At 38.9% G+C, this 244,759-nt stretch overlaps 4 protein-coding genes, 1 long non-coding RNA gene, 1 other non-coding gene and 2 pseudogenes across 6 annotated transcripts; 3 read left to right on the top strand and 5 right to left on the bottom strand.

The window, feature by feature from the left end:
* The first annotated feature begins 912 nt into the window (after positions 1-912).
* Positions 913-132,772, top strand: MAP3K13 (mitogen-activated protein kinase kinase kinase 13). The gene is made up of 14 exons (XM_090275069.1): positions 913-971; positions 88,070-88,629; positions 96,050-96,233; positions 100,546-100,737; positions 103,866-104,024; positions 105,673-105,831; positions 106,374-106,482; positions 117,930-118,039; positions 118,804-118,920; positions 119,612-119,749; positions 123,220-123,988; positions 127,597-127,667; positions 129,982-130,279; positions 131,125-132,772. The coding sequence occupies exons 2-14, from the start codon at positions 88,155-88,157 to the stop codon at positions 131,224-131,226; spliced, it is 2,883 nt and encodes a 960-aa protein (XP_090131195.1). The 5' UTR covers positions 913-971; positions 88,070-88,154; the 3' UTR covers positions 131,227-132,772.
* On the bottom strand, positions 51,792-51,973 carry LOC150021014 (translation machinery-associated protein 7 pseudogene; annotated as a pseudogene).
* LOC150021015 (U6 spliceosomal RNA) lies at positions 120,262-120,365 on the bottom strand. Its single transcript, XR_016513495.1, has one exon. It is a non-coding gene; the product is annotated as a U6 spliceosomal RNA (small nuclear RNA).
* Positions 129,194-132,772, bottom strand: LOC150021016 (uncharacterized). Its single transcript, XR_016510616.1, has 3 exons — positions 131,787-132,772; positions 129,904-130,864; positions 129,194-129,679 (listed from the first exon to the last, which is right to left on the bottom strand). It is a non-coding gene; the product is annotated as an uncharacterized LOC150021016 (long non-coding RNA).
* Positions 132,773-136,886: 4,114 nt separating this feature from the next.
* TMEM41A (transmembrane protein 41A) lies at positions 136,887-146,823 on the bottom strand. The gene is made up of 5 exons (XM_090275080.1): positions 146,596-146,823; positions 144,858-145,011; positions 141,356-141,517; positions 140,828-140,966; positions 136,887-138,674 (listed from the first exon to the last, which is right to left on the bottom strand). The coding sequence occupies exons 1-5, from the start codon at positions 146,712-146,714 to the stop codon at positions 138,454-138,456; spliced, it is 795 nt and encodes a 264-aa protein (XP_090131206.1). The 5' UTR covers positions 146,715-146,823; the 3' UTR covers positions 136,887-138,453.
* A 5,685-nt stretch (positions 146,824-152,508) lies between these two features.
* On the bottom strand, positions 152,509-190,460 carry LIPH (lipase H). Its single transcript, XM_090275090.1, has 10 exons — positions 190,308-190,460; positions 172,824-173,191; positions 171,499-171,607; positions 166,445-166,546; positions 163,294-163,383; positions 160,708-160,875; positions 159,299-159,391; positions 157,428-157,539; positions 154,501-154,674; positions 152,509-153,336 (listed from the first exon to the last, which is right to left on the bottom strand). Exons 1-10 carry the CDS (start codon positions 190,354-190,356, stop codon positions 153,249-153,251), a joined length of 1,353 nt encoding a protein of 450 aa, XP_090131216.1. The 5' UTR covers positions 190,357-190,460; the 3' UTR covers positions 152,509-153,248.
* LOC150021019 (protein arginine N-methyltransferase 1 pseudogene) lies at positions 178,165-183,568 on the top strand (annotated as a pseudogene).
* Positions 190,461-204,562: 14,102 nt separating the features above from the next.
* SENP2 (SUMO specific peptidase 2) lies at positions 204,563-236,063 on the top strand. The gene is made up of 17 exons (XM_090275097.1): positions 204,563-204,888; positions 207,681-207,736; positions 212,272-212,405; positions 212,819-212,885; positions 214,632-214,722; positions 218,086-218,254; positions 219,931-220,034; positions 221,421-221,515; positions 222,059-222,110; positions 222,762-222,825; positions 225,155-225,331; positions 227,126-227,257; positions 228,351-228,554; positions 229,103-229,182; positions 231,678-231,762; positions 233,571-233,666; positions 235,054-236,063. The coding sequence occupies exons 1-17, from the start codon at positions 204,563-204,565 to the stop codon at positions 235,114-235,116; spliced, it is 1,995 nt and encodes a 664-aa protein (XP_090131223.1). The 3' UTR covers positions 235,117-236,063.
* The last annotated feature ends 8,696 nt before the right edge of the window (positions 236,064-244,759 follow it).

The raw sequence follows: 244,759 nt of genomic DNA on the forward strand, positions 1-244,759 counted from the left end.
GGCATATGTATCTTTGGAAGGGAAGGACCATTACTCTGCCTACTCAGTGCTTATTACAGAGAATCACCAGGAATAGTGAAGGAGCTAAGTTGGATACAGAGAGTCAGACAAAGAAGAATTGAAGATGATCCTAAAATTTCATGCCTAGGACAGAATGAGATAATGCTTATAAAATGATTAGTGCTGTAAGTACATAATAAATGGTTTTTGCTTTGAAGGCTAATGCTACAAATTACAGATATATAGTAGCTCAGAAGGGAAAGAAGCTTAGGGATGTGAAAGGGGATGAAACAGCATAACATTTTGTCTGGCAAAGAACAGAATTTGGTATCCGCGTTCTCACTTTACATTGGATCAGCAGGGGCTTCAATGTCAGAAAGCACTAAATTTAATAAGAACTCTGTATTATTTTCCTAACTAGGGAGAGTTAGGGATAATGGGGGTGATGGGAAACTGCAGTATAAAAGCAACATTCTGGCCTTTTTTTTTTTTTTTTTTTTTTTTTTTTTGCCATGATTGCACAATGTACAGATTCTGAGGAGTTGGGAAAACGTTTATCAAAGGAAAAAAGCAAGATTTTTGAAACTCAAAGGGCTATCGGTGTTTTGTTTTGTTTTATTTTTTCCAGGAACATATAAGAATGAAATCCCTTCTGAAACCAGAGCCTGGCCATTAGAGATTATTGAGATTTTTTCCAGGCTTTCCCAATAATCTTCCTTACATTAGTCTCTTTAGACACATTGAAATGGACCTTTAAGACGTTGCTGATAAGTGGTTATCAAGCAGGAGTTAAATTAACAAACCCTCCCACCTCCCACACGGGGAGGTAGCTCCCAAGGCCACAGTAAATGTGTATTCTGTGTGAACCTGATCCAGAAACAGCCAGTGAGGGAACAAAGTTTAGTCTGTGAAGAAATAGGTGGCTTGCTGGTAGTTTCATGCTGTCTGTTCAGACTTCAGCTTGTTGTGGTGTAAGTAGTTTTGATTTTAAAAATTTATGATGTTTGAATATAAAAAGAATTGTAGGAATAATTTCCATCTTAGATTAAATTAAAGCCCTGCTTGGCCCTATATCTTGTGTACTAGACATACTTAAAAGAAAGTTTCAGCATTTCACAAGTAGTTTATGTTAAACAATGAAAAGGAAAAAGCTGTGATGTTTTTTGAGCAAGTGTTATTCTAAAACAGGTCCTGTGTGCATAAAATACTTTTTATTATCTTGTCGCTGTTTGAGTGAAGTTGTTTACAGTCAGAAAGTAAAAGTGAGTTAATATATGTCTGGCACCCAGAGGTTGATTATTTCTTAGTCCTTAGATCTCTCCCTGATGTTCTTTCCAGTTGCTTTTCCTTTAGTTTAGGTTCATGTTACACGTTTATGTTAACAAATATTTAGTAGTCTCTCAGGTAATTAAACTGAAGTTGCTGTTCAAATGAGAATAAAGTAGAACTTTAATGCTATGTAATTAAGATGTTGGGATCCTAAATTTAAGAGCAGCAGAATATATTACCAAAGAGGAGAGATTTTGTGAAATGGTTGAGAATGGCAAGCAACCTTAGAAATTTCAGGCAACTTTGGAGGAATCTGTTTTCAAGATTTTGACATATGTACTAATTTTTTAGTACTAGAGCATATAAATAAATTTCATATATGAAATTAGAATTGCTTTATTTCAACTGTTGTTTTCAATGTTGAGATTAGGATTCTAGAAACTACACCTTGTTACACAAGCACTGACTATTGAGTGCAGCTTTGAGAATGTTAAGGTTACATTTGGTGTTGAGAGGTTGATATTTTCTATTTCCCTTTTGCCACAATGTATTAAAAAAAAATCCTGGTATTCCACAATTTTATGACTTTGAATATAGAAACAAAGTTTGATGTTATTAATATAGAAAAATTATAAAGGTTGTCTGTTGGCCAGTAGCCTTTTAAACCAACTCAGGAAGTTCTGAAGAGAGAAATTGTTTATGCAGAAATACATTGGATTTCCCCTTTCCTCTGTCTTCAGCTCAGACCTCAGGGACATTAAGTCTACTCCTCTCGCCTGCCTCTTATTCCTGCTGGACTGAGCAGGAGCCCAGACGATGGCATTGGGCCCGAACTGACCCCTGATGAAATAGATGCTCAAGACACACTGTTGTAAGCAGGCTCTAGGAATGTTTTTTTTTTTTTTTTTTTAATTTATTGATTTTAGAGAGAAAGAGACAAACATTTTGTTGTTCCACTTATTTATGCATTTATTCATTGATTCTTATATTTGTCCAGATCAGGGCTTGAGCCCACAACCTTGGCATATGGAGATAACACTCTAACCAACTAAGTTACCCAGCCAGGGCAACAAGGGCTATAACGGTGTGAAACCTTTACTCATCCTTTAGATTGATGAATTTCAATGATTTTAGGTTCCTGAGCTGATTAACTTTCCCAACTCAATAGTCTCTGCTGGGCTAGGTTACTTATTTAGTTGTTGGTTCATGGGGCAAATGTTGGGGACTGGGGGTGCCTGCGAAAGGAGCCGGCATGGTAGGTGAGATTGCTACCATGGAAGCAGCTATTTCCTAACCAGATTTGGCATATTTCAGTGTTTTAACAACCTGGAAAGTCATACAGATATGTACTGGCTGAATCTTAACGAAGACCCTTCCAGATTCTTTTTTTTTTTTTTTTTAATTTTCTATAGCTGCCTCTGACATCCAAATTCTTGCCCATACCCTTCTGACCATTTTCTTAACATCATTGCCTAGCTTTATTCTCCACACTCAGTTTGCTCTAGGTACATAGGTGTTTTTGTTGTTTCTGGAAGACATTAGGCTTATTCCTGGCTCAAGTCTTCGTCTGCCTGGAAAGCTCTTCCCCTACATTGTATTTCTTTTTTCCTTTCATTCAGATCACTACTCAAATGCCTCTTCCTTGGAGACACCACTTCCCCACATTGACTATATTTCTCCTTTTCATTTACCTTGGTATACTTTTTTTTTAAATAGCTACCTGATATTATTTAATTTATTTTACTCAATATGCCTTGCATACAATCTTTCCCACTAGAACATAATTTCTATGAGGGTAAGAATTTTTTAAATAAAAAATAAAAAATATAATGTATGCACCATGATTATGGATTGTTAAACTCAAAATTATTAAGATGCCAGTTCTCCCTAAATTTATACATCCAATGCAATCCCTATCAAAATTCCAACAGGCACTTTTGAAGAAACTGTCAAATGATTCTAGAATTTATCTGGAAATGCAACTGATACAGAATAGCTAAAAGAATCTTGAAAAGGAACAGGTGATTTTAAGACTAGACTGTAAACTACGATAATCAAGTATTGCCCTAAATATAGACAGATATGTCAATGGAACAGAATGGTGCACCCAGAAATAGCCCCGCACATATAAGGTTAATTGATTTTTGATCAAAGTTCTCAATCAATTTAATGGGAAAAAAAGTCTTTTTAAACATGTTGCTGGGGGAAAAAAGGATTTTCTTATGAAAAAAAGAAAAAGAAACTTCACATCTTTTCACTTCATACAGAAAATTTAAATAGAAAGGGGTTGTAGATCTAAACATAAAACTCAGAACCAGAAAGATGGAAAAAGAAAAAGAAAATATCTTTGTAATCTTGAGGTATATAAAGATTTCTTGAGCAGGACACTAAAGCACTAACCATAGAAGTAAATTAAATTAAATTAAATGAGCTATGTACTTACTGCAAGACTTCTTGTGACTTTTAATATGTTAATATTTTTAGTAAGAGGGTCATGCAACATTTCCCAGAGTGCTTGGTTCTTGAGTCCTATTTTCATGTAGAGCATTCAACTAAATGCAGGAGTGAGTATAGCATACTTGGAGAAGTGTTGCTTTGGTTTTCTCCTCAAAACATACTATTTTTGAGAGCTGTAATAAGATAATGACTAGTTTCTCCCTCTTAGTGTGAATTAATATTATTGCATCCATTTCAACAACCAGAGTAAAGAAAACTAGCCCTTCTTCCAAGGGAATTGTGATCACTCCCCACTCCAAATTGACTGGTCAGCCAGCCAACTCTTGCAGTTATTTCTACTGGTAGGATCCTAGGCCAGTGTCACATTAGACTGGAATTCACCATAGTAAGAGGAATAAAGAGTGATTAAAGATGCAAAGCATTTTGCATTTTCTCTGCTGCTGGTTCCAAATATTTGTTAGGCCTGCTCTGCCCTGCTCTCTCCCTGCCTGTCAAACTCTAAGTTGTTAACCCTTTGCTTCTCTCAGATTGTTTATCTCTTATAGTTCTCCCAGTTCCTAATTGCTCGAAGACCTCTTTTATTTTTATATCCTCACCCCAGGACATGCTTAACTTTAGAGAGAGGGGGAGGGAAGGAGAGAGAGAGGAAGACATGAGAAATATCAATCAGCTGCCTCTTGCACACGCCCCAGATATGTGCTCCAACCAGGAATCAAACCTGTAACCTTTAGGTTTACGGGATGACATTCCAACCAGTTGAGCCACACCTGCCATGGCTCGAAGGCCTCTTTTCTGTGGCATTCCTAGTCTCTGACTCATAGTTCATTGTCCAAATCAGGTTACTCTACCTGCTGTTTGCTGCCCATGAACTGATTTTTTATGGAATATGAGTCGTCACATGAGAAATAGTAGAAAAAACAGAAAAAGTGGAAGGGAGCCCAAGCCAATCTTCACCTAAGCCAGGATTTGGCCTGCAGCTTTTCCTGTTCAGGGAAAGAAATGTCAGGAAGAAGTCAAAATGGTATACAATGCCAGTAGAAACATATGAAGAAAGCTTAAGGAAGTGTCCCTATATTATTTCTGGATGGTATTTTAAAAATTGAACTACTGTAATAAGTATTAGTTGGTCATGAATGTGAAAAGCTAATAACCAGATATAGAGCTTACTAGAAAGACTGTACATGGCTAGATGTTATAAGAAGCTCTCATTTTAGATCTTCCACTAATTTGCTTGGTAATAGTAAGTAAATATATTCTTTTAAAGAGAAAAAGTTATTGTCCTCCCCTCTTTGCAAAGAAAAATTATGTGTGTGTGTCTATGTATCTATGTACACACATGTACATGCATACCAGGTTTTGTCCCAGACACTTTCCCATGTACTGTCTCATAAAATCACCTCTGTCCGTGTCTCATCTTCCTCATCTGGAAAATGAGATAACGTCTCATTCTGCCTTCCTCACAGGACAACAAATATAATCATAACCAGATAATAAAATAAATTACTTTCAATATTACTCTAGAATTTAAGGACTAAATCATGAATGCCATGTTGAGAAATGGATACCAGTGTTTCTATAACAAAATGGTGTGATGGATCCTGGTAAAATTTATTTCAAAATAAATTTTGAATACAAATTTAGCAGAAACAATTTACACAGTATGTTCCACAGACATCAAAGGCAATTATGGAACACCTGGGAAGTACAGAACAACCTTTTTCTACTTCTCAATAAATGTAACAAAGTAAACACACAGTTTACCGTACTTTATGACACACCTCACCAAAGAAAAATAGGCAAGAGAGATAGTTAGTCAAATAAGTAGGGGCAGAATAACAACAGGGATGAAAAATAAAGAGAATTTTACATTAGAACTTGAAAACCAGTTTTTAGCCTATATTAATATAGGATGGATAAACAGAAGGATGAGAAGCACCACAGAAGGCACAGAAGGCACAGAAGGGGTTGTGAAGGTCAAATGGATTGATACTTGTATAACTCTATAGCTTATTAACCTGGATCTGGGAGCTGAAAGACACTTGATCTCTTTTCAAGCAGCCCAATCCTTTATTACAATCAGAATGGAAGGTTTAATGCCACCTCTAGATTGTCTTTCCATTGTTCTTATAGCTTTCAGAATTTCATAAGATCATGGGAGTGAGGGACACCGGCTACCAAGTGTCTAGGAAACTACAAGCTTTTCTCACTAAAGTTCCCTGAAATAACTCAGGGATTGTAAATTAGCAAAGCAACTCATCAAAGAAAGCCCATAAAAATTTACTAACTGGAAAAGACTGCCTATGTAATCTACTACCTAGAAAATGATTAGATAATAAAGTCCATAGGAACAGAAATGAAAAGGTAGCTTCTAAGTCTGCTTTGAGAAACTTTAAAGAAAATAATTTTGCCAGAACTTTTTCCAGTTGAAAGGTTTCATAGTAAAGTGTTCAAATAATACGCTTAAGAAATTATACATGATATGCATTAGAAGCAATAAATAGCAAACTGGTAATCACCAACTTATAGGTGGACATTAATAGTACAGGTTCACTGACTAAAGAAAAAGAAGAGAAAACATGAAAACCTTACAACCCAGTACAGAAGTTACCTTCGCTCAATAACATGACCCTTATGCCTATCAAATGAATTCTTCAACTTTGATATATATATATATGCCCTGGCTGGTTTAGCTCAGTGGATTGAGCGTCGGCCTGCGAGCTAAGTGTCGCTGGTTCGATCTTCCAGTCAGGGTACATCAGAGAAGGAAAACTCTGACTCCAAAAAACCTCCGCTGCCTTGCGGCATACCTCTTCAGGGGAAAGGCTAAGGGAGTAAACCCCGACAGAAAATCCGGAGCCGGAGTCCCTAAGGCGGTTTGACATTGTAGTCAACACCGGCAACTCCTGCGGGGCACCTGAACCCAAGCTGTATCGACTCCGTCTTTCCCTTGGATCCTTCAGCTGCGAAGAGAGGGGGGGTCTGCTGCATGGGCAACAGCAGACCCTCCATATCACCCTGCCCAGGCTCTGTAGCTTCAGCGTCATCACAAGATGTCGATTCAGCACGGGAGGAGACAGATACCATGTCACTCCCGAGTCAGACTGCACAGCTATTCTCGGCGGTGCAGATAGACTCTTAAGAAGCTACACCATCGTCTCTCGAGACGGACGGCTGCCGACGACGATATATATATATATAATTTCTAGCATTTTCTTTTGATTCTTCTTTTATCCTTTCCATCTCTGTGGTCAAATTCCTCATTTGGTCAAGTGCCTCTTTTCTCCTAGATTTAACAGAGGGGGGTCTTTGTGGTGGCAGTTACAAGAATCCATACAGTTGAATTGTCTAAAGCAAAAATAATGACAATGCACAAGAGAGTTAAGAGCATATAAATAAGTAAAATATATAACAAGAGCAAGAAAAGGCGGGAATAAAGTTGTATAATATACTGAGGTAGACTCTAATAAGTTAAAGTAATATAATGTAATCTCTAAAATAGCAGTCCTCAAATTGTGATCTGACCAGCTGCAGTAGCAACACCTGGGATCTTGCTAAAGATGAGATTCCTCAGCTCCACTGCAGACCTGCCTGAATGAGAAACACTGGGAGAATGGCACAGCAATCTCTGTGGTTCTGATGCATGCTGAAATTTAAGAACCAGCACTTTAAAGCAAGGGTTGGACAACTCTTTCTGTAAAAGTCTCTGTGGACCATGTGGTCTCTGTGGCAATTACTTTACCATTGTAGCCTGAAAGTAGTCATAGACAATAAATGGAACACAGTGGGACTGTGTTCTAATAAAGTGTTATTTATAAAACAAGCAACAATCTGGATTTAGACCATGTGCTGTAGTTTGCTGACTTCTGCTTTAGAGCAACCATTAATACACACATGCAAATGCACACATACATATACACAGATACAGCTAAAATGCCAAATGGAAATATAATGAAATATTAAAAATATAGACAGTCCTCACTTTGCAGAGTAATGTAGGATCATAAAAAAAGATTATGAAAGTAGAAATCATCTGGAACCTTTTTAATATCAAGGGGAAAAATTATGATTTTCCATGACCTTTAAAATATTTCTGTCAACACTTTTTGGAGCAAGGAAAGGTATTTTATTGACTGGTATGGGACATCAGGAAACTTTCTAGAGTTCTAGAAATGTTCTAGATCTGATTTTGGGTGGTGACTGCATGGATTTATAGAGTTGTTGATTCGTTAAACTAAATACTTGAGACCCATGCATTTTATGTATGTAAATTATATGTCAGTCAAAGATTTTTTTAAAGTACAAAATAATGGTCTGGAATAAAAACTGCTATTCACATTAGGTGATGTCCTTATTGCATATAAAATAAGGTATAATAAGTTGTGGGGAATAAATATAAATTCTTCAGGAAAAGAGGTGAGAAAGAAGGTCTAGGCAGCGGAAACATCTGTAACGCTTGGGAGGAGGTATGGAAGTGGATGAAGTTTGGGACACTGCTCTATGTGATGGGAAACTATCAAAAGATTTTTATCAGGGGAGTGAAAAGTCAGACTGTATTTTAGAAAGGTCACTGCTATGTGAACAGAAGGAGAAAGAGGCTTGAAATAGGGAGATATGTTTAGAAGCTTTTGTTACTGTACAGATGAAAGTTGAAAAGAACTTAAGGCAAAGACTGGGGATCAAGAGTACAGAGTAAACTGGAATGACATTTAGTTGGCATCAATTGGATTTGATGACTGGATTTATTAAAATATTAGCAAACATTTGTGAGCCAGGCACTATGCTTTGGGCTACCATGCTTTATTTCATTCAACCTTAACAGTAACCATATGTGTAGTTATTACTTGATCATCTCCATTCTATAGATAATGCTGGGTCACTTACCCAAGGTTTTACAGTTTGAAAGTGGCAGAGCCATGGTTTATAATGTACAATTTCTCAGTAATAAATTGCAGGCATTTTAAGATAATTTATGTCCAAAATTGCTAGCATAATGAGAAGAAAACAATAATGGAAGACTAATTTCATGACCAAATGGAGAAGAGTCAAGCAAATTGTAAAATTGAAAGAAATATTTGACTTAAATCTAATCCTTGAAACACAATCTATGTTATATTTTCAAAGAAACAATTAGAATTTCACAAAAGTATTATTTATTTCTCTTAATTTTCCTCAAAAATATTTAGCAGCAAATATTGTTAGTATACATATTCTAATATTGTTAAAATTAATCAACATTTTTCCACATAAAATATTAAAATACTTGTCATAAATGATATGATGTTTAGGAATATTATAAACCAGAGATTAAATTTAAAACCGTATGAAAAGACTCCTTAGCATCACTAAAAAAATCTATACACATTAAGTTCCTCAAAAAGAAAATCTGTATCAATGACACTGACACATTTTAATATTTTAACAATAGAATTCAAAAATATTACTCCCCCAAATTATTACCTAATAAAATTTTCAAATTATTCTTAACAGCAGTCCTTAAATTAGATTTTTTAAAAATGTTATCAAGTAAATTATCATTCAGTATCTCTAATGAATAGAAAACTAGAGTTATACCTAACAGTAGAAGGTGGTTCAATATCAGTTAAAAGTAAGGCTGGTGCAATCATTATGGAAAACAGTATGAAGATCCTCAAAATATTGAAAGTGAAGTACAGCACAATCCAGCAATCCCACTACTGGCTATATATCCAATAAAATGAAATCAGGATCTGAAGAGATGTTTACTCTCCCATGTGCATTGCAGCATTGTGCACAATAGCCAAGATATGGAAACAGCCTATAAGTCCATTAGTGGATGAATGAATTGAAAAATGTGGTGTATATACATAACGGAATATTATTCAACCATAAAAAGAAAATCCTACCAATTCTGACAACATAGATGAACCTGAAAGATATTATGTTAAGTAAAATAAATACAAGAAAGACAAATACTGTATTATCTTACTTAAATGTGGAATCTAAAAATACTGAACTCATAGAAATAGAGAACAGTGGTTACCAGGGAATGGGAAGTGGGGAAAATGGAAGATGCAGTTTAAAGGGTACAAATTGCCCTGGTCAGGTGGCTCAGTAGTTGATTGGATCCTCCTGTACACCAAAAGGTTGCGGGTTTGACCCTCAATCCGGGCACATACCTAGGTTGTGATTGGATCCCAGTAGGGGCACATACGGGAGGTGACCAGTTGCTGTGTCTCTTTCATATCAATGTTTCTCTCTCTCTCTCTCCCTAAAAAATCAATAGAAATATATATCCTTGGGTGAGGATTAAATAACAATAACAATAATAATAATGGATTCAAACTTTCAATCACAAGATGAATAAATTCTGTAGACATAATATACAGTGTGAGGACTATAGTTATACTTTATACTTGAAATTTTTAAAGAGAGTACATCTTAAATGTTCTCATCATACCCACAAAAATTGTAACTATGTGAGGGTATGGAAGTGTTAATTAACTTGATTATGGTACTCATCTCACAATGTATATTTATATCAAACCATCACATTGTATATATTAAATATATGTGATTTTATTTGTCAGTTATACCTCAACAGAGCTGGGGAAATATTTTAAAAAGAAAAGTAAGGATATTAATTTTATAATAAGATGATTTATTTAAAATTGTAAATGATGTTTAAGAACATTTGGCAGACTACAGAATATATTTTCAGATTTTGGAAATGAGAACAAAGTAAGTTTCTCAATTTATTAAAATCACACATACATATATCTTTACATTACATTTCTTGAACCATGGGAAATGCTTATGTTTTAATGTTAAGTTTTAAAAGCAAGATATAAAACTACATAAAAACTATGATCCTAAATAATTAATAAACATGCAATAAAAAGACTGAAGCCCTGGCTGGTGTGGCTCAATGGATTGAGTACTGGCCTGCAAACCAAAGGGTCACTTGGTTTGATTCCCAGTCAGGGCGTATGCCTGGGTTGTGGGCCAGGTCCCCAGCTGAGGGTCTGCAAAAGGCAACCACAAATTGATGTTTCTCTCCCTCTCTTTCTCCCTCCCTTATCCTCTCTCTAAAAATAAATAAATAAAATCTTATTTAAAAAAAGACTGAAAGATAATGTGCAAAGACATTAACAATGGTTATAGAGGGAAACTTTAATATTTTCTTTAGTCTTTGAAAACAGAAAAAAAAAATCATTTTAAAAAAAGTGTCAGCACCAACCTCTTTGGAAACTGGTGATAGCTATCAAAGCTGACCCAGAAGCTAATAAAATTTACTGAACATTTCCTGTGTCAGGCCTTATCCTTAACATGTTATATATATGTGTATGCTGAATTGAAGTGGTGAGAGTAGACATCCATGCCTTGTTCCCAGTCTTGAGGAAAAAGAATTTCATGTTTCATCTTAAGTATGATTTTTTTTTGTAGGTACAGTTTATCAATTTAAGGAGGTTCTCTTATATTCCTAGTTTTATAAGTATTTTTATCATGAAGGGGTGCTAAGTTTTATCAAATGCTTTTGCTGTATCTATTGAGATGACCATAAGTTTTTTCTCTTTTAGTCTCTTTACATATTACATTGTTTGACTTTTCTAACATTAAACCAACTTTACATTCTTGGGATAAATGCCACTTTGGTTGTGCTGTGCTATGTGTTTAAAAACTCACTGGTTTCAATTTACCAGTGCTGGTTGAAACGTTTTTGCATCTATGTGGGATGCAGTGAGGAATATCAGTATCTATGAGAAATATTGACCTGTAACATTCTTTTTTTATAATGTCTTTGTCATGTTTTGGTACCAGAGTTATGCTGACATTCTAGAATAAATTAAAAATTATTTCTTCCTCCTCTGTTTTCTGAGTTTGTGTAGAATTGGTATTATTTAATAGTTATAGTAGGTGATGGTGGGGGTAATAAATATTTGCTCTTACCCCTGGTGAAGCCATGTAAGCCTAGAGTTTTCTTTCTACCTTTTTTAATTGAAGTATAACTGATATATAACATAACCTTACTTCCGAGTATACAACATAATGATTTGATATTTGTATATATTTGCAAAATGGTCACCACAATAAGTCTAGTTAATGTCTGTCACCATACACTGCTACAAAAATTTTTTTCTTGTGATGAGGACTTTTAAGACCTACTTTTAGTAACTTTCAAATATGCAATACAGTATTATTAACTATGATCATCATATTGTACATTACATCCTCATGACTTAATTATTTTATAACTGATAGTTTGTACCTTTTGACTACATTCACTCATTTCTCCCACCCCACCCCCCAACATCTGGCTATCACCAATCTGTTCTCTATATCCATGAGCCTGGTTTTCTGTTGCTGTTTGTTTGTTTTTTTTTCTCTCTCTCTTTAATTCTACATATAAATGAGACCATTCAGTATTTGTCTTTTTCTGTCTAACTTATCTCACTTAGCATAATACTCTCAAGGTCCATCCATGTTGTCACAAATGGCAAGATTTAATTTTTTTTATGGCTGAATAGTATTCTGCTGTGTGTGTGTGTGTTGCATCTTTATCTATTCATCCATAGTTGCCCACTTTAGGTTGTTTCTATATCTTGGCTGTTGAAAATAATGTTGCAATGAACATGGAGGTACACAAATCTTTTTGAGCTAGTGTTTTAGTTCTCTTTAGATAAATACCTGAAAGTGGAATTGCTGGAACATATAATTGTTCAATTTTTAATTTTTTGAGGAAACTTCATATTATTTTTCATAGTGGCTGCACCAATTTACATTCCTACCAACAGTACACAAGGGTTCTCTTTTCCCCACATCTTCTCCAAATTTGTTATTTCTTGTCTTTTTAATAATAGTAATTCTAACAGGTGTAAAGTGATAGTTTATTGTGGTTTTGGTTTGTATTTCCCTGGTGATTAATGATATTGAGCATCTTTTCATGTACCTGTTGGTCTTTTGTATGTCTTTGGAAAAATGTCTATTCTGATCATCTGTTTATTTTTTAATCAGATTTTTATGTTTTGGGTTTGTTTTTTTTTTTGCTATTGAGTTGTATGAGTTCTTTATGTATTTTGGATATTGACCCCTTTCATATACATGATTTGCAAATATTTTCTCTCATTCAGTAGGTTGCCATTTCATTTAGTTGATGATTTCCTTTGCTGTATCTAGAGTTTTCTGAGAGATTTTTATTATGAATTTGATTCATTATGAATTCTTTAATAGACACAGGGACTTTTTTTTAACAAATTTACTTTATTTTATTTTTTTTTTATTTTATCTGTTTTTAGAGAGAGGGGAAAGGAGAAAGAGAGGAAGAGAAACATCAATGTGCAGTTGCCTCTCACGCACCCTCAACTGGGGACCTGGCGTGCAACCTAGTCATGTGCCCTGACTGAGAATCGAGCCAGCGACATTTGGTTTGCAGGCCGATGCTCAATCCACTGAGCCACAGCAGCCAGGTAGACACAGGGACTTTTTAATTCAATTTAAGTCATTTGTATTTTTCAAGATCTTTCCATTTTATCTAAATTGTTGCACATATTAGCATAACATTCATAATATCTATATTATTCTTAGTGTTTTCAGTATTTGATGTGGTATCTCCTCTTTCATTCCTAATATTGGCAATATTTAATTTTTGTCCTTTAAAATAACAGACCTTATTAATTTTAAGCAGTTTTAGGTTTATACAAAAATGAGCAGAAAATATGAAGAGTTCCCAAATTCCTGTTCACTGTAACCCAGTTTTCCCCATTTTAATATCATGCAGTAGTGTGGTACATTTCTCAAAATTGATGAGCCAATACTGATAACATTATTGTTAACTCAAGTTCGCAGCTTACATTAGAGTTCATTCTCTATGTTATAGATTCTGTGGGTTTTAAAAATGTATAATGACATGTGTTCACCATTACAGTATCATACAGAATATATTCACTGCCATAAAAGTCCCCTATTCTTCACATCTTCATCCTTCCCTTCCTCCCCTGAGCCCCTGACAACCACTGGTCTTTTTACTGTCTCCATAGTTTTGCCTTTTCCAAAATGTCATATAGTTAGAATCACATGTATGTAAACCTTTCAGATTGGCTTTTCACTTAAAAAAATTGATTTTCCTCTCTTTCAAACCCCCCTGATCAGTCTTGCTAAGGTATTAACAATTTTATTAATATTTTTAAATTATCTGTAGGTTTTACTTTTTTCTATATTGATTTTTATTTCATTGGTTTCTGTTCTTTATTATTTCCTCTTCTTTTTGGGGATTAGATTGTTCTACTTTTTCTACTTCTTATTTTGGGTTTAGTGTGCTCTACTTTTTCTAGCTTTTTTTGGTGGAAACAAGATCATTGCTAAAATATACATTTAAAGCTATAAAATTTCATCTAAACACTGTTTTAGTTCTGTCTTGCAATTTTGTTATGTTGTTTTTAAAAATTTTATTTAGCTGGAAATATCTTCTAATTTCCCTTGTGATTTGTTATTTCACCAATAGGTTATTAGATGTGTTTTTTAGTACCTAAATATTACAGGAATTTTTAAAAACCTACTTACATATTTTAAACTGCATATCTGATTGATATCTAATTTAATATGTGATCAATGAACATCCTAAGATTTAAGTCTTTTGAAACTTATTGAGACTCATTTTAAGGTTTAGAATAAAGTCTATATTAGTGAGCTTTACACTTATTCTGCAAGAATTCTTATTTTGCATGTATTCTGCAGTTAAGTGCAGTGTTCTATGAGTGTTAATTGGGTCAGGATGGTTGATAGTATTGTTTAAGTCGATCTGCTTACTGACTTCTTTTTGTGTGTGTGTAGTTCTACCTACTAGTACGAAAGAAGTTTTAAAATCTCTGATTGTGAACTTACCTGTTTCTTTCTTTAGTTCTGTCAGTTCTGTACTTTGAAGCTCTGTTGTTGAATACATCCACTTTAGACTGTTATGTCTTCTTGATGAAGTGGCCATTTTATTGCTCTTAAATCTCCCTCTTTATCTCTGCTAATACTCTTTGTCTTGAAGTTTACTTTGTCTGATAATACAGTCACAAAAGCTTTCTTATGCTTAGTATTTGCAAGATATATCATTCCTTGTCCCTGCCCCTTTTTTTCTTTTAAATTATGTGTTTTTATACCTGAGGTACATTTCTTATAAATACATAGAGTTGAGTTTTGCTTTTTATTCAGTCTCACAGTGTCTACCTTTTAGTCCATCTACATTTAATGTATTTATTGATATGGTTGCACTTAGTTGTATGTTTTTTTATTTTTTTCTCTTCATCCCATATAGGTTTTATTTCCCACATCCTCACTTTGATTGATTGTTGAATGGATTTTAGTTTATCAAATATATTGTAGTACCCCATTATAATTTCTCTAATGACTATTTAGCTATACCTTTATTCTATATTTTAATACTTGCTCTAGAGAGTTCAATATGTATCCTTAAATTTTCACTTTCTACTTATTAGCATGTAAAATGTAAAAACTTGATATAAACAATATGATAATAAGAATACAAAAAAAGGATGTAATAGAATTATATTGTGTTAGGGTAACATGAGGGATACTTCCAATATTAAAATTCTTCAGTATCTTGACTGTGGTGATGGATAAATGAACCTGCACAGATGAAAAAATGTACAGAATGTAATACACACACAAATGAGTACAAATAAAACTGAGGGAACGTGAATAGGACCAGTGGATCATACTAATGTCACTATCCTGATTGTGATGTTATAGGTTTACAAAATGTTAACCATCGGGGAAAATGGGACAAAGTTTACAATCTATATTTCTAGTATTTCTTGTAACTGTATGTGAATCTATAATTATCTCAACAGAAATTTCAACTTAAAAATATGTTCTTGCAATAAGGTAACCAAACTTGATTGCTTAAAGTAAGGGGTCTTTCAAGTATCAAGATTTCTACCTTTATTCATATATCATAAAAATAGACTATTCAACACTGCATTACAGTTCCTAATAGTGTGTTCTGGTGGGTGTTCTCCAAAAAATTCATATTCACCTGGAACCTTAGAAGGTAACCTTATTTGGAAATAGGGTCTTTGTAGATGTAATTATTTAAGTTAATATTAGGTCATGCTGGTGTCCTTATAAGAAGAGGAGAGGAGACACAGAGATAGAGAATAAGGCCATGTAAAGAAGGAGGTAGAGACTGGAGTGAAGCAGCTATAAGCCAAGAAACACCAGGGATTGCCAGGAAACACTGGAAATTAGGAAGAGGCAAAGAAGTGCTCTTCCCTAGAGCCTTCAGAGGGAAAATGCCCCTATTGGTACCTTGATTTTGGAGTTTTAGTCTCAAGAACTGTGAGGAAATAAATTTCTGTTGCTTTAAACCACCCAGTTTATATAATTTGTTACAGTAGCCCTAGGAAACTAATGCAATATTTAAACCACATTCTGCTTTCTATGTGTTAAGCCCATTGTAGTGGTTTTAAGATATGACTACAAATTCTTCTATTCTTCACCTCAAGAGGTAGAGACTGATACCTCTCCCCTTGAGTGTAGGCTGGACGTAATGACTTACTTCTTAGGAACAGAATATAGGGAAAATTAGGGTGTGCAACTTTGGAGACCAGACAGGGGTTGGCAAACTATAGTCTGTGGGCTAACTGCCTATTTTTATAAATAAAGCTGTATTGGAACATACCGTGCTCATTTGTTTATACAGTACATTGTATGCGGCTGTTTTTGTACTAAAACAACTAAGGTGAGTGGCATGCAAGACTTTATTGACATGCAAAGCCAATATTTGCTGTCTAGCCCTTTAAGTAAGTTTGCCAGTCCCTGAACTAGGTCGTAAAAGGCACTGCGGCTTTTTGCTTGCTGTTAACTTGCTCTGAGGAAACCCAGCTGCCTTGTCATGAGGATACTCAGATGGTCCTGATGAAAGGCCCGCATGTCAGGGAACTGTGGCCTCCTGCAAACAGCTACGTAAGTGAACACTCTTAGCAGTGTTTCCTCAAGCCCCAGTTAAGCTTTCAGATGACTGCATCCCTGGTCAACAGCTTGACCACAACTTCATGAGACACCTGAGTCCGCAGGCGGCTCTGTGTGTCTTATTTATGCCACAAGCTTTTACTATTTTAGAAACATACTGGGAAATGAGACCTTTATATTCAATATAATGAAACTCCTAGATGACAGACAAAACTAGTTTTAATAATTTTTCTTACTAACATAGCACTATGTATAATCATTGCCACTGATTTTGACTATCACCAACAAAATAATTAGGTTTATAAACCATGCTTATTTGGGTCATCAGGCAGAATGTTTGTTCTATTATGCTACTATTATTTATATAAAAAAGAGTATTAAAGTATGTCATTATAATCTTACTTGGTGTGCCTCAAGGGTTTTAGTTGTTTTTTTTTATAAAAAATAAACCAAATTGTCTCTAGTTGTGATGGTGTTAAGTTCTGTGGTTATTCTATTGCTGCATAACAACAGTATCACAAACTTAGTGGCTTAAAACAACACACATTTATTACTTCAATTTCTGAGGGTCAGGGATCTGAACATGGCCTAGCTGGGCCCTCTATTTAGGGTCTTACAAGTTATCCATCAAGGTACTGGCCAGGACTCGATTCTTATCTGGGAGCTCCATTGGGGAACTCATATGGGGGTTGACAGCATTTAGTTCCTTGTGGTTGTAGGACTGAGAGCATCCTTTTGTTTGTTTGTTTGTTTCTGTCTTGGTTCTTATTGCCTACTGGCCAGAGGCTGCCCTCAGCTCACAGAGGCCACCCAAACTTCCTTGCCTTGTGTGATTCCTCAACATGGCCACTTGATCCCTCAGAGCTAGCAAGGGAGAGACTCCAGCAAGACAGGCTCTTAGGGATTTTATAGCATCATCACATAATTATGTGCATGTGATCACTTTCATCCCAGCCCCTTTATTGTATTCTGTTGTTTAGAAGGAAGCCTCACTCACACTCAAGGGGCGGATCACACAAGGTGTGCACATTAGGCGGTGGCTCACGGGAGCCACCTTAAGCATACATTTCCACAGGGTACTTGGAGATCATGCAAATCCTCTGTGCAAGGAAGAATTAATGCTTTACCAAAGACTTATGTACCTAAAAAGGGAGAGTAATGTGCTATTCTGGGGTTTGTTTGTTTTTTCTCCTCTATGTCACAAATGGACAACAACCAGAAGGGTGTTGACTATAAGGTAAAGGAGTGGAAATGGGATAATAAAGAGGAGGGAAGGTAAACGATATACCTAATCCTCAAACCTGCCTTCAGGCTGGAAAATACTGTAGTTGTAAACAGTTGGTATGCAAATAGCTAGACTGACCCTAAGCAAAGGCTTCCTGCATATGAGAAACCTAAGACGCTCTTGCCAGCAGCATAAAGGGAGCCCATTTCTACAAGGTTACAGATATAGCATAAAAAGTTCTGTCATTTTTTCCTTTTCAATCATCCTGTGTAGATTGTATTCAGGTTTTAGTAAGACCTTAGAACAAGAAGGGCAACAGTAGATGTGATAAATCCCAGATCTACCTTGATATGTGACATGCATGCATTCATTCATTTAGTAAATTGCTATTGAATGCTTACCATATACAAGGCTGTTTGCTAGACATTGTTAAATTTTATACATATGTTTACGGTGTGTGTCAATGGGAAAGAGTGCCAGTAAATACTGGCTATACCTGCCATGGGTGTGGCATTTTGTGCCAGCCCTGGTGTATAATAGTGTTCTTTCAAGTACTTTATTGGTAATGAACAGGAAGCTGAGTAGATAAGTCAAAGGGAAATTTTGAAAAGGAGAGACATAGACATGCTTACAGGCAATGGAAAGCCCAGCCAATAAGAAAAGACTGAAGATGAGATACTTATCTGTGCCAAATACATCTGTTATATAGTAGGTGCTCAGTTATATTAGTTTTCTTACCCCTGTCCTTACACAGTCTCTCCTCACTTTTTCTCCCTTAAAAATATATTACACTGCCCTGGCTGGTATGGCTCAGTGGCTTGAACGCCAGCTTGCAAATAGAAAGGTTGCTGGTTCGATTCCTAGTCAGGGCAGATGCCTGGGTTGCAGGCCAGGTTCCCAGTTGGCAACCAAAAGATGTATCTCTCGCATGTTTCTCTCTTTTTCTCACTCCATTCCCCTCTCTCTAAAAGTAAATAAATAAAATATTTAAAAAATAAAAATAAATTACACTGCTCTACTGTGTGTCGTGCATGGCAATAAATGCCATAGTAACCAAACTGAATATATCCCTGACCCCTTTCCTTATGTCCCATCCAGTTTGGAGATCCAGTTAGCCCTTTCAACAGTCACTTTCTCCAACTCTTACTTTCTCCAAGTCTTGCTTTCTCCACCCCTGGACAACTTTGGGCCCTTCTCCTTTGACTGAGTCTAACCCACAGTACCTCCCTCATCATGTTTTCTGCCACCCTATTGATTGTTTTTTCTCCTCATTTGAGTCCTCACTGCTGATTGGCAGACTTTAATTCATACTATTTGCATTTTCCACAGTGGCTATCCAAACCTGTTCTGTTCCTTATGATCCCAGCTCTGTTGTCTTTTCACCAGTTGACTGTGCCTCCTGTAATCAGGTTTCTCAGCTTCCTTTCTACTCATCTCAAAATCTTTTATTGCCATTCTCACTTTTATATTTTCTTGCAAAACAAAATAAGTAAACACACACACACGTGCGCGTGTGCACACACACACACACACACACACACATACACACACACCACCTACCTTCTGGTCAAAACTTTTAGTCCTAAACTCTCCCACCTACCCCCTCAAAGCTTATCCCACTCATGACCATCACTCACTTCAGTGAAAAGACACTTATCTACTACAGCATAGTGTATTATAGAGTAATCTCCAGGCCACCTGTGCCTTGAAATTTGACGTATCCCTTAAAATTAGAAGGAGAAAAACTACAGGTTTTTTAAGTTAAAATAGTTTAAGCTAAAATAGTGAGTATTTATTAAATAAATTAGCAACTTTTAAAACTTCAATTTTTCCAAAAATACTATATTTACACTTCATAAATAATTAGAAATTTAGATGAAAATTAAAGAGAAGAAAATAAAATTATCACTATCCCTATATCCAGAGTTAATACTACATATATCTTTCTAGTTATATATATGTGTGTATGTTAGATCATACTGGCTGGTTTGGCTCAGTGGATTGAGCGTCGGCCTGCGAGCTAAGTGTCGCTGGTTCGATCTTCCAGTCAGGGCACATCAGAGAAGGAAAACTCTGACTCCAAAAAACCTCCGCTGCCTTGCGGCATACCTCTTCAGGGGAAAGGCTAAGGGAGTAAACCCCGACAGAAAATCCGGAGCCGGAGTCCCTAAGGCGGTTTGACGTTGTAGTCAACACCGGCAACTCCTGCGGCGCACCTGAAGCCAAGCTGTATTGACTCCGTCTTTCCCTTGGATCCTTCAGCTGCGAAGAGAGGGGGGGTCTGCTGCATGGGCAACAGCAGACCCTCCATATCACCCTGCCCAGGCTCTGTAGCTTCATGCAAGATGTCGATTCAACACGGGAGGAGACAGATAGCGTGTCACTCCCAAGTCGGACTGCACAGCCATTCTCGGCGGTGCAGATAGACTCTTAAGAAGCTACACCATCGTCTCTCGAGACGGACGACTGCCGATGACGATGATGATGTTAGATCATGTTACCTAGTATTGTATTACTTGCCTTTTTTCACATTTTGTCATGAATATTTTTACCTGTTCTTATATATTTTAATATATAATTTATAAAAGTTTTAAATAATCTATTGTATAGTTTTATCATAATTTATTTAACAAATACTCCCTTCAGGAGTATTAATATGTCCCATTTAGTTTTGCTTTAAATAATTATGTGATGAGATCTTTATAGTAGATCCTTTTTTGCAAATTTCTAATTATTTGTTTAGAATAAGTTCCTTGAAGTTGAATTTTGGATCAGACAATATTTATATTTTAAGACTAAATGTACTTCAAAAAACTTGTAATCATTATGGAACCATCAGCAGTATACAGGAGTATCTGTTTTCCCAAGCCCTTTCCAAGGCAGCATATTATTATGTAGAAAAGCAATCTTAGTCACTTTAGCAAGTAGAAACTGGTATCTCATTGTGTTTTTATTTGCATTTCTTTGATACAGAAGTTGCACATTTTTCTTATTGGTCATTACATTTTGTGTATGTGTGTGAATTTCTTGTTCACAAAACTTTTCTTCCTTCCCCACCCATTATTTGTATGTTTACCTCCCTTGATTGTTTTTAAACTCATAGTTGTTCAAATTAGTAAAGGTTTATTTTGCACTTCATTCTTCTGGTAGCTCTGAATTGGGTTTTTCTCTACACAAAAGATGGACTGATTTTTGCACATGAGATAGACTAGAGAAAAAAATGATATAGTGTATGATATATGATATAAATGATATGGTATGATATATAAAATGATTGATGATATTTAATGATAAGTATGTCAAACTATAGCTTGACAAAGCCATTTAGTACTGTTCTGTGTAGCTTATTTACTCTCTTTATGGAACATTGCCTTATTGATCATCATTGAGTGTTCTGGCATAATTGGTAGCTTAATTAAAAGTAAAAATAATGATATTGATCTGTCTACTTCTCTGACTTAAATTATTCTTGAGTAATAGTATTATATTACACTTTCTCTTTTATGTTTTTTGAGCATATTTTTCAAGTTTTCAGTAGGTGGCAGCAGCAGAAAGCATTTTTTCATGTGGTTCAGATATCAGCATTTACAGGGGCTAGCATAAAGCAACTTGCCCTGAATGTGAAGAGCTTTGTGATGGAGGCTACTCCAGAAATGTAAATTCAGCATGAAATCTCTGAGCATTTTATAGCCCAGCTAAGAAGTAAGCTCCAACAAATACTTCTCTTGGGAAAATGCATTTTATTTTTCAAATGCTGCAGTGTTCACTAATTATGGTATGTCTTAGTATTTTTCTGGAATTTTACTCTCTCCCCCCCTTACCTCATTTTATATTTATAGTGAAAGCTACTTCAGGACACCAGCCTCTTATCCAGAGGACTGGCCTTTTGAATGATGACCATTTAATACAGAGCCTTTAGTAATTTAACAGACTAAAACTACAGTAAGAAAATGTGGTCTTTTGAGACCCCAGTTTCCATTTTGGGTGGTTTTCAATGGGGCTTCATTTCCTAATTTTGAAATTCAAGACAATACATATCTCAAGTGTGTTTGTAAAAATTGTCTTCAGATTATAATATTCCCCCTAATGTCAGATAAGCATTGTCTGTAGTCCATTCACAACAGGGGTAAGCAACACCACCTCAGGGGATCTGGGAGCATGCCTGCTTTTGTTTTCAAACTCAAAGACCTGGTGAATGGTATGTACCATAGGCCTGGAGGAGATTATAAGGAAGGCCTAGGAGTTATGGGTTTTCAGGGGAAAGAGGAACACTTGCTCCTTGGGCCAGTTGAAAGCTAATGAAGATTTGGGTGGCAGAAAAACCAGATTGGTCTGAACTAAGAGCAACCAGAAGCTGTAGGAAAAACATGAAACTGTAAACTCTGGCTTTCTTGTCCACCATTTCTTGGGATTACCTCAGAACGAAAAAGAACATATTAGGTTACAGGAACAAAGTGCAGGTGGTCTAGAGTGGTTTTTCCTACTCCAAAAATCAAAGAGTTTGTTGGGGGTGCTAAAGCATTCTTTCACCCTTAATTCCACCCCAGCTCAAAGTCTGTATGTGAACACATATTAAGAAAGGAGCCCTGGCTGCTGTGGCTCAGTGGATTGAGCGTCGACCTGTGAGCCAAGTGTCGCTGGGTCAATTCCCAGTCAGGGCACATGACTAGGTTGCACGTCAGGTTCCCAGTTGGGGGCATAAGTGAGAGGCAACCACACAGTGATGTTTCTCTCCCTCTCTTTCTCCTTTCCCCTCTCTCTAAAAATAAACAAACAAACAAACAAACAAATAAATTTTAAAAAATTTAAAAAAAGAAATATATATACTTTAGTGGCATAAAATTTAAAACAAATATGAAAAAAAAAAAAAAAAAAAAAACGAAAGAGGAAAGTTTCCAGTTCTAGACTGTATGGTTCTTCAGGACAGGGACTATGTATTTGTCACCAGATCTCAGCTCAACTCCAGCACACACTGAGTGCCCAGCAAGTTTTTATGGATGAATAAATGGAGTTAACTACCTCATAGTGACCCTCACCTCTCATTCTTTCCTTTCATATCTTCCTAAAGCTACCCTTTCTTCATCTACTCTATAGCAGGCTATGTGCTTACAGCAAGGTATGCATTAACTCCTCCTCTCCACAAGAGTAGAGCTTAGAAGTTTCTGCTAGAGAATGGCTGTTGTGGACTAGCCAATGTGGAAAAGATATTTAGGTTGAAGGCTTTTGGGGTGGTTTTTAAAAGAATAAAGCATTAAAAGTTTCCAGGCTAAAGAAAAAGAAAGAATTTGATGAGAATTGAAAATATATTCCCAGGCCCTGGTAGGTTGAATTAGTTTTCAACAGAGCGCTTAAAAATTGATTCAAGTATTTTTGAATCGTATTTTCTGCATTTCCAAAGCACTTGTTATCAGGAAGTGATCTGCTTTGATAGTACTTTTATGGCCATTTCCACTTAAAGGTTATTAGATCTTTAATTGCTTGGGTCTGTTCTTGTTTGGTTGTCCTCAGTTTAATAGTACCAGATAGTTGTGCTAGTATTTTCTCTTCTGTTAGATTGCAGATACCTTTGAGACTAAATATGTGCTTGTAAAATTCTTGTTGGCTTTAATTTAGAACTGAGGACAGTATTCTGTGCCCCAGGAGTACTGAGTGAATCTTGACTGTGTCAGGAAAAGAAAGAGGCAGTGTTTGTGGTCACTGTTATTATACCGATACACAGGATGATATAATACAAAAACACTCAGGAGACCTGGGATCCATTCCTGGCTCTCCTACAAATTCCAACACTATGGACAAATCTCCAACCCTCAGTTTCTCCATATGTAATAAAAGGAGACAGTAAATTTGAATTTTAAGGTTTCTCCCAGGTCCTTGATTTTCTGAGTCAGTGTTTCTTCTCAGGATGTATGGAACAATATTGCTTATTTATCTCACTTAGAAAACAATCATATACCACCTACTAACAGAATGTAGTAGTTGGGACACAGACTAAGCAGCAGTAACAAAGAGTCTCAAAAAATTTGGCGGCTCAAAAAAGGGAAGAATGTTATTACAGCCTTCATAGACAAGCCTAAAGTAGGCAGGGATTCCAGGACAGATAGATAACTCTGATTTTCTAAAACAGTCAAAGCCCAGGGCCACTTGTTTTATTTCTCTGCCATTGCTTGGGGTATGGCCATCACCTGCATGTTAGAAGCTGACTCAGCATGGGAAGGAACAGTTCAGGACAAGCAGCTTCATTTCCAAGGAGACCTGGGAGTTTCTGACATCACTCTCGTTCAAATCCCATTGTCTACAACTTAACCACGTGTCACACCCACAGCCAGGAGAACAGAAAAATCTTTAGCAGTCTGGCATGTACCCAACTAAAATTTTAAGACTGGTTGTGGGAATAATGATTCTATAATGAAATGAAAAGAGAGGAGATTGGATACTGGGGGATAGTCTTCACCACTGTGCCTTCCATTATGATTTTAAGACACTGTAACAATTTTTATTTCTACTATTTATTGTATTTCTCTTATCTAATGAAATGGGCTGATATCAGGGTCTATAATTTATGTTTACATATATACCCTACAGCACATGTCAAGGTATCTTGAACATAGATGTCATTCAATAGCACATGTATGTTTAATTTATTGCCTTGATTTTTCAGGGCATCTAAGTAAGTAGTATATCCAGCACATACCCCTCATGCCCTGCTCTATCTACTATTGCTTGTTCAGTGAATGTTACATGTGAAACTTTTATTCTCAACCCAGTTGAAGGGGCTAGATCAGAACCTATGAAGTAGTAAAATTTAAAAATATGTATTATAAATCAGTTGACTGGGGGTTGCTACTAATAGCAACTACTAGCCTTTACTACTACTAGTAAAGGTAGTACCAGCCTATTTTTGGGTAGCATTATTGCATGTAATGGGAAACCAAGTGTTTTCCAGTGTGGCATCATCATTTGGTTTTAAGTATACTCCCTGAACATATAATTAATTATATTGATAAGTGAGCTTTGAAACAGATCTTTTCCCAAGACATTTTTGATTTCTGTCTCTCTGTTTCCTTTTTGGTGTTAATAATAAAGAACCAATGCAGTGCTGAGTGTGAATTTATATAGTTGTCGGCAGCCATCCGTCTCGAGAGACGATGGTGTAGCTTCTTAAGAGTCTATCTGCACCGCCAAGAATGGCTGTGCAGTCCGACTCGGGAGTGACACGGTATCTGTCTCCTCCCGTGTTGAATCGACATCTTGCGATGACGCTGGAGTGTCCTCTCCAGTGAACCTGAAGCTACAGAGCCTGGGCAGGGTGATATGGAGGGTCTGCTGTTGCCCATGCAGCAGACCCCCCCTCTCTTCACAGCTGAAGGATCCAAGGGAAAGACGGAGTCAATACAGCTTGGCTTCAGGTGCGCCGCAGGAGTTGCCGGTGTTGACTACAACGTCAAACCGCCTTAGGGACTCCGGCTCCGGATTTTCTGTCGGGGTTTACTCCCTTAGCCTTTCCCCTGAAGAGGTATGCCGCAAGGCAGCGGAGGTTTTTTGGAGTCAGAGTTTTCCTTCTCTGATGTACCCTGACTGGAAGATCGAACCAGAGACACTTAGCTCGCAGGCCGACGCTCAATCCACTGAGCCAAACCAGCCAGTGGAAATTTATATAGTGTGACCCTATTTATGAATAGTCATATGGCTCATTTTAAAAACAGGCCACAGTTTACTGACTCCATTTTAACATCTTATCTATTCTGGATTCCAGTTCTTTATCTTCTGGACATGTACACTGTAATCCTAAACTGGAATGAAAAGTTTTATGTGCCTTACCAGGTTTTCATTTGATATAGACAACTTGGAAAGAATTGTCCTTGCTCTCTCATATCCAGTCCCCTTCAGGATCCAGTTCCAGTTTACCTCCTTTTATAACTATATGACTTTAACAACTTAGCCCCAAATGACCATTCTATCAGAAAAATAAAACTTAATTCAAGCCCTGGAAAGAACCGAAGCATAACAATAGTGTGTGTTTGTATAAGGATAGGCCTTTATTCCCTTTACAAACATGACAACTTGCCAAAGACAAGCAAACGGCCACTGCTGGCCGTTTATAGTCTGAACCAGGAAGAGTGGCTTCCAGTCTTTATTCAGCCCTACGCCACATTCCCGGAGCCCTTCTTAGCCTCAGTGCCAGGCATCTTTGTTCTTGGTACATTTTTCCCGAAGGAACTAGTATTTTTTTCCCTAAGGAACAAGACACGTTTTTGTTTTGTTTTGTTTTTGTTAAAGGTTTGATCTTTTCTTTATTTATCAACAGAGGGCAGTAGAGAGCACCACCCTATAGCCTAACCTGTAGGTCTCAAACTGGGGCAGTCCCCATCCCTGAGTTCCTAGAAAGACAAATGCCTGGGAAAAATAATTTTTTTTAACCTATTACAAAGACAGGGGCTATTACAGGGATGCAGAGTGGTAAACCTTTTGCATTATGTAGATTGTCCTGTGCAAGGAAGAATATCCTTACCCCCAGACGTCACTTAACTTCCTTTTACTATTGCTCTCCAACCTCAAGCAAAACATTCCTGCCTACCTCACTAATTTAGCATTTTCACCATTTTGTGTAGTTCTTCACCTCACCAATACTACTTGATACCAAGAACTGGCATTTTCACTTTTGCATTGTTACTTTTTAAATTAACTTTTAATGTATAGTCATTGGATGATTATAGGCAGGTCTTTAACTAGGGGAGGGTCATGGGTAATGAAAAGAATTTAAAAGTTCAGTAGTCCCCCTTTATTCATAGTTTCGCTTTCTGTGGTTTTAGTTACCCGCAGTTAACTGTGGTCTGAAAACAGTAAATGGAAAATTCTAGAAATAAACAACTTGTAAATTTTAAGTTGTGCACCATTCTGAGTGGTGTGATGAGATTTCTTGCCATCCAGCTCTCTGTCCTGCCCTGGGCATGAGTCATCCCTTTCTCCAGCATCTCCACCGTGTATGCCACCTGCTCATTAGTCACTTAGTAGCTGTCTAGGTTATCAGATTGGCTGTCACGGCATTGCAGTGCTTGTGTTCAAGTGACCCTTATTTTACTTGATCATGGCCCCAACGTGCCAGCAATTCAGAAATGCCAAAGAGAAATCATAAAGTGCTTCCTTTTAGTGAAAAGGGGTGTGTGTGTAGGAAAAAGCCTGGTAAACATAGGGGTCCATACTATCTGTGGTTTCAGACATCCACTGGGCATCTAGAACATATGCCCTGTGCCTAAGAGGGGACTGCTGTATAGTCCGTAGATTACGGAGTTTACATAGAGGTAGATTAGATGCACCAATCTTCCTGAGTTTTAATTTCTCACATATAAAATGGACCTAACACCTGCCCTATCTTAAACTACTTTGCAAGTTGTAAAGTGAAGTACAAGATTATTTAGAAAGTATGTCTAAGACCAGATTTTTCCCTATTATTTCTGGAATTTAGATATCTGAAACTCCAAAGGAGCACAACTGTATAAAGAAGAGATTTTAACACAAAAGGCATGGTTTATAACATGAGACATAAAAACAAGAAAAAAAACATATGTTAAATGTATATATTACAGAATTTTAAAACTTGTGTACCACAATCTACAGTAAGAAACACAGCTTTCATAGTGTCCCATTACCTACACACATATAGCAAGTTTCCTGAAAGAATATACTTAACCTCACCACATGGGATATACTATTTTCTGTTCTGTTTTCTTTTATCTCATTTATTAAATGATGGTCATGACCCACTAAATCAATTTCATGGTCCACTAATGGGTAACAACAGCAGTTTGAAAAATACTTCCTTAGAAACTGTTTTATGCCTTTAGAGTCTATTAAAGACTGTATTTTCTATCATCCTTTGGAATCTATCAAATTTTTTGTTCACCATAATATGGAAAAAGTATATTACACAAAGGGATGGAAACACATTTGTTTCACTTATTAGTTCTCACACTGAAAATTATTATTTGTAATGTTTACATTTTACACCTTAAAATACCAACAAGCATCGTGCAATAATTTTAAAGTACATAAAATTTTTTACTGTGTCTGTGTGTTCTTTAAACAATTTTAAACAGCTTTATTGAGGTGAAATTTACATACAATGAGTTGCACATATTTCAAGTGTAGAATTCAATATGTTTTGATATAAATATACACCCATAAACTCATCACCAAAATCGAGATAATGAACATATGCAACACCCCAAAAGCTTCTTTTGGTCCCTTTGTTTTCCCTCTCTGTCACTACCTCCTCTACTTGGCAACCGTTGCATGTTTTCTGGCCCAGTGCATTAGTTTTTATTTCCTAGTATTGTCTGTATATGGAATCATAGAGTATACACTCTTTTATCTGGCTTTTTTCACTCAACATAATTACTTTGGAGTCATCAATGTCGCAGCATGTATGAATACTACATTCTTTTTTCTTGCTGAGGAGTATATCCATTATGTATGAATACTACATTCTTTTTTCTTGCTGAGGAGTATATCCATTGTGTGGATTTACCACTGTTTACTCACTCACTTGTTGATAGACTGTGTTTCTCATTTTGGGGCTACTGCAAATCAAGCTGCTGTGAACATTTGTGTACAGGTCTTCATTTGACTGTATGCTTTCACTCCCTCTGGGTGAATTATCTTAGAGTGAAATGACTGTATCATGTGATAGGTGTATGTTTAACATTTTAAGAAACACTGGCTATGCTGGGCAGCTTCTGTTGAAGGAGAAGCTAGGACAACAGGTCTTTTGAAAAGACTCGCCAAGGTAGTCGTCCTCCTAGTGCCATACTTCTAGTTCAGCTTGCTCCTTCAGATGGTGCATCTGCAGTACCTCCTGCTTAGGAGACAGTGACCTTTGTTCTGTAAATTTATGAAGTTATTATGTATTAAAACCTAAGACTAAATTAAGATATTTATGGCCCCAAACACTGAAAAAAAAATCTCTTGCCTAAATATGAAGTCAAAATCATTAAAACAATGCTGGTTATATAATATGTATAATGAGGTTTGTTAAATTCTTATTTTCCCCCCAATAACAACTTCGATTCTTTAAAACAAATACATCAAATCTTTGATTTTATAAAATATTCTTTTATAAAAATTAAAATATTTTATAAAATAAAATATTCTTTTTTCCTGGAGCTCTAAGCACATGCTTCGTCTCCCTAGGTTGTCCTGAACAATTCAATTTATAAAATAGATTCTAACATATTTCTTTTTTCATTTGACTATGACTGTCCTTACTGCTATAGATCACACTGCCAGGCCTGTGGATCATACCTTTAATATGGCCTTCTTTAATAATTACTGTAGCATCACTTTTTAAACAATAATTATACACATATCTCTGAAAACATATCCAATTGTTTTACTACTTCTTGTGTAAGATTCCCGGTCAAATTATCTTTTTTCTTAAAGAATAGCAAGGTAAATGCATAGGTTCTAGAGACTGCTGCCTTTTTTTAAACTGGTTTTATAACTTCTAATTATTTAGCCTTTTTGTGTCTCACATTCCTCATCTTAAAATGGGAATTAAAACACCTACCTCAAATCATTGTGTGCATTAAGTGTAATATGTATATAGGGCATTGACATATAGTACAAATAGGTAAAAGTCACTGGCTAAAATATCAAAGCTAGAGCTTGCTATTGAAAGTTATTGGGTCTTAAGAATGTCAAATATTTGAGGATGACAAAGACAATAATGACATACAAACACTATCTGAGAATTAGAAAACATAATTTGAAATTAATCTACCAACATATTGAAATTGTTAGCGTCAGAAAATGAACTCTCATAGCATAAGCAATGTTATCATAATTGGGGTGCCTTGAGTATGACAGAGGAAAATCAGTTAATGACATTGAGTTAACAGGACTCTTAGCTGAAAAGTAATGACTCTATACCAAACTGGTTTAAGTCCCCCAAAAAGAGAGCTAGAGGGAAGCAATTGATTGGCTTATGTAGTTGGGAGCTCCAGCAGAGTCACTAGCTTCAGACATTACTGAAATTAGGTGCTCAGTTACGATTGTCAGGAATCTGTCTTCTTTCCTTTATCTCTCAGGTCTGCCTTCCTCTATCCTATGTATGGACAAAGTTGACAGCTCTCTGCTTACATTATGCAGGGTACCCTGATTAGACAAATGTTCTCCTTCCACCTCCAACAGTTGTAGCAAACATCCTGGGGATGACTTGGATAATTCTCATTGGCTGGCTTGGGTCATGTGTCTATCATGTCACTAATCATGTGACCAAGCAGGTGAGCTGTCCAGCCTTGTGCCACATGGTCAATCCTGGAGCCCCTAGCTTCAGGTGGGATTGGCACCATCCGAACCACTTGGACTGAAAGTCGGGAAGAGACAACTTTCCAAATGGGAAAAATGTGGGAGCAGACTGAAAAAAAAAGGCAGATGTTCACTATTCCCATGTTTTGATCTAACAATTACATTGCCTGCACTATTAGGCAAAAGTGGAAATGTCAAGTTGTATCTAGTTAAAGAAGGAGAAAATTAAAACAGTATTAGAAGAATAGAAATTAGATGGCTAAGTTTTTTTTTACATGACCTCGCAAAAAGTAGTACAAATTTTATGTGAATGAATAAAACAATGTATCAAGTTTTCTTTTATTCTTTCAATATGTAAAGTGCCGTTATACACTCAAGATATTATTTTTAGTCTCCCAAAGGTTTGGCTTACAGTGCCTTGTCAGAATTGTATATTATGGAGTGGTGTATGTCAGGAATGTTAAATATTTTATTAACTGAAAAATCCATTTGCTTTTCATTTGTTTTAGTGCATTTTCATCATCAATCAGAGAATAAGTCTTACATCCCTCATTTTTATAAAGTCATCCTTTTGACAGGGATAATACATTAAAACTTCATTAAGCTTAACATTAAGATTTATTCTAAATAGCATAAAAATCTCTAAGCAATTGCTTTTCCCCAGCTGATTGTATGTTTTATTACCCTTTGAATACTTCAAATCCACTTAACTCATGATATTCTTCAAAATTTGCTATAATTGTACATACCTTTAGGGTTTTATTTTATCATGAAGTATGATTATAGAATTTACTAACATTAAGACTTGCATCTTCTTAAAAGTTAATAGATATGTATTTAGTATAGATTTTTATTTATAGTCCATCTTTTCAAAAGGGGTTTGAAGTACTTATCATGAAGTATATATACAATAAAGTTAACAAAAAGGAAATCAAACCCAAAATAAAGATAAAACAGCAAATATTTTAAATACACCACAAAATCTAAAACAGGTATATACAGATATAAGGAGATAGATTGACTTGAGCGTAAAGTTGGCTCTGAGCTTCCCAGAAGCAGGGAACAAAAAAATGGAAATTCAGTGGACTACACTATTGTCATCTAAAAAGTGGATGCCTAATAAGTCTTCAAGAACAAAAATCTCTTCTCTGGTAGTAAGTTCTAAAATAAATTCTTCCTGTGAATTTCTTACATGTGAGACATGCAGGATAATGGACAACACAGAAGCAGTATGACTACTCCCTATAATAATACTTGATAAAAGCAAACCATAACATTAAAACATAATTTAATGATACTGATTCTGCTAAGCAGTACTAGGCTAATAATACATAGGTAGCACGTAGCTTTCTGATGAACTCTCTTTCTTGATACAAGTATAGATTTTTAAATTATATTTATAAGAATGTTTTTCCTTAGATGTTTCTGAAAAATCCCTTTCTCAGGCATTTAATGGGAGCTGGACAGCAACAACAAGAGCAGAAAATTGAAGTAATAGTATGCTGAAGTCTTTGAATATTGAAATTTGAATGTGGAATATTGAAATCATTGACTAAGGATCCTTATGCCTTGAAAACAGGGAAAGTTAGGGTTAACATTCTGATATGGAAATGGAAAATTCTGACCAAATTTCCTATGTTGTAAATAGATTGCTTTCTATATTAGTTCATATTATTGTATACGAACTACATCTTTACGTAGAAAATTTTAGCTTTCTTTTAGTTAGTTCGTTCGTTCGTTCATTCGTTTTTATAAAGGGAGAGTTTGGTCAAGTAGTTTAACTTCCTGAAGGTTTCCCCAGTCTTCTTCAGAACTTCATAGAGTATTCCCCAACTTCCTAAAGAAAATGATTTGGATAAGCTTTTTCTGGAAGAATGTGTCTCTAATACATATTTTTAAAAATTTCATACAAGGATCTGTTCAAGCTTTATTAGAAGCAAAATAAAGATGTCGTATTCTTCTCTGTGATTTTTATCCTTGAATCTATACAGTTGAAACTTTTCTTGTTGAGAGAGTAGAAGGGTGCATGGTTTTTTAATAATAGCAACAGAACAAAAAACTGCTACCGGTATCTTTTATTGAGTATCCTCTATATGCGGGTATTATGCTAGGCTCTTTACATGTGTTGCTTTATTTACCTTTCACAGATAGGCAGAGCCTATTATTATTCACATTTTAATACTGAGAAAATGAAACTCAGGTTTCCCTGAACTTACATAACTTACTAAGAAGTGGTAGCATCAGTGTTTGAACCCAAATCTTTACTGGCTTTTAACTACTACACAGTATTGACTGTGAAGAAATCTGAATCTACATGCACTGACATTTGAGGTCATTATATTATTTCTTTATCCTGATATTTATTTTTTTAAAAACTGACACAGGGTCATAATACTTTGGACTTCTCTTAGATTCTGGCTTAAATAAGTTATTTTTCTTAAAAAAATTTTTTTCTAAAAATAAAAACCCAACCTAGAATAACTCATATTTTTATAGCAGAATAATTATACTTCAACTTTTTAAAATTATATTCTATTGATTATGTTGTTCCCTTTTTTCCCCCCACCACCCAGCACCCCACACTCCCTCAGGCAGTCCCCACACCGTTGTTCATGTCCATGGGTCATGCATATAAGTTCTTTGGCTACTTCATCTCCTACACTGTACTTAACATCTCCGTGGCTATTCTGTAACTACCTAATTGTACTTCTTAGTCTCTTCACCTCTTCACCCATTCTCCATACCACCCAACAAATTGACAACGATTAAAATTCTCTCTGTATCCATGATTCTGTCTCTGTTTTTCTTGTTTGTTTACTTTGTTTTTTAGATTCAATTGTTGATAGGTATGTATTTATTGTCATTTTATTGTTCATAGTTTTTATCTTCTTTTTTTCAATCAAGTCCCTTTAACATTTCATATAATAATGTTTGGTGATAATGAATTCCTTTAGCTTTTTCTTCTCCTGGAAGCTCTTTAGTTGCCCTGCAATTCTAAATGATATGTTTGCTGGGTAGATCAATCTTGGCTGTAGCTCCCTGCTTTCATGACTTTGAATATTTCTTGGCAATCGCTTGTAGATGGAAAGTTTATTTTGAGAAATCAACTGACAGACTTATGGAAACTCCCCTACAGGTAACTAACTGCTTCCCCCTTGCTGCTTTTAAGATTCTCTGTTTATCTTTAACCTTTGACATTTTAATTATGAGGTGTCTTGGAGTGGGCCTCCTTTCATCCATCTTGTGTGGGACTCTCTATGCTTCCTGAACTCTTTTCTTTGCCAAATTAGGGAAATTTTTTTTCAAGTAGATTTCCAAATTCTTGCTTTTTCTCCTCCTTCTGGCACCCCTATGATGCAAATGCTGGACCTCTTGAAGTTGTCTCAGACTGCATATGCTGTCCTCATTTTTTTTGGATTCTTTTTTTCTAGTTGTTATTCTGATTGCTTGTATTTTGCTTCTTTATGCTCCAGATCATTGATTTGATTCTCATCTTCATTCACTCCACTGTTTTTTTCCCTGTAAACTATTCTTTATTTCAGTTAGTGTATCCTTTATTTCTGACTGGGTCTTTTTTATGCTTTTGAGGTCCTAAGTTCCTTAAGCATCCTGACAACCAGTGTTTTGAACTCTGCATCTGATAGATTGCTTATCTTCCTTTTGTTATGTTCTTTTTGGGGAGTTTTGATCTGTTCTTTCATTTAGGCCATGTTTCTTTTTCTCCTCATTTTGGCAGCCTCCTTGTGTTTGTTTCTGTGTATTGGGTAGAGCTGCTATGACTCCATGTCTTGGTAGCATGGCCTAATGTTGTAGGTGTCCTGTAGAGTCCAGTGGCACAGCCTCCCCTATCACCCAAGCTGAGTACTCAAGGTGTGCCCTTTGTCAGGCTGAGTACATCCTCCTCTTATAGTTGAGCTTTTGTTGCTGTTGGAGATCAATGGAAGGGACTTACCCTGGCCAGTCAGGACTGGCTATAACCACTTACCCCAACCTCTACCCTCTGTGGAGGATCAACTTGTGCAGGGGCAAGGTGGTGGTGTTCTGATGTGGTCTGTAGCTCCACTGGGTGCGCTGACCCTGGGGTTTCCCAGGTGGTGCAGGCCAAGGTCAGCCCCCATCTGTTTTTTGTGCAGGGCCACCCTGCCTAAGCTATAAAGCAATCTGAGGTGACTGCTACTTTGTTCTGGGCTTGGAGATTCTCAAGTAAAGCCAAGCCGTGAATCAAGGCTGGCTGCTGCTAGTGCTAATGCTAGGCATAGAGGTCACTGAGGACAGCTGTTGCTTGTTTGAGAGGATTTATGAAGTTCTGAAGCATGAACCAATATCAGCCATTCATATGGAAAAGTCTCTGTTGACTGCTTGTGTGGGACCCTGTAAGTTGGGTGGGACAGAGTCTCAGGGGATCTCCAGAGCAGGGCAAACAGTGTTAGTTAGCCAGTTTGATGGAGTCTCAGATATAGCACCTGCCTTCCAGCTTTGTGGATCTGTGGGGGAAGGGCTCAGAAAAGTGACAATGGCCTCTGCCTGCCTTTCTGTATGAGAGGAAGCTGTTCCCCAGCTCCCACCACGATGCCAGATACTTCATTCCCTCCCTATATGTCACTGATACCTTTCAAGCTGCTACCCTGATGCTGGAGCTCAAAGGGAGTAAGTCTGAGTAAGTCTGTGTGTGGGTTCTTTAAGAGGAACTGTTTGGGACTCCAGAAGTTTCTTCTACCAACTCAGTCCTACTGGTTTTTGCAGCCAAAAATAATGGGGACTTATCTTCCTGTCACTGGAACCCGGGCCTGGGGGGTCTTGTGTGGGGCTGGGACTCCTCACTCCCAAAATATCCCTCCTGAATTTAATCCACCACACATGGATGTGTGACCAGCTCGTTCTGTGTATCTACCCCTTCTACAGTCTGAATGGATGTGGTTTCTCTAATTCCTTAATTATCAGACTTCCATTTAACTTGATTTCTGACAGTTCTGAGTGATGGTTGTTTTATAATTTAGTTGTAATTTTGATGTGGTTGTACAAGAAGATAAGCCATGTTAACCTATACCACCATCTTGACCAGAAGGCCCCTCACTTCTATTCTTAGGATGTTTTTCTTTTTCTAATAATGAGTTTTTCTTTAAGATTTTATTTATTTATTTTTAGAGAAGGGAGAAAGAGAGGGAAAGAAACATTAATGTGAGAGAGAAACAACAATGGTTTGCCTCTAGTCACTGGGACCGAACCTGCAATCCAGGCTTGTGCCACCAACCAGGAATCTAACTGGCAAGCCCTTGCTTTGCTTCACACCAGTCAGGGCTCTAATAATGAGTTTTGAAAATCTTCTTGGGAATGAGACCACAGTCATCTTCCCATCATTATCAAAAGTTACAGTTTTGTTTGGTTCTTAAAAAAGCTTACTCACCTTGATAGTGACTTTGTAGTATTTCACCTTTAGCCTGCCCACATGCTGAAATAAAAAATTACTTGTGGTGATGAGACTTGGTTTAATATCTCTCGAGTTACTATGTCCCATACGGTAGTCACCAGCCACATGTAACTATTTATTTTTTAATTTAAGTTAATTGAAAGTGAATAAAATTTAAAATTCAGTTCCTAGACATATTTCAAATGCTAAGTAGCCACATGTGGCTACTCTACTAGTGGAAATAATAGCGCATTTCCATCATTGCAGGAAGTTTTCCAGCAGTGCTGCTCTGGAATGTACATTTCATGGCCCCCTCTCCCTGCCTTCCTCTGTCCCTAAAACAGCAATGGCTTCCTCCAAAAATGACCTCTACAGCTTTTGCAATTTGAGAGACAACTTATCTTCCCAATGATATTTGACATGTGGAAAGTTTTGTTGGCCCAGTTAATATTTCTGCAGTACATGGAAGCATGCTAATCCAGACAGTTCTGCTTACTAAAATGGCAAGTCCATAGAACCAACTAGATTTTATTTGCCAGATTACATATTCAGTCAATATTAGGTGGCAGTTATTTGAAGCATTTGTAGACTGTTTTGTTGAATTGCTTCAGAGACTACCCTGATCCCTGGTGGATTGTTGTTCCTAATGATGTTGCTGTCAAACCTTACAGCAATCTTTAATAGATGGGCCATATTATTGATGCATTCCACAAAGAGGTTGCTGCTTTCTATGAGTTAGTCTGTATTATTTTGGAAGAAAAAAATGTTTTTGTAAATCTGATTTTTTTTAGCATATCCTGGTTGCTTTTGTTTGCTGTTAAAAGAAACAGATGTATTTTTTTTTTCATTGTCTTTTCATTTGTGGGTTCTGAAATAATCTTGAGACATGGATATATTGATACAGGCCACTATGGTACACTCAGGTCTATGAAGAATATACCAGTACTACATTGGTCTTGAGTACTCCCATCTTACATGGGTAAATTTCTTTGGTCTATTTTTTTTCCATTGTAATATTTCACAATAAGGTTCTTTAGAAATTTGCTGAGTTTGTCATTTGCCAATGATATTCTATTGCTTTAGTATATAGAACAGCACACAACATCTTTGCTGTGTGTGCAATAATCCTGGAAAGTTTTCTTTTTCCAAGTGAGCTAAGCAGTGTGCAATACTTACTAGTGCAGAGTTTAAACTCACCATAAGAAGAGGCAAGTGCTTTTCTTCTCTCAGCTGTGCAAATAATCTGACTGAGAAAAGAGATCACTGTTCAGAATGTTCCTGGTCACTGAACACGTCATACCTGAGGCCTTATATTAACCACTACTGTCCCACTGTCAAGGACTTAAGGCCATTTCCCATGTTCAAAAATATTGTGATCAGTATTAGTAAAGCATTTTTAATTGTGAAGCAAAGTGATAGGACACATGAGCAGTAAATTATATTACTCTCCACTTTTGTGTAACTTTGAACTTTTTTAAATAATAAGGAAATGTCCTGAGTTATTTGCATTTGTGCTATTGAGTTGTATGAGTTCCTTATATATTTTGGAAATTAACCCCTTAGCAGATACATGGTTTGCAAATATCTCTTCCCTTTTTAGTGCCTTTTTCATTCTGTTGATTGTTTTCTTTGCTGTGCGGAAGCTTTTTACTTTGATGTAGCCCACCTTGTGTATTTTTGTTTTTGTTGCCTGTGCTTTTGGTGTTTTATACAAGAAACCATTGCCAAGACCAATGTGAAAGATGGGCAAAGAACTTGAATGGACATTTCTCCAAAGAAAACATACAAATGCCCAATATATAATATGAAAAGATGCCCAACATCACTAATTATCAAAAAATACAAATCAGCCCTGACAGGTGTGGCTTATCCCACAAAGTGAAATGTCACCAATTTGATTCTCAGTCAGGGCACATGCCTGGGTTGTGGGTTCAGTCCCCAGTTAGGAGACATACAAGAAGCAAAAATCAATGTTTCTCTCTCACATCAATGTTTCTCTCCCCCTCTTTCTCCATCCCTTCCCCTCTCTCTAAAAATAAATAAATAAATAAGTAAAATCTTTTTAAAAATGCAAATCAAAACTACAATGAGATATCACCTCATACTTTTTAGGTTAACTGTTATTAAAAAATAAAAGATAAGTGTTGGCAAGGTTGTGGAGAAACAGGAACCCTTTTACACCCTTGTTGGCAAGGTTGTTGGGAATGTAAATGGTGTAGCAGCTATGGAAAACAGTATGGAGGTTCCTCATAAAATTAAAAATAGAGTGCCATGTGATCCAACTATCTTACTTCTGGGTATATATTCAAAATTATTGAATTCAGGATCTTACAGAGATATCTGTACTCCCATGTTTATTAGAGCATTATTCACAATAACTAAGACATGAAAATAACCCAAGTGTCAATGACAGATGAATGGATAAAGAAAATGTGGGATGTACATACAAAGCATTATTACTCACCCTTAAAAAAAAAAGGAAATGCTGCTATTTGTGACAACATGGGTGAACCTGGAAGACATTATGTTAAGTGAAATAAGCCAGTCACAAAAAGACAAATACTGCATGATTCTACTTATATAAGAAGTCATATAGCCAAACTCATAGAAACAGAGAATACAATAGTGGTTGCCAGGGCCCAGGCGACAAGGAAATGGGGAGTTGCTATTCAATGGGTATAAAGTTTCAGTTGTGCTAGATGAGTAAGTACTAAAGATATGCTGTAAACATAGTGCCTATAGTTAACAATACAATATTGCACTGTGTACAGTACTTCAACATTTGCTAAGATTGTAGATCTCATGTTAAGTGTTATTTCCACAAAAACCAAAACCAACAAAAACCCACAAAGGAACACAAGGAAACTCTTGGGGATGTTGGATATGTCTACTACCTTGACTATGGTGATAGTATCACAGATGTTTGCATATCTCCATACTAATCAAATTGTACACATTAAATACGTACAGTTATTGGTATATCAGTTATACTTTAATAAAGCTGTTAAAGTTTATTTTAATTTTTAAAAATGTCTTGAGCTCTCTGAGTGAATTAAATACAGTTGTTTTTGCTGTTAATAATAGGCATCTTATTAAAGTCAAAATTTGCACTTAGATTCACTAAGAGCTTTTTGGGAGCTGTGTCTTAGTTCAGCGTCCGAAGTTTAATAAACAAATGAGGAAATGTCCTATCTTATTTAAAGGTAGCAATAAATTACTCTTCCACACCCACTTTTGATGCATCACAAGGTCAGTAAGATGATATTGTTCTACAAAACAATTAAATTTATGTAATATTGTCTGTTATATTTTTATTTCCTTAGTCACTAGGTTATCTCCCTATTGTTTTGTTTTGACAAGTCTTGGTGTGCAGGGCAAATGTGTCCCTGGGTCATCAGTTTTGGAAACTATTTTCTTGACTTCAATTTTTATAAAATCACCTCAGATCAAGCACATTGCTGAACAGCAAGAAAAGCATTCAAGAAAATAGCTAAAACATTTTGGTAGCATTGATTCCACTGAAATTCTATTTTAATCCCCTCATTCAATAGCAATAATAATGTTTTAGTGACTATCACAGCTTGAAACACACACACACTATGACAGCTACACACACACACACACACACACACACACACACACACACACACACACACACACACACACCCCCTCCCTCTCTCCCTCCCTCCCTCCCTCAGGCTGCCAGCCCCGCTGTCTTGAGGCTGTGGTAGACACCTGATTGGCGGGCTCTGTTTATTCTGTGACCAGATTCCTTCTAAAAGGAGGCAGGCTATGCCTGCCTGAAGCCTATTGGCCAACACTGCTCTGGACCCGCCCCTTCTTTTTCAAGGCACACACCACAGCGAAGTCTCTGCGGAATCCTAAACCAGCCCAATTTACATCCATTCATGAATCTGTGACGTCAGCAAGCCTTTGGGCTCCTTTGCGGTGGGCTGTTGGATTGTGTGGGTGGAATCTCCCTCCCCCTTATTTTTCTAATTCTGCATGGCTTTAAATTAACCTTTCATCTTTTTAAAGCAAGAAAATGGAACGGCATGTGTAGGAATTCTTCATTGTTGTGAGTATCGCACTCTATTTTCGTTTCCTCAGCATATATTTCACAAGGACAGATGGAGAATGTATTTGTGATTTGCGGTGATTGGAAAGCTGGTATTATTGAGGGAGACAAGGTGAGAGAGACAGACAGACAGAGAGAAATCTGAAACCCCGTTACAGCTAGGAGCCCCTGGAACTGACAGCTGGTTTTCCTTTGCTTGTCTGCCTGCTAGACGTGGACATTTTTCTTTTACGGTTCTGCACGTTACCTCTGGATGCTGGCTTGGCTTTCCTTAAAGGGAGATTCATTTCTCTGAGAGATGGTGTGGATTGTATTGGAGGAAAAGCCCGGGACTGATACCAGAAAGGCGCTGGGGAAAGCCCAGCCAACTAGAAGGAGCAGGATCTATCCTGCTAAGCACTTGTCTTCCTTCCTGCTGTCCTTTCTGTTGTTTCTCACCCTTCACCTTGCTTTTGTTTCATAGTTGTGTGACAACCAATATCCTGGGATTGCAATTTGGGTAGATGAATACTTGTCCAACCATTGTTCCCCACAAGCTTTTATTCTGGGAGCTGTAGTGGTGCAGTTATATATAGTTGCAGCTCTTTATGTCACTCTGTACATTTTACTTATGTTTTCAAAAACCTAAAAGCCTAAACCAGAGGCAAAAGGGGAATTTTAATATCCCTTCATGAAAACTAAGACATGGATTCTTAATATATTCCATAATTATGTAGAAAAGCACACATCTGTTTTTCTAAGATAATGAATAGTTTATCCCATGGTGTTTGGGAAACATGGAAAAGTTCTGACATGTTCAATGTATTGAGTTGCTTTAATAGTTTGCTTGGAGTTTTAACAAAAAGTTAGTGTTTGTGATTAAATTTTTTTTCCAAGGCTCTGGTTTGTTTTGGTGAAAATTGTGATAGTAAAGAAGCGAGATGTGACATTGTGACGTGTTTTGCCTCTGGGCAGCTCCTCAACTCAAATAGTCTAATAGCATTTTCCGACTGCCTCACTTTGAGCAATTTGTATTCTAGTAAGTAGCATATATCTGGTTGTCCTTTCTAGTGAGGGGGGAAGCAAAATGTCTTATTTCTCATCATCTAGCCTTGTCTTGTTTACCTTGGATAATCAATATTTAGTTGTGAGAATTTCATATTTCTAGTCTTTTCTCATGAAACAAGGCTTCTAAATTATGGCTCTACTGATGCCTTTTGAATTTCCTTATTAATTAATTTTCCAACTGTAAACTCATTTCATTTCAAAATTACCTGATGATTTAGAATTCTCTCTTGTTTCTCATCTGGGCATTGCCCTCATTCATTTTGTTTTTTCTGAGTACATTTAAACTCACTCGTGTTGTAGAAGGGAAAACTTCTGCCTGATTCTGAACCAGATCTTTGTCCTATTTTAGACAGCCATCGCTTCATGTTTTGCTATTTTTTATGCACTGAATTGAACAAATGACATAGTCCCTTATATTTGTAAACATTTAGACTTATTTAAAAACAATTTTCGTGTGTACCTTTAGACTTTGTTGAAAGTAGCAATTTCAAAGTTATTTTAAATTATTGAAATCTACTGGATCACTGTTGATCAGACCCTGTTTTTTATGTACATTTTGCCAAGAAAGAGCTTATTTCCATACAAGAAATAAAGTCTGCACTATGAATTTAGTAAAGTAAAACTATCCCTTTGAGACTGAGAGAGGCTATAGAATCTCTTTCTCTCTCCACTCCTAATGACTGTATTCTAGATTATATTTATTTTCATGTATAGTGTACTTGTAGGGAAAAAACAATAACTCTTAATTGTTTAATATCAAACAATAAAATCCTGTGTATCAGTGACTGTCAATAGATGGCTTTCTGTTTAAAAATTGAAGCTGCTCCAGAAGTAGGAATTAATTTATTTAGTAAACAAAATCAGTCAAACCAGAGCCATGTCCTGGGGAACTGTCAAAAGAATGGTTCCTAAGGGCCGGAGGCCACATCCATTGGTATATGACAAAACAACCATACTTTGTGTGGCAGAACCGGTCAGTTTGGTTTGCACTGTCTACCTACCCACTCTTAATGTGCTACAGCTGAATTAATTACTCAGAGAGTTCAAATGAATTGAGATAGACAAGATGATCAATTCTGCCAGGTAGCAGCCTGACTCTTGAAGTTTTAATTAAAATAAACAATGTTCCCCCATGAACACTTTTTCACTTAAAAAAAAAAATAATCGAGATAACACATTTCTGCTCTGTGTTGGGCATTATTCCTTAAGGATATGGGGGAGAGAAAGATTTAGAAGATGTAATCTTTACCACTAAGAACTCTAGAAGGTAACTTACCACACAAGATACAGTGTTGTGGTTCAGAAGCTGGTCTCCGTGATAGACTTTAAGATTAGAATTACCTGGGGCACAGCTGCTCGTACTCTCTCCCTCACGCTTTCTCTCTCTATTCCTCCCTCCCTCTCTCTCTTTACCTCCCTCCCCCCCTTTCTCCTCTTCAGTGATTTTTAGTATGTTCATAAAATTGTTCAACCCTCACTACTATCAATCCTAAAACATTTTCATCATTGCAGAAGGAAACCCCATACACATTAGCAGTCATTCCTCATTTCCCCTCGGCACCGCAGCCCTAGGCAACCAGTAATCTGCTTTCTCTATACATAGATTTGTCTATTCTGATCATTTCATATCAATGAAATCAAGCAAGATACAGTTTTTTTGTGACTAGCTTTCTTCACTTAGTGTGAAGTTTTCAAAGTTCATCCATATTGTGGAATATATCAGTGCTTCATTCCTCTCTATTACTGAATCATATTCCATCGTACAAATATCGTACATTTATTTATCCACTCAATTGATGGACATTTGAATTGTTTTCACTTTTTGACCATTATGAATAATGCTGCTATGTAAATTTGTGAACAAGTTTTTGTGTGAAGATATGTTTTTATTTCTCTTGTTTATATACCTATAAGTGGAATTGCTGGGTCATATGATAACTTTATGTTTAACATATTCAGAAAATGCAAACTGTTTTTCAAAAATCAACTGTACTGTTTTACACTCCCACCAGCAATGAGGGTTTCCATTTCTCCACATCCTCATCAGCACATTATTATTGTTTTGATTAGAGCCATCTTAGTGAGTTTGAAGTGGTAACTCCTGTGGTTTTGGTTTACATTTCCCTAATGGCTAATGATATTGAGCATCTTTTCATGTGTTTATTGGCCATCTGTATTTCTGCTTTGGAGAAATGTCTATTCACAGCTTTTGCCCATGTAAAAAAATGTTATTTATCTTTTTATTATTAAGTGTACTTTATATATTCTGGTTACAAGTTCTTTACCAAATACATGGCATACAAATATTTTATTTTAGTCTGTGGATTGTTTTTTCACTTTCTTAATATTGTTTGCAGCACAAAAGTTTTAATTGTGATAAAATTTAATTTATTTTTTTCTTTTGTTACTTGTGTTTTGGTGTCATATTTAAGAAGGCTTTGCTTAAGCCAAGGTTATAAAGATTTACTACTGGTTTTTTTCCTATGAGTTTTATAGTTTTACCTCTTAAATTTAAGACTATGATCCATTCGTTTTTGTTTATGGGTTCAATTTCATTGAAGGAATATATCCATCCCATTCTAGCAATATTTGTTGAAAAGACTATCCCCCCGCCACCCCCATCAATTGAATTGTCATGTCATCCTACCAGGGAGCTTAAAAAAATACTGATGATGTGTTCCCACCTCCAGAGATTCATATTTAATTGGTCTCTGATAGGCCCAGACATCTGCATATTTTAAAGCTCCCCAAATGATTCTAATGTGCAGCCAGGGTTGAAAACTATTGGCATGGACAAAGGGTTAGTGTTAGAAAAGGAGGAAGAAGATGAGTAAAGACATAGAATTCTGATATGGAAAATGAGAGAAAAAGGAAATTAAGATTCACAGCAGAAAGCATGATTTTTCTTGCTAAGTAGGAGTCAGTCATTTTCAAAGAGTGAGGGGTCACTGGAGGTTAGTGAAATATGTTAAATGAAAGGAAGAGGAAGAGCTAACATTTATTAAGCACCTTCTACATACCTATAAACCTGCTAAGAGCTTTCACACACTTTATTTCATTTAAAATATAACCCTCATGAATATGAAGTAGGTACTATTACCCCCATTTCACAGATGGGAAAACAGGTTCATAAAGGGTCTGACTCAGCCAAAGATACCATGTAGTGCACATCGTGCCCAATTTTCAAATTCAACTCTAATTCTTTAATACCAATCTTTTTCTTCTGTTTACCATGGGTTTTGAGCATTGGGTTCTACTAGGAATTGTTACTGGTCCAGTCCAGCATGAATCTTAGATTTTCTCTAGCAATGTGCTGTACTGGACAAAGAGTAAGATAAGTTTGATAGCGGGGGTGATATAGAGATAAATCTTGGTCCAGAAGGTACAGGGGAAGAGAGTGCAAGTAAAAGAAGATTAATATGTGACGCCTAATCATGGATCCAAGTCTGGCTATAGCCTGCCTAGCAGCTGGCAGGAAAAATTCTGAGAATGGAGGGCCAATATAGTATGCGTGCAAGAATGACTGAAGGGAATGGTTTGGAGACCATGATGGAAAAGAGGATATATCAGACAGAACTTGCAGATGTAGAAGTGTTGGCATTTATTTAACCAACAAATATTTATTGAACATTTACTATGTGTTCTAGGTACTGAGTACACAGCAGTAGAAAAAACAGACAAAAACTCTTGCCCTCTCGGGCTTCTTTTATTGGGGAAGACAAACAATGAATAAGTAAATTATGTTTAGACAGTGATAAATGCTTAGGGGAAAAATAAAAGTGGGAGGGGAATAGGGAGTGCTGGGGGTGGGTAAGGTCAAAAATGGAGTCTTTCATTGTACAGTCTTTGTGCGGATACAGATTCCTCGAATAGATTAAGGAACCATCTAAGGAAGGGGCTGGCTGGTTGACCAAGTTAGGCATTTTGGATATACTAAAACTCACAGTTAATATTTAGCGTTAACTTTTTATTTACCACTTTATACACCATGCCTGGCAGAGTGGACACTCATAAACCTTTGTCTTTTATGTGATGTCATTTTTTTGGATTAGTGAGTTTTCCACTGGGCAGAGGCCAGGGCAGGGGTGGCGCTTGGGAGACTTTTTCAAACTCTGCTTGCTGCCCTATTGGGGTAAATTTTTCCAAGTATGTGTGTGAATGGGTGTATGCATGTGGGGGTGTCCTTCACAATGTCACCACTGAGAATCACTGCATAGTGAGTGACAGTTAAATGAGGAGCATTTGTGTAATTCCCAGATGAGTTGGCAGAGAACTACCAGTATAAACAATATAGAAGACACTTAAATTTCTTTTGCTTTTTACACTTTAACTGGAGATTTACATGCACCACCTTTAACAAAGGGTAAATTGTATAATAAAGTTCATTTAATAATGAAGCTCTATTATGCAAACATTTACCTGCCTTTTTTATTTATCTACATGTTGTCTGTTTACCTTCTGTCAGGCATAATGATGCAATGAGAAAAGAATTGGCCTAAGTCTATAAGGGTCTATGTAGGAGTCTCAAGTCACAAGATAATTCTCCCATTTTAACATATAAGATGAAAAAATTGTTTTTACTGATCTCAAATGTCCTTTCTAACTCTAACATGGTAGGATTCTTGAAATCTGGTTATTACCAAGATCAATAGCCAAGTGACAATCTCTAAGACAATTTGGTTAAAATTATCTTTACTCCAATTCTTTCATAGCACCTTTGCAGAAGTTCAACTCCCATGGGATGCTGCTATAGTTGAGGAGGTGGAGAAAGTGTCATAAGTGTCAGGAGATATCTGGGTGAGACATAAAAAGGTTAAATCACTTTCCAATTTGCCCAGGGACCTCCTCCTAAGCAGGAAATAGAGTCTTGATGAGGTCTGACCTTGCCACCTTTAGGCATGCCCGTTATTAATGTAATCTGTCTTGGCCATTGCTCTGTACAGTCAAGGGAGAGCTTTCATTAGATGAGTGATTTGGGAGTCTGGGCTAATGTGTGATATGGCAACAGATAATCTATCTCTTAGCTTCAGTTTGGTTGTGTGTTTTAGCCTTTTCCTTGACCTGACTTTTATTGGTGTTATTAAGAAACAAAATTCATCATATTGGCTCTCTCTGTCCACCTCTCACTACCCCTATCATACTGTAGCTCAGGCTGAAGCATGGTGAAGGTTGAAAGACTGCAGTAAATAAGCAAATGAAGACCCATTAAATCCATAAATGTGTACAACCAGTCTTTGGAAAAATAAGATTTTGTTATTTTGAATGAGAGTTGATAGCTTTTGAAAATTATTCTTTCACAATTCTCCAAATAACAAATTGGTTGATGGGTTGTTGTTTTGAGTTTGCAGATTTTATAAAAGAAAAAATATAAATTAAAAATATTACAAAACAGAAAACTTCTTTTTCATTTTTGTGTCCATCCATCCAGAATTTTCCTTGTATCCTTTTTTTATTTGTATAAATAGGCAAGCAGAGAGGGCTAACGCTAGTCCTAACCTCTACAATAATTTCATATAGTGGTTCCATTTAGTATTAATACTTACATGTATAGCAGTGTGGTAAAAACATCTTGCAAAAAGTAATCATATATTGCAGGGCAATCTTAAGAGAATGTGTAGTGACAGTGCAATTTTAACTTTAAAATTTTTTAAGGAAAAACAATGCAGGACTTCCCACTGACAGATAGAGGAGATTTGGCTGTGGAAGAACAGAAGCTGCATCTGCAGCTTTTCTGGCTTTGAAAATGGAGGAAGGGGGTCATGAACCAAGAAATGTGGGAAGCCTCGAGAAGGTGGAAGAGGCTAGAAAATGAGCTCTCCTCCAGAGTCTCCAGAAGGGAACACAAGAGGCAAACAAGGGGTAAAACTGAGGCAGAATCCAAATCAGAGGCAGTTGTAATAATCCAAGCAAAAGAGGGATGGAGGCACAGTCAGGATGGGGAGAGGCGGGTGGACTGGGTAAACATACAAGGCATAGTGACTGGAACATGGTGATGATACTTCCAGGGTAGGGGAGGGGGAAGTCAAGGCTGACACCCATACTTCTGGCTTAAGCAATGGGGTGGAGGGTGGACCCTCAGAGAAGGAAAACTCTGACTCCAAAAAACCTCCGCTGCCTTGCAGCATACCTCTTCAGGGGAAAGGCTAAGGGAGTAAACCCCGACAGAAAATCCGGAGCCGGAGTCCCTAAGGCGGTTTGACGTTGTAGTCAACACCGGCAACTCCTGCGGCGCACCTGAAGCCAAGCTGTATTGACTCCGTCTTTCCCTTGGATCCTTCAGCTGCGAAGAGAGGGGGGGTCTGCTGCATGGGCAACAGCAGACCCTCCATATCACCCTGCCCAGGCTCTGTAGCTTCAGCTTCACTGGAGAGGACACTCCAGCGTCATCGCAAGATGTCGATTCAACATGGGAGGAGACAGATACCGTGTCACTCCCGAGTTGGACTGCACAGCCATTCTCGGCGGTGCAGATAGACTCTTAAGAAGCTACACCATCGTCTCTCGAGATGGACGGCTGCCGACGACGATTTGTATTGTGAACTCCTGGGCTGGTGGTAATAGCAGAATTGAACAGTACTGGGAGGATATCTTAGTGAAATTCTAGATTCCGAGGGGGAAGAGCTTAGGAAATAGTCCAAGACAAAGCAGTGGACAAAGGTGATGGAGAAAAAGGGAGGCAGAGGCCAGGGAGACTGGCTGAGCTGATGGCTCCTGGGTTCAGGCAGGTGGCAGCCAGGACAGTAGATTCCACCTTCAACCAAAGAAAGTGGATCTGGGTCCCAGACTGAAAAAGACTCATTTAGAGTCCTAAGGAGGGCTGTCACAGTTGCTATTACAAAAGCGAGCTTGATTTGCAAAATAAGCCCACTGAGGCTTCTTATTACCCCCGAGGCACTGTGCCTGCATTTCTAGTAGCTGGCCCGCCTGCTTTTAATGGAACACATTAGGCTATCTGCAGGCGTGGATAATTGAGACTCAAGCCCACCAAAATACAAAGCCATGATTGCTTTTTTCAAGGAAAATAATCTTTGGATGAATGTGAGATTAAGCATTTTACTAATTACTCTCCAATTATTTCCTCTCATACATTAATACAAATGCATATGTACATTAAAAAGAAACAGATTCAGCATACCTTTGGATATTTCTAGTCACTATTCTCTATATCTAAATCATGGACTCATTAAAAACCTTTGCTAAGCATCAGAAACTCCTGGGAAATACCCACCTGATACTGCAGCTGCTAGGGTCAAGAGCCAATTTGAAAAGAAATTGTACCGTTTTGCCAGGTTCTCCCTCCTTTCTTCTCAGCCTCCCTCTCCTATTTCTGGCCATTTTTGAACAGAATTCCTTCCATCTGTTTGTCTAGTCAAAAATAACTGAACATTTGCTTTGTACTGCTTGTGTTAATTATCAAAGCTAGGCCCTAATCTCATCCTTAAATATTCTTAGAGACTTGGAGACCAGAGAAGTTTTTTGTTTTTTGTTTTTCTTTGAGAAAGAAAATCAATCACATAATCCTTTTTGTTTTCTGTAATAATCTTTTCTTTCCAATCAGAGCTTCAGCCTTAATACATTGAAACAGCACTCACTCCCCATTACCTGCTCTCTTTGATCAAAAGGTTATCTGCATTGATAAGGATTTCTTTAACTGAATTTTACACCTTTGATACTGGCTTTTGTTAGCCTCAAACTGCCTTTGCCTGGACTTGTTTTATAAATAGGCTTTCTCTTTTCCCTGCTAAATATTTGAAAAGCCATGGAATAGTTATAAAAACAAACACCAGCTAGCCAACCAGAAAAGCTTTGGACCAAGTCTGGAAAATAAAGAAAAATGACCAAGTGAGCCTCATTATTAATGCAGAGCAAAAGGGCCCCTAAGGTAAGGAAAAGGGGGTCACTACAAAAGAAAATTTTATTATTATGAAAATCGTTTGCCAAGTTCCTGATCCATATGAACCGTAATGTGCTTTACCTGAAATGCATCTGATTTGTACTCAGAGATGTCTTTACCTGGGAAAATAGTATGCATTGGAATTGACTATGTGCTGGACTTGAAGGTTCAGGGTGAGGAAACTTAGTCTCAAGGCTTCCATCTTCTCAGAGAAAGCTCCTCTGGTTTATTTCTGGGTGGTCGCAGACAAAGATTTGTCAAAGACCAGGAAACTAAGCTTTGGGGCCTTGTTTTGAGATCTGTTCTTTCATTGATGTATGTTATCACAGGAAACTGAAAAAGTAAAGAAAATGTTTCTTTGATACTTTATACCAAGCCAATTCTTCAGACTCTTTTATTTTTGTAATTCATAAAACATAACATGCTTCTGAAAAACTGCTCAATAAGAATTTTTTCAGATACCTTAATCATAGATTATTTGATAGAGTGTTCCTAAGTAGCAAAAGATAAAAACATTTTTGTTTCTTAGTTGGCCCACCCATATTGGCCTCTCTCCACTAGCCCTGACCAACTAGGTCCAACAATTCTGGCTAGCTAACCCACCTCCACAAAAACTGGCCCTATTCAGTGAGGATTTCTTCTGACGAGCTATAACTTGATTTTTTTTTTCCTCCCATCTACCAAAAAAAAAAAAAAGAAAAAGCATTAGCAGTTTAAAAACATAAATTCTGCAAGAGATTTACCCATGGACCAGCTTATGCAATTGTTCTCAAAGCGTGATCCCAGGACCAGGGGCCTCAGCCTTGCCTGGAGACTTGTTAAGAAATGCAAATTCTCCAATCCCACCCCAGAAATTCTTGGGGTAGGACCCAGAGATCTATTTTAACAAGCTGTCTAGGTGATACTGATGCATATGAAAGTTTGAGTGTGTTTGATTTATAGCAGTACTTCTCAGACTTCTAATGTGCATAGGAATCACTTGAGGATTTTGTTAAAAAGTAGATTCTGATTCCCTTAAGCTGGGTTAATTTTGTGAGTGTCTAATTCGCTCCCAGGTAGTGCAGATGCTACTGCCTCAGACGACACTTTGCAAGTAGCAAGAATCTGAAGGATTGGCACAAGCCACTCCAAGAACTGCAATAAATAGACTATCAAAATTATAACTATCCCAGCCCTGGCTGGCGTGGCTCAGGAGCGTTGTTCCCTAACTGAAAGGTTGTGGTTTCGATTCCTGATCAGGGCATATACGTGGGTTGCGGATTTGGTCCCTGGTACAAGCATGGATGAAAGGCAATCAATTGATGCTTCTCTCTCACATCAATGTGTTTCTAAAAGCAATGAAAAAAAAATGTCCTTTCTAAAAATAAATTTTAAAAAAATTTAAAAGAAAGAAAAATAATATTCCTGTCCACAAACATTCTCAGTCAACTTGGAGAGATTGGTGCATAATAGAACCGTGGTTCTCAACGTTTTTGGTGTTAGGACCAAAAATGTTATTGTAGACTCGAAGCATTTTTGTTTATATGAGTTATGCCTTCTATATTTACCACAGTTAAAATTAAAACTGAGGAAAAAATTAAATACTATTTTTTTAACAACATGGTCCTTATTTATTAAAGAAAAAAAAAAGGGAATACTGTTCAGTATACTAACTATAAAGAAAATGAGAGAATGACCAAGTACCACAAGGGCTTAACGTACTTTGTTAAATAAATACTTGCATTTGAAGTTAATGCTGTTAAATCTAAATCAAGTAAAAAGCAGTAGGGAGGATTGTTGTTTTCAAAATAATGTTATGGTACTTCTTTTTATAAGCAAATAATCCCTTTGCTGCAAAATAATTATGCCCTAATTTATCTTTCTTTTTAAAAATCTTTACTGTATGTTTTTACATTACCTTTTAGTCCCTTTACACCCCAGTCCCCCCAGTAATCACCACACTGTTATCCACATCCATGAGTCCTTTTTCTTTTTTGTTCAACCTCTCCACCCCCTCACCAGCTGCCATCCGCCCTCCATCTATGAGTCTGTCCCCATTTTCCTTGTTAGTTCAGTTTGTTCATTAGATTCTACATAGAGTGAAATCATATGGTACTTGTCTTTCTCTGACTGGCTTATTTCACTTAGCGTAATGTTCTCCAGGTCCATCCATGCTGTCACAAAGGGTAAAACTTTTCTTTTTTATTACTGATTAGTATTCCATTGTGTAAATGTCGTATAGTTGTTTTATCCACTCACTTACTGATGGACACTCGGGCTACTTCCGTATCTTGGTGATTGTAAATAATGCTGCAGTGAGCATAGGGGTGTTTATGTTCTTTCCAATTAGTGTTTTGGGTTCCTATGGATATATTCCCAGAAGTGGGATCATTGAGTCAAAAGGCAGATCCATTTTTAATTTTTTTAAATTTATTTTTTATTGTTTTTCTATTAGTGTTGTCCCATTTTTCACCCTTTGCTCTCCCCTGCTCCACCCTCACCCCCCCACAATCCATCCCCATTTAGGTTGCCCATGTCCATGGGTCATTCACACTAGTTCCAAATACTATATATTTTTTAATAAAACCATTGCACATTAACATAAAGAACTTTTTAAATGAAAAGTAACAGTAGTTCCCAAACCTCCAAACTTTTTGTGAGGAAACAAGCATTAGAAAAAAATATTTTTGCAAGTTTTTTTAGTGTCTGGCATAATAAATTAGATGATAGCTAGATTCTCATCTCTGCCTCTGCTTTCAATCTATTGTGATATCAAGTGGCATATAGTACCCACTGGGAATTCCATAGTATACTTGTGAGAAAGTGTAAATAAAAAAAGAAAATAATGTCTTTTTATTTAAACCATTTCTTTTTTAAAATCAAAAGAGTTGATTTAATTCCATGATACAGAACTCAGAATAGAACAAAGACAGGATTCTGGGCTGGTTTACTCTGACCCCACAGGCAAGGTTGAAATGGCAGAGTGAGAAGAACTAAAGAGATGAGCCACTGCGTGATTATTATTAATATTTTTACAAAAGTTTATTCTTAAATGTACAACAGGCTTCAAGACAACAGTTCATTCTAGCTAGAGGTGGCAAGAGATGTTATGTCAGGGAATCCAGATGTTAAAACAGGAACGGAATTAAGGATCACCCCTGCCCTAGGCACAAGGAATGGCTCACTTTTTGCCAGATTTCTTAATTCCACTGGGACCAGGGGGTCCTTCCCCGGGTCCTTCGCTTTTAGCTCCTCAGGTTTCTTCTGCTCCTCTTTTTGCTTCTGCTTGAATGCCTCATCTTCCTTGTCCTTCTCCTTGGGCTGCTTCAGGGGCTTCTTCTTGGCACCTTTGTGGCCAGACATGGCACCTCTGTCTCTACTTTATTCAAGAGGATTTTTAAATTAAATTTATTGGGACAGCATTGCTTAATGAGATTATATAGATTTCAAGTGTACATTTCTATGATACATGATCTGCATATTGCACTGTGTGCCCACCATCCAAAGTCAAATCATCTTGTGTCCCCACATATTTGTACCCTCTTAACCCTTTACTTCTCCAACCACCCCCATTCCGCTTGAGAACCACCATACTGTTTTCTCTTCTGGGGTTGCTGAGTCATATGGTACCTTGAATCTTATTTTTCTGAGGAACCTCCATACTCTTTTCCATAGTGGCTGTACCAGCTTACATTCCCACCAGCAGTGCATGAGGGTTCCTTTTTCTCCACAACGTCTTCTTATGAAAATAGTTCTGACCTCACAGTCCCCCTAAGAGATCCTAGAGATCCCCAACAGTGCCCAGAGCACACTATGAGCTCCACTGCATTGGATGTGAGTCTGAAGAAGAAACAAGAATAATAGCTAACATCTATATTGTGCTTACAGATAACGTCTTTTATTGTGCCAGACACTGTCCATAGTGATTTATATACTTAAACCTCACAACAACTCTATGAGGAAGGTGCCATTATTTTCCTTCATTTCCAGATGACACCAAAGCCCAAAGAGTAGGGAAATTCCTCAAAGTGGAGCCAGCACGGAGTCTCACATAGCCTGGCTCTGGCATCCAAACTCTGTTCTGTGCTGCCGCGCTGCTTCCCTACTTGGGAACTGAGGTAGATTTTATAGAGAAGACAACATTTTTCTTAAGGGATATGCAAGAACAGGGGTTCTTTTAGACAATCTTGAGAGAACATTTCATTGTTGCTAAATACAGAGCAGGATTTTATTCTTGGGAAAGGTTATAGCCTTCAGCTTTAACTAACAAGTTTCTTCTAAATCACTTTACACTCAGATTTTTTTTTTTTCCTTTCTCCCAATTGCATTAACAACACTGCCCTATGTACCCCAGTCTGTCCAGGGTTCCAACAGTAGCTGCCAGTGAATGCAGTTTCGAGGCTAATGAACAGGATTTTCCCCCGTTTTTTATTGTGATAAAACATAAATAACATAACATTTACAATTTTAACCATTTTTAAGTGTGTACTCCGGTGGCATTGTGTGCATTTATATTGCTGTGCAATTATCACCAACGTCCATCTCCAGAACTTACTTTTTCCCAAACTGAACTGTTGTACCCATGTAAGAATAAATCCCCACTCCCTATCCCCTCCCCCTAGTCACTGTCAATTAACATTTGACTTTCTGTCTCTGAATTTGACTACTCTAGGAGCCCCATATTAGTGAAATCACTCAATATTTGTCCTTTTGTGACAGGCTTATTTCATTTAGCCTAGTGTCTTCAATGTTCGTCCATGTTTTATTTCAGAATCTCCTTCCTTTTTAAGGCTGAATAATGAAGTCAAGGTTTTGTTTGTTAAGAATAAATCATAGACACATGGCCTAAAGAAATAGTTAATAAAAAGTAAAAAGAATGTAAAGTACTATAGAATTTAAAGAAAGTAACATAAACCTATCATGCACTGCTTCTGTGCCTTATTACAAAGCTATTTTCAACAGTTATCCTAAAAGTCATAATATTCTTTGCGTGGGAAGAATTCAGTAGGAGATAAAAAAGAAAAAGAATGGCTCTGGGCAATGGCTAGAACCCATTGTGTGTACTGTAGCCAGGTCTCATGATTCTGGCCTTCTTTTCCCTTTCTCATGCTTTTTCTGCTCCCATTCCCTTTTCCCCATCCCAGAGAAAGTATAAAGCAGAACCCTCTTTCTAGGAATGGTCATCTTATGGAACTGTTCACGATTTCAAGAGCAGACGAGTTTAATATTTTACTCTGATTCTATAAAATAAAAACCTAAAGAAACTGAAGTACATTCTGTTTGAGCATAACTGTTGCTTTTTTTGTGAGGGAGGAGGTGGGGTAGCTGCTATGGATCATGGTCCTTGAGAGGGTTTGTAGAGGAAAGTTTTCATTATTCTCCTGGGACCATGCAGAGAACTCAGCTTCCAGAATGTTCTTGAATGACGAGCATAGGCTGGATGCTGGAGTATGCCCTGGGTATAGTGGTGAACAACCCAGACCTGTAGAGTAGATACTTGAAGACGGTTGTAATATAGTGATATATGTTCTTAGGGGAGGGCCAGTTACGGTGGGTGAAGGAATACAAGCAGCTAGAGGGGGATGTAAATGCAGCATCTAACGTAGCCGTGAGGGATCCAGGAAGGCTTCCCACAGGAAGTGATAACAGACATGAACCCTAACAAACAAGCAAGAGTTGGGTGGAAAGAGCTGTACAGAGTCTGTGGCACGCAAAGAGGACCACACGTGCTAAATTCCAGAAGTGAGAGAGAGAGAGCAGTGAATCCAGAGAAATGAAAAGCGTCTGATTGGTGAGTTGCAGGGCTGTATCAAACATGAGGCTGGAGAAGCAAGGCATGCCAAGAGGGATGGACTTTATTCTAGGGGCAGATTTTTATAAAGCGGAGCAGTGTGTTCAGAATTACATGTTAGGAAAAGCACTCTGGCTATGGAGAGAATGGGATAGGAAGGAGAGACTACAGACAGGGGAAAAAATAGGGAATTGTTAAAATAATTGAGGCAAAGATGATGACCTGTGCCAGAAAGGATTATTGTGATGGAAAGAAGTGCACAAATTAAAGAGATGTTCAGAATGCTAACGGATACTTTTTAAAGGATAAAATAATAATTCATACACACAAAATGATGTGTCAAAGATTTTATTTAACTCATTAATTAATGAGGGAACCAGTAAAATGTTATAAGAAAAATTCAGAGAACACACATATATGTAGGCAATAGAGAATGCTGAAATGAATGTGCAAAACTGGTCAATATCCAGAAGGCATTAATAATTAATTGCATTTAACCAGATACAATTCATTTGCATTTCTATGGACAAGAATGCATTGCATTACTAGTGTGCTACAATTTTCAGAGTTGTAAATATCTTAAAAACAAGGAAAAGCCTCATATACAGTGGGAATGGGGTGGTAGGCAAGGATATTCAGCGATCTCTCCTGTGTATTTCAGTCTTGGGCAATATTCCCGGACAAGGAAATATCCACAGGATTTTGGTGATTAGTTGGGCATGGTGATGGTGAGCATGGAGGAAAAGAGAGAAAAGTCAACTGTGACCATTCATTCAAGGAGACTGAGGGAACAGTCAGCCAAGATTTTGAAAATGAAACAGAAGGGTACAATGGGAAAGTTTTGGAGGGGACGGGTAATGGGAGATGGGGCCAGGGAAGGGAGGCAGAGAGAAATACAGGCTCGAAACTGTAAACCAGAGATGCTCACATCGTGGGCGGTAACAAAGGAGAACAGGAATGTGATGCAAGGTGGGATTAGTTGGCTACCATATTTGAAGAATTATTCCCAGTAGTCCTCTGATCTATAGTGTCAGCATTAGAACCTTCCATTTATCCTGTCTCCCTCTGTGTACTTGTCCCTGAGTCCTGCTCACTTGGAGTAAAAGCCTAAAGAATCATGTTGATTAAGAATGCAGAAAGTGATTTTGATGTAACTAAACTGATGTAAAGAAAATACGTTCTGATGATGAAGAAGCACATCTTGTGTATCTTTCTATCCCTTGGCTACCTAGCATAACATCCAGTAATTATATTTTATAATGAAAAACTAATATATTGGATTATGGCCTAAAAGAGTTCACAGGCTTACCCTAGATCATGAAGCTGCTTAAGTAAGGATTCTAGGATTCATACACAATTCTTCTGATGTTAAAGCTCATGTCACTAGAATGAGTTGAGTAACATTACAACATCTTGTGGAATTTTCAGCCTAGCAATTATTAGGAAAGATGAAAAAGTACTTTTTTATTTTTTAATATATCATGTTTCCAATAACTAAATATAACTGCAAAATTTAGATATACTTTTCCTAAGGAGAGATAACTTTCTAAAAGGACCTAGTTTGAAATCAGATGGATCTACTAGCCATCTACTAACTGTATAAACGTGGACAAGTTATTAACCTCATTGACCCTCCGCTTGCTCATCTATAAAATGGTGATAATATTGACCTCCATGAAAATATGAAGATTAATTGATATAAAGTATATAAAAGGTATAAGCATAGTCAATGCTTTAACAGATACTGGCATGTTTTTCTTGTAAGGCTTAAAGCTTTTGCATACTTGCTTTATACCAAAATCTGCCTTTATTTGAACATGACTATATTTAGATTTTAGCTCCTCTGCTTTATTCTTGATCAATCTAAATTTAGTTTTTTCATTATAATTTCTGCAGAAGAATCATTATTTCTTGGCATGTTTATCACCTATTTCAGGTAGTTTGCTGTGCTCTCTTTCTTTCCAGTATACTGACTTTACTCTTTCCTTCCAGTATACTAAGCTCTACCATTACATATTTCCAGAATCATATTGTTGGGTTACAGCTCAAACTGGGTTTGGTTTGTTGTAGTTTTTAAAGTCCCATTTATTATTTCTAAATCAGCATCTATTTCTAATTCAGCTTTCAAAATACCATTATAATTTAAGATTGTTGTTGTTGGTTTCCTGAAAGTCCATTTAATATTATATTCCTCTGACATTTCTGGAATATATACAGATATACCAAAATCATAAATGGGTAGATACATCCTGTCAGACGTCTTTTGATAAAAGCATTTAAGGGAATATAAAGTGACACAATAAGAACTTAATCTGTTTCCCATTGTTGAGGAAAGGAAATGTTATTAAATGATGTTAAACCTCAATTTTCCTTGGAGAAGGGTCAATAATTCCTGCTCAGCCAACCTCACATGGCTGTTATGAGAATTGAATGAGATTAAAATATATGGAATTACTTTGGAAACCCAGTATATAAATGTAAGATAACACAACAATTGGTGTTATTTATAATCTTCTTATATGTACCTAAGAACACAGGCCAGTGGAGTACCCACATAGGAAATGTCTGTATGCCCCCAAACAAAGGAGAGCTGCTTGTGATTTCTTCCCTCCTTTTCTCAGTTTTTCTGACTGGCAATCGGAAGGTTTTCTATGATGAAACCCTATATGCTCACTTTGGAGTGACTAAAGGCATTTAGACCTTTTCATTGCTGGGTGTTGTGTTTGCAGAGTTATTTACACCACCTAGCAACCTGGCCCAAGACAAACAGTCCCTATTAGCTACACAGTGACTTGCTATACCTGTCATTGCCCTGTTAATGTAACAGCAAACATTTACTGTATGTAGAAGATGCCCTCCCCATCTTTAACTGTTAAATTAATTTCCTTCTCTACTTGTTTTATGGTCTCCAGAAATCATCTGTTAAAATGAGAGAATCTTACATAGGAGAGGTCATGTGGTTCAATCATCTTTACCACAGCAGGAGTCTTATAATTTATCTGATGGATTGAGCATTTTCAGTAATGGGAGAGCTAATCAGTTTTGAGATATCCTTTTCCATTTTTAGACTGTTCTGATTCCTTATAGTCACAGAATGCTTTTTAATCGTTAAAAAGTACCTTAGAAACCATTAGTTCAATTTCTTCAGTTTGCAGATGAGGAAATTGAGGCCCAGGGAGGTTAGGTGACTTGTCCAAGGCCAAATGACTAATTAATGGCACAGCTGGGACTCCTGACTCCTGGTAGCTTATTTCCAAATCATTAGACTGCAGAATTACTGAAGCCATAACTGTTGAGTGGTATTAAATGCTATTATGCAGTATATAAATGCTTTAGTGTGTAGCATATTTTAGCCTAGCAAATATTTAAGTTGTGTTATAAGCCTATTTCTATCTTGATGGAGAAAATTTAAATCTCTTTTTAAAACTATGTACAATTAGCTCCCTAAAACTTCATGAGAAACACTTGCTTTAAAAAAACATTTTTCCTTTGCTTTGCTTTTTTGGAGAGGAGGAAGCCATCAGTGTGATTCTTATAATATGTCTAAGTCATATGGCAAAAAAGACACAGAAACACATGTTCTGCCTGACATGAGGGTTGTGGAGTGGACTGGAGCCAGAGGCTCTTTAATATTCCTGTCAGGCTTTGGTCCCAGCTTGTCAGTGGCAATGTGGATGAGACAGGGGTAGAGCCTGCCCATATGCCAGCAGGACTTGGAAAGGTCGCCTGGCCTCTGCCTTCCTTCTGGAAGGGCTGCACTTAAAGGGAACTGCAGCCTTTTGTCCTGTGAAGCTAGGGTCACCCCTTGCCGTGTGTGTGTGTGTGTGTGTGTGTGTGTGTGTGTGTGTGTGTTGGGAAGTAGTGAAGAGGAGGACGCAACACTGATTTTCTATGATGGGAGAAGCAGAGAGACTCTGAGGGAGTTTAGGTATGTGGGGGTGGGCACTGGAAATGGTGAGATAGAACTGACAAGCAATGTATCTCTTCTGAGAAATAACCAAAAGCTTTATAAAGAGGACCTGGCAAATGGGCCAGCCTTAATGTCTTTCAGTTTTAGTTAAATATTTATTTCAGTCTTATCAGATGCACCAGCAAGAAAGACATTTTCTCTCTTAACCTTGTAAAAACAGATGACCAGACTCATTTCCCAAAAGCATAAAGCCTCATCAATTGTTACAATCTATTTATAAATCTATGTACCTATATTAGAAGCACGTATCATTGCTTGTCTTCATTTGTGTTTGTAGCTATCTCCCCTGTTAGACTTGTGTTCTAAGGAACAGGAACTTTTTAAAATTATGAAATATGTAAGGCATCCCAAGAGATAAAGAGGATGCCATCTTTTCACCTTTATGTTTCCATTTGGCTTCTAAGAAGCACTGGACAGCACCTAGCAAACAACAGGCACACAGGGAAGTTTGTGAAATTGCAGCACTAACTTCCTTCTTATACTTGTGCATCATCCTTTCTTTCTGTCCCTTGCAGAACATGTGGAATCAGAATCATTTTCTGTGGGAGCCTAGGCTCTCAGGGTCACTGCACATATACTCTGATACTCATGGAAATAGTAGCTGTTCTGAGAGGCCTTTGGAACAGGGGTGCCCACATCAGACAGGTCTTAATTGTTCGTGGTGTTAGAACTCACACGTAGCTAAGTGTTCTATTCAGAAGACTTACATTTTAAATAAAGGGATGAAACAAAATAAAGGTATAAATAGCCTATGGGAATGTGGATGTGTCTTTAAGTGGTAGAATTAGTTTGTTACTTGTGTTTGCCTTTGTATCCTTTAGCCATTACTGATTTTTTGAGGAGGAGCAAAAGTTGGCTCATGGAAGATGGAGTGTTTTAAAGAAAGGAACACTGTTGAGAGGAGGAAAGGGGAGGAGGACGTTCTTCATGTGTGTATGGGTGTGTGGTATGGGAGGGTAAGGAGCTTGGTGGTAGATTCAGGAGGGCTGTGAAAGAGACAAAGATAAATGACAAAAATAATGCTTAAGAAAAGAATAATACTGACCACCAACCTAAGAATAAAGTGAGTCCGTAAAATGCATGAACTCTCCTGATGTGAGTATAATAATTAAGTGGGACTTTTCCTCCATGTTTGTCTCCCCAACCACACGTAGTCCTTTGTCCCAGTTTCAGTTCAACTACTTCCTTATTCCGTCTCACACTGCCTTGCCTGACCGAGTGTACGTGAAACTGGGCGTCGTAACCGGCTCCCTCCTCACGGCAGCTCCCCAGCTGGCGCCTGTTCTGCCTGGATTACTGGTAACATCTAGTCAGCTCCACTGGACAACCCCCCTCACCATCACATCCCGTCAGCCGCTACACCAGATCAATACTGTCTTCTAAATGTCTCTCAGATTCTTTCCATTCTCTCTATAGTAGCTTTTTCCCGTTATCCATCTATCGTCTACCCTTAAACAGAATCGTCTTTCAAATCTCACGTCACTTCCCTTCACCTCTTCATACTTCTCTGCCCCAAGGAGAAAAGGAAGTCCTCTCACCTCCTTTCTGGCCCTATTTTTTACACCTCTTATCACCTCCTAACAGCTCTGAGGACATTTCTCCCTCTTCCCAAATAACCACGTGATTTCTTCTACACCTCTGTGCATTTGTGCAGGGTCTTCCTCTTCCTTATCCCCCTTTCCTGTTCACCCTGGACAGCAATTTCCCCTCCTGTGGACTTCAGAAATGTGGACCCATCTCCCCTAGAGAGCTTCTGATACCACACAGTAGTCATTTATTTGTATGTTTCTCCTCTAATAGATAGTGAGCTCCTCCAGAGCAGGGGTCCACTGTTTGTTTGTTTTCATTTTTGCAGCATCCTCATTGCTTAGTAGAGCCTGCATTCCAGGAGATTAATGAAGCATTTATTGAGTCAGTGAATGAGCTGAATAGAAAATATCTGATAAGGGGCCACCTTCCTCACAGAAATGGGAATTTTTAGTCTTGTGATTTCAGTAGCACATCTGATGACTGCCTTTCTCAGATGGCTGTGGTGAGAACAGATGTGAGAATGTCTATAAAAGTCTTTGAATATCTAAGAAGATGTGTCAGGCCTGAGCTTTAGGTATTTAAGCAGCATACCAAAAAAAGAAAAAGAAAAAAGAAAGAAAGAAAAGAAAAAGAAAGAAAGAACAACCAGTTGTTTTAGCTTTCCTAACTTGTATTCTCTTTCTAAGAATAATCCCTGACACCCATTAAGGCATAATGTAAGACCTCAAAAAGGATCCTAACTAAATTTTCCTTTCAGCTTATAATGTTCTGATTATTTTCATAAACTTGATTTGTTGCACTGTTTTCCTTCTTAGTAGGATCATTCCTGACTTCTATCTTCTTTTAGCCTGATTATGTCATCTTTACAATGATCATATTTGGAGGAAGTAGCCCAAAGCAGCTAAGCTTTCAGTAAGAGACAGAGGAGGGTAAGCAACCAGTGTCTAGGGCTGTGCAGTTTTATGCAAGCACATGTGTGCCAAGTCACACAGCTTCTTGCTAGATTAACGTCCCAGTTTTCATTCTATGGTAAATAATGTCACCTTTTACTTTCCAAAATATTAAAAATAGATGAAGCAGCTCTAAACCTATTGTTTGTTCCTTTTTCTTTTTACCCAGAGCTTCTCAAATCATAAAGTCCCCTCTAGTTGCCAATATTTCAAGTGTGAGAATTTTCCCTAAAGTTTCCTGAATTCGGAGATTGGGAATGGGGCTTTGGATGGGGGTGGGTGCCTGAGAGCTCCTTTTGAAAATCTGACAGCAGAATCCCTTGTCTGAACTTGGAGCTGGCCTGTTCTTCAGTCCCGTCTACAGACGGCTGCACTGATGGATGGATTCTCCTCGGGGAGCTTCATGGATCAGCCCTCCATCCATTACCATGGAGCAGGATTATCATTTACAGCCCAGATGGCGACTAACTACTCCACCACTCCCTATTTACTTTAGTAAAGTGGCAGAGCTATTAACTATTAAATTGCTTCCTTCTTTTTAAAATAATTGATGCTATTTTCCAAGAGTTCTGTTTAAAAATACTTATAAAAACATTTAAAAAATTAAGTTTCATCAGAATGTGGAGAACATTATGCATTATTTTAAAACAAAAAAAACAACCACATGGTCAGGCTGATTTTTCTTGGCCTACCTCTGTGTGGAAATGAGGTTTTAAGGCACAAATTCTGGTCAGATTGCTGGATTTTCATAGGAGAATCTTCACAGGAGTGTGTCAGTGTGCTCTTCTTCTTGGTTGATTGTTCAAGTGTGTGGATCTGCGTCTCACATGAAAACCCACAATATTTGCACGCCAATAGAACTTACAATTCTTGGCTATGGTGAATGGGATAAATAATGCTCAAGGAAGATTTCCTGGCCCTGGCTGGTGTGGCTCAGTGGACTGAGTGTTGGCCTGTGAACCAAATGGTCACTGGTTTGATTCCCGGTCAGGTTACATACCTGGGTTGCTGGCCAGGTCCCCAGGTGGAGGTGTGCAAGAGGCAACTGATCAATGCTTCTCTTGCACATCATTGATGTTTCTCTCTCCCTCTTTCTCCCTCCCTTCCCCTGTCTCTAAAAATAAATAAATAAAATCTTAAAAAAGAGAAAAGAAAAGGAAGGTTTCCTGAAGAAGATGTAGTCCACGCCCTTCTGGATTAAATCAGACTTTCAAAGAGCTATTTTTTTTTTTAACTTAAAATCTCTTTCTATAAGTATTTCTTTTCTGGAATATTTGAAAATCTTACCCTGTACGAAGAGGTACTCTAAACACTCTCCTGGGAAGGATGCTACTGTATTTGCTGGGAGGGTATTGTTGAGGCTATTTTACCATTTTGTACAGTTCAGTGGAAGGCGCGGGCCTCTCAGGCTTAGTATGAGTAAAAAGTGCTTCTCCTGGACAATTGGTATGTTTTTATCTTACTTAAATAATTAATTGTATCTTTTGATCCACACAAAATTCTGGTCCAAATTTGTGGGCCATCTTTAACAGTTTTTAGCATGCAAATTATTTTTGTCCACTGGTTTTTACCTTGGATTTTTCTGTTTTGTTTTGTTTTTGGCATTTTATTCCTATTTTCCCTTTACCCATTTACCTATTGTACTGTGTGCATTTTTTTCAAGAGCCCCAAGTCCTTTTTAGGACAAAGCCTGCATATCTATCTCATCATATGTATTTGTTTAATGAAATTCATTTAAGAAATTGAGCTTATTATAGTCAGTCTCAAATAAAACCATTCTATTACAACTTTTGAATTTTAGTATGTGGCTGTATTTTTGAACTCTTAAGATCTTTAACAGCACCACAACGTGAACCCTGGATAGCATTGATTAGACAGGATATAGAGGCCAGATGACGCCTAGAAGTCTTACTGTGTAATTTAATCGTGGGTGCTGTGTTGTTTGGCTTTGCTGGACACCGAATGTGCATATGTAATTATGTGCGCATGTGTAAAAAGCCCAGCCCTGATAGGAAAGAGAGGGAGGCACATCATTAGCAGAGATTAGATTTGTCTCTCCAGCTGGGCAATGTGCCTCTGAATTCCAAGGGCTTTCCCCAGTGTAAATGATTAGACTGACTCAGCTGCTGTTCAATTCCCCTCTGGCTGAACTGCTTGTGCTAATGCTGTTAAGCTGCGGCTCAAGAGGCAAAGTGTCCTGAGTTTCTAGATATATCTTATTCATGTAAGAAGAAAAACCTTCCTCTTTCTCATATCCACAGGATGGTGGTACACAGTCTTCTCAAATCAAAAATAAAAAAGCAAAATGAGAAAATAAAAACACAGACTATGTGCCAAACCTTAGCTGCACATACGTACGTACTTTGAAAATTGTTAGTAGACTAAATTAATTTCTGTTCGGCTAAGGCAAATAGGAATGATCTAATCCATGGAGTTTAATTCTGATCAGTTGAGAGTATCTGGCTTTAGATCTGTGCTGTTCTGAAATTGGTAAAGTCTAAGCAAGTTAACCCCACTTAGCACTCAGAACCAAATACAGGTTCATGGCCACAAGAAGGTCTTGTCTGAAGTTCTTCAGCAACAACAGTACACTAATATGAAAACATTCACCTTTCTAATATTGCAAGAAGCACAAGGCTTAGGATAATATACTATCAATTGGTTGAGTAGAATTCACAGCTACAGTAAATTATCTATTTCAGTTTTTCCTATCGACAGTTAAGGCTATGTGTGTGTATTTTACTAAAATCCAATTCAAAAAGGCATGGTGTCTTTTTTTTTATGATCTTATTGCCTAAGTTATCCAACTTATTGACATAGATAAGCCAAATGGTCAATTTATGCATTGAAGGTCAGGGAGAATAAATTAAATGCACAGACAATATAGGAACTGTAATTAGGTGATTGTTTTAAATGTTTTTTTTTAAAGTCATTAACAGTTTTTCCTTACCAAGTCTATTAACAAGTAACAAAATTGTCTGACCTAAGTGGGGTTTTCTCCCTCCTTTCTTTGCTTTTCCTTTGGGGAACATGTTCATAGGCTGAGGAATAGGGCTAAAATATGTAGAACAGGAAATCAGATAGCAATGGGGTCATCCCCTGATTAATCTTCACGACTGTAAAAAGCCAGCACAGTACCTAGTCACTCGGACACCATCGATATTAGCAGCAGCTAAAGCTATACTTACACTCTGCATAAATAGCAGCCCAAATAATGCGCCAATTTAAGATTAAATAATGGATGTGGTTGAGGATTTATTACCTTATCCCTTATTCATGAAGACTTTAGGAAGAGAGGCGATTTTAAATTCAAAAGATTAAGGAGAGACACTTCCAGTCAAGATGGAGGCACAGGTAAACACACTTCACCTCCTCACACAACCATAGACAAATTACAACTTGGTCTCAAAACAAATAACACCCAGAACCATGAAAAAGCAAACTGTATGGAAGTCTGAGAGCCAAGGATTTAAAGAAGCCACATTCACCCTGATGAGTAGGAAGGTCAGAGTCACAGAGAAGGGTGGAGAGGCATGAAGATGTGGTGTGGCATGGAGAGCTAGAGGTGACAGCAGAGCAGACAGCTCCACATTCACGTGTGGTGAATAGAACTTGGTAGTGATACCATGGGAGAGAGCGATCCCAGCCCCAGGCCAGACTGCATGGCTCAGTGGTCCAGCACTGGGAAGATAAATCTCCATAACTTCTACATGCAAAAACCAGTGGGGGTTGGGCCAGCTGAAGAAACTACCAGATTTTCAGAAGACTGTTTAAAGGGCCTGCATGGACTTAGAATATACGCAAACACACCCACTCTGTGATTCATCACCAGGGCAACAGCTGGGGTGCCAGTCCTATAGGGTGAGTGCCAGGCAAACCTCCAGAAGCCAGGCAGTGCATTGTCCCTTCTCCAAGCCCTCCCTTCACACAGAGCCACAAAGCGGTGAACTGGGTTGCCCCACCCTGGCAATTACCTAAGGCTCTGCCCCACACAATTTACAGGTGCCTTTTCTACAATAGGCCATGCTACTAAGACAAACAGTCAAAGCAGCTCTACCTAATACACAGAAACAAACATAGGGAGGCTGCCAAATTGAGGAGACAAAGAAAGATGGTCCAAATGAAAGAACAGAACAAAACCTCAGAAAAAGAATTGAACAAAATAGAGATAACCGACCTATCCAATGCAAAGTTCAAAACATTGTGATCAGGATGCTTAAAGAACTCACTGAGTACAGCAACAACATAAAGGAAGAAATGAAGTTTACACTAAGTGAAATAAAGAAAAATCTACAGGGAACCAACAGTGGAGGGGAGGAAGCCAGTATTCAAATCAACAATTTGGGACATAAGGAAGAAATAAGCATTCAACCAGAACAGCAAAAAGAAAAATAATAAAAACAAAAAAACAAGGATAGTATAAGGACCCTCTGGGATCTCTCCAAACATACCAACATCATAGGGATGCCGGAAGGAGAAGAGGAAGAGTAAGAAATTGAAAACTTATGTGAAAAAGTAATGAAAGATAACTTCCATAATTTGGTGAAAGAAATAGACATACAAGTCCAGGAAGCACAGAAAGCCCCAAATAAGCTAGACCCAAAGAGGACCACACCAACACACATCATAATTAAAATGTCAGAGGTTAAAGATAAAGACAGAATCTTAAAAGTAGCAAGAGAAAATCAGAGTTACCTACAAAGGAGTTTCATTAAGACTGTAAGCTGATGTCTGAAAAGAAACTTTGCAGACAAGAAGGGACTGGCAAGAAGTATTCAAAGTGATGAAAAACAAGGACCTACAATCTAGATTACTCTATCCAGCAAAGCTATCATTTATAAAGGAAGGGCAGATAAAGTGCTTCACAGACAAGGTAAAGCTAAAGGAGTTCATAATCACCAAGCCATTAAATGAAATCTTAAAGGGACTTATTTTTTAAAAAGAAGATCGAAACTATGAACATTAAAGGGACAACAAATTCACAGCTATCAACAACTGAATCTTAAAAAACAAACTAAACAAATAATCAGAAGAGTAACAGAAGCACAGAATGGAGATCATTTGGAGGGTTATCAGCTGGGAGGAAGAATGGGGAGAATGGGGGAAAAGGTGCAGGGATTAAGAAGCATAATGGGTAGGTACAAATTAGACAGGGGGATGTTAAGAATAGCATAGGAAATGGAGAAGCCAAAGACCCATGGGCATGAACTAAGGTGGGGGAATGCTGGAGGGAAAGGGTGTAGGTACCAGGCAGAGAGGGGCAAAGGAGAAAAAATTTGGCTCACTGTAATAACATAATCAATAAAATATATTTAAAAACAGATTAAGGAGAGAACCTTAATTTTCAGTGAGCAGAAGAATGGCAGCATAAGAACTTGTGAAAGATGTAGCACTTCTCTAAAAAGGGCTCTCTTCTAGTTACCATTGTGAGTGAAGGCAGAAAGGAAACACACTGGTGGGACTGGGATAAATTCTGGGGGTAAATTGATGGCAAAAATCCACATTTGAATGTGAGAACTGCTTTACACATATCATGCTGTAGAAACTAGGTGGGTTATCATTAAAACTTAGAGTTGGCAACCTAGTCGGGTGTCTCAGTTTGTTGGAGAATCATCCCATAACCAAAAGGTCACAGGTTCGATTCCCAGTCTGGGCACATACTTCGGCTGCTGGTTGATCCCAGTCCAGATGCTGGCACCTACAACCCTGGTCCAGACGTGCATGATCTCCTGTCCAGGCACCAATCCCTGGTCCAGGTGGTACAGGAGGCAACCAACTGATGCTTTTCTCTCATCTATGTTTCTCTCTCTTCCTTCCTCTCTTCATTTTTCTCTCTCTAAAAAGCAATGAAAAAAAAAATGTCCTCAGGTGAGGATAAAAAAGAAAGAGCTGACAACAAAGCCCATTGAGTGAGTGAGTAACCTGTGCTGCTGCACATGATCCTGTGCTTGGTTTAATTCTCTGCTGCCTCTGTCCTGAAATTCTTGATCGTTCTTGACCAAGGGGTCTAGTATTTTTATTTTGTACTAGGCTTGCAAATTGTGTAGCTAGTCCTATTGGCAATATATAAAATTGTCATAAGCCCTTAGACGGTGTTCTCACTGGCAGTGTATCTCAGCACAGTGAGTGTGTCCTGCGGCATGTCCCCTCCTTTCTTTTCACTCCTCACCCGAGGACATGTTTATTAATTTGCTTTTTTTTTTTTTTTTTTTAAGATTTCTACATACTACTTCTGGTTTTAAATATATATATTTTTATATATTTATTGATTTTAGAGAGAGAAGAAGGGACAGGAAGAGAGAGAGAAAAAAAACAAACAAACATCAATTGGTTGCCTCCTATAGCACCCCAACCTGCAACCTAGATATATGCCCTGACTGGGAAATCAAACCCCAAACCTTTTGGTGTATAGGAAAATGCTCCAGCCAACTGAGCCACAGTGACCAGGGCTATTGATTTGATTTTTAGAGAAAGAAGGAGAAGGAAACATCCATCAGTTGCCTTTTATACACGCCTAACAAGGGATCAAACCCACAACCTTTTTTTGGGGGGGGGTGTATGGGATGATACTCCAACTAACTGAACCACCCAACCAGGGTGGCATGCCCCTTTTTGCTCAAAGGCCAGCATGTTTATTCCATCCTGGATACTGTTAGATTTCTAGAGTTGGCTCTAAAGAAATTGTTTGTGCCAACCAATGACTTAAAGGAAACTCTGCCACAATTTTATGTTCCCAAACAACGCTATTTTGCTAATAAGATATATATGCATTATATAATGTAATAGCATGATTTCAGAAACTAATTATTCTGCTCATTCCAATTACTCTGGTCTTGAACAAAAGTTTTCTGATCACTGCATAAGTAATGAGTAATAGTTTTTATGAAGCCAAATTCTTCCGATCAGAAAAAGAGAGCCTTGTTAGCCCAGCATTCAAAATCTTTCCCGATGTGACACCACCCTACACTTACAGCTGTCCTTGTCACGGCTCTCTCTGCACCTTACATCCCAACTATTCCAGACAGCTTGCTGCTTCTGGAGAATGCCCTTTTTTTCTTGCCCTCCATTCTTTTCCTTTGAAATTATTTCTGATAAATATGAGTGCCTTCTTCCAAATACCACCCTTGCCTCCACTGTCATCCACCCTTTCTGCACTGGTGACTTACTAACCCTTCGAGGTCCCACGTTGTTTCTCGAATGCCTCTCCCTCTATGAAGTTTTCCCCTGATATTTTCAGTTATAGTTAGTTACTGCCTCCTCTGCTCTGCCACGGCTCATGCAGCTTGTAAAGGCTTACTTAATTCTGCTTTGCATGGTAGTTACTCTTTACTTGACTGTCTGCTCTATACTCCTTGAGCACAGGACTGTCGTCCACAGCGTCGTTACACAATACCTGGCACATGCTCAGTGCATGTTTACGGAGTGAGTATCTCTGTCCATTCCAGCTGCTATAAACAAATACCACAGACTCAGTAGGTTATAAGCAACAGAAATTTATTGCTCACAGTTCTGGAAGCTAGAAGTCTGAGATCAGGGTGCCAGCATGGTTGGATGAGGTCCTCTTCTGGGTCGTAGGCTTCTCATTGTATTCACACATAGTGGAAGGGCAAGGGATCTCCCCAGAGCTTCTTTTTATAAGAACACTAATCCCATTTATGGGGACTCCATTCTCATAACCTAAGTACCTCTTAAAGGCCCTACCTACTAATACCATCACCTGTGGGGGTTAGGATCTCAACACATGAATTTTGAGGAAACACATTTAGGCCATAGCAGTGAGTGAATTGAAAGGATTCTTCCTGTTATATTGTTTTTTTGAAGAACTTGGTTGTAATGCCCTAAAATGAACAACCAGTTAACTGCAGTTGATCCTGTTAGAAATAGTTTGGACTTTGAGAATTGTTCGTGGGAGAGAGAAATAATAAAAGCAAAGCTGTTACTAAAAGGGAGGCCCCCTAGAATTGTACAACATTTTGATCCTGGGTGAAAGAGTAGTGAAACTCCAGTAATGGAAAAGTTAAAAAAGACTAGAAGACCCTAGTTTAGTCAGGGAAAATTACCTAAAATTGTTTGAGGTCAGAAAAACAGGAAGCCTACGGTACCACTTGACTCTCAATTTACCCATCTCTAGCCAGCAATTTAGTTCTCAACTTTTGGTTTTGTAGCACCTTCCCTTAATTAAATTATAATGCCATATCAAGAAAAGGTTTGAAATAAAACCAGTAACACTGTAGGCCTATTTAGGAGTATGCTAAATACATTTGTTATTCTCCCAGTTTGACTCTGAAACTAAATGCTAACTATTGAGGAATTTTAGTCTTTTCTTTTGATTCTGCCTAAGCTGTGTGAGTAAGGAGACAGCAAAAAAAGAGAATAAACCAGAATCAATCTGAATGTACTGGGGTTAAGAAATAGATTTTTCTTGGAGCTTCTCTGTGACCACAGCCAACCATGCCTTTAATTTTGTCCCATGGGATTAATATACGTAAGCTAAAGGAAAAGTCGTTAATTCCAAAACCTGGATTGTCCAAGATTAATTTCTAAGTCACTAGTACAGTTGGTGGACCATCCTAGTGCTAGTGTCATTTCAGTGAGTATGAGAAGAAGACCATTTAGTAGACTATGTATAAGAACTCTGTGATTCCACATAGGTATTTAATGACTTAGTTTCATATTTTAAATTTTGGTGCTCAAGTCATGTCAGTCTAGTGAGGTTGAATGGATGCCCCATTTCAAAACCCATTCTCACTAGTGAATCTGTTTGTTTTTATGGTGGACAAGTGAAAAAGGGCACTGTGGAAAAATCTGTCAACTAAAAGTTGGAAATTACAGAGTGGGGTGGGATCATCGCAGAAGAGAGGTGGGAAATGTTCCCAAAAATTTGTATCCAGTAAAATAAATATTAAAAATTAATACTGAAAGCATGTCTAGAAAGGAAAAACAATTTTTAAATATAATAGAAACACTAGACAATTTATGAGAAGGATGTTTTAATTTGCCTCAACAAGTGAGGGAAAGGATTCAGGAGCTGATCATGTGTTTGTGAACCCTCGGGATATAAGTTAATGTCTCTTTCCTTAACCATTCTCTGCCAGCAGACCCTGGATCTTGACCTCAACCTTTAACTCAACAACTGGTTCTGGGGTAGGAAACTCTAGAGATAGCTTTTAGATTCTAAGGATATATAACCTTGACTGTGCTCAACTCTTACCTCATTTTATGGATTGGCCAGAAAGTTTGTTTAGTTTTTTTCTGTACAATAGCTCTAGAAGAGCTTAGTTGTCTTTAGCTTCATTTTTTTAAAAAATTGTTAGATGTATTGTGACAGCTGTCACATCAGCATGCATTTTTTTAAAAAGTTATCAAAATTAGTGAATTTTTGTATAGCCATTTTAATATTGAAGATGGAAGAAAATAAGCAGCATTTCGAGCATGTTATGCTTTATTATTTCAAGAAAGATGAAAACACAACTGAAATGCAAAAGAAAGATTTGTACAGTATGTGGAGAAGGTGCTGTGACTGATTGAACGTGTTAAAAGTGGGTTGCAAAGTTTCTTGGTACTGTTGACATTTTGGCCAAATAATTCTTTACTCTGGGGCTGTCTTAGGCACTGGAAGATGTTTAGCAGCACCCCTGGCCTCTACCCACTAGAAGCCAATAGCAGGAAATAGCTGGCACACTCAAAATATCCAAATCAAAAAGTTATTGATGAAAATGAAAAAATGTGTCTTATTTTATGGAAAAAAAAACTAAATGGACTTTTTTGGCCAACACAATATTCTTTAGATTTGTGTTTATTAAGTTTTATTTAGATACACCCAGAGGTATCTCTGACTCAAAAGGTGTTAACGTTCTAAATACAAAGTTAATTCCAAAACATACATAAATGAAAAACTTTAACTATAAAGCAATGGGATTACATTTTAACAAAGTTTGCCTCAACTTACACATCTAAGTGGGCTTTGTCTTTATCAAGAGCATCCTAGTAAAAGTGTCAGGGAAATTATCTGTCTCCTTGGAACACTGTTAGTATTGAAAGAGCCTGTCCTGGCCATTCTACCATTGCTCAGGACAGCTTGGGGACTTTGCCTTCAGAATGCCATTTGCAGATCTCAGTATTGGAGATGGGGGAAGAAAAGCTCAAGTCGGTCCCCTGTCCCTCCACCTTCTCCCTGTTAACTATTGTACTGTTTCCTGTCCTTGTGGTTTTGTCTTTTCTATAAATGGATGTCATATAAATGGAGTCATACAGTATGTAGCCTTTTGTGTGTGGCTCTTTTCTCTTAGCATTGCACTTTCGAGAGTCATTCGTATTGTTGAATGCTATAACCTTTTATTCTCATTTGTCTTGCTTTCATCGTAGTGGAATTTGGTGGGGGATGAGGTGAATCTGAGGTACAATGTTTATGTTCAATCTACCACATTTAACTAGAAATCTTATTTAATAATTTTTAGAAAATAAATCAGGAAATGTGAGTATAGAGTGAAATCTTCCAATTTTGCAGTTGAAATTAAACTTATTTGAGGTACTAGGAAGAGAGAGAAACCATTAGAAGATTTTGGGGTCGTGTTTATAGTAAGCACTCAATAAAATGCCTGTTAGTTTGATTTGAATGTACAACAACCCCAAAGGGAGTGTTATATTATCTCCAGTGTACAAATGAGGTATTTATATAAATTGAAGAGTTCACAGCTGGGAAGTGGCAGAGCTAGGAGTCAACTCAAACAGGTCTTTCTGACTTGAAATCCCAGGTGCTTTCCTATAACAACTCATCATAAGCATAATGTAATCAACATGAGAGAACAAGTATTTATACTATATTGAGCATCATTACAGTCTGGTTCATTACAGTTCTGGGAGGAAATTTGACATAATTGTTGGTTATTCACTGATGGAATTTGTTCAGTGTGCTGTGTATGGCTAACTCACTAATGTGTTGGGCATCAGTAGAAAGGGTTTCCTCTCTTTAATCCACAACCAGGGAGCAGTGACATTCAGAGGAAATTTCTGGTAAAGCTGGAGATGGATCAGCAAGAACAAGGGAGGTGTGTCCTGCTTTAGGAATGCAGGCCAGAACTTTTAGGATGCATTAGTGTTAAAGGAAAAAATTGATATATATATATAAAATCATTGTGTACAAACTCTGGAGTTCTAGACTTTAAGAATATCAGATGAAACTTGAAAGTGTCCTTAAATAAGCCTTTTAAATGTTACTTTTAAATTTTGAAAAGGCATTTTTTTTACCTCAGTTCACAAATTAATAGGACCTCTGTTAATGTCAAGTTTCATACTAGATGTTGGGAAAAAACAGTACTAAGATAGTTCCTACCTTCAACAAGCTTCTCTGATAATGAAATATATGTGTTGTAGAGATCATTTACAATATTAAATGTTAGTGGTCAAATAAAGGCATTAATGTTTAATATAAAAATAATTCAACACAGGAATAAGATTCTTTAATGGATTGTGAAGAGAGGTAAGTGATGTTTATGTTATATCCATTCCTTTTGGAAGTAGAAGTTACGAAAAACAATCACAGCCCCCCCAAAGCTATTGTGAGAGGCAGCATACCACTAAAAGGGCCACTGTCTTTTCATAGGTTCTTCATGTAGAGCTGTCTCTTCTTGTCCTCACTTTCAGGGTGTTGTGACTCTAATTCATGCTATGCTTTTAAGAACAGCTAGACATAATATACATAAACTTGCAAACAGTTATTTAGAACCAGAAAATTAGGGGGGAAAGCATTCTCACACTGCCAGAATAGACGTCATGAAGTCCATGTACCGACCCTCATAGATAGGAAGATTCTTCAAACCTTTGTACAAGACCTTTGAACAAGCTTGATTATCTGGTTTCCAGGTCCAGGACAAATTATAAGAACATATTCATTACTCAAGCCAATTTACTAACAGATATGAGAAGCGATGGCTGATGAGTTGACTAATGGCTTTATACCAGACATTGAGACAAAAGAAAATTTAAATGAACTAAACAAGTATAATAATGAGAAATCATTAGCATTTCAAAAGAATTTTGCAAACAGATTTATCAATGTTACTTCAAATAGTCACTTTTACTGGGAATTTTTTAATGTTAATTTTTTTTTCTTTTTTTCTTTTTATTGTTCTATTACAGTTGTCCCTATTCTCCCCATTGCTCTCTCCTGCCCCATCCATCACCTGCTCCCACAGTCAATTCTCACCCTGTTGTCCATGTCCATGGGCCATTTATACTTGTTCCTTGACTAGACCCTTCCCTTCTTTTCCCTCTAATCCCCCTCCCCCCTCCTCTCTGGTCACTGTCAGTCTGTTCCTTGTTTCCATGCCTCTGATTCTATTTCGCCCCTTTGTTTTGTTCATTAGGTTCCTCTTATAGGTGAGATCATATGGTATCTGTCTTTTGCTACCTGGCTTATTTCACTTGGCATAATTCTGTCTAGTTCCATCCATGCTGTCACCCAAAAGGTAGAAGTTCCTTCTTTCTTTCAGCTGCATAGTATTCCATTGTGTAAATGTACACAGTTTTTTGATCCACTCGTTTACCAATGGGCACTTAGGCCATTTCCAGCACTTAGCTATTGTAAATAACGCTGCTATGAACATATGGGTGCATAGGTTGTTTTGAATTGGTGCTTCAGGATTCTTAAGGTATAATCCCAGCAGTGGAATCAATCGATCAAAAGTTCCATTTTTTAGTTTTTTGAGGAAATTCCATACTGTTTTCTACAGTGGCTGCACTAGTTTGCATTCCCACCAGCAGTGCACTAGGGTTCCCTTCTCTCCGCATCCTCGCCAGCCCTTGTTTGTTGATTTGTTGATGATGGCCATTCTGACTGGTGTAAAGTGGTATGTCACTTTGGTTTTAATTTGCATCTCCCTGATGGCTAATGATGTTGGTCATCCTTTCATATGTCTATGGGCCCTCTGTATGTCCTCCTTGGATAAGTGCCTATTCAAGTCCTTTGCCCATTTTTTAATTGGATTGTCTCTCTTTCTGGTATGTAGTTGTATGAGTTCTTCATATATTTTGGAAATCAGACCCTTGTCTGAGATATCATTGGCAAATATGTTTTCCCATATGGTCAGTTCCCTTTTCATTTTGAAGATGTTTTCTTCAGCTGTGCAAAAACTTTTTAATTTGATGTAGTCCCCTTTGTTTATTCTTTCCTTTATTTTTCTTGCCCTAGAGGATATATCAGTGGAATATTGCTGTGTGGGATGTCTGAAATTTTATCTCCTATGTTTTCCTCTGGGACTTTTATGGTGTCACGGTTTATGTTCAAGTCCTTTATCCATTTTGAGTTTATTCTGGTGTGTGGTGTAAGTTGGTGTTCTAGTTTCATTTTTTTGCATGTACCATTGCAGTTCTCCCAGCACCATTTGTTGAAGAGGCTATTTTTACTCCATTTTATGCTCCTGTCCACTTTGTGAAATATTTTTTTAATATGCTTTATTGATTATGCTGTTACAGTTGTCCCAATTTCTTTTCCCTTTGTTCCCCTCCACCCAGTGACCCCCTCCCTCCAGTTGTCCCCACCACTTAGTCCATGCCCATTGGTTGTGCATTTAGTTCTCAACGTCTTTCTATCTACTCCTCTCCCTCCTACTATGCTTCTTAATTCCTGTATCATCTCCCTCCCTTTCCCTCTTTCCTCCTCCCCACTGACCTCCCCTCATAATGTTCCCCATACCTATAATTCTTTTCACACTCTCGTTGCCTACTTAGTTTGCCTTTGTTTCAATTCCCTAACTTCTGTTGTTGGTTGTTGTGATACAGTTTCCATTTTAATGTTCATACTTTTGATCCTCTTTCCCCTAAACAAGTCCCTTTAACATTTCATATAACAGTGGTTTCGATCTGATGAACTCCTTCAGTTTTACTTTGTCCCTTTGTGAAATATTAATTGACCATAGAGACATTGATTTATTTCCAGGCTCTCTATCCCATTGATCCATGTGCCTTGTTCTTATGCCAGTACCAGACTATCCTAATTATAGGGCTTTGTCATATAGTTTGATATCGGGTATTGTGATCCCTCCTACTTTCTTCTTCTTTCTCAAGATTGCTGAGGCTATTTGGGGTCATTTTGTGTACCATATAAATTTTTGAAATACTTATTCCAAATCTGTGAAATATGTCATTGGTATTGTAATAGTGATTGTGTTGAATCTATAGATTGCTTTGGGTAGTATGGACATTTTAATGATGTTAATTCTTTCAATCCATGAACATGGTATATGTTTCCATTTATTTGTATATTCCTTAATTTCTTTCTTCAGCATTCTGTAGTTTTCTGAGTACAGGTCCTTTACCTCCTTGGTTATGTTTATTCCTAGGTACTTTATTTTTCTTGCTGCTATAGTAAACTGGATTTTCTTCCTAGTTTCTGTTTCTGATATTTCACTTTAGGTGTACAAAATGCATCTAATTTCTGATTATTGACTTTGTATCCCACTATTTTGCTAGATTCACTTATTAGTTTGAGTAGTTTTTTGGTGGAGCCTATGGGGATTTCCATGTACACTATCATGTCATCCTCCTCTCCAATTTAGATGTCTTTTATTTATTTTTTCTGTCTGATTGCTGTGGATAGAACTTTCAATACTATGTTGAATAAAAGTGGTGAAAGCAGAAACTCTTGTCTTATTCCTAATATTAAGCTTTTAGTTTTTGCCCAATTGAGTATGATGTTGGCCATAGATTTCTCGCATATGGCCTTTATTATGTTGAGGTATGCTCCCTCTAGTCCCACTTTGCTGAATGTTTTTATCATAAATGGATGCTATATTTTATCGAATGCTTTTTTCAGCATCTATTGATATGATCATGTGATCTTTGTCTTTCATCTTGTTTATGTGGTGTACTACATTTATTGATTTGTGAACATTATGCCATCCTTGGGATGAATCCCACTTGATCATGGTGTATGATCTTTTTGATGTATTGCAGTTTGCAAATATTTTGTTGAGGACTTTAGCACCTATGTTCATCAGTGATATTAAATGTTAGCTTTTTAAAAAATATTACTTATATGAAACTTTTTGGGAAAACATGTACTGAAAACATGTATGCTTGTAATTAGTTAAAATTACAGTTTCTGAAGGGAAGCAGCTACATATGTCTTTCAATTCCATCCTCTATAATATTATTCTTTTTGTATGGAGGCACTTGTACTGTTTTCTATCACAAATAGTTTGTTATTCTGCATTTATTTTTATTTTTATTAGAACTGTCTTGTACATTTATAATTTTTAACACTTAGAATAAATATTTAATGTTAATTGATGTTCTTCTTGTCATCCTCATCTTGGACAGATAGGACTTATCAAGGATCCTTTAGTAGTCTGAAAATTTTAGCTATATATTGGGAGTAGAAATGGAAACTATACCAATGAATAATTAAATAGTGGGTTTGTATTACTCTTTAGCACAAAGTCAAATTCACATTCCAAAACAGTGACAAGAGACAGATGAAAAATGATTGATATTTTATTTGTCAGTTTCACATTTCTATCTTTGGTAAAACTCAAAAGGTTAATCATACATTTTCTAAAATATCATCTTAATTGAATCATTACCTTAAAAAGTTAAAATTTAGGGCCCTGGCCAGGTAGCTCAGTTGGTTAGGACATTGTCCTGATAGGCCAAGGGTGTGGGTTTGAGCTCCTGTCAGGGCGCATACAAGAAGCAACCAATGAATGCATAAGTAAGAGGAACAACAAACTGATGTCTCTCTTTCTCTCAAATCAATTAAAAATTATTTTTAAGTTAAAACTTAGGACAGCTTCTATGAGCAAAAGCAATGTTAAGGAGAAATATAAAAGTTGAAAGCAACAGGATCTTTCACTAACATGGTTTCAATTACTTCACTATAAAAATTGGACATTGGATCCACAGTCTAGAGTTCCTTGCTCCTCCTGGAGTTTTTGTCCTGGTTATCTGTAATACAGTCTTCTCTGGGAAGTAATAAAGAGCTATTGGTGATTTGGCAGAAACTTCTGGTCCTGTTTCTTCTTTCTTTCATTAGTCTTCCCCTAGTTTTCTGCCTTTTACCAACACTAGTACTGTGATTAGGAGCTCCAAGGAAATGTAATTATGAAAATAGCAATAATCCAATTGCAATTTTTAAATTCTCCATAAACGGCTATTGAAACTACTTAGGTATTTGAAAATCACTCCTTTGGCTCTTTCTGATGGTTTTAGATACCTGGCTATGGCCCCACAGAAAGTCCTTTTTAAAAAATCTCTTCTTTAATTTGGTCCTGACAGACTATCATTAGAATGAGCAGTATTCGAATCATTTCATCTACAGGCATTACTAAAATTTGGTAGCAAACTTGTTATTTTGAAGGAGGTAATGGAGCTCTATGCATTTAGCAAATCCCCATGTACAAAGGAAAGTCAGAGTTTTTATTAATCCTCACAAAAACAAAAATCTGTTAATATGAATAAAGCATGTAGAGCTCTGCTGTCCAATAGAACCTTCTCTAATGATGGAAAGGTTGCATTTTGTCCATATGCTTGCCACTAGCCACACGTAGCTACTGAGCACTTGAGGCAGACTAGTGCAACTGAGAAACTGTATTTTTAATTTTATTTAATTTTAATTAATTTTATGTTACATAGTCACATATGACTGGCAGCATATTGGACACTGCAGGTATAGGGTTTAATGTTAAAACAGAATGAAATAAAACCTAAAGAAAGTGGGCATATTTTAGAATTTTCCACTTATTTTTATTTGTTGCTAGGAATTTTTACCTTCCATCCTAAATATGGAACTGAAGTTCAAGGTAAAATGTGAGTCTAGTCCATACTTTTTTAGACCTTCCTTAATTAAGTGGAAAGCCATTATAAAACTGACAGTACTGTTGTGACTAAGGGTGCTGGCTTGGACTTGTACTCAGGCTTAGGCTCTGGAACTGAAGTGGAACTAGGTTCAGGTCCTGTCTTTACCACTTAGGAGTAGTAGGTCAGTTATTTAAATTCTGTGCTCCAATTTCTTTATCAGTTATCAGGGGTAATAATGGTAACTTTCTCAAATGATTGACATGAAGATTAGAGAAGTTAATATAAGAAAAGTGTTTGGAGCAGTGAGTGGCAATAATCTCAGTAAATGCTAGCTATTGTTACTTATATGTAACTTATCACATTGCTGTGTGTGTGTGCACATGCATGTGAAATTCTCCCATCTAAAAAGTAGATTGCTTCATATTACATCAGGTCCTGTACTAGGTGATGAGGCCAGATAGGAAGGAAAAGAAGAGGGACAAGGTTCAGAAATGAATAATACTTGGATTCTACTCCTAGTGAATTTATGAACTAATGAGGATGAGTTATTTTTCTTGAAAAATAGAAGTCATGAGTCATTCATTGCTCCCTCCAATTCTAACAATCTATGATTCTATCTTTCCTAAACAACACCTGAAAAAACAATGCAAGATGGACAAAGGACCCTTGATACCTACTTAATTGCTAAGTACACATAGGACTTACCCAGGAACAGCCTGTAGGATATGCAGCTTTGCGGGAAATTCCCGATATATCATTGGAAGTCTATTACAGATGCTCTTCAATAGCTCTAATATACTAAGCTGGCAATGAATGACTTGGTTTTAATGTATATACTATAACAAGTGCAGAATAGATTATATTCTACTTCAGTTATATTTTACTGTCCAACTATACAGTCCAAATATTGACAATTAATTTAATAGGAGAGGAGAACTTTTATAATATAATTTTATTCAAAATACTTTTATTCCTGTCTCATTTACTTAGAGTCTTGAACAGTATAGAGCCACCCAATTCTTCTTACGCAGTATACTTGAGAAGTGCATTTACATAGTCACCCCATGGCAGGCATGTATTTTAATAGTAATAGTATCAAAATACTACGTCATAGCTTGAAAAGCACTTTCATATCCATTAGTTCTTTGAATACTCAGATAAATCTCACAAGGAAGCCCATTTTTCAGAACCCATATGCAGTAAGCTGCCTCCACTACAAGTATGTAATCATAATATGGATATCATTTACTTTTCATTGCTGAACTGCTTTTTTGCAATGGATTACATGGTATTGAGACTCATGGATGACCTAAATGTTATAATAAACAGTATTTTAAATGTTCAGAAGGGAAAAATTTTCCCCATATTTCAGCCTAGGTAAAAATAACAGATTGTTCAATAGATACCAAACTGCTAGAGAGCCCGTGACTGACACCAGACTTCAAGTTTTCTCACCAAATCCAAAGATCCAGAAGCCAGAAGTAGACCTCTCAGTAGCCAGGGCTTAGCGCTACAGTTGCATTTCCAGATTTAGCCATTATGTCTCTGCCTTTGGCAACAAGATCTCCACTGTGTATAGTGCTTAGGATCAGATGGACACTCTGTTCTTCTGAAAGCACCCTGTTCTGTGCATCTGGAGGTTGACTTCATGGATTGCATCAATGGACTTTCTTGGCCTCTGGTTTTCTGCTGAGATGAACCAAAGGGAAGCAAGATCTCAGAGAACAAGAAGACAGTGAGGTTAGGGTTCATTATTAATCCTCCTGGCTCCCACCCTATCAGGTCATCACAGTTGGTTGCATCCCTCTGCCAAAGGCCACAGCTCTCATTGGATGACCTTCTTCTATAGTTATGCTCTTCAGGTTCTGTTAACCCATTTTTTCCCTGCCCAGTTAACAGCCTCCCAACTATGACTAACTTTGGAGACTAGCATTCCTGTTGCTTTTCCTGCTTCTGCCTTTGTAAGTAGTCTTTTACTAAACTCTCCTCGTTGACCCCATTCAAGTGTGCCATCTATTTCTTGCCAAGGCCTGGGCTAACAGAGGGTCCTGCAACAGCTTCTGTAATAGTGCCCGTTTCTGCTCTTATATATGCAGAGTTCACATAGACTTCAGAAAATCTTAATTCATACAAATGATTATGCACAGCATAAAAATTTCCTTCAGTTTAATCCCTGGTACATTTACAGTGACAATTAATCTCTAATTGGATTCTGATTCTTTTTTCTTTAGAAACATAGTCTATAAAAGAAGATACACATGACATAATAAAGCATAAGCAATCTTTTCCTATAGATATTCTCTTGAATCAATATAATTATCTACTAATTTAAAACCATGGAAATTTGTTTTTTTTCTCCTAAATATTAAAACCACATAGAGCCTTCATTTTTTTTCAATTTAATTAAAACCTGGAATGTAAAAATAACTAATTAAATTAAAGACAAAAGAAATTAAATATAAAAAGGATGTTGCATGCACTTGGGATTTTTCTCTCCTAGTTTCCATCTTACTTTTGTCCTTTTGACCTGTTACCTGTTTACTTATTTTTTGTGCTTTCATTTATATTTTAAAATGAATGTTACAAGCTCAACATGCCTCAACATGTATATGATGTATCCCCCTTTTCTCATTCTTTTACTTTCCTTAAGAAAACCTTACATGTCTTCCTTTACCCTTCCTTTCATGCCCCTTGATTTCACATATATATATTGAGCACACTGACATATATCTTTTTATTCTAGTTTTCTTTTTTTAAGATTTGACTAGCTAACAAGTTGTAAAGATCCACTGTGTACTAAGTAAATGTGTTATATATGTGTTATCTCAGGTAATTATCGAATCGAGTCTATGAGGTGGATTCTGTTGTTATCAGCAATTATAGATAATGAAATTGAGACTTAGAGAGTAAGATCAAGGTAATGGTTAATATTTGAATCCAGTTCCACCTTCCTCCACTGCTCTCCTCTTAGCACCTTACAATGTTGCTCTCTAGATGATGAAGTGCATAGAAGTTTCTGAATTGATTGGGAAACACTACTGAAGTTTGTCTTATATCCAAAATTTTTTAACATAATTTTAATTTTAAATAATTTCAGTTGTCATTTTAATTGCTCTTCTGAACTATATGTCTTAAGAAGAATTGTAGATTTCCAAAAAAAGACAGGAAAGGCACAAATTAACGGGAAAGGCAGAAATCAACAGGAAAGGAAAAGAAGAAAAGGGGGGCGGTGCGCCCAACTCTGCAGACTCGTGAATAAACGCCTCGCTTTGCTGCTCAAAAAAGAAGAAATAGAAGAAGAAAAGGGACTAGCATTTATTGATATTGAGTGCTTACTGTATACTCGATACTCGTATCAGGGGCCATTTGAAGTTCATAGCTGTATATATTTTATAATCCCCCCTCCCCCTACTTTTTTTTTTTTTTTAGATTAGGGTATGTCTCTATCCCCTCCTTTTCCATGAATAAATGTCTTGCTCATAGCTCCTCAAGGTAATTCTTTACCAAAGGTTGTTTTTTGTGATCCTAAATGCAAGTGTTTTAGTGCCTTAGCATGTAATACATCTGGACTTTAGAACTTGAAAATAATCAAAACACTTGGCTATACCCCTGTCTCTTCATCTGTCTTGAGTTTCAGTTCTCTTAGTCATGATTATTCTATCTTTCCCTGCTTGAATATGATTCTTGCTAGTAGAAAACATAAAAACAAAGTAAGAGTAGTCAACTCTTCGTTCCTCATTATCAGCTGTTTTTTATTTATTTTTCTTTTCATTTTGAATTTATAATTATTTTTAAACATGTTTGCAAACCTCAGTATACATTGACAATTAGGTTTTCTGACAATGTCCTTAACATCTCATATCATTTGTCATATATGCAAATGCAGATAAATTGGCTCATTAGTCTATGTATCTAAAGCAACAAAGATTTGGATTGAAAACTTCTGATTGTACAAGTAATGCATGCAATAATAGAAATTTAGGAAAATAGAGAAAAATTTAAAGAACAAAGGTTATAACCATTTTGACCATTTAAACCAGTTTTTATGTTTTCTTATAATTCTTATATAATTATTTTTATAATTATTAATATTTGTATATTTAAAGGTGATATGTCTATTTTATTTTTTAAGACATTTTAAGTGAATTTATTTAGTTACCAACCTTCTTCATGTGGCAAGTCAGAGATGGGTCAGGAATGTTAATTCTATTCTGGAATATTAACACTAAAAATAATATACAAGGTGTGGGGCAGAAGTAGGTTTACAGCTGTTCATATGGAAAATAATACAATTAATAAATAATAATACACAAATAAATTCTGTGTTTCACATACTTACAACTGTAAACCTACTTTCACCCCACCCTGTATATTATTTATTGTAGATTTATAGAGGGTATAGAAAAATTATTTTCTTGGTCAAGAAATATGGCTAGCCTTTGACTTAAGCTATAGTTGAAACATAACAAGTTTCTATTGCTTGATAAGTCTATAGTTACTACAATTCTTAAAATGAAGCATCTTTACTCTTTTTAAAACCTTCATTTTAAACTTATTTTAACTTTAATCATGATTGTATATATAAGTATTAGCATTCAGAAGGTGATCCATCAACAAGGAGAATTTGCCTTTTTGTAATTTTTATATTTTGCTGGCTCCAGATTACTCTATTATTATTAAACATTCATAATCTTAACCAAAAATATAGGTATATGGTAAACACTGAATCTACATTTTTGAATGCATGATTGTTGAGTGAAATGTTATAAAGAAGATGAGATGAGGTGGGTAAGTGGATTTAGTTAATGTGAGATTATTATTATTATGTATCCTAAAAGATTTTATTTATTTATTTTTAGAGAGAAGGGAAGAGAGAAAGAGAGGGAGAGAAATATCTATGTGCCTCTCACACGCCCCCAACTGGGGACCTGGTCCGCAACACAGGCCTGTGCCCTGACCAGGGATCAAACCAGTGACCTTTCGGTTCCCAGGCTGGTGCTCAATCCACTGAGCCATACCTGCCAGGGAATTATCCTTTCAAATAGAAGTTTTAGTAGATGGTTCATAGTTATGAGAGCAGGTTAAGGGTAAAGGCATGACTGTAGGCCATTCTCTTGATCTGATTTTAAATCATAGCAGTACTTACCATTTTAATTTCATTAAAAAGCTATCTAATTTTTTAAAAATTCAAATCAAGATCTCATGACAGACCTCAATCCTGGAAAGATCATTTTATGTTATTACTATGATCAAGTAACTTAATCCCAGCTTTAAAATAGGAATGATGTCCAAATGGCACAAATCTTTCTTATGCTCTAAATACTACTATAAGAATTTTAGAGAAACGACCAAAAGGTTAGTGTAGCAGGGCTGTGGTTATTTTAAGGCAAGAAAGTCCCATATAAAGAGAAGACAGCTTTCCCTGGTCATATGGCTCATTTGGTTGGAGCATCATTCTGTAGAACTAAAGGTCATGGATTTGATTCCCAGTCAGGGCATATACCCAGGTTGTGTGTTCGATCCTCCACTGGGACATGATGAGAAGGCAACCAATCGATATCTTTCCCTCCTTCTCTCTCTACTCCCCACACCCTTTCTCTCTTTCTAAAAAACCAATTAAAATGTCCTTGGGTGAGGATTAAAAAAAAGAAGAAAAAGACAGCTTAGGAAGCACTCACCATCAATCAAGAAATCTCAGCAATAATGATTACGTTAAAAATTTATTCAATTTTAACCATACTGGAAACTTTATCTATGGGGCAAAAATTTCCAAAATCTCTGATTTACTCATGTTTGCAATATGATCTCTTATAAAATTATTCTCTATTAGCAACATGGGAAATTTGTGTTATATGATAAACACAAGAATTTGAAGACCATATGGCCACATTGCCTCTTCCATCCCTCTTTTTCTCTGTGCCGCTCCATCTTGGCATGAAGCCAAGGTAATTTCCAGAATTTGGCAGTGCCTTGGCAAATGCACAGCTGCTGTTGTCTCCAACTCTTGCCTACTAATTTTGCACAAACCACTTCCTCCTCTTGGTGCTGAGAGACTCACGGGACATGGGGAGTGTCCCTGAAGGGCAGGTAGGAAGGCCACCTTGTGCTCTGGGCAGATTTAGGAGCCGCTGTGAGGGAGGCAGCGGCATCACCTCACCGGCAGCCCAGCCCTTCCCCCTCTGCTATTCCTCATCTTTTTCCGTTTGACTCTCAATGTTTAAAAATCTTGCCTCATTTCCTTTTTGTCCCCTTCTAATAAATACTAGCTTTGACTCCACGTGAATTAAAAGATCCAGTCATTTCCCATGGGGGTACCTGAGCCAAATCTGGGCAGGGAGAGAGGACCAGAGAGGGCAGAGACAGAGGCAGCAGCGGTGGGGCTGCCTGCTTTTCGTCAGCTTCCACCTACCAGCTTCCTCATTGAGCAGTGGCAGTGTGGGTGTGCACACAAACACAGGTAAAATCAAGGTATTTTTTTCCTCCTACATTCTTCTTAAATGTGGCATCAGCTCTGATCATATTTGAACATAGTCATTTCTTTCCTTTTGTTCTTATGCATCTCCATTTCCCTGCCTTTCTTGGTTGAGAGTGGACTTGGTAGTCTTGGTGAGCTGAGGGAAGCCTCTTTGACCACACATCTTTATACACACAATCATCAGGTGTCCCTCGCCTCTGCCCACCTCCAGAGGAGCGCTGAATCTCCAGTGGCTGTGTGGCCTTTCACTGCTCTGTTGACAGGTGCAGGGTTGCCCCAGGTGAGTGCCTGTGCTTCCTTGGGAGGAGCTTTAGTTCTAGAATAACACTGTGAATTACTATTGCTTTTGTCATCAGTGGTCGTGATTGCATAGCTCTTTGTTTCTCTTAACTGAATAAATAATCAGACTAGGAGAAGAGCATAGGGTGAGGAATAAAACTCATCCCAGCTCTGTCGCTAATTAGTTGTTGTTTTGAGCAAGTCAGTAATCTCTCTGAGATTTGCTTCTTGTCTGTAAAACAAGTAGGTTGGATTGTATTCCTTGAAGGTCCTGTTATTCCTTGATCTCTTAAATATAAAATTGAATGTGATGACCATGCTGAAGTTCTCTTCTTTAGACTCATTCCCAGGCCCAATGGGAACAGGTCCATTTCATGTGCACCTTTAAGCTCTTAGAAATGGGAAGATATTACAAAACAAACACGTGTTTTTCTAACTCTTTGTGTATGAGCTCATTCCAATATGATGTCATCAGGGAGAAACTCAGGATAAACATGGACAGAATGGAAATTTACCAAGAATTAATATAAAGTCCTGCAGTTTGATGATCCAAAGAACAAATTGCACAAATAGGTGTTTGGCTGAAATTCACATATACATTTGGGTATTTGCATTATCCTCAAGTCTGATGTGAGCCAAGAGCATAATGGACAGCGTGTGCTGTATAGGGTAACCACGAGTCCCAGTGGCAAAGGCAGACTGGAAGGAACTGCTGAGGCAGTGGCCAGGTCAGATAGTCTGAAGTCAGCAGTCTTCAAAGAGATCAAAGGCAGAGCAAGGTTGGAGAGTCCAAAGGCAAGACACAGCTCAAGGTTGTGGCAGGAGATCAGAAAGAAAGCAAAATGAGGGAATCAGTAACATCAAAACTTCGAGAGGAGCGCTAAAGGAATGAAGTGGGGAGGGTGGGGCCAGGGGGATGGTGGTCCATTCAGCAAACAGGTATTGCTGTAACAAATGAACCCAGGTTTTCTTTTTCTTTCTTCCTTTCTCCTTTTCCCCCAACCTGTTATTCCCAGGCAGTTGCCCAGCCTCTAAATTTCTCCATGCCACAGAATTTAAGTTACCAACCCCTTACATGCCCTGGCTGTTTCTGCCTCTCCACCTCTGCTAATGAATGCCCTTAGTCCTCCCTGAGTTCCTTTCTTCTGTCGGCCTGAAACATATCTTTCTTTCAAAGGTTCATCTCAAGTCCTGCCTCTTTCTTTCAGCCCAAGTTAACTTCTCCTACCCTTGTTATTGTTTCTCTTCTCATAGCTCTATGTAACAGAATATGGCACATTTGTTGGGGGGGGGGGCAGTCAGGAGGTGATTCCCTCAATGTAATTATTAACTCCTTAACTAGTTTGTAAGCTTTGAAAGAAAGGACCTGTGTCTTACAGACAGTGTATGGTACAGGAAAAAGTTTGGGGATAAGGAAAAATAGCCTGACATGCAACCCTGGCTCTGTGACCTTTAGCATATCCCTGCCTGTAGGCCTTTGGTTTAGATCAAGATCAGAGGCAACAGTTTTGTTTTGTTTTTTATTGCTTTTCTATTACAGTTGTCCCGCTTTTTCCCCCCATTGCTCTCCCCCACCCCCCACCCCTGCTCCCACAGTCAGTCCCCACCCTGTTGTTCATGTCCATGGGTCATTTATACTAGTTCCTTGACTAGACCCTTTCCCTTCTTACCCTCCTTCTCCCCTGCCTCCCTCTCCCCTGGTCATTGTCAGTCTGCTCCTTGTTTACATGCCTCTGGTTCTATTTTGCTCATTTGTGTTGTTCATTAGTTTCTTGTATTAGGTGATATCATATAGTATTTGTCTTTCATTGTCTGGCTTATTTTGCTAAACATAATGCTCTTCAGTTCCATCCATGTTGTCACAAATGGCAGGAGTTCTTTCTTTCTGCTGCATAGTATTCCATTGTGTAAATGTACCACAGTTTTTTGATCCACTCATATACAGAGGGACACTTAGGCTGTTTCCAGCACTTGGCTATTGTAAATAATGCTGCTATGAACATAGGGGTCCATAGCTTCTTTTGAATTGGTGTTTCAGGATTCTTTGGGTATAATCCTAGCAATGGAATTGCTGGATCAAAGGGCAGTTTCATTTTTAGCAGCAGTATTTTTTAACCAGTGAGGCACTCTTGGAAAGTAAGGGTTTATCATAAGAGGTGCCATCATGTTGTAAAAAAGACAAGGGAATTTAGGAATCTGAATTTTGAGTTAGATTTTTATTCGCTCCCTACCACTTACTCCATATGTGATTCAGAAAAGTTTCTTACTTCTCTGTAAAATGACAAGGCACTCTTACAAAGAATATTAGTGCTGGAGCTGGCTTATGCACCAATTTATAAGAGACAGTTGTCAAATATTTAGTGCCTTAGCAAACAGGCTGTTTAACTGTTATTAGCTTGAAATCTGCCATGGTGGGAGTATTTATCCGAGGGAAACCACAAACACTACAAAATGGATTGTTGGGACTTTTTTCTGGAGAGCTAGTTTACCAGTACATCTCTGAATTACATAAACAGGGCTCTACAAACTGTGAAGCTCTTTGTCTTCATTATCATTAAAAGTAGTAATGGCAACAAATAATGTTCTGTATCCACAGAATCAAGCCTATTGCATGGCAGAGCTCTTAGCACATATTTAATAAATACATTTTTAATTTAATTTGTGTTCACCCTTGTATTGTTTTGATACTACTTCCCCAGAGCTAAAGGAACACATACCTTTACCTCTCTTCAATCCCCTTTTTACAAGGTGTCTTTTTAAAATCAGATAACAAAAATAAAAGTCTGGTTCAGTGCATGAACACACAATAGGCCTTAAAATCTCTATGTCTATAACTGAGCTCATTACCTTCTTTCCAAATCTGATTTTCTTCTGATATTTTATATCTCAGTTAATGACATTGCCCCTCTATCCACTATCCCAAGTAAGTTATCTGAAAGTTATTGCTCTCCTCTCCCTTTCCCTTACCCACTCCAATGTCTAATTAATCACTAGATCTTACCAATTCTACCTCTTACCTCTCTCCCCTCATCTTCATTGCCTGCTTCCTGGCTCATAGCAGCCGTCTTCTCACTGTGTCCTCACGTGGCAGAAAAAGCAAGGGAACTTTCCGGGGGTCTCTTCTATAAGGGCACTAATTAGCCCCATTCATGAGGACTTTACCCTCATGACCTAATCACCTTCCAAAGGCCCCACTACCAAATATCAACATGGTGGGGCTTGCATTTCAACATATGAATCTGGGGAGACACAAACATGTTAATGCAGAATGCTTGGAATATCTTAAAAAACATGACAATATAATGCCCTGCCCCCTACCCAACTCAATCTAACTACCTAGAATTAGCTGTTGTTAATTCTTGAGATGTATCCTTCTAGTCTTTTTTCTTGTATATGTGTTTGTGTATCCTTTTTAAATAAATTTCAAACATTTATATTGTATATATTGTTCTAACCTGTTTTTATATTAATATGTCATGGACATTTTCTTACATGAGTAAATATGCTTCTACAGCATGATTTTTAATTGCTGCACAGTATTCCACCATGTGGATACACACCACTGTTAAACAAATGCCATTGTGTCAATGTTTTTATTATTATAAACAGAAGTGTAGTAGTGCAATGACTAAGAAAAGGGTGATCTCATGTCCTCCTCCTGTTTCCCCAGGTTTTGGAGCCCTTTCATACATCCGAACCCTGTTCCAATAGTCCTCTGAGTGCCATCTCAGGACCTTGGGCACACTCATGGCACGATGGCCGGCCCTCAGGAGCACCTGAGCTGCTCCTCCTCCCCACACTTACCCTTGAGTGAAAACAAAACCTCCAATGGACTTCAAGATGAGCTCACCCCAATGGGGAGCCACCCTTCACCCAACCTCCTTAAGGACCAGCAGGAAAAGGGGGTGGTATCAGCAGAGCTAACTGAGGGCATGAACAGCCTCATCACTACAACAGTGTTGACAAGTGTAAGTGAGGATTCCAGGGACCAGTTTGAGAACAGTGTTCTTCAGCTAAGGGAACAAGATGAATCAGAAATGGCCATGTCTCAGGGGAACAGCAACACTGCAGATGGAGAGAGTGTGAGTGGAACTGAAGACATCAAGATTCAGTTCAGCAGGTCGGGCAGTGGCAGTGGTGGGTTTCTTGAAGGACTATTTGGATGCTTAAAGCCTGTATGGAATATCATTGGGAAGGCATATTCCACTGACTACAAATTACAGCAGCAAGGTAAGCTATAGTATGAACCTGGAAGATATTTCTTGTGTAAATACATCATCGTCATTAACTGGATAACCTTTCACCTGTGGGTTAATTAAAGAACTAATACCAAATAAATACCCATATCAGTATTTCGTAGACCTTCTGAATGGAATGGATTCACATTTTTTTTGGTTGAAGCCCATCTTTTATGGTTGGCCAGTCAAGTGGTGTCCAAAGTAGAATATAGATAAGACAATCCATGGTGTTATAAGGAAGAAAATGTCACAGCTTCTGTTTCTTTTATACCATTTCAAATTTCTATTTTCATGCATTTTTTAATATAGTTGGTATTTTAATAAAGTTGTATAGATATCTAATTTATAAATAAATCACATAATATTTGCAAATTAAAATCTTTTGAATTGGAAGTTTATATAATCAAAAAGTCTGATGGCAACTGGACTAATCCAAAACCAGACAAGAACCCCGTCTGACTGCCTGATGATTGCAGACCTGCCTTAGGTTGTAGTAATTTTTTTCTTACAGCCAAGGCACAGAAAGGCTCACATTTTGAGAACAGACAAAATATCTAACCATTCTTGAGAGCATTATTATTTTTAGATCCTACTACTTTTTAAAAAGTAAATTTTTAACTCCCATCATTGTGTAACATGTATATTTATGTATTCCAATTCAAGCACTATGATTGTGAAGTAAAGAGAACACATGACACCAGTGTTCTTTATAACTTCACTTGTAGTCTTTAAAAGAAATTTTATTCCTAATAACAAAAGTAATATATGTAGAAAATTTCAGACATACAGGTAAGTTCCTCCAAAAAAAGTTAAAATAATCTGTGATCCCCAGTATCCTGAGAATAACCACCATTAATGTTTTTGGTATATATTGTGTTAGTCTCTTTGTATGTGTATATGTGCCTTTAAAAAAATAGAGTCATACTGTTTTTCACTTTATAGTGTGAATATTTCCTATATCATCAACTATACTTCATCAGCACCATTTTTAATGGCTGTAAAATATTAAATTGTGTGAACATGTTAATATTTATTTAAGGAATCCTATATTGCTTGACAATTTGTTGGCTATTTTTAGTGATTATAAGCCACACTTCAATGAACATCTCTATTAATCTTGGCACATATCTTTGCTTATTCCTTAGGATAAATTTCTAGAAGAGGAATGGTTGGGTTCAAAGCGTTGGTTGTTTTTAAGGCCTTTGATACACATCTTCGTAGCCTTGTGTAAATTATTTGGTTGTTATGAGATCTCTCATTTAAAATTTTTGGAAATGAAAAACATGGATCAGAAATAAGATTCTGTTTTTATTTTAAAACTGAATGTTGGACTCTGTGACCCTCCATTAAAAATATATTCATCTTTTTTCTTCAGGACTGTTCACAGCTTTTACACAACAGCCAGTCGATGTTAGTTACCATTAACTACTTTCTCATGTATTCTCTTTTTCCTATTAGTGAAAGACTTAACCTAAACCAATACTAACTTTTCTATACCCCTTATCCATAAGTATATTGGAATTTACCAGTATATCTGTCGATTCTAGGCATAATTTTAGGATTTGTCAATCACAGTCTCCAGTCCATCTACATGCAGAAATTCTTTGTTAGTACCTGGATTTTGCCTGTCTGTCTGCCTATGTCTCTCTCTTTTTCATACATACTCCCATACTCTGCACAACCCAACTTTTCCCCCAACCTGCATGATCTTAAGGTTTCAAGGAAATTAAAAAATTATTCCTTATCACACAAAGATTGGGGACTCCTATATTAAACGATCTCATTATTTTTTAAATTGGGAATAAAGATAAGCATAAAGAGGAAAATAAAAACGACTTGTCATCCCACAATTCAGAGATAACCGCCCTTTATTTATTATTTTTCAAAAGTTCCCTCTTCTTTGCTTAGACACAAAACCTACAAATATCTGCTTATGTGATAAACTACATTTGGTTTTTCGGATCTTAACTTGTCCAGTCTCATAATTATCTCGGAGGTAATTTGAAGGTCTCAGGATCCAAATGCAACATTGAGGTTCAGACATGTTCTGTATTTGGGAAAGGGAGCCTTGGAATTTTTTTATTGTCCTCTAAACTTGTATTTAATTTGTCTTCCAATTGATTATGTGACTTGCTGAAAGGCTTATTGCAAGAATAAATAAGAAACAGGCTTGGTCAGCGTAAGCTTACAGGTCACAGCAGCTGCCTAATTCTTCAGCAGATGACAAGATGTCCTATTGTGGGCTGGTGTTGCTGTGGGATCTAAAGGAGTTTTGCCAGCCAGAAACTAAGTGTCATTTTTTCCTTGTCAGCACTGGGATCTGGGAGATAATCCTTAATCCAGGATTATACTCAACCAAAGGATAGCACATGTAACAGATGTGTCCCTGCATTTAGGACTTATGAGGAAATTTCACTAGATTTTTAAAAATTTTAATGATGTCTTGATCTCCCATTTAGTTTGTTGGTAGTAAAGTTCAAGTAAGGTAGTACTATGTTTAATTGAAATCTTTTATCTCCAAATAGATCCCAGTCTCAAAGCAAGTATTGTCAAAGACATGTCTGAATAAACAAAGGAGAATTTATGCATTAAAGAGAGTGGGCATCTGGCTTTTTCTCAGTCTTGAGAATCATAGTGGATATTGGAATTAAGATAGTAGTCATAGTGATGAATCAGTGAGAAGATAAAAGCTGGGGAAGAGGACCAGTGGGACAGATGTAAAAGCCACAGAAAGTCTAGAGCTAACCCTGGAGGGAGCACAGCCAGTTTTCATTATTATGAGGTTAATTATCTCATTCATTGATGATCTAGGCCCCCAATTTCTCATATTCTTATTGCTGTTTTTTTCCCCTGCCATTTTTCTGATCCTTGTCTCCTTATTAAATATTAACAGGGACATTAGGACAGGACAAGAAAACTAAATCACATCCATCAGTTTTACTTCTAGTAGTCAGTTCTGGTAATAAGATTGATTCAAAGGTGGTTGCAGTATTACTTTATTTTACACTCTGTGTTTTGAATTACCAATGCTTCCCCTTTGTTTTTCCATGGATAATTAAGACTTGGCTGAATAACATGTATATGAGCAACTGATGGTAGAGGACTATTTTATTCCTTATTAAAGTATCCTCAACCTGTGGTATTTGAGTGCCAGATTTATATTTTAATAATTCATTTATTTCTCATTTTATAAAAATACTTAATAATGGCATTATTTATTTAAAATATAGGAAATTACAATGTAAGCATTATAAAATGATATGAAAAGAAAGGGTTATTTAACAGATTGTTTTGGAATCACTAAATAACAATATGGAGAAAAATAATTTAAATCAGTCCTCATATGATACACCAAAATAAACTCAAGATGGATATAAAGGTTAAATTTTTTAAAAAATCAGGTATAGATCAACTCTTAGCAGATAGAGGAACAAATAGAAGAAATTACAAAGGAGATTTCAGGCAACCAAAAAAATATATCTTTTCAAAAAAATAATAAAATTAAAAGAAAAAGTTTTTTGTAAAAAATATTATCTTCATATTTTCAAATAGAAAGAAAGCTCCTTCAAGTTTAAGAGAACTACAAGACCCTACTAGTAAAATCGACAAAGGATAAATTTGACAATTCATATAAAGCAGATGTGAGTATTAAACAAATGTAAAGAAAATATTCTATATCACTGACAACTAAAATAGTACAAACTTATAAAATATTTTCTACCTAGGTAAATTAGCACCAAAAAAATAATTAGCAATATCCATGGCTGGCAAAGCTGTTGTAAAAGAGACACACATTGCTGCTGTCAGCAAAAACTAGCAAAATCCTTTTGGATAGCAATTTGGAATGTATACCAAGCCAGGAAATTGAACTCTTAAACCCAAGGATTGAGTCTGAGGAAATAATATAAAGAAAGAAAAAGTATTTAAATTTCAAATTTAAATTACCAAACAGAAAGCTGGAAACACTTAAGTACCAAAAAAAGATACATTAAACAACTATTAAAGCTTATAATAAAAACTATATAAATGAATGAGAAATACATAATGCATGAAAAAGAACAATTATACATCACATACAACTTTTCCATAGTTGTAAACATATGAACAAACACTAAAAGAGAAGATAAAACTGAATTTGGGATAGGATATCGGATAAAAGGCGTGTTTTTCTGATATTTTTTAATGTTTCTAGTATTTAACAGTAAATAAAAATTGAGTAGATAGGGAAAAGAGATACCCAAAGATTGTGTAATTTTAGTAGTTATTCTATTAAAAATTGGGGTACCTTGGGCTTTTATAAAGTTATTCAGAGAAATACTACCCAGTTATGCTCTTAAATTTTTATTTTATTTTAGAGAAAGGGGAAGGGAGGGAGAAAGAGAAGGAGAGAAACGTTAATTGGTTGTGTTCTACCTTCTGCAAGTTCCCCAGTCAGGGCATCCCAGGCACGTACCCTGAGCAGGAATCAACCTTTGACCTTTTGGTTTGTGGGGTGATGCCCAACCAACTAAGCCATGCTGGCCAGGGCTACCCAGTTATGTTCTTGGCCCATATTCCTTAATAGTACCTTATTCTGCCCTCCGAGTGGTCAAAATGACACTGCGTTTACTTCTGCACTGGGCCCCTAATTGTAAAACTCTCTTAGAGTGTGCCGTCAATGTCTGCACCCTGTACGCACTGCATGAGTAAGCCCGTGAGTACAAAAGTAAGACTGCTTGAGACACTTACTGCTTGTCAGTCATTAGGAGCCATAAAGATACCAAAAGCAGTCAAGTCTATAACTTACTGCTTCCTCCCAAATCTCACCTGATATTATTTGTTCTTTTGGTGATTTTTCATTTGTGAGTTATTTATATTTTAGAGAGATTTGCTGTGATAGAGCCATATATTCCCTTTCACTAGAGCAGAAACCTTTAATACTGCTGAGTAGGATGAATGCCCATGACGTAAGCAACCCTCACTATAATTTTCTGCTCTACATGGTTATATTTTGAAGGTCATTTTTAACCATTGTGATCAGAAGCCACATTTTATTAAGAGTCTACAGAATTCCTTTTAATCTAGAGAAAATTAGAGAAGAGGGAACTGTAGTTCCCTTGTGGATACTGATGAACTCTTTCTGCTCTTACTTCACATGGTAAATGGTGAGTTGATTTGCTTTCAAAACCAAAATATCTTCAAAGCTACCTTAACACTACCTTGTTCAGTGTTCTGCAAATAGCAGCCTTTTAGTGATCAGTGATCCAACAGAATTTCTCATAACCTTTAACATTGTCATCATATGCTACTCATTCCACGGGGCTTCTAGCTCTTTGATGTTCATTTCTTACCAGTGGAGTGATAATGCACTGGCAAAAAGGGAGACAAGGAGAAGGATCAATGGACTGTATTTTTCTTTTTAAGTTTCACAAGATCAAAGCACATATTGATTGAATTTTTGAAGTGCCTTATGTCAAATAACATGTAATTCATTATAAAAGTAATATACACCTCTTCCGGTCAAGATGGCAGCATAGGCAGACATGGTTCACCTCCTCACAGAACCACATCAAAATTACAACTAAAATATATAACAACCATCACTCAGAACCATCAGAAATCAAGTTGAATGGAAGTCTGACAACTATGGAATTAAAGAAACCACATCCATGCAGACTGGTAGGAGGGGTGGAGACAGAACAGCTGGTCCCACATTCACATGTGGTGGATAAAAATCCTGGAGTGATATCTTGGGAGCAAGGAGTCCCAGCCCCACACCAACACCCCCAGCTCAGGGCCAGGAAGATAAGTTCCCACAACTTCTGGCTGCAAAAACCAGTGGGGATTGAGTCGGTGGAAGAAACTGCTGGAGCCCCAAGCAGTTCGTTTTAAAGAAGCCACACATGGACTTAATCAGACTTACTCCCTCTGAGCTCCAGCACCAGGATAGCAACTTGAAAGGCACCCGTGGTACACAGGGAGAAACTGAAGTGTCTGGCATCAAGGCAAGCAGAGGCCACTGTCCCTTTTCTAAACCCTCCCACCACACATACAGAACCAGCAAACTAGTGCTATATCTGAGACTCTAATTTGGTGAAGGAAATAGACATGCAAGCCCTGGAAGCACAGAGTCCAAAACAAGATGAATGCAAAGAGGCCCACTCTAAGACACATCATAATTAAAATGCTGAAGGTTACAGATAAAGAGAGAATCTTAAAAGCAGCAAGAGAAAATAAGTTAGTTACCTACAGGGGAGCTCCCATAACATTGTCAGATGATTTCTCAAAAGAAACTTTGCAGGCAAGAAGGGATTGGCAAGAAGTATTCAAAGTTGTGAAAAGCAGGGACCTACAGCCAAGATTGCTCTACACAGCAAAGTTATCATTTAGAATGGAAGGGCAGATAAAGTGCTCCCCAGACAAGAAAAAACTAAAGGAATTCATCATCAAACCATTATTATATGAAATATTAATGGGACTTATTTAAGAAAAAAAGATCAAAACTATGGACAATAAAATGGCAAAAAATACAAATTATCAACAATTGAATCTAAAAAGTAATACACACTGATAGTTAAAATTTTTAATACCTATAAGGATAAAGAACAATATAAATATCTAATAATACCACTTTTAGTGCAAAAAAAACAAACAAAACTCTTAAGAAAAAGAGAAACTTGAAAATATTGCATCTATATGAAAAAATATATCACTGTTAGTTAATTCTGAAGAGGCAATGTGGTATAGTAGAGAAAGCACTGTCCCTGGAATCAGCCAGTTCTGGAGTTCTGCCACTTACCATCTATATGACCTTGGGTAACTTACTTAACCACCTTGTGTCTTTGTTTTCTCATCTTTAAATAACCATAATAAGGCCAAACTTGTAGGCTGTTGTAAAGATTAAACACATGAGACATGTAAAGCACTATGCTAGTGTCTGGCAGATAGTAACTACTAAATAAAAAGCAAATACTAATACAGATATTAGGTTCTTAGGAGAATGTCATTAAAAATGCACTCAGCAAAGATTAATTGAGCATCTGACTAGAAATGCAAAGACTCAAACAACACTTATAATGGGTGATGGGTAGGGATAGTGATGTAGAGACAGGTGAATCAACTGAACATGGAAGCTAGAAGCAAGGAGGTGGGCGTGTCGGTACACATTTTGTTTGGAGGAGAATATTTTGGAGATCTCTGATCTGCTTGATTTCATTGGTTAAAAATTGATACCAACTAAGACATGGGAATATCTGACCTATAGTACCAAGACCCATAGAAAGATTCTGTCTTTTGGTGAGTTACAGGTGGGAGCCACAAGGTAGAGGTCATTTTGGATGAGGTAAAGTTGGTACCTTTAGAATGGCCCTGCAGAATGATCCCTAAGCAAATTCCAAGATCTTGTTAAGCTTCTTTCTCACTTGTGTGCCTAGATACTTGGGAAGTGCCATTTGAGGAGATCTCAGAGCTGCAGTGGCTGGGTAGTGGAGCCCAAGGAGCTGTCTTCCTGGGCAAGTTCCGAGCGGAGGAGGTGGCCATCAAGAAAGTGAGAGAACAGAATGAGACGGATATCAAGCATTTGAGGAAGTTGAAGCACCCTAACATCATCGCTTTCAAGTAGGTCAAGGCTTTTTTTTAAAGAAATAGAGAGACTTTCTTTCCCTTAATATATTTATATTTATATATTTATATATATATATAAATATATATATATATAAATTCCTGCTTTGAAGGACATGTTAAGAACATGCTATAAACTAAGCACTGTGCTAGGTGCTTTGGTAGGGTACAAAAAAACTATTAAATTAGAATCATGTCTTTAGGAGTTTATAATCTAGAAGGGTTTTATTTTTTTTTTTTGCCAGAGGATGCCCTGCTTGGAAGGGGTGTAGATGGGACAGAGAGGGAGAAAGTGGATTCCCATCAAGCAGTCAGATCTGCTAAATCAAGCTTATTTATCAATAAGATGACAGAGATCACCTCCAGGTAACCTGAGCATCCTAAAGTTCAATCAAGAAAACTAAGCTAACATCTAAGTGATCAGAGAACAATTAGTACCTGTGTCATAGATATGCTTTTTATTATTTCTATTGGTGTCCTTTCTTAAATATCAACTTGCAATAACAGGTACCTTGAGAGTATTTCTCCCTGCCTCATTGTTTGTTAGATCACTTTCCAAGTAATACCAAACATTCATCTTTTTAAATGTAATCATACAGAATTATTGATGATAGTAACTTATGTGCTATTTTTATTTTACAAAGTAGTTGTTTTCAAGATCTTTATAGTGTAGAGTATTATTTTCATAATATTGGGGGGAATCCCTAGCAAAAAGGGGGAGGCTCAAAGGTCAATTTTAGAAATTACCAAATATGGCAACACTGAGCTCTAAATATGTGTAATCTCTTTTATCTTGAGTTCCCTCTCTTACCAGCCTTCAATTTTGCTCTAGACTTGAACAAATGAATAGTGAGTGGCTTTAGAGGAGGGAAGGTGAAGAACAGGAAAGGTAGTCTTTAGGTGGGATAAAAGCGTAGAAACTAGAACTTCTTTATATATATTACTACCAAGGAGGCTACAGTTAAAAGTGGGATAACTTACAAAGGCCCCTTCTCTAAACTGGAAGGAACTTCCCCCAGTCCCCAAGAGGGATCCTTTCTTGATAAAATTCCCATTATAAAGCTAAACATGTGATGTGATCATTTTTAATTGGAACCACACCCCCAAACTAAGTAATAGAAATCTTAGGTATAGCTTTTATAGAATGAGTTTAAATGAGTATTAAGGATGAGTTTTGATTCCCCAACAAGACCCTTTATGGAAAGGGAAAGGGGCATGAAAAGAAGAGAAGCATTTAACTGTGATGCTAAACAACGTACCTGGATTTATTTCCTTGTGAGAGCAGCATCCATGCAGAGGGCGTGGGGTAGAGCGTCAGCAGCTATAGTGATTCTACCACTGGTTGCTCTAGTTGGACCAAGAGCATGTGAGGCTAAAACAAAATGCTCTAGAGACCAATTCTAATCTTTCCAGAGATGATCATTTCAAAAGACAATAGGAGGATTATTTTTAAGCAGACTTCCAGAAACTCATGTCTTTCTTTCATTTCACTTCCCTGAGATGATCTTCATTCCCTATATGCTACACCATCTGAAATGGAAGGCATGGTCTTCCCTTTAACTTCCCATTTAATTACACTTTGAAGCTTAGGTCACTAGGCTGCCGGGTTTGAGACACAGGACATTGTGCAGATGAGCACGGCTTTTGGCCTCCTGAAATGAAATAGACTGTCTCTCAGGTTAGAGGGCTTTCCAGGTAGAATTGTGTCTTCAGAGGATGGCTATGAGAAGCTTTATTTTTCCTTCCTTTCTTTTGCTTCTTCCTTTTTCTTCACAGTCTTTTCCCTCACTTCACCCTCTGACCCGCCTACCTGCATATGCACTTTTCAGCATTTTAGGCAGATACTGCCTAACTCTCTAGGCTGAAGATGCTTGAGCAGTCGTTACCTCTATATGGAAAACAATAGTGAGACTGTGTCCCTGGCCCGTCACACCACGCTCTTGAGGCATTGTGCAGTGTTATGTTTGCAGCCATCTGTGCCATGTGTTGCTTGGCCAATGAATCATTCAGGACCGTCTGGAAGACATAAAGTCAAGATTAGATTTTAGTACATCTCTCTGGATACTGCTTTCTGTGCCCACAGCCTCTTTTGAAGTAAGAACCATGTACAAAGGGAAAGAGCAAGGAAAGAATACTATGTTCTTTTTTCTTCCAATTTTTTAAGCAATCATTTAAGAAAACTCAACCTGGCTCTTTATAATGGAAGTGAGTGTGAAAGGGAAGAAAAGGTAGCAATTAGAAGTTATTATAGAGCTGTTATTTATAGCTAGCAAGAAGCCTTGTCATAGTACAGGGCTGACGGAATGATTGCTCCTCATTCGTCAGTCCAGAAAGAAGAAAAATGCATAACGAATCACTGTTAGACCCTTTCTGCTTATGTTTGTGTGACAAATTAAGACATGGTAGAACAGGATAGTGAATAGCTTCAAACAAATATTTATTTTGATATTTTAAAGCATGTTACATTATTCCTGCCTTACTCACTATTTCTCTGTGAAAAAAATTAAATTGTCTCCTTGTAGTTACTGTACACTCCTGCTTCCCTGAGCTTTCCTAAAAGTCAAGTAAGAGAAACCTGAAAAAATTTTTTCAGTAAAAATCAAGATGAGAATTCTGGGTAGCTTAGAAAATGATGGAGAGTAATAGAAATAGCTTTGTGGCATTTGACAGGCACATCGAAACAGGAAAAATGAAGACTATTTAATTTCTTTATAACCTGCTATTGTTATAAGACTTGCACATGATCATAAGCCATCATATCCTCTAAATTTCTTCATCACTTATGGCAGCCTAAGAGATGAAGGACGTGAAGTGATAGCTGGCTGAGGACGTTAGCTGGGTATCCTGTAGATAGACTACTCTAGAAAGTTATAAAGGAAGGCATACATACCATTGAGGATGGGACACAGAGAATTGCATATGGTCATTTTTCTTCTCTTTTCTCATCCTCAGAACCAAACTGTGAGTTAGAATTAATATCATTATAAGGTAACAATATTAATGTAGGAATTCCCAATGTGCTTGTCTATACTGATGTTAAAGTAGTAAAAAGAGAGGCAGTGTGTGGTATTGTGTGGAAAGAGCATGGTTTTCAAGTTAAACAGACTGGATTTGAATACCAGCTCTGTCAGTCATTAGTTGTCCAATCTAGAACAAGTCACTACCCCTCTCTGAACATTACCTGTAAAAATTGAAAAGGTAATATATACCTTACAATGGTTTGGAGCAGACTAAATAAAACAATTAAATAAACATGTCAACATTCCTGACAAATAGATGTTCTTTCATGTTACTGCCCCTCCACCTACCCCTGGCCTCTGCACATGTTCGTGGGAAGGCTTTATCAGCAAACGAAAGTTAAGGTGAAGTTAAGAACTATTCATCAGGGACTTGCTGTGAACACTTAGGCCTTGTGGTAGACAGAAAAGAACTTGAAGACTTCTCCCTTCAAGGAACCTATCATCTGTATCGGGAGAGGAAAATGACAGATAAAAAACTAACGGCTGCTTTGTAGCCTTGAAATTTAGAAAAGAGAAAGATATTTTTGGACTGGAATGATCGGGAAAGGAATTGCAAGTAGTTGATGGAAACACAGGCTGCACAGATGTATAACACATTGTGTAATGTTTTTATTCTAAGTAGAAGTGTTTTTTAAAGACTGTATAATATAGAAATTCTTTCTTGATCCTCAGTCCAGTTAGTTGTCTTAAATTTGAGTAATTTAAAAGTCAACAAATAATAGTAAAAATAGTAATATTTTATTTGAATTCTCTCTTTCTGCACACTGTGTATAAAACCCTCTATTTAATTCTCAAAGAAATATATTTATATTATTCTTAACAATCTAAAACAACATAATATCCAGCCCATGTAAAGTCTCAGTGAAGGGCTCTCTTTGTCCCAAAATGGAATGGTCCCACAGAAAAAGCACCAGGCATAGCATACATAGTATATAGATATCCGGAGTGAACAAAACAAACTAAAGTTCTCTATATGTATAATAGAAAAACCTGAAGACTAGAGAGTTTATAACGCTAACTTAAGAATCAGGAGTGAACACACAATATATAGATGATGTATTATAGAATTATACACCTTAAACCTATGTAATTTTATTAGCCAATGTCACCCCAATAAATTCAATTTAAAATTATGTCATAGGAAAGATTATCTATATGTATATTTTAAATAATTTGAATAGAAAATTGGTCTTGATTAAATTTATTAAATATTCCTAAAATATGTATACATGTATGTTTATTTCTATGTGTGTATCGTATTTATATACATGTCTGTGTTTTCTTGAAAGGGGTGTTTGTACTCAGGCCCCATGCTATTGTATCATCATGGAATACTGCGCCCACGGACAACTCTACGAGGTTTTGCGAGCTGGCAGGAAGATCACACCTCGATTGCTAGTAGACTGGTCCACGGGAATTGCAAGTGGAATGAATTATTTGCACCTTCACAAAATCATTCATCGTGATCTCAAATCACCTAAGTGAGTACTGGAGCTGACGTTTCAGCCACTTTGTTTTACTGCTTAGAAATAAGGGATGCCATCAACCACACAGCTGAGGCTCTCGGACGCACTCTCGGTTCCCTTTAACTCAGCACAGGGGGCGGTGCTATTTGTGAGTCTTTTGGGCGATTGTGACCTGCTTACTTACCTATAGGGCAGGCAAGTTCAGGCACCTGACGCTGATTTCCCCATTCTGTTGCTTTTTAATTGTACCATTATGAAACAATTCGTTATCTAAAGTACTCACCTTCTATCGTTTTGAATGATTAATGCCAAACTTCCTCACTTGAAGGCTTGATTTATTGCTTTCCTAGTGTGTTTCCAAAAAATAAAAAAAAAGTATTTTTAAACTGATTTTCAGAAATATGTTTAATACAATTAGGTAAAAGTGAATGAATAAAAAACAGAGGCAAAGAGAAAATAAAAACATTAGAACTAAAGCTTGTTCACAAAATATGTATTATAAGATTCTGTATAGTTGTTAGAGGTTAACTATATATTTGGCTTTGAGTTTCCTAGAATCCAAGCAAAGAAAGAAATAGACTTATAAGAAAAATGCAAACTGATTATTTAAGAGAAGCAAGATGTTTCTAATAATCCCTCTTATCAAAAGGATTCCTTAGCTACTAATAACCACTTTAAGAGGAGTGTTTTTGGGTCTCAAATTGTGCAAGGAAAAGAAAGGAACTGATAAAATGGTATATTTCAATGTAGCTCCTATTTTTAAACATTTTTGTCATTTCTTATCACATTTGGTTTGGAGAAGCAGAAAAGGATTAATCTTTTTGCAGAAATATATTTACATGTGCTTTTATGACTTACAGCATATTTTTACATCCATTATCATATCTGCTTTGATCTTGGAAAAAACTGTGTGGAGTAGATGTGACAAGTATTATTATTCTTATTTTATATAAGAGAAACTAGGACTCAGAACCCAAAGTCATGGAGCTAGGACTTGAACCCAGAACTTTTGGACCAAAGACCACTGTTTCCTACATCATAGTGTGAAGGTGAGGAATTCACAAGGAATCCTGCCCCTTCTCCATGGAAGATACAAATCAGTCCTTGCTTATAAACTTCAAAGGAACTCTTATTTATCACCAGAGTTCTCAACAATGTTTATCACAATTATTAGCTCACTGAACAACTTCCTTCGTGCTTTACTTGCAAATAACTTTATTATATAGTGTTCATTCCATCTGTCTACAGTCTTAACGCCAACCTGTTGCTTTTCTGGTCCATTCCATACACATAAAATACTTGTCAAAGTTCTGCTTGAATGGTCTTTTGAATCACCTTATTATACTTGAGAACTCATATTAGAGGAAGAAGTCAGCAAATTTTAGAATACACAGAAGCCACATGCTACTCTCTTTGATTCCTGTCATTTAAAGATTATAACACGCTGGTCACCCAGTAAGCTTTTCCCTCTGTTGTCAGTATCACCCTGAACCCCAGGCAGCCTTGTTCTCTTTGGGTTCCAAGCTAACTTTGAAAAAACAAGATCAGTCTGACATGTTGTAAAGAGAGTTTTTATTACCTACATTAAATATTTAAGCTGTGTGATCTTTGTCTCAGAGACAATTTCACAATAGTTCCAACATCATACCTTCTCTATTCCCCTCCCATGTCCACTCCCTCTTGTCATGCCAACAAGTTCCATAGTGAGCCGCACAAAAGACGCAGAAGGGGAAGTTTGTAGGCTTTTTTCTCTGGGAGATTATTACCTTTTCTGATTTTCATAGTTTATGATACCATCAATTCTCCAATTATTTCAAATAGCCCATAATATTTTAATCCTTATGCATTTTCACCTAGACTAACACCATTAAATCAAAATTCCTAAATTTTGTGAATTTAAATATCAGGCAGAAAACCAGGGCTTGGATGTGGATAAAGGTGTTCTAAAGCAATTGTAAGCACTGAGCTGTTTGGTAAGCAGAGAGTTATTTGACATTGGCAGGGAGGGAAGTCCCTGGTTCCAATGAGAAGGGATGAGATAGACTGAGAAGTTTCCTATTTTCTCGCCATCTTAATTCTGACATTATTGGAGTATTAAGCCTTCTTATTGTTAAAAATATCTAGATCATTAAGCCTCTGGAACCCTAACTCATTGACATTCTGAAATTCTAAACAGCCTGTTTCAAGTAAAGTCAATCCTGTGTGTGAGGATGTTAGTATGTTGGATTTGACTGGTACCAGGTTTGTTCATCTTCAATGCTAACAAAAGTCGTTTGCTCCAGGTCACATTTCAGATAACTTCCATGAAAATTAAAACATGAGTTGTGTGGCATCTACTTAAGCTTAAATTTATTCCTGCTTTTCCTCACCAACATTAGAGGAACCCCAGGATACTTACTAGCCTTTTAATGTCACAGCTCCCTAGTATCATGACCCCATGCATCACTTCAGTTGGCCATCACTTAAATAGTGTTTTAAACAAAGTGTTTTCCTAGTTGGCTGTCTGAGACTGGCAGGATGGAAACCAGTATTTATTGAGCATGGGTGTTTGGCTTACCTCATTTAATTCAAACAAAAATTCTATGAGGCCATTATTACAGGTCCATATCCCTTATCTAACACTCTTGAAGTCAGATGATTTCAAGAAGGTAACAGTGTGTTACCTTATACACCCCCGGCAAAGACCAGGGCACACCTACAACCAGCTGCATTCATATGTCTGCAGCAAAACCTATGATGGTCACACAAAGTGGATAAATAGGGGAGTTTGCTTTATACATATGAAAAAAATTTATACACTGTTTTCTGAGCCTTTTGCATTTTTGAATTGTGGATAAGATAGTATGAACTGAATTGTCTCCATCTTATGGGTGAGAAAACTGGCTTAGAAGAATTAAGTTGGCAAAACTCACAGAGTGATAGAGGCAGGATAAAACCAGGTATGAAAACCCACTATGCTATGCTGCCTCGCAAGTATGAAGGGTGCTGTTTCTAGTGTATTGCTAATGTCCCATCCTAGTAATACTGGAACTGATAAACTGAATTCTACGAGGTAGGGGGCAGCAAAGTCTTCGGTCGACAACTTGAGTCATGTTTTTTCTTTGATACTAATGATCTGGATGTTCCTTTCTTTCTTTTTAAAGTGTTTTAGTGACTCACACAGATGCAGTAAAAATTTCAGATTTTGGTACCTCTAAGGAACTCAGCGATAAAAGCACCAAGATGTCCTTCGCTGGCACAGTTGCGTGGATGGCGCCAGAGGTGATACGAAATGAACCTGTCTCTGAAAAAGTCGATATATGGTGAGCAGCACCATCTGTGCCAAGTAGAAAGCCTTATCCCACTTCCACCCGGTTAGCAGTTTCCTCCATCAACACTTCTGCTTCCCTCAATATTCTTTAGTGTTACTCACTTCTGGTTGATTGCAGTCTCGTATTAGCTAAGGCACTACCCAGTACAATGATAGTACGGTGAGAACTGAGATAGGAATTGGGGTGACTATCCATTCAGTAAATCATCAGTTTGGGGGACCCTCAGAGAATATGCTGAACTTTCTCGAATATGGAAAGTTCACTTTAAATAACCATGTAGTATAAAAGTCTTCATGAAATGTATTACGTAATTCTCACCTTCTTAAATAAAATACTTTAAACAAAGTTTACCCATTTTAGGTAACACAGACGTGCTTCAGACCTATCTGAGTTGTATAGTATGGTTTGCCCTTTTATTAAACAGCCTCAATGGGCTATGCTTGTTTTGTTGTCATTGGTCTTTTTTAATCTATATCAAATTTTTCTCCAGATATTTGCTTTTAACAGTGTGTTTCCCTGTAGTTTGCTTTTCTTCCATTCTTAAAATTGACTTCTAGTAACCTTAGGCTTAAAACCAAAATAATAGCATATATTAAAATTGCATGTAACATCAAAGTAAATAAGATAAAGAAGAAATGTGGGATCACTTGTAGTCTGGGTAATTATTATGAATGCGCCCTCTTTGGGGATTATGCCAATTTATGTTCCCAACAGAAATATATAAGAACGTTTTCTCAGTCTCACCAACTAAGTTAAACTTTTGGATTTTTGCTGACCATGTAGGTAAAAAAAGATATCTTTGGTGAAATTTAACTTGCATTCCTTTTCTTATAAGTAAGGTTGTGTATTTTTTTCATGTTTACAAACCATTTGTAATTTCATATTTATGAACTATTCTTATTCTTTGCTAAGCTTTCTGATCTTTATTCCTATCAATTTATGAGTATTTTATATATTGAGAAGATTAGCCTTTTGTGTATTTGAATTACAGATACCTTTTACATTCTGTTATTTTGCTTATGGTGGAGATTTTTTCCATGCCAGAATATTTTAAATGTAGTTTAGCCTATTATTCTCTCCTTTTATGGTTTCTGGATTTCATAATTAGAAAAGCCTTCAATACTTAAAGATTTTTTTTTAATTTCAGGATTTTTATGGTTTCATTTTTTATATATGAATCTTTGATTCATTAGGAATTCATCTTTATGTAAGATGATATATAAATTTGATTTTCTCCTCAGCTGTCCCAACAGCATTTATTGAATAATCAATTTTTCCCCACTGGTTTGAGATGTCACTTCTATCATATATATAATTCCTGTATGTACTTGGTTGATTTCTGGGTATTCTGGGTATCTGTTTCATTCCATTAGTAGTCAGGCTGTCTATTCGTGCACTAGAGTTAACTACTGAAATTTTATAAAATATCTTAATACCTGGGAGTGTTGGTTACACCTCATTGACTTTCTTTTTTAGAGTTTTCCTGACTCTTTCTTTCTTTCTTTCTTTTTTTTTTTGGTAGTAGTATTAGAATTTTAAAACTGGGCACAGATTTGATTAAAACTTAATAAATAAAGAACTAAAATACAAATCAGTCTTTCTGAAATGTCTTCTGTACATGCTCCTGGTACTACTGCAGGTCTTTTGGAGTGGTGCTTTGGGAGTTGCTGACAGGAGAGATCCCTTACAAAGATGTAGACTCTTCGGCCATTATTTGGGGTGTTGGAAGCAATAGTCTACACCTTCCAGTTCCTTCCACTTGCCCTGATGGATTCAAAATCCTTATGAAACAGACATGGTAAGAAATATATTTCTGCCAATATTCTCTTTTACCTTCTTCCTCAAAGCCATATTTAAAACTTCTCTAAAACTGCAGTGAAGTCTCTAATGTGTATTGGGAGTGAATCACCTGGCAGTCTAAAGACAAGGAGCCTTGTAATTATTTATAAAGAATTTAGTACATCTCAAAAGAGTAGGCCTTAGTAAATGATAGCTATTATTACTTACCTGTCCTAAGGGTCATTATCAAACAGGTCACTGATCTTAGAGGTTTTCATTTCATCACAGCCATGTGCGGAATCAAAAATGTTTTTCATAAAGTACAGTAAAGCCCTGACTGGGTAGCTCAGTATATCATCCCAATACACCAAGGTTGCGGGTTTGAACCCTGGTCAGGGCACATACAAGAAATCAGCCAATGAATGCATAAGTAAATAGAAAAACAAAGTAATGTTTCTCTTTTTTAAATTGATAAAAAAATAAATAAATAAAGTAGAATAAAATCTTTATCCCCCTGGATATAACTTCTGAAATTCACAAGCTGTCTTTTTTTACTTTTAGGCAAAGTAAACCTCGCAACCGACCTTCTTTTCGGCAGACACTCATGCATTTAGACATCGCTTCTGCAGATGTTCTTGCCACGCCACAAGAAACTTACTTCAAGTCTCAGGTAAGTCTGGAAACTCTCTACCCGGTACTACTGAACAGACAGGGAACTCTCGCTGAGAAAAAGTAATTCTTAGAAGAGGGCTATTCTGATTCTTGTAACAATTATATAACTCCATTCATTGTGAAACAGTAACTATGATACCTCATACATATGACATTTTGGAATTTTTAAGCACATATATTATTATCTAATTTGAAAAGAATGTGTATCAGAATCTGATCTTCATAGTGGGTTCTGGTAAAACTGTTGAAGAGAAAAGAGGAAAAGAAGATGTGAAAATTGTAATGTACATATATTTAAATTATTATTACTGAACTTCATGAAAATATCACCATCTTTGAAGTAGAAAAACTAAAGTACAGAGGAGGAAAGTTAAATACCAGAAAGAGCCCATGATAGAATTAGGCCCAGAGAGAACCTTTTCTCTAACTTTATATGTCACTTAGTAGTACCAGATAAAGGGTTATTTCATATATATCTGTTAACTTTTACTGCATTACAAGCCATTCTAAAACTCATGGCTTAAAAAAGTAAGCTTTTGTTGAGCTCATGATTTTGTGGGTTGGGAATTCAGGCAAGGCGCTTCTTGGGCTGGCTTTGACTAGGTTCATTCACATGTCTGCAGTCAGTCTCCATGTCAGCTGGGGGCTGTCAGGTGCCAGATGGCCTCATTCGCAATGCCAGCAACTGGTTGGCTGTTAGAGTGCCTCAGTTCTCCTTCATATGGCCAGACCAACCCATATGGAGAAACAGACATCACCTCTTGATGGGAGAACCTACCATAGCGCATTGTAAGGGCTTGGCTGCAGAGAAGGAAAGAATTTGTGACCATTAAATAAAAATACTATGATTGTCATAAGGACTGGTGGACCAACCCTGGCTGATGCAGCTCAGTTGGTTGGTGTGTTGTCCCATAAACCAAAGGGGCACCAGTTCAATTCCAGGTCAGGGTACATGCCTACATTGAGGGTTTGATCCCCAGTCAGGGAGCGTGCAGGAGGCAACCAATCCATGTGTCTCTCTCACATCAATCATGGATGTTTCTCTGTCTCTGTCTCTGTCTGTCGGTCTCTCTCTCTCCCCCCATCTCTCAAATAAGAATAAAATAAAAACCTTTTAAAAATTATTTTAAAAAACCATTGGTGGTCCAACCAACATTAATATGGGTAGGGAGTTTTGGGAGATAAGTATACGTACCAAACCCAGGCAATAGCAAAAGGAGTAAAATAGGAGGAGACTGTGACTTTGAAATAAATGGGATGATCCTAAATTATAGCTTTATGCCTGCAGGATTTCACAACAGTATTACCTAATTTCTTATTGTATAGCTTTGTCTCACTCATGTTACTGTGCTTCTAAATGAATTTTTGTAAGATGAATTCCATCTCCACATGATTTTCCCATATCACTTCAAAGATTAATTCTCAGAGAAGACATTTTATTACCAATTGGTGTTTCAGTCTACAGTTACCCTGCATAGTCCCGTATCTGCAATGGGTGAAGAGTTTACCTACCAGGAAAGGCTGTGTTGGGAAGAGTACTGGACCGAGAGGGGCATCATCCTGGGAGTTAAACAATTTCTCCAGTATGCTTTAGCACCTGCCTCAACCCAAGGCTCAGAGTATGTGCTTTGCAGGTATCTGATAAACATAGAGATATTCTGCCCATCAGATGTTGGGTATATCTTAATGAAGTCTCATCAATATGGCAGTTTCTAAGGAATGATATATCAGAAACTGTTACCCTGTTGCCCAAAGTTTCAGCACACTTTCTATGAGCCACAAACTTAGCTCTCCCACAGCCATGTCTTTAAATATTTAGTCAGACTTGCCCCTATAGTTTTTTAGTGTTTCAAGGAATTACTATGTAAGTAAAGTGTATGATCTTAGAGGAAATAAGAGAATGTAGGAGGTTGACTTCATACCATTTCGTATGTTCTTTGATATGCATCCTAATAAACCCTCTTTGAACTATTAAAACTATTGCCTATCTACTCAGATACATGTGGGTGTGGTACTGAAGGAGAAATATGTCATATAACTTCTGTTATAGTCAGAAAAAAAACTTAGGTTATTTTGCAAAAGGAAAGAGAATAATAGGGAGTATTCTCTAGGACATCTTTCAAACTGTAGGGTATGGTTGCAATCACAGCTTTGCTTCCTTTACAATAAAATGTACATAACACAAATTTGAAAGGCAGTTTTTGTGGGCATGCTAAGTCACAGCTATTGAGACAGTGTAACTGTATATACTTGGAAAACTTACATTCTGAGCAGATTTACTTGAATGCTCCCAGAATCACTTCTCAGCCAGCGCAGTCTGTTCTAAGCCCCCACTATATGCAAAGCACTATATAGTGCGACTGAACATCCACAGTCAGTGTCCGCACTTGAACAAGCTCACTTTTGTCAGTACATGCGGGACTAAAACTGAACTCAGTAAAGGTTCTTTTGGAGTAAGAATACGAAAGGGAGAGGAAGGGGAGGGGAAGGGAAGGAAGAAAGAGGAGAAACTTAGTACATTGGAAATCTTTTAATATTCATTAATTCTTCCACATTTTTCTCCCAACATAAAATCTTACCCCTCCTTAAATAGCCCCAAATCTGCTATCCTAGATAGTTCCTAGAATTAGGCCTTGAGTCTAAACTGCTGCCCTACGATCTTGGATAACTCACTAAATTCTCTAAACCTTAGCTTACTCATCTAAACAGTGGAGGTAATCATATCTTCCCTTCCTTGTGGATCAAATGAGACAATAAAAATGCAAGTGTGAATACAATTTCCAGTCAAGATAGAGGCATAGGTAAACACAACTCGCCTCCTTGCACAACCACAGCAAAATTACAGCTAAACTACAGAACAAATATCACTCAGAACTGTCAGAAAATCAAGCTGTGTGGAAGTCCGACAATGAAGGAATTAAAGAAACCACATTCATCCAGACAGGTAGGAGGGACGGAGAGGTGGAGATGCAGAGACATGGAAATGGCTAATCCCAAACCCTCATGTAGTAGATATAAAACAGAAGGATATCTCAGAAGCAAGGGATCCCAGCCCCACACCTGACCACATGGACCAGGATTTCATTGTCAGAAAGATAAGGCCCTATAACTTCTGGCTATAAAAACCAGTAGGGATTGAGTCAGCGGAAGAAATTGCAGGATTCTCAGGCCTCTCCTCTTAAAGGGCCTTGCCCCACACATGGACTTACTCAGACTCACTCTCTCTGGGCTCCAGCACTGGGGCAGCACCTTGAAGGGCACAAGTGGCATACAGGGAGGAACTAAAGTGTCTGGCACTGGGGCAAGAGCTGGGGACAGCTTCCTCCCAGACAGAACTGCAGATACAGTATTCCCTCACTTATTGCGGGTATTATGTTCTAGACCTTCCCCCCACACACACACAAAGTAGAAACCTTACATTTATTCTACACTCGTAAACCTACATAACTTTAACAACATACGTATACAGTACTGCAAAATCCTCCAGTATAGCGAAAAATCCGTGATAAATAATTAAATATAATATTTGAAAAAATCCCACAATACAGTGATGCCATGATAAGTGAACCGCGATATAGAGAAGGACTACTGTAGTGGCCGTTGTACCTTTTCTGAGCCCTCCCTCACACAGAGCCATGGTATGGCAGCACCATATCTGAATCTCCATTTCCCTGGCTCCCATGGTAAGCCCCACCTTAATGATTACCTAAGGCACCGCCCCATCCAACTTATGGGCCCACCCAAGCTGGTAGCAGTGCTTTTCCATATGAAAGGCTGGGCTAGGCATGGTCTTCAGACCTTCCTAAATCCACTCAAACAAGCAACAGCAGAGCCCAGCTACCATACCTCTCAATGAGTGGCCCCAGGCCCAGCCCTAGAAGCAGCCATCTTCAGATTGCTTTATAGCTTACAAGGGGACCCAGACAGAACATAGGTCAGCCTCCACCACCTGGGAAACCTCAGAGCCTGCACACCCAGTGGACAGTTACAGACCATGTTGGAGCAGCATTCCACCACCTCCATAAGCCACGGAGGGAGGTGGTTGCTGGCTAGGAGTCAGCCAGTCCTATGAGCTGTCTGGACTGGGTAAATCTCTCCCATTGACCTGCTGACAGCAATCAAGACTCATGTACAAGAGAGGGAGTACTCAGCCCACGTGAAAGGCGGACCTTGAGTATCCTGCTTGGGTGATAGGGGAAACTGTGCCACTGAACTCTATAGGACACTTACTATATTAGGCCATGCTACCAAGACATGGAGTCAAAGCAGCTCTACCTAATACATAGAAACAAACACAGGGAGGATGTCAAAATGAGGAGACAAAGAAACACGGTCCAAATGAAAGAACAGAACAAAACTCCAGAAAAAGAACTAAACAAAATGGAGATAACCTATCAGATGCAGAGTTCAAAACACTGGTTATAAGGATGCTTAAGGAGCTCAGTGGATACTTCAACAGCATAAAAAAAGACCCAGGCATAAATGAAGGATATACTAATTTGAATAAAGAACAACTTACAGAGAATCAACAGTGTAGTGGATGAAGTCAAGAATCGAATCAGTGATTTGGAACCTAAGGGAGAAAAAGACATACAAACAGTACAGCAAGAAGAGAAAAGAATCCAAAAAATTGAGGATAGAGCATACAGCCTCTGGGACAACTTCAAATGTTCCAACATTCACATAGGGGTGCCAGAAGGAGAATAGAAAGAGCAGCAAATTGAAAATCTATCTGAAAAAATAATAAAATTTCCCTAATTTGGTGAAGGAAATAGACATACAAGTCCAGGAAGCACAGAGAGCCCCAAACAAGAGGACCCACACCAAAACACATCATAATTAAAATGCCAAAAGTTAAAGATAAAGACAAAATCTTAAAAGCAGCAAGAGAAAAACAGATAATTACCTACAAAGGAAGTCCCATAAGACTGTCAGCTGATTTCTCAAAAGAAACCTTGCAGGCTAGAAGAGATTGGCAAGAAGTATTCAAAGTGATGAAAAGCAAGGACCTACAACCTAGATCACTGTATCCAGCAAAGCTATCATTTAGAAACAAAGGGCAGATAAAGTGCTTCCCAGACAAGGTAAAGCTAAAGGAGTTCATCATCACCAAGCCATTATTATATGAAATGTTAAAGGGACTCATTTAAGAAAAAGAAGAAGATCAAAACTATGAACATTAAAATGGCAATAAATACATAACTATCAACAATTGAATCTAAAAAGTGAACTAAGCAAACAAACAAGACAAAAACAGAATCACCGAAATGGAGAACATTGGGATGGTAGCCAGTTGGGAGGGGTCCTGGGGGAAAAGGTGAAAAGGTGAAGGATTGAGAAGTACAAATTGGTAGTTACAGAATAGGCAGAAGGATGTTAAGAGCAAGTACAGGAAATGGAGTTACCAAAGAACTTACATACATGACCCATGGACATGAACAAAGGAAGAGGGAATTGCTGAAGGCAGTAGGGGTTGCTAGGTGGATGGGGGCAAAAGGGGAAAAATTGGGACAACTGTAAAAGCATAGTCTATTGTAAACTGTATAGAACTTCCCACAAAACTACAAAAATTAAGCCTCCTTGGACTGTAACATTCTGGGTGCTTTTTCTGATGAACTCCTGAGATGGATTAAGATGACAGCTAGGGAACTCCTTCTATTCATTGTGTTTTGACTTTATGCCACCCAAGTGGGAAAGAACTAGTTATTTAGCACATATTTTTGCTTTGCTATAGCAGTCTTGTATCTGAGGCCTCGCACCCTCCTGCCTGTGGACAAAATCTTGTCAGCATCAGTTATCAGTGTTTGCTGGCCACCAGCCTTCACCTCCCACCGAAACTGTCAGTCAAGAGGACTGCCCAAGCACAGCCTGAGAGAGAAGCTTCCTTCATCTGTTTCTCATCTACAGCACATGTGTAAAGCTGCAGCATATATAGCACAGATGAACAAAGTAACCAATTTCAGTACAATATTAGATTCTGCCAAAGCTATTGCTTCATTCTTAGACAATAGCCCATTTCTCCAAGTAGGCAATTATTGCTTCTGGTATTCAATTACATTTGATACTAGTCTTTAGAAACCACTTTAGTTCAGTCCCAGATCCCAGCTGCTAGGTGGATCATGTGCCTTTGCACCATTCTAGTTTCCTTTTGAGTGCCACTAAGACATGAAGCTCATTGCAGGGATAGACTGCCACCTCGAGAGCAACCTGGTCATGAGCAAGTAGGCACTTAGGCGGAGACTGGGCACATACCTGGGAGGCAGCAAATAGGACTCTGTGCCCATCAAGAGTCGGGCTTACAACACCTGTCTTTTCTGACTCAGAATCTATGAATTCCTGCTACTTAGCCCCCCAAACTAAGCTTTTTCCTCAAGGGAGGCTGGAGAATATATATATAATATAAAAGATATTATATATATATATATATACTTTTTAAAGTAAATATATATATAATATAATATTTGCCATTTAACCATTTTAAGTGTACAATTCAGTGGCATTAATTACATTCACAATGTTGTGAAACTATCAACACTATTTTCAAAATTCTTCATCACTCCATTAAGCAATAATTTCTTATTCCCTCCTCCCCACAGCCCCTGGTAATCTCCGTTCTACTTTCTGCCTCTACGATTTACCTGTTCTAGATAGTTCATTTACACGGATGCATACTATGTTTGTCCTTTTGCTTCACTTTGTTTTTAAGGTCCATCTATGTTGTAGCATGTGTCAGAACTTCATTCCTTTCTATGACTGAATAATATTCTGTTGAATGGATATACCCACATTTTGTTTATCCATTCTTCTGTTAATTCAACCTCATTTTGACATCTGTACTATGGGAGAAAAAAGAAGCAAGGTTTGGGTGCAAGAGCTTCATTTCTACTGATTGAATAACTGGAAGGCTGGAGAAGACAAAAACATAAATGCTGTGGCCTTTCCCAGGCCTTACCTGGGACATAAAGAGGATCCCATTAATGGTGGTAACCCAAGGTTCACTGGATTTTTCTGTCACCTGTCTACAAAGGACATAAGTACTTTGTGAAGTATCCCCTACTTCCTCTTTCCCCTCTCCACATGCATTTTGTGGGAAATCCCGATAAAGAGTAGGCTCTCAAATAGCCTCAAATTTACATCTGCTCTGCTTTCCACTGACTCTGGCTAGATGTAGCAGTCTCCCGCCAAGCACCTGCTTGGTATTACTTTATTGGATAGCGCTCTTTTCTTCTAAAAGATGGTAGTCCCAGCTGGCATCCACTGGGTGCTGCCTGTCCTAAGGCACTGCAGTTGCCCACTGGGAGCCCTTATTTCCTGCTGAGCCTGAAGCCCTGGACTCACAAGATTCCAAAGCTGCACATTGTTCTGTTGACACAATGAACTCTTCCTTTCCCTGTTGAGTTACACTTCGTTAAAAGTAACAGAGCAGTGCTGCTGATAACAATGTGTTACAGGTACGTTAGGGAAACAATGGAAAGTGCCTCTCTTCTCCTATGATGGTCAAGTTCATGCAGGACTACCCCTTTCTGCATGACTCTTCTCCCAGAGGCTCTTCAGTCTTTGCACATTGGCTTCAGATATGCCCACACATGTCTGAATGGCAGATTAAGCACCAATTGGAACTCCTATTACATAAATATTCTAAGTGTAAGTGTGGAACTCCAGAATTAACATCTACCAGTAAGATGATACCTTTGAGGAGAACATTATTAATCAGTACCTTCTGTTTTCCACACATCCTGTTCCCTCTTCACAGGAGGAAACTACTTTTTGGAAATTCACTTTCTTAATAGGTGTCAATCATCAGAAGGTTCTCTTCAAGTTTCCCAAACCCAAAAGCTAAATATCAGGTTTATTTCCTCCAGAATTTAAAAAAAGAAAAATCTGTGATATCTGATTCCTCACCACAAGAGGGAGGTATTCCTTCTCCTGATTCCTTTAAATATTGCACTGGAATCCACTGACAGTTTTTGTGCAAAAAAAGGACACTTCAAGACACAAATTTGCCCTTCCCCCTTATTCTTTTTTGGTCTCACAACTCTTGATTGTCAATCCTTGACCTCTTAAAGCTCAATACTCTTCCTACTTCATGACTTTGATCTGATGATTGAAAGAACAGCATTACCTGGGGCTCAAAGGCTTAGATACTGTCACAGACTGTTACCAAACAATGGACAGCACATTCCAGATTTTGGCTTTCTGCCAGCGTTGTTTGTCAGGTTTGGTGCCCAAAAGTCAACTGACTGACAGAAATCTTTCTCCAATGGTCAGTCAACTGATAAATACACACACACACACACACACACACACACGCACACATAAATGAATAAGCAGGATAATCAGTTTCTGAATAATTATAATCTCCCCTGCAGAAATAAATGAGAAATGGCCCTGGTTGGTGTGGCTCAGTGGATTGAGTGCCAGCCTGCAAACTGAAAGGTCACCAGTTCAATTCCCGGTTGGGGCACATGCCTGGCTTGCAGGGGCTTGCAGGCCAAATCCCTGGTTGAGGGTGTGCAAGAGGCACATTGATGTTTCCCTCCCTCTCTCTCTAAAAGTAAATAAATAAAACCTTTTAAAAAATAAAATAAATGAGAAGTGGCAAATTTGGGGAGAAACCTTCTGTAATTTCACAATTACGTGTAACTTTTCCCATGATCTAGAGAGATCATTTTTAACAGGAATCTAAAGGTAATATAATAACTCTAGAAGAAGATTATACAATTAGAACCATTTAGTGATGCATCTGCCCTTTGCTGGAAATTATATTAATCTCATTATCTTCCTGGGATGGTAGTGTATACATATTTTTAAGTATATTTTATTGATTATGCTGTTACAATTGTCCCAATTTTTCCCCCTTTGCCTCCCTTTGCCCAGGACCCACTTCCCTCCAGCAATGCCACCCCCCTTAGTTCATGTCCGTAGGTCTTGCATGTAAGTTCTTTGGTTTCACCCTTTCCTATACTATTCTTAACATCCCTTTGTCTACTTTGTACCTACCAATTATGCTTCTTAATCCCTGCACTTTTTCTCCCATACTCCTCCCCCTCCCAGCTGATAACCCTTCAAGTGATCTCTATACCTATGGTTTTGTTCCTGTTCTAGTTGTTTACTTAGTTTGCTTTTTTAGATTCAGTTGTTGATAGTTGTGAATTTCTTGTCATTTTAATGTTCATAGTTTTGATCTTCTTCTTTTCCTTAAGTAGCTCGCTTTAATATTTCATATATTAATGGCTTCTTGATGATGAACCCCTTTAGCTCTACCTTGTCTGGGAAGCACTTTATCTGCCCTTCCATTCTAAATGATAGCTTTGCTACATAGAGTAATCTTGGTTGTAGGTCTTTGCTTTTCAGCACTTCGATACTTCTTGCCAGTCCCTTCTTGCCTGCAGAGTTTCTTTTGAGAAATCAGCTGATAGTTTTATAGGGACTCCTTTATAGGTAACTCTCTTCTTTTCTCTTGCTGTTTTTGAGATATTGTCTTTATCTTTAACCTTTGGCATTTTAATTATGATGTGTCTTGGTGTGGTCCTCTTTGGGTCTAGCTTGTTTGGGACTCTCTGTGCTTCCTGGACTTGGATGTCTATGTCCTCAATCAAATTTGGGGAGTTTTCCTTCATTATTTTTTCACATAAGTTTTCAATTTCTAGCCCTTCCTCTTCTCCTTCTGGCACCCCAGTGATTTGGATGTTTGTACATTTAAAGTTTTCTCAGAGGTTCCTAAGGCTCTCCTCATTTTTTTCAATTCTTGTTTCTTCATTTTGTACTGGTTGACTGTTTATTTCTTCCTTATGTTCCAAATTATTGATTTGAACCCCAACTTCCTTCCCTTCACCGTTGGTTTTGTGTGGGTTTTCCTTCATTTCACTTAGCATAGCCTTCACTTCTTCCCTTAAGCATTTGCCATACTCAAGCATGTCTGTCAAGTCTGTGAGCATCGTTATCACCAGTGTTTTGAACTTTGCATCTGTTAATTTGGCTATCTCCTGATCTGTTAGGTTAGCTATCTCCCCATCACTTAGTTCTCCCACTAGATCCTTGATCTGTTCCCTCTTTTGGGCCATACTTCTCTGTCTCCTCAACTTGAAAGCCTCCTGTGTTTGCCTCTGTGTCTTAGGTAGAGCTGTCACACCTGTCTGGATGAGTATTACTTTTTTATATCTTTATTTGTTGGCCTTCCATGTGGTTCAATTTTCTGGTAGTTCTGGTTGTATTTAGTTTTGAGGTAGTTGTATTTCTTATTGTTGTGGAGGGTGGTGAAGCATATCTACCTATGCCTCTATCTTGGTTGGCATCTATTCATAATTTGAGGAAACATATCCTTTAGCTTTTTTCTAGAAACTACCTATATAGACTACCTTCCAGCAGAGGTTTTCCTGCCCCCTAAAATTTAGATAAAATTCTTCTTGAAATTCTATACCCTGTGGAAAGTCCAATGTCCTAACACTCCTGTGAACTCCTGGAGATTTATAATTTCAGGGCCACCCTGGCTCTGCTTTCTTAAAATTCTTGGCCCCTGTCCCTGCTATATAGTGGTGGTTCCTTTAACTATGTCCTTTTATTGACCCAAACATGAAGTTCAGCACCTTTCCTTGATTTCTAAGAAAGCAAAAATACTCCTCCATAGTCAGAGTGAATGTGAAGAAACTTTACTAAAGCTTTAAAAAATTGGAAGAGTCTTACATTTTGAACAACTTAAATCACATATTAGACATCTTTTTCCACCCCAAGAATTTTGTCAGCCTCCTACATCATTCAGCCATACAATTTTTCTTCCTCTTCCTTCTTCTTCTTCTTCTTCTTCTTCTCCTTCTCCTTCTCCTCCTCCTCCTCCTTCCCCTCCCCCTCCCCCTCCTCCTCCTCCTCCTCCTCCTCCTCCTTCTCCTTCTTCTTCTTCTTTTTTTGTTCATTCCCTCACTGCCAAATCCCTGTATAATTCCCTGTATTTTTATTTTCATCTCCTGCTCTTCATGCCCCTTGGGTCTTCTACTCCAAATATTTTTTCAAGATATCTTCATACACAAAACTTAAGAGGAATGAATGCTGGTGCCAGCTGTAAATATGATCATATGCTCACTGGCACATACTTGTAACATATTGTTATCAGAGCTATTCTTTCTGGCCAGGCATTCTCAGCCACCAACTTGACTCCCAGAGGTGCTAGTTGATGTGCTCACTATGATGTTTCTGGGAGCCTGTACTGCAAGGAAACTGGAAAAGAGGTGGCATCCCATGTTGGACTAAATACCGAAAATGGGGTGGGTGGGGTATGCAGGTACATCCTCATGAGATACTTTGCTATCAACTAATATTCATTGGACACCTATTCTATAAAGTTCTTCAGGAGAAGCATGCAGAAAAAAATTATCTCATACATGATCCTATGTCTGTATCAGAGACTGAGACTCCTAGAATATTAACAAAGTCTAATTTATGCTCACCCAGGCTGAATGGAGAGAAGAAGTGAAGAAACACTTTGAGAAGATCAAAAGTGAAGGAACTTGTATACACCGATTAGATGAAGAACTGATTAGAAGGCGCAGAGAGGAGCTCAGGTCAGCTGATCTCTCCTGCACCTCTTATCCCTCATCCCCAGGTCTTCTGATATTAGCAGGAGCTCTCTTTGTGAATCACCATTTCACATCCCACATACCTTTCACTGTGCTATTTATTGTTATTCTCTTTCAAATTTGCCCTAAAAGTTAGCTGTCTTTTATATCACTGTCTTATCCTCTCCCCACAACTCTGTTATCCTCCTTTATTATACCTCTGCATCAGAGATTCCTGGAGCAATGCTGTTTGTTCATTTGGCCCCTGTTCTAGGTGACATAGATGGCCAGAAATTTATAAGATGTAGTTCCTGGTCTCAAGATGCTTATCATCTCTTAAGGGCTACAAGACATGTTCATAGATAACCACTATATTTAGGTAGGATGTGTGCCATGGGTAAGTATAAACGAGGGATCATGATGTCAGCTCTAACCATGTATTTCCATTAATAATGAGCTCTACTATATTCCTATTAAGATATTGTGAACACTACACAAAGGCTACAAATGATACACAAATTATATTCACATTTTACCTGTGGTACTCCTGACTATTCTCTGTGGCTGGATATGGCCTGTAAGGATAAACCAAATAGAAAGCTTGGATGTTCCATCTCCTACTCCATCTTGGCTGAGCCATTGCATCGGATGAGGGAGTCTTTAATGTAGAGGGCCCTTGGGCAAATGGCTTTTGAGATAAACCATCCTGGTTCTCATTTCACTAGAGCTGATGTTAGTCAATTTTCCTGATCCTGAGTTTTCTTTACTAGGCATGCTTTGGATATTCGTGAACACTATGAGAGAAAACTTGAGCGGGCTAATAATTTATACATGGAACTGAGCGCCATCATGCTGCAGCTGGAAATGCGGGAGAAAGAGCTCATCAAGTATGTAACCAGACCACCATCTGCCCTTATTGATTTAGTCCCTCCATCCACAAAAAGGTACTGCTCTTCCATGGTGCTGCTGCTCAGAACCGGCAGGTGTTTTGTTCATTCACCCAGCATTCCTTCAGGGATGTGCTGTGCACAGGTCCCTGCCCCTGGGGAGGTTTACAGTTGAGGTTAGTTGCCACAGAACTGGTTCTAGGGAAACATACACTTGAAAGATATTTGCAACTTCACCCTGCTGAATGGCTCAGAGAAGGGGTCCTCATTTCACGAAGAGCTTGATGTTGATGAATGGGGGCTTATTGCCCCCTGGGTAAGTGAGGTGGCTTCTGGGAGTGGTTTAAAGTATTCCTGAAAATGGCAAGAAAATCTCAGGGTCCTGACCAACACAGCAGCTACTGAAATAAGTAGGAATCCCGCCACCACGTTGTGTGTGTCATGAGGTGTGTTGGGGAAGAGAAGGTCAGTCTCTGAGTTCATCTGTGAGCTTAAGGGAAAAATGAAGTCAGGTTAGGTCGAATTTCGTATCTTTTTTTCTCCTTTTTAACCTGTATTACAGCCTTGTTAATCAAATAGCCTGTGTCTGGTAAGTGTGGCCAGAAGTTGTGGGTGGAATCAGCCTGTGAAACATTCTGCCTCTCTTTTCGGTCCGCAGTGACTGAGATGGGCTTTTTCTTTCACTCTGCAGGCGTGAGCAAGCAGTGGAAAAGAAGTATCCGGGGACCTACAAACGGCACCCTGTGCGTCCAATAATCCACCCCAATGCCATGGAGAAGCTCATGAAAAGGAAGGGCGTGCCTCACAAACCTGGGACTCAGACCAAACGGTGAGACACTTGTGCTGACCTGATAGTCTGATAAATGGGGGAAATATCCCCCTAAAAATACATAATGAGATGGTGGTGGGTGTGGCCACTCTACCTCATAGTGCGTGCACTTGCCTCTGGATAAAACAGAGTGGAAGGTGAGAGAACGTGTGTCATACGCCCTAGGAATCCACGTTGTACTCTCTGAGGCATAGATATGTATTATCTTAGCATGGAAGAGTGAAAAGAGAAATACACCTGAGGCCAGACAGACGTGGGGTTAAATCCTGACTCTACCAATTATAAGCTGTGTGATTTGGGTCCTGTCACTTGCCCTCTTTCAACCCCACGGGTAAAATGGTATAAGTATAGCACATGAGAGTTCTTTTTTCTTTTTTTAACCCCTAATGCACAGAATTGGGTTAATGATACTTCTGGGTTTATGCAACATTGGGCCATGCATGACCCACTTTTATTTGCTCGTTTAGTTAGTGCCTGTAAATCCACTACCAAAAATGAAAGCAGACAATGGATTTTTTTTTTTCTGCTTCATAAAGTTGCATGTCATCCTTGCACAGGGGCCATGCTGATCTCTGTACTGTTCTAATTTTAGTATATGTGCAGCCGAAGCAAGCACAAAAGCCAGGACTTTGATAATGACCTATATATGTGGTTCCCCTCATTCCACTCTTGCATGGGACTCTTGTGAAGTTTAAATAAGACAATATGTGAAATCACCTAATAAATCACAGGTGCTCAAAAAGTGGGTTTTTTTTAATAGTTTTTTTTTTTTTTAATATTGCCATGTTCCCTAATTATGACACATTTTCCTTATATAGTTGACCTTTAACAACATGGAGATTAGGGGTGCCAACCACCTGCTCAGTGGAAAACCCATATATAACCTAATTAACCCACTACAAACTCAGATTCTCAACCACAGATCTAAAACACTGTATTAGTTAAACCTTAAAATGCTCTTCTAGTCATTACCAATTTCTGCTAGAATCTCATTCCTCTCAAATAATGGAGGGTTGACTCTATCCTAGTTAAACTAATATAAAGGAAAGAAATGTCCCTATCTGAAAAGCCCGGTGACCTCTGAGGAGATCAAAGAGGAGAAACCATCCACCATCCTTTTGGCCTATACCCACTTTGTGTTTGGTTAAGTACTGGAAACAAGAGAGTCAGGGTTCCATTATGGACCCACCAAGCCTGTCACAAGTGAGTACAGCCAACAAAATAGCCTAAATACCTTGTAAGAAGGAGAAGCTTGGATTGGGGAAAGAACTATTCCTTGGTGTCAAAAGACTCAGTGTCATTTTATGAGTTCTGCCCTTCATTTGCTTTGTGGCGGACACAAGAGAGCCAGCCTCTCTGACCCTTCGATGCCTCTCTCTGTAAAATGGATATTGTGTAGGAGGAAACAACTGGTTTATACACAGCAAAGGGCTTCGCCAACTGTGAAGTGCTATGTCAGTGTTATTCTGTGATGTTTGCCCTGCCAGCCTCAGTAAGAGCAGCTTTCACCTGACTCAGGACACTTTCACCTCCGCTTTCTTGCCTCCCATCATAGCCAGCTACTGTGCAAGTAGACGTACCTAACTGCGCCTTGGAGGGCTCTCTTGCTTCAGTGAAAAACCCCAGGGCCTCCTCCATCCAAGTGCCTTCTGCGGCACAAGGTGGTCAGCTGACCATGGAACTGTGAATCTGAGACAGGAAGCTGCTGAGAGCATTATCCTATCAACCTTATCATAAACCAGCAACTCCTAGAATTTCTGTGCTAAGACAAGCCTTTCACTGTACTTCTCCTGAAAGGGAAGAAAAACCCATCTCCTGCTGCCTGATACTAGCTAATTTCCTATAAGCCCTTGCTATTTGAAGTGTAGCCCCTCGCAGTTCAGCATCACCTAAGAGCATGTTAGAAATGCAGACCGCCCTGGCCAGTGTGGCTCAGTTGGTTGAGCATCATCCCACAAAGCAAAAGGTTGCTGGTTTGATTCCCAGTCATAGCACAGGTGTGTGCAAATGGCAAGTGACCCATGTTGCTCTCCTCTTCCTCCCTTCCCCTCTCTCTAAAAATAAATAATATCTTAAATTAAAAATAAATAAGTAAATATAGATTCCTAGACCCCATCCCAGACCTACTCCATCATTTTAATAAACTTCAAAATGATTTGTATGCACCTTCAAGCTGTACTCTGCCTAATAAGCCAGACTAGAAATTGGCAGAGACTTCTGGTCTGGATTCTGTCAGTAACAGGCTATGAGACTGTGAGCCAGTTTGGCTGGGCTCTGGTTTCCTCATCACAGGGTCGGGCCAGGATGGTATCTGTTCCCAGGCAAGGTCTGGGATGCCCTAGGGCCTGCAGAAAGAAGCATCTCGGGGAAGACTGCAGAGGACTACAGGGGAAGAGAGAACAGGAAGGGGGAGCCCTGAAGGGAGGGGCCCCTGCTCCCCCACCCCCTTCAACATTGCACTATCAATTTTATATACTAGACTTCTAATAATTGAGTAAAGGATTCTGTTCTTAAGAAAAAAAATTGGGACCCTCCAGGTCTGAAAGCTCCTGCTGATTTGTATCTGTCTAGTCCCCAAAACAAGGGTAAGGCAATTCTCCGGAGGGGAGGAAGTAGCAGTGCTACCTGGTGTCCTGGAATCTCTTCCCTGAATCACTTCCTCGGCTCAGAAATCACCTATTGTTTGCCTATGTGCCCTGGAGTCAGTGTGCACAGGAGCCGGCTTCCTCCTGCACAGGCTCTGCCTGATGGCCCAGTGGGCATGTGAACACAGGGCTGTGAGAGGACCCCTTCCCTTTAGGAGCACAGTACAACGACAGGGTCACTCCCCCTGAGCCCTTCTCTTGCTGGCTCTGCTCAATACCCTGGGCTCTCTACTATTTTCCTGTCCTCTGTGCCCACCACCATGTCCCCCCTTCCTGAAACAATGAGCCTCTACCTTCACATACAAAGATGAATATGACATAGTCCCAGCCCTCAAGGAGACCATGTCTACCCCAAACTCCCTGAACTTAGCCTCTTGCCTAATTAACCTGAGGTTTCCTTCTCTGGTACCAGAATTCTTTCCTTAGTGATCCCTTATATCCAGATCCATCATCAAATATATTTCTGATCATATGGGCATATTGGCAGCAAGCTGATATCTGATACTATGAGGAAGAAATCAAGAAACCTGTAGGGTAGAGTTAGAATTTAAAAGGGATTCATTACCTTGGCCAGTGAGGCATGGAATAAAATCCAGAATGCATAAAGGGAATCCTCTAGAAGTGGACATCTAGGTTGTTTCTAAATTTCTGCTATTTTAAGCAATACATTAACACAATGTCTTCAGACACACATTTTTGTGGACATCCATTATCTCTATTGGATAAATCCCTGTATGTGACTGCTGATTGAAATGGTGTGTGTACTTTAAGGCTTGGGGTACAGTTCCCAAACTAATATGTTTTTGTATGTTCTGTTCCCCCCAGGCCAGATCTGTTGAGATCTGAAGGTATCCCCAGTATGGAGGTGGCTCCCACTGCATCCCCTCTGTCCGGAAGCCCCAAAACGTCCACCTCAAGCAGCAAGAGCCGGTATCGGAGCAAACCACGCCACCGCCGAGGAAATAGCAGAGGCAGCCACAGTGACTTTGCAGCAATCTTGAAAAGCCAGCCAGCCCAGGAAAACTCACCCCACCCTACTGACATACACCAAGCTCAATCCCAGTACCCTTCCCTGCAGCAGCAATACCAGCAACCTGCTCCTACCACATCTCAGAGCCACCACTCCAGGCTCAATATGCACGGACAAGACATTGCCACCTGTGCCAACAACCTGCGGTATTTTGGCCCAGCGGCAGCCCTGCGGAGCCCACTCAGCAACCACGCTCAAAGACAGATGCCTGGCTCTAGCCCTGACCTCATCTCCACAGCCATGGCAGCAGATTGCTGGAGAAGTTCTGAGCCCAACAAGGGCCAGGCCAGCCACTGGGGCTGCTGTCAGGCTGACCCCTATGACCCCTGCGCACAGTGCAGGCCAGAACAGTGCGGGTCCTCAGACATTCCCTTTGCTGAGCCAGTGGGGAGGAGCCCTGACCTTTTCAAGTCACCAGCACACAATCTCCTCTCAGAAAATGCCCACGGTTCTGAGAAAATAGAAGGAAACAACTTCAATGGCCGTAGGTCTGCCTCATCCCTTGGCATCCCTCATCATGTCACCCCGCCAGTGCTACCTCGTAAAACAAGGCCCCTTCAAAAGGTAGGCGGTAGACAGATGTGTGTGTCACTGCCTTCGTGGGATGTCAGAGCCAATTGTGTTATGTGCATTATAAAACATGCAGAGAAAGTGTACATTTTGGAAAAGGATGAGCTAACAAAAGCTTACACAGAAGCTGCTTTTATTTTAAATTCTTTTCACACTGCTTAACTGATGGACTTACACATTTTGAGAACCAGTGGACTGATTGAAATGTACATAATTTATACATAGATAAATAACCATGTATTAGGAATATGTAATCAAAATAATTTGAAAACTACTACTCTAACCTAGTCCTGAGGGATGTTGCAAGAAGAAAGGATCCCATCACAAAACAGGTTTGGTTAGCACAGGCTGCTCTGTCCCTTCTGGGAGATTCCTTGCGTGCATTAACAAATCCTAGACTTTGAGAAATCATGCAGTAACCTTGTTTAATCCAGCAATTCCCTCACCTGTTTGACCATACTGCCTTTTAAAGATGTCTATCACCACCCCCCACCCCCCAATGGAACTTTCTTCACAATGTATTTTGAAAAACATTGCCTTAATTAATAACCATCATAAGCTAGTGAGTTCTCAGTCACTGAAACCTGTTCCTTGCCTCCTTGTCCACTGGCTGCCTGTGGCCTGTTTGAGGGGGCATGGGGGTAGGGGTAGGGGTGGGGGTGGGGGGCAGTCTACAATAACAGTTACAAGCATGAGCCTGAGAGTCAGACAGACCTGAGTTCAAAGCCAGACTCTTCCACTTAGTACCTTTATGAACGGCGGTGTCCTTGTCTATAAAATGAAGCTAATAATAGTGGACCCTGCCTCATTGGTTGATGTGAAGGTTAAATGAGTTAATACATACAAAGCATCTTGAGCAGGGCCTGGTACATAGCAACCTTCCAAAAAATGTGAGCTCATCTTGTTAATGAGTTAAAAATAAGATTATTTATGAAAAGTATTTAGCACATGGTAGATATCTACTCCATTCTAACTATTGCTTCATACCATCATGATCACCATTATTCAGCAGGAGTTCAGTTCAAGGAATGAAAGCATCTAAAATGTAAATGAGGATGTTTTGGTCAACTAGACATTTAATAGAAAAGAAGTTGAAGCTGAGGACTACTGTCTCCGAACTGTATTTCCTCCACCACATAGAGTGCTACTGCTGACTAAGTATCTCCAGAAACTAAATTGTGTTTCGGGTGGTGCATTGGATCTGGGCTAATCCGGTCTCTGCTCCCCCGACCCCTATGACCAGTAACATGTTTTCACACACCTAACAGTTCTTCCATTAAAGCAGACAACTCAGTTCTTTTTACTGAATCGTATAACCATCAACACAATTTTAAAGTATTTTCTCACCCCAAAAAGAAACCCTGCACCCTTTAGCAAGCACCCATTCCCTGATCCCCTCTAAAGTAACATGTATCTTTGAACCATTAGACCTGTGCTCCCAGAGCAAGTCAAATTCTCTCTGCTGACATACACTCCCACGTGCTCTTCTGGGGTAAAGGGCTCATCTCAGCAGACAGGGTATCCCCATCCCTGTCTTTCCTACTCAGAAAGCATGTCAGAATGCAAAGTGGGTAAGAGTCATGGTATTTTAGAACTCACTGTCAAAGTAAATTATCCTCAACCTTTGCTACAATTGCTTGGGCCCAATTATCCATCTCACAAGGAACTAGTAATCCAGTGCATCATGATGCTGTGGTTAAGGACAGTTGGTCTTTTTTTTTTTTTTTTTTTTTTTTTTTTTGTATATTTTATTATGTTGTTACAAAAGTTCCAATTTTTCCCCCTTTGCTCCCCTCTGCCCAGTAGCCCCTTTCCCCCAGCAATCCCACCCCCCACTTAGTTCATGTCTATGGGTTGTGCATACAAATTCTTTGGCTTCACCCTTTCCTATATTCTTCTTTTTTTTTTAACTAATTAATTTTTTATAACAATTCCCCCTCTCAGACTTAAGACCCTTTATAATCTTATAAAGGACAATGGTTGAAGGTCTCATGCTCCTTTAGCTGCTTCAAGTTGGACATGGTCGTCGTCCTACCTACCCTTGGGTCCAGAAATCCCTAATAAGAGTGGGGGTGTGGAGGGGAGGGTGGTCTTCCCATATGGGGAAGGATCTTGCAGACTCCAAGTCAGTTGGCTGTCCCCAGACCATGGCATTCTTGGTTTAACAGGCTGGCATTCTTGTTGTATTCTGGGGTTAACAGATTTGGCAACAGGGTTAAAGACATCATTGAATCCATAACCACTAGATGACAAAAGGCAGGGATTAACTTTTCAATGTCCCACATTACGGAAAAAAAAGGCTCTTTGGAGGAAGGTGTGCCAGGCACGTCACACCTGTCCAAAACCCTTTTGCCCATTATACTTCATTTGGGCTGAGGGGAATATTTTAGGTTTCCCCCCTCTCAGACCTCTGGGCCCTTTCTGTACAAGCCTTTAGGATAGAAAAGAGAAACCAGTTTTAAAGTGAAACCCACAGACCACCCCATGCTTCACCAACCCAGCCACTTAGTTCAGCCAAACCGTTGAGTCTCAGGAGGCAGTGATGCAGACAGGATTAAGTGAGGCCTATAAATATGGACAATCACTTAGGTAATGAGATCCTAGGCTTATGCCCTATGGAAACAGAACACACATGTTAATTTATGCAACATAACCCATAAACCAGTCTCTAAATCTGCAAGACTCTGTTATTGGAAAGACATCCAGTTGCAAGGCATTTGCCATTCTTCTTGCCTGTAAATTAAGCATCTTTGATGATGTCACAGACCTAGTTTAACTTTCAAATGAAAACAAATTTTAAATGAAAATAAACTTTAAAGACAGCTGCACTACTTTATAGTCTACCACTGAGCATTGTGGTTTTTCTTGAATCACGATTTTTCTCCTTAAGATTACCCTCCAGGACAGTTGGTCTTAATGTAGCTGTTTCTATGCACTTGAAGAAAAATGGAGTCTTCCCTGTGAAGGAAGATCATCTACTCAGACAGGACACTTACCCAGCCTTCCAGATCAACTGTAGACCCCTGACAATCAGGAGGCCTCAAATGTCCCTTATCCTCCCAACATGCCGACTCAATAATGTACTAAACACCCACTTTGTATGCAGCGTTATATTTATGGCGGAGTGAAGGGTACAATACAACAAGATACAGCCTGACTCTCAAATGATGTATGTCTTAGTAATGGAGATGATACAAGCTAATAATATACCAGTGAAAAAGTGGTACATAAAAGTGCTCTGAACAATTGAAATATCACTTCTTGGTGGCGTTTCTATAACAAAGTCTGGTTCGACTAGTGACAATGATCACATGAGACTGCCTCAATATCCAAGACCTCTTCTCCAGCTTTCCCTCCCTATCACTCACCTCCCTGAGGGCAAAGATAGTGTTTATTTCAGTTCTGTATGTCTTCTGGCATCTAGTGCAGGGCCTGTCATCATGGACTTCAGGAAAAGTTGCTGAAAGAATGAGTGAAGATATATGTATTTAAAGATAACTCTCAGCAAGCCTCTACTTAATGCCTTTTGATGATTAAGTCTTTGCAAGGACTGTGAGAGAGAGAGAGAAAGAAATAAACCGTTTTTCTCCTGTTTTCCTTAGAGTGGAGATGAGTCCTCAGAAGAGGAAGAAGGGGAAGTGGATAGTGAAGTTGAATTTCCACGAAGACAGAGGTAAAACCATCAAACACGTGTGATTGCTTTCAGTGTCACTGGGTAACCCCAGAGTTTGCCACACTCACTAGTTGTTCAATAGCATGTCGCTTTCTAACTGCGACCCCGAAAGAAAATATGAACTCACTGTTTATGGTTTCCCATTGCCACGATTTGGCAACTAGCTATGCACAACCAGTCCCAATTTATCACAATTCATTTCATGGGGACTTCAAGATGAGGAGCATAAATACAGATTCAAGGTTACAACTGAGAATACAGTGGGCAGTTTATGAGGGATGGCCATGTGTTTTATGTATAATTTTATTGGTTTCTAGTGTGCCTCCCTGAATTAATTTGCTGCCATAACAAAACATCATAGACTGGGTAGCTTAAACAATGGAACTTAATTTCTCACAGTTCTGGATGCTGAGAAGTCCAAGATCAAGGTTTCCGGTGAGAATTCTCTTTCTGGCTTGCAGACAACAGCCTTCTTAACATATGTCCTCACATGTTTGATGGTGGGAGATGGAGGAAGAGAAAGAGAGAGATATCTCTTTTTATAAAGCCACATCCTATAGGATTAGGGCCCCACCTATATGATCTCAAGCTTAATTACCTCCTAAAGACCCTATCTCCATATTTAGTCACATTGGAGGTTAGGGATTCGACATATGAATTGGGGTGGGGGGGAAACAGTTCAGTCCATAGAACTCTCCATGCCTTGGATTTTATACCTCAAATTAATTATAATTAGATTAAATGAGTTGAGTCCTCATTCAACTAGCCCTAGAAAAAGCTTCCTGCTTAGCCAGCAATAATAATTTTGCTTGTAGGATTAAAGAGCTAATCCTACGTAGGAGTAGGGAAGATAGTTTTCCTCCCAAGAGGCCTTTTCTGCTAATAAGCATTTTGTTCTTTAAGAGTAAAGCTCTAGGAGTCCCTGGAAGGTTTGTGTACCTGCCCAGAAACAGGAAATCCCTGCAAATCAAGAGGCTCCTTTGGTAAATTATATTCTGGGTCCCCACACTGTGCACAAAATTGAAATCTGTTCTCATCTTCTGAGCTCCTCCTGCCATGAAGCTCTTGCTGTCTCACTGTGTCCTTGGACACTCTTTCCTCCTGTGCGTCCAGGTTGAGTCTGAGTAAAATGAACTCATTCTGCTGGTATCACGATGATGTGACTTCCAGCTTTCATCCTATGACGCACGATGAACTCAGCCCACCTACTGGCTTCCTACCTTTCATTTTTGACTATGATGCAAATTATATGTGTGTTTCTACCACATGGTTTTGCTTTTTACATTATAACCTTCTTGTCCCTGTCTCCCTTCTGGATTACCAGCCTTGAGAAGTTGTAGGAGTCTTAACCATCACTTCCCTTTCCCACATTGACTCTTTTCATGTGACCTTGATCCCCCACCACCACCCCCAGCCCACCACCTGGCCTGGTCATCAACCAGGCTCAGATCACATGCCATTAAAATTACTTTGTACTAAGAAATACAGAAAGCTCAGACAATGCCAGAAAGAAATGCAGTCTTCTTTTATTATTTGCTCTGTTTTGTTTTTAAACCAATATAAACTAACAGCATTATTATTTACCAGTCTACTTGTAAGCCATGGGAAAGAGGTGAGGAACTTCTGCAAATTCTCCTCCCCACCCCCAAACTTTGTCTTATCAGACCAAAACCCAGATGTTAACTGGGATGAGCCACTGACTCTCCGAGTAGTGCTCACAGCTGCAGAGTGAATGACCCTTCCAAGCTCATTTCCGTGCGGATGGATTGGCAGGGTACGAAGGCCCTCCTTCCAGGGCTGCCATGCCCAGTGGGCAGTGCAGCTGGGGTGAAGTGAGGTAGAGAAGGACACTGAGTGGAGTGTGAATAGACCCACCCAAGCCACTGCTCTGCCTTTTCTGATGGCATGGCCTTGAAAAAGTCACTTCTCTTCTCTGGCTCTAGTTTTCTGATCTGGGAAATGAGTTAGGCCAGAGAATTTCCAAAGTCTCTTTCCTGTGAGAATCTGTGATTCTGTGAATAAGAAGCATAATTTCAATTTGAACATTTCCATACTATGCATACACAGCATATCAGAAAGACTGACTTTTTTCAAGACCAGTGGTAGCCATCAGCTTTGGCATTTAGACACATAAACATACAAATTTCCCTCTTGGTTGCTTTCAAATTAAATAGTTTCAACCTCCCTGAATTTGAATCTCCCTGAAGGGCAGGAAATAAAGTAGGTGACCTCTCACCAGGGCTAAGACCAACAGGCAAGGTGAGGAAAGCAGTTGTTCTAGAGATTTAGTTCCTCTGGTTCTTTGTGGTTCTAGGCCCCATCGCTGTATCAGAAGCTGCCAGTCGTATTCCACCTTCAGCTCTGAGAATTTCTCCGTGTCTGATGGAGAGGAGGGAAATACCAGTGACCACTCAAACAGTCCTGATGAGTTAGCTGATCAGCTTGGAGACCGCCTGGCAGAGAAGCTAGATGACCTGCTGTCCCAGACACCAGAGATTCCCATTGAGATATCCTCGCACTCAGATGGGCTCTCTGACAAGGAGTGTGCCGTGCGCCGCGTGAAGACACAGATGTCTCTGGGCAAGCTGTGTGTGGAGGAACGTGGCTACGAGGTGAGGGCCTGCCTCTCCTCCCTTCTCCTCTCATCACCGTTCCCTTCCTGGGGCTCTTTTGAGTCACAACATGCCCAAGTCCCCATGTCCTTCACAATGACCATATAGAATATGATACAACAACTGCCCCCTTGAAGTAAGTAAAAGTACATGGATCAACAGAGCTCCCAAATATGGGGGTAGTTCTCCCAAATGAGGCACAAACATTGACTTGTTCAGGAACCCTTCTTTCCAATATTTAACTCAAAACATCACCTCCTCCTGGCTGCATCTGCCACTCAAGTTAAGGGTATGAGCCTCCTTCTTCCATGTCCCCACTATCCCCTGATGACGCTATCATGCTAACACTTTAGCTCATATTCAGTACTGCCCTTTGAGAGGCAGGATAACATTGCGGTTGAAATTGTGTACCCAGGAATCTGACGGCCGTTCCACCTTACTTACTGTATGACGTTGGGTAAACCACTTAACTTTTCTGCAGATCAGTTTTCTCATCTGTAAAATGGGTATGATAATAGCATCTGTCTCGTAGGGTTGTTGTCAGGATTAAATGGATTCATGGATGTAAAGCATTTACAACAATGCCTGTAACAGAGTAAACCCTATATAAGTGGGGCTGTGGTGGTCCCATTATAACTGTCGTCATCGTTGTCACCATCACAATCGTCATCATTTTATCTTTTTTCCATGTAAGCCCCACAAGGACAGGACTTGGTCTCATCTATCTTTCTAGTCCCCTTACCCACCACGCCAGCACAACGCCTGTCATGTGGGAGGTGTTCCATATGTGTTTGCTGAGTGGTTGCAGAAATGAATTAAGGTTTTGTTCTGTCTTGACCTTGCAGAATCCTATGCAGTTTGAAGAACTGGACTGTGACTCTTCAGATGGGGAGTGTTCTGATGCCACAGTGAGGACCAGTAAACACTACAGCTCTGCTACTTGGTAATGAGAGAATACCCATCCCGAAGATGTCATGACAGTACTGGCATTTCAAATCCACCCCACCCCCAGATTCTTCCCACTCTCTCCCTGCTCTTTTTTGGTCTGGGAAGAGAGCTGCCCCATCTTTCTTATCCCTAGAAATGAGCTGCAATAACAGGAACACGAGACTTCGCAAATCTCTGGGAAAAAATATCCAAATGAGATTAAGTCTCATTGAACATTTCAATCAAGAATGGCAGGGATCTATTTTATTGAATATTCTAGCTACTGTAACATTGATATTTATTTTTGTTTAACACTTTGTACTGTAAAGATTGAACTATATATGATATAGAGAGAGACACAATAATTTCTTGCAAAAAAGAGGGAGAAAGGAAGAAAGAAAAGGAAGAAGTGGAATTTAGGAGCAACGTTCTTGGGAATTTGTGGGGCCAAAATGTATTATTGCTACTTGAACAGGGGACCAGTCCTTTTGGCCATAGTGACTGAAGAAGAGCCAGAGCAAGACATGTTGAGCAATTTAGGAAACAAAGAAAAGCAATCCCAGGTCACTTGTGAACAGACCACATTAAGTTCAGCCAGCTTGTCCGATGGGTGATGGACATGACGTAGAAGTTTGATGACCAGACACTTGCACCCAAGGTCTTTGAGGCCACGTGCTTCCTCTAGGAGGAAAAAGAAAACTGTATATGTGAAAACTGGTTTCATTTTGTTAAGCTTTTAAGCAGCATTTGGTTGTGAAACTTACAGATAAGAGTCAACCCTTCCTTGACAAAGATTTACCTTTTAAATGCTGTTGTTGTCTTTACCTTGACAAATGTGTTACCTTGACCAATGTGCCATTTTCTTGTAGCCATTTCCTTTCCACCTGTTGACCACTTCCATGAGGGAAAAGGGGAGGGCTGAGGAGGAGAGAAGGATAAGGGAAAAAGGAAATTGACGACGGTGTTAGAGAAGCGAATGTGAAGTTTGTAAAAGTGCATTGTCAGAATATCTCCGTTCAGCTTCGTGGAGAAGATGGAATCACCCCTCTCTAGAACCAGGTTCCTTGTCTACTAGAGTCATTGATTCAAACAGAAGAACAGACTTTGAAGGCAACTAGGATGTACGTGAATCTCTCCAGTGTCTAATCCCAAACCATCCCCTTGTTTTTATTCATTAACTCATTCTATGCTATAAGCTTTAGTGACTGGCTACCACTATAAGAATAAAGGCAAAATAAGCAACTTGCAAAAGGCACCCCCATGCCCACCACAATAGCATTTTTGTTAAATGTTATTTGTAAAATGTATTTTACTCCCCTTTGGATCAGTGCAGTTTTAAATAATTGGATTTTGAAATTTGTGGAAAGAACTGATGCTGAGCAGCAATTGGGAAGATTTTACCTTGTCCAAGGCATGAGGTCCTTCCTGTCCAGGGTCATAGGCTCTGAAAAGCACCCCAAAGTACTTCATGGTACCTCAGCTTTAAGCTCATTTTTAGGCAGAATTTTACACAAAAACAGATGTTGGCCTAGTTCCTGTCTCTGTCTCCAAGATAGTTCCTGTCTCTGTCAATGTCTCCAGGCTCAAGACCTGAAGGAGAGGGTCACACCCTCTGACACAGCATCCTGCTGAACATTGGGAAGGACTTACACATGTAGGGAGTAAACCATTTCCAGTGCGGATGGAAGCGTTCCCTCCTCTGGGTGTCACTGATTGCATCCGCCAAAAAGGAAAGGCGAGAGGGAATTTAGAGCAGTTCCTGTTGCTTGTTTGACCCCTCCATTTGTTTACAATTTATGTTGAGATATTAATTTAAAATTTAGTGTCTATAATTTATAGCTCTTAGGTAAGATGAAGGAGAAATGTTTAACTTATACAGAGAGCAGTATTGTATGCATTAAATTATTCCATTTTGTATAAATTCTGTAGCTGGACTACATGAAAGATCTTAAGTTATGGCATTATTATCATTGTTATTTTATTTTATAATAATTATTATCATTTTCTGTCGATCAGAAGGTGTGGTTTACAGTGTAGCACAATGATTGTGTTTATCGCTAACCATGAATTATTATTACGAATTTTTATGATTTTTATAAAGGAATGAAAATGGAACTGCCACTTGGGAGCTCTCCAGTATTCATGTTAGGTGCATTCCCTCATTTTCTGTGTACAACAACAATCATCTGAGGATGTGCGTCCTGCCTTGGAGCCCAATTGGTACATTGTGATTTTGACTTATCCTGAAAGCTCCTGTGTGGGCAGATGACTGAGTGGATGGACCAATAGTTCAAAAGCTGTAACCTTTCTCAAGTTTCTTAAGAAATAAAATCATGAGACTACACTAGAAGCCAAGAGAATTATTTAATGTCCTAAGAGGGACAACCTGGAGAATTTCTGCAGGGGCCCGTGGGTTAGATAGTTCCAAGAGTTGGTAGCGTAGTTTGTCATCTCATTCCTGCCAGGTTCCACACACCAACCTGTTTTCTCCTAGTTGGGGGTAGCAGGGAAGCTAAAAAGAAAAAATGTATATATTGCATGACGTAAAATGCCTAGCTGTGATGTCATCCTATAACAAGATCAGAGGCATTTTAGAAAGGCGTAGCCACTTAGAGGCTCATAGGGCTGGAAAAGTACTATGCTGAAGAGCCCTATTTTCAGACCACACTATACTATGAATCCCTCTAGTTCATTACTTCTGGGAAAAGAGAGGCTACAGTTCTGTGTCCTCTTTCCATCCAACAGAACACACTGACACTTCAGCTGGTCCAGTTCTTGCCTACCTGCAGTGGCAAAAGAGGAACATGACGGTCAATGTCTGTCTTATGCCTCTCCATCACTATCTTCCCAGGAAACTCCACCTGACCCCTCATACTTCTGTTAAGTTTTTTTTTTCCTGTCTTGACTACCTGTCATGATAATGCCATATACCTATCTGGATATACTGTTATGAGCGTGTCAGGGTCGTATACAGCATTGAATCTAGTCATTCGCTGTATTGTCAAGAGTTTAATAAAGTTCCACATTAAACATTTTAATTTATTTTTTAGTAGAAGTAACTAGAGGCTTCGGGAAGAACAGTGTCTTTAGGTTAAAAAGAGAAATGCCTTCTCTGTCCCAGCCTTGCCCTTTCCTGCCTGCCTGAGGTTACGACAGTTTTGAATAGGTGTGTTTTTTTGAGACCTCTACAGTCACCTGAAGAGCATTAAATCGGGAGCTTAGGGAATTCAAGAGCTAATTCTTCAGTCCTGACAACTGTGCCACAGTGCTTTAAGGAACGTCACAGCACTGTGATTTTCAGCTTCATTGTTGACTGAAAGTTTAACCCCCAGGGATGAATGTCCACTATTTATTTAGCATGTTTTCAACTGACTGCAAGATATCACGTTTTAATTCGTGTTGCAGATAGGCATTTGTTTCTGATTTCCATCTATTTCTAGATCATGTACTCTGAATAACAATTCCTCTTAAAATTGCTTAGCAGAGAAACAGAAGCCTGCACTCACTTGAAATTATAATAGAGCTTAAAGTTTAGACCTGTTTCCAAGAAGGTGGGGAGCACCTACACAGAAACGTGAAGATGCTAACTCTGTTATAAGATGATCTAGTACGGCCTGCTTGAAGTTCAGCTATTTTAAAACTTTAGTATCAACAAATCCATATCTCAAGAATTAAGGATATTTTTAGTAGAATTCAATAAGTACTGGACATCCATTTCAGAACCTCTTTGTGCTAAATTTCCCTCTTACCCAAAGTAATAGATTTATATGGGTTTTCTGTTGTTGTGTTTTTGCCACTAAGCCAGAAACCAATATGCCACCACATACCACCATCAGCAATCTATACTCTAACACTCAAGACGAACGTTATTTACTGATCACCGTATTCGTTCCTACTGAGCCTGGGCACAGCCTCAGAACCTCTCACAACACAGCACTGGGAGCAACTACTACCACTTGATTAGAACTGGTGTGCTCATATTTAACTGCCGAAAGGTGGTTTGAGATCTGGAGTCAGGCCTAATGGAAAATGACAGAATCGCACCCGTGTTCTCCTTATGGACCCCACCTTCTGGCTCTCAGGGGGCAGCACCACTTGCCTCCACCCACTGCCCTTTTGGACTACAATTCCAACTGAATAAACTCTAATTACTGACAAATTAAATTCTAAAATATGTCTTTTCATTTACATCATTTCATTGTGCTAAATAAGCATGTTGCTCCCTCACCTTCTATGAACAGAAAGTTAATACAGTATGTTAAGTCCCAGTTACTTGCTTCTTCCTTCGACTTTGTGAGACTAATGTACCAAAACAATGTGACATTATTTTTGTAAGACTTTCACTTGTACTGTCAGTATGAATTTGGTGACTTTCCAGGCAGCAAGTTTTCTTCTTTGACGATTTCATAGAATAAATGTCCTAGTATATTCACACCACCAATATTCCCAGCCTCACTCACTAGCACACAAGAATCACACTAGTCTGCTTGTTTGCATGTTACAGCCAATACTGCAGGCACCCAAGCGGAGGCCCCCTGTGGAACCTGGAACACTTCTCAGGGACAGGTGGCAGAAGAGGGGAGCTCTGAGAAAGGGTTACCCCAAAGGAGTTAAGGCTTTGATTAACTCGCATGCCCAGAGCATGATGGCAGGATTTCATAGAGCCAAGCCCCCAAGCAGATGGCAAGGTCACTGTAAGGCAACTTCTGGCAGAATCAGATCTACTGCCGAGAGCCACTTCACAGGACGCAGGGGAAGGCTGGCTGCTGGCTGCTGCCCATGACCAGGCAGACGGGGTCCTCTGATGGTTGTACTCTGGAGGAAACCCCAGTCGGAATGCACAAGCTACTAGGAAGACATCCCTTTTTGACCGTGTCACCTGGGAGCACTTTACCTCCAGTGACCATTTCTCAAGACTCTGGAAGTGGGAAGACACACTTCAATTCTTTATTGCAATAATTTGAATTCCCTATCAATTTGGAGCAAAGAAACTTCACTTTTGTGGTAATGTCTCAAAATAAACTCCCTCCTCTGTCCCCTGAGGTCTCCGCTACTGTTAGTTCCCTGCACTGTGTGGGCTTCTGATGCCGACTCCCTTTGTATCAAACAATTGTACAGCAGTGGGAACAAGAGTGATATCAAAGCAAACAAATGCATGGAATTAAAAAGTGTACTTCACTATTTCTGGTCGTCTTTTCCTAAAGGCGCCGATTGTGTCCTGAGAGCTGTCTTCACCAATTTCAGCGTCTGTATGAACTTTAGGGAAAGCAGACTGTATGTGACTGGGTTTCTTGCAGCCAGGAAAAAACAGGAGATAGGAAAGCTGTTTCTGTGGCTCTTTCATTAGACACATTCACAAAAGGTAGACCATCATTGTTTTATTTTGTTGTAGCCTCTTCCTGATTATTCTGGCATAGCCTAGGGAGGCGTTCTGCTTCTTCCCAACAGCTTCCCTGCTGCCCATCTTATAGCTATTAAGCATTATTAGTGACCCTGCTATAAAGTGAGCATAGAGAGGGGAAAGGTCAAAGTGAAAATCTGGCTTCCAGAAAATAACTGGTAAAACGCCTGGGAGTGGAGAGCTAAACACCATTTTGGACCGTCATATTCTCTCCCAATCCTGGTTCCCGCTGGCAAAGGGAATTGAAAGTTAGCACCGCATACAAACACATACCACACAGAACATTTATATCCATTTATTTGGGAAATTGCTTAGCCTGTAAACTCACAACTGATAAGGCACACTGTTGCAAGATTATGGGGGACGAGGGAGAGAGACCAATCTAAGGGTTCCGATAAAGGGCAAAGTGTGGAAAGCTTCCTTGTTTCTCCCTCCCTTCCCCTACTCCAGGAACCCACAGCCACGGATTTCAAAGTCCAGTTGGCCTCTTCACCCCCACCCTTGTTATCAGGCTTCTTTTAAAGCAACACATCTTTAGAAATGAAGTCGTTGTTTTTCTTTTTCTTTTTTTGGATCATACGAGTCCAAAAAACAATGCTTGGGAATTCATTCTCAAGAATTCATGTACAACATGTGGCCTAGATTAAAGCCTTGGCAAGATTCTTGGTCAAGCTAAATCAAAAACCCAGCAGATCATGCCCAGGGGCGACAGTTCTGGTGAGGACTGAGTTCCTCCTATAACGTACAGGATCCCAGAGCTGGTCAGCTTAGGTGCGAAGGTCCATCTGTCCCGGGAAGTAATAACCCATGTCTGTGCCAATTCAACACTGCTGCTATAGGAAGCAACGACGGCTATGGGGAATTGAAATACAACACAACAAAGTAACCCAAAACCAAGTTTTCCTCTTATAATTAAAAGATAAAATATAATCACTCCTCAGGTTATTCTTGGCAAATGACAAACTGAAAAACTCGGATGGTACACTGGTTAATGTCTGAGCATACTGAATCCATTCTTGCAGCAGGAGGGAGAAGGGATTGCCACACAGAAAGGACAGATTAGAAAATGTACTGATGGTCATTTGGTTCAGGTGAGTCAAGGACTCTGCACTGTCCAGATGTATAGGAATTTCTCCTGAACATATACATAAAATATGGAGTTCGTTCCATTCATATTTAATAGTCTGTTGCAGTCAGCTTAATTGTCAGGACATGCCACCAGAGGAAATGTGACATACAAGGTAACATCAGTGTGTCTGGACGCAAAGAGGATCACAGAAATCACTGTGCATTTGAGCTGTACACTGAAGCTCTCAGCAGTTTGTCAGCTTCTTTCCCCTGGTTTATGGAAGAGGTAGGTCATCAGCAAAAAAATAGAGAAGAAACACTTCTCAGGAGACTAACAAGATGAAGAGGATGTCAGTGACATGGGCTCACATGTCATCATTTAAACCAATAACAAATACCCGAGACTCAGCAGAACACCTGTCACAACAGCCTGTCACGTTGCAGAAGACACACTCTGGACAAGACCCTCCTCTCCTGAGGCAGCTCAGGGCTTGGCAAGAGGCAAGTACAACAGATTGTCCCAAGTCCCTTGTTATTCAATAAAATATAAACTGGGTTTTCTACGAGGCTATCCATTTCACAGTGTCCTACTAAACCAGGGCTGGTTTGAGAACCTGATATAATTCACCTTCTAGAGCACAGTGTCCTTTATGATAAGACACTACACACAGATGAACAGTGTTAGGGTAATTAAAACACAATGAAGGGCTGTAGAGGACCACACCCATTACACATGTAAGCAACATAGTCCAGGGACACAGCAACCAAAATACCCAGATCACATGCCCTTTCTGTTATTTAGATGACTGGTGTTGCTTGATCCATTCAAATGCAGGTCTTTCTGACTAAATTTTTTAATGAGGGTTCCAGGAACTAAAGCCACCAGAGCGATGGCCAACAGCTTAAAGACAGTCTCCCAGGAGAACAGAGCATCCAGAGAGGTAAGGGTTGACAGGATGGAGCCTGTCTGCACACAGATGAAGTTGTAGGGGATCAAACCTGGAAGGAGGAAAGGGAAAGAGCCTGTTACTGGGGGAGGCAGGAAAAGGAAGAACGGTAGCCCTCCAGAAGTGTCACCACAAATTCACGACAGGGACTCCAGGTTTGGCTTTTTTCCCAGCTCCTAACCCCTAAACCTGTTACCTCCTTCCCTCCTTTTCCACTTCTCCCCTCCTTTCTTCACTTCCCATATACACCTGCCTTGTTCAACAGAAGGATTTGAGATGGTTTACAAAAATATATACACTACAGTAAGATTACAACGATTTTAACAGGAAAAAATAAATGAGTGAAGGATAAAATAAAGGAGTACAGTTAGAACACAAATGTATAAGATTCACCCATTTGCTAGAGGTGGGTCTCAAATGAGGATCTAAACACCCAAGAGCCAAGTAAGAAGCACCAGCATTATGAGATTTACAGTACGCTTAACATAAAAACAAACAACTTTCTCCGAGGTACTACTATGTATGTTCTATACTGTTTCTAAGAGGTCACCAAATTCACAGGATCTCAAAAGTCTGAGTGGTGGCTGGTCGGGCTGGTGGCATAACAATCCTCTGTGAGGCTGATAAAAACACCACCTCAGGCTCCACCCCAGAGACGCTGGTTGCCTGAGTCTAGTAGAGCATCAGGAACCTGCTTTTTTTTTTCTTTTTTTAAATTTGTCATTTTTTACTTTCAATTACAGCTGACATACATTATTACATCAATTTCAGGTGTACACACCAATGATTAGACAGTACATAACTTACTAAGCGATCATCCCAATAAGCCTCGCAACCACCTGGCACCATATAAAGTTATTAGAAAACCACTGACCATAGCCCTGCATTGTACTTTACATTCCCATGACTATTCTGTAGCTGCCAATTTGTCCTTCTTAATCCTTTCCCCCTTTTTCATGCATACCCCCAACCCCCTTCCCACCTGGCAACTGTCAAACCATTCTCTGTATCTATGAGTCTGTTTCTGTTCTGCTTGTTTATTTTTTTAGATTCAATTGTTGACAGATATGTACTTATTGCCATTTTATTGTTCATGTTTTTTATTTTTTCTTCTTCTTCTTAAAGAAGACCCCTTAACAGGAACCTGTGTTCTAAAAGCCTCTCCTTTGCCTACTCTTATTGGTTTGGGACCCCCCGATAATCCACCCCTCTTCTACAGATGATGCCTCAAGATCACAGACCACTCAATGTTGCCCAGCTTGTCAGAGAGGAGCCTGGAACTCTGGTGTCCCAAATCTTTCCACGCTTTGCGCCACCTAAGTTATTACCGGCTACTGAGGCACTAAGACACTTTGTGTGAAAGCTGATATGACCAGAATAAACTGGGAGATTTTGCTTTAAGATCTCAATTCCTCTCAAGAATCCCCTATTAATAGCAGCTGCTCAACCACAGATTTATTATGTTTGCCGTAGAAGCCCTGATTATTCTTTCCCTCCATGCCCTAAAGAAGGTTTAAGAGAGGTAATCCTTGCGTTGCGCGTAAAGAGAATGGTTTACTTCCCAAACAAAATAATAGTCACTAACAACAGGATGTTAGCACTACAGCCTGCTCATAAAGGTGGTCCAAGGCCCATACTTTGAGAAACACTGACTGCTCTAGCCCCTCATCTGGCTAAGTGGCCCACTGAGGGTAAGTGGCTTGCTGGAGGTCACACAACTGCCAAAAGGCAAGAGGAACTTCAATGGTACCAGCTGCTTCCTAAGGCAAATCTTACACCAGGCGCCAAAGCCAGATAGGAAGGCTTTTGCTATGTTCCTTTCCTCTGTCTCTGTCGTTTCTTCTGCCCACATACCCTTATTCTAACCCTGCATGTCCTGCTAGTATTTACTGAGCACCTACCATGGGCCAAGTCACGTGCTTTAGATGACTCCTCTAATCCCAATGCCTAGCACAGTGCTTGGCACACAATAGGTACTAAAACAGTGGTAAAATAAAGTTCTGTTTTTTCTGAAAGTATTTTTATAAGGTTTCTTATTGAAGCCCAAGTAGATTTGAAATCAGGATTTTAGCCAATAAGGCTTGAGGATGCTCTTCATGAGCCGCTGCTCTCAGAGGCAGGCATATGGCCGTGTGGCCGCGAACCCAGGGCAGTCCCCCAGCGTGACCACCCTGAAGCTTCAAACTTACTCCATCAGTGTCTTACCGATAAGAACAGAGAAGAAGAACTGCCCAATGGGGATGTTCAGAATCGGGGCCGAGAGGTTCAAGAACCAGTTTGGTGTCATGGGGAAAAGTCTCAAAAACAGTAAGAAAAAAAACAAGCTGTTTCTGTTCTCATCCACCTGTAGCCAAAGAAGACAAGGCCATTAGGAAGCAGAAAGTTTCCAGGTATTGAAAATTGTTGGTGCCAGGCACTGTTCTAGATACTTTACACATTCTGTTCCCAAATCTCCCAACAACCCTCCAGGGTAGAGACTGTTTTCCTCGTTTTTAAAACAGAGATAACCTGAGGCTCAGAGATGTCAGGAACTTGCCTAAAGTCACAGAGCTGGTAATGATGGAGCTGAGATTTGATGCCAGGTCTGTGCCTCTTGGAAACATCAAAGGAACCCCTGGGGCCTCCAGAAGCAGGGTGGAGGAACACTGTGGGAAACCCCTGCCCCTCACCCCCTTCAGGGTCACAAGGTGACTCTGTGGGAGTCCAGCACTCAGAGGTACCCCTTCCCCTTACCTTCCTCTGCAGTGGGGCCACTTTATCAGGAAAGTAGGAGACCACCAGTTGTTTGCCAAACATACTGGAAAGCAGGTAGCAGCATGTGGCACCCACTGATGTCAACACACAGCACAGCAGAAGCCCTAGCCATGGCCCAAACAAAGCACCGGCTAAAACGTTCTGCAAAGAAAACAAACCCCTCAGCCACGAGAACATCTGGCAGCTACCATTCACCTCATCCCAGAAGTCAAGACTCTTATGTTTCCAGGGGGATGAATGGTGATGGAAGGAGACTTGACTTTGGGTGGTAAATATACAAGGTAATATACAGATGACGCACTGTAGAATTGTATAGCTGAAACCTGTATAATTTTATTAACCAATGTCACTCCAATAAATTCAATTTAAAAAAAGTTTCCCTGGCTGGGTTGCTCAGTTGGTTGGAGCATCGTCCCATACACCAAAAGGCTGGGGGTTCAATCCCTGGTCAGGGCACATACCTAGGTTGCCGGTTTGATCCCCGTGTGGGAGGCAGCCAATTGATGTTTCTCTTTCACACTGATGTTTCTCTCTCTTTCTCTCTCTCTCTCTCACTCTCTCCCTCTCTCTCTCTCTCTCTAAAATCAATAAACATATCCTCGGGTGAGGGTTTTTTGTTTTTTGTTTTTTTAAATATAGAGTCATAGGTTCCCTCCACCCTCCTGGCCAAAACCCAACTCCCATTTTAAAGAATGAAAAGTGTTAAAAGAGCTGAGAACTACACCCTGGCTTTGATAACTTCACCTTTAAAACAGGGATGAGGATTAAAACCTCAGAGGGCAGGAGATAATAAAATGAGAAAATAGGGCCTTGGCTGGTGTGGCTCAGTGGATTGAGCGCTGGCCTGTGAACCAAAAGGTCACCTGTTCAATTCCTAGTCAGGGCACATGCCCGGGTTATGGGCCAGATCCCCGACTGGGGGCGTGCAAGAGGCAACCACACATTGATGTTTGTCTCCCTTCCTCCCACCCTTCCCCTCTCTCTAAAAATAAATAACATCTTTAAAAAAAAAATTTTTTTTTTAATGAGAAAATAGGAGTATACAGCACCCAGCCTGCTGCATGGGCTGTGGTACATCTTGCAACCACGGGTGCTCCGAGAAGGCAGAAATGAAACTCACAAGTTATTTTTTATCATTTTAAATGAACACAAACCATGAATTTTCCCTCAGTAAGACCACACAAGCTGGAATTACATCTATGTGGTATGCTAATAATGAGGGTTTCATGTTGACCAGAGATCTGGGTGACATTCAAAAAAGTCTTAGATGAACAAAAATGACAAAGTGAGCCAATACTCCTTAAATGCACAAGCTATATATAAAATGTCTTATTTCTGTCCTGACCAGTGTGGTTCAGTTTGTTAGGCATTTTCCCATAAAGTGAAAGGTCGCTGGTTCGATTCCTTATCAGGGCATATGCCTGGATTGTGGGTTCGGTCCCCAGTTGGAGTACATACGAGAGGCAATCCATCAATGTTTCTCAATACATTGATGTTTCTCTCCCTCTCTTTTTTTCTCCCTTGCCCTCTCTAAAAATAAATAAATAATATCTTTTCTTTTTAAGCGTTTATATATATGTGTGTGTGTGTGTGTGTGTGTGTGTGTATTTTTTTTTTTTTTTTTAGATTTTTTTTTATTTTATTTTAGAGAGAGGGAAAAGAAGGGAGAAAGAGAGGAAGAGAAACATTAACGTGTGGTTGCCTCTCACGCACCCCCAACTGGGGACCTGGCACACAACCCAGGCATGTGCCCTGACTGGGAATCGAACCAGCAACACTTTGGTTTGCAGGCCAGTGCTCAATCCACTGAGCCACACCAGCCAGGGCAATAAATAAAATCTTTAAAAATAAATAAATAAATTGTCTTGTTATTTTGCTTTTTGTTGGAATTACATCTATGTGGTATGCTAATAATGAGGGTTTCATGTTGACCGGAGATCTAGATGACATTCAGAAAAGTCTTAGATTAACAAAACTGACAGAGAGCCAATACTTCCTAAATGCAATTTGGCTGCTTAACATCGTCTTGCCAAATGTGGGATCCTCATTCAATCCTCACCATGACCCTGTGTCATATACTATCCATACCCCCTTCTGCAGGAGAGAGATTAGGTGTTGTGCCCAAGGTCACACTAGGCAGAGACAAGTTCATCTCTACGTGGCAGCTGGCTCTTTGCTCTGAAGAGGGATCAGCTCGAGTGAGAAGGCAGGCACCCAGGAAGTCAGCCCCTGACCTCAAACATTAGGCACCTCCCCTGTCACTCTTGGATGGCCACATTTGCTACTCTTTCAGTTTCCAACAAAGAAACTGCTTAAGCAGATCCAGCCTAAGCCTGCAGTAGAGAAAAGATGCTGGGGCAGGAGAGAGAAGCAGGGTTTCCTGTTCCATCACACAATCACTCAACAAGTGCTTGAGGACCACTGTGACCAGGCACTGTCACCACACCAGCCACTCAACACCCACTGTTTCACTTAATCCTCCTACACAACAACCCTAGAGGGTCACATACAAGTAACAGGGTTGGAGAAGTTAAAAGGCTTCCCCATGGTTACACAGCCGGGATTCAAACCCATCCCAGACCCTAACATACATATACTCATATATTTACATGAACCAGTTTAAAATGCTGCTGAGGGGAAAGCACAGATCATTCTGTATAACCTGAGATGGGAACTGATGAGAGGCATCCAACAAGCAGAGAACAAGCTCAGGTCTGACACTGTGGCTCCAGAGGGGCCACCGGGAAAATCAGAATGACTTGTTCTCTCCCCGCCAGGGAAACTTCTCGATCCTCTACAGCCTAACATTACCATGAACAATTTGCATTTGTTCATCAAATACTTATGAAGGCACCTCACTGTACCAGGTAAAGGAATACAAGGGCTGAGAATAAGAAACAGGCTCTACCCTCAAGGAACTCAGGAACTTATAGACTACTGGAGAAAACACTTTTTTTTTTCAGGGAGGGGGGCTTGATCAGAAGGACTTGGGCCCCCCAAAAATAGATTATTTTTTTCCTGGATGTTCCCTGAATGCTTTTGCTTCTTCATCTAAAACAGTGTCAAAATGCAGACTGTTACAGGAGCTCTGAGTGGGAGTTGACCCAGCTCAGGGTATATGTGTGTGTCTCCCAAGATCAGTGCTCCATCGCACTCAAGCCTTAGAAACAAAAGCAGCATATCTGAAAGGAAAGGCAGACTCTGGAGCTGGGTGGAAGTGGGTTCAGATCCCAGCCTTACTCCCTCCTCACCTTGGGCTCTTGGACAGTCACTCAACCTCTCCCCACATTATAAGACTGTTGGGGCAGATTAAATAAGGTCATGCAGCTAAAACAACTAGGACAATGCCTACCACAAGGGAAGCTGTCAAAAATGGTAGTCCCAGTAGTCTGTCCTCTGGATTGTGTGACTTGCAGTGTAAGGGACCCTCTACAAAGGCAGAAAGTGGCTTCCTGACAGGACAGAAGGACAAGGCACTGACCAGGAAGCTGGAGCCAGGGATGGCAAAGCACTGTTTGTAGAGGTAGGCACTGCAGAAGAGCAGGAACACGTAGGCCTGGTGCTCCTTCCGGTAGTCTCGTAGGACCTCGGAGAGCTCCCGCAACTCAGCCAGGTCAGAGGGGAACCACAGTGACCTGGGGATTTGGAAAAGCAGATGGAAACATGAGTCCAGATCAACCTGGTACCTGTGAAACTCACTTGTGGTGTCGTCTTTCCAAAGTAGGTGTAGAAATGTGCTCATCATCTGCTCTTCTGGAAATATGCACATAATGGGAGCCCCAGATGATGGGTGACCTGCTACAACACAGCAAAGCAGACAGAAGGGCCCTGGTTCGGAAGCAAGAGAACTCGTCTGAATTCTACTACTATCCAGCTGTGTGATATTGCGCTAGTCCCTGGGCCTCAGTTTCCTTATCTGAAAAATGAGGATTGGTGTTGGATAATCACTAAGTTTCCTTTTAGCTCTCAGGTTTTATGATCTATTTTTAAGAACCAAATGGATCAATTTCCAGGCAAGTACAAACGTCCTAAATTGCCTCCCTTTCAAGGAGTCTCCCGCCCCCACAAACGTTAGGCCAAGGACAATTCAAATTTCATCCTTCTCTTGAGTTTCTAGGTAAAATGACTGTTTTAGCAGACAGTAACAAGCAAATTAAAGGTTCTGTGGGAAAGTATATTCGTACTGCACCATAAACATAACCTCTTAATAATATGTCAGGCTTGAAACTAACCCCTTCAAATAGCCTGCTTTTCCACCCTACTGTTTATCTGGTCCTCAATGTACTCTGAATCCTGTACAAGGGTTACAGTGTAAAGGCTACTTTGTCTCAGCTATCTGAACAACCCTTGAATCCATCGATTCTGGGCAAACCCTCCTAGCTCTCATCAAAATGTTTCTCTTAGCATATCTGACATCCACGGCAAAGCCTTCCCAGCTAGAGCAAAAGAATACAGTAACTGAAAATAATTGTCCAAATATTCAAATATCAGTAACATCCTTGCAATGCTGTGCCAGGCATACTCCCATGAACTATACAAATAGCAGAGCACTCAGGACAAACCAGCCTGGTAGGTATTACACCGCCTCTGCCTCACCCAGTACGGTGATGATAAGGGGAAAGGTAGAGACAGTCAGGAAGAGGGGCCGACCCTAAAATTAATTCCTGAATAATTTAAAGTTGTCCATGAAACGTTTCACCTGAAGATCGAATGCCTTTAAGTCCCAAGGGTAGACCTACGTGAAGTGGGGTCACGATGTAGGGAGGCTGAGAGCAGTCGTGAAGATGGGGCTGGAGGTCCAAACAGGGGCGAATAGGAGTTAGGGCTAAGCCTGGTAAAGCTGTGGGAAAGCGAATGGGCTGGTGAAACCACGGCGCGAACAGAGGCGCTCGAACAGCCTCTGCCCGGCGTAAAGCGCCGCGTTTCCGCCCCCAGAAATCAGCACCCAAGGGGAACCTGCCGCGAGCCCAGACGGCACACCAGTGCAGCCAGCAGCACACAGGTCCCGGCCAGGGCCAGCCCCGCTCCGACCCACCCGGCCTGCCCGAGACCATGTAGAAGGCGGCCCGGGTACCTGACCGCTATCGCCTGTCCTAAAACTGAACCCCAAATCTCGGCCCCGTCGCCCTCGATCCGGGAATCCGTATCTCCCATTCCCAGACCCCATCCTCGAAACTGGCTCCTTTCCTCTGACCTGAGCCCTGGTCCCCGCCACGCACCTGCCTTCAGTCTCCTCGGCGGAGCTCCGTGTCGGAACGCGGGGCAGTCGAGTCGACAGCACGTACAACGTGAAGGTGCAGCCAACGAAGACCAAGAGCAGGCAGAGCAGTGAACGCATCTCGGCGCCCGCCCTCCGACCCGCCGGGCCGCTGAGGAGCCTAGAGCCAGAGTCGAGGACCACGCCGAGCGCAGACGGAGCCAGGGGAACGCGTTTGAAGACGGACCGGGGCGGGACCCGCGCCAAACCCCACCCCCATGTCGAGGCCCCGCCCCGGCTCCGACAAACTCCACCCGCCTATGCCTGGGCCAAGATTCCAGGGGCAACCTTTCTTTTGGACACTCTCCTTGCATATCTGTCCTTTCACTTTTTTTTTTTTTTTTTTTTTTTTTTACTTTTATTTCTGTTTCTTTCTCCAGGTATTTGTAGGCTCTCTGCCAGGCGCTGGAAGATCCAGCGGCAAATCACGAGCCCTGCCCACAGTATGCTTGCAGTCTATTGGTCAAGACAGTATTGTTGACGACCAGCTGGCACACCAAGCAAACGCAGCCAGTCTAGAAGCAGGGGCTCCAATAGAGTGCAGTGAGCTGGACATAATGACCACAGGAATTATCAGAATTACCTTTTATTGATGCATAATCTAATGTTCACAACAAGGTTGCTATTTTTGTCTTTAACAGATGAAAACTCTGAATCTTAGAAGGATTGACATTCACCCAAAGAAACGCAGGATTAGAATCCAAGTCAACCTGGGTCCTAAACTACTTGCTCTACACTGAGTGGATGAGGAGGAGGTGGGGCTTGAATTTACCTTAAAAGATGAGCAAGATTTCCACAACAGAGAAAGAAGGGAGAGAAGGAGGTGAAGGCCCAAGTAAGGCACCAAAGTCAAGTCAAGGTTCAGTGAAGACTAAGGTGTATGAAAAATGAGTGAGAAGTTAGGGACAAAATGGAAAGCATTGAAAGGTAGGCAAAGAAATTGGACTTTTTAATACTGTACATGGTGAGACACCAGCAGATGTGGGTAAGCAAGAGAATGTTTTAGTTCCCATTTCAGGATGTTTGCTCTTGCAAATGAATAGAATACATTCTGAGTCTATAGTTGCAACCGTCCTGATGAGAAAGGATGCAGGCCTGAGCCAGTGGGAATGAAGGAAAGAAGATGGACAGACTGGAAGAAATTGAGTTGGTAGGACATATGATTGATTAAATAGAGAAGGGACAGAGAGGATTCCAAAATGTCACTATTCTGAACAGAGAAAGCTTCCTTGTCATATCATCCAGAACACCTCTTGGGCCAAATGAGGAGCACCTGTCAGAATTTGAAATGTACAAATTCCTAGCAATTCCATGTCCAAAAATCTAATCTATAGATATGTCCCTAGATAGACAAAGATGTATGTTCAAAGGTATCCTCTCAGTTTTGCTTCAACATTAAGATTGCGAATGACCTAAATGCCCATCAGTAGGGCACTAGTGAGGTAAATTATGGTTTATTCACAAATGCAACACTAGGTAACCTCCTAAAAAAGAGAGGCAACTCTATATATCCTATACAGTTCAGTTGCCAGATAGATAAGTTGCAGTGTTAGAGTATATATTATGACTCATTTATAAGAAGATTAAAGGATACACTTTATCTTTCAAAATACCAAAGCATTAATGAATGAAACGATTTAGAGTCTGGGATTTGCATAAAAATAATGGGAATGGCCTTTCGGCTAGACCACCATCTTCCAGTAATTTGCCAAAATGACCAACACAGAGGGAAAGATGAGAGGCACCCACTATGCACTATATATTCTCAAGGCCTTTTAGAAAACACTGAGTTACTCCTTTAGCCACACACATGTGAATCTACAAGAAGAGTGATATTGTAGACATCAAGGGAATGGGCACTGTTCCCAAAGGATTGTCCCACAAATGTTCCCTTGGCAAAATTGGACAAGTCTACAGAGTTACCCAGCATGCAGTTGGCATTGTAAACAAACAAGTTAGGGCAAGATCCTTACGGAGAGAATTAATGTACGTATTGAACTTATTAGGCACTCTAACAACCAAGATAGTTTCTTGAAATATGTGAAGAAAAATGATCAGAAAAAGAAGGAAGCCAAACAGAAAAGTAGGTGGGTTCAACTGGAGAGCCAGCCTGCTCCAGCCACAGAAGATAACTTTGTGAGAACCAATGGAAAGGAGCTTGGGCTGCTGGAACCCGTTCCCTATAATTCATAGTATTGTAAGTGTAAAAGACCTCTGTACTGTTAAAAAAATGTTTCTCTTAATTGAGTAGAAGTGTGGTGTCCCATCCCCAAAATAAATTTTTAAAGAAAACTTTGTGGCCTAAAAAAATAATGAGCCCTGGCTGGTGTGGCTCAGTTGGTTGGAGCATCATCCCATAGACCCTGGGGTTTGGGGGTTGATTCCCTAGCAGGGCACATAGCCAGGTTTCAGATTTGATCCCTGGTTGGGGCACGTGCAAGAAGGCAACCCAGCAATGTTTCTCTCTCTCCATCTCTCTCTAAAAGAGATGGGGGGGTGTCCTCAGTTGAGGATTTTTTTTTTTAATGAGATGAGAGTTTAGTGGGTAAGGATATAAACAAACAAGATTGTCCACTGAAATAATTGTTGAAGCTGGATGATGGGCACATGGAGGTGGATTTTATACCATTTTCTCTATGTATGTTTGAAACTTTCCATTTTTAAAAAATGGGGGTAAATGGTCTCAGCCCTCCATTCTCATTTTCCTCCCTTTAAACCCTTCATCCCAGCTGAACATGAACCATGTTAGTTCATGCCTCTGACAAGACTCTTCCTGACATCTGGCAATCTTCTCTGCCTGGAAAATCCCTATTCTCATCAACACCCAAGGCAACTGTCACTTCCACTGAGAAGCTTCCTCCAGCTCCTATAGTCAAAAAAAATTGTTCCTTCTCTATGCTTGGGGCTCCTTCTCTGTGAAGTGTCTCTATTGCTATTATTGCAAATACTATGCTCCCGTGCCATTATCCATCTCCCTAGTAGAAAGTAAATATTTCCACAAATGAAACAATATCTCATAAATCTTTTATCTGTTCTGAACCTTCGCCCTGTGCTTAGCTTAGAATCAATACTTAATAAATATTTGTTAAATTAATAGTTCAGGGCTGGCAAGAAAATGACTAGTTGTTTGGTTTGGTACAAGTTGATTTTGAGAAGTCAAAGGAATATAGGAAGAGAGAAAGTGAATGAGAAACTAGGGTTATTGAGCTTTTGTCAGAAGTGTGCCAGGGCAAGGAACAGAATAGTGAACCAGAAGGCAAGGCTCCTACTCTTAAGGGTTTTACTTTCCTTTGGTTGGGGGAAAGCATGAAGAAAGATATAATTATAGAACATGGTAAGTGCCATGGAGGAAATAAACATGCCAAAGCTTATTCCACTCCAGAGAAGCAAGTATCATTATCCCACTTATGGATGAGTAGATGAGCGGGTGTTCAGATAAAGTCACTTTGCTAGGTCCAGAGCTGGAAGTGTGGAACAGGACTCAGCCCTTGTCTGCCCCTCATGAGCCCATGCATTCTCCTCTACCTTGTACTGCCTCTCAACAAGCAGGTGAAGATTCGGGGATCAGACTGAACATTCGGATTTGGATGTCATCTGTCTCTATAGAGTTGAAATGAGGGGGGGGGGCGAGAAGAAATGGCAGCTTTCATTCATTGGGTACTGAATACACTCAAGACCTCACAGGAAGCATTTTACATGCAAAAGTGTATTTATTCCATATAACACGAAGCAAGGATTCTTAATAGCCCCCCTTTACAGTTCAGGAAATGGAAGCTTAGGAAGAGTTAAGTCAACAGAAGTCCAACACGAGCAAACACAGCATCCAATCTCTTATCCTCCGGTTCCTTTGTGAAAGCGAAGACTGAGATCAGAAGCCAGTTTGGGAAATAGTGGAATCAATGAAAAAGGACCAGGTGGTTCATTCAAGGATGTTGGATGAGGAATGGAGGTGGGCAGGAGAGGTGCCCTGAGAGCCTAATAAAGACTGTTAGAAAAGGGACCAGAGCTCAGTGTCAGAGTCCACGGAAAAATCCAGCAAGGAGACCTGAAGGTTGTGGGATTCAGCCAACACAAGGTGGTAAATAACCTTTGACAGAGCTATTTTGGGAAATACAAAATTCCCTACAGGCTCACTACCCAGGCTTCTGCTTGGCTGCCCCTGACTATCCCCCACCCCCACCACCGACTCCTGTTCTGATTCCTCCTACTCAACTTATTTACTTGGGAAAGAAGTCCTGGAATGTGCTCCCCACTCCCAGTCTACCTCTACTCTGACCCCAGTCTCCCCATTTCTCATGGCCCCCATTCCAACACCTGCAGAGCCAATTCTAACTAGCCAGTGAACTGCCTGCAGGCTGCACCAGCCTCCATCAAGGCCATTCATTCACAGTGCATGCCCAGGCAGCCTGACAAAGGACAACTGGGGGAGGGGAGGCCTTGACTTACAATTGAACATGATTCCATAAGGCTCACAAGATAATGGAGTGTTCATTTAATAAATATGTCCCAAGTGCAGGCACCACACTAGTACACAGCCCCTGCCTTGCAGAATGGTCTAGTGGAGAAAAATAGATAGTAAACAAATAATCACACAAATAGTGTACAAAAACACAACTGCAAAAAGTGCTACTAGGCAGAAGTCCAGTGTGCTGTTTGGAAAACGAGGTCTAAGCAGACTCCCCCTGAAGAAGGGACAACTGAGCTAAGATCCACACTAACTAGAGTTGATAAAGATGGTCAGGAAGAGAGTAGACTGCATCTTGGATTTGGGATTCAGACAGAGACACTAACAAAGAAAAGGGAGGAGAGGCAAGGGTACTAAGAGAGAGAGTCCAAAGTTCCAGGGGCCTTGGGAGAAAGATTCTGAGGAGAGAGTGGTCACACCTGTAACTGCCTTCAGTTCTCCTGATCACTGTTATATGAAACTCTTTGAACTTCATCTCCCCTCCAGTGAACAAACTCCCTTCCTTCCTTTACTCACTTGCCCATTCATTCATCCGTCCAACCAATTCACAGTGAGCAAGGTACCAACCTAGGAGACACCAGGAGAAGCTGCTGGAGACCCACTGGCCCGAGAAGTTTATAAATGATAGAAATGCTATTTCTGACACTTCCTTGCTATTGTTTTGACCCACTGCCTACCGGGCAAGGGAAGGACCATGAAGAAGCAACTCTGCTAATCAAAAAAATGCATAACAAATGAAATAAAATAATCCAGGCCTGTAGCCCTATAGCATATTTATCTCTCCATCCACAATGGCTGAGGAAAAGTGGGAGGGAGGAGGAAGGATGATAAAGTGTCCAAGTGGGCAGGAATGTAGCTGAGACTTACTTTTTTCAGAGTTCAGCCATTCACTGCAGGCATCCCTCAATTAAGAGAAAAACTCTGTTACCTATATAAAAATGTGCCACATGGAAACATATTTACAAAATTCTATAATTTATAGAATAGAGAGTCCATTTCTTTCAAATAAGGGCGGTTCTCACAGAAAGCAGTAGGAGAATTCACTTGGATGAGGAAGTCACCTTCCTACAGTAGCCACAGTAGTGGGACGCGTGGTGCTCACCCCTTTGGCTTGTCCCCGCACTGGGCATCTGGCCCCATGGATGGTCTTCCCTTGATCCTGGACTCTGGTCTTGGTCCTCTGGGTCTCTTGGCTTGGCTGCTGTAGTCATTTCAGATTCATGTATCACACACAGTTCTGGGGAAGCCTAAGAATTCCTCCACCTGGAGATTTCAGTGCTCCAAGAGCAAACCAGTTTATGCTTGGAATTCACATGTTAGCAACACGAGTTATTTAGCATTATTCCAAAGGGTCAATATTAATTACCTCTAACAGGTGGTTATATATAGCATATATTCATTTTGCATCTATGCATTTTCTAAATTTCCTTTAATAATCACAGGTTACATTAGTAATAAGAAAAAATAAACATTTTTCCTACTTTAGAGAAGGTGGGGAGCCACGGAGGTGGCTTTCTTGCCTTCCCAGAGCACACAGCCCAAGAGAGAAGTTGGTATTGATAAGGAATAGCTTCTTTATTACATATTAGATAAGCTATATAAAAATAAATAAAAGCACATTCACATTTATCAAACCACTCATGGATGCAGCACCCATGGGGTTTCAAAGAACCCGTCACAAACTTGCCTCCCAGACCCACACAACAGCCCTGTGAGGTAGGTCAGTCTCCATTCCCTTCTCTGTGTGGGAACCTGGATGAATCTGGCACAGGAAAAGTGGAATCGGGTCCAAAGTGAGGTCTCCTGCCAGTTCTTCCCTTTGAGATACTTGTCCAACTGAACTGCCCGAGTGATAGGCTGCAGAATCACAGGGCAGAACAAACGAGGCCCCAGGATGCAGCCAGACAAGGTGCTGGGCTGCCTGGAGCCTAGCTATTTCTGACTTGCCCTACTTAGAGGCTCCCTTCCCAGGACTGCTCTATAATCCAAAGCTGTCTGATATTTTTCAATGTGATATCCATAGGACACTACTGGAAAAAAACCTGGTTTCTCCATACATTTTGTGCCTTGAGGAAAAGGTAAGATGAAGCTTTTAAAAAGCCTGTCATGGCTTTCTCGATGTTACTGGTGCTCATGCGTCCTGACAACAGTTACATCTGCATCTTTGGGCAAAAAATAGGTTGGAAGACTGTTTCAATGTTTTCGAACAGTACAAGATCATACCGGCACAACTGGGGCCTGTAAAAATAAGATAAAATATTCTTGTCAAGAAAATAATAAAATGACCCTAGTCTAGTAAAATAAATTATATTATATCCTTAGCATATAAAATGATTTAGCAATTACTTCTAATGCTATAAGAAAATACTTATCATAAATAAGCAAAGTAACATCAACAATAAGAAGAAAGCAAGACGTAAATTTTTATTTGACATATAACTTTAACTAGGTTTAAAAACAGTAATAGAAATCAGAATAGAGAGAAATAACCAAAAATATTAACAGTGGTTGCCTCTAAATAATGACATTATGTGCGATGTTTTGTTCCAAAATTTTCAAATGAACATGTATTCCTTTGGTAATCATGGAAAAAGTATTAAAAAGTCCTACAGTTTTAAAATGTAATGACTCTCCTCTTAGAAGAAACTTGTCTTATTAAACGTTTTAGGGTACCCTAAACCTTCAGGAAAAGAAGAATTTGTTAAGTACTAACTGTTCACATCACTTCTGGACTCTATCCATGGATTGGATGCTAGGACTATATGAGGCATTAGTAACAAAACATATATGCCATCACAACCTTTTCTTCTCTCTTTTATCTCTCTCTTTCTACACACAAACACACAAACACACACACACATACACACATTGTTGTTTACTTCTTTAAAATCAGCTGAGAATAGGTTATTTACCACTTAATTCTTTAGTGTGTATTTCCTAAGAACAAGGATATTCTCAGTGCAATTATCAAATTTAACATTGATACAGTACTTTCATACTATATCCATGGAATACAATATTCTCATTTTTCTGTACCATTTTTATACCAGTCCCTGTTCTATCAGTTTGCCAAATTATATAAGATTTTCTTTTTTACAACAAATTATCAGCTTGCAAAGCAATGTGGGTAGAGTGGTTAGGGAGCAATTGTATAACTCTAAACATATAACCACATTATTTATTTAGGTTATTAGGACACCCATCTTTAAGTGTGTACCAGTAAAATTTTCTTGGATTACTGGGCCAATTGTTGTTATCAAGTCTATTCTTGGAAAACCCCTCACTTCCTTCACTGTGGTTGATGAAGTCCAATTACATAGAATTAGACCAAGCAGACTGGACCAGACCAACAGCATCTTTGGAAAACAGGAGCTTGTCAAACCCTGCCTATGTATGGCTCACCTGTCTGGATGGGCGAGTGACCTTAATTTCATTCGGATAATCCTGAGCTTGTACTTCGGGCCTATGAGAGATCCTGTGGAGAACACCAAGGAAATGGCTGCCACTTTCTCCAGGTCTTGATGAAATCTTGCAAGCAGACTCACTTGGTGGTATTTCTGAAATGTTGCAGGTTCACTAGAAGGAAGAGATAACATTTTTTAAAATGGATATAGATTGCTAGTGAAACATTACAGTTTTGAAGCTCACAAATCACAAGTGAGCAGGAAGCCACTTGACTCCATAGCCTGCGATAGCCGACTTTTGTGGGCAAAGTCCACTGGATTCCAAAGGACTGTGTAAGTGAAGCTGCTGTCCCCAGGACTGATGAAATGCTGTGACTTCAGAAAGGTGTGTGCTGCACCCCCAACTCTTGATACAGGTCTCCAATTCCCTGAAAACTTCTGCAAGGTGAGTATTATAATATTTATTTTACAGACAAGGAAACAGATGCTTTTAAAGGATGGATTTAATAGTATGTGAATTATATCTCAATTTTTTTAAGGTTAAAAAAAGAAATACATCTAAAACATGGATATAGGGAAAGTTATCAGGCAGATAATAACCTTGAATGTGACTCCTTTGCACCCATAGTCTGGTAAGACTACATGAATTCAAAGTACATACTACCCTTTCCTTTAACTGTAGTTGTGAAAATAATACTAAAATGTTCAAGTTTACCTTGCAAAAAAAAGTAGCCATTATCTCCCACATAATAGAACATCTCTTTTCTTTTTTCCCCATATATTCTCTGACTGGTTATGACTTTTTCAGAAACATGACTAAAATGAGAATGATTAAACATGACTAAAATAAAGATGTTTAAGGTCTCTATCATAGTCAAGATAAAAACCTCCAAATAAATTTAGGAGTTCATATTTGGGAGAAATTTACTATGTAAAATTAAAACTTTTAAGACATGTAAAGCAAATATACAACCAATTATTGGCATGAATATTCAAATTTTGTTAGGTGAATGCTCCGCATTATATAACTGCATGTGCTCCCTTGCACATGTCATAAACCACCTGAGACTGATTCCTTAAGATGTGCTATATACCCAGCCGGTGCTCTCCCTGGAATGCTGCCCCACTGTGGGTTTGAGGACTTAACACTGTAGTGAGGCCTATGAAACAGACTGATGAAGAACCCTAAAAAAACCTCACTACTCACAAACCTTAAATATGGTGGGATGAAGGGAGAAATACAGCTCAGAAGGAGGAATATAATGTAGTGGATTCAAACTATGGGCTTTAGGGTTGGATAGACCTGCCTCTGATTTCACCTAATTTGCCCTGATCAGCCAGCTGTGTGATACTGGCCAAATCACTTGACCTCTCTGAGCCTCAGTTTCCTCATGTATAAAATAGAGGTGGTAATACTACCTCAGAGGGTTTTAGTGAGAATTTCACTAGCCAATGTGTGTAACATGCTTACTTCAATAAACAAAGGCTATTATGATTATCCAAAGATGCATTTAAAAAGTCCCTCTAAACCACCCACCCACACTTTCTCGATCTGCATAGTGAACCCATAAGGCAATTGCCAGTTTCAGATGACATTCTACTTGGTCCTCTATGGGTGAGGCCAAGAGACAACCCAGGTGCCTAGTAGACAACAGTACCCAGGAAACGTTTCCTGAGTAAATGAATAAAATGAGCCTCAAGTTCCTTTGCTTCAAGTAAAGAGTTTGGGGGTACTTTTTCCTTTTCTCAAATGTATAAGTAATAGATGAAAAATTATTATTTAAGTATTTTAAAATATATATATATAATACATATATACAATATGTACAAAATTGAAAAAGTAAAGAGAAGCTGAGAAAAAGAACTCATATTTCTACTACCCAAGGGGAAATTAATATTATATCATGTTTCTATTTCACTTTTTTTATATTGCTAAGCTAAAACTTTGTATATAATACATTGTTAAGTTTTATACTTAATGTAATTTTATATCCTGAAGTTTTTCACTTTGCATATTATATTATTAGCATTTCATTTAATATGTTTCCTAAATAGCCTGAATGTATGAATAATATTCTATTATATGGCAATATCTAAATTAACCATTTCCTCATTATGGAATTTTTAGGGTGTTTCCAATTTTCTATTGCAAGTTACATTCTTTGAGTTTCACAAACATGCATATATGTGTGTGTGTATTACATATATAGTGCATTATATATACTGTATATAGTGAGCTCATAAAAGAATAGAAACATAGGTATATGGGGGTGGGTGTCTGTGTGGGTAGGATTGTTGGGATGGACCAAGAAGTTGCACTTTTATTTTACATACTCCTTTACTGTTTAAATCTTTTAGAGCAAGCAAAGATGACTTTTGTAATTAAATGTTTAAACCAAGGAAGGAAGGAGATGAGGGAGAAAAGGAAGAAAGGGAAAGAGGGAGGGTGAAAGGAGGAAGGGGGGAGGGGAGGAGGGAGGAAGGCAGGCAGAGGTAGTCCTTGCACCAATACCATTTGTAAAGAGCCTGGGGGATCAAGAGCCACGGGAAGCAATTAAACAGTATGTCCCCTTATAACTATTGTAGAACAGAGAAAAGTACAGACGTAAAAATAAGAAGAGGTATATTTGGCCCTGGATAGGGTGGCTCAGTAGATTGAGCATCAGCCTGTAAACCAAACGACTGCCAGTTTGATTCCCCATTAGAACACATGCCTGGGTTGCAGGCCTGGTCCCTTGTTGCAGTGTGCAAGAGGCAACCAATCAATGTTTCTCTCTCTCTTTTTTCCTCCCTTCCCCCTCTCTAAAAATAAATAAATGAAATCTTTTAAAATTCTTTTTTAAAAAAGAAGAGATATATTTGGGGTTTAATTTCTCCGAGCAAAAATTAAAATAGCAAACTGCCAACTATCCCCACCCAACTTACTGATTGATTTTGGATTCTGTGGTGTTTCCAGCTTTGTCTGTCAATTTGATTGTAATGGACCCTCTTCTTATGTTCTTGTTCCAAGTTATAATATCCACAAAGTAATGATGTACTGCAAAACAAGGGGAAAACATGGTAAGAGAGAGATATTACCAACTGTTCTCCTAAAGGATCAGTTCGTAAAAACCCAACCTCCCTAATAACTGAGTCTCTTTTACAATTCCTTTCTACTTTTTCTGCAAACATCCAGAGCCGAGTTTTCCAACACTCCCTTCTCTTCTCTTTGGTAAAGATGGTTTGAGTGACAGCAGAATTCAGTGCTATCCAGACGCCATGTTTAGGCAGCACCGCTGAATCAGTGTTCCCGCCTTACTGACCGAGGTCTCATGGCCTACTGCTGAGCGTGACTGGTTCACTTCAATCCCTGCCCATTTCAGAATAAATCAACCAGGTGGCCTTGTAGAGACCCTCTGCAGCCGATGAGATCTTCCAGAGCCTAGGCCATGACCACCAGTCTATCCGGCCTCCCTCATCACTTCAGCCATGCCACACCACCTGCACTGCTGAGCTCCCTCTTGCTCCTGGGCCTCCCCCTCACTTGGACACTCTTACTTTGCTGCCTCTGCCAGCTCATCAGTCAGGTTTCAGTGTAATGTCATTTCCTCCAGGAGGCTTTCATTGACCCTCAGACTAAGTCAGGTCTACCTCTTGGAGTTCCTATCATGCTCTGGGATTCTCCTATCATTAGCACACTTTACTGTATTTGTAAAAAGAAAATAATAATAATAATAATAAATGGTAAATGAATGGATACATCTATACAAATATTGCCTGAGTGATTGTCTTATGGGGTTATCAAAGAAAGGTAAAACTAAAATGTACTACAGCAATAACTGGGAAGGATTAAAGGGATGATACTTTATCTTTGTAATTTCAGTAATAACACCTTATAGGCACCCAATAAATTCCTATTCAAATAAATAATGGTGCATGATGTGTTCAAAGAACTCTTCTTCCTCTCTACCCTTTGCTTTCCAAGGTCAAGGATGTTTTGGGAAAATGGGGATCCCACCACAATATTCAGATTTGCTATCTCTTGGTCAGAGAAGAGGACAGAGGCTCAGGAAGATGGCTGTCCCACAAAGGAGTAAGGGAAGTCCTGGCATTGCCATTTCATGACCTGTTATTGCTCAAGGACTTGCCCCATTTGGACCTGGGAGACACAAAACCCTGGGTTTCCACATAGGGCTCCAAAGAAGGAGGGAAACCCAGTGATCTGCAACCTCTTTTACAAGGGTTGCTTCCAAGAAAAGTGAAAAGGGAGACAAGATTACAAGACATACATCTACCCAGGAAAATCTGTACCTGCTTCTCAGGGCATCTTATCTGTTACCCCATTTAGCTCCCATCTGGAATACCCAACCCCTCAATGTCTTTAGAAGGTCATTATGGTTGCTTTGGATCTGGAACTGGCCCGTCTATGTGGCTGACACCTGATTTTTCCCAACCCCAATCTCATGTCTCTTGGGGATCAAGCAATTTTCTGGAAGATGTTAGTGATTAGAATGGCCATCCAGTGAAGCTAACCACTATGATTTGCTGAGATTTTTAACCCTTCTGACCCAGAAGATAGCCCATTCTTATCCCCATTTCACCTAGCAGGACATTGAGACTCAGAGAGGTCAAGTGTCTTAACCAAGACCACACAGCTATTATGTGGTAGAGTCAGGATTTGACTTGGGTCTTTCCAGCTCCAAAGTCCAGGCTTCACCATGGCCTTCATTTGTTATGAAGTAGTCAGGAAGCTGAGACTCAGCCATTCCAAAAATAAAAGGGTTGGGAAAATGTGAACAACCATGTTCACCACTCACTGCAGAACGGTTTCTCCCCAGCTGTGTCAAAGAATGCTTTAGTCATAGGAGGATACTTCTTTAAATAGTCTTTCCAATGATCAGCATAATACCCTACAAAAGAAGTTGGAAAAGTGTGACATTAACATGTATCATGTAAAAAAAGGCAGTTGGGGAGAAACAGAGAACAGCGAGTAACCCCACCATCACTACTGATAAAATCTCCCTCACACCACCCTGACGGTGAGGAACCAAAGGACCACCAGGCAGTGCCTGCTGGGCACCCACCACACCCTGCCCTATACCCTAGTCCTAAGAGCTGGGGCATAACAAAAGGACCCAATAGTGGCTTTTCCCCCGTTCTACTGACATTACATCACCCAGCCCTGGTTCCCAGAAGCAGGGGTGGGTAAGTGGAGTGGACTAAAAAGAGCACTGACATTTTTCAGTAATACATTCATTTTATCATTAAAACAGATTCAGGTTATATCTAGAAAGCATCACTCATGCGAAGTAATATGCTTTCCTGAACTATAATCAGGCCTCTAAATTGCAAAGAGCCTGGGTTTGCCATGGGACTAAGCAGATGAATGTCCTCCTTCACGTCTGTGCCCACAGGAAAGAGGTTCAGTACCATCAGTGGGGCTTCTCTCTCTCTCTCCTCTGTCCCGACTCCTAGCGAATGGCCTCTTCCTTCTGACTTAATTGATCTGAGATGGGACCTAGGCATCGGTATTTCTAAAAAGCTCTCGAGGTGATTATAATGCATAATCAAGATTGAGAAGCCCTTGTCCATAGCATGCCCTGATGTTAACTTGGGTTTTTAATTTTGGGAGCAATTAGAAAATTAATTCTCATGACTGTCTGGTTCCAAAGTCCTTATCGCCTGAAATGTCTCTATTAACCCTTAGCAAATATCCAATCAGTCTCCACAGTATCTATCACTCCACCCCACCCCCATACAATCCACAGAAGAGCCAGAGTGTGGCACAAAGGCACTTAACAAGCACAACTTGTTGAAAGGCGTAATTCTGCAAGGTTCATTTGACAAAAGGGGTCACTGTGACCTTCCCCCAGCAGAGAAGTTGTGTAAGGAGAAGGTGTTCCTGTCCCCGTGGGAGCAGGCTATATAAGGGGACTGTGCCCTCGATGGGGTTAGAAACTCTTCTGGAACCTTCTTTTTCATCCTGGAATAGAGTAACCAGAGAGGCTGCACTGCCTTCTGGATGAAATCTTATACAGATGGCTTTTCTAACACTGATTAGGAGACCCCAGAGTACTTCACACAACAAATTGACTAGAAAAACCCGACTATATACATTTTCAAAAAGCACACAATTTTCAGGCTCATTTTTACATAGTAAAATGGTACTGGGGTTCCTACCAGAAATTTCCTCTTTGTTAATCACAGGGGAAACTGTTGGACTTACCCAGAACCGGACAGGGCTCCAGCTGCGGTATGCCGCACGTGACACACTTGCCATTCCTGTAGTCCCGGTAGGAGGCGCAGGGATAGGCAGTGATTGAACAGTTCTCTCTCAGGGAAGAGAGGTACAGGTACACAGACCTCTGGTGGTCACACTTGAAATACTGAATTCCTGGGTTGTAAAAGGAATAGTTAGCAAATGGAGCAGTTGCCCTGGCTGGGCAGCTCAGTTGGTTAGTGTCGTGCCGAGACACCAAAGATGTGGGTTTGCTCTCCAGTCAGGGCACAGACAGAAATCAACCAATGAATGGATAAATAAAGTGAAACAACAAATTGATGCCTTTCTCTCTCTCTTTCTCTCTCTCTTTCCTCTCTCTTTCTAAAATCAATAAATAAAAATTAAATAAAAAGAATAGAGCAGTTGTAGCATTGAATAATAGTGTATCACATACAGTATGCACACACACACATAAACACAATTTATCATCTGTCTTCTATATACTAGGCACTGTACTAACAGCTTTGGTATATTCTATTCCATTTAATCCTTGTAAAAAAAACTCATAGATCAGGAATCATGCTGGTGAGTGACAGGAGGAAAGAAGATAGGCACGATTTTCCCCATTTTACCTACCAGGACATTGAGACTCAGCAAGGTTAAATGACTTGATCAAGGTCACACAGCTATTATGTGGTAGAATCAGGATGTGGCCTATGTCCTTGTTTTGTCAGTGAAGCAGAGAAGAAAAATTCAGTGGTAGTCAGAGATTCCCCAGTGGTTTTCAGCAGAAGACAAGTATGTTAAAGAAACCATGGTGATGGAGGGGAGGATTGGTAGAGGAAGATCCCCAAGGAGGGCAAGCAGAGGAGATAACTTTGAAAAAGAATGGTGGATGATTCCACCTTGGGCTTGAATGAAGTCACTCAGAAAAGGTTCCAAAGATGGGTAATCAATTGAGGTAGGGATCTGAATAGGAAACAGTTAACCCATTGAAAGGTGGAGCCATGTTTGTGAGCTAGTAGTGGTTTGGACATGCACTGAATGCTGGAGTCAGGTGAACATTTCCTCTTTCTCCAAAGTTTCTTTCCACTTAGGCCCACTTAAGAAGCCAACATTTATTTATTGTTCCTGGTCTTCCAGTTGCAAATAATGGATAACAATACAGAGGATATCCTTTATAAGCAGAGCATGTTATCTTTGTCTGCTTGTGGATGTGGAACAGGATTGCTTACCATTTATGGTACCACATGCTTGGCCCTATTATGCTATTTCATCAGGATCATTTTCAAATAGTACATCATTCCCAGGAGGCCATCCATATACAGTTACCATTTTGTAACAAGATCACCTTTTTCTAGAATTATTTCCAAAACTGTTTAACTTTCTCTCACAATGGTGAAATACAAATTTAGTGCACTTAGGGAAGGGTTTTTCTATTCAATTCCGCCACCCCACTTTTACATTGTCTTCCAACTATCCATTATTTTTATCCTCACCTGAGGACATTTTCCCATTGTTTTGAGAGAGAGAGGAAGGGAGAGAAAGAGAAACATCAACTGGTTCCTCCCATACACACCCTGACCAGGGATCAAACCTGCCACCCAGGCATGTGCCCTGAGTTGGAATTGAACCAGCGACCTTTCAGTTTATGGGATGATGCTCCAACCAGCTGAGCCACACTGGCCAGGGCCAACAATCCATTTTTGCTTTGTGAGTCTTTTTCTCATTATAAAGTAATATATGCTCATTTAGGAAATACAAAATAATAGAAAATAATGATGCAAAAATCACATAGAAGTCTAATATCCAGAGATCACCTTAATAATTGTTTGGAGCATTGACATTTAATTTTCTCTTCTATACTTACACATGTACAAATACACACTTAAAAATGAGCGGGGATCATACTGTATAGTTTGTATCTTTTTCATTTAACATTATACTGTAAGCATTTTCATTAATCTCTGAAAATAATTTTGATCAGTTATATTCCTTCGTGTGAATGTACCATACTCATTTAATAATTTTCCTATGCTGGACATTTAGATTATTTCTAAAAATTTAACTATTACATATAAAGCTGTGTTGAATACCTTTGCACTCTAATTTTTATCTACATTTCCCACTATTTTTCTAGGAGAAATTTCCAGATGTGAAATTTCTAAGTCAAAGACACACCTTTCCAAGAGAGACAAATAATTCATAATAGCTTTTAGTCATTTAGCTATAGTTATTAAAAGTAGTATATTTGAGCCCTGACCAGTGTAGCTCAGTTGGTTGGGTATCATCCCACAAAGTGAAAGGTCACTGATTCAATTCCCAGTTAGGGCACATGCCTGGGCTGTGGGTTCGATCTTTGGTCTCAATCAATGTTTCTCCCCCTCTCTAAAAATAAATAAATAAATACAATCTTTATTTTTAAAAGGACTATATTTGAGCAACAGTTTTTAATTTATAATTTATATTTATACCACCTCTACCTTCTCAGGGATATTTTTTATTAAAAACTATCCCACATAGAATGTCAAATTTTTTAAATAGGCCTTTTTAAAGCCACTATTTTACAAAATATAAAGTCTCTGCACTTACCTCCAAGTATTGTTTGGGGGCAGCCAGGTTGATCCACTCCTCCATTTGGGTAGAAGTCTATGTTTCCTAATGGTTCCTTGTAGCCCAGTACTAAAAGAGAGCACACTTTGCTTTATACTGCTTTGTACTGTTCACATTTCATAGCTCATTTGCCTGCAGGATTTGGGCAGGGGGTGTATTATTATTATTATTATTATTATTATTATTATTATTATTATTATTTCTATTTAAATGTTTTGCCCAAAATTACCCAGCTAGTTAGAGAGCATCACTGCTCTACACACACACACACACACACACACACACACACACACACTCACACTAGGAGACTCTGGAGATTGTGATGGAATTTATTTCTGATATTTCTGAAAACCTAAGAGAGTTTTGTCACTCATTCACTGCAAGGCTGATAAAAGGATACTTTTTTCTTTTTTTTTCTCTTTATTTCTTTGTTTGTTTGTTTATTTATTTATTTATTTATTTTTAGAGAGAGGGGAAAGGAGAAAGAAAGGGAGAGAAACATCACTGTGTGGTTCCCTCTCACTCACGCCCCCAACTGGGGACCTGACGTGCAACCTAGTAATATGCCCTGACTGGGAATTGAACCAGCGACACTTGGCTCACAGGCCAACACTCAATCCACTGAGCCACAGCAGCCAGGGCTGATACTTCTTTTTCTTTACGTTTACCTGGAACCCTCTATTCTCAGGGTGCTTCCTGAGCCTCTACTTGCATCTGTGTAAGTCTTTAATGAATAAGAAACAGGGAAACATAAACTTTTACTTAGTAGAAAGAAAATCTTTAAAATTTTGGGGTCTGGGATGGTAAAGAGATTAGAAACTTCTAGAAAACAGTGACTTAAAAATTATAGTTAGATTTAATAACTGCTTGTTTTCTGACCTTACAACCCAAAACAATCAGTAAAAAGCTTGCTTAAAAATATTATTTGTATATGTACAACGGGGGACCCAAAAAAACAGAATTATCTTCTGGAGGGAGGGCTCCTTGTAGAACAGACTCCCCTAGCTAAGTGAGTGTTCTAGGAACCCATCTGTATCAGTGTACCAGCTGGCATTGTTGTGAGAGGCTGTGTTCAGCTTCAGTGAATTCTTTTTGAAGACTCTTTCAACACATTTGCCCATTTCATGATGGGTGATTTATGAGCACCTCTGCCCATACCACACTGAGTGTTCAGCAATGTTTGACCAAAATGGCATGACCCCCATTCCTCCCCCCACCCAATTCACCCTATCTTGCCCCGAGTGACTTTTTTTTTGTTTCCCTGGATGAAAAAAAAGTCCTCAAAGGGAAACATTTTGCCAATGTGGAAGGGGTGAAACAAACAAAAAAAAATGACAGGAGCACTAAAAGACATCAAAATTGACAAGTTCAGAAACTGTTTTGAGCAGTGGAAAAAATGTCTTGATAAGTATATTGCATCAAATGGAGATTACTTTGAAGGTGACTGAAGTTTAAACATGTAAGAGGAAAGGCACAATTTTTGATAAATAAATTCCGTTTTTGGGTCCCCACTCATATACATAGTTTATACATCATTGCAATAGTAATAGTAATTACATATGGAGAACCTATAAGTGTTAGTGAGCGTGATGCTAGGTGTTTTATACACCTTCTTATTTCACAGTGTCTATAGAGTAGTCATTGGTAAATCCAGATGAAGTAATTTACAGAGAAGATATGCAGGCTCAGAGGACTTTCAGAACAAACACAACCCACTAGAAAGAATAAAATGTGAGATTTGAGTCCACCTCTGCCTACTACAGAGTTTATATACTTTCTGCCCTGGCTGGTGTGGCTCAGTGGGTTGAGCATTGGCCTGCGAGTGAACCAAAAAACCACTGGTTTGATTCCCAGTCAGGGCATGTGCTTGGGTTACAGGCCAGATCCCCAGTTGGGGGCGCATGAGCTGTTTCCCTCTTTTTCTCCCTCCCTTCCCCCCTCTCTAAAAAAATAAATAAGATCTTTTTAAAAAAGTTTATACACTTTGCTTCAAACTTCACTTTCCCTCCAAGAATAATATAAAAGTTGCTCTATTCCATCAAGCATTAAAATGTCAGTGAGGTACTGCACTTAAGTAAGATAATATTTTGCAACCACATATTAAGAATACAGCTGTTTCACAGAGACATTTTTCTAGGCAAACAATTGCTAACTACCACACCAGAGTACCCAAGGCACGTGGCCAAGGTTTGTTCGTTTTTTTAGGTGGTTGTATCACAAAAAGGGTACACAATTAAATGATTACTCTGCTCTGTCCCCTTAGCACTCCCCAAGTTCCTACTCCAGCTCTTCTCCCAGACATCTGGATATAAAGACCTATCCTTAACATCACCCCAAACCCCATGACATGTACCCAGTCCCAGATAGGAAACTGGCACCAAGAGAGACAGAAATGGCCAAGGAGAGGTGGCAGTTCAGAATCAATCACTGTGTAGAGCAGCGGTTCTCAACCTGTGGGTCGCGACCCCTTTGGAGGTCGAACAACCCTTCCACAGGGGTAGCCTAAGACCATAGGAAAACACATATATAATTACATATTGTTTTTGTGATTAATCACTATGCTTTAATTATGTTCAATTTGTAACAATGAAATACATCCTGCATATCAGATATTTACATTCCAATTCATAACAGTAGCAAAATTATAGTTATGAAGTAGCAACAAAAATAATTTTATGCTTGGGGGTCACCACAACATGAGGAACTGTATTAAAGGGTCACGGCACTAGGAAGGTTGAGAACCACTGGTGTAGAGAGATACAACACTTGACCATGTATTTCAGCTCTAGGAAATAATGAGAAAGAACCAACAGAAGCAGAAAATTATGCATCAAGATCTAGTTGTACATATGGAAACATCTGTCCACATGGTGTGCACAGCAGTCTGTCTTCGGTTGGTCAGGATGATCGCTTTGAAAATAAGAAGAGATGACTGGGAAAGCATCTCCACTCCAGCAGGAGATCCTGGGTGCCTGCATTAACCCAGCTTCCCTTCAAGATTTCTGTGGATTTGGAACCCTGCCCCAAAAGGGGGAATCTGCAGGAACCTGATCTGCCCCTGCATGACAGTCGCCCCAGGAGAGGACTCCAGGAGAGTCTGGTCACTGACACACGAGGAAAGGAATGTTACCGTCAATGTCCGAATGGATGACATCAACAAACTGTGCGTCACTGAAATATAATCTGTCCTCAGGCGGTTTCCTGTTGTATGAAGGGCCAGCAGGGTCGAGACCTGGAAGGAAAACAAACACAGAGAGGGTCTGGCAGCCCCACGCCATGAGTCACCTGCAGCTGGGCTTGTGATCCCCACCCCGCTGAGGATGGCTCACAGGCTGCATGCAGGGCACCCTCCGGCGGGCAAGCGCTCACATTCCCATCCTGCTGCGTCAGGCCCCTTTCCATAGCCCTGTAGCCTTTTCCCACAGCAGAGAGGGTTACCCTCGCAGTGGCCCCTGAGAACAGCATCCCAGCTCTATCAGGAGGCCTATCTTGTGCACAGCTCAACAGCAGAGAGTGCACAGACATATGGGAAACAGGGGGGTGGGGGTAAACTGGTTCCTCAGGAAAAAGCACCTAAGGGTGCACATAAAAAGCAGATGCTATACTAATCTCTACCCCATTTTCATAGTTTCCATTTTTATTCATATATACTAGCTCATAAGCTCCGCATCACAAGCCTGAGGGAAGCAGGGTAGCTATTATCATTTCCATTTTACAGATGAATGAACTGAGGTTCAGGGAGATCAAGTGTCTTAACCAGAGCCACAGGCTCACACTGAGTCACCACTGAGGTTGGCAAGCTTGGTAGGAAAGAGTGAAACTCTCAGGTCAGACCAGGTATCAGACCAGGTGTTAAAGGGAAATTAAAGTGGGTGTCAATTCCTATGGAATTGACTGACCCCTCCCATAAATGCCTGAACTGATTTCTTGCTCTTGGTCAATGATAGCTGGGTGTTCCTCCCCATCATTGTGAAACAGCTATAAAAACAAGGCAGCAGCACCCACGATGCTGTAACCACAGCATAAAAACTTTAACTAAAAAACAACAAAATACAAGAGGTCCAAATAGGCCCTGTTCACCAGAAACCTAGAGTGAATGTTTCAAGGGACACAGTAACGATTTTATTTCATTTTAAATGACATCTCCCCATTTCCTGGTGTTATGTACAAAATCCAAGATAGCATCTTTGCCTCAGCTTTCCTGGTTCTAGCCTCAATCCCTCCATTTCTTCTCCCAACACTCTTGCCTCCTTGGGGCCTGTCTTTATCTGCTTCATGTCTTCATCTCCTTCACCTCCACCCCGAGCTCTCCTTATTCTTCTGTCTGCTCCCAACTGAAACTGATGTGGGAGGAGATGGATGAACACCCAGGCACTCAAGTCCACAGGATAGTCTCGACAACAACAACAACAAAGAGACACTCCTAACCTTGGGAAGAGTTTGCTGGGAAGCCTCTTCTGCACCTGAGACAGCACCACGTGTAGAGTAAGAAAATGAACAGTGCAACAGCAAGAGCCCACTTCTTAGCAGCCTCCAGATCCATGTGGATAAACCGGCTTGCTTTATAAAGTCCAAACCAGGGCAAATTTAAGAGTGATGGGGGTGCTATTAATAATTATACCAGCACCAAGACACAAATGGAGAGTTACAGTAAACTTGGACATAATGATCTCCTTAGTGATAAGGCATAGCAAATGATCAGTTTATAATGTCAGCCGAAAGTCACAGTTAAACTGCCCTAAAAAGCCAGGTCAGATAGGTCTGACATGGAGCCCCAAACAATTCCAGCCAGCTGTGTGACCTTAGGCAAGTAACTATACTTCTCTGAACCTCAGTTTCCTTATCTGCAAAATGGAGGTAGAATTAATAGCTACTTCAGAAGACTTATAAAAGGACTGCTAGATGGGATTCCAGAACATAAGGAGATTATTATAGATTAGAAACAAAATTGAAAAAAAATGGAGCTCTTTCTTGTTGCTCTAAGATCACCAGAAAAATGTCTAGATAGTGATCCCTGTCTTCTACTACAGCATTAACTGGTTTGAGAATTTGATGACCTCAAATATTTTGCATGCAGTTTCAGGTGCTTCTTTCTCTCCTCCCCAAGGTCACAATGAATTTCCTAAGGCAGTGCTGTCCAGGGAAAACAATGGGAGCCACATATGTGATTTAAAATTTTCAAGCAGCCATTTAAAAAAAGGAAAAATCAAACAAGGAAAATTAATTTTAATAATACATTTTACTTAATCCAGTTTGTTTAACCCGATATACCTAAAATATTATTTCAACATGGAATCAATATTAAAAATTTGAGATTTTAAAATATTTTTCTACTCAGTCTTCAAAATGCAGTGTGTGTTTTGCACTGACAGCACATCCCGATTTGCATTAGCCACATTTCAAGTGTTCAACAGTCACATGTGGCTAGTGACTGCTATATTGGACAGCCAGCTCTACGGTTGTTTTTCAACATGTAATGTTCAGATCATGTACATGTTTTGATTAAACATATAAACTCCTGTTCTGGTCAAGTAGCCCAGCTGGTTGGAGCATCATCTTGATACACCAAGGTTTCAGGTTTGATCCCCAGTCAAGGCACATACAAGAAGCAACCAATGAATGTATAAATAAGTGGAACAACAAGTCAAAAAAAAATTTTTTTTTAATGAAAAAAGAAGTATACATTCCTGGATCCAACCCCAGAGATATCAATTCAGCAAGTGACATTGTATCAGCACCCCAAGGTAATTTTCACACACATTAAGATTGAGAATTAAATTTAATATATTATCAAGTGATGTAGGGACTTGAAATATTTTAAAATCTATTCATGCTCTGCCATCATCTGTCAAAGAAGCTAATGAGCAGTAAATCCAGGAGCAGTGCCTGGACAGGAAAAGCAAAGGGAAAGGCAGAAGAAAGAAAGAGACCTGGAAGAAATGAAGCAGTCACTCACGCCCCGATAATTCACAAGCAGAACTATCCGGTACTTGGGAGGTGGGAGTGAATTGTGTCCTTGGGTAACAGGCCACATTCCCACCCCATAACCCAGTGAGCCCATTCAGGCAAAGCAGTGGGCGGTGAGTAGAGAAGAAAGATAAATGCTTGACCTCGGAAACCGCTCTCAGGGAAAGCTTGTAACAGTGGAAAATTGAAACCTACCCACCATTCTTTTGACACTGTTTCTATAAGTGCTGACTCTGACTAATATGTAGCTTGTAGATGAACAGTATGTTTATATAGGAATCCTAGGAACTAGTTTCAAAAGATACTGACCAACCTTCAGGCATCTCAGCTCTGGGAGGTTTGCTGACCTTCATCCATGGAGCCAGGATGACATAAAGTGAGGATGATGTGAAGCCAGGATGACTAAACCGGGATGATGCACACTTGCCTTATCGGAAAGGACTGTGCTCATCTGCACGTAGAGAACTTTCAACCCCCTCCCATGATCTCTTTGTTCTGTTCCCCTTTCCCTCCTTATGAAAACCTCTGCCTGCACTGAGAGATGGAAATGAGCTTTGAGACGTGAGTCTCCCCATCTTCCACATGGTTGGTATCTGCAAATGACCCACTTTCTTCTCAGCACCTGCCTCTGAGTATTGGCTTTCATAGCAGCAGGCAGCCAGACCTACATCAGGTTACAAGCTGAGATTGAATTTGGGGCTCAGAGAGGATGAGGAATCAGGAGAATGTGAGGGAGTCAGTGGAGAAAGAAAATTCAGCTGTGGACCAATGGCTGAGTCCAGCTCACAGATTCGGGCCACATAGGCCCAGGAGTGGAAGGAAGGCTAGCTGGGGAAATTCCCATGGTCAGAGACCAGGTTACACTGTAGTTGTGGAACAGGTTTGCTGGGAGTTTGAAGAGCGAAACTGGGGATTAAGTAGAACAAGGCAGTGGTGGCCTGGGCCTAGTACTGGAGAGCAGATTTGTTCATCTCTCCCCAAACTTTGTGGTCATGATGTCAGGTATGTGTGTAAACCATGGAAATTGGCAAATGCTACAAATCAGGGTTTTTCCTGCCTTCCTTTTCTTTTTGAAGAGTTGTTGGCTTCTAAACACCCCGCGAGAAGTCCCACCTGCCAGAAGAGGAGCTGGCAACAGTTAACGGCAAATTCAAGCCATCAAGCCATCTGTCCTTCGTACCCATAGGGAAAAGGAAATTTTTTAAAAGAACATGTTGCTTTCTAAAACATAATACTAATTTTAAAGCTGAAAAGAGCTTTCCTTAGGAAAGCAGGTAAATAAGAAAATGAGGGCAGACTTGCCCTTCAGGGTGAGAGTGAGAAAGAAACAGTCAGGAAAAGGAATGAGACCTCAAGTACCAGCAAATGGTGCATGTGTGCGTGTGTGAGAGAGAGAGAGACAGAGAGAGAGACAGAGAGACAGAGAGAGAGAATGAGAATGACTTGCCCAGGGCTACCTGTCAAGTGAAGCAGCACATTCAGACCTGTAGCCCTAAAAGCTTATCTCCCAGATGTTGTTGGTTTGCATCATTTACCTCTCCTCTCCCTCCTTCCTCTACCTTCCAAATTCCCTAGAATTGAAATAGCTATTTCCACGTGAGGATGGATTCTGGGAAAGATATGAATGGAAGAAGCCTTAACTCTCTGAAAGGGAAAGCCTCTCTCAGTCCTTCATTTGCAGCAGAGGAAAGTTACTAGAGCACATTAGGCAAGAGAACGCAGCGCAGGTTTGTTTGGGATTTGACCTGCTGTGTTGCTGAGTGTTTTTATTCAGTTTCAGCTTGAAAGCTGATATTCAGAGAGTAAGCCCCAAAATTCCCATCTCAATTTCCTATCATGAAACTCCAGCTGTGCCTGGGGACAGAAACTTATTACTTTTGTAGTTTAAGCTATTCTGAATTAAATAAAAAGAGGAAAGGTATCTGCTTGAGGCACAGAGGTCAAATCCCCATGGAACATAAGAGAAATAAAGTCACCACCAATCTTTTCTATGGCATTTACAATTTACAAAGTGCTTTGCACATACCTTATTAAATAATAACCTGAGGTCAATATTACTCTGGTGTTCCTTTTGCACAGAAGGACACAGGTTTCAAGACGTTAAATAATCGGAAGAGCTGGTTTCCAACCGCAGGGCTTGGACTGCCTACATCATGCTCCGCCGGTGAACACCCTGCCCAGGCCAACCATCCCATGCCCATTCACAGGAAGCCTTACCTGTAATTCTTCCCAGCTTCCCATTGTACTCCTTTCCAACAAACCCACATATGTGGGCTCCTAGACTTACTCCAATCATGTAAATGTTGTCAAGAGAAGCTCCTTGTGCCTGAAATTTCAAGAGGTCCATCATTACTAATTGTGGGGGCCAAGGAGTTGACAAAAAATTTAGAGAAATGTCCTATCTGTTTACTTGGGGGAACCATTTCTAAGCACCTCATATCCATTATCTCACTTCAGTGTCACAACACCCCTGCAAAGTTAATACTATTCTTTTGATTATACAAATGAGTAAACTGAGGTCCAGGGTTGAAGTGATCTGCCCAAGGTCAGGCAATGGGGAGAGGTCAGAGGAGAATTCATACCAGTCTGTCCACCTCCAAACTTATGCCTTAACCTCTAGGTCATGATGTCTCCATTTCATGCTTCTTCTAGAAACCAAGCCGAGACATCTTTAAAAGCTTCTCAGCTGGGGAGAAGGACAACAATACATTCTGATGAACTTTTGTTTTTTAATCTTCATGCTGGCTCAGTTAAGTAAATTCACCATGGAGAGGGAAGGAAAGAAGGAAAGAAAGTAAGGTGGGAATGGATCACATTGACCACAGTCTGCTGAGATAGCCTGTCATGAGTTATTTTAATATTTATTTTCCCAGGGCTGTAGCTTCAGTGGGGAGCTCTTGTAAAACTTATGCCACTGCTGGCCACAGTGACTCTCTCAGTGAAGTAGTCACGATATCAAGTCACTTGTTTTTAAATAAAAGTGGCAATTCATAAGTTAAGTAAATTTAACATTTACTTAATTTTTGTAAGTCTTCTAAAGACATAAATCATATATCATATATACACAAAAGTCTCTCATAAGACCATGTGTAGCATGGTCTTTGGACAACACGATCACTAAACTTTTGGCATTTCTGGGAAAAGGAACAGCTACAGAAGTTAAGGAGGTGCCAGTCATTGAAGCCAGGGAACCCTTAGACAGAACCTCTCCTACCCATAGGACATCTTTACGTGAGTTAGAAAAATATGTCCCTTTTTCAGGACACTTTGCTATCATTTGCTGGAAAAACTATCTTTTTAATAAACATAAATCTACAATGTCTACAATGACGGTGATGCCCCCTTGCTCCTTTAGACAGTGAACAACCTGCACAACCACATACATGGGCCTTCCCTCCAGCCCTCCGTCCACCTTCCCTGGGGCTTATCTGGATCTGAAAAATAGTCCCCCTGTTCCCTGAAGATGTCTCTTGGTTTTAACTCTTCAGATAATGGGCCAGTTTCAATTTAGCTCTGAACCATCTGAGAGAATTCTCCCTTACCAACATTCCATCGATAAATTCCTTCAAGATTGTTGCTACTTTTCTGGTCCTACTAGAAGCATGGTGGTATATTATAGTTGTAGCTCCTCGATTCCAATCAACAACTGCTACATTCATGTCTTCTACAGAAAGCAAACCCTCTACCAAGTCCTCTATCCAAACTGGAGGGGAGCCTGTTAGCCTGAATCCATGGATAATGAAGGTGGTTTTCCTGGTCACATTCAATTTCCCCAAATCTGTGGAGTTGATGATTTGTGCGCAGGTTGGGTTTCTCCTTGTGTAGAGCATCACCTTCACACTTAGTCCCGTACCAACCACTGCACTGTGAAAGCTCAGTTTGGTGAATGAAGGACATGTTTCATCTGTGTCTGAAAACAAAAATTAGATAGCATCGTCACAGTTCTTTCCTTAGTTGGGCATCAAGTCCTATACTCGTTGGAGTTCTATGTGCCTTACTTACAGCACCTAGCAAGGGGCTAGATCTAGTTGCATGAAGTTGCAAAGTCATACCTGATTCAGAGTTCATGCATAGTAATTTTTCCATCAGGAAAACCATCTTTCCAAAGTCTTATCTCCTTCAAGGTCTAACCCCAAAAGTCATGTTAGTGAAGCCTTTTCCCAGCTGTAAGTACTGTCCCTCATCCCAAAACTCTCCAGACACCTTTATGGACCTCACTGACAGCACAATGAAAATACGTTCAGGGGTGTGTTATGGGTATTTAGGTACATGTATGTCTGTCCTGCTAGATCACAATCTCCTTGGAACAGCATCTTATAGGCTTGTATGTCCCTCATTGATCCCAGCACACAGTAGAGGACTCATAACTGAAACTCCATGATCCAAGCACCGTTGTCCTTGTCTAGAGCATCTGCCTAAGACAGCAGTGGAGAATGTGATGGGCCTACCATGAGCAGTCCAGTCACATCTGAAACTGTTGAGCACAGTGGCATTTTTGGACCATCTCCTTCTCTGCTACCCAAAGGACCACCTCACACATTCATCCTGCTGAATAGGCTCTAAGGATGGCCTTAGAAGAAAACTTCGGGATGGGGAGGGGACAGCACAGATAAGTTGGGAGCATCTTGTCACAGCAAGAAGTAAGGGAGTGTTTAAAAACATGTCCCAAGGATACAGGAGCCAGCTTGTAGGGGCTTCCACTCACCAGATCTGGGATAATTTAATAATTAAGGACACTAATGAAGTATAGGCCTTTGGAAAAAATTAGGAATCTATAATTCTAAATAAATAAATAAAGGCAAGAAGAGGGCTCTTATTTCCAGTAAAATGCTGAATGTCAACTGGTAAATTTGGAGTGAAAGCTGGAGTTAATACTAATCATTTTGCAATCATCAAAGTATAGATTGGGCCCTGGCTGGTGTGCCTCAGTGGATTGAGTGCTAGCCTGCAAACTGAAAGATCAGCGGTTCAACTCCCAGTCAGGGCACATGTCTAGGTTGTGGGTCAGGTCCTCAGTTAGGGGCATGAAAGAGGCAATTGACTGATGTATTTCTTGCCTGTTGATATCTCTCTCCCCCTCTCTCTCTCTCCTTTTTCCTCTCCCTGAAAATAAAATAAATTAAATATTTAAAAGACATAAAGCTTGGTTAGGCAAGAATCACCAATGAATACTGAACCAAGTGGGGGTGAGTTCTGAAGAAGAGTATATGTGCATGATCTTAAAATGTCTCCATAGATTGCTTACTAGTGATTAGGGAAAACGTAGTACTAAACAGTGGAGAAACTGAACAAGAGCTAGACTAGGTTAGCCAGATGAACATCAGCAGTGAGGAGCAGATGGACAGCATGTGCCTCTAGCTGTAATGCACTGAGAAGGACATGGCATCACCTGTGCAGTATTTCAGTGGGGAGTGCATAACCTGAATCTAACCGTGAGGGAAAATCAGATAAGCACAAAATGAGAAATAATCTACTTCTTTAAAAAGGTCAATGCCATAAATAACAAACAAAGGCGAGGGAAATGCTCTAGATTAAAGGAGACTAAAGAAATGGGATAAATAAATGCAATATCTGGCTTTAGATTGCATCCTATAATGGAAGAAAAAGAATACTATAAAAGAAATTATTGGGTCATTGACAAAACTGAAATATGGACATTAAACTAGATAAAAGTTTGGTGTAATGTTAAATTAATTGAGGTTGATAATCATATATGGTTATGTAAGAGAAAAATTCTAATTCTTAGGATATACAACTGAAGTATTTATAAGTAAATGTCCAACTTAGTCTCAAATAGTTCAGAAAAGTATATGTATAAAGAAATGATAATGTATATGTAGTAAAATACTAACAATAGGTGAATCTGTATAAAGCGTTATTGGTGTTCTGTGTATTTATTCTTGTAGCATTTCTTCAAGTTTAAAATTATTTCCAAATAAAAAGCTTAAATAAAAGGAAGGGGACAGGACCATATCAGTGACATATGTACTTGTATAAAGCCAGAGGGAGACTCAGAGTTTGATATCAAAAAAAGAAAGTAGATAGGAATGCTTAAGACATCTGCTTGAAAGGGAATAAGACGTTAGAAATAAACTAACGATCAAGTTGCAAGATAAAGGAGGTGGTGGAAGGAAAGACTTTGGAGTCCTTAGGTCATGAGGTAGAATATTACTTTTGCACCATTATATAAGGCATTGGTCAAGAACCAAGATCAAATAAGTTAAAAATAAACCTCTCAACATTGGTAATAACACAACAGTTTAATGACTAGGAAGACTGCATTGTATTTTAATTATAAGAATTTTTTAAAACTGTGTTGTGACTCACTTTTCCCACATGCTACTTGGCTGAGAGAAAACAGCCAAGTAGGAGGTGAAGTGGAGCAAAAGGTATCCCTGGCTGCAAGCTGGAGATGGTCCCTCAGTATATTAGGAAGAGTGGACAAAGCCCTGAGGATGGCCATTCTTGGGGGAGAGAACAGGAGGGGAAGACTGTTGACTTGCAACTGGCCAACAGAAGACAAGAACGCCTTGGGAAACATCTGTTCTGACTTCCTTCAGGAGGAATTTTGAAACCATTTGCCTTGGGCCCTATTCTCAGTGAGGCTATACTTGCACAGAAATCGCTAGTCCTTGAGTAACCTTCTTCCTGGAGTCTATACCCTTTCTTTTCTTTTAAATATATTCTTTATTTATTGATTTTTAGAGAGAGGGGAAAGGAGAAAGAGAGGGAGAGACACCAATGTGTGGCTGCCTCCTGCACCCCGAACCAGGGATCTGGTCCACAACACAGGCATGTGCCCTGACCAGGAACTGAACCTGTGACCCTTTAGTTCGCAGGTCAGCACCCAATCCACTGGGCCACACCAGCCAGAGCTATACCCTTTGTTAATAACTTGGATCCATTCATGTATTCTTTTATTTGAAACTTCTTGCAGAGGCTCTGGTACTCAGGAGTCAGTGAAGTTCCAAAATAGAATGAGCTAAAACTCAAACAGAAGGTTAAAAATTAAGGAAGTTTTGAAATCTCTCACCCTAGAAAATAATGAGCCCCAAACTCACACAGTCCTCTTTTTACTCTACACTGTCGAGTAGCATGTGCAGTGAGGCATGCTCACAATATACTGTCTTTATTCTCCCCACAAAGCTTTATTGATATACAATTGACAAATAACATTATGTAAGTTTAAGGTGTTCAACATGATGATTTTATATGTGTGTGTGTGTGTGTGTAGTAAAATGACTACCATATTAAGGTTTTTTTAAACACATCCTTCACCTGACAGTTACCTTTGTGTGTGTGTGTGTGTGGCAATAAGATTTAAGGTCTACTCTCTTAGCAAATTTCAAGTACAAAATACAACACTGTTAACTATATACACTATTCTATGCATTACATGTCAAAACTTATTCATCCATGTAAATATGTTCTCCATATGTCATTCTCCCTTCCTATGGACTGTATGCTCCTGGAGAGCATGGACTGAAACTTGTCTGGTGCTTGCAGAGCAGGTCCCAGAGTAAATAATTGACTGTTTAGTCACTTCATTGAACGGGAGGTGTCACAGGGTAGGTAGGGCTGAGCCCCTCTGTCTTCGCCATCAGTAAAACTGGGTTTTGTTCTTGATTGTGCCACTGACTCACCAGGTAGCTGAGGGGAATTATGTCATCTTTCACTTGCCATCTACCTGCCCAAGAGAGGAATGCTGTGGAGATAATTATGAATGAGTTCTTACTGGAGAAAACTGTTTGTTATGCCTGTTTATTTTGAGCCAAATGAGCATGATGAGCCAGTGTGTCTAAAGGCTCATATCTGAGTCCTTGAAAGACTCAGAGAAGACTTGTGAAGTTTGGGCCTGAGCTATTTTTCAGCAGGAACTGCCAGTTTTCATTATCTATGAAATGGCTCAACCAACTTCCTTGACTTGCTGGTCTTTATTAGAAGTCCTTAAAAATGCAAAGTTAGTGAAAGACAAGGATAGCAGTACAAATAAATTTTTATTTTCATTTGATAGAACCACTCAGATTTCATATATTTTTAAATGTCCTAGTTATTTTTATAATGGCATTGTGCTCTGGAAAAGTCCATTGCCAAGTACTGAGTGAAAATTAGATTTTCCCTAATTCCTCTCTTCGGTACTAAATATTACAACAGCTTTATATATATTATGTCTCATCCTCACAGGAAATGTATAGTTCATTCAACAAGAGTCTGCTCTATGCTAAATTCTGTGTCAGGTGGCATTTCCAAGGAAGGTTCAGGCATTAATGAAATAAAACACAAACAAGTATAAAACTGCAACCTGTGATTTATGCCATGTAACAGAGATATAATGTAAAATAAGAATTTAAATAGAGAGATGGACTGGCCTGGGAATCAGGAATGTTGTTCACTTATCACCTGGAAATAATGTATCTAAATACCAACAACAGGGCACTTCTTTCCCAAAGTATAACAATGTCACACCAAGGGCAAGTTCAAGTTCCCCAAACTATTAAATTTTAACTTCATAGATTTTTACTTTTATTACCTACACATAACGTTTCAGAAATTATATCCTTTTTCATTATGTGTTTTATTTGCCTTGAATTCCACCAAATGACAGTAAAGCCATAACTTGGCTTTTTCTTTTTGTTAGCATTTGCTGAGCATGTTTTTATCCTTTTAAAACCTTTGAATCCCCTTAAAAGGTCTTATATATAGCATCTAGCTAGGTTTTATTTTATGACCCAACTTGAGAGCCTTTAAAAAAAAAATAGATGAGTTCATATCTATTGGCATAACAGATATAATTGCTGTGAAGGCCACAGAAGGGCCTTACTCAGATCTGCCTTCAAGTGAACCTTCTTTGGGGAGCACAGTTAAGTTGACTGTGCCTCCGGAATGGTCCACATTCACACTGAAGCCATCGCTCCCTGGGGCTGCTCCCAGCCAATGACTGACCACTGTGGGCTATTGGAGCCGGGCCAGACAGGCCATTTCTGCCTCATGTAAGATTCCAATAACAGGCAGCTTTGGCTCAGGGACTCCCCATTGGCCTGGTTGAAATATTCTCAGAACTTTGCTGAAGCTCATCCTACCCAATCCTTCCTTTCCCCCACTCCTTTCTCAGATGTCAGATCCATAGCATGGTGGGAAGTCTCACTCTGCCTCCTCGTATCCGGTAGCCTCTTCTTTATCTTTCATGCACATTTTCTACAGTACATCCTTTGCATATCCAATTCAATCTTGGTTTTTGCTTCCTGGAGGACCCAAACTGCCGCAACTGGATTGAATATGGTAATGCTGTATTTTCTCATTGTAGTGCTTTCTTGGTTCTATACCTATCTTCTGCTATATGGATTGCCATTTTCATTTATGTATTCTTGCTCATACTGGGGCTTGCTTTAATTCTTTTGGTGTTAACCTTTATAACTTTATATGAAATATTTAAATCTCAATTTCATTGGGTGTAAATGTGTGGACCGTAGGCCACAAGTAGACTATGCAGAACTGCTCCGAACTTAGGTATATTTATTCAGACTTACACCAATGTGAACCGCTAGCAAGGATTTTTTGGAATATCAGGAAACTGCCTCAGACTGTTGTGGAGCACATTGCTGACTTCTGCCATGTGTCCGGCTGCTGACCTTTGTCAAAACAGTTTATTTCCTTACTCTGCTCTAGTCCTTGCTTTAGTAACTTGAGACAATGTCTAGTGATCCTCTGTTATACATGAGGAGGGCATTAGCATAGTCAATACTTGTCCCCACCAACCTAACTTCTACCTCCTGATATTTATTAGTTACAAAATTATTTTTAGCTCATCTGGTGATTCTTTTTTTAGTTTAAAAATAAATATTTAAGCCCTGGCTGGTGTGGCTCAGTGGATTCAGTGCCAGCCTTCTAACCAAAGGGTCACAGGTTCAATTCCCTGTCAGGGTACATGACTGGGTTGCCAGCCAGGTCCCCAGTTGGAGGTGTGCGAGAGGCAACCACACATTCATGTTTCTTTCCCTCTCCTTCTCCCTCCCTTCCCCTCTCTCTATAAATAAATAAACAAACAAAGAAAGAAATATTTAAGCCTCTATAGTGGTATATCAATCACAGAGAGTTCCTGCTCTATTTACTAAATCTGTTCCCTACCAAGAAAGATGAGAAAATTAAGACACTTACACAGTCTCATAATCTCTTTGACTTCTTCCTCAGCCATACACATATTCACACAAACATGCACTTTTTGTTCCCATTGTCAGAATACAGTTAATCTTCTTTGTGGATATTATATTTGTGAATTTACCTACTTGCTAAAATTTACTTGTAACCCCCAAAGTCAACACTTGAGATGCTTTTGTGGTTATTCACAGACATGTGCAGAGTGGCAAAAAATCTGAGTTACCCCTCACGTCCACTCTCAGCTGAGGTCAAACACCACAACACTCTGTCTTCTTATTTCAACTCTCATAAAAAATATCTTTTTTTTTTTTTTTTTGGCCCTGACTGGTATGGCTCAGGGTCACCGGGTTGATTTCCAGTCAGAGCACATGCCTGGGTTGTGAGCCAGGTCCCCAATTGGGGGTGCGCGAGGCAACCACACATCAATATTTCTCTCCCTCTCTTTCTCCCTCCCTCCCCCTCTCTCTGAAAATAAATAAATAAAATCTTTTAAAATATATATCTTTTCCACTCTCTACTTACTGTCACGTTTTTTTGCTTCTTGCGCTTTTTCTGACTGATTTTCCTGTTTAAAATGGCCCCCAAGCCTAGATCTTACATGCTGTCTGGTATTTCTTTTTTTTTTTTCTTTAGTTCTTTTTTGGTCTGGTATTCTAAACTCAAGAATGCTGTGATGTGCCATACGGGTTAGATAAGCTTTGTTCGGGCATGAGTTATAGTGTTGTTGACTGTGAAATCAATGTTTATGGGTCAAAATATATATTAAATCAGGTGTCTTTAAACAGAAATGCACATAAAATAAGATTATGTACTGACCAGTCAACAAAAACATAAACAGAAGCTCTTGGGAAGCTAACCCTGTATTCTCCCTAGGAACAATGGTCTAGTATTTGCTAATCGAGTGTTTACAGTGACTTTATAGAACATAACTACCATGAATAACGAGAATAAGCTGTGTATAACAATTATCTTTGGGAATCATACATAGTTCCCCAGTTATGCAGTTTTACAATAATGTACATAATCACTGTTTACGGTGAGTCCCTTTCTTTGTCTTTCCCATTCACCCCTGGGTGAAAAGCTCTTGCTGTCTTTTCAAGAAGGGCTAATAATGAATAATATGTTTCCTAAATTCATTCATATCTGTAAATGAATTCCTTGGCCTAAATGATGGCCTGATTTTGAATAATATTCTTTCCCTCAGGATTTATAGATATTATCCTACTTTCTTCTTGTATTGAATTATACTTCAGAGTTTCACTTAAAATGTTACTTGATTTTCTCATATCACATACCTGAAGCATTCTTTCCTTATTCTGAAATAACTTCCCCCTCTAGTGTAGAAGTTCCAAGATAAATGATCTATTTGTCTGTTTATCCATTTTTGTATTGCCAAAAACAGGACCTGGCTCAGAGTTGGCATTAATAAATGTTTCCTGAATAACTATCCACCTGTTGACATATTACTTAGTCATTCAGAATGATCCATATGAACACTAAAAACAGTGCATTATGTAATATTTATAAAATAAATGGACTAAGAAATGACATGTGCATTACAGCAAACTATGTGAATATGTATCTGCAAAAAATATATAGCTGCAGGTGACAAGGCCTGGAAAATAATATGCAAACAAAAATGGGTCATGCATCCTATTTCTGCTGCTCTTAAAGTTACCTAAGATTATTAACACTTTTCGCCTCAGAATTAATAACACTTTAAGGAAACATTAAATATATGTTATTTGGGGCCATGTTAGAAGTTAGTTTAAGCTCCCTGAGGGCAGGTACTGTGTTATTTTGTTTGTCCAGGGTTCCCAGCACCTCGCAAAGGAATTTGTCTTGTTGGATCTTAAATTCTCAGGTAATTTGGAGAGCACGCAAGAACTAGATATTTGAGAATAGCAAATTTGTTAAATTGCTTCACTCTCAGTTTTTAAGTTCTACTTTATGTTGTCATTACTAAAATTATTAACTATTTGTAAGCCTTTAGAAAGCAAGCTTCTTTTTGGTTGTTTTTTTGTTTTGTTAAAGTCAGTTTGCTAAGGGGTAGCATTAACAGAGTCAAACTGAGTAACCACAGAACGAGTTAAACTGGTTTCTAAAGCTTCACCTCTCTTAGAGTTTAACTGAAACAGGAGAAACTTTGCCTTTCCTTTTCAGAGTACTTTGAAATTCAATTACTTTGAAATACCATTTCCTGTTGACAAGTGGAAAATTACAATGGGATGGATGATGTCTCCCATCCAATGAGGAATTCAGGCTCCTTATGTAGAGCAGGCCTGATTATCATTTATTGCCTTCTCTCTGTTACATTAAATGAAACATATCCAAGTAGGATATCAAGGAAATCTGGCCAAAACTACCTTCAAAGATAACGTATTTGTGCCTAAGATGTTTTGTTATAATTAAATGCAGCCATGCCCATTTATATATTGCCTATGGCTGCTTCCTTGCCATAAGGCAGAGCTGAGGGACTAATGGCCCACAAAGCTGAAAATATTTATTATCTGCCTATTTACGGAAAAATGGTCTAATGTCTTAAACAAAAATGCAACATGATTTTAGGAAGAGCACAGGTTATGGGGTGAGGCCTAGGTCGGAGGTCTACCTCCATTGCCCACTAGCTATGCAACCTCTGGTAAATAAATTACCTCACCTCTCTGGGCTTCAGTTTCCCATGGGTGAAATTATCATAATAATGACAATCTGTTACACAGTGCTTCCAGAGGCAAACTGAGCCTGAAGTAAAAGAACATTATATATATATTTTTTTAATCAAAATATCCCATGTTTTCAACCAAGTGTAAAAAGTTTATAAAAGCTCTCTCAAAAAAAAAAAAAAAAAAAAAAAAGAAACAAAGAAAAGGCTATAGATATACTCCTTCCCAACAATCTGTTCACACATCATTGTTAGCCCCCATAAACTGTCCAGCAAGGAAATGGAGGTGGCATGGCTTGATCAAAAAGGATTTTTCCCAATGCACAGAGTTGTATAACAAACAATAGTCTATTTAAAATTTTGGTATGTTGTCCGTCATGGACTTATTTGCATTGATTTTCATCTTTTAAAAATATTGCCTTGGGGGCAGGGGGGCTCGGCGGCTCGAAGAGTAGGTGCTGGTGAAGATGGAGGCACCCAAGGTGTGAACTGCATCCTGGAGGTCTCCTGTGGCCCAGCAGAAAGGAACGAGAAGCCCAACGCTGAGGACAGGACGTCCGAAGGTTACTACTTTAACTCCTCCGCCCACAAGGAGATGCTGAAAGACAAGGAGCACACCCTCATCTACCGCAACTCAAAGTTTCACAACCGGCACCTCTTCAAGGGCAAGGTGGCTCTGGACGTGGGCCCAGGCACGGGGATTCTCTGCATGTTGGGTGCCAGGCCCGCAAGGTCACCTGAATCAAGCGTTCCAGTATCTCTAATTATATGGTGAAGATTGTCAAAGCCAACAAGAGACCATGTGGTGACCATCATCAAGGGGAAGGTGAGGAGGTGGAGCTTCCAGTGGAGAAGGTTGACTTCATCATCAGCAAGTGGATGGGCTACTGTCTCTTCTGCAAGTCAGTGCTCAACACCATGCTCTATGCCCGAGACAAATGGCAGGCACCCGATGGCCTCATCTTCCCAGACCGAGCCACGCTGTAACACAGTGTACATGACAGCCATCGAGGTCCAGCAATACAAAGACTAAGAGATCCACTGGTGGGAGAACGTGTATGGCTTTGACATGTCTTGCATCAAAGACACGGCCATCAAGGACCCCCTGGTGAATGTGGTGGATCCCATGTAGCTGGTCATCAATGCCTGCCTCATAACAAAGGTACATGTACACTGTGAAGGTGGAAGACATGGCCTTCATCTCTCCCTTCTGCCTGCAAGTGAAGCGGAACGACTTAAGTGCACACCCTGGAGGCCTACTTCAACATGGAATTTACCGGCTGCTGCAAGAGGACCAGCTTCTCCACCAGAAGTGAATCCCCTTACATGGAGGACTATCTGACAGTGAAGACAGGCAAGATCTTTGGCACCATTTGCATGGAGCCCAGTGCCAAGAATAATCACAACCTGGACTTCATCGTTGACCTGGACTTCAAGGGCCAGCTGTGTGAGCTGTCCGGCTTCAAATAACGGATGCACTGAGACAGTGCCTCCCACCCCAGCCAGAAGGGTGTGGGGGGGCTACACAGGCCCAGGGGCTGTGGCCTTCTTTGGTGGTTTTGGGGCTCCCCCTTGCTCTCTGTTTCTTAGAAGGGGGTTTCAGAGTCCCAGGGTGAGGACTCTGTGGGGAGAAAGCACATGGTGACTCTGTTTTTTATTACTTATGTTTTTATATGGTCACATTTACCGCCAATAAATCCTCAGCTGGGAAATAAATAAATAAATAAAAATATTGTATTAGGATATTATTTATGCATATAGCTTATTAGGCGTTATTAGAACAACACATTTTAATATGCCTTATTAATAATATGCATGTTAATGTTTTCATTAAAATATTAAATTATATTAAGGTATCATTTAGGACCTAGCCAGGTAGCTCAGTTGGTTAGAGCATCCTTTCAATACATCAAGGTTGCAGGTTCATCCCCCATCAAGGCATATACAAGAATCAATGAATGGTCCTGGCTGGTGTGGCTCAGTTGGTTGGAGCATTGTCCCGTAAACCTAAATGTTGGAGGTTTGATTCCTGGTCAGGCCACATTCCTAGGTTGAAGGTTTGGGCCTTAGCTGGGGCATGTGTGGGGGGAAACCAATAGATGTTTCTCTCACACATCAATGTTTCTCTCCCTTTCTCCCTCCCTCCCTTCCTCTCTCTCTAAAATCAATAAGCATGGTAAGGATAAAAATAAATTAATTGAAAAGAATCAATCAATGAATGCACAAATAAGTGGAACAACAAATTGGTGTTTTTCTCTCTCTGAAAATCAGGAAATAAATTTTTTTAAAGTATCTTTTTTTTTTTTAAAGTATCTTTTAAATACTGCTTTAAAACATCATGAGAAATAAAAGATCATTTTTATTGCATTAAAAATTAAAAGTATACATAATTTACCTTAGTGTCCCTTCCCTCCATAAATTTTATACCTTATGAGTGCTTCACTTGCCTCACACTAACCCCAGGCCTCCTGACAGGACTGTTGTGAGAATTAGAGATAATGTCTATGAATTATCTAAAGCGTTACCTGGTACATAGTAAATGCTAAAAAATTAGTATTTGTTGATTATATTAATGATAAGTTGGGTTAACAGTATTGATCTCATAGGGTTGTTATTAAGACTAAATAAAAAATATAGGTAAAATCACTTAGTGTGGGATTTGATATAAAGCAAGTGCTCAATAAGTATTAATTCCTTTTCTTCCATCATTTTGGAAGAATTTTGGAAAAAAATAAATTTCATTGGCCAGTATACAGATGGGAGTCCTTCACCCTGGCCATAGAACTGGATTTGGTTCTGGCTCTGTCATTAACAAGGTAAAACAAATAGCTTATTTGAGCCATCAGTTTTCTCAAATTAAAAGGAGAGAGATTGGTTCCTCATTCCTTAGAAACTTAGCTAATCTCAAGCATTCCTTTTGGATACAAAATTCTAAGATATGCAAGATAGCTGATACAAAAAAAAAAATAAGAGGCATCTATTCAGGAAAACAAATGTCCAAGGCAGTCTTTGAACCAAAGACAACCAAAATCTGAAAAAACAAAAATTTCAATTAAAGACCTGAAAATAACCATACTTTGTCTTGTAATTAGAATGTTAACCTGATAAATGTTTTATCACCTTTATTTCACCTTTACCTTGTCATTAACAAGGTAAAACGAATAGCCTACTTGAGCCATCAGTTTTCTCATATTAAAAGGAGAGGTTGGTTCCTCATTCCTTAGAGACTTAGCTAATCTCAAGCATTCCTTTTGGATACAAAATTCTAAGATATGCAAGATAGCTGATACAAAAGAAATAAGAGGCATCTATTCAGGAAAACAAATGTCCAAGGCAGTCTTTGAACCAAAGACAACCAAAATCTGAAAAAACAAATATAGGAGGAAATTAAAATTTCTTTTAATTTCAATTAAAAGACCTGAAAATAACCATACTTTGTCTTGTAATTAGAATGTTAACCTGATAAGTGTTTTATCACCTTTATTTCAAGCAGCATTTTTTTTACTAACTAAATACCCTTTAGTTAACAAATACGGTTCCATATGCTACAATAAGGATAAATCTTGAAAACATTTTGATAAGTGAAAACCAGTCTCACATACACAAACACACAAAACACATACTCTGTGATTACATTCATATGACGTGTTTAGAATAGTTAAATCTATTGAGACAAAGAGCAAACTAGTGGTTACATAGGGCTGGGGAAAGGGAAGAGATAGGGAGGTTGAGGTGCAGTAGCTAAAGGGTACTGGGTTCCTTTCTGAGGTTATAAAAATGTTCTAAAATTGACTGGTGATAGTTACACATATCTGTGAACATACAAAACAACAACACTGTATTGTACTTTAAATGGGTGAATTGAATGGTATGTGAATTATAGCTCAATAAAAACAAACAAACAAAAAGGTTCTTATAACTTCATACTTTTGTGGAAAGATCAGGGTGAAAAAAATTAAGTCTTTTGAAAATGACCAGGCAGAAATTTTACTTTTTCTGTCCAAATCAAAACAGGCCCTCAGTTTTCCAATTTGTTTTCTTTCCCCTTGAAGACTGAGGTTGATGGACTTCCATTTCTAACACTGAAAGGTTAAATAAAGCCCCCCATCATGGTCACTCTGTTGGGGGATAGCTGTGGGGGAGGTTTTGTACCTATTCATGTGCAAAATAAACTACTACTCTTATTCTCAGGCTTAGGGATTAAATACAATGGTAATTTTGTTCTCTCTTTGCCAGAGAAAATTGGGTTGGATAGACAGAATGCCTTCTTGATTGGAAGGACATCTCTGCTTTTAACAACCAGCTATATTTCTCTAGAAGACAACCCAGGGAAGAGAGAGATGTCTGTTTCCCTAGACTGACTTATTTCATGAGTCTCAATTGTAGAGTCCCTGAGATAAGACTAAGCACAGACAACCCTGGGCAAAACTTCCAAAGGAGCTTTTGCTCTGTCTTCACAAGACACTGCCCTGAAACTAAATAAAGCTGCCCATGCTGCCTCGGTTCTCACTTAGTTACTCGCTGCCTTTGGAGGAACTGATAACATACCCCACATTTCTGATTGGGGCTAAGCTTCTACAGAAAGAGGAAACACCTCATTCACATCCAGAAAGATGATGGAGCTGTGGAAAGAAATAACCCACTGATGAAGCACGGGTGTGTGTGCAAGAAGAAAGTTCTGACATTCTGTGAGAGTCAATAAGCAAAGGTAGGTTCATATACCGCCTGAATGGCTGAGTCAAGTTATCAAAATTGAAAGTATGTTTCTCTTAGGCCCACGGTTGGTGATCTTTAGTCCACTAACTTCTATACCCAAGTGACAGCTGTGAAATGCCACCTAATTTAACCTTGATGCACGGTATCCATAAGGAAGTAAAGCAAGCATGGCCCTGACTCACACTTTTTTTTTCAAGTTCTGAGTTCCAAGGCAGGCTCAAGCTAGCTAGCACCCCCGAACATGACACAGATGTGTGTTAATAACTTCTTTAGAACAGAAGTCCAAGGTCAGGTATACCAGCTCAATGCTGCCTGAAAATATTTACTGAGACTCAGACCAAGATTAAGAGATGCTTTGTCCAGCAGTCTGCATGCAGGGCAATGAATGCCAGTCAGTGTCTGGGACACAGCTCACCGCATGTTAATTGATGGAACCAGGATGTTTCCAGCAACCCACACTGAGCACAGTCTTATGCTTGCCTGAAAACACTTTTCTGGGGACACTTCTAAAAGTCCCAGAAATAAAAATCTTTTTAGGCCAGAAAGTTTGCCTTGGATAAAAATCAGAAAATAAGTTGGACTCCTTTTTTTAAGAGAAATTAGAAGGGGGAGTAGACATGTCACTGCCATGAAATTCTACTTCATTTTTTAAATATGAGAAGTAACTCAGTGTATATTTTTGTGCAGAGAACCACCTGAATTTGGCATTAAAAACCCCGTCCTGGGCTAGAATGGGAAACTCGAGGCAGAGAGGCAAGAAGCATATGGGCAAAATGCCCTCTAGGCTGGAATGATATCTCTACTTTGAACCCTGGGGCTGATATTTCTTTAGGATACAATTTACAAAACAAATCAGATGCCAGGTTTCTTCACTCTCATCTCTTAATCATGTACAAAGTATGTGCATTCACACTCCACCCCCTCACTCACCTAAGCTTTTGTGTTAGAGAAGGATGAGTCAGTCACACACACGAAATTATAAATCACTTGGAGAGGATTTCCCATATCTTAGGAAATAATTCTCTGTGTTTGGCACTAAGCTCTTTTCTCTAGGAAAATATCTACCTGGTTTACACAAGTTACCATAGGTTAAAAGTTTGATAACAGAGTAACTTTAGAAAGTCTTAATTTAACACAGTATTTATCAGTCATGTTCCTTGAACCACCCGTAGCTGAAAAATCTTGAGGGTTTATTAAAAATGCATATTTTAGGATCTTACACCAGACTTCCTGAGTCTGGATCTCTGCGAGGAGAGTCTCTGCTTTTCTAACCAATTTCCCAGGAGATTCTGTTGTGCCTTGTACACTGGTAAGATTATGGCCAGCATTCCCATCGTGATTTTACAGAGGCTAGAATAACAAAACAAAAATCTCTGAAAGTGGATGACTTGTATCCTTGGGATTTCTGAATCACATCCTAACACTTGCTTATTTTTGGTCTGCAAGGCAAACAAGGCAAAAGCAAAAAGTGATTAATAATTTCTGCTCTCATATACATATTATTCAGTAACCTCCCCCATGAAAGTTCTAAGTTCACAGTTTTGCAGATACTGAGCAATCCAGATTTAGCTTACAGCTATAATCATATCTTTTCCTTCTAGCTACATTAGTGTATTGCGGTATGTCGCTTGTCTGCTTAGATTCTATCATGCAGCAATGAATCTTCTAGAACCTATTTAAAACAAGATTTTACTAATGAGGTAACATTAAGTAAAAAGGCAGGTCACAAAAAAATTAAGTTGCTACTTTATAAATAGAGATATATAATGGGAGACCAGAAGAAGTAGTCACAAATCATCGTCAGGTTTTTGTGTTATGGTTAACCCCTCTCCTCTTAAGTTAAAAATTTATGTTCATTTTTGAAATTTAAAAAATGATAAACACACTTTAAAATGTTGATTCTCAGTTAAAAATATCATCACTAGTAATTTAACCTACCATTAAATCAACTTCAAAAGCACAAATTAAGAAATATTTATTTCTTGACCCCGTGATTCCACAATATATCTGAAGAAACCCAAAACACTAATTCGAAAGAATATATGCACCCATATGTTCATTACAGCATTTTTTACAATAGTCGAGATTTGGAAGCAGTCCAAGGGTCCATTAGTAGATGAGTGGATACAAAACCTGTAGTACATTTACACCATGGAATACTACTCATCTGTAAAAAATGAGGAAATCTTACCCTTTGCGACAGAGAGCATTATGCTAAGTGAAATAAGCCAGTCAGAGAAAGACAAATACCACATGATTTCACTCATATGTGGAGTCTAATGAACAAAATGAACTAACAAGCAAAATAGAAACAGACACAGAGATAGAGAGCAGACTGACAGCTGTGGGGTCGGGGTAGGTAGGTTGGGAGGCTGGAGGGATTGAGCAAAAAATAAATTTATTTCTAAGCCTGAAATTCTTTTTATTGTATTTTATTTATTTATTTTTAGAGAGAGGGAAAGGAGGGGAGAAAAGAGAGGGAGAGAAACCTCTCACACACCCCCAGCTGGGGACCAGGCCCACAACCCAGGCATGTGCCCTGGCTGGGCATGAGAACCAGCAACCCTTCGGTATGCAAGCCGGCACTCAATCCACTGAGCCAGGGCTAAGCCTGAAATTCTAATACAACTATTTAAAATTTTCCATTTCCTTTCTAAGCTTTATTAACAGGCATACATTATTGAAATTTTAGTTTTATTTAACCCATTTCTCTATGTAGGTATACTTCTGCTGTACCTAGTTTTAAGGTATAATAAATAACAGAATCAACTCTGCATGTAAGTTCTTTTTCTTTTAAAAGTTGTTTTACTACTTCAAAGGGCATGAGCATTTTTATGGATCCTAATATATAAGATTTTCCTTAAAAAAAAATGTACGGCATTATCATAACCCAGGTGAAAAAGAACTGGATTCCTAAAAAGACTGAAAGGTGTTGAGTTTTTTAAAAAGCTTTTCACTTTATTTTTGTTACTGTTTTAATTTTTATTTCTTAATTATGACTAATAATTTTTAAGCTGTCTATATGCCCAGCACCATTCTGAGGGGTTTACATATATAAAAATAATGTTTTTCTGTAAGAACAATTTAAATAAACCCTGAATGCACAAATGCTATAAAAACCTACCCTCCATATATTAGATCTTCTAATAAAATAAAAATTTAAATTTCCAGACAACAAATAATCTTATGTCATAGAGGTGGAAAGGCACAGAAATTTTAACAATGAAGAAAAGAACATTATTCTAGATTTTTCAACATATTTAATTTTTGAACCTCAGAAAAACAAGTTAATTCAAAGGAATGTTTCTTTTTTTACTGAAAAATAATATTTTTCAGAATTAGAATATTTATTTAATCCATATCTTTTTTCTTAACAATGATTGGTTAAAATTTTAAAAGTACATTAAGGAACTAGGATGATAAAATGCAAAATGACATTAATACTAGTAATGTTTTTTAAATAATTAAGGAAACCATTCAATAAATGACCTACCTGATCTTGCCAAGCACACCAAACTGATCAAGAAGTATAATCCCAGCATATGGAAACTGGAGAGTGTGTGTCACATTCACAGAAGGATTTCCTTCACAGAGCCTTAGTTTCAACTGAGGGCTGTGCTCTGAGAGAGATCAGATAACTAATCCAGAGGTGTGGTGACGACAGGAAGTTCCCGAGGGACCGCAGGCAGGTGCCAACCCTTTCAGGATATTTGGCTCCTCCTCTTTTCAATAAAAGGTCAGGTACGTCCCTACTTTACGCAACTGTAAGCATATCTTAATGTTATAGTACGTATTTGCAGAATGACGAGTTCAAAATAGTTTCATTCTTTGTGGGCGGTTTATTAGTCCTTTGGCTTGTGTGTTGAAATCAAGTGTGATTTGAGATATTTTCCTCTCATGTTCTTGTGAATGCAACAAATTCAGTTAAGTGTTCTGTTGGCCTGTGTATACAAAACTACTTTTGATGCTAATTCACACACTTATTCCTCATAGAGCAATCTTTAGATTTTATTAAGAACATTTCATTAAGTCTAATTGTATACCTACATTTGCCAAATATGCTTCAGATTAAAGGAAACTTTTTTTTAAGTATATTGTATTGATCATATTGTTGAAATAGTTCCAATTTGTTTAAAGGAAACCTTTTTATGGAATTATATATCTTTCTTTTTATTTCTTCTTATCCAGAGTTCCCATCTAGCTATTAGTTCTCCTCCTCTCCCTCCTCCGTTTAAAGGAAGAGTAAATGCAAAGACTTCAAAGAACTACGTCAGAATCCATCCACCTCAGTGCTGAAAGTAACCACACATGTGCTCCATAGCTACAAGGTAATTTAATTCCCTTTCTGGTGGAGTGTTTGCAACACTTAGTTACTCAGACTTCTGGTGGTCTGATGTGCTTGAAAATAAATTAGTAAGTAAAAACACAAACAACTTAAGAATAGATTTTCATCAAGGCAGCAGGTAAAAGCCTCTAGTCACTTAGCATTGTCTATCTGAAGTACATGTTTATGAAGTAAGAGCATCTCTTATCTAAATTTACCAGTTCTCACCGCCTCAATTTGCAGGGTATTCCTTACAGGAAGTAGATCCTAACAATGCTTCCCAAGGAATCAGTATATCAAAATTACCTGCGGATTGGGGGAGGCTTTAAACAGCATTCTGTATATATTTCTGTGTCACACCTCAGACCCAATGAATGCCAAGACTTTCTAGCACTGGTCAACTGACCTGGTTTCAAATCCCACCACTCCCAGTTATTAGTTGTGCGGCCTGAAGGAAAATATTTAAATTCTCTAAGTCTTAGTGTTCTCCACTGTAAAATGGAGATAATAAAATCACACATCTCACAGGGTTATTAAATGGATTAAACGAAAGTTCTCAGCATTGTGCTTACTACTAAGGTAAGTGCACTCACCACTTGGTAGCTATTGTTATTACCTAACTGGTCTGCACCTTTCCTGCCCTCAGGAGGTAGGCTGCACAATGCTGAGCAGAAGAATCTGGTGGAGAATCTCTGTGGGATTTTAGGAATGGAAAGCAGTTTACAGCAGTGATGCTTCAGGTTAATGACTTTAGGTCTATTTCTGTGTTTTGTCTGCTGCTTGGAGAAGTAAATTAGGGATACATAAATAGTAAAAGCAAATAGGTGACCTGCTAGCTTTTTTACTTTTCTATTTGCAAAAGAAAAAAAAAAAGCTTTACTAATTTGAAAACAACTGCCCTCTGGAACAAATGGAGAATTGTTTCACACTTTCTTAGGAACCGGTTTTGGAATGCCTTGCTCCCTGTTGGATCAGTGTACTTGCCTGATAAATATTTGTTGAGCACCTATCAGTTTTAGTACCATGCCAAGTGTTTATCTACACAGAGCCAATGTGCATTTTCCTGGAAACTAGCCAATTATAGGAATAAAAATCATTTCCGGGGGCAGGCTTTTTGTTCCTTTTAACATCTTTGTGTTTCTATTAATGATTTTCCTGCTGGTGAGCATAGACGTTTCCCTTAACTTCCTAGAATATGCTCCTTTCTACTTACAGCATTTAAAACAGCACAAAAATCAGTAGGGAAAGCCATCCCGTCTTTCTTAGGTTAGTGAGAAATATCAAACATAAAAATACATTAAAAAATAAAGAAAAAAAACACTTATAATGGATGGAAGAGGAAGGGATGACCTGAGAATGGGTATGATTCTAGAGATAGTACACAGAATCTTTGAGAAGTGGATTAGTTCCATCTCTGGATTGTGGTAGTGGTTACAAGAATCTACACCTGTGATTAAGATCACATAAACACACACACAAATGAGTGCATGTAAAACTGGTAAAATCCAAAAAAGGTATGTGGATAGTACCATTGTCAATTTTCTGGCTTTGATAGTGCATCCTAGTTCCGTAGGATGTTAAAATTAGGGGAAACGTGGTAAAGATACATAGGAAATCCTTGTGTCATTTTTGCAACTTCCTGTGGACCTATATTTATTTCCAAATAAAAGCTTTTTAAAATTCCAAATGATGGCCAACTCATTACCATTTGAATATTAACATTTTGTCAAAGGTATCCTGAGGAAAACCATTTCCTCATTTTTCATCAGATAGTCAAGAGTGAATCATGGTCAGTTTTCTCAATTCTGTGACCCTGATAAATGATCACAACTCAAGAATATCACAATTATCCTCATTTCCAATCTAGTATTATGTACTAGATTTTTAAAAATATGCTTTATTGATTATGCTGTTACAATTGTCCCAATTTCTTTTCCCTCTGCTCCCCTCCACCGAATGACCCTGCCCCCCTCCAGTTATCTCCCCCTAGTCCATGCCCATTGGTTGTGCATATAGTTCTTCTCAACATCTTCCTGTCTACTCCACTCCCTCCTACTATGCTTCTTAATTCCTTTACCATTTCCCTCCCTTTCACCCCTTCCCTTTCCCTGATGACCTCCCCACCAAATGTTCCCCATACCTATATTTCTTTTCCCACTCTCATTGCCCACTTAGTTTGCCTTTGTTTCAATTTCCTAGCTTCTGTTGTTGGTTGTTGTGATACAGCTTTCATTTTAATGTTCATAGTTTTGATCCTCTTTCTCCTAAACAAGTCCCTTTAACATTTCATATAACAGTTGTTTAAATTGATGAACTCCTTCAGTTTTACTTTGTCCTGGAAGCACTTTCTCTGACCTTATATTCTGAATGACAGCTTCGCAGGATAGAGTAATCGTGGTTGTAGGTTTTTGCTTTTCATTACTTTGAATATTTCTTGCCAGTCCCTTCTTGCCTGCAGAATTTCTTTTAAGAAATCAGCTGAGAGTTTTATTGGGACTCCTTTGTATGTAATTCTCTTCTTCTCTCTTGCTGCTTTTAAGATTCTCTCTTTATCCTTAATTTTTGACATTTTGATTATAATGTGTCTTGGTGTGGTTCTCCATGGGTCCAGTTTTTTTTTGGAACTCTCTGTGCTTCCTGGACCTGTAAGTCTATTTCCTTCCCCAAGTTAGGGAAGTTCTGCTTCATTATTTTTTCACATAATTTTTCAATTTCTAGTTCTTCTTCACCTTTTGGCAACCCTTTGATTCAGATGTTGGCCCACTTATAGCTGTTGCATAGGTTTCTGAGCCTCTCCTCATTTTCCTCACTTTTCGTTTCCTCTTTCTGCCCTGGTTGACTGTTTGTTCCTTCCCTATGTTCCAATTTGTTGATTTGATCCCTGGTTTTCTTTCCCTCACCACTAGTTTCATATGTGTTTTCATTCATTTCAGCAGGGCCAGCCTTCATTCCTTCCTCTTCTTGTTTAAGATCTGCTGTTAGGTCTGTAAGCATTCGTATAACCAAAGCTCTGAACTGTGCCTCACAGAGATTTCCTATCTGCTGATCCGTTAGATTAGATATTTGCTGTCTGGTCAGCTGCATGATTGGGATCTCTATCATGATCTGTGCCATTCTGATAGTTTTTGTTTACCTTTGCTTCCTGGGAAGGGCTGTCACACTATAAGGGGCAGAGCCCCATGCACTCATCACAACCAGGTGACCCTTCTCACCATGTTGTGGTACTTTGTGTGGGGGCAGGGGTCCAAGATGGATTCCTGCCGTTCACTCTCCGCTGAGAGACCAGGAGCTTCCTCCTCCATTCCCATGCCCTCTGGCCCTCACAGTCTGAGGAAATGGGGGTCTGCCTTCCCTGGCATTGGAATTGTGAGCTGATGGGTTTGGTTTGCAGCCGGGGTGTTCCCCAGGCTCTTCTCACCTCCCCTTAAAACAGGTGTCTGTGCTTACCACCGTTGCACCACCATCGCTGTAGCTGCTGCTGCCAGCACAACTTGACCTCTCCAGCCCGGCTTCGCACCTCCAACCCGTCTGGATGAGTACCACTTCTTTATAACTTCATATGTTGGACTTCCATGTAGCTTTATTTTCTGGAACTTCTGGTTATTTCTGGTTTTTTGGTAGTCGTATTCCTTCTTAGTTGTGGAGAGAGACGGAGCATGTCAGCCTAGGCCTCCATCTTGGCCGTAAGTCTAGATTTTTTTTAAAAACCTAAAAATCGCTTGCTACAGAGAGCAGGGTAGAAAGAAGTAGGTAAGCTTCCAAGAGCAGGAAAAACAGGTGTGGAAATATAATGAAACTGAGGGGAGGTGGTTTTATAACTCATTGACTTCAACAGCCAGGAAAAGTGACCTATGTCCCCTCCTGCCCTGGCCTAGGGCTCCAAGCTGGTATATGATTCACTATAACATCCTTTTCTTCTCATCTGCATGAGTGAGCCTGCCACTTCTCATTTGTGATCCAAGTTTTAAAAAAATAAGCCTGTTTCCTTGATTAATATTCTGCAAGGAAATCAGGGTAACTTTCCCCAAATCCATATATTTGTTTCATTTATCATTCTATCATTTATTGAACATTTCTTGAGCTTCCATTTTAAAAATTAATAAGGAAAAAAATAGGAGATGGCTCCTTCCCTCAAGGACACAGACACATTACTGATGATAAAAATACCAATATAGAGATGTGTATTCATATCCATAGGGGAACTGAAGAGGGAGCGGTAGCTGCTAGGAATACCAGTGAGAGATGCCATTGGATAAGTTTCACATAGGAGATACCTTTTGATCTGGGATCCAAAGACTTGGTAGGAATTTGTGAGGTGAAGAAGGTAGAGGAAAAGCATTCCAGGTAGAAGGAACAGACTTGGAAGCATAAAAGAAGTGCGGATTAAGAGTTTGGCATATAGGAATAGGGAAATGATAAAGTAATTTAAAAACAGGCTGTAAAGAATTTTGTATGTCACACTTAGGATGTTGGATTTTATCTACAAGGTAGTGGGAACCTCACTGTTTTCTTGTTTACTTAGTTATATGTTAGTAATTACTATTATGTGATAACACAAATAAATATAATAAATAATATATAATAATAATATGTAATAAATAACATAAATATATAAGATAATATAATTATGTTAACATTATTATGTGAATAATTTGGGGGGCAGTTTATTACAAAACAAGAAGGAAAACATCTGCATACTACTTTTTTGGGTGTAAGAAGTATTTTTTTTAATGTTTAGCATGTTTTAAACAGTTTTTTATTTACTGATTTTTAGAGAGAGAAAAAATACGTCAATTTGTTTCTCCGCTAATTTATGCATTCATTGGTTGATTCTTCTATGTGCCCTGACAGGAATGCAATGGCAACCTTGGTGTATCAGGATGATGCTCTAACCAACTGAGTTATAAGCCAGAGCAATAAGTATTTTTCATGGAATGGAACTACTTTGTTCTAGAATCTATGACTTCATAACAAACATCATATCAAACAAAATCAATGCAAATCTAGCGCTTTCAGTAACTGCTTATATTCAGAGTGCTGCACAGAACATTTCAAAGAGACTGCTTTATCAAGGCCAGTAGGCAGGCTGGCAAGACCAAGGCAAAATTCTTGTACTTACTACAAGTTCTAAAAAGAAAAAAGTTGTGAGCATGGGAGCATCACCGAAAGGGGTTACTCACACACATTGTGTCTTTCCACAATGCCATGTTTATTAGGGGAGACCTCCTCAATAAACCAGTAGAGTCACAGGCTGGTTACACATAGAGAGGGGGAGCTTATGCAATAGAAAAGAGCAGAGAAAGCATCTGGGGTGAAGCCCTGGTCATTGGCAGGTCCGCAGGTGGGCATGGGTCTCAAGCCAGGTAGCTACATTGGTGGCACGTGTCTGGTGGAGTGGAAGTCCAACAGGCTCTGAGCATGACCCATGGTAGAGCCAAGCTTGAGCACTGGGTAATGGGAACTCTGAGTTTTTACAGCCCACAAGAGGTGGAGGTCCCCCTCATATCGGTGTCCAGATAGAGTCCGTATCCAAATGTCTAGACTTATGATTTTGGACGTTTTGGCCTCCCACAAGGTCCCTGTTACACTCCATTACTTCAGTCTTGACATAGCACTTGACATAACTGTCATGGCTGACAGTGACTCCATATGCAATTCTCAAAGGTGTCCAAAAAGTTCACTCTGCTCTTGCGCTACACAAAAGTCAACAAAAATTGGGGGGAATGAGCACTATTTAATGTCCCTCAGTACCATGTATTTTACATTTATTTGAGTCTTAAGCTGTTGTTTTAAAATAGTTATTAAAACATGATTTCTGTTTTTACTTTAAGTTAGCTTGTTCCTCAAGCCTTTTCATGAGAATTCTGTACCTGCATTAGATGATGATTCCCTGGAGCACACACGGAATTGTCTGTGAGAAGCAACAATATGGAAAAATCCACCCCTGTAATTTGGAAAGTCTATCATTGTGACTTCTGCCTTGGGCCCCCATTTGGAACCATCATGAACCATTTGAGGGAGGAGGAGACCAAAAGTTTTATCTTTTGCGATAATTGATTTTTAAGGTAGTTTTAAAGAAAAGACTTAGAGTAGCCCTGACCAGTTAGCTCAGTTGGTTAGAGCAATGTCCCCATAAACCAACGTTGCAGATGGGATCCCAAGTAAGGGAACATTAAAGAAGTCACCAGTGATGCATAAATAAGTAGAGCAACAAATCACTTTTTCTCTTTCTCTCTAAAATCAATCAGTCAATAAAAAAAGTTAAAAACATTGCTGCAATTATTTAAAGAAAAAAAGAAAGAAAATACTGAAAGAATCTTTGAGAATCCCATCCTTCCTGCCTGAGAGATTCCAGAGGGAAAGACCTACTTCAGGAAGAAAATCTTAGGATATTTGCTTTAGTAGCTTAATTTGAATTTTCTTTTTAAAGTATATTTTATTGATTATGTTGTTACAGTAGTCCTAATTTTTTCCCTTTGCTCCCCTCTTCCCAGTACCCCCTTTCCCTCCAGCAATCCCACCCCCCTTAGTTCATGTCCATGGGTCATGCATATAAGTTCTTTGGCTTCACTCTTTCCTATATTATTCTTAACTTCCCCCCTGTCTATTTTGTACCATCCAATTATGCTTCTTAATCCCTGCATCATTTCCCCATTTCTCCCCCTTCCCCCTCCCAGCTGATAACTCTACAAATGATCCCTATACCTATGATTCTGTTCCTATTCTGGTTTGCTTAGTTGGGTTTTGCTTTTATTTTTTAGATTCAGTTGTTGATAGTTGTGAATTTGTTGTCATTTTAATGTTTATAGTTTTGATCTTCTTTTTCTTAAATAAGTCCCTTTAACATTTCCTATAATGTCTTGGTGATGATGTACTCTTTTAGCTCTACCTTGTCTGGGAAGCACTTTATCTGCCCTTCCATTCTAAATGATAGCTTTGCTGGATAGAGTAACCTTGGTTGTAGATCCTTGCTTTTCATCACCGTGAATACTTCTTGCCAGCCCCTTCTTGCCTGCAAAGTTCCTTTTGAGAAATGAGCTGATAGTCTTATAGGTACCCCTTTGAGGTAACTCTGCTCTTCTCTTGGTGTTTTTAAGATTCTCTCTTTATCTTTAACCTTGGCATTTTAATTATGATGTGTCTTGGTGTGGTCCTCTTTGGGTCTAGCTTGTTTGGGACTCTCTGTGCTTCCTGGACTTGTATGTTTATTTCCATCGCCAAATTTGGGAAGTTTTCCTTTGTTACTTTTTCACATAAGCTTTCAGTTTCTTGCTCTTTCTCTTCTCCTTCTGGCACAGCTATTATTCGGATGTTGGTACATTTAAAGTTGTCCCAAAGGTTCTTAAGCCTCTCCTCATTTTTTTTCAATTCTTGTTCCCTCATTATGTACTGGTTGACTGTTCTTTTCCTCCTTATGTTCCAAATCATTGATTTGCATCCTGGTATCCTTCCATTCATCATTGGCATTGTGTGGATTTTCCTTTGTTTCATTTAGCGTAGCCTTCATTTCTTCCCTATGCCTTTGCCGTACTTAAGCATATCTGTCAAGCCTGTGAGCATCTTTATCACCACTGTTTTGAACTCTACATCTGTTAGGTTGGCTATCTCCTCATCTGTCATGTTGGCTATCTCCATGTCACTTAGTTCTCCCACTAGAACCTTGATCCATTCCCTCTTTTGGGCCATACTTCTTTCTTTGTCTCCTCATCTTGACAGGCTCCTGTGTTTGCCTCTGTGTCTTAGGTAGAGCTGTCGAACCTGTTACATTTAAGGGGTGGAGCCTTAGATATTCATCAGTATGGGCAACCCATTTCACCATGTTTGGTGCTGTATGTGGGGAAGGGATCTGAGAGAGAACAAGGCCGCTTGCTGAGCACTTGTCTCTTTTCCAGGAACTTCTCCCACTTCCGTATGGACTGGAGCCTTCCTAGCTGTTGCCCTGGCCCTTATTCGCAGAGTGGGTGAGTCTGTGGATGTTCTAGGACTGTGGGGCCCTTTAAACAAGCTAACTCTGCTGAGAAACCAGTAGTTTCTTCCTCTGCTCCAACCGCCACTGGTTGGCACAATCAGAAGCAATGAGGCTTTATTTTCCCTGGCACTGGGACCATGAGCTATCCGGTCTGGTCTGGTGCTAGGAGTGCTCCCCCAGGTGCCCCTCCCTAGTTTTTAAAATGTGTGACTGCACTTTCTGCCAGCCTGCCACTGCCACCACACTGCATCCTCTCTGCCCTGGCTCTGCTCCTCCTACCTGTCTGGATGAGTATTTGTTCTTTATATGTTTGTTTGTTGGGCTTCTATGCAGCCTGATTTTCTGGAACTTCTGGTTGTGTCTAGTTTTGAGGTAGTTGTATTCCTTCTTAGTTGTGGAGGGAAACACAGCGTGCCTGTCTATACCTCCATCTTGCCCGGAAGTCCCTAACTTGAATTAGTATGGTGGATGGGAGGGCATCAAACAGGGGCCTATTTACTAGATTACCCTATCTCATTGTTTCTCAGTTTCCTTGCAAAAATTACCTGCCATGAACATATGTTCAGTTCTTCCTCAACTACTTGTGAATCTCCCATTCCCACTTTTGGAATCTCAGACCCCTACCCTCCACTTTTTTCCTATGTTCAAAATCACATATACACAATTTTACCTCTCTGTCTTTAGTATTTTAATGCTTATGTAAATTTTGCATGTGCATGTGTTAAAAAATTGGCTTTTATTCTGTTAAGCTGTCTCTGGTAATTTGATTTGCCCAGCTAGAAGGATTTAGAAGGGTAAAGTTTTTTTTTTCTTGTTTTTTTTTTTTTTAAAGCCCCTCAAGGGGTTCCTGCTGTCTAACTCAGCAGGGTCTTTCTTACCTGGTGGCATCCTCCTCTTCTGGCTGCAACTCAATTTCAAATGCTCCCAGAGCTACTTGTCTTTTCTTTTTGAAGTTCTCATTGGGGCTAACCAAAGAAAAACTTAGGGTTTCCCATATTTAAATCAGACCACTGTTACCAGAAATCCAGTATGTTGCCTTGGGTCTGGCTGTCTGTATGCACTGGCCCAAAGGAATGCATGAGCAGGAGTTTGCAGTATAGAAAAAAATAGTTTAATACTATTTGAATTGGCCAATACAGAGATGGGAATCTAATGCTCTAAAGACCAGACTCCCCAGTAGCATGTAGGTTATATATTATACAGGTCAAAATCAAAAAATGCCATGCGTTATTGGGGCTTGGGGTAGTGCTGGGATCTGATTGGTCAGAGGTGAGGTAAGGGTAATAAATCATTTCTTCAGGTCATGAAGACAGCTCTGAGGTCTTTTGAGGTGTCCCTTGGTCTGGTCTCATGAGAACATAGCCAGAGGGAACTGAAACATAACTTAGCTCAAGATGTTATCTTTAGCCTGCTAGCGCCCAGACGTTGTAACCAACAATGAGGTCTCAACTACTGTGTTTTGCTACCTTGAGAGTTTCTGATGATCCAGGGGAAGGACTAAGTCTTTGAGGGGTATATAGAGACATAGAGATATGATTTCTAGAGTTAAGATTTAAAACTAAATTTAATCAAAATTATAAAGACCTCAGTTTCATCACTCCAAACTGTTAGAAACAAGGACATAGTGACTCCCAAACCAGTAAAAAGTCATTAGTAACAAAGGGCAAATGTAATTAGAGGATCTCTGAGAAGGGAGCTGACAGCACTGGCATATCTACAAATCACAGAAGGGGCATTTAGATAACCGTGTTAGATTGTAACTCCGGAGTAACCAGTAATGGAGAAATGGGGAAGAAGGAGAGGGGAGGGGGAGTTAATTGCGTTAGGGCGGGGAAGCTAATTGCTCTCACTTTAGGGCAAAGAAGATAATCACTTTAGGGTGGCAATTTCAGGGTGGGGAAGCTAAGACTATAAAACCAGTTTCCTTTGTCTACTTGGCGCGCATTCTCCTGGCTGTGAGGGTGCGCCTGGCTCTGCAGACTCGTGAATAAAGGCCTCGTTTTACTGCTCAAGTCCTGTGTCCCAGTTTTTATTGTGAGCGTTTCTCACAAAACGAATCTCTGGAATTTGGTGAAAATCAACCCAGCCAATTTTAGTGATTCAGTGATAACAGAAACTTAATTAATACATTCAATGTCCTTACTAAATAAGAACAACAACAATATAAATTCACCTTCCTTAACAACAAAAAAAGGCAACAAAACAACAAAAACAACATAGAGAGATCACCTTGAAAATAGCACAGCAGTGCCCTGGCTGGTGTGGCTCAGTGGATTGAGTGCCGGATTGTGAACTAAAGGGTTGCAGGTTCAATTCCCAGGCAGGGCACATGCCTGGGTTGTGGGCCAGGTCCCCAGTTGGGCATGCTCAAGAGGCAATCACACATTTATGTTTCTCTCTCTCTCTCTCTCTCTCTTTCTCCCTCCCTTTCCTTCTCTCTAAAAATAAATAAATAAAATCTTAAAAAAAAAAAAAAAGGAAGGAAAAGAAAATAGCATAGAAGAGGGAGAGGGTAGAAAAGGAGGTGGCTATTGCAATGGTATGAGAAATGACCGGTCCTTGAATGACTGCAGGGTTTGGTTTTGCAGAAGGAAAAGGGCAGGTCTGAGGAAAATGTAGGATGCAGAACTGGCAAGTTAAATGACTTACTAGAATGGAGGAGGGGTAAGGAAAACATTAAGCACTTAGCTATACCGGGCTTTCACATACATAAACACATTTAATTAGCCCATAGATTTGAAAAGCAGGTTTGAATAAGCTTAGGTAGAGCTTGGTGCTGGCTATTATTTCTCTACATGAGGGAGGCTAAGTCATTTGTAGTCGATGTGAGCAAATTTTATAATAAAATCTAGGACAATAACTGCACTTGCTTTTGGATAATGAGGCCAAGGTTATTATTACAACAGATGGAATAAGATCAAAGTCATACTATAATGACATGTTTTTCTTGAGTGACAGAGAAGTTGGTTTCCAGAAGGAAATGAATCTTCAGGTTGGTGAATTATGTCAGATTTTAGGTATATTAGGATGAAACCGACATCTCATCTGTGGCCTCCACCCTCCTTCCATTAAATGGCCCACAACTCCAAAAATAAAGTTGAGAGGAAATCTTTTCAACACTCTGAGAATGGTGACAAAGGGAAAATTTGCAAGACTAAAGACTGGATTGGAGGGCTGGGTCTACATTATTCTGTGGAGGGAAGGGAAGGTTTGAGGAAGATGGGGGCTGTGGCTTGGAAAGCCTTGAAGGAGAGGATCTCAGCCAGAGGAAGACGAACATCTTTTTGGAAAACTGGGACAACCTTTTAGGATACCCAATGGAAATTTAAGTAATGATCTTGTGCCCTTCTGGCAGTACAAGCGTGCAAATTATCCAAACCAAGGGCAGAAATCTCATTGTCCTTGTTACTTCATATGGCTTTGGGATTCTTCTCTATCCCCTAGTGAAGAGTTTCTGGGTTCAGGAATGGCCATGGCAGTGGTGGGGTTGAGGTTAAGGATAATCTCATTCCTTGACCAATGGATGGACAGTGGCTTACACCTCTATTATGGACGACAGGACAGGGAAGACATTCACCAGCAGACAAGTCCCAGGCGACAGCAAAGGTAAGGCTGAGTCCCTTTCTTTTCTGTTTCTGAGGTCAGACTAGAGACATTAAGAGGATACAAAGGAGATGCACGTGTTCCGAGGTGAGGACGGCCACACTTAGGAATTGTTTGTTGATTAAGCCCAGGGATTCAGACTGAGGTTTCCACTTTTCATGGTGGGTGACCGACACTTCAGTGTTGGGTATGTGCAGGTGCTATTGAGGCAGAAAAAGAAAAAAACTGCATTCTGGTGTTGTATTAGAGTGTTCTGAGACTTGATGCTCATATTTTAAAAATCTTGGTAGCTAGAATGTGGGGAGAACTTGCTATTCTAAAGCAGCATATAGTTTTCTGGTTTATTTTTGAATAAAAACTGCTCTTTTGTTTTGGGGAATCTCTTCTCTATATTTGAATGGTGTTTGTAGTTCAGCAAACACAAAGGCCTACTCTTAAAAGTGTAATGGACATTTGACACACAGCTAAACTAGCTAAACTGCTCTGCATAACAATAACCAATGTTAGTCTTAAGTTAACTGGGAGTTCAGCCTGAAATGGGCTGGGGTCAAGGTGGAGGGGAAATTCTTTTCTATTGGTTTGTAAAAGATGTTCAGAAGAGTGGAGATGACCTTGGGAAGAAGTCTTCCTGGGAGCCAATGTACTTGTGATAGCCACTTCTAAATCTCGAGGCTTTGTGATTCTCCTATTACAGTATTTTCAAACTTTCAGTAACATCTTGGTGTTACCTGTGTTTTGGGGAATTAAGGGAGGGGAACTATGGCCACACTTAGGATTTGCTTCCATTCTGTAGGAATGGCCTCCTGCCCAAGCCAGAATGGTAGTAGTCACAGGTGGGTAGCTGGTGCTTCTGTAGCTCTAGGGGGTGGCTTGCAGCAGAATTACAGAACACTGTTATTGAACCAAAGGATGAGGCTGTAATGGGAAGTGCCTGTGTTGAAGTTAAAGCAAGTCTGGAAGTCTGGCCTTCACTGAATCGCAGGATCTAGTGCAGTCTGGGAGGAACTTGTTGGGTACTAAAATCTGTGAAGATTCACAGCACTGGGGGTGGAGATTGGATTTTCCAGAGTAGGGTGGTACTTTTAATGTTGATAATTAACCAGAAATGTGACTTCTAGATATCAGAGAGTAATTAACAGCGCAGGGGAGGAGACTAGTAGGTACTAGTAGGCCACAAGGTATCTTTTAATTCTTAAGCTTCTGTGAAGCCTTCCTGGATGGAGTTCTGCCCTTCCCTCTCCTAGCATGTGATTTTCCTTTCTCTGGCGCCTACTGCACTTTGCAGACACTTTTATCACAGCAGCCAATTGTCTCGTAATTTGTAATCTTGTCTCTCCCTGTAGACCTCTAGGGCGGGTGACAGGCGTTGATTCTGAAACTGCGGTTCAAATTCCAGCTATGCCACTAGCTAGCTTTGTGACTTTAGGCAAATTATTTAATCGCTCTATGCCTCGATTTCCTTATTTATTAAAAATGGGCACAAGACTCACCATTGCCTGCGGTTGCTGAGAGAAATGAAGGGGACAGTTCATGTAAAGTACAAGGTATAAGCATAATAAACAGCTCCTAGCATGGTAAAAATATCTCTCGATTAACCTGACCTGCCTTTATTTTGCATATTCGTTTACTCAGTACCTACTGTATTTCAGGACCACGCAGCATTCCCTCCCTTGTGTAGAAGCCTCACCTGCAGCCTGTGGGCCTTGTCCCGCGAACTGTCTCAGGATTGGCTCTGCCAAAGGAAAAACCCCGCCCACATCCCTTTCGGTCTCTTCAATGATTGGACTGGGACTTCCCCGCAGGAGGTGAGGGGTGGTGGTGCGGTCCTAGGTTGCGCTTGCGCAGATTGAGGATGAAGATGCCTTCCGGTAGGGCGAGAGGGAGTGACGAGAGCGGTGGCAGGCGGGGTCCTCCAGTAGCCCTGGGGACGTTGTATCTGTGGGCCTTCAGATCGCGTCACAAGTCGGCGACTGAACCTTGGCTGTGGTGGCTGAGGCAGCGAAGGCGGCAGCGGCGGCGACAGCTCTGGGGTTTGCGTCTCGGGGTGTGTCGGCCGCCGCTGCTGCTTGGGCTTGGTATGTACAAATGGCTGGTTAGGATTCTCGGCACCATTTTTCGCTTCTGTGACCGGCCGGTGCCCCCTGCCCGGGCCCTCTTGAAGAGGCGGCGCTCGAACAGGTGAGAGGAGAGGGGGCTGGGTGCGGGCCTGTTTGTCCCCGTCCCCCTCCCCCACCCGGTGTTCGGCAGAGAACGCTGATAGAGCCCCGCAGGCCCGGCTCAGCCTAAACTCAGCGCAAATGCGTAGCTGGGCCGCGGTGGTAGAGGTGTGGATCGCCGGTGTCCTGGTGACGTCGTAGCTTCCTTCATTCTGTACGGAGGCTGCTCCTGATGATGGTAGAAGCTAGTTGTCTTTGGAGTGGCGTGGCCTGTGATGGTTAGGATTTTTGCTGTTCCTGTCAAGAGTCCATGCTGCTTCCTGTCAACAAATGGGGCTGTAATACATTGCCGCTCTTAGGTTGAAAACTAAAAATTTGTTTTGGCTCACTCTTTACAAAGCACACTCCCAAGTGTCATCTATGGGCAATAAGTGCAGTTAAGGGAAATCAGATTGATAGCTTGCCCAAAGCCGTTTTGGCTGCAAATACTGTTCTCTTAGTACAGAGACAGTAGCTGTCTTGTTCTGAAACAGCTGTTACACTGTCTATGAGTGTGTGTTTGGGGAGAGAGGTAGGGAGAGTGGTTTTCTGCTTTAGAATTGGTATATGAGGGGAAAACAAGGTACTTCTTTCCTTTAACTTTCTGCACTTTTAAGTTAAAATTTTGGGCCCTGGCCGGTGTGGCTCAGTGGATTGAGCGCCTGCCTATGAACCAAAGGGTCACTGGTTCGATTCCTGGTCAGGGCACATGCCTGGGTTGCGGGCCAGGTCCCCTGTTGGGGGCGTGTGAGAGGCAACCACATATTGATGCTTCTCTCCCTCTCTCCCTCCCTTCCCCTCTCTCAAAAAAATAAGTAAATAAAATACTCAAAAAATGTTTTGGGGAAACTAAAAGCTGTACTTACTTAGCATTTGCCCCTTGGTTTGTCCCATTATTTCACAGTGCATGCCCCCTTGCTTAAGAATTTATCTAGAGAATAAAATACCACACCAATTCTATACACCCCCCCCAAAGCCTTTAGTGATCAAATACACTTTCATTTTTTTAAAATTAAACCTCAAGATCATTGAAAGATGGTTTCTTGGAGTTTGAGAGAACAAGATGATTAATATACGAATCTGAAAATGCAGATTATTGATGAAATAAACTATTGATGCCTTGCCAGGTGACTTGGTTGGAGCATCCTCCCCTACATCAAAAGGTAGCAGGTTCAGTTCCAGGTGGAGTGTGTGTCTCTCCCTCTCTCCCCCTCCCTCTCCCTTCCTCTCTAAAATTAATAAACATTATCCTCCAGCGAGGATTTTAAAAAGAAAGAAATAGACTGTTGATGTATTCCAGAGAAAAGGTTTCAGTTTATTCTTCTTTTTACCTTTCTGTAAGGTTGATATAAGGATCATGTGAGAACATTTTGTAATAGAATAGTGTTCAGTATATATGGGTAGTATTTGTTTATTCTACCAAGAGGGCCTGTGTAGAGATTGGTGCATGATAGGTACTTTGGTACATATTTATTAAATAAAGGAATATGAATTTGCTCACCCTTGTCCTCTCAGTTTTGCTACGAATCCCTGCTAGTCATGGAAGCAGTGGTTTGAAGATGAAAACTTTGTTCTTACTGCACAATCTTAATCTAAAACAGGTCTTCTCAATGTAAGCCATTTTTTAGTCAAAATGAAGCCAGGTGGTCTTGTTGGGATGTGTAAAATAATGAACTGAATGGTATTCTTCTGGAATTTATTAGGTTCATTTTTTTGTAAATAAGATCAGTCACAATAATCTTTAGGAAGATAATTATGTGTCCTTATGGGCCAAGGGGGATGGGTGAGGACACCTGTAATAGTGTCAACAGTTAAAACAATAAAAATAAAAAAAATAAAAAAAGGTGACTAGTAGTGTACCATGAATGACAGGTCCAATAACTTTTCTGAATTTTCAAATTTTTCATTACCACTATTTCCATGGGGAAAAAAAATGTAGTTAAATATGTAACAGCTTTTCTGGCTAAGAACTGTCTTTCAAGGTGTCATCTTTTTTTTTTTTTAAATGTATTGATTTTTAGAGAGCGAGAGAGACATCAATTTATTATATATTCATTGGCTGATTTTTGTGTGTGCCCTGATTTGGGATTAAACCCACAATCTTGGTACATCAGGATGACACTAATTGACTGAGCTTCTTGGCTGGGGGGGAGGTGTCATCTTTCAGAAGGAAATTATTATTATTATTATTTTTAAGTCATTTCCTGAGAGAAGAACCTAGGCTCTTCATTTACTAGCCAAGAGATTTCTGGCCAGTTTCAAGTTTGTACTTAGCCAGATTACAGATTACTGTATGGTAGGGAGTTTTCGCCTTCCTCAACTAGTTGAAACAATAGTATTAAGTCCTTCCATGAAGTACCATTCTCTTTTTATTTTATTTTTTAAGATTTTATTTATTCATTTCTAGAGAGAGCAGAAGGGAGGGAGAGAAATAATCGATGTGTGAGAAAAACATAAATTGGTTGCCTCTTGCACGTCCTCAGCTGGGGACCTGGCCAGGAACCCAGGCACATTTCCTGACTGGGATTCAAACCAGCAACCTTTCAGTTTGAAGGCCCACGCTCAACCCACTGTGCCACACCAGCGAGGGCAGAGTAGCATTCTCTTTTAAAACATCATTTTGATTTCATTTTAAGACAAAGTAGATAGAGGGAGGTGTGTCTTATAAACACTTAAGTTTATTTACAAAATGGATATGTGTGTGTGTGTATGTATATGTGCATATATATATATATATATATATATATATATTTTTTATCTCTTCTCTTTTTTTAGCACTTTGTTTTCTACAGTGGACACTGAAGAAATACCAGCCAAAAGACCAAGATTAGGTATTGAATATTAATTTTAAAAATTACTACTCTAATAGGAAAACTATATGCATGTAACAGAATTCAAAAGGTAAAAACTATATGAAATGAAAAGTAAATATCTCTTCTGTCCCTTTTCTACTCAGTTATCTTTTCTGGAGGTAACCACTTTTACCAGAAGATTAAGTGTCTTCATAAATAGATAAGCCTTGGAGGTTGAATATACATTTTCTTAAAGCTTTTTTTTCCAAATTTTCCTATGAAGAAAAGTTACTCTTTAAATTTGAGGAGAAAACATTGTAAAAACAACTTCAGACTGACTCATTTGGTTCAGATAGCCAAGTGAACCAATCTAATGTGTTGCCCCAAATTGTTTACTTCCTTATAATTTGAAGGGCTAGCCATCATTTGATAGGAGAGAATAATCTTAGAGTAGAGGGAAAAGGCACAGTGGAATGCTATAATAATATTTCCTTCTTTCTCAGAAATGCGTGTGAATTGGGATGTACCTCTAGATGTGGTAGCTAAATGTGGACACGTCTTTGTTGAGATTTCATTTAAATAAAATGACTACTTACTTAATGAGCATGTCTTACTACTAAGTACTGACTTAGGTTCTACAGGGAATACAAAAATTAGTAAGACAGAATCTCTATTTTTAAAAACCTTATAGTTATAAGGGTATATTATTATATAGTGGGGCATATAAGATAAATACATGAATAATACCAATATCAATGAGTTTATGATAATGAAATAAGAAAGGTAGTAAAAAAATACTGTCCAATTTTCAGCTGGTTAGGAGTCTTGGTGAATATTTAATGAAGAAGCTAGTATGTGAGATTGATATTGAAGGATGGATAGGATATCAGCATAGAGCAAAAGGAAGGAAATCTTTCTAGGTAGAGGGAATAGGATTGGAAAGTTGTGCAATTTAGGCATTAGGGAAGGGAATTTAGGGGAAAAAGTTCGCAAGAGAGATGTCAAATTATCGAATGTTTTAAATGCCAGGAATATCCAAATTCATTAGGATGGTGTTTCCCAAAGTACAGGATACATACCAGTCAGGAAATGATTTAGGAGGTACAATGCTCATAGTGTTAAGTAACATTTGCATTGTGTTATGTACTAAAAAACTTGTAATCTTTTCAGTTGTTTTAAATTTCTGATTATCTGGAGCAGAGAATCTTGATTGAATGCTTATTTGGTCTTCAGTACTTGTCTAAAACAGTTGACCTTTAAACAACATGAGGGTTAGAGGAATCGACTCCCCTAGGAAGTTGTAAATCCATGTATAACTTTGGACTTCCCCAAAATAATTTAACTACTTAATAGCCTTATGTTGACTGGAAAGCTTACTGATAAACAGTTGATTAACATGTATTTTATAATATATATTATATGCTGTATTCTTACAATAAGCTAAGTAGAGAAAAGAAAATCATAGGAGAAAAATGTATTTATAGTATTGGAAAAAATCTTGAGTATAAGTGGACCCACACAGTTCAAACCTGTGTTATTCAAGTGTCAGCTAGAACTTAGTATGTTGTGCTTTCATTTCTTTCTTTCTTTTTTATTTTTTAATTCCTCACCTGAGAACATTTTTTCATTGCTTTTAGAGAGAGACAGAGACAGAAACATTGATCGGTTGCCTCTTGTATGTGTCCCAACCCAGGGACTGAACTGCAGCCTAGGTGTGTGCCCTGGCTGGGAGTAGAGCCTGAAACCTTTTGATTTGTGGAATGACGCTCCAACCAACTAAGCCACACGGGGCAGGGCAGTGTTTTCATTTTTTTTATAAGGCAAATAATGTTGCTTTACATTCATAATAGTAATATAAAATTACCTTTGAATATCCAAAAAACCTAAAACACTAATTCAAAAGAATATAGAATATATGCACCCCCATTTTCATTGTAGCATTATTTACAATAGCCAAGATATGGAAGCAACCCATGTGCGCATCAATAGACAAGTGGATAAAAAAGCTGTGGTACCTATACACAATGAAATACTACTTGACCAAAAAAAAAAGAATGAAATCTTACATTTTGTAATAGCATGGGTGGACCTACAGGGTATTATGCTAAGTGAACCTGGTTGGTGTGGCTCAGTTGGTTGGAGCATCATTCAGTAGGCCAAGGACATGTGACTGAGTTGCAGGTTTGGTCCCCATGCGGGGCGCATGCAAGAGGCAACTGATTGAGAGGCAACTCATCAATGTCTCTCTCCCTCCCCTCCCCTCCCCTAAGCAAGTACAAATTGGTAGTTACAGAATAGTCACAGAGATGTAAATTAAATTGCAGCATAAGGAATTTGTAACTTAATAACTATGTATGGTGCCAGTGGTTACTTGAAATATCAGGGGACTACTCTGTTAAGTACATGCTTTTATAACTACTATGCTGTACATCTCAAGCTAATACAGAATGATATTAAATGTAAACTGTAATTGAAAATTTTTTGAAATTACCTTTCAAATACATTTATTTAGCAAAAAAAAGTGAGTCAGTTCTCAAGAAAAATGTAAGTAAATAACTGTATGTGGCAAAATAAATAAATAAATAAATAACATTGACAGTGAAATTACAGCAGTTTCCTGAAATAATTCTGGCTATCATCCCTTTTATACTTCTATGTTAAGGCTCTTTTCTTCCATGATTTCCATGAATGGGAACTATAGAAAGGAACCTAAGCCAAGGGGGAGGCAGTGGTAGCAGAGGTAATACTTACTGGCAGAGTTTGTAAAGGTTTATAGCAGTGCCGTGATGACTATTGAGCACTTGAAGTGAGAGGTTAGTGCAGCTGAAGAACTGAAGTTAATTTTAGTTTAATTGAAACTTAGGTAGCTTACATGTGGCTACTGGCTACTCCATTGGCAGTGCAACTCTGTTAGTTGCTTCTGAGAGAAAAAAGGAAGGGTAAAAGAAAAGAAGGAGGGCCATAGAATTGACGGCTCATGATTTATAGAAAAAAGGGATTTTATGAGATCCACTTAGTTTAGTCTCAGGAAAATAAGGTGGTCTTATCCCCATTTTACAGACGAGGCAGCTTCCCCCTTTTCTTGCAGTCAATGAGTTCTTTTGACAGAATTTTGGGCATACTCAGATTTTGACCAAATTTGTAGGAAAATAAATAATATGTTACTTTTTAGAGTACACTATTAATGTTGTTGAGGGGAGTACCTCTTGTCCTCTTGGTTTGGATCGTTGTCTGTGGGTTAAGCACTAATAACTAAAGCTCTTTTTCTCCCACGTAAAGCTCAATATTATTAGAGGAATTCTCTTTCTTTTTTTAAAGATTTTATTTATTTATTTTCAGAGAGAGGAGAAGGGAGGGAGAAAGAAAGGGAGAGAAACATCAATGTGCAAGAGAAATATCAGTTGGCTGCCCCTCGTACACCCAGCTGGGGACCTGGCCTGCAACCCAGGCATGTGCCCTGACAGGGAATCGAACTGACAACCCTTTGGTTCGCAGGTCAGCGCTCAATCCACTGGCCACACCAGTTAGGGCTGGAGTTCTTTCTAATTCCTAAAATAAGGGACAGGTTATTTGTAAACTTAACTATTCTCTAATTACAAATTACTTCAAATAGAATTCTGCTTTACCCAGTTATCACATTCTCCCTGTTGTTTAAGTTATTTCCCTATCTTTCTGAAAGTATTTTATATGTTCTAGAGTGCTTCATTTCAACTTTAGGCTATTTTTTCTCTAAAGCAGAATGTGGCTAAAGTGATGATCTTTTTCTCTTCAACTGGTACTTTAGAATACCCTTAATTAGGACATAGAAAGGAAATTGTAGAAAATAATCAGTATAGGAAGTAAGAAAGGGGTAGTAATAAAAGGAGGAAGCTGGGAAAACACTGAAAGGTACCCCTCCCACATGTTTATTTACTTATTTTGTAAACTTTATGTTTGGTTGGCAGGGAGGGGTGTGTGAGATCTTCCAAGACATCTCCAGTAGAGGGATAGCCTTGTTTTATCATAGATGTTTAAGAATTGTGTATCTTACACTTCACTAATTTCTACCCTGGGTGTAGCCAAGATACAATAGGCACTTAGTAAGTAGTTGTTCAGGACAACTGTGTTGTTACCTACCCAGGAAGTAAGGACAAACCAGTGGGTAAATGGTATTTCCTGTAGGATTCTGCTGTACCTAGTAACTATAAGTCCACATTGTTAAGTTATGCCCTTGTCTTATGGGTATAAATTTCTTTTTATATATTTAGAAGAACTCATTGCTTGAAAGCTGTCATTTCAGGACTTTTTTTTTGTATGTGAATCAGTGTGTGATTTGTTAAAGTCATGGTTTCATGTTTTTGTAACATCTCAGATGTTTTACTAAAATACTACACAAAAATCACAGTGCTGGAATTACAGTTATTCAGGTAGGAGAAAAATTTTTTACAGATACCTTTTTATCTCAATGACTGAAAATAGGAGTCCTAAAAAAATTGGAAGGCCTTTTTAAAGATATAATCTTGTTTTGCCAGAAGTTAATACTTTGTATTTATATGTATATATAACTTGTATATGATCTATATTACACTTTCTAGATTGCTTTATTCACCAAGTGAAAAACAGTCTCTACAATGCTGCCAGCTTATTTGGATTCCCACTCCAGCTGACCACAAAGCCCATGGTAACTTCTGCTTGTAACGGAACACGGAATGCAGCCCCTTCAGGAGAGGTCAGTAGGGCTAGGGCTTCATAGGGGTTACTGATTTTTGTACTTAATCATTAAAATTAAATTTGAGAAATGCACTCATTTTAGTAATTAATGTGTAGAATGACTTCTTTCCAGAAATGTTCATGTCTTTATTAGTCTTGATAGAAGGGCCAAAATATTAGAAGTTAAGAAATTACACATTTAAAAGGTATTTATGAAGAGCCTATTTACTAAATAATAAGTATATTTGAAGACCCTGGAATTGTTATTTTTTTACATCATTTTGTGAGTCTGCAAATTAAACCTCTGGTTGTATTGATGATATTGTGTGAGCTAACTAAATAATCTCCAATAGAAAGATTTTTTTTTCACATTAGAACCTTACTTAAATTACAAAATTATATACTACAGAGGTCATTCTATTTGATTTTAAGGTATTTTCGAACTCTTCATCTTGTGAACTGACAGGTTCCGGATCCTGGAACAACATGCTGAAACTGGGTGAGGTGGTCAAAAATATTTGTTTCCTCCATCTCTTCCTGCCTCTTTTTTTCTGAGTTTTGAGAATATGAAAGGAGAGCACTGGTTTGGGTTGGGATGAGAACACAGACATTCTCTCTATCATTCTAAAAGCAAATAGCTTTCCTTTAGAATTTTTACTCTTTTCTATTTGTATTATCAGTGTCCTTAACATGACTTAGATCAAATTTCATTCATTAAAACAAAACAAAAACCACAAACACTTCCTGAGAGCTTACTCTGTGCCAGGCACTGTGCTAAGTTATCAGGAATAATAAAATAATAAAATATTTAATAACAAAATAAAACAACAAAAATTTTTAATAATAAAATAATAAAAACTTTAATAACAAAACAAATAGCAATAATAAAAATAGTAAAACTCTGCCTTTGAGGGACAGAGGTTCCCAGTTCTCAGTGATTTTATGGATTAGGAACGTCTATGTAATCCAGACCCCAAAATTGAATAATAATTATTGACAATACTGTGCACAGTGCTGTGGTTGGGGAAATAGGAAGAAGCCAGAGTCCTGAAATGGTATGATCTCTGCTAGGCAGGTGGGTTAGTAAAGTATGAAAGGAAGGGGGAAAGAGCTTTTAGAGAAGTTGTGGTTCAGAAGTCAGAAGTGGAAGAAGCTAAGGAAATGACAACAACCTTAAGAGTACTGCTTCTCAAACAAACTTTTAAAGTAAAGTACCCCTGGTGGCAGAGAAAAGTAAATGTGTACCCCTCCAAGTCTGAGAATCTAGTCCAAGGGACCTGAGAGAAACACTGTACTTCTTTGAAGTCTCTAATCTTATTTAAGAAGGAATTACAAATTTATTTCATAATCTATTCAAATTACTTGAACACATAAATGTTTTAAATTATTTACCATTAAAATTGACATATGGAAGGGATGGTAGATTTATCTTGTGTCCGAGGTACCAGCACTATATTTCTGTGGGTTTGTGTAGCCTAGTCAGAGAAGCACAGATATATCTAAGGCAGGTTTCTTACGTAAAGAAGTCTGCAGTCCCTAATCTGAAAACCTTAGAAATGTGTTTGGGGATTCTGAATTTATCCTATTTTAGATATATTGTGTTTATTGAATATTATTTTAAAACTCCATTGGGATTGAACATTGGTTCACAGCAGGTTTTGCAAACAAATGAATTCCGTTTAGTTTAGGTTTTGCTGCTACTGATTTATGAAAAAACTTTCAGTTTTTTTCAGTTGCATTTTGGAGTCCTCAGGGACTCTTAAGCTCCTGGAAATGGCTCCAGCAGAAAATGTGGCTGATGAAAATTTGGATACAATTTTTTGAAGTTTAGTAGCCATCTAGCTTCTGATGAAATGTAGTTTCATTTAAAAATACTTCTGTTTTCTTGGGAAGAAGAAATAGTTTGGAAAATTCACTTAATTTGATTAGATTATAGGGGGTTTGTTATCATTGAGTTCATCATGCCTCTTATTGGTCCCAGCAAGCAAAACTAGAAAAGTTTGCATATGATTGTTATTGTTTCTCTGAGATCAAAGACAAACTAAGCCCTATTGCTATTGCGTTTCCTTTAACTTTACAAAGTTTATGTTGGACCTCTGTGCTGTAAAGTAATAGAATTTGAAAAAATAAAACGTAGTTCTACAATGTAGACTGATTACAGGTTTTTTTTCCTAATCAGACTGTTCATAAGTGTTTTGTTTTATTTATCTACTTTTTTGCAATTACAAATGCATTTTTAAAATAGGTAATAAATCTCCTAATGGAATAAGTGACTATCCAAAGATCAGAGTGACAGTAACTCGCGATCAACCTCGCAGAGTCCTGCCTTCCTTTAGGTAAGTGTTAAATTTTGCCTTTCTTTAAACGGAAACTTAGCACTTATTAGGTGCTCACTCTTGCTAGCTTGCATTTTCGCTTTTATTTTATTATGTAATCTTGTTAAGTACTCTCGGTTAGTGGCTTACTGAATATACAGCTAGTGAGAAACTTGAACTCAGGTGTGTTACTTTATCTGCCATGTTATATGCCTATAGCATCTAATTCTGAAAACTTTTTGAAAAAGAATTGTCATTCAGAAATCATGTATCTAGCCTGATGAATTTTCATACACTGAACTGTTTTTATTTTATTAGTAATTTTCTCCTTTCTGTGTTTTTACTTTCTAGAATTTCCATTGCTTGGATATTAGACATTTTGGATTGATCTAATTTTTAAATATATTCTCTTTTACTGATTTTTTTTGGTGGTGGGGCGGGGGGCTTCATAGTTTTTAAGTTGTAAGCATCCTCCCACTCCCTACTCCCCATGGTTTTCCTTTCTCCAGGCACCCTGTTCTTATTGTAAGGATGCAATATCTTTTCTTATGTCTCTAAAGCTGTTGATTATTTTAAAATTTCTTCTGTCTGCTTTGTCTGAATCTTCTGAATTCCCTACCCCCTTTGGTTTATTTTTGGTCTTACCTTTTATATTAGAGTTTTTATTCATATATCCTTGGCCGTACACTCATATTTAAGGATGGGACACTAAGTAAAAACCAGGGTTCTCTGGAGTTGGATAAATGGTTGATTGTACAGCTAGGAAAGAAAGTACAAAATGAGTTTGGAGCATCCTGTGCTTAGAAACTAGGGACATGTCTACATGACACAGGAGGAAACCTGAAGGTGATTTCACTGGCCAAACTGGGAACAATTTAAGCAGTAAAATGAATAAAGACAGGAATTCAGATGCTAATAAGTATGTATTGTGGGAGGGAAAGATCTTTATAGTAGGATGCCATCTAGTAAGATATACAGGGAATGATACAATTAGAAAATCACCATTTTGTAACTATCATAGTAATTGATATATACAGGAATCATTTGAGCTTCAGTTAGTAAGTAAAAGTTTGATGAGGTACGGGATATCTACATAAACTCATAATATATCCCCACAAATTACTTGTTAATTCCAAATGGAAAGGTAGTAACTTTAGGGTAAAGAAACCTGATTGACACCACCTTAACCAAAGGAACAAAGTTAAGGGTACCCACAGTGAGACAAATGGACATCATGGCCTCCAAATATATTGCACTGAGAAGGACATCATCAGTTAATTCATATTCCTGCAAAAGTCAATAATTTTAATCTAAAAATGAGGAAACTGGTTAAGGTCTGTATTCTTCATTATAAAGATGAAGAAAGGCTGAAATCCAGTTTCAGTTCAAAGGATACATGACAACTAAATACAATGAGCTCCTGCATTGGATTCAAGGTAGGAAAAACATTGCTTTGGAGGATGTTTCTAATATCTTTGGAGAAATTTAAATATGGCTTACATGTTACATAATGCATTATTGCTGAAGTTCCTGGATTTGATTATTGTATTGTGGTTACGTAAAAGATCCCTTTGTTCTGGGGAGATATATACGTAAACATTTGGAGGTGAACTTCTTCTCTAAGCATTAAATGCTGTAATTGTTTCTATAAGCGTTGCTTTAGATGCATCCCACACATTTTGAAATGCTGGTTTTAATTTTTATTCAGTTTAAAAATATTTTCTGCTTTCTATTTTACTTCCTCTTTAACCAGTGATTATTCTGGAGTATAGAAGCCTGTTGTTTAATGTCCAAATATTTGGGACTTTCCAGATATCTTTTCGTTATTTAGTTTAATTCTATTATTGCCAGAGAATATACTTGGTATGATTTTGGTTCTTTTAAATTTTAACATGTTTTATAGCCTAGAATATGAGTGGTGTCCAATGTGCATTTGAAAAGAATGTGTATTTTGCTTTTGCTGGGTGGAGTGTTCTGTAAATGTCAGCTCAAGTTGGTTAATATTTTACAGGTTGTACTGGTTTTCTGTCTGCTTTTTTATTGGTTGATAAGCAAGGAGTGTTGATGTTTCCTGCTGTAATTGTGGACTTATTTTCGTATCCAGTTGTATCAGTTTTTGCTTCATATATTTTGTCTTCATTTGACCCAGATTCACCAATTGTTATTATTTTTGCCAATCTCTTTATCATTTTCTGTTATCTATACATAATATTTTTTTCTGAACAATTTGAGAGTCTTGGACTCATGGCCTCTTAATTGTAAGTACTTGAGTGTGTTTGTGTTTATTTTTTAAGAATGAGGATATTTACTTACATAATAGGTTACAAAAATCACAAAATTTAATATGATACTGTTATATAATCTTATTTAAATTTACTCATAATAGTGATTACTGTTTTTTCTGGTCCACAATTCTGTGCAGGATCATGTACTACATTTAATTTTCATGTCTTGTTAATGTCCTTTAATTTAGAACAACCCTAATTTTCTTTGTGTTTAATAGCATGGATATTTTTAAAGAATACATGATGGTGTACAGTTATTCCTATGGGAAATAATACAGTAATTAAATTAATAAATAATTATACAGGAATAAACTCTTGTGTTTCACATACTCAAACTATAAATCTACTTTTGCCTCCACCCTGTATAAAGTATTTGTGGAATGTTGTTTTATTTTGTCTGATATTTATTCATCACTTGTTTTAGATTGTGCAACTATTTCTATAAAAATATTATATACATGGTGTATCCTTTTGAAAACATCACCTCTAGAAGGGTGTGATGTCAGTTTGTTCCATTGTTGGTAATGGTAGGAGAGGCAGGCTCTTTCACCAGTAACAGTGACTAGGTTGGGGCTTCATGATTTTCATTTCTTTAGTACTCATTAATGTACATTTATTAATTTAGCATTTAGCAGATATTGAATGTCTTTCCCCTTAGATCATGTTCTAGGATATAGGGATAAAAGGATATAAGCCCTGTCTTCGTGGAATTTAAAGTTTAATGTGAGATATAGACATTAATCACACCAATAATTAATTCCAGTGATGCCAAGTGAGTAAAGGAAAAGTACAGTACACGAGGGGAGGGTGTATGTAGTGGGGGAGCTAATTCCAGAGCTGGGGTTGGAAAATTGAGCATGAGGAAGAAGGCAGGGGCTTTCGTGTGGCTGCCCTGGGGACTGGAGATAGATGTTCCATGGTGCAGTCCTGGGGCGCCCTCTACTCTAGAGATAACATCCAGCTTTTGTGAATGCTAGCTGTCTGATTTGCCAGGAGCAAGCTTAATCTGGGAAGCCTTAATCACAGAGTGGTCTGAAGCTTAGATTCCAGCAATTTGAGCAGTTTGGTGATAATTTAAAATTTTTTTTCTGTCTCTCAGTTTTACTTTGAACTCAGAAGGCTATAATAGAAGACCAGGTGGCCGCCGCCATAGCAGAGGCAATCCAGAGAGTTCCTTATTGTGGAAACCTCAGGAACAGGTTGCAGCAGAGATGATTACTGAAGAGGGTGGCAAGGGCCTGAGGCGTCCCCATTGTACTGTGGAGGAGGTAAGTAAGCCTTTCTAGCCTCATCTTTTTTGAAAACCATTTTATGACTTTCTGGGGGGATAAGTAATATATGTACTATGGTACAAATCTAAAGGTTTAAGAGGATGTACAGTGACTATAAACTTTCTGGTCTCACTTCCATACCTGGCGCTACCACACCATTTGGCTCTGATACCTTCTAGATATATATATATATATATATATATATATATATATATATATATATATATAATTTAGTCAATTTCCAGATTATTTGCACTATAAGAAAGAAAAAGTCATGTTAGGAAATAATAAGATTATGGATTCCTTTTGGGTACCTGAATTGTTCTAACTTGTTTCTTTTATAAGCTGTAATAGCTGACTTAAGGAAGAGAAGTCAAATGGTATACATGTTTGCTCTTTCCATCCCTTTTCAGAGCACTTAGCATATCTTCATCAGCATGCTTCTCTTCACTTCTCTTCTTAAGTCTTCGCTTAGTCCAGGAGCATTTAGAATTATTCCCATATCTGGCATTCCCCAGGACCATCCTCTATGGTTTTCTGAGCCACTTAGTTTTGCTCACCTTAGAAATACTTGTTTGGGTGCTCATTGTCAGCAATTTGAATTGAATAAAATATGATTCTGTCCTCTAGGATCTTATACATAAATAGTTGTGCTGAACAAACGGAGGTAGGCAGAGAGAGGAATGGACTGCAGCAATGGAGGGGGTTTTAAGGAGAGGTGTTATAAAGTAGGCTTCAATACCTCTTTGGTGAGGAATAAGAGATGAGACTGAGCACATAAAGGGTATACGCAGGATATATTCTAGAAATATTAAAAGGTGATATTAGCAAGGACATATTTATTGTCTAAGTGTGATATAAAGTTAGTGGGAAGAGCCTAAGTCCCAGATTTTAGTCTTGGATGAATACATACCACTGACCAAGATGTCTTGGATGTTTAGGTGGAAGTTAATGAGTTCAGTTTTGGACACTGTTTAAAGTGCCTGTGAAACATGCAAAGTGACCTGGCCCGTAAGAATTTTGAGAAGAAGGCAGGGTTAGAGAAACATTTCTGAATCTTCTGCATATTGGTGTTATATAAACTGAGGGAGCTGAGATATTATTCAGGGAGAGAATATAGTGTAAGAAGAGATAATGGGCAGGACCACTGGCGTTTTGGGCAGGCAGAAGAAGAAATAATCTGCAGTGGAGACTGAGAAGATAAGAAGAAATCAGGAGAGTATATTGTCCAGGAAGGCAAGGAGCATTCATCAGGGTGAGATGCTGAAGAGAGAGGTCAAGTAATCTAAAGGCTGAAATAGTATCTATTGCATCTAGCCATATAACATCATTGGTAATTTTGGTGAGACCAGTAACATTTTGGGAGCTGAATGTTCTGAAGATGCAAGTGGATTATTTCTGCTGAGTTTCGTGGTTAACCTAGTTTTGCTGTCAAAAACTCAGATGCCATCAAGGTCTAGGAGATATGTAAATGAATGAAGTGGGCTGGAGTGAGTGGCTGGTCTAAAGGAATAGCCCTACCTAGCTCCAGACTATTGATTCAGTTTTTCAAAGAAATTTAAAAAGCACTGGTTGACAAATGAAACACATCTATGACCTATTAAGTCTTTGCTTATGATTTAATTATATGTTTAATGTGCTAGAAGTTGTCAAACATGCTTTCTTTTATTTAGGGTGTTCAGAAAGAGGAAAGAGAGAAGTACCGAAGGTTATTGGAACGACTCAAAGAAGGTGTTCATGGAAACCCTGTTCCTCCTGTAATGTCAACTCATCATAGGTAAAGATGAGCTAACAAGATAGTGCTTTACCAGACATCTTTTTTCTTATTTTTTGGAGAGGGAATTGGTAGAAAGGGTTTTGTGGAAAAAGATTAACGTTGAGAGAACTAGCCCTGTAATTTGAACAAATTGTATCTAGTAATGGGTTATATAGAACAGTGCTTATACAAAATATAAGTTTCTATTGGCTTTATAATTCTTGGATCAAGTGTACTGTCACTTGAAACTCTAATAGAGAAAAGTGAAATCACCTGTTGAAATCAGGAAGCAGAGAGTTTTTTCAGCCTCCCCAACACATATTTCCCACAATCTCTCCCTGTCTTTCTCTTCTGCTCTCCTGCTTGCTCCCTCCTTCTTCCCTTCCTCCCCCCTTTCCTATATACACGTAAGTTCCTGAGGCATCTTAGTCGGTGCATCTTAGCACAGTTGGAAACCCTTCTCTTTAGAGATAAGATTAAAGCCATCGAGCTCATAAGAAGTTTTTCTTATAAGACCCCTTGTTAATGAAATACTCTTAATGATTTGAGCAAATAGATTAGAATGGCAGAAGGGGTTGATGTCTGGCCTTATATTCATTTGTAAAAAGGGGACAAAAAATATGTGAGTTCAGGATTAAGGTACACTTGATTATTCTAGCAAGTGAGAATACACAGAGTGGTGTCCCAGAAATTATATAACAGCAAGTGGAAGGTGAGAAAGTCACAAGACTGTGTAGCTTGTTGAGTGCAGAAACAACAAAGGAATATTTGTCTGGGAATTTTAATTTTGGTTGTGAACTTTAAAATTTTTAATTATCTTAGAGAAGGTAATTAAAGTCAGATTGTTAGTATTTTTTCCATTTTGAATAGCCACTGTTGAAAGCAGCAAGCAGTATGCTTCATGAACTATTGGTTTTGTCACGTCAACCTATTTTGCTTTTTACATTCCTGCTTTTAATGTGTTGTTGTAGGATCCATTTCAGTGTATTGTGTAAAAATTTCCATCTTTTAACCCGAGTTTTATCACATGAGATTTTTCAGTCAAGGTGTTGCTGGGGATCGAGAACATGCAGTTTTACAAATAGAACAACTGGAGGTTAGTAACTTGGCTGAAATATTAGAATCAGGATGAGATTCCTTTTATCCTAGTCCCCGTTGGCACTGTGTTGCATCCTCTCATAATTTTTTTGAAAATATTTTATCTTTATTTTTAGAGAGAGGGGAAAGGAAGGAGACAAACATCGGCACCTAACCAACTGAGCCACACTGGTCAGGGTGCATCCTTTCGTAATTCGATGATTCAGGATAATTAGTAACTCCTGTTTGGAGAAACTTGTCAGAGATAATGAGTATTTATGGTAGATTTTTCTTTTGTATCTGAGCGTCTTTGCTTTTTCTGTTTCTAAGTTCTCAAAGATGTCACATGGATACATTAAAGACCAAAGGCCGGGGGGAAGAGCAAAGTTATGGAGTCAGAACAACTCAGTTTATTCCAAAACAATGTAAGTTTCCAGATTTTTCCCTACCTTAATGTACTGAACTTAGTTCATGAGCATATGAAATTGAAAAATTACATACTTGTGAAAGATGGTATACCAACATTAAAACTTGATCAGATCCCAGGGCATTGACTAGTTTATACAGTACCAATAGTTTAACACAAAAGTTATTTCAAGATGAAGCAGATTTATAAAATACCTCTTGATAATTATTCCTAATTTCTGTATGTAAGCCTAAAATTAATTTCTTTATATTTCTTATATTAATTTCCTTGTATTTATCCACTTGCTGTCCACTAAATGACACTAAATGGTAGCTTACCAAATGAGCAGTTATCAATCAGTTTACAGTAAAGATTATATTTAAAGAGGAAAGCAGTTGACGCATTTTTAAGCATCTTGATTTGTAAGGAGGCTAGTGTTTGGAATTTATTCTAACATTTCAGTGTAAGTCAGTTTCTTGATACTTTGGAGACTAAGTTGAAATTCGAGCTATATATTGATTAATAAAGAAGAGACTTTATTTTTTCTTTACTATCCTCACAGATAGAGTTGTCGAAACAAGGGGACCTCTCTGTCCAATAAGGAGTGAAAAGAGGTACATGGTTCAGTTTATTCTAAGTTTTCTCTTGACTTTATTTTCTTAATAAGCTATCTGTATTTATGAGTAACTATGTCTAAGAAATTATGAACGCTCCTCAACTCTGGTAGTTGGTCAGCATATATGGGTACATATGTAGCTTTTGTGTCAGATGCCCACCCTAATTTGGGAGGATGCCTTTGATTCCTAGGCATTGGGGATTGGGAAATACAGGTGCCATTTAGAAAAGTGTGGGTGTGGTGGGCATCTCTGGTATGTGAACAGGGAAGGCAGTTCTGCATGCCTTGGGATTTGGGACAATAGTTCATTTATAGCATAGTTTGGTAAAGCATGGCCCATGGGCCAAATCTGGTCCATCTACCTGTTTTTTGTAACTAAAGTTTTATTGGAACATGGTCATGCTCATTCATTTGCTTACTGTTTATGGTTGCTTTTAAACTCTAATAGAAGTTGAAAAGATGTGACAAACCACAAGACTTGCATACTATCTGATCTTTTTTGGAAAATGTTTGCTGACCCTTGGTTTAGAGGACTATATTAGTTTTTTTTTTTTTTCTTGTAAATTATTACATCTTATTTCTAAAACTAGTCTAACATGTACCAGGTTAAAATCATCCAGTCAGTCTGTAATCTCTTTTTTTTCCTCAGGTGTTCAAAGGGGAAAATTTTGGATACAGAGAAGACAATTGGAATCAGACTTGAAAATGAAAGTGTAAGTAGAAGCCCTAGTTAAATTTTATATCCTTTTACTCTTTCTTCCAAGTTATTATTAATATTTTGGTGTCCATGAAAAATAAGAAAGATGATATATTAATTTGATTTCTAATTCTATTTTCTTTGAAAAAGCAGGCATTAAAAATATACAACTTGAGCTGCCTTCTGAGTTGCTGGATTTTTATCTCTGTGTTGTAGCCACCGTTGTAAGAAAGATCAGTTTGCCTCCATCTCAGCCCTTATGTATGCTGCCTGGCTTCTTTTACAGAATGTTTTAAAACCATATATCTCTAGGAGAGATATATACCCAGGATTTTATTTTTAGAGTTGAGATTTTAGATTTACTTGAAAATAATATCAATCTTATGCTTAATTAGGTTTTTTTCTAATTAGTAAGTATTAGAATAAAAAGTGTTCCAGCCCTGACTGCTATAGCTTAGTGGGTTGGGCATTGTCCCACAAATCAAAAGGCTGCCAGTGAGGGCACATACCTGGGTTGCGTGCTATGTCCCTGGTTGAGGGTGTGTGAGGGGCAACCAATCGGTGTTCATCTCCCTCTCTTTTCCCCTCCCTTCCCTTCTCTCTAAAAATAAATAAATAAAATGTTAAAAAAAGAAGTGTTCCCATGGTTTCCATAGTAATACCAACATTTTTAATAATAATGGAGTATTCAAAAGAAATATATTCCTAAATTAAAAGCAAACTTGCAGTTTTAGATTATTTCACATCTTAGATAAATACAAATATGAAAGTGCAGAGAGCTGCTTTGTGTTAAGTACCGTATCAGTTTGATCAAATTTCTCTTCTTCCATTGATTTCTTCATAAGAATTAGTCTTGAAGGTAAGTCATAGTCTTAAGCCATGGTCTTAGGTCATAAGTCTTAGAACATTACTTTCTCTGATTTTCCCATTTCCAGTGATTCAGAGTAAAGCTCTTTGTGTTTAATTATCATTTATTACCTGTGGAACAAAAATTGAAAGAAGAGTGGGGGAACTGAGCCTGAAAGAGCATGGATGGGGTGGTGGTGGTAGAGGTAATGGTTATAATAATTTGTTACCTGGCTGAATACTACATCCTGCTTCTACCCCTGCTGAACCCGAAGGCTTTACTCTGTGACCATAGAAAGGGCCAGCAGCTAGCCATTGGTTTCCTGGGACTGGTATACTGGCAGGTAGCTAGAGTGAAGAGAATTGGCTAAGTGTATGGAGAGTGTGGTTCTTGTCCAAAGCTCTACTTATTTTGTATTTGTTTGTTTGTTCATCCATTTATTTATTTATTTAGATATATGATATATCAATTTTATTTATTTAATGGTATTTATTAATTTAAATTTTTTTCTAAAATTTTTATTCATTTATTTTTAGAAGAGGGGAAGGAAGGGAGGAAGAGGGAGGGAAACATCAATGTGTGGTTGCCTCTCACACGCCCCCAACCTGGGACCTGGCCTGCAGCCCAGGCATGTGCCCTGACTAGGAATCGAACCAGCAACCCTTTGGTTTGCAGACTGGTGTTTAATCTACTGAGCCACACCAGCCAGAGCTACTAATTTTTTAAATTGTTGTTCTATTACAGTTGTCCCATTTTTCCCCCATTGCTCTCGCCTATCCTGCCCATCCCCCTCTCCCACAGTCAGTCCCTGCCCTATTGTCCGTGTCCATGGGTCATTTATACTAGTTCCTTGACTAGCCCTTTCCCTTTTCTTCCCTTCTCCCTCTCCCCAGAGCTCTATTTCTAATTTCCTAATTAAATTCAGTATTAAGGGTTACATAGGATCATGATAAAGAAGGAGCTTATCAAAGTTTCTAGAATACTAGCAGAATTCTATTTGTTGACCTCAATAGTGATTACATTGGTGTTAATTTTGTAATTTATATTTTGTGCATTTTTCTATAATTTATAATTACTTAAAAGACGAAATAGAATAAGTTTTCTTAGTATAGGGATAGTAGTAGTTTATTCTGAATGAATTTATTCTGAATGATGGGATTTGGGTTACAATTTTTGCTGTTTTAAAACTTAAAAATTTTTTTAACTATATTTTTAAAAATTCAGATAAGAGAACTGAAAATACTTTTCTTCTTTACCTTCAGGGGAAATGATGTGTGTTGTGTTTCATGGTTTTATAATCGAGGTGTCCTGTGAGTCTTACGTTTTCAACATTTTTTGGTCTCTTGCAGGAACAAATATGCTAAATCTACTCATATGAGGATTTGCTAATTCTCTATTCTTTCAAGATAATGTCACTGTTGTATATTTTATGTGTTATGTATATTTATATGTACAAGTATTAAGCAAGTCAATAGAATGTAGAAACTTTTTTGATCAGAGGAGGGGACACCAGCTGGAACCTGACCTATCCGAAGAAGTGTCAGCCCGACTCCGACTGGGCGGTGGAAGCAATGGCTTATTCAGGAGGAAAATGTCATTACTTGAGACAAAAGAAAAAAACTGCTCAAGCAAAGAGAGGGACAAAAAAACAGAAGATCTTCTTGAACTTACAGAGGTATTGTTTCTTATGTGGATCAGAATAAGAGACATGTTTTTAAATAACCTCAATTATTCAAGACTTGAGTGACTGTTTTGAAGAGTTTCTCCAAGCTAGGGATAAACATATGAGAAAAATCAGGCCTAAGGGCTATTCAGCCACTGGCTACAGTGATTATTATGATCTGTGAAGGTGGCCTAAGGAATCAGATTAATGTTTAACAAATGTGGATAGACATCATTGTCACATATCTTGGAATATAATGAATTCTTTGTAGAGTCTTTTTCTAATCTTAAAATATTTTGGGTTACATAGTATGGGTTTGGCATGAGGAATGAGTTCATTGTAGTTTAAAGTGATTATGGTTTACTAAAATTCTCCTTTCACTGATAATTACATTTGAAAATAGTAAAAATTTACAGAAAACAAGAAAATGAAGGCAGTGAAAAACTTTTATTTTAAAGGTGAGCCCATATCTTGGCTCCTTCTTCATTGTTGTCTTAGTAGGTAGTAGTTAGTCTTGTTCAGTGAATCTCTCTCTCTCTCTCTCTCTCTCTCTCTCTCTCTCTCTCTCTCTCTCTCTCTCTCTCTCTTCTAAGACTTTATTTATTTATTTTTAGAGAGAGGGGAAAGGAGGAGAAAGAGTGGTTGTATATTAAATGTGCCCCAATCAGTACCAGCTGCAACCCAGACAGGTGCCCTGACCAAGAATCATACCAGTAACCATTTGCTTTGTGGGCTGATGCTCACCCAACTGAACCATGCAAGTCAAGGCTGTCTCTTTTTTTTTTTTTTTAATTGATTTGAGAGGGGGTGGGGGACATCAATTTGTTGTTCCAGTTATTTATGCATTCATTGGTTGATTCTTACATGTGCCCTAACTGGAGATCGAACCCACAACCCTGGCACACTGGGAGAACACTCTAACCAATTGGATTACCTGGCCAGGGCCAGTGAATATCTCTTGAGCACGAGTTATATATTGGGCATGCAGGTGGAGAGAGAAAGCCATAACATTACAAAATTGTGTGCAGTTGGGGGAAGCAATATTAACATTTGGCTGAAATAATTTCTATTGGGTTTATAGATTCAGTCTAGTAGCTTAAATATGCATTTATCTTTATAATTCTTTATATGAAGCCATCTATTCAGTAAGGACTCAGTTGTTGGATTGCTGCCTAGTTTTCCAATTACTGCCAGTTAGCTTACTCTCCTCATGTTCAAAATGGATAGTATAATCTCTTAGGTGTCATAATTTCATTACTTTGATGTTTTAAATAAAAGTTTAGGAGAGAAATAAGGAAAGTATTAAGATACTTTTAATAAAGTACTGTGAAAGGACCAAAGGCTAGTAAGATACACACTCCTGGGTTCAAGTTTTGGCTCTGCCTTTTAATAATTTATGACTGAACATGTAACCTAAATTCTCTGAGTGTTAATTTCTTCTATAAAATGGTGATATTTTTGCAACAAGCAGGGATTAATGATGTGCTTCAGGCACCTTGTACCATGTTTGGTTTATAGTGCTTAATAAATGTTAGCGCGATAATTGAGACTATACCTTAAATATAAATATTATTACCAAATTATTATTTTCAGAAGCTAATAATTTAAAATTTTTTAATAATCCTTAGACTGTCTTGTAGTATAAGTTTAAATCTTTTCATACTTTAATTTAGTAGATCTTTGACAGTGTATTTTTCTCAAGGGTCAAGTATTACAGAGATGAAATTGGCTTTTTTCAGTCTCAGACTTTCAGTGTCTGATAGTGGTTTTATATTAAAGTAGCAACCTCTGGACTTTCTAATTCAGGACATGGAAAAGGAAATCAGTAATGCATTAGGTCATGGTCCACAGGATGAGATCCTAAGTAGTGCTTTCAAACTGCGAATCACTCGAGGAGATATCCAGACCTTGAAGAACTATCACTGGCTCAATGATGAAGTAAGTTGTCTCCTCCCTCCCCCTGCCAATCCCCACCTCTGTAACATCATTACACTTAACCATTGACTGTCCATAACCAAAGTGATACTTAACCGTAAGGGTTTGGTAAAGCAGCTTTTGTTTTATCTAATAACAAAACATCTTGAACCTTAGATGATTAATTCTGATTATTTGCTGTCTTTAATTAGCATTGTTTCCCTCTTCTGCATCTGTGCTTCATTTCTTCCACCACTTCATTTACTAATCTGCAGTGGCATTTTTATACACTCTGGGTGCAGTTGATGAATGGAAGAAAGCAGCAATTTGTTTTAGACAAATTCTCATAGGAGCTGTTTTATTTTTTTAAATAAAGGGATATATTGATGACTATATGTGTACTTTATGTCTTTTTGTTTATTTCATTTGAGTGAAAACTGCAAAAATTTGCCTAATTATAATTTTGTATCCTTACATATTTAGCTAAAGCTAGCTTTTAGTTCTCACCAATTTTCCAGTTGGTCCTTTACCCAACTGCTCAGTCCCTGCATTTTCTTTCTTTGCCTTCATACTGCTCCTCCCATGACCAGGGCCATATTAAACACATACTTGTAAAACTAGTATCTAAGTGGAATACATTTATTACATAAATTTTAGAAAATACAGGAAAAGTGGAAGAATATAATTGTTCAAAAGTGCTACCACTAAAAAATTAATAAAATATTAATATTTTGGTATATTTCCTTCCAGTTGATATTTTTTAATTGATATATAATTTATATATAGTAAAATTTACTTCCAGTTACTGTTTCTGCATATTTTTTGTGTGGTATAGTTACATACACCTTTTCATTATCGCAAACTTCCTCCTTGAGTTCCTTCCCTTGACTCTTACTAATATCTCTCAACAGTACAATTTCATTCCTTCTTAATCCCTCCCACTTTGTACTGATCATTTTTATTTTCCATCTTATACCAGAGTCCTTTTATTCCCTTCTCTAGTACCTTTCCTTCCTTAGGCTTCTTATCGTCTAAGAGTCCTAATTCAGTTAGGTTAGAGATTTAGTTTTGATCATATACTTGCCATGTTCCAATGTTTACTCTCTTGGTATTACAGGTCATTAATTTTTACATGAATCTTCTGGTGGAAAGAAATAAAAAACAAGGCTATCCAGTACTTCATGCATTCAGTACTTTCTTCTATCCCAAATTAAAGTCTGGGGGTTACCAAGCAGTGAAAAGATGGACCAAAGGGGTCAGTCTCTTTGAACAGGACCTAATTCTGGTGCCTATTCATCGGAAGGTACATTGGAGCCTGGTGGTGAGTTGAGAGGGTTAATTGTTGGAGTTTTGATAATTACCATTTTCTTAAATAACAAAGGCTACCCTATTCTGTCCACTGAAAGTCCATACTATGGATTAAAGGCATACTCCATAGAGTCCCTTAGTTCTTGAGTTGAATAACTTGGAAAGATAGAAGAGAGTTGATGTAGTTGAGTACCTTTCATTTTTAACAGTAAAGAGATTTAGTACAAATGGGTTATTTTAAAGTTTTGTTTACAAGAGAGTACAGGTTAGTTGTAGAAAAATAAAGGTATAAAAGGAAAAAAGAAATCTCATTACTCTGAGAGGACCACTAATGTTTTGGGGATTGAGCTTCTAAGACTTTCTGTAGAAATGGAGGTATATGAGTATACATTTTATAGAAATGAAGCCCATATTATCTCTGGTGTTTTATAAAAAATTTGTCTTAGAAATCCATCATGTTGGTACATGTATTGATTTTTTTTTAAGATGCTTTTTCCTTCTTAGATATAAAATCTCAGTCCTGTTGTAATTCTTTCTGGATGTTGCATTTTTCCATTATAGGTGATAGACCTAAGAAAAAAATGTCTTAAATATCTGGATTCTATGGGACAAAAGGGCAACAGGATCTGTGAGATTCTCCTGTAAGTAAAGGTTACACAACTTCACTGTTAGCTCATTGTGCCCTTCTTAGGTGGTCTGCCTTCTGTCTAACCCTAGTAGTCTAGTGTGTAGTGAAGACTGTCTCCCAGTTGTTCAGGACTTGACTTGAATCTGTCGTTTTGTTTAAAAATAACCCAATAACTGATCTTAACTGAGAAGTCTTATTTAGTAGCTTCATTGAAAGCAAGTTTGTCATGTGTTATAAGGTAAAATATGTCTTGTTAGAATCCTGTCATTTGAATTAGCTTTCTTTGGAGTTGATACATTATTCTGAATGTTCTAAAGAACTGTTAGCTGGGAAATATTATTCCTCTGAATTCTTAAACCCACTCATGTCTCTGTGCTTTCCATGATAGTTGGGTTCATCTCTTAGAACCCAGAGGTAATTTTTAAATTAAATTATATGGTTTGTAGGCAACTATTTCAAATAATAATTACTAGAAATCTGGCTTCGAAGCATAGTTAGGTAAAATGGTGACATGAATTTCACAGTGGGGAAGCAAATCCGTAAGACAAGTCTGTTTTGAAACTGCTGTTTACTGGAAGCAAATGCAGGTTCCTGTTTTTAATTTTAGTAAGGATACTAAGATACTAAGATACTAATTTTAGTAAGGATACTAGGATACTTCAGTAAGGAACTTATTAAATGAATGATAAGAAGAAAAGTTAATAATTAGTTCAATTATTTATCTTTCAGTAATGTTTTAATTATTGTTTTTCTTCATGGGTGTTTATCTTGAATAAAAATTATAGAGAAATTTTTTTAAATCCTAAGTTACACCAAATTGTTTATAAAGTAGTGATGTACAAACCTATGTGTGCACATATACATATATTATCACATACATAGAAATGTTCTCATTGGAATACTATAGCAAACTTGTATACTGCTTATAACAGGATATTAAAAAAAACATACTTTTATGATATTCATATTTCTGAATTAAAAAAAAATAATTTATTTATTTTTAGAGAGAGGGGGAAGGGAGGGAGAATGAGAGGGAGAGAAACTTCAAGATGCAAGAGAAACATCTATTCATTGCCTCTTGCATGCCCCCAGCCAGGGACCTGGCCCACAACCCAGGCATGTGCCCTGACAGAGAATCGAACTGGTGACCTTTCAGTCTGTGAAATGATGCCCAACACAATGAGCCACATCAGGCAGGGCTTGAATATATTTTAAAGTATGAAGAGCTCAACTCCTGTGGGTATCTGAAGCCCACTCCCTTTTTCTGATAACCCCATTCCAGCTTTTCTCAACTTTAAAAAATATTACTACTTCCCTACTGCACCCCCACCTCCCAAGAAAAATTTAATTTCTCCATTACAAGAGAAAATAATATTAAGGAATAAGACCTTTTATTTGTTAGGTTGAGTATTAGAGAGCTACAGGCCATGGGAATACCTGATTTTTCCCTTCTGAGATCCAGTTTTCACCCCCTTGGGGGTGATATTGCTGCTCCCATTGAAAGTGCATGCCTTCTTATAAAGCTAGTTTACCTTCTCTGGAGGTTAGGATGAGCACCGACAGGTCTGGGTTAAATTTGAACCCCCCCTTGAGATTTGTGTGAAATTAATCACCCGATACTTAAGTATATGTCTCCTAAAAATAAGGAAATTATCTTAAGTAACCACAATGCCAATATCAAACTTAAGAAAATTAGCAATCAGTAATATGTAATATATGGTTCATGTTCTGATTTTTTTTTTTTTTTATCCAGGAAGCCAATCAGGGTTCATGCATGTGTTTTATGTCTTTTAATTTAGAATAGTCTTCTTGCCTTTCTTTGTTTATCTATTTTTCTTTTTAAATTATGAATGGGTCTTGCGTTTTTTATTTATTCATTTATTTTTAGAGAGAGGGGAAGGGAGGGAGAAGGAGAGAAACATCAATGTGTGGTTTGCCTTTTGTGCACCCTCAACCAGGGACCTGGCCTGCAACCCAGGCATGTGCCCTGATCAGGAATCTAACCAGTGACCCTTTGGTTCTCAGGTCAGTGCCCACTCCACTGAGCTACCAGCCAAGGCTCTTTGTTTTTTGTGGTAATGGCTTTTTCTTTTTTAAGAGTCCAATCAATCAGTTGTCTTGTTTTCTATCTGTTTCTAAGTGAGAAAAAAAATCTTAAAATGAAGTTCTTTTTTTAATAGAACAAAATATATATTTTTAAATTGTATATACAGGAGTGGAGTAGAGAAATAGAGGAATACACAGCAAACTATTAATTTTAATGAATTCTGGGGTGATTATAATGCGATCTTTTACATTTTACATATATATGTTTTAATTTTTTTTAAAGCATGTATAGTTTTTATAAGCAAAAAGAAAAAAAACCAAACCCAAAATTAAAAATTAAAACCAAAACTAATGGAGATGAATTCAAGAATGGCATGTTAAACATCACAGAGTTTTTTGTAATTATAATATCTTCACAGGGATTCATCAATGTATTCTTTCTTTGTTGTTTTATTTTTGTAGTCAGTATTTACAGGATGAAAGTAAGACCAAAAGAAATACTGATCTCAATCTTTTAGAATGGACACACTACAGCATGAAGCCACATGTAAGTGATGACCATCTGTATTTCAAATACTTTGTTGCATCTACTGTCAGGGGCATATTACTTAGATTTTACTTCCTTTCTTCTTCCCCTCACACACACATCGTTAGGCATGCATTCTTCTGAAGTGTATTTACATCTTAAGAAGGATCCACTTCTCAGTCTTTTAACCAAGATTTTTGCTTCTTAGCCTTTATATTCTTGCTTGAATGGTAAATGTTAAAAAACTCAGTAAGTTCATGTCAGCTACTTTTCTTGGTTGGCCCTAATGAAAATTTGAAATTCTTGTTCGAAACTTATCTGGGGGCAGGGGAGAAAAAAAACTTATCTGGAAATGCTATTTGTGACTGCTTTGGATCTTGCCAGATTGGAATCTCATTCAGGGTTGAAAAATGTGTATTTTTTGAGTCCTAACGGCTTCTTCTTCTTCTTTTTTTTAAAATAGATTTTATTTATTTACTTTTAGAGAGAAGGGAAGGGAGGGAGAAAGAAACATCAATGTTTGGTTGCCTCTTGCGCACCCCCAACTGGGGACCTGACCTGCAACCCAGGCATGTGCCCTGACTGGGAATCGAACCAGTGACCCTTTGGTTTGCAGGCCGGCGCTCAGTCCACTGAGCCAAACCAGCCAGGGCCTAATGGATTCTTTTTTAAAGTAAGCTACATGAATTCAGTTTTAGCCCTAACCTGTGTCTGTAACCAAAAGCATTTTTATTTCTACGTGGAATAATTAGATAAGCTTTGAAAATTTCTTGTGAGAACAAGGATATAAGAAGAGTCTGTTAGGCCCTGATCAGTGTGGCTCAGTTGGTTTGACATCATCCCACAAAGCAAAGGGTTGCTGGTTTGATTCCCAGTCAGGGTATGTGCCTGGATTTCAGAGTGCGAGAGGCAGCCAATTGGTGTTTCTCTCCCCTTCATTCTCCCTCCCTTCCCCTCTCTCTCTAAAAATACATAATCCCTGGCTGGTGTGGCTCAGTGGTTGAATGCTGGCCTGTGGACCAGGCAGTTGCCAGTTCAATTCCCGTTCATGGCACAGGCCTGGATTGCAGGCCGGTCCCCAGTTGGGGGTGTGCAATCAGTGTTCCTTGCACACATTGTTGTTTCTTTCCCTCTCTTTCTCCCTTCCTCCTCTCTCTAAAAGTAAATAAAATATTTTTATAAAGGAAAAAAAAACACCCAAATTCTCTGTATTTTTATCTTGGCACCTATAGTTCTCACCCATCTGTAAGAGATGCTGGCCTTGGGACAAAAGCGAGAAGTACCTAGCATATGTGTGGGTGTATGTGCGTTTTCCAGCAGTGGCATCAGACACTCTTACACTCTTACTACCTTGTGCTTATGATAACTGAGAGCCAGAGTGTGTAAGCAGCTGGCCCAGATCAGTGCACTGAGCCTGGGGAATGTGTGGATTTGGAATCTGCTGATTTTGGCTTTTGATACCTTTTGCCTCAAGACAGACTGAGCAATCAAGGCAAGATTTTCTAATTGGTTAAAGCCTATCAAGAGGCTTTTTAATCTTTCTCCTGCTTGTAGCTGTAGGGGTCCGAAGCAGTAGTCTTATTGTTCTGGCTAGGGAAGAGACGTTCAGCTGTTCTCTTTCCTTCTGTAAAACATTTTCTGTGGGGTCACATGCTCCATGTCATGGTTGGATTTTTAATGCCACATAAAGACTAATTGTGTTTGTTTAATAGCACATTTAACATTTACATTATAATATTGTTGATCCACAGTAATATTTAGAAAAAGTCAGAGGAGTTTGTATTTGATGAAATTTTACCTCTTCTTCCCTTCTTTTTTTGTAATTTCAGGAGATTCCTCAACAGTTGAATGGGAGTGATTGTGGAATGTTTACTTGTAAATATGCAGATTATATGTCTAGGGACAAACCTATCACATTTACTCAGGTGAGTGAAGACCGTCCTCATCCAGTTACTTAAACAAGATAAGCTTAGAGCAGGTTACCAGTGCCTGGCACATATTAAGATCTTAATAATGGAAGCTGTGTTGTTACTGCTGTAAACCTTGGCTGTAGCCATACTCTTGCTGGTATGGGGTTTGTCACTGCATCTGCTCCCAGGTTTATCCTACCTAGTCTTGCATAACTGTTGGGTCAGTTTCTCTTTCAGCTCCAGTGTACACTGGTTTGTCTGTTACCAATATCTTTAGCTGAAGGAGGCCTATCAGAATATGTAACAGCAAGGGGAGATGAGGTTTCGTGAGAACTTAAACCATCTTAAGACAAAGATGTGACTATGAATAGTACTGCTTTCCCCTTCTGTTCTAGTTATGTTGGGAACTCTTGAGAATTTATATTTGTAATAGGGGATTCTCAACATTTTTTACAAGAAAAGATCTCATTTTGATAGATGTTGTCTACCAAGCTGTACCTGTCGCATAATAGGACTGATACCCCCATTCCAAGCTTTGGGGCAACATGATATAACTAGGGCTCCCATGCTGAATTAATACAATTCCAGTCTGAAATAAGGGCACTCATTATTGCTTAGTTCAGAATAAAGGTACAGTTTTTAACAACATGTTTTGAGCTATTTAAAGTGCACAAATCCATGTACGAAGACTTTTTAGGTCCCTCCAGGTAAGAAATCACTTTATAGTAAAGTACTATATCCAGCTATTTTTAATGAGACACCAGGACAACCTCAAGGGTGCAAACTTCTGATTGCATCAAAAAGAGGACTAGTTGAATTACACGTGATTTTAGATTTATCTTGTATATTGATGCTTTAAAAATTGCCACATGTAGTGATTATCAGTTAAAGCAGAATAACATATTAAGCAAAACATTTCATTCTTTGATGCTTCTAAATAAGTTATTTTTTCTGAACCTAATGACATGGGATTTTAAGGGGAGAAGTGGCTATTTAAACAGTATTGTCAATGTACAACATTTCATAGAGCAGAAAGAAATTTATGGATTTGTTTTTACTTTTCTTATAAAAAAGCAGAATATGTTAATTTTAAGTAGAAAAGTTACCTATTGTCCCATTTTTGGTACATTTTTTTTGTTATGAGGTTGTTGGACTCTATTATATAATTCTCTACCCTGCTTTGAATTTCCTTAACATGTAAAAATACTAGTTATACTATAATAAACATTACAAACCTCATTTTTTATGGCTTCCTAAGTCTGTACCAGGATGTAAAAAATGAAAAAGTCAGCACTTACGTAAAGGACATGAGCAGCCTACTTTATTTATATGACTGCACCTTAAGGTTGTTGATGCGGTGCAAGTAAGTGTAACGGATGTGTTGTTGGTGGGTTCTTTGCAGCACCAGATGCCTCTGTTCCGGAAGAAGATGGTGTGGGAAATCCTTCATCAGCAGTTGCTGTGAGAATGCCCCACCCAGTCCCTTAGCCACTGGTGGTTTTTCACAGAGGGACATTTTCATATACCTCATGCATTGTGGGTTAAAAAGTCCCTGCATCACCTGTGCTGTCACAGGTCCAGAGCTGTCAGACGAGCATGAAGACCCTTGCACCCTGGCACCCTGACTTGGTGTGTGGAGGGCTGCTTGCAACCTGATTGAAAGGCTGTGCCTGCTCAGAGCCCCGGACTGTTCAGCCCACACAGGAACAAACGCTAATTAATACTTTTAGTTTGAAGATTTTTTCCCGTGAATGTGTAAAGTGCAGGATTTATTCTATGAGTTGTTTTTTTCTGTATTTGTTCACGTGTATTCATTCGCTCACCCATTTGCAAATATAATGGGCAGTGGCTGTTTCTGCTGCTCTTTTACAGCTAACTCTGAAATACTTGTTTGAACTATTTATTTCTGAAAAGAAAATTAAGCTGCCACTCCATGCTGAAGAGGTGGGGAACTCCGTGGGGGAGGAAGAAAGGAAGTAAGTGTTAATTAACTTCTCTAACGCTGGAGCCATAACTGCCAACTTGAAGCTGGAGGTCTTTTTTTTTTTTTTTGAGGCTTGAAAATGCCAGGAGAAGTGCCGTGTGTAGGGCCCTGATTGCCTTTCAGAGGAAGCCTGAGACACAGCATTGGCACTGTGCCATGGAAAAGTGGGACTGTGGTCAAGGAACTCTGGCTATCCAGACACCTTCAGAAGAGTGTCACGGTCATCTAAAAAGACTTTTCTTTCTGGAAATGAGGTGACTGCTATTCTTGAAACTGGATTTGAAGTAACTGTAAAACCCTAAATTTTCATTTTCATCCCAGGTCTGGCTGTATATAAACCTCAGAATTGTAAGGGCTGGCCTGAGCTGTTTATTTCAAAAGATGCAATTGAATTTAAAGCTATTTTTCCTCCAAGTTTTTTTTTTTTTCTATACAGAATGCTAAAATTAAGTTTTGTACTCATTAGGATTTACATTCCCTGCATTCCACCCCTACTGAAATTTGTGGAAGACAATTTAGTACTTGGCTCTGAGGTTACCAGTTATACAATAATCTATTTTGCATATGAAAGTTTGTATTTAACTTTTTTGTTAATTAAAAACTTTACAGTGGTTATGCATTTTTAATTTCAGAAAGTTTAGAGTTCATCAGAACATATTTTGCAAGATCTAGTGCCTAGTGTTGCTTTTCCAATGTAATAAAAGGTTGCCTGGCAAGAACCCGCAAAGTATATGCTGAAATGATTTCTGACCCTTCCCCTAACTAAGCTCCCAACCTTGTCCTGGGACACAAAAGCAAGAGATAAAACTGGAAAAACTGGGCACAAGTTAGTTATGAATCAACATGGCTGCCATCCGGAGGGCCCCAGGCTGCAGGCCAAAGGCCAGCTCTCCCTGAGACATGTACGGGTCTTGGTGTGGGACCTGGGGCCTGTGATGCGGATGGAAACTGCTGTGCCCGTTTGATGGCCAAACCAGAGGACGTGTGCTTAGGTGATGATTCAAGAATGAGCCGGTTGTGCTACATCTCCCGCAAGCTTAGGCTGCACGGAGAGCCCTTCCTGCAGCTTCTGTTCCGTTTCCAAGGCTGCTGGAGTGGGGCCAGCAAGTGAGTACCGGGATCAGGCAGCCAAAAGAATTTACTGGTCAGCAGTTATGCTAAAAACCTGGTTCCCACTGGGCACTCACTGGTTTCACCTGAGAATGTAGTACCTTGGTTAACGTTTGTTCCATGTGGGGTAAATTTTGTCAGGAATGGCAGTTTGTATCCTGTCCATATGAGTGAAGCTGGGGGTTAATGTATTTGTATTACATTACAAGCATTTGAGGGGCTTCATAGGGCAGCTTACACTGAGCCTTCCCTTACTGTGTACTCTTCAGAGTAGCTCTTTTTTTTTCTCGTTTAAAAAAATTGTATAGTTCAATTACAGGTGACCCAAGTTTTTCCCCACTGCTCACCCCTGCCCTGCCCACCCCAGGATAGCTCTTAATAATCTCCCAGGACAAAATGAAATTGATAAGAACAGAGAGCTAAGTTAGAAATGGCATCCTACTTAATTCCTGAACTGATTTAGGTCATGCTTCCTTAGGCACTCCCTTGTGTCTTGGGGTAGAGAAACTTGTCAATAATAGAATTTTTATATCTAAACAGTGTATAAGAAAAGTAGTCCAGTGATTAAAAAAAAACAAAACCCAGCTATTAATTTTATCAACATTATATAGCAATATATAGCAATATTGAAATCACGAAAAGTAAAGCCACTGAGACATCTTATAAATATTATTAGTAGTTTGGGGGGGTCTGCAAAAAGGTGGAGTGAACCATTGGTTTTGTTTTGTTTTGTTTTAGTAGGCAATCTAAAAATTGATTAAAATGGAAAAAAGAAACCATTGGTGAGCAAATGTCTTTCTCATGTTTGACCTTGTTGTACCAGAGTCGGGATGTGGGTGGGAGGGAAACAGACTCGGGGCATGTGGAAGATGCTCTGGAGAGCCCTGTATTCTACCTCAGGTACCCCAGGCTGTTAGAACTTCTGCTCTTTCCTCCTCTGAAACCCGAGGCACAGCATGGGGACTGCCCTGTCAAATGGTGGGTGTCCGCCTGCATGGTGAGGAGTTGCCTGTGGCTGGGACCAAGGTGTGGGTGTGGGAGAATGTGTCCTTGAGATAAACTGAAGCTGTGATACAAATAAATAAACAAGGTAGAGAAATTTAAGTAATAACCTTAGTACGTAGTTCAGCTACATTGTTTAAACTGGCTTTTGTGAACTAATTGGCAATCTAATTTCTTCTATGATAGTTTCTTTGAGAAAATCTCTGAGGACTCAGTAAACATTTGGTACTTGTTTGTAATTAGGAGATCTCGCCCACTGTGTTGCTCTAGTATTTTTCTTTAAATTTACCTAATATATACAAGTAAAGGGTTTGGATGTTTGAAATAGGTGTAGATTTTATCTACTTATCAATAAATTCATCTCTTTAATTCAGTGGCTTTCTTTTTTTAATTGCGACAGTAATAAATGTATTTCATATTGTGACCAATACAGACATGCATATAATGTGATTATATATAGACACAGGTTTTTTTTTAAAGATCTTATTTATTTTTCAAGAGAGGGGTGGGAGGAAGGGAGAAAAAGAGGGAGAGAAACATCAATGTGTGGTTGCTTCTCACACACCCCCAGCTGGGGACATGGCCTGTAATCCAGGCATGTGCCCAGACTGGGACTCAAACCAGCGACCTTCTGGTTCTCAGGCAGGAACTCAGTCTATTAAGCCACACCAGCCAGGGCAAAACACAAGTTTTACAAAAGCATTGCTTATTCTTACTACCCTCTGAATTTTATTTTTATTTTTATTTTTTAATGTGCATTATGACCACCAAGTTGATTTCTAAACCCACTAGTGGATGGAAATCCACAGTTTGAACAACACTGCTCTACATGAACTGACAGTAAGATACAAATTATATGTAAAACTATGAAGCTTGAGACTACAAAGATATGATAAATATGGGGCTGTTTTGATATGATTCAATCAAAGAAAACTGGGCAGAAGCTCAGCAGAAATGTGTAGTATAAATACTTATTCTTCAGGGACTTACACTGGCATTTCCTAAAATGTTAAGTAAAAGTCCTATTATTTCTATGTAGGATGTAAAACAAAGGGTTCTGTGACCCAGTGAATATGTGTACCATGTGATGTGTAGCAAACATAATGAATTAATGTCTTAATCTAGCATTTCAGAAAACTTGGACAGTGAGTCAACACCTGTGGAAATGTTATATGGAGACACTTTGGAAAATGTCAGAAGCAACACAGAGTTCTCGAAAACATTTACTTCAACTATATACTGGGGAGAATCCTCCCCTACCCCATCCCCAAGCACACATACTGCCTCAAGATCATATGGTGATCCTAATGTCTGGTTTCCACTTACATTTTCTTTAACTGTATCTGTAATAGGTATTCATAGTAGAAAAATAAACTGCTAAAAGGTAAAGAGGAATTTTGCAAACTCATCACCCAGAGTTAATAACTAATGCTTAACGTTTTGGTATAAATCCTGGTGATATATATACTTTTAAGATTTTATGTATTTATTTTAAGAGGAGAAAGGAGGGAGAAAGGGAGAGAAACACTGATGTTCAAGAGAAACATCACTTGGTTGCCTCTTGCGTGCCCTAACCGGGACCTGGCCTGCATGTGCCCTGACTGGGAATCGAACTGCAGCCTTCTGCTTTGCAGAATGATGCCCAATACACTGAGCCACAGCAGTCAGGGCTAAATCCTGCTCTTTGATATATATCCCTCTATGTGTGTGTGAATAAGTGTGTGTGTGTTGTGTCTTTTCGTGCATGTATATATTTTTATTGATATGGACTGATACAATATATGTGGTTATATAACCCTTTCCACTTTCTCTTGACCATGTTTTCATGTCAATAAATATTGATATTTTAATCACAGTGTTGTGTTCCAGCATGTGGCTGTAACATGATTCATTTAATTTAGTATTGTTGGACATACTGTCCTGCACAATGTTTGGGTTATTCTCTTAGAAGTTCTTAGAATTAAAATGTCTGAGTTAAAGTTATGTACAGCAAAAGAAGAAATCGGGAAAAAATCACTCATTGGTACTTTGACTTATTTCTTATGGCACAGGATGATTATTTGTAATCTCCATTGATTTAAATTTTATAAGACATACGTAACCATCACCCTCTTTCAGCAGTTATTAAATGTAGCTCATTTTTTTCTTAATCTTTATGTACTTAATGATTTTAGAGACAGGAAGGGAGACAACACCAATTTTGTTGTTCCACTTATGCATTCAGTGGTTGATTCTTGTATGTGCCCTTACCGGGGCTTTGAACCCACAATCTTGGCATATCAGGGTCGATACTCCAACCAACTGAGCTACCTGGCAAGGGCTAAATGTGGCTTTTTTTTTTTTTTTTTTTTTTTAAGATGTTATTTATTTTTGGAGAATGGAAAGGAGGGCGAAAAAGGGAAAGACATTAAGAGATGTGTTTGTGGAGGGTTTTTGGTTTGTTTTTTGTTTCTGGCTTTTGGGTTTTTTGTTTCTTGGGTTGTTTTGTTTTTTAACTAAAAGAGCCTAGGCAATGAGACTAAGGAAGCAGAGACTGGAGTGATGCTACCACAAGCCAAAGAAATCTGGAGTCACCAAAGTTGAAAGAGCCTTCAGAGGGTACATGGTCCTGCTGACACCTTGATTTTAGACTTCTACTTCCATAACAGTAAGAGAATACATTTCTGTTGATTTAATCCATCCAATTTGTGGTAATTACAGCAATCTCAGGAAACTAATACAAGATCCAAGTAAAATGTACAAATTGCCTTTTCGTTGCCCCGATCACTAGAGGTTATTCGAGGCAAATAGGAATATTCTTATTTGTTGGCTACATCCGAGAAATAAGGCAGTGCCTTAAAATGCAGTACTGGAAACAAACTAAGTGCTTTGGATCCATGACCAATCACTGCTTTTACAAGAGAATACAGGGAGCATTGAGGTTAAGCTAGAATATAAATATATATTTTGAGTTTTTCTCTTTGTGCCGGCTGTTTCTGAGAGAGATTAAGAACACTCATGGCTTCTAGGAAGGCAGTAACTATGTGGTTGATGTGAGAATAGAAAGTTAACCTGTATGTGGGATAAGTCTTAAATTTTAACTCATCAGTCCCTTAAGATGAGGAATGTTGAGGGGAAAGAAGAGGCAGCAGCAACAACTGACAGTAAACATCAGGAATTTGCTACCTGTGTTACTAGACATTAGCAGTAGCGGGCCAAAGAAATCTCCATTAGGTCCCAAGACTGAGATTTGGGTGCATGTATAATTTAAGATAGTCTAATACAGCTGTGGGCTTCTATTGCCCTGGGATGTACTCAAATCCTTATAAAATCTCTTACCTACTCAGTCACTGATTCAGATCCCAAGTTGAAGTCAGGTGATCTATTTTCCCTGCTTCCCTTAGAAGTCCAGTGTGCTCTCCCACCATTGCCCCCTGTCCTGTCAAAATGCCTTCTTCCTATCTAGGGCTAATCATTTTTATTTCCTTTGGTTCTTTGTTGAAATCCCTCCAAACTTCTACTGATTCTCCTTTTTCTCATGTTTGTAAGTTCTCCCTCTATGCTGAAACATTCTAACCTGCAGCCAGCCTCTCTCATCCTTCCTTTCCAGAGTTCCACGTTGGAGGAACCAGCATCTTGAGAGAAATTAACCAGGACAGAGGGATAGTCAGGCCCACTCTCCACATCTAGTGAGATGTTAGCAAATTCAAAACCCCCATGGGTCATGGGTTTTTAAGGGTTCTATCCAAGGGAGCAGGGAGGGACATTTTGGGTCGTGTAGGCTAATGAATTTCAAAACCATTGTTATTGCCCAAGTCTCCATTTAGCACCTCTCCTTATATTTTGTGTAAGTCATGCTCAATGCTCATGTGGCCCTCAGGAAGCTCCAAAGTGCTTGAACTCAAGTGCTAAATGACCCAGCACCTGGGGTCTCAAAAATGGGTTGTGAGCCCTAACTGGGGTGGCTCGATTGGTTGTCGTTCGGCAAAGCAAACGGACACTGGTTTGATTCCCGGTCAGGGCACATACCTGGGCTGTGAGTTCTGTCCCTGGTCCTCATCAATGTTTCTTTCCCTCTTTCTCCTTCCCTTCCCCTCTCTAAAAATAAATAATATCACTTTTTTCTCTTTTTAAAGAAAGAAAAGGGTTGTGAGAACATCTTTGCTGAGGAACTAGGCCAGCTGGTCTTGCTCCCGTCTTCTGCCTCTCTGCGCGGCTTCCCAGCACTGCTGCAACCCTGGGGACTAGATGCTTTTTACCACAGTGGATCAGGCATTGTTAGCACTTCCTTACCTGTCTTTCTCTCATATATTCAGAGACAAGTATTTTGAAAATGGGCAGTTTAGGAGCTAGAGTTTAAACCTCAGATTTTGCCACCTGGGATAAAGGCCAAGGAAGGAAACCTGAGCAGCAGAGAGCCAAGAGGGTGCATTTTTGGAGGTTTCTGTCCTTTCTCCTACCCTGATTCCATCTTGACAGATTCATTACCAAGCTGTTAAGCCTACATTTGAAGCCCTTCCTTTAAAGATGTGCTGTTTCTCTGGCTGTTCATCTGACATGCACAACTCAACCCACGGAACAGTTTTCAGTAATAACCGTGTTTGTTAGGACCCCCATGGCTTCTCTCGGGCCATCAGCCTATGGTTTGTTTCTCCTGAGGGCAGTGGGCTTGAGTCTGTTTAACAGAGGAGATGGAGCCATCGGTACTTGGCTTTCTAATGATCACATGAAGGGGTAGTATGTTCCTGCCCACATTCATGCTAATCACAGCAGTGAGACGAACAGCTGGCATTTACACACCAGAAAACTTTTAAAAGTAAAATGAGCATCACAGAAACTGAAAATAATGGGAAAACCAGGCGTAGGGATGGGGCGTAGGTAAGGAACAAATTTTACGTGATTTAGGAGCCCTCAGTTTGTCAGAAGCAGGAGGTGGCTGCTGTGGAAGCCATTAGTTCACCTCCAGCTGTCCCTGCTGGGCTATGAACGGTCACCTCTGAAAGCCCAACTGACCACCACTGATAGTCAAGACCCAGCTCTTCATTCCTAAGATTGCTTGGATTTTTAGTAGCCATCTCTGCTAGACCCCACCGATCTATGAACACAGGGCTCCTAAAGGGAGCAGGACCATTCTCCTCCAACCTTTTCAGGCCTGGAATACTTTCAGTTGGGCTTCTGGGGAGGAGTGAAGTACCTCTTCCCTTGAATGGCCAGGCATATTGTCCTCCCCCTTTCTTTCATGAAGATTAACTCTTTCCCTGGCCAGGCTTAAAGTTCATCAACAATAGGGGCTGGTCTTACCTAGCTTGCTATGCAGCCAATTCATCCCTCTGGTTTCTGTGGTTCTCAAATTTGAGCATAAATGGAAGTCGCCTGGAGGGCTTGCTGAAACAAACTGCTGGGCCCCACCCCCAGAATTTGACTCAAGGTGGACCCAAAGAATCTGCGTTTCTAAAAAGTTCGCAGGTGATAATGATGCTACCTGTCTGGGGACCACACTTAGCTTCTCCCAAAGACCCCCGAGGAAAAGCTACCTCCTCACTGCCCATGTCCGCAAGGCCCCTCAGAGCTGAACTCTGCTGGCACTTTGGGGTGGGCAATGCTTGTTAAAATAAGACACCATGACACCAGGATCTTGTTAGCTGGATATATTTCTTTTTTTTTTTTTTCTTTGTTTTTGTTTTTGTCACAGAACACTGTTTGCAGTAGAGGAAACGGGCATTGCAGTCTGGTGGTAAAACGGCTTGTTCACATAAACCAGTACATGTTCATCCTTTAGCACAAAAAGCCCTAATGGCGCGTACCCTATTGAAATTCAGGACATCTCCAACATTTTCTCTCTCTGTTTTTCCTTGTCATCTTTTCTTTTAATAAACATTTTCAAGGTTTGTCCAAAAGGCCATGTAGGTTCTTGGCTAGCGGAATACAATCAGAACAGCTGTTGCACACTTGGACTGTCACCTTCTCCGGGCTGGCAGCGGATATCTTATTTTTTTTCTCCAACTCATTTTTATTAAAAAAATAAAAAAATGCTCCAACTATCAGTTTTACAAAATCTCTAAGGGAAACACAAGAGCAAGGTGCTGAGGTAAAAAACACCTGAGGTAGCTTTTTTTGTGTGTTTTTCTCGTTAAAAAAATCTGTAAATTTAACGCCCTGGGCCAACGACCTCATGTAAATTGCTATTTTCTTCCACATTTTTTTTTTAAAGAAAGAAATCATTTTGCTGAAAATTGATGGCTTATACACCAAAATGTAAAAAGACAAAATATATTCTTCCCTTGGCGGAATTTCTTTGTTTGGTTTGTTTGACGGGTTCCTGGTTTCCTCTTCCAAAATGCTAGGACAAGTACCATTGACTCTTGTTTTTTTGAGTAACCAAGTGTTAAGTTGAGGCTGGTTTGTGTGTTTCGCTTTTGTTCCTTTTGTGTGATGTGATACTCAGAGCACTGCTTTGCCTGGGGGGTGGGGTGCATAGAGAGTGGAACTGAGGCAGAGGGATGTGGGGATTAAAAAGAATGCGCATGGAGAAGAAGAGGGGCAGGGAGAAAGGATAGGGGAAAGAGAAACAGAGAGACAGAGAATTATATAGCAGTATGCAAAAACCAGTTTAAAACCTGTGAAGCAAAGAGAAATGGCCGTGTGAGCTAGACAGGGATGAAGAGAGACAGTTTCCTCTTCAGAGAGACGGTATCCCTTTTGTTGACATACACAGGTGATCCAGAACTGCTGTGAGTGTCCTTTTGACGAGATGGCCCTCTTGGGTGAATTTTGTGTGGGTGGCCTCGAAGCTCCTTACTAACCCATCAGACCTCCCAAAAGAAGGACTTCACTCTTTAAAGTCTAGAAAAGCCTGTTTTCTCTTTAAAAAGAAAAAGGAAATTAATACTTGATTAAAAATTGGAGTTAGTTGAGTTATCTGATATATTATTTCTAAAATATATTAACGCTGCAGGCACCCTGTGTAACCCACAGGCCACATAGCTTAACATCTTTCCCCTTCTAATATGTACACACATGTACAGAGACAATT

The sequence above is a fragment of the Furipterus horrens genome, unplaced genomic scaffold (genome assembly GCF_987537825.1).
Source record: "Furipterus horrens unplaced genomic scaffold, mFurHor1.1.pri manual_scaffold_1, whole genome shotgun sequence".
In the NCBI taxonomy this organism is placed as follows: Eukaryota; Metazoa; Chordata; class Mammalia; order Chiroptera; family Furipteridae; genus Furipterus; species Furipterus horrens.

Excerpts from the sequence above, each read along its gene's own strand:
- MAP3K13 (XM_090275069.1), top strand. The coding sequence starts at position 88,155 with ATGGCCGGCCCTCAGGAGCACCTGAGCTGCTCCTCCTCCCCACACTTA. Across the intron at positions 105,832-106,373 it reads ATCCTTATGAAACAGACATG|GCAAAGTAAACCTCGCAACC; the intron begins GTAAGAAATATA and ends TTTTACTTTTAG. Across the intron at positions 130,280-131,124 it reads TGGAGGAACGTGGCTACGAG|AATCCTATGCAGTTTGAAGA; the intron begins GTGAGGGCCTGC and ends TTGACCTTGCAG.
- TMEM41A (XM_090275080.1), bottom strand. The coding sequence starts at position 146,714 with ATGCGTTCACTGCTCTGCCTGCTCTTGGTCTTCGTTGGCTGCACCTTC. Across the intron at positions 145,012-146,595 it reads GCCGAGGAGACTGAAGGCAG|GTCACTGTGGTTCCCCTCTG; the intron begins GTGCGTGGCGGG and ends CCAAATCCCCAG. Across the intron at positions 141,518-144,857 it reads TCCCTGGCTCCAGCTTCCTG|AACGTTTTAGCCGGTGCTTT; the intron begins GTCAGTGCCTTG and ends TTTTCTTTGCAG.
- LIPH (XM_090275090.1), bottom strand. The coding sequence starts at position 190,356 with ATGCTGGGATTATACTTCTTGATCAGTTTGGTGTGCTTGGCAAGATCA. Across the intron at positions 166,547-171,498 it reads GAAGCTGGGAAGAATTACAG|GTCTCGACCCTGCTGGCCCT; the intron begins GTAAGGCTTCCT and ends TTTTCCTTCCAG. Across the intron at positions 153,337-154,500 it reads TCACTCGCCCATCCAGACAG|GCCCCAGTTGTGCCGGTATG; the intron begins GTGAGCCATACA and ends TTATTTTTACAG.
- SENP2 (XM_090275097.1), top strand. The coding sequence starts at position 204,563 with ATGAAGATGCCTTCCGGTAGGGCGAGAGGGAGTGACGAGAGCGGTGGC. Across the intron at positions 212,886-214,631 it reads GAACAACATGCTGAAACTGG|GTAATAAATCTCCTAATGGA; the intron begins GTGAGGTGGTCA and ends TTTTTAAAATAG. Across the intron at positions 233,667-235,053 it reads AACCTATCACATTTACTCAG|CACCAGATGCCTCTGTTCCG; the intron begins GTGAGTGAAGAC and ends GGTTCTTTGCAG.